General features: G+C 45.1%; 1 protein-coding gene and 3 long non-coding RNA genes across 8 annotated transcripts; 2 read left to right on the forward strand and 2 right to left on the reverse strand.

Moving 5' to 3' along the window:
• Positions 1–11,098: 11,098 nt before the first annotated feature.
• Positions 11,099–46,989, forward strand: LOC310669784. Its single transcript, XR_014507386.1, has 4 exons — positions 11,099–11,159; positions 24,093–24,251; positions 38,193–38,255; positions 46,883–46,989. It is a non-coding gene; the product is annotated as an uncharacterized lncRNA (long non-coding RNA).
• Positions 46,990–56,977: 9,988 nt separating this feature from the next.
• On the reverse strand, positions 56,978–61,476 carry LOC310669705. Of its 3 annotated transcripts, XR_014507284.1 has the most exons (5): positions 61,200–61,461; positions 60,696–60,921; positions 59,321–59,756; positions 58,127–58,490; positions 56,978–57,790 (listed from the first exon to the last, which is right to left on the reverse strand). It is a non-coding gene; the product is annotated as an uncharacterized lncRNA (long non-coding RNA). The 3 variants fall into 3 exon arrangements; XR_014507285.1 differs by lacking the exon at positions 56,978–57,790 and having other exon boundaries at positions 57,801–58,490; positions 61,200–61,476; XR_014507286.1 differs by lacking the exons at positions 56,978–57,790; positions 59,321–59,756 and having other exon boundaries at positions 57,801–58,490; positions 61,200–61,475.
• On the forward strand, positions 60,071–240,774 carry COL5A1 (collagen type V alpha 1 chain). 3 transcript variants are annotated; one of them, XM_083423334.1, is made up of 66 exons: positions 60,071–60,789; positions 100,339–100,506; positions 102,948–103,161; positions 104,366–104,528; positions 138,975–139,106; positions 140,710–140,868; positions 142,121–142,363; positions 143,574–143,738; positions 144,233–144,289; positions 148,569–148,610; positions 148,920–148,982; positions 155,519–155,593; positions 156,021–156,113; positions 159,846–159,902; positions 160,627–160,680; positions 162,956–163,009; positions 164,973–165,026; positions 167,562–167,615; positions 168,247–168,300; positions 169,502–169,546; positions 171,748–171,801; positions 173,393–173,437; positions 174,780–174,833; positions 175,788–175,832; positions 176,802–176,855; positions 178,488–178,532; positions 180,952–181,005; positions 186,812–186,856; positions 189,300–189,353; positions 190,064–190,171; positions 191,077–191,130; positions 196,812–196,865; positions 199,403–199,447; positions 199,560–199,613; positions 199,735–199,779; positions 200,499–200,552; positions 200,727–200,780; positions 202,834–202,887; positions 204,637–204,744; positions 205,172–205,261; positions 205,852–205,905; positions 206,957–207,064; positions 209,705–209,812; positions 210,451–210,504; positions 211,744–211,797; positions 212,417–212,524; positions 212,626–212,679; positions 212,784–212,891; positions 213,699–213,752; positions 214,617–214,724; positions 215,630–215,683; positions 218,167–218,220; positions 218,653–218,706; positions 219,511–219,564; positions 219,673–219,780; positions 220,072–220,125; positions 222,210–222,263; positions 222,682–222,789; positions 223,663–223,716; positions 224,730–224,765; positions 225,268–225,321; positions 226,055–226,313; positions 227,045–227,157; positions 230,923–231,120; positions 235,915–236,148; positions 236,964–240,774. In XM_083423334.1, the coding sequence occupies exons 1-66, from the start codon at positions 60,684–60,686 to the stop codon at positions 237,108–237,110; spliced, it is 5,667 nt and encodes a 1,888-aa protein (XP_083279460.1). In that variant the 5' UTR covers positions 60,071–60,683; the 3' UTR covers positions 237,111–240,774. The 3 variants fall into 3 exon arrangements, with proteins under 3 accessions (XP_083279460.1, XP_083279462.1, XP_083279461.1); XM_083423336.1 differs by having other exon boundaries at positions 60,072–60,789; positions 231,052–231,120; XM_083423335.1 differs by having other exon boundaries at positions 60,079–60,789; positions 230,923–230,991.
• On the reverse strand, positions 118,209–122,719 carry LOC310669776. The gene is made up of 3 exons (XR_014507378.1): positions 122,444–122,719; positions 118,838–118,867; positions 118,209–118,296 (listed from the first exon to the last, which is right to left on the reverse strand). It is a non-coding gene; the product is annotated as an uncharacterized lncRNA (long non-coding RNA).
• Positions 240,775–288,358: the final 47,584 nt, after the last annotated feature.

Raw genomic sequence — 288,358 nt, forward strand, 5'->3', positions numbered from 1 at the left:
TTATGGCTGTTCTTTTCTTTTCTTTCCCCCCCTCTACGTTCCATCAAGAATGTTTTACCACAGCGCTCTCTCCACACAGTCACCAACCTCCAAGTGGACCATGTTAACAGCAGCATTACACAGCCTGTCAAGGAGCATGTGTTTCTTGTAAGATGATTTCTGGGCCCGCGAACCTTGGTAGGAAATTGTTTATCTCTCCCCCGCCCGCCCGCCCTTCCTCCTCATTTCCTCACTGTACTTCCACTGCCTTTCCCATCCACAGCCGAACGGGGATGTCCAATGTGGACGCTCAGGCAGATGTTGTTTGCTCTTGCCTTCCACTCAAGGAGACCTTGCTCCCAGAATGAAGGCTGAGGCAGACGTGCCTCTTGGAAAAGGGGCGAGGGTTGCTCGACTTCTCGAAGAATTTGAACTTTTATCCATCGAGAACAGATTCTGACCCAGGGCCAAAATATTTCTGCTGCTTCCAAGCCACACGATTCGAGGCGGTTTTTTTGGGGTGGGGGTGGGGGGTGGAATTGAGAGTCCTGGTCAGGCAAAACATCTGGAAGGATTTGGGAAGAGGGTGGCTAGCGTTCAGTTATAAGACAATCAGTGACATTTCTCCAAGGGGGTGGGTCGGAAAGCAGCGGCATACCTACGGTCCCTTGCTCCCATGGCAGGGAGCAGGATCAGCATAATAGCCACATTAGAAACCACTATGTTTTACATGACCCAAGTACTTGAACTGACCGGAGCAAGGGCAAGTCAAGGGGGCAGCCTTGCAAAGTGGCTCAAGGGCTGGTGTTGCTCTGGGAGTGAGGGCTGGACTGGCTTGCGGTGGGCTCCTTTCACCCTCTGTGCCCCGCTGCCCCGGGCCTGGTTAAAGTACATTCTGCTGCTGTACACTATGCTGTCTGATAGGTGATTTTGGTACGTCCTTGGACCTGTCCCCCCAGCAGAGGCAGATTTAACCAACTCCTAGGTATGCCTCTGTGGAAACATGGGCTTGCCCAGATGTACAGTAAAGGCAAAGGGACCCCTGACCATTAGGTCCAGTCGTGACCAACTCTGGGGTTGCGGCACTCATCTCGCTTAGTAATAATAATAATAATAATAATAATAATAATAATAATAATTTTTATTTATACCCCGCCCTCCCCAGCCAAGGCCAGGCTCAGGCAGCTAACAAGCAATAATAAAAACAAGCTGAATGAGTACAGCTTAAAAACAAGATTAAAATACAACATTAAAACATTGAAACATTAAAACATTAAAATATTAAAATGCAGCCTCATCAGAGGAGGAGAAAGGAAAAATAAAAAAGAAAGAGGGAGAGGGAATCAAATTGGCTCCAAGCCAAAGGCCAGACGGAACAATTCTGTCTTACAGGCCCTGTGGAAAGAAATCAGATCCTGCAGGGCCCTGGTCTCATGAGGCAGAGCGTTCCACCAGGCCGGAGCCAGAGTTGAAAAGGCCCTGGCTCTGGTTGAAGCTAATCTAACTTCCTTAGGGCCTGGGACCACTAGGGTGTTGCTATTTATGGACCTTGAGGCTCTCCGTGGGGCATACCGGGAGAGGCGGTCCCGTAGGTATGAGGGTCCTAGACCGTGAAGGGCTTTAAAGGTCAAAAGCAGCACCTTAAATCTGACCCTGTACTCCCCCGGGAGCCAGTGCAGCTGGAAAAGCTGCATATCATAAGGTAAAGCAAAAGCTGTAGGTGGGTATAAGGAACATAAAAGCCCTGCTGGATCAAGCCAGTGGCCCATCTAGCCCAGCAACCTGTTCTCACAATGTCCAACTAGGAAAGTCATACACAGGTCAGTCTAGTGTTGTGCCAAAATCTGCCCTCTGGTTCCTTTATCTTTTTTCTTCTCCTGCAAAAGAGGCTTCATGTTTTGTTTCCTGCCTCATTTTCATTTCTCAAGGTGCTTTAGGATTTTGGAGGGTGCGAGGAGGTTGAGCTTATCATTCTATTCCAAGGTGGTTTGGGGTGGGGTGGTTTTCTTTCCAGGAAACATTTATCCGGCCCTCGCCGGTGGTGACCCATGCTTCCTAACCTGAAAAGGCTCCATAGGAGGAGTCAACCTTGTCATGTCACCACCCCCAGTTTTGTTGTGCAGGGATCCAGGTTGGCCGCAGAGTGTGGATCATTGGTGAGGTGGTTTGTAGAATGAACCCCCAGCCGCCTTAAAAGTAAAGTAAGTGTGACAAAAAACCAGTTTTCCCAACCTATGAGAATGTCACTAAAAAAAATTCTCTGCACTTTCTAGGGCATTTTCTTATCAGTGGATGCAGAACATTTGGGAACCACCCATCCGCTAGAGAAATCATCAGCACAGCAAATAATTGATAGTGTTACCAAAGTTGGGTGCCTCTTTCTCTCTCTGCCGATCATTGGCAAGAGTCTATGGGGTTTCCAACACCCACCCAGGGTTTGTTTTTCCTTTGTAGAATTGAGACATGGCGAACATGGTTGCAGCTTTAAGAAATAAGGTTTATTCATCAGTTTACATTTTCAGTCTGCATAGAGGGAATCCAGATCTTACAGCATGGTCATCTCAAGAGGGGCTTGTTCCCTTGTCCTCCACAGCAGTGCAGCCCTGAAGTCCAAGGCATCTCTCCCAGCCAGCCTTCAGCCAGCCTGCCCAAGATGGATCCCAGTCTTTCTTCTTCCTCCTCCTCCTTCTTCCCAGAACACCTTGCTAAAAACTCTCTTTTCCTGTCACCTCACACCAAGTTACCCTCGCAACCTTCCACACCTCAGGGCACCTCAGGGCAACTGGGCAGACATTGCCTATGACACTCAGTGGCCCTGTATTGTTTCTTAATAGCCCTAACTTGGCCAGGTCTTTTGCATAAGCTAGCTCTAGAATTCCTCTGCAGCTTATTTTTCCGCCTTCACATCCCAAATAATCAAAATCCTACCATTTATTAATTTCTAGGGTTTAGGGGGAGGCCCACCCCAAATATATAACACCAGGAAGTTTGAGGGAAATCAAACAACTGTGGATGAGTTTCTATATTTTTCTATATATTCCACTGTTTTGTTTGAACCTCACTCATATTCAGGGAAACTGAGGATAACTTCACACGGCCATTTTCGAGATGCTAAAATCACAGCAAATTCTCTATTTAAAGCATAAGGAGAGCTCTGCTACATCTGGCCAATGACCCATCTCACAGTGACCCACCTGGTGCCCCAACTGGGAGAAGCCACCATGCAGGACATGAGTACAAGAGCCCTCTTCCCTTCTGTGGTTTTTAGCTACTGGTATTCATTGCTGTCTACAACTGTAGAGGCAGAGCAAGGCCATAATGTCTAGTAGCCATTCATAACCGTATCCTGCTCCATGAATTTGTGCAATCCACTTTTAAACCCATCCAAGTTGGTGGCCATTTTTGCCTCCTGTGGGAGTGAGTTCCACAGTTTAACCATATGCTTTCATCTCTTCTGAATCTCCCAGCATTCAGCTTCTTAGTACCGTATGTCCATGAGTTCTAGTGTTAGGAGAGAGGGAGGTAACCACTTCTCTACTCACTTTCTCCATGCCATGCATAATTTTATAAACTCCTATCATGCCAACGATTACTCACCTTTTCTTTGTTTTTAAAAAGTCCCAGACGTAGCAATTTCAGATTGATGCTCTTCCTCCTATAAGCCCTTTGTTATTGTTCAGGAAGCCATTGTCCCCTTCCCCCACCTTCATATAAATAAACCACCCCAAATTTCCTATATTTTCCAAGCCAGTTCTTCACTTTCATTTTGTTGATGGGATAGAATGTTTAGTGTTCTGTTAATGCATCTCTCCCATTTATCACTGGGCTTCTTCCTCATTTCCCCCCACCCTCTCAATTGGGTCTGTTCTCTGCTGGGACACAGTTGCGGCTCAGAGCCAATGGGGTGATGAGCCAGAGTTGCATTCGTTCCACCAAGAGGTCCCCTGCTCCCTCCGTAGAACATTTTTGCCTCTGAAGTCCAAGGAAAAGAAAACCCCTTTAGGGAATAAGCTTTCCTCAAGTATTGCTGAGTCAAAACAGATCTATACATCTATTGCAAACATCTCAGTCATAAGAGCATATGAGCAGAGAGTGGGACGTTTTTAGTCCTGGTGGGGCACATCCATCATGAGGAGCTTTGCAGGGGTCAAGGCACAGTGGTGGGCATGGCCAGAGGCAAAAGTAGTAGGGGCAGTATTTATTTGTTTGTTTGTTTTACTTCATAACATTTATACACTAAAGGTAAAGGATCCCTGACAGTTAAGTCCAGTCACAAATGACTGGGGTTGCAGCGCTCATCTCGCTTTACTGGCCGAGGGAGCCGACGTTTGTCTGCAGACAGCTTTCCAGGTCATGTGGCCAGCATGACTAAGCCACTTCTGGCGAAACCAGAGCAGTGCATGGAAACACTGCTTCCCTTCCCGCCAGAGCGGTACCTATTTATCTACTTGCACTTTGACATGCTTTCAAACTGCTAGGTTGGCAGGAGCTGGGACCAGGCAACGGGAGCTCACCCTGTCACGGGGATTCAAATCACTGACCTTCTGATCGGCAAGCCCTAGGCTCAGTGGTTTAGACCACAGCGCCACCCGCAAAAAGTCAGAACTCTAGAAGTAATTCACCAAAAAGATGAAAACAATAAAATATCAATAAGAAAAATTAACAATTTAAGTTTTTGAAAACAACAACAACAACAACAACACATTATTTATACCCCGCCCATCTGGCTGGGTTTCCCCAGCCACTCTGGGTGGCTCCCAACAGAACATTATAAACACAATAAAAGATCAAACATTAAAAACTTCCCTAAACAAGGCTGCTATCTGATGTCTTCTAAAAGTCAGATACTGTAGTTGTTTATTTCTGTTATGTACTGAAGTTCTCACCCTGGGCCAGCAGGGGGATACTGTAGATAGTTATGCAAATAAGGGATCGAAAGTGACATTCAGTGATTGGATAGTTTTAGAAAATTGTTACAGTTACGTTGTACTGGAGCTCTATATAAGCAGGCTGACTGAACCCTTCAGTTCAGTTCTGTTCTGGCCTCTGAATAAACAAGAGCTGTTTGAAGAATCGCTGTGTCGTCTGATATGTTCACCCACAACCTAACAAATTCCTTGACATCTGATGGGAGGGCGTTCCACAGGATGGGAGCCAATACCAAGAAGGCCCTCTGCCTGGTTCCCTGCAACCTCACTTATCGCAGTGAGGGAACCACCAGAAGGCTCTCAGAAAAGTAAAAATAGCAATGGACTAAAACAGAATAAAACTCTCACAAACTTTCAAACAACCAGATAGGCTTGCCTAAACAAGAATGGAAGAGTACAGCAAAGGGGCCTGCTTGATGTCACTAGGCAGGGAGTTCCAAAGTGCAGGTGCCACCACAGTAAAATATTGAGTTCTTATAATTGCAGAGTGGGCATTATGTGGCAGCTGTGAAATGGCCAGTTCTGCTGACCAAAGCAGTCAATTGGAAGCCACAGGAGAGCAGAGTCTTGCTTGTGGGCTTCTTCCCATTGGGGCACCTGGTTGGCTACTGTGAGGACAAGATGCTGGACCATTGACCAGGTCCAGCAGCCAGACATTCTTATGTGAAGACGGAGGTCATTCCCCTCCCCCTCCCTGCTGCCTATAATGAGAGAGGGTTTTTCCCCCGCCTGCCAGAGTTCTGCAGGCAGAAGCGGAGAGCAGCTGGTGGGCTCTGGTGCGCAGATGGGAGTGCAGATGACTGCGCTCCAATCTCAACTTTGAAACACTTCCAGCTTTCATCGGATGATTCCACTCAGGGCTTGGCTCAGCTGACGAGAAGGGATGGCCAAGGAAGCTGTCTGCAAAAAAAAAAAAAGAGGGTAAGCAATTGGAGTATGTGCAGCCCTTGTTCAGTTCCCCAATGCTGCTCTGAGTGTGTGGGGGTCATCAAATAATAGAGGCGGAAGGGTCCCCAGGGGTCATCTAGTCCAAACCCCTGCAAGGCAGGAATCACATGGGGAGCGTGTGCAGCCCTCTTATGCAAACAAGTCTGGCTTGGCATCCACCTTTTCTCTCTCTTAAGACCTTTCCTGCTCATTTTGTGTAAGTGCCCATAAAACAGACTCTCTCTTTTTTGGGGGGGGGGGAGCAGGGGGCAGAGTTTCTCATGCTGCTTTACAGCAGGGCCAGCTCACAAGAGAGCTACTCCACTGCAAAACAAAGCAAGAGGTTTTATCCCAGAATCTCATTCAGGCCTGCTGGGCATGGAGACACGACTCTGAAGCCACCGAACAAACTCATGAGTTTCTGGTCCTGCAGCGAGTGGAGCTGCGAAAAAGAAAAACGGAAAATGTCAGAATGTGGTTTGTTATTACATGCTGCCGAAGCCCTTCTTCCAGTCTCTAAAAGTTTTTGGGAGGCTTGTAATGTTCTGCTCGAGGATGAGCCAGAAGTTTTAAATGCCAAATTCTTCTGGGGCTTAGAGGAAAATCCCAGCTGGAGAAGAATAAGAACGCAAGAAGAGTCCTGCCGCTGGATCAGACCACTGGCCCATCTAGTTCAGCATCCTCTTCTCACAGCAGTCAGCCAGATGCCCCCAAGGGAAACCCAAATGCAGGATCTGACCACAAGAGCACTCTGGCCTCCTGTGGTTTCCAGCAAAGGGGATTGAGAAGCAACTGCTGACTCTGGAGGGAGAGAATTGCCATCATGGCTAGTAGCCATCAATAAGCCTCTCCTCCATGAATTAGTCTAAGCCTCTTTTAAAGCCATCCAAGCTGTTGGCCATCACTGCCTCCTGTGGGAACAAGTTTCATGGTTTAATCTCTCTTAATTATTCCCACTAGTGTACAAATATCCCTTGAATAAACAATTCTAGTTGATTATTATTACTGTTGTGGTTGTTATTATATTTACGATAGCCTGTTTTCCCACTCCAGATCGGGACTGAAGGCAGCTTACAGAAATTAAAACAATACGGATAAAATGCAAAAAGCACATAAAAGATAATTGTTTTAAAAAAGCAACTAAAGCAAATTCATTAAAATGCATATAGTAAAAATAGCACTGTTTAAAAGCCCTTTCTTTTAAAAGTAGCCATTCCCCCAAAAGCCTGTTGGGAAAAGAAAGTCTTTACATGCCAATGGAATGATGAGGAGGGAGCCAGTCTGGCTTTGCTACGGAGGGAGTTCCAAAATCTGGGAGCAGCCACCAAGAAGGCCCTTACCTGCACCCCTCTCCCCTAGCTTGCCTGTGGGACTAAAAGAAGGGCCTTGCCTGAAGATCTCAAAACCCTGGCAGGTTAGATGATGGTGATTTGATTTAACCGATATCCTAGCCTTTCTCTCAAAGGAACCCAGGGTGGCATTTTTATTCAGTCCCTAGGGTAGGGGTCAATCTCATGCTTTACACCTCTATTTCCATCCCTCCTTGCACTTATCCTGACCGCTCATCTCTTTTCCCTTTCAGCTGGAGAGCTGGAGCAATGGGAAGATGTGTTGAAGGGAAGGGAGGGCGGGAGATCTCATTCTCCCCTTATTCTCTGGTATCTGGAGACAAGGCCCAAGTAGCCCCTGAGAAATGTAACTTTCAATGAAAGACATGCTGGAATGTAAATGACCAGGGGGATGAAATAGTCTCCGTCCACATTCCACTCCACCCCACCCTGTGCCGTCTCAACAGCTTAGAGCACTTAGCATTTTGGAACGGTGATGAAAGGTTATACATGATCATCTCCCATTTCTCCTTTGCCTTTATAAACAAGGGGTACCCTTTGATCCCATCTGGATGATGGAGACTCTCGCCACAGGGCTGTCTTTATACATACGTATGGTGCATTTTAAATGACCGGTCTTCCGAGGACAGTCAAGGCAGGAGGCAGAAGCCTCTCAATGCAAATCTAAGATCATAAGAAGAGCCTGCTGCTCGATCAGGCCAACGGCCCATCTAATCCAGCATCGTGTTCTCACAGTGGCCAACCGGATGCCTGCATGGAAAGCCTTCAAGGAGAATCCAAGCACAAAATAACTGTCCTCTATGTATTTGTCCATGGGACGCGGGTGGCGCTGTGGTTTAAAGCCTCAGCGCCTAGGACTTGCCGATCGAAAGGTCGGCGGTTCGAATCCCCGTGGCGGGGTGCGCTCCCGTCGTTCGGTCCCAGCGCCTGCCAACCTAGCAGTTCGAAAGCACACTCGGGTGCAAGTAGATAAATAGGGACCGCTTACTAGCGGGAAGGTAAACGGCGTTCTGTGTGCTGCTCTGGCTCGCCAGATGCAGCTTGTCACGCTGGCCACGTGACCCGGAAGTGTCTGCGGACAGCGCTGGCTCCCGGCCTTTAGAGTGAGATGAGCGCACCACCCTAGAGTCTGTCAAGACTGGCCCGTACGGGCAGGGGTACCTTTACTTTTACCTATGTATTTGTCCACCTTCTTTTAAAGTCATCCAAGTTGGTGGCCATCAGTGCCTCCTGTAGGGCTGAGTTCCATAGTGTGATTATGTGCTGTGTGAGTAAGTCACATCTCCTCCAACTGTCCTGATTTTCCAGGACAGTCCCGGAATTATGAAAGCCATCTCGGCTTCTGATTTCATCCCGGAATGTCCCTATTTCATTCACCAGCATTGCAGTCACCAAACTCAGGGAGAAGCATGAGCCCATCGCTTGTCCCAAGCAGCAGTGGCAGCTGCAGCTGTAAGAGAACATTCTGTTGCCTCTGCATGGCTGCCGCTGCCGGCCTTCTCTCTCTGGCAGCTCATAGCTGCTGCTGGAGAGCGGGCAAGGAGAAGGGGCCACCACTGCCAAGGCCCAGCCCCGTGTGACATGACAGTTCTGAGGGGCAGGCAGAGAGCAGGCTTGCCCTAGAGAGGAAGAAAGGGGGAACAGAACACAGCGCAAAGAAGTCTTGATTTTTATTTTCATTTTTAAAAAATGCTTTGCGCATCCACGTCTAATGTTGCCCATCTCTAAAATTTATTCATTGGTGAGTTTTCTATTTTTGTAAATCTACCAAAGGATAAAATAAAATTGCGGGGGGTTTTCTCGGTCAGTGGAGGGTGTGTTTGCGGTGTCCCATTGGTGTTGTCACTCACCCTTCTTCTGATAGGAAATGCTCTGCTGGGGGAGGGGACAAAATGGAGGGTCGAGGAGGGTCCGTTGGGGGAGGAGAGTGAGAAATATTCCTATTTTCATCTGAGGAATGTTGGAGGGTATGATAAGTTCTTTCTTTTATTTGTCCTTCAGCCTCCAACATTCAGCTTCATTGGAGGTTCATGAGTTCTAGCGTTATGACAGAGGTGGGAAAGAACATTTCTCTGTCCTTTTTCTCCATTCCATGTTCTGAGGTGGGTAGAGAAGGGGAGAGAAGGGCTCTTCCCAGTTTTTGGACCCCAGGTCATTCAGGGCTAAGTCAACATCAATGCCATCTACCAAGGCCAGAAGAACATAGGTGGACAGTACAAATTTGAGACCTCAGTCTGCATCCTTTGGCTAACTGTTTTCTTCAAGGAGAGCCGCATGTAGAAAGCATTGCAGTAGTCAATATGCGAAGGCATTTGTGTCCAATCTCCACATTAAAAGTGTAAACTAGATAAAAAATACACTCTATCCCTGCTCAATTAGTTTCAGTTCCAAAAGGTGGTGAAAAACACAGAAGGAGCCAATAAGTCTCCTCCAAAGCGCTCAAAATAGTGGTTTTTGAAAAATATGGTTTGAGCCTGAAAGGAGTATTTATCAGCTCGTAGATTATGCTTCTTAATTGCACTCATTTATTAAAACAAGCTTGATTGTCAAGGAAACCCTGATGCTTCCCAATGGGAAACAGAGCCTGGAATGTGGTTATTCTTCCCCCATGCCCCACCCCACAAGATTATGCCTTATGGGAAAAGTGCCTGTTTGCATTACCAGGACAGTGAGTGAAATGGTTCATTTCCTTGAAAAATTCCATAGTCATCTCATGGTGGATATAGAAAGGCTTAGTTCAAGGGTTCCCAAAGTGGGCAGCAGGATTACCAAGGGAGTTTCTAAAAGGTAAGGGGGCAGCAGGGGGGCACTGGAGGTGCAAATGACTATCAGACTTTGAAAAGCTGGTATCAAAAGTTCATCTTCTTTAAAATCAATTAAACAAAATCACTTCGATTGAATTTTGAATAAATGCATAGCTTCCAATGAGGCTATTTCATTTCTCTGATGAAACACCCTATTCTCCTGCATTTGATCTCACTGCACACAGAGACATCGTACTTATGCACACATATATCGGTCACCTTGAGCCAATGGCAACCTCGCAGCCTGACCTACCTCACAGGATTGTTGCAAAGAAAAAAGTGTGTGAGGGGAAGGATCATGTACAACACCTTCTGCAGATAAAAGGAATGAAACATAATGTTAGCTTCACGCTGCCTTGAGTCTCTATCAGGGAAAAAGGCTGGACAACAACAAACAACAACAACTGTGAGAATGATCAGGAACATACCAGAGAGTAAATCCTAGTGAACTCAGTGGGACTTAGTTCTGAGTAAAACCGCTTAGGATTGCAATTTTAAAACTGCACAGTTTACCCAGTTACCTGGCAGTTGAATACAGTAGGACTTACCGTATTTTTTGCTCTATAAGACTCACTTTTTCCCTCTGAAGAAGTAAGGGGAAATGTGTGCGCGTCTTATGGAGCGAATGCAGGCTGCGCAGCTATCCCAGAAGCCAGAACAGCAAGAGGGATCGCTGCTTTCACTGCGCAGCGATCCCTCTTGCTGTTCTGGCTTCTGAGATTCAGAATACTTTTTTTCTTGTTTTTCTCCTCCAAAAACTAGGTGTGTCTTGTGGTCTGGTGCATCTTATAGAGCGAAAAATACGGTACTTTTCAGCGCATGGTGTAAGGCTCCATTTACAATAAAGGAATAAACACTCCACACGTTTCCTAAAAGATATCAGGCTGCAGAAGCATTGCAGTTAAAGAATTTAAAGCAGATTGGTAACATTTCCTTCAAAATTATAGGAAGGGCTTCATATGCCAGCTTCACCATTTCCTTCATTTGGTGCAGGAATTTTATTTTCAGTATAAACAGGAGTCCGTTTTTGCCCCTACACACACTGCTTTTAATTGTTCTCTAACACAGGGAGGGGAGGAAAAAGAAAAACCAGGACATTCTGGAATCAAATCAGAAACTGGGACGTCTTCTGTAATTTCGGGAATGTCCCTGGAAAACAGGGATACTTGGAGGTATGTAAATGTGCAATTAATTAACACTGTTTTCAGTTTTATTGTGTGGGACATGTAAAATGCAAAATGCTATTATGAGTGTTACACACACACACACACACACACGGCAGGGGAGCAATGGGAATGAGTAGGAGACTAGGGGGTACAGGCCTGTAAAGGTTTGGCAATTGCTGGCTTAGATCATAAGCAACAAGAATCTGATGTGGGACTGCCTTTAGGCGATGAAGCAGAGCTTTGGGAAATGCCACATCAGAAAGAGTCTGGCATATTAAATAAATGTGCAAAGAAAGAAAGAGTCTGGCTACCAGCATGGGGGTGTGGGTGGGACATCTAGTTGACCATGGAAATGTGGGGGTGGGGTAAAGCAGTTTGGTGGGTCTGCATTTTTCCCCAGTGAAGTTTCAGAGGAAAGAAAAAGACCACTTGCAGAGCCTGTGGTCAGTCCTTTTCCCATAAAGAAAAGGCTTGAGCATTCTGCCAGCCTCGCCTTTTAGTCAGGGATGTGGAGGGGTGGCCAGCCAGGGGATCCTGTGTGAGTCAGTAAAAATATGGTCTTCTGCAAAAACCTTCCTTGACACAGAAAAGGGATTTTTGCTTCTTCTGAGAGTGGCTGAATTTGCCCATCTTAGTTTTATCTGATCTTTAATTCAACACATGCTGGCTTTTTTTTTTTTTTTTTTAAGTCCTTATGAAAAAATTTCAAATTGTTCGGTCCTCCCCCAAGAGAGACAGTGTGGTTAGAGTGCCAGAGTAAAACCTAAGGAAACCCAGTTCAATTTCCCCCCACTTAGCCATGAAGCTCACTGGGTGACCATGGGCCACAGTCACTGCCTTGAGCACCTTGGAGAGGAAAAAAATATGCAATATCAATGCAAAAATAAAACAAATCAAAATAATATACATATTTTAATGAATATTTCTACAACAGACACATTTTTGCAAGCTATTCTGCCTAATATAGGGCACTTTTATTCAGGCTGCACCTAATAAATGCATTCTTGTGAACGTTTAGTTAGAGAACTGCATTGCAAAATCTGAATAAGTATGAATTCTGAAGGAAGGCTGTATTTCAGTTATCATGTTGTTGTTTTTCCAGAGAGCATGAAATCGATAAAAGCCAACTTTAAATATAAAATGAATTTAATTTCTCCCCCGTCCCTATTTGTGAGTAGAACATCATCAAATGCTAACCATAGATACATATTGGGTTGTACACAGTGCTAGTCCTACGTAAAGCAGACCAACTGAAATCAATGGCCCTAAGTTAGTCATGCCCATTTATTTCTGTCTTGGTCCTCAGGAAGTGGGCAGGGGGGGGGCTCTCCTTTGTTGGAGGTGTTCAAGCAGAGGTTGGATGGCCACCTGTCAGGGATTCTTCAGCTGCGATTCTTGCATTGCAGGGGGTTGGACTGGATGACCCTTGGGGTCCCTTCCAACTGTGATTCTAGCCTTAAGTGGTGGTGGATGAGCTTCTTTCCGTGGCGTAAATGGGTCAGTATATCTGGCTTCTGTTAACTAGTGTGTGGGTCAGCTTCAAAGCTCAGAACTCATCCCTTAGAAAACACCTTCCCTTACCTAGGCCAGGGTTGGGGAAAGTGGACCACCCCCTGACCTTCTTGGCCTACAATGCCCCATCATCATGCTTTGCTGTTGGCCTTGATGGCTGGGGCTGGCAGAAGGTTGGGCTCTGATAACATCTGGATGGCATCTACATTTGCTGCTGTTGCAAGGTGTGTGTCTGAACCCACATGGATACTCATGTATATCCCTACACAGACTAGGACCTTTGCTAGAGTTATAACATGTGTTCATTGTGAACAGGTGTTTGCCCTTAACCTTATGACCCAAGAGGTTCACACATAAGAGGAATTTTAAAAGGTTTGTCTATTACATGAAAGTGACAAGAGCATCTGCATGCTGCTTCAGACAGCAAAGTTACAGTATAGGCAGGCAGCAAAACACACACACTCAATACAGAGATTCTAAAGAGCAAAGGAAGGATCCCTATAATAGAATCATAAAGTGGGAAGGGACCCTAGTTCAGCCTCCTGGAATGCAGGACTATGCCGCTGCCACTCATGGGGATTGAATCTGCAACCTTTGCATTATCAGCACCACGCTCTAACCAAATAAGCTATTCAGCTGACTGAAAGCCTAGAGAGAGTGAACAAGACAATTTTGCCACAGAGCCACACTTATATGTAAAGCAAAAAAGGAAGGGAGGGTAGTATACCTGTCTTGAAGCGAAGTGGTGCCAGTCTGGTCCTTGAGAGTTGTTATGTACTAAGCTTGGATCCTAATGTTGGAGCTGTGAGAGCCAACCAACCATTGAAATCTGGGTTTTGAATACTATTCTCAGCCAATGTTAGGTCACGGAGAAGGGAGGGGGCCTTTGGGAAGAGTGATTTGTCACCTCTGTTTCTATTGCCTGTTCCTGAAGTTTCTTGACTATTATTTTGTTTACCTTCCTTGGTTTGGTAGTAGAAAGAATGCTGGTGAGAAATGACTATCTTGTTATCTTAGCTTTTCCCCCAAGTTTAACTTGGGTGGATTCTATTGTGTATATGGAAATTCATTCTTTTTACAGGAGATGTTAATGGGCAACAGGTTACTGTGCTGATCTTTAGGAGATCGGGTAACCTTCTAGAACACGTTCAGGATAAAGACTTGCACCGGGGTCAAGAAATTTCATTGAGAAGTATATTTTATATCAAGCTATGCCAACTATGCTGACACCATGATCTACACCTATAAACTGTAGGAAAAGTTCAGGTTGGCATTCACCATTACAGTACCCTGGATCAAAATGATGAGCTGGATTCTCCACCTCCCTATGCTTTGAATTCTGAATCAATTTCACTCTGTATAAGTGACAGTCAGCCTGCTGTCAAGCAAATTAACGCACAGCCCTCAGGTTTTTGACACTGAGACAAATGCTTTATAGCAGCTATGTAGAATGTAAAATACTCCCTCCAAACATGCAAAATCCCTTCCAAAGGAACTCAGCACACACACACACACACACACACAGAGAGAGAGAAAGAGAGAGAGAGAGAGAGAGAGAGAGAGAGAGAGAGAGAGGCAGGGAAACATGTTGCTGCAAGACCATCCGACTAAGGTAATTTAGTCTAACTTAGTCTTAGTCTAAGGCACATCGACAGGTAAGTCTCAGTATAAATAAAAATTGTTGTCTTCCTTTGGACGGCAGTCTTGGAAGCTCTGCCTTTTGTGGGATGATCTTCTGCACACTTACATGAGAGGAAGACCTGCTGAATAAAAACATCAGAAGAACTTGCTGCATCAGGCCATAGGGGTTGCATCTAGTCCAGCTTCCTGTCCTCACAGTGGCCAACTGGATGCCTATTATGAGAAGCTCACAAACAGGATCCGAGCACAAAAGCCCTCTCCCTTCTTGTGGTTTCCAGAAACTGGGGTTCGGAATCATAGAGTCATAGAACTGTAGAGTTGAAAGGGACCCTGAGGATCATTCTAGTCCACCCCCCCCCCCGGCGATGCAGGAATATGCAGCTGTCTCATAAGGGGTTTGAACCTGCAACCTTGGCATTCTCAGCACCATGCCCTAACTAACTGAGCTATCAGCACTGCTGCCTCTGCATAGCCAACATTGGCTAGTAGTCATTGAGAGCCCTCTCCTCCCTGAACGCAATGTCCAAGGGTCTGACTCAGTATAAGGCAGCTTTCCATGTTCCTATTTAATTCTGCCCATGCCCTTTTATTCAGAACCATGAGGACTGGAATCTTTCGTCTTCTTTTAGAAAAAAAGGCTGCAGCTCAGTGTTGGAGCATCTGCTTTGGATGCAGGAGGTCCTGGCTTCAGCCCCTAGTGGCATCTCCTGGCAGGGCTGGGAATGCCCCCTGCCTGAAACCCCAGAGACCTGATGCTGCCAATCAGTGTTGACAATAGTGAGCTGGATGCACCATTGGGTCTAATTCAAGAGAAGGCAGCTTCAGCCACTCCTATGCATACAAATATTAAGCAGCATATTGAGTGTTTAGGTTCTGTTTTCAACATGAGCAGCCAGGAGACTTCAGCAACCCAGACACACTTCCTATAAGTGCTGTTGATGACTTGATCTCCATACCATTCTGCAGCCCGCCCCCTCCCCTTCCCGCTTAACTCCAATATTAACCTCTGACCCCTCCTGATCCAGGATCCAGGGCTGCTCCAAAGCATCTTCTTGGCCTCTTGGCTGCCGTTTATCATGTGGCTGATGACATGGGACATATGGAGCTGTTCATTACCATATTGTACGTTTCTTGAAAGGAAGCCTTCTGGTACATTCCATCAGGCCGAGTCATATGGTGGAACGGGGCCAACTCTGCAATGCTTCCCCGAACATCAGAGTCCTTTCCTCCTCCCCTCTTCTCCCTCCTTGACTTCCACCTCTCCTAGCCTGGCCTTGGGACGCTTCTCTTACAAGGCCTCCCTTGCAATTGATGTTGAAAGCAGCGGCTGTGAAAAGGGCAGATTCCACACTAGGGATTGTTAGGAAAAGGAACTGAAAATAAGACTGATGATATCACAGTGCCTGGAAACCACAGGAGGGGAGAATGCTCTTATGTTTGAATCCAGCTTCCCTTTGGGGCATCTGATTGGCCACTCTCAGAACAGGATGCTGGGCTAAATGGCCTCCCTCTGGCCTGATCCTGCAGGGCTCTTCTTACATTTTACCTTCACTGTCAGAGGGAGTATGCCTCTGAATAACTGTTGCTTGAAATCGCAAGAGAGTTAGTTTTGCAGTCAGGTCTTGCTTGGAGGATTTCCCACTGAGGCATCAGTTTGGCCAGTGTGAAGACAGGATGCTCAGCCTCATCCAGCAAGGTTCTTCTCATGTACTTATCAGATATTTTTGGCACAGGACAGGCAAATCCCCATTTACGTGGGGGGTTGTGTTCCAAGGCACCTTACGCATCAGCAGGACGTGCATAAGCCTGCCCTGTTCCACACACACACACCGCCCCTTGTGGTGCCCAAAAAGGCACATACATCAACAATTGTGCACGTGCTGATTCCGTGGAAATGGGGAGTTGCCTGTACTATTTTATACCAGCTGCAGATTGTGAGCCCATGCCACCTCTTACAACTCAGGAGAACATACAGTGGAACACAAGCTCTCTGTTGGATCCTGTATGACACACAGAGCAGACGCTCCAAGAGTTCCCCATTTTCCAGGGACGTCGCAGATTTACAGAAGCCATCCGAATTTCCGATTTAATCCCAGAATGTCCTGCTTTTCCTTAGGACGTCCCTATTTTCATCAGAGAAATGTTGGAGGGTATGGAGTTATCCAACCCCCCCGAGCCATCTGAAGGCAGCCCTATATAGGGAAGTTTTTTAATGTTTAATGTTTTTATATGTTGGAAGCCACTCAGAGTAGCAACCCAGTTAGATGGGTGCGGAATAAATAGTAACATTATTATATTATTATTATTGAATAGGGTGTCCCAATTTCCATCAGAGGGTATGACAGAGCAAACTTCTTATGACACAAAGTTACTGCAGTCTTTTTAGCATTAATGTCAGATGCCCACAGAAAGAAGGTGACCTCTTCAGAGTTTCTGTCCAGATGCTCATCATCATTATCCTTTGGGATTATGAATCCTGCAGCCGGCTTTCCTGGAGAGCACCTTTGCCGTGTGGCTTCATCTCCTTAGCAAACACATTTTTGGACCGTGAGTCAAGTTTCATGGAGGTTTCTTAATCACACCACAAGCACCCTTGATTTATGTGTACTTTCCACCAGAAGACGTTGTTTAGCAATGTGGGAAAGGGCACTTGGAAACAGTTAGTAAGAGCCTGAAGTAGAGGCTCTTTGTAATGAGGGATAGGTAGCAGAAATACAATTGATTAGGTCCTTTCCAAGTTGGGCCATCTGCTCTTTTTTGCAGTGTGGGAACATACACAGTATTTCCTGACATCTCCAGCTGGCAAACATTTTTGCAATTAGATGCATGTAGAAGAGTATTTTTTAGCCACTTTGAGAACAGGATGCTAAACTAGATGGGCCATTTGCCTGATCCAGCACTGCTCTCCATTTTATTGTTGTTATTATTTAACAATTTTCTATACTGCCCATCATCTGAGGATCACAGGACAATGTACAATATGAAGACATAAAAAATTATATGATGGTAACAATACCAGTATCTCGCCCTACAGACAGTTTAAAATGCCATAGATTGTTTAATCGGCCAAAGGCCTGGAAGAAGAGGATTCCTTTTCCCTAAAGATACATAAAGAAAGCACTAGCTGAGCCTCACTGAGGAAAGCATTCCATAAACAGGGAACCACTGCAGAAAAGGCCCATTCTCATGTTGCCACCCTCTGGACCTCTTGTGGAAAAGGGCCTCAAGATGATGATCATAGGGTCCATGACGGTTAACATGGAGAGAGGTGGCCCTTGAGGTACTGCGGTCCTGAGCCATTTAAGGCTTTGTAGGTCAAAACCAGCACTTTGAATTGGGTCCAGAAACTAATTGGCAGCCAGTGCAGTTGGGCCAGAATTGACACTTGTCCCAGTGATCAACCTGGCTGCTGAATTTTGCACCAGTGGGCATTTCTGAACTGTCTTCAGAGGCAGCCCCATGTATAACATGTTGCAGTAATCTAACCTAGAGTTTACCAGAGCCTAGATGACAGAGGTTAGGCTATGCCTGTCCAGATATCCAAAGAATCGTCAAGCTACAATTCTCAGAGTTTCCTGAAAAGTGGGCTTGATTGTTAAAGCGCCCTAGTGATTGCTGCTCTGTGAGGGGAATGGGAGCAGGTGTCTCCAAGCAACTCTCAGATCCCAGGATTCTTTGGGGGAAGCCATGACTGTTTAAAGTGGTAGGATACTGCTTTAAATGAATAGTGCAGGTGGGGCCTATTACTAGCATTGAATACCAACCGTGGTCCCCAAACAGATGCATTTGCAGGAGGGACGCTGTGATTGCACCAATTTAGTGAATTGAATTGAACATACTGTACACTTGAAATGACAATACTGTACTGAAATTATATTTGCAGAGATGAGTCTGAATATGTAACAGATTCAGGAGGAAGAGCCTGGCTGCTGGATCATATCAAAGGCCTATCTAGCCCAGCATCCAATTGCCAAAAGTGGCCAACCAGATGTCTGTGGAATGCATTAAGGAAACCCCTCAAATCTCCCATTCATGGCTCTCTGCATCAGAGGCATGCTCGTGATTCTCAACAACTGGTATTCAGAGGCCTGCTTCCTCTGATCCTGAAGGTAGCATATAGAACATGAGAGCCCTGCAGATTAGATCAAAGGCCCATCTGCTCCAGCATCCTGTTCTCACAGTGGCCAACCAGATGCCTATATTGGAAACCAAAAAGCAGGGCATGCATACAGTTCTCTCCCCACGTGTGATTCCCTACAGCTGGCACTGAGAAGGATGCTCCATCAAATCTTGGAGGCAGTACACAGCCTTCAGGACTACGAGCCATTGAGAACATAAGAAAAGATGGCTGGATCAGGCCAATGGCCCATCTAGTCCAGCATCCAGTTCTCACAGTGGCCACAATTGGAAGCCCTCAATCAGAACCTGAGCGCAAGAATACTCTCTCCTCCTATGGTTTCCAGCTGAATCGTGTTTAGTAGCCATTAATAGCCTTTTCCTCTATTAATTTGTTCAACCGATTTTAAAAGCCATCAAAATCAGTGACCACCATTCCATCCAGTGGGAATGAGTTCCATAGTTCAACGATCCTCTGATCTGTCCCGAATCTTCTAACATTCAGCTTAGATCTGTATAACGGCACAATGACACTGGCATTTTATTTCAAGTTCCTTCCGTGGTGATCCCTAGGGTTGGTTTGCCTTTTTCATGACCAACAAACTGGGCCAACATCTTTATTGAGCTTTCTAATATGACACCAAGAACTCACCCTGGTCTGATCTTCTTCTTTGGCGATCATTTGTGGCTGAATAAAATTCCCTTCCATGAACACGGTTTTAACAGTGAGTTTGTAAGTGACCGTGGAGGTAAATTCTGGATCCACACGTCCTTCTGCAGTGGGGACATAGGATTCCAGGTGGGAGTTGATCAGTGAGGATTTGTCGAATGTGCCTTCCTCTCATCCCTTACATCCTGCATTTGAGCATCTTCAAAGTCCATGACACCTTTGGTAAAGACTGTTCTCCAATTGGAGCGCTCACAGGCAGTGTTTCTCAGTTGTTGGTGTTTATACTACATTTTTTAAAGATTTGCCTTGAGAATCTTTAAACCTCTTTTGTTGACCACCAGCATTACGCTTTCCACTTTTAAGTTTGGAATATAGTAGTTGCTTTGGAAGACGATAATCAAGCATCCAAACAACATGACCAGTCCAATGAAGTTGATGTTGAAGAATCGTTGCTTCGACACTGGTAATCTTTGCTTCTTCCAGTACACTGGCATTAGTTCACCCGTCTTCCCAAGTGATGTGTAAAAATTTTCGGAGACACCGTTGATGGAATCTTTCAAGGAGTTGGAGATGGCATTTATAAGTGGTCCATGTTCAGACCCTAGGAGTATGTACATGCAATGAAGATTTTTTTTTGCCCCAACATGCATAACTCTTTACACTTGTTGACACTGAATTGCACTTTCCATTTTACCACCCATTCACTCAGTCTGGAGAGTTCTTTCTTTCTTTCTTTCTTTCTTTCTTTCTTTCTTTTAACCAGAACTGCACACAGCCTTCTGGGAGTCAAAGGCTCCTGGAATATCAACAAGACGTCATCCTCAGATGCATTTGTTTCAGCACTTCAGCTGAAATATAAAGGATGCTTCGAAGCTGGAAATGATTCAGGAGGAAGCAACTAGGGTAATAATAATAACAATAAGGTTATAATCACATGTGGAGACAGTTGAAAGGGAGGCTCTTAAACTCTGAGGAAATATTAAGAGGGGTCTATCCTGACAGTTTTCAGATTTTTCAAAGGATGTCAAAGGGGAGAGGGGATGGTTCTTCCCTCTGCTGTTCACCTGATGTTAGGAAGTAGAATCATACAATTGTAGAGTTGGAAGGGACTCGAGGGTCATCTAGTCCAACCCCAGGTGAGCTCCCCCATTGGTCTGGTGGAATGCTGCAGGTAGTACACATCCCTTGTGTGCCGTCTTTAACAGGCCAGCTGCAGCCAGATGCAACTGAAATTTTTATCACTTTTTAATTTTATTTGCTTATTTATTAAAACGCAACCCGTTTTTATGTCATACATGCATGCATTTGGGATTTTTGATAAAGAAAAAGAAGAAAGGGTGTGACTGACATGACCAGCTGCCGCATAATTCCTGTTCTGCACTTGTAAGAACTCAAACTTTTAGTGTGGCGGCACCTACACTTTGGAACTCCCTGCCTCTTGACATCAGGCAGCTGCCTTCAATGTACTCTTTTTGACATTTGCTGGAAACCTTTTTGCTCAGACAAGCTGACTCAGATGTTTAGCATGCTGATGCAAGTTTTTAGCTCATTGTTACATTAACTTTGTGAAAGGTTCAGATTATTGATCTTGATTTTTCCTATTGATATTTAAAAAAATATTTTTGTAAACTGATTTGAGGGCTTGTTTTACAATCAAGCAGTACATGAATTTAATGAAATAAAATAAAAAATACAAGTTTTTCATTTTTAAGCAAAAATAAAGGAGACTGTCATTTATCAAATGTATTAAATAATGTTTTTAAATGACTGAACTTTCAGTTAAACATAGTGGGTTTCTTTCACATTTAGACGTAGTTGAAAATCATCTACGTGTAATTCCCTGCCTCTTGTTTTACACTGATTTGAATTGAGCCCCTCCAAATTCCCCCTCAATTTATCCATTTGCACCAAACTAAATTGGGGAGAGGGGTCACTTTGGTGACTCTTAGGGGGAAGGACTGTCCAAACCATCCCAGCAGTTTTGCTTAACCTCAGAACCAGCTGTCACAGCCATGTGGAACATCTGGACTCTGAGCTGACTGAGTGGCCCTCCAGAGCCTTCTTTCTGACTCTTGAAATCTCCCCAGGTCTTGCTCAAAAACTAAGACACACCAAAAATGCAAATAACATTTTAAACTCTCTTAATCTGCTGACTCACTTCCTATACGTTGTGATCTCGTATTTTATATATCCTCAGAACAGCAGGGACTAGAAACTTGCTTGAAAGATGGATGATTATTCCCACGACTGCACACAGGAGACATATTCGTGGCAACCCTGGGCGAGATTCCCTTTAAGGACTCTGGTGGGGGCAGGGAGAGCTGAATCTACATCCTCCAGACACCACATCCTGAGTCAATCAAAACAAAAAATTAAAATCCTGGGCACATCTGGAGCCCTGGCCTTGATGCTCTGCTAACTGAGCAGCAGGAAAAGGAAATTGCTTTGGGAGCGACTGATGATGCAACCATGGGCTAGAAAGGGTGGGGTGGAACAGGTCAGAAGGGAGAGGTTGAATGCCAATACCAAGCGGGAAAGAACAAAGAGAAGCTGTCCCAGAATGATGTTGTCTATCATCCAGAGAGGGAAGGGTTTAAAACAGCTGGCATCATGCAGGGAGAATTTCTTTGCCTGAGCCAGAACTAAACAAGGGGCAAGTCCCAGACCTGCTGCCCTTGTGGATGATATAATCATAGAATTGTAGAGTTAGAAGGGAGCCCAAGGGTCATCTAGTCCAACCCACTACAGTGCAGGAATCATAGTTTTAAAATTGCCAACAGATGGCCATCCAACCTCTGTTTAGAAACCTCCAGTGAAAGAGACTCCACCACCTTCCAAGGGAGCCGGTTCCACTGTTAAATGGCTCTTACTGTCAGAAAGTTCTTCCTAAAGGCAGTGACTCTAAAAGGCTGTGGCGTGTCACACTGGTGTGCCAGGAGAGGATGGCAAGCGTGGTAGAAAGATTCAAGGACAATCAAAGAAACATTTTGGTACTAAAATGTTTGTTTGTTTGTTTGTTTGTGCCCAGGATTTAGCAGAATATGGTTAGATACCTTTTCCAAATCAAGCACCGCTAGTTGCTTATTTTTGTTTTTCATTGTATTTTTTTTCAATAAAAAATATGGTGTGGTGCAAGCAAATTTTTATTCTGAAAGTGCGGCACAGAGTAAAAAAAGCTTTTGAACCACTGTCCTAAGGTATAGTCAGAATCTCTTTTCTTGTCATTTGAATCCACTAGTTAATCTCAGGGTTATGGGTTTGAACCCCCACTTTGTGCAAAAGATCCCAGCATTGCAAGGGGTTAGACTAGTTGACCCTCGTTGGGCCCTCCCTACTGTACAAGTCTATGAAAAGGGTCCTTCAAACAGCAGAAACCAAGTTTGCTCCATATTCCATGTAACTAGGCTCAGAACAAGTCCTATAGGGTATCCTAATGCATATGCATGATAAATATAAATAAATAAATATTTAAGGGACAAAACAAACATTGTGTAGGAGATGCATTTGACAAATTAATTTCTTTATTTGAAAATGTATTTAGGGACCACCTTCCTGCCCACAGGGGCCCTGAAGCAATATAATGCAATATAAAAGTACAGTGGTACCTCGCAAGACGAATGCCTCGCAAGACGAAAAACTCGCAAGACGAAAGAGTTTTTCGTTTTCTGAGTTGCTTTGCAAGACGGATTTCCCTATGGGCTTGCTTCGCAAGACAAAAACGTCTTGCGCCTTTTTTAAAAAAACGTCAATGCATTCCTATGGGAAACCTTCAATACACAGTGGTGCTTCGCAAGACGAAAAAATTCACAAGACGAAAAAACTCGCAAAACGAATTAATTTCGTCTTGCGAGGCACCACTGTAGTCAGAGGACATTCTAAGTCCTACCTGGAGATGCCAATGGGCAGTTGAACCTGGGACCTTCTGCATGAAAATCAGGTGCTCTAAAACTGAGCTATGATGGCTCTTCCCAGCAACATAGGTAGTTGTCAGATAACTGGTACAATTAGCTCAGTATTGCTTGCACTGACCGGCAGTGGCTCTCCAGGGTTTCAGACGGGGATGTTCCCAACCCTACCTGGAGATGTGGGGAAGATGATGATATTTACTTATTTATGCCCCACTTTTTCCCCTGACCAGACTCAAGGTAGCTTACAGATGAAAACAAGAACTGCTAAACACATAGAAGGATCAATCATTAAAATACAATTAAACATGGGTAGAATTAAAACTATATACATATATAGAATCTGTTTAAAAACATACTGTTGTGAGTTGCAGGGCAGGGGAGTGGGGAGGAGGAAGTACCCTGTATGAGAGACCCTTCCAACCCCTGGAACCAGCAAGTGTTAAAATATGAGCCAGGTTAGTGTTGAGGCAATCGCCTGGTTATGAGCCATTAAGAGAACAAAGGAAAGAGGGTTCTGTGCAAGATGGCAAATGGGTGGGGCTTCTCGCTCAACTTGGAGATAGTTAGAAGGACAAAGCCTGAATTTAGAACTGAGTTGCAGTGATGTGACCTGGAAATAAAACAGCAAGCTGGAGAGCCAGAGAGAAATGTTTGATGTCTGTTTGAATCTAAGACTGCAGCTATGGGAGAAACAAGACCTGCTTGGCATGTTAATGGTGCGAACCCCTCCATCATAGGCTAAACCGTAAATCATAAAGACACCACAGTCTCTTCTGTGCCTCATTCCAAAAGCAAAAACAAGCCCTGGCTAGCACCTGCAGCACCTAGAGTGGATTGAACCTGGGACCTTCTACATGCAAAGCAGATGCTCTACCACTGAGCTGCAGCCGTTGATTTCCCAGAACACTGTGCCTCTGATTGAAATCAGCTGCTTTTAGGTTGACCAACAACACTGGAAACCTGTGATCTCCCATATCACACAATGGTTTAGGCACAACATGATTGACGGAACAGCAAACAACATGGATTTATTTTTGTTGTTGCTTGTTTTGACATTTCTTTTTGTATGACAACTGTGATTCGATTTCAAAGCACACCTTGGGAGCCAAGATGCCTCTTCCTAGAAAGCCAAAGACAGAGAGGACTCTCACGATGGCAACGCCTGGGATTTAGGCGTGCAGGAGAGGTTTCCAGTAGAATGCAAAGCACATGAAGCAGGTCTTGCCTGCTTCTCCAAACTGAGGCCATGCTGTGAGTATGCAAGATTGCTTTTAATTTGTACATATCCCAAAAACAGCAGAAAGGGAGGGAGGAAGGCAGGGAGAGAGTATGATCCTTTAGGGGAAAGCAGTGTCAAATCTCACTTCCTTTTCCAGATAGTTTTAGGAATCTTTGCTCTCAGTTGCCTTCATTTGGTCATTCCCTAACTGTGAGGTTACAGGGAACCAGGCAAAGGGGCCTTCTTGGCAGTTTCGACCGCCCTGTAGATGCCCTCCTGTCAGATATCAAGGAAATAAACAACCATTTGGCTTTTACAAGCCATTTGAAGTCAGCCCTGTATAGGGAAATTTTTAATTTTTGGTGTTTTAAATATTTTGTTGGGAGCCACCCATAGTGACTGGGGCAACCTACTCAGATGGGAATAATAATAATAATAATAATAATAATAATAATTCATTGAAATCATCCTGTAACTCAGTCTGATAGGCCATGTAGTACCTGTCCCACCATCATGTTTGCTGTGTGATCCCTGATTTGCTGAAATCACCCCATGGTGTCATGGACTGGCTGCATGCAGATAAGTGGTGGGAGGCACCAGCAAGGGAAACCCCAAGGGAACCCCCAGGGGAAGAATGCTTGGAGCCCAAGGGCTGATGGTGGGATGACAATGAGTGGAGAAGAGAAGGCAGACCGGGAGGATGAGATATTGGAAGTTGAGGAGGTGAAAGGGTTTAGTGAGCAGGAAGAGGCTGTGGCAGAGAGCAGTCCAGAGGAAGGAGGGAAAGGGAGCCAGGAGACAGAGGTGGGGCAGGCTGCTGAAGAAGCCAGGGAGTCTCCCCCTCCTGCTGCAACCTGGGCCCCTCCTTCTGTTCTCCCAGAACACACAGAGAAATAAAGAGTGTGGAGCAACGAGAGGCAAGAAGACAAAGCCTTGGGTTGCTGGGGGAGGAGCCTTAGACGGCGTGGGAACGTGGGGATCTTCAGTCCTCACAACTGCCTCATTGGGGCAAGACCTACTGGGAAGAGTTGCTGCGATCACTAGGCCTGCAACATTTTGGTTTCTTAAGAGTTTCCCAGACATTCAGCTGACACTGCTTTTGGATACAGTATTCCGTATACGTCAGGGAAATTCCAGATGTATGGCAACCCTAGGTTTCTATGAATAAAGAGTTAACTTCACTGACACTGGGGGTTTTAATGCTGACCTGCTCCTGACTCCAGCTCCCGACACATGGCCACATTCACACAGCATTACGATACTACTGTCAACAGTCATGGCTTCTGCCAAATAATGCAGGGATCTATAGTTTGCTAAGGTTATTGAGAGTAGTTAGGAGACATCCCCCCACATCCCCCAAGTCCTCCCAGAGCTATGGTTCACAGACTTTCCTGGAAGAGGAATTGACTGTTTAACCACTCTGGGAATTGTAGTTCTGGGAGGGAAACAGGGGCCCCCTAACAACTCTCAGCACTCTTAACAAACTGCACTTCCCAGGATGCTTTGTGGGAAGCCATGACTTAAAAGTGGGGCTTTAAATGCATGGTGTGGCTACGGCCTAAGATCTTCAGTTTGCTGCCCAAGATTCCTGTGGCTGTTGGAGGGAGGTTGTTTTGGTGGGATATTGCTGTCATACATAACTATACACAACTGCTACTTAGTGCATGAAGGGGTTAAAGACCACAAAGTTGTATTGCTAGATACAGTCAGTTTGGTCATGCCCCCAAAGATTTATTCTGTTTTCAATGGCATAATGTATTCATCTGGATTTTTTAATGTGTTGTCAAATTGCTTAGAGACCTTTGGGTAACAAGTGACTAACAAGCCATAAAATAATAATAATAATAATAATAATAATAATAATAATAATATCATATAGGACTTTTTTTAAGATCAGAAAGTACAGCAGAATGGGGATGGAGCAACTCCCCTATGAAGAAAGATTACAGCTTTTGGGGCTTCTTAGTTTAGAGAAAAGGCAAGTAAGAAGCAATATGACAGAAGATAAAATAGATAAAATAAGATAAAATGATGGATGGTGTAGAAAGAATAGACAACACCAGAACCTGTGGTCATCTGATGAAGCTGAATGCTAGAAGACTCGGGACAGAGAAAAGAAAGGACTTGCTCACACAGAACAGAGTTAAACTATGGAACTCACTCCCACAGGATGCAGTAATAACCACCAACATGGGTAGCTTTAAAAGAAGATAGGACAAAATCATGGAAGAGAAGGCTATCCATGCTACTGGACACAACGGCTCTGCTCTGCCTTCACAGCTGGAGGCAGCAATGCTCCTGAATGCCAGTTGCTAGAAGCCATGGGAGATGAGAGGGCTCTTGTGCTCAGGTCCTGCTTTTGGGCTTTCCATTGGGGGCATCTGAGTGGCCACTGTGAGAACAGGTTGCTAGCCTAGATGGGCCATTGGCCTGATCCAGCCAGGCTCTTCGGTTGGAAGAAATGTTTAATGCATAGAATCACGCGCCTCTCATGAATGCTTTGCAATGGGAAATTAAATCATGCACCCTCTTAGAATGAAATTCTAAAGCCCCCGAGAGAGAGAGAGAGAGAGAGAGAGAGAGAGAGAGAGAGAGAGAGAGATGGGAGCCTTCTTCAAACAGGTGAATAAAACTTTCCAGACAGCAGCAGATACAAAAGATTTCCTCCACCCAGTCTCTAGCAATGAGGAATGGGGGCACCGTCTCAGACGCTTCTGCATCAGGAACCCGTAAGTGATTCATGAGTCACGAAAGCTTATGCCCTCTGGTTATGGAAATTGGAAAGTGACCTCCCGACACCTAGGGGGAGGGGGAGAAGTTCTTGATACAGGAGCGTTCACCTCAGGCTCCTGCTGCCGCCTGCTCCACCCTCCACTTTGCAACCAGAGCATCCTGTCAAAATGAATCTGAATCACCTAAGACATGCAGAACTACATGATGTCCTTTTCGGAATTGCCCTGGCATGTTTGCCTATGGAACATCTGTTCCTGCATACCGAGTGCCTTATTGTTTGTGTTCGCTGCCATTAGCTCAGGTGGAATTAAAGACTCCCCATCTTCTTTACAGCTGGTCCCATCTTAAGGTTGTTCTCATTCTCAGAAGACAGCAGGACGATAAGGTTCTCTTTGCTCGGGGATCTGCCTCTTAGTGACTTTTGGGTCCAGCCCTACCTGAGGAACATAAGCACATAAGAAGAGCCCCATGGGATCAAGTCAATGTGCCTTCTGGTCAAGCATCCTGGCCTCTCACAGTGATTCCTGGCAACTGGTATTCAGAGGTGTTCTGACTCCAGCAGTGAAGGTAAAATATAAGAACAGCCCTGCTAGATCAGGCTGGTGGCCCATAAAGTCCAGCTCCCTGTTTTCACCATGGCCAACAAGATGCCCCAATGGGAATCTTGCAAGCAGGTCCTGAGCAGGAGAGCCCTCTCCCTTCACACAGTTCCCAGCAACTGGTGTTCAGAAACATTGCTGCCCCTGATTGTGGAGGCGGAACATAGTCATTGATAGCCTCACCCTCCTCTGTGAATCCCTCCAAAACCCTCTTTTAAAGCCTCCAGTCTTCTTTTAAAGCCTTTGGAAAGTTGGTGACTTTCCAAAGGAGGCACCTGGTTGGCCACTATGAGAACAGGATCCTGGACTAGATGGGCCCCCTTTGGCCTGATCCAGCACCCAGGCTCTTTCTATGTTCTTACGCCACCTCCTGGGACTGGCCCCCTGGCCCCTGAGGTCATGCTCTGGAGCTGCATTCTTCACGGAGAAAAGGGTTGGGCTTGATGCCTTTCCAGCCCTGCTTCTGACGCTGCACTGATTGCATTACTTCGTTGCACGATGTTCGGGGTGAGGGAAGGGGGTTTGCAACGGCGCCTTCCAGCCGATGCAGAAACCTTGCTAAATTACATCCTGATTGTAATCCCCTCCTGCAGATGCTCACCACCTTCCTTTTCGCCCCACAAAGCAGGCCGACAGGACTTTCGACAGACAGCATCCAATGAGAGCACGTCGGCAGTTATGGGGAGTGATTATGTTTCTCCGACGTGTGTTTTCAAATGAAGCAGATGCTGGATCCTCCCTGCTTGCCAACATCTCTCTGTTTTTAACTGCTCCTCGGGGAGCCTTCCCTTCCCTTATTACCTTTGAAAGTAGGAGTGTGGCGTCAGTGTTCAAGGAGAGAGAGAGACTGCCTGTTTCCATCCCTCTCTCCTTCTCTCGTCAGTCCTGCACAGTCTTCTCCATTCCTTACTATAGAGCCACATTTCAGTGGCAGTGATTTCTACTTTATACAAGGTTCAATCCCAGCAGCATCTCCAGGTAAGGTTGGGAATAATCCCTGTCTGAAACACTGGAGAATTGCTGCCAGACAGTGTAGACAATACTGAACTAGGTAGATCAATGTTCTGACTCAGTATAAGGCATCTCTCTGTATTCTTATTTAATTCAGCCCTTTATTCAAAACAGGACTAGAATCTTAAGGCTTCTTGGGGAGAAGGGACGTAGACCAATAGCAGATCACTTGATTTGCAAGTGGTGTGGGATAAGCAGCCTCATATAACCTACATCAGGGTGGTCCAACGCGTGGTCCAAGGGCCACATGCAGACCTCTAGGCCTTTTTTGGAGGCCCTCAGCAACATTTGTCGCCCTCCCCTGCTGCTCTCGCCCTGCCTTTCCAAAACCAGGTAAGCGAGGTGCTGAGCTTTGGGAAGGCAGTGTGTGGGCTCCCTGTCCGCAAGCGAAGAGGCCATAGAGTAAGAGGATATATCTGAACAGAACAAAAGGCGAAACAGCTTGAGGTATCCCCACCACCTGGGCAGTTCCAACATCACAGGAGATCTCAATGGCAGCTACTCTCTTGCATTACAATTTTATTTATTTAAAATTTATACACTGCTTGTTTTTTTTTTAAAAAAAGGAAAAAAGCACTGTAGTATATATAGAAGAGACTTAATATTTGGCTGGTAGAATAGTTATTTTTTTTACTGTATTGCTTGATCTACTTCAATAAAAACAGTTGAGAACAACTATTTAAAAACATTCCAAAAAATAAAATGCAAATGAAAACAGCAACAAATTAAAAACAGATTTAAACACACATCAACATTCTGCATGTCTGGGCAGGCTTGTCTAAACAAAAAATGTTTTTAGCAGGCATCAAAGAAAGTACAGCGGAAGGTGCCTGCCTGTTGTCACTAGGCAGCGAGTTCCAAAGTGCCACCATAGTAAAAGATTAAATTCTTACAGATGCAGAGTGGGCATTACGTAGCAGCTGTGAAAGGGCCAGTTCTGCGGACTGAAGCAGTTGAGTGAGAGTATATGGGGCAAGGGGATCTCACAGGTAAACTGGTCCCAAGTTGTTAAGGGCTTTATAAATTAATAGCAACACAGTCTTCAGACTCTGAGGACTCCAGCTTAGAGGACATAGCAGACCCCATACCTTTCAACATTTCTGCATTGAAAATGGGGGTGTCCTATTCAATAATAATAGCATATATAAATACATAGTAAAACATTAAACATTTTTTAAAATGTTTCCCTATACAGGGCTGACTTTCGAAGGCTTGGGGGTCAGATAACTCCACACTCTCCGATGAAAATAGTGACATCCTACCATACCCTCCTACATTTCTCCAATGAAAAATAGGGATGCGCTAAGGGAAAGCAGGGCATTCCAGGGTCAAATCAGAAACCAGGATGGCTTCTTTAAATCCAGGACTGTCCCTGTAAAATAGGGACACTCAGAGGGTTTGGCAGCCTCCCCCAGGCCCCCAAGAGTCCACAGTTCCTACGAAAGAGGCTAAGATCCTTTGAGGGCAGAGGCACTGTGCATCAGGCACAGGGCTAGGTGCTGAAAGGAAGCTGCAGTCCTATTTATCCTATGCCCCAATCAGTCTTGCCTGACCTCTAGCCTAGGCTCCAATGCTGATCCGCCATGCTTCTTTACATTCGGGATTCTGCCTTCTTTTGATCTAGGCAAAACCCTCAGTTGTGCCTCACTTTGCTTTGATGGAACCTGACCTATGTTTGGCCTGGCTCTGCTTCTTGGATTTGGAACTATGGCTATTGTGTTATGTGATTTGGTCTTTCTGTGCCTGCAGCAAGTGGACACTTGAGCTGTTAGGAAGATATGGCTTTCTGAGACTAAGAGCTGGTCAACAGTGGAACGGACTCCCTAGGAAGATGGTGGACTATCCTTCCTGGGAGGCTTTTAAGCAGAGGTAGAAGAGCCAACTGTCCTTAGCTGTGAGTCTATAGCATTACATTACAGTGTGCTGAGTCTACAGCATTACTGAGGTAGATGGCCCATGGGGCCTCTTCTAACAATTCCATGATTCTATGAAACAGCCCCTGTTTCCATCCAGCGATCTTTATGTATTTGCTTTTGCTTCCTCTTTTGCCCAGGTTTCCTTTCTACTCTTATTTATTCATTTGTTGCATTTTTCTGAGCTGCCCCATAACCAGTGTTACATGGTCATCTCCACCACTTTCCAAAGAGGGGAAAAATGTTCCTCAACTTGGCATCTCCTGTGGAAAATGTTAGACATCTGATCAGAATCAACACACGCTTTTCGGAGGAGAGTGTCTGCCAGCTGGTCGAGGCCAAGCAGAGACAATTAAAACAGCTTTTTGTAATGTACAATCTCCACCACCTCCCTCCCGAAAATATTAAAAGACCAAAAAAAAGTGTTTTCCAATAAGGCCAAACAGCTGCTCCTTGTGAGTCGAGGACCTGGAAATTTTATTATCATTATTTTATTTGTTAACTTTATATATTAATTTATTACACAGACACAGACACACACACACACACACACACACACACACACACACTTCATCTGAGGATCCCAGGGTGACTTACAGTTAAAAACTCAAAAATACATAACTTAATAATAATAAAAAAACAACTAAGGAGATCAATGAGAAATAACATCATGGAGAGGCTGTGTGGTGGAGCAGAAGGGTTTGATGGGGGAGGATATCCATACTCATGGACAGCACATCTGCTGGGCATGCAGAAGTTTCCCAATGGCATTTCCAGGTAGGGCTGAGAGAGACCCCAGCCTGAGACCTTGTGGAGCCACTGCTGCCTGTCAACATAGAACATTGGTCTTCTGTGTTATTATTTCGCTTATAGAAAACAATGAGGACTAGAATCTTACATTGGTTTTTTTTGGCAAAGAGCTATAGTTCTGTGGAAGAGCATCTGCTTTTATACGGAAAGCCCAAGGTTCAACCTGCAACATCTCCAGGTAGGGCTGGAAATGTTCCTTGCCTGAAACCCTGGAGATTGTTGAGCCAGATGAAGCAACATTTTAGGCAGATTTCCAGATCCCCTCCATCTCCAATGTCAGAGGCAGAACAATAATGACTACAATGTTTAGTTGAAGCAGATATAGCTCAGTGGCATATCATCTACTTTGCATGAAGACCCCAGGTTCCCAGAGCACTTCCAGGTAGGGCTGGGAATGTCCCCTGCCTGAAACCCTAGAAAGTCCCTGCCAGTCATTGTTGACAGTACTGGATTCACCAATGGAAATCATAGAATAGTAGAGTTGTAGAGTTGGAGGGGACCCTGGGGATCATCTAGTCCAGTCCCCTGCAATGCAGAAACTTGCAACCTTGGCATTATCAGCACCACACTCTAACCAACTGAGCTATCCAGGCTCAGTGCACTCACTTTGGTACAATAAAATTCTTTAGTTGTGCTTCCTGCATTGCAGGAGGTTGGACTAGATGACACTTGGGATCCCTGCCAACTCTACAATTCTGTTTGCTTAAGCTGTACAATTGGGCTAGTCTGCAAGTCCAGGTATGCTCTTTCCGTCCCTCAAATTGGCAGAATGGGTCAATGGGTCTTCTCGATTGAAAACTCCTTAGCAGACTTGTTTTGTACAAAACAACAACCACCTCCCTCCCAGAGCAGCTTCTACATTCCCACACGAAATGTCACAATGCAAGATGCAAAGCTGATTGCAGACTTGCATTTGAGGCAGTGAAAAGAAAGTCAGGTGGTTGGATGTGGGGAGGGAAATGATCTCCCACTCACCAGCCACCCCCCGCCACAACTTGGAGGCGTGTCATTGAGATTAGAAGGCCTTTCGCTCCAGGCCACACACATCAAAACCCTGCCTTCATTTGCCTGACACTGTACCTTCTGCCAGGGGTGGATTATGATTAAGTTGGAACGTGTTTTTCCCGTGTTTTCCCCCACCTCTGAAAAAGAGCAAAGGCAGCAGAAGACCTGGGCACCCTGCCCCTGGCTGCATCTTTGAACGCTTTGCTGTTGATTGATGGAAGAGCTGGGTCCCCTTCATTTGCCAAGTCAAACCCACCTTCCAGTCCCTGCTGGTATTTACCAGTAAAGGTAAAGGGACCCCTGACCGCTAGGTCCAGTCGCGGATGACTCTGGTGCTCATCTCGCTTTACTGGCCGAGGGAGCCAGCGTACTGCTTCCGGGTCATGTGGCCAGCATGACTAATGCACTTCTGGCGAACCAGAGCAACGCACAGAAACGCCGTTTACCTTCCCACCAGAGTGGTACCTACCGTATTTTTCACCCTATAGGACACACTTTTCCCCCTCCAAAAATGAAGGGGAAATGTGTGTGCGTCCTATGGGGCGAATGCAGGCTTCAGGAAGTCCGCGCAACCCTCGGGAGCCTGGCGCGACTTCACGCCTGGCTCCCAAGAGCTGCGCAGAGCTGCCTGCATTCCAAAGCCTGGGGCGCGCTGAAGAGCACGCCCAGGCTTCGTGCAGCTCTCCGCAAGCCTGGGGAGACCGGCGCGACTTCCCGCCGGGCTCCCTAGGCTTGCGGATAGCAGGCTGGCCTCGGGGCTGGGGTCGGGGAAGCTCGGGCTTCCCCTGCGCCAGCCCCGCGCCGGGGGGGGGGAATAATTTTTTTTTCTTTATTCCCCCCCCAAAAAAACCCTAGGTGCGTCCTATGGGGCGGTGCGTCCTATGGGGCGAAAAATACGGTATTTATCTACTTGCACTTTGACATGGTTTCAAACTGCTAGGTGGGCAGGAGGAGGGACTGAACAACGGGAGCTCACCCCGTTGCGGGGATTCGAACCACCAACCTTCTGATTGGCAAGCCCTAGGCTCTGTGGTTTAGACCACAGTGCCACCTGCGTCCCTCTTTTACCGGTACTTATTTTTAAAAAACACAATTCTCTTTTCATTGTAAACCATCCCAAGGTGTTGTACGATAAAAGGCAGCTTGGAACGACCTCAATCATAAGGACATAAGAAGTACTTGCTGGATCATTCTCAGAGTAGGCAGCCGGATGCCCCAATAGGAAGCCCACAAGGAGGAGCCAAGTGCAAGAGCCCTCTCCTTTCCCGTGGTTTCCAGCTACTGGTATTCAGAAGCATTTATTGTCTTTGACTGTGGAGGCAAAGCGCAGCCACTGTGGCTGGTAACCATTTATAGGCCTCTCCTCCATGAATCTCTCCAGTGTCTTCTTAAAAATCATCCCAATCGGTGGCCATCACTGCCTCCTGTGGGAGTGAGTTCCACAGTTTAACTATACATTGCATGGAGTAGGACTTTATTTTATCCACCGGCAATCTTCCAACATTCAGCTGCATTGAATGTCCGTGAGTTCTATTGTTGGGAGTGAGAGAGGAATTCCCTTCTCTATCCACTTTCTACATACCTGGCATAATTTTATAAATTTCTAACATGTTGTCTTGTCCTCTCTCCAATGCCCCCCCCCCACAAGTCCCAAACTCTGCAAGATTTGTGCAGTTGGTCCATCCCCTTGATCATTTTGATTACCCTTTTGTAACGCTACAATATCCTTTTTGAGGTCAGGTCACCAGACATTTACACAGTTAATAAACAAATAGCTAATAATTGGGGGGGGGGGTGTTTAGGCAAGCGTACCCAGATATGTAATTTGATTTCATAATGAACATTTTTAACTGCTGATTATATTTTTGTTTTTATCCTTCTTTTTAGACCAGCTTGCTTTTGGTTACTGGAAAGAAAACCATGGTGCCCATCAGATGTAGATATTGCAGTTCAGCAGCCTTAACAAACTATAGTTCCCAGGATTCTTTGTGGGAATCCATGGCTGTTTAAAGTGGCATGGCACTGCTTCAAATGTATAGTGTGGATTGTTCAAGAGGGGCAAATTGGGTCAGTTCACTTCAAAATGGGAACCAGGCGAAATTCTTCCCAAGCCTAGCCTAGCGATAGATGTTCTGCCTCGCAGGTTGCATCAGAACAATCTCACGAATCTGCCAGCTCTCTCTTTCCCTGCCTCTAGATCATAATGCTTTTTGTCATGCTCTCCACTAGCAGATAAAAAACGTCAGCCAACTGTACTCATCAGCTCTTTATAGGATCAAGCCCTCGCACTGCAGGAAAACCTCCCCCCCCCCCAGTTTATTAATTTGGTTTGCGACAATCTGCTCTCCATGTGTTTGACTGGAGATGGCTTTGTTATTCTGGCAAGCCTGTTGACAACTGCAGTGCATTGAAGCCACAACCCCCCACCCCTTTAGCTGCTATTTTTTCCTGGATCCCAGTCTTCTGTTCAAACTTCCGGAGAACAGGATGCCACACTGAGATACAGTCAGGAATGTCCAGCGTGTGTTTTTAATCCATAAAGGGTTTTTTTGAGTTGGGAAATGTAAACCAAACTGGGTGTTATCCAGTGTTGGTCCTACTAATATCAGTAGACCCACTGAAATTGATAATACATTTCTAACCTAGCTGCAATTATTTCAGTAGGAGTGTTTATTGCCTTGCAGGCGATTGCGTCATATAGGCATTGAAATTAATGGACCTAAGGTAGTTGTGTCCATTAATTCTGTATCACACCAAGTAGAAGCAAGGAGCCCCACTTCAGATGGTGGTCTTTGAATGCACAAAGGGCTATGGGGATAGGAGGTGGAGCAAGCACACTTGTCTCCATACACACCCTTTTGTGTGTGGAATTTCCTGTTTATGATGATAGAAATTGTGCTGCAATTGGGAAGAACAGTCGCTAATAGATAAAAGATGGCGTAAACTAGGGCTGTGCTCTTGCACACGCAGAGCTCAGTGGCAGAACATCTGCTTGGCATGCAGAAGGTCCCAGCTTCAACCCCCTATGGCATCTCCAGTAGGGCTGGGAATGTCCCCTCCTTGAAACTCCAGAGAGGCATTTCCAAGGAGCGTAGACAGCATTGAGTTAGATGGACCAGTGGTCTGACTCAGTAGAAGACAGCTTTCCTTTGTTCCTATTGATGTCAGCCCTATATTTAGAACTGTGGAGACTAGAGACAGCAATGTTTCCGAATCCTAGTTGCTGGAAGCCATAGGAGAGGATAGTGCTCTTGTGCTCAGATCCTGCTTGCTGGTTTCCCATAATAGGCATTTGGGTGACTATGGTGAAAACAGGATGCTGGGGTAAAGGTAAAGGTAAAGGGACCCCTGACCATTAGGTCCAGTCATGGCCGACTCTGGGGTTGTGGCGCTCATCTCGCTTTATTGGCCAAGGGAGCCAGCGTACAGCTTCCAGGTCATGTGGCCAGCATGATTAAGCCGCTTCTGGCAAACCAGAGCAGCGCATGGAAACACCGTTTCCCTTCCCGCCAGAGCGGTATCTATTTATCTACTTGCACTTTGACATGCTTTCAAACTGCTGGGTGGGCAGGAGCAGGGACTGAGCAATGGGAGCTCGCCCCGTCACGGTGATTCAAACCACTGACCTTCTCATCGGCAAGTCCTAGGCTCTGTGGTTTAACCCACAGCGCCACCCACGTCCCTGGTTTCCCATAATAGGCATTTGGGTGACTATGGTGAAAACAGGATGCTGGACTAGACAGCCCATTAGCCTGACCCAGCAGAGCTTTTGCTATTGTGACAGCAGAACCTTCATGGTCAAGGTCAGCCTACCTTTGAATACCAGATAATGGGGAACAAAAAACGGAGAATATTTTTTGTGTGCTCGTGTCCTGCTTGTGGGTTTCCCATTTGGGGCATCTGGTTGGCCACTGTGAAAACAGGATGCTCGTCTTAGATGGGCTAGCAGGCTCTCCTTCGTTTCTGTCTTCCTCGTCTGCTCCCTCCTCCCCGCCCCCCCCCCCGGTATAACTTCTTAGTTGGAGAGCAACTTAGGCTCAGCTTGAGCCATACTGTTCCTGGATGAGATGTTTTGCTGGAAAGAAGTGGGTCTCTTCTGGCAAATTTTGGAGTCTGATCATTGAAGACCGTGATGTCGACCCTGGAGGAGTCGAGCAGACTTCGAACTCTTCTCTGAGGACGTACCCCACCTTCATATCTCACCTACGTCAGGATTACCTCATGTTCATAAGTTTAGGAATTTCCAGTCAGCCCTGCCAAGCTGTTCAGCTGCTGCATTAAAAGTTTTCACCTTTCTTTGGACTGTACTTTACCCCTTCCCCATTCATTCTTTCTTCCTGTCATTCCTTTTCCACCAGGTGGTAAGAATGAAATCTGGTGCAAGTTGCACTGTCTGTGGCTGGCTGCTGTGAGGGCAGAATCATAGAATCACAGAACTGTGGAATTTGAAGGGACCCCAAGGGTCATCTAGTCCAATCCCTTGCAATGCAGGAAACACAGCTAATGGAAATGACTAATCACAGGGTGGAGACATTGGAAGCTGTCGTGCACCAAGTCAGATCCTTGGTGCAGCCAGTTGAGCACTGTCTGTGTTGACTGGAAGCACCTCTGCAGGATTTCAGGCAGAGGATATTCCCAGCTGTACTTGCAGATGTGAGATTCTAATCCTCATTTGTTTAAAACAAAGGGCTGAAGTAAATAAGAATATAAGAAGCTGTCTTTATTGCAAGTCAGGCCTTTGGTCCATCTAACTCTGTATTGTCTACACTGACTGGCAGGCGCTTTCCAGAATTTCAAACTGGGGTCTCTTTTAGTCCTGTCTGGAGTTACTAGGGATTGAAACTGGGACCTTCTGCGTGCAAAGCAAATTCTCTGCTGCTGAGCTATGTCCTTTCCTGTTATGTACAGTGGTACCTCGGGTTACATATGCTTCAGGTTACAGACGCTTCAGGTTACACACTCCGCTAACCCTGAAATAGTGCTTCAGGTTAAGAACTTTGCTTCAGGATGAGAACAGAAATCGTGCTCTGGCGGCGCGGCAGCAGCAGGAGGCCCCATTAGCTAAAGTGGTCTTCAGGTTAAGAACAGTTTCAGGTTAAGAACGGACCTCCGGAACGAATTAAGTACTTAACCCGAGGTACCACTGTACTAAGCTTGGATCCTAAAACAATTGGCAGGTAGGATCCTAGAATGCAACAACTTGATTGGCTTGCTGGAAAAGACCAATCAGGCTCCAGAAGGAAGTTAATCAGCCTATTAGGCTGGTAGCATAGTAGAATGCAACAACTGATTGGCCTGCAGGAAAAGAAGCTCCAGAAGGGAAGCAGAATCAGCCAGTCAGACGGGATTCATTGTGTAAATAATGTATATAAAAGTCTGAGGTTTGTGGGGCAATTCAATCACTGCAGTAAAGAGCATGAAATCACTACAGGACTCCAAGTACATTTCATTTCCCCTAAACATATGTTTCTAGTCCTCCTTGTTCTGGATGAAAGACTAAATTAAGTGTGAACCTGGGAAGCTGTCTTCTAGATGGGCCCCCTTTAGCCTGATCCAGCAGAGCTCATCTAATGTTTGGGACTATAACTTTCACCATCTCTATACTGGGATGGGGGGCTGTTGGGAGTTGTGGTCCAAACCAGCCAGGGAAAGCTGCCTTGGGACTATTCTTCCCTACCTCCCCTATTCTCATCTACCTTTTTAAATACGGGGGGGGGGGGGTGTTCTGTTGTCATTGCTATTAAAACGGAGGAACAGTCTGGCCCTCAATTCCCCCACTGGCATTCTGAACTGATTCAACCCAGAAACAGTTTTACCAGCTCATTCTGTGAAATACGGAATAAATTTGCTTTCTCTGTAACCTCAGACACACAGAGAGTATTTTCTTCTACTTCTTGGACAGGTGCTCCATAGGAACAAGATGCCAACCGCGTTGGGCTATGTATGAGTTGCAGGAATGAATGAGGTCAGTGGAGCAAAACTAGCCAGCCTGCATTTTCCCAGTTGCTCATGTGCTCAGCCTACTTATCTCCTCCCAACTTTGCCCAAGACCTTAGCAGGGACATGTTCTCATGGTGGTCCATAAAACCAATGGAAAACTTGAGCCTTGATACTCATCAGGCTGCCCAAACTCCACCGTTTCCCTCAATATAGGAAGTCGCTCATTTGGCGCCTTCCAGGATTGCCTTACATCTGTGTTTCTAGCTTTCCAAAGACTTCAGTGGAATGGAAGTCTACTTTGGCCCACTGAAGAGCAGAATATAAGAAGAGCGCTGCTGAATCAGGCCAATGGCCCATCGGGTCCAGCATCCTGTTCTCACAGTGACTGAGCAAATGGCCATTATGGGAAGCCCACTCAATGATTTTGGTATAACATAAGGTTAATAACCAGAAAGCAAAAATGTTAATAAAGAGTATGACAACAGAAAAAGCAGGGTTTCAAATCTGAAAAAATAAAATACTTGGGTATTACTACAACAAATATGAATTGCATGTTGTTTCAAATTGACTATGTTAAAACATAGGGGTGGGGGTGGGATTAAAGTATTGAACAATGCAACGGAAAGGGGAGAAAGGGGTTTACCTGACTTGAAATTGTGCTTTGTGGCTTGTTGCTTAGTGTGGATGAAGGAGAGGGTGACACTGAGGAATAGGAAACTTGATTCAAGGTTTGGATGGCATGGATGTTTGTGTTATGATAAAGTCAAAGTTAATGTGGATTTTAAAAATCAGATTAATACACATGGCATAGAACTTGGAATAGATATAAACCTAGGTTGTGTGCTCTTACAAATTTCACCACAAAAAGCTTTTCACACCAAAGAGAAATGGTTAACTCACTGGCTGAGGAAGAGGAGTGCGGGGGGGGGGGGGAGCGCACCGTCCCCGGCAGTGTGCTCTTGGTGGGGTGCTATCACGGCTGCCCCCTCGCCTGCACTGGCCACCATGCCCCTGCAGGCAGCACACCACGCCCCCAGGACGCGCACCATGCCCCTACAGGCAGCATGTCACACCCCCAGGACGCGCACCAGCCCCTACAGGCAGCATGTCACGCCCCCAGGACGCGCACCAGCCCTGCCACCACCTGCTCTCCGCCCCCTGGTGCCAGAGCATGAAGTTCCACCACTGGGTTAACTTATCAAGAGTTATTAGAGTGGAATCAAGGAGATTATAACATCAAAACAAGGGAACAGTTAACAGTGGAATGTGATAGTTTCCAATGGTTTCCTCATTTACAACTAACACAGAGATTTTAGTTGGATAAAAAGACTTTTGGCACAGAACAAAAAAAAAGATTTTGAAATACAATCGTGTGCAGATGATGAGCACGTTATAAACTTATTGAAATTTGAAATACAAGAAGAACAAGTTAAAGAATGCATGATTAAATGGGCAACCCCCCCCCCCCCGGTTATAATATGGAACAGTGGGAACATATATGGATTAAAGGGTTAAAATATGTATTATGTTATGATCTAAAATTTTTACAAAATGATGTATCATTGGCACCTAACTCCCAAGAAGTTATTTAGAATGTATAAAAATGTTCCAAATGTATGTTGGAAGTGTAAAGACGTTTTATCATGCTTGGTGGACATGTAAAAAAGCTAAAAAATATTGGATACAAATACATACACTGATACAGAAGATTTTGAAGGTTAATGTTCAATTGAAACCAGAGCTCTTCCTGCTGGGATTTATGAATATACAATTAGAACAAGACAACGAAACATTTCAGTACATGATCACTGCGGTGAGACTTTTATATGGAAAGATTCTTCATTACATACCATGGAGGAATGGTTGTTAAAATTATTGATCTTAGCTGTGGTTGCAAAGTTAATGTGTTTATTCAGAGAAAATTCACTATCAATATTTACTAAAGATAGGAAACTCTTTATATACCTCTAGCTTGAAAAAGAATATGTACTTATTCTATCTGGGTTTAAGGATTGAAGAAAATATTGGTTTATAGATAGTGAAAATGTTGGGTGTTATCTTGAAGTCGATGCTTTTAAATATTTTCTTAGAAACAAAAACTCCCCTCCCCTTTCCTTTTCTTCTATTTGGTTTTTTTATTATTTAAAAAAAGGTTTAGGTATTTATCTTTTTTAAAAAAAGATATTGGGTATTTGATATTCTTTTTAAATCTTTAATTATATATATATATATATATATATATATATATATATATATATATATGGAAGCCCACAAGCAGAACCTGAGCACAACAGCAATACTCCCCCCTACTGCTGTTTCCAGCAACTGATATTCAGAAGCATTTCTGCCTCTGCCTCTGACTGTGGAGGCAGAGCACAGCCACCTTGGCCTAGTAGACCTAAATAGCCTTATCTTCCATGAGAGAGGTTGAGAAGTAGAGGCTTTCTAGGTTATGCACAGAATGGTCATCTTGCAAATAGCAGTTCTCTGCTTGGAGCAATTTCTGGACCAATGGTGGGTACACACCAGCACATTACTTCCCCCCAAATCCTGAGAACTGTAGTTTGTGAAAGGGAGCTGAGAATTATATCCTGGGAGGGGTAAACTATGGTTCCCATGATGTTTTGGGGTAAGCTATGTGATCCTGTCTTCACAGTGGCCAACACCGTGTGCATTATGTGAAAACCACAAGCAGGACCCAAACACAACAACAGCTTTGGGCGGCTCCCAACAGAATATTAAAAACTTGATAAAACATCAAACATTAAAAACTTCCCTAAACAGGGCTGCTTTCAGATGTCTTCTAAAAGTCAGATAGTTGTTTATTTCCTTGACATCTGATGGGAGGGAGTTCCACAGGGCAGGCACCACTACCGAGAAGGCCCTCTGCCTGGTTCCCTGCAACCTCACTTCTCGTAGTGAGGGAACTGCCAGAAGGCCCTCGGAGCTGGACCTCAGTGTCCAGGCAGAATGATGGGGATGCTCCTTCAGGTATACTGAGCCAAGGCCATTTAAAGCTTTAAAGGTCAGCACCAACACTTTGAATTGTGCTCAGAAACTGGGAGTCAATGTAGGTCTCTCAGGACCGATGTTATATGGTCTCTGCGGCCGCTCCCAATCACCAGTCTAGCTGCCACATTTTAAATTAGTTGTAGTTTCCGGGTCACCTTCAAAGGTAGCCCCACATAGAGCGCATTGCAGTAGTCCAAGCGGGAGATAACTAGAGCATGCACCACTCTGGCGAGACAGTCTGCAGGCAGGTAGGGTCTCAGCCTGCATGCCGGATGGAGCTGATAAACAGCTGCCCTGGACACAGAATTGACCTGTGCCTTCATGGACAGCAGTGAGTCCAAAATGACTCCCAGGCTGCACACCTGGTCCTTCAGGGGTACAGATGCCCTATTCAGAACCAGGGAGTCCTCCACACCTGCCTGCCCCTTGTCCCCCCAAAACAGTACTTCTGTCTTGTCAGGATTCAATCTCAATCTGTTAGCCACCATCCATCCTCCAACTGCCTTCAGGCACTCACATAGGACCTTCACTGCTCTCACTGGTTCTGATTTAAAAGAGAGGTAGAGCTGGGTATCATCTTATTGATGAACATCCAGCCCAAACCCCCTGATGATCTCTCCCAGAGGCTTCATATAGATGTTAAAAAGCATGGGGGAGAGGACGGAACCACAAGTGAGAGCCCAGGGGTCTGAACACCCACCCCACCCCCCACTTTCTGGACATGACCCAGGAGAAAGGAGCGGAACCACTGTATAACAGTGCCCCCAGCTCCCAGCCCCTCTAGACGGTCCAAAAGGATGCCATGATTGATGGTATCAAAGGCTGCTGAGAGCTCTCCCCACTCCTTCAGTATTATTCAGAAGCACTGCTGCCTCCCAACTGTGGAGGCAACCTTCCCTGGTGAATATGAGGATTGAATCTGGGACCTACTTCATGCAAAGCACATTTTCTACACTCAGCTATGCCCCTAAACACTCTGCATGTTATCTATACTTTGCTATTTCCCTAAACATAAAGTCAGGTTCTAGTCATCATAAAAGTTCTGAAAATGGGCTGGATACTGTATCCATAAATTAAATAGGAACGTAGGAATCTTCCTTATCCGATTATTGGTCCATCTAGTTCAATACTGCATACACTGATAGGCAGTATAAGGAAACCCTCCCTGTGCCTTTACTCCATTCATGTGGTATGAATCTGAGTATGATTTTGCTTGGGATTTTGAAAATCTTCAAGCCAGCATCACTGTGGAGAATATTACTAAGAGGAGAAAATAATAACCTTCCATGCAGACAGTACCCAGTCAATGGAAGAATTAATCTTTCCGCCCACTTCTTAGCTGGTTCAACATTCCCCTGTGGAATAACCAACAGAATACGAAGACAGTTACTTACACTTTCCAGTTTTTTTGGACCTCCTTTTTTGCAACACACAGGCCCCACCCCCAAATTGCTCTGTAATAATGAAGAAATCTATTTCCAGTAGCTGAACTCACTCCGGACTCTCCTGGGATTAATTAAGTATCCTCGCATTTCTGAGAAGTCTGTTTTCTGTCTGAGGAGGAACCTTGGCTTGGCAGCTGCCAGATAAATCTGCTAAAATATACCACAGGATTGAAGCACACTTTGCTGGGCTTTTTCTTTTTCTTTCTTTTTTAATAAAAAGGAAAGGCACAGACTATTCTTGGTGTCTTAAAAAAAAAAAAAATCAAATAGGATTAGGAAAATGAGAAATTAGCATACAGATTTAAGCCGTGATTTGGGACTCTCAGAATGAAATGGGTTGGAGCTCACAAAATAATGGAATTGTTGGGAACGAACCAAAAGGTCAACCCCAATGCAGGAACCACAGCTAAAGATTCCCAGATGGATGGCAGCCCAATCTCTGTTTAAAAACTTGAAGCAAAGGAGAGTCCATCACCTTTCAAGGGAGTCTATTCTACTGTTGAATGGATCTCACTGTCAGAAAATCGTTCCTAATGTTTCGTCAGAATCTCCTTTCTTGTAACTTGAAACCATTGGTTCGGGTCCTGCCCTCCAGAGCAGGGAAAAACAAGCTTGCTCCATCTTCCATGGACAGCTCTTGAGATATTTGAAGATGCCTATCATGTCTCCTCTACTCCAGGCTAAACATTCCTTCAGCCTTTCCTCACAAGGCTTGGCTTCCAGACCCTTGATCATCTTGGTCGCCCTCCTCTGCAAACATTCCAGGACAAGCTACAGGTTATATTTAATGAAAAACTTGCAATCAAAATGATTTATTATCATTATTATTATTATTATTTTGTGGTGGTGGGAAACTCCCCTGTGAGAAAGGGTACAAAGTTCAGGGCTTTTTAGTTTAGAGAAAGGGCACGCAAGAGACGACAAGGTCAACCTTTATAAAATTATGCATGGCATGCAGAGAATGAACAGAGAAAAGTTCTTCTCCCTCTCTCATAACACCAAGACTCGTGGACATCTAATGAAGGTCAACATTGGAAGATTAAAGGCAGAAAAGAAAGTCCTCCTTCATCCAAAGTATTGAACTTCCCCCTCTAAGATGCAGTGGTGACCAACAACTTGGATGGATTTAAAAGATTATTGGACATATGTCAATGGCTATTAGCCACAATGACTATGGTTCTGTATTTACTGCCAGAGGCATTATGTTACTGAACACAAACTGCTGGAAACTACAGGAGGGGAGAGTTGCTGTTGCTCTTGGGTCCTGCTTGTGGGCTTCCCACTGGGGCATCTGGGGGGGCCATTTTGATATTGGACTAGATGGGCATTCGTTCCAATCCTACAGACTCTTCTTATGACTTCCACTGAATCAGGTCATTGGTCAACACTGGTTGCAAATTGCTCTGCAGTTTCACGCAGGAAGTCGTTCCCAGCCATTACTGGGGATGCCAGAGACTGAAGCTGGGGTCTTCAACCTGCAAAACAGATGCTCTACAACTGCGCTGCAAACCTTCCCCTAAAAATAAAGTAAAACCATAGTCCTCGTGGTTCCAAGGACTATCAGTGCTCTAGCATTCCTTCCTCACCAAGGAAACCCAAACTTCCTCTTGCATTCCCTCCATATCTCTTGTGCATAATGGAATGCCCCAGGACATGAAAGACCCTCCCCTGCCATCCTCCTCTACCAACAATCTTCATCCAACACCACCTCACTTGTGGTAAGATGTATGGATATCCCTCAGACAATCAATGCCCTATTTGATTTAATTGCAATGTTCAAAGCCTGTTGCCTTGTTGTATGTGGGACAATTGCCATAGTGACATTTTCTTCCAGCCCAGGGAACAGCAATGAACAGTCTCGGAGTCGTGAAGGGAAAGCAGTCCCTACTGATAGAGCAACAAAGCTGGTTTTGTAGGAATGGTAACTATAGATCAAGCTTTCATTTTGCTTTTCCAATCTTGCCCTTGTAATGGGAATGTGGAGGGACATGGAGGAGCACTGTGCTCTCAGATGTCCAGATTCCAACTGGCAATCAATTGGCAATGGATATTCTTTAACCTTGATATGCAGCTCAAAAGTATTGCGTTTGGTACACCTGCATAAATCCCCAGAAAAACACATTGCAGAATGTTGCTGTCACTTCAGTGCTGTTTAGAGATGGATAAATCTCTCTCATTTTCCAATTTATCCAGTCTTAAATTCAGTTTTTCACATTTCTGCAGCATTTTATGATTTAAAAAAGAAACTTTTCTAATAGTAAACACAATTTTGTATGCAGTTCTAGCTAACTTACATATTTTTTGCAAGCAATTTCCCCAGTTGTAATGCATTTTTATGACTTATTTTCACCTATATCTATGAATTTTATGTTCATTTCCACCTACCATATGCATTCTTGATTGGAGACCTCCATTGCAAAATTCAGAGAAGTGTGACTCTTGAAGGATTTGCTTATTCTTTGATTTGCTTATTAGTTTGATCATAATTAGTCTTTTCTCATTCAAATGCAAACAATTTCTCCTCTAGTGCTATTAGGCACCCCTTTTCTTCTCTTTGGTTGTTGCTCCTGCATCTTGACACCAATTTCCTTCTTTTCTATTCACAGGCCTTAGAAATCATCACCCACATGGACTATTGTCTGTGGGGAGAAAAACACATATATTGATTATGAACATGCAAAGTTGGTTAAGGAAAGCCATGATAGAGATGTAAAATTATGTGTGGCATAGATAAAGTGGATAGAGAAAAGTTTTTCTGCTTCTCTCATAACAATGAAACTCATGAACATTCAGTGACGAAGAATCATAGAATCATGGAATTATACAGTTGTAAAGGACCCTGAGGGTCATCTAGTCCAATCCTCTGCAATGCAGGAATCTCCACTAAAGCATCCATGACAGATGGCCAAACAGCCTCTGCTTAAAAACCTCCAAGGATGGAGAGTCCACCACCTTCCGAGGGAATCCATGCCACTGTTGAATATCTCTTACTGTCAGAAAGTTCTTCCTAATGTTTGGTTGGAATCTCTTTTCTTGTGACTCGAATCCATCCAGACCAGGAGAAAATAAGCTTGCTCCATCTTCCATGGGACAGAACTTTAGATATTTGTTGACAGCTGGAGATTCAGCACAGATAAAAGAAAGGCCTTCTTCACACAGCACATAGCTGAACTATGTGATGGCCACCAACTTGGATGGCTTTAAAAGAGGACTGGAGAGATACTAGCCACCATGGCTATGTTCTGCCTCCACAGTCAGAGGTAGCGATGCTTCTGAATGCCAGTTGCTAGAAAATGTAGGAGGGGAGAGGACTCTTGTGCTCGAATCCTGCTTGCTGGTTTCCCAAAGGCAACTGTTTAGCCATTGTGAGAACTGGATGATGGACTAGCTGGACCATTGGCCTGACCCAACAGATTCTTCTTATGTTCTTATGCGCATGTCTGATCAATAACACTCTTGGGGGGGCTGAGGGCCCCCAAAATTTTCAAAGAGGGTACTGGGCCTCCTCAATATTCCACAGCCAGCAGCAGGTCTTCTTAGGCCTTCCTGCAGCTGTGGCAGTGTTGGGAGATGCTGTGCGGGTCAGTGTGACCTCACCCCAGACACACTGGTCCCCACAGTGTCTCCCAATGCTGTGGGGAGCAGTGCAGCCTAGTTAGGCTGCACTGATTCCTGCAATGTCTCCCAATGCTGCAGGGACCAGCACGAAGGCTGTACTGGCCTGCCCAGCATCCAGAGACACATGTGACAAGTGATGTCACATGTGTGCACCAGGCTCCTTCAACCTTGTGGCTCCTGTATGGCTCCTCTATGGCTGATGCAACTGGATCTACTAATAGCCTGACCTGGTATAAAGTCAACAGAGCTGCCAACATTTCTAATGACGGGCAGTGTTTGACAAATTCAGAGGGAATTCAGGTGGGATGGTAGTCTTCATGGATCTGGCATTTCAACAGAAATGGGGACGTTAGATGTTCCAAGTGTTGCTGGACTACAACTCCCATCATCCCCAGACCTTTAGCCATGCTGGCTGGGGCTGATGGGAGTTGGAGACCAGATAACTTCTGGAGGGCCACAAGTGCCCTCGCTTTCTGCATTAGACAGATGGGAGTCATGGACTGTGGAAAAAAATATGTGCAGGGAAGTCGAATGAAACATACCTCACCAGCCCCTCTTTCTCTCTCCCCCTTTTAAGGCCTGTTGTTGGAAACAGTGAACAGACAGAAGTTGGAGTTAGTCATGTTTGAGACCGCTTGGAAGCTGGATCCGATCCTTGGAGTGACTCACCCAAGCAAAACCACCGCTTTGCTTAACATTCCTGTGTTGCCCTGCAAAGCCTCATTTGCTGCCTTTGTTACCAAGTCTCCTCTAAATGGAGGGGTCGTTTGCTTCCTCACATTGTGATTTGTGAACCATCAGTGCCAACGGGGGCAGAGTGTAACATAAAATGCTTTTTTTAAAAAAAGCCACAAAAATGAGAGGATTTGGAGCACTGCATAGTTCTTGGAAGAGAGAAACCTGTAATCTTGGGGCATCAAAGCTCCGACATGGGCTTCTCTTGGGGCTTGTTCTCATACAAACGGATTTTTTGAGTGAAGGAAGGGCTGACATATTCAGAAATTCTGATCTGAACTTGGTAGGCAACTTCTGCCTCTGAACTTTGGCTCTTTTTATATTCCTGCTTTATTTTTCAAAGGAAGGTCACAACTGGATATCAGACCCTCCAAGTGTCCCTATTTTTCAGGGACGTCCCTGATTTAGAGAAGGTGTTCCGGTTTCTGATTTGAACCCAGAATGTCCCACTTTTCCTTAGGACATCTCTATTTTCATTGGAGAAATGTTGGAGGGTATGGAGTTATCCATCGCCCAAGCCATCTGAAGGCAATCCTGTATGGGGAAGATTTTTTTCATGTTTAATGTTTTCTTTTGTTTTTATATATGTTGGAAGCTGCCCAGAGTGGCTGGGGGAACCCAGTAAGATATGTGGGGTATAAATAGTAGAATTATCCATATGGAATGGGATGGCCCTATTTTCATCAGAGAAACGTAGGAGGGTATGGGATATGGGTGAATCTGTCAATCTTAAGTTTTCTCAGTTTCCCTCCCACTCCCCCAAAAGAACATAAGATGAGCCTGCTGGATCAGGCCAATTTAGGCCAGCATTCTGTCCTCACAGTGGCCGACCCAATGGGAAGACTGCAAGCAGTATCCAAGCACAATAGCTTCTGCCCTCCTGTGGCTTCCAGAAACTGGTATTCAGAAGCTGCCTAAGCCAGTGGAAGTAGAACATAAGGAGAGCTCTGCTGGAACAGGCCAAAGGCCCATCTACTATATCATCCTATTTTCCCAAGGGCTATCCAGATGCCCCAATGGGAAGCCTGCAAATTGGACATCAGTATAAGAGCGCTTTCCCCACTTGTGGTTCCCAACAACTGCTATTCAGAAGCATACTCAGTAGATAAGAGTAGCCCTGCTTCTGCATCTGGTCAAATGCTTGTCTGGTCCAAAATCCAACCAAACACCTCTGGGAAGCTGGAATCCAGCTCTTCTTATGGATGGCTTTACAAGGGGATTTTAGGGACGCAGGTGGTGCTGTGGGTAAAAGCCTCAGCGCCTAGGGCTTGCCGATCGAAAGGTCGGCGGTTCGAATCCCCGCGGCGGGGTGCGCTCCCGTTGTTCAGTCCCAGCGCCTGCCAACCTAGCAGTTCGAAAGCACTCCCGGGTGCAAGTAGATAAATAGGGACCGCTTACTAGCGGGAAGGTAAACGGCGTTTCCGTGTGCGGCTCTGGCTCGCTGGCCACGTGACCCGGAAGTGTCTCCGGACAGCGCTGGCCCCTGGCCTCTTGAGTGAGATGGGCGCACAACCCTAGAGGGGTACCTTTACCTTTACCTTTACAAGGGGATTTTAAAAATTCATGGATGATAAAGCTATCAATGGCTGCTAACCGTGATGGGTGTTTGACATCCATGGTTGGAGGCAGTAATACTTCTGAATACTAGTTGCTGGAAATGGCAGGAGGTAAAAGTTGTTGTTGCATTCAAGTCCTGCTTGTGGGCTTCTTCCTACTAGGGCATCTGGTTGCCCACTGTAAGGACTAGATGGACCCCCTTCAGCCTGATCCAGCAGCCAGGCTCTTTTTGTGTTCTCTCTTCACCGTTGGAGGCAGGAAATGCCTCTGAATCCCAGTTGCTGGGAATCCCAAGTGGGGAGAGTGCTGCTGCTGCATTCAGGTCCTCCTTTCTCATTGCAAAGGAGAGAAACTAGCAGGGCCTCTTTCCTCCACCACTGCCAAGGCAGCTTGTCTCTTACTTCAGTCTCTGTCATGTTCATTCATCTGCTCTGTTTGTAAGACAGTCTTGGAATTGACACTGCAAATGACTTTTCCAGCTGATTTGGGGCCATTTTTAATGTTTGACAGATGTGGACGGACTTTTTTTTCTGCCCCACCCCCTCTTTGTTTTCAACGGAGCTGGAACTGGTGATGTTTTTGTTCCAAAACTCCCTGGCCTTGCTGAGAGCCAGTTGCCAAGCTCAATCTGTTCCCTTGGTCGAGGGGAGGCTGCCAGCACAGCTTTGGAGATGCCTCGTTATTGATGAACCGCTGCTGTGCAGGACAGGAGGAGGGCTCAAAAGCGGTGCTGTGCAGAGATTTCTCCCACATTCCTCACTCCCTCTCTCATAAACTTTTAGGGTTGGGAGGGGATCCCAAGAGTCACCTAGTCCAACTCTTTGCAATGCAGGAATCCCAGCTAAAGAATCTCTGACAGGTGACCATCCAAACTCTGCTTAAAAACCTCCTGTGAAGGAGAGTCCACCTTTTTCTCCTGACCAGGTAAGGTTATGTTTTCCTCCCTTCTCCCCTAACCCCAGAATTTGTGGACAGTCAATCAAGCTGAATGTGTTGGTAGATTCAGGACAGACAAAAAGTCCTTCATACAGCAGATAGTCAAAACTGTAGAACTTCCTCCAGCAGGAGGCAGTGATGGCCACCAACTTGGGTGCTTTTAAAAGAGGATGAGACGGATTCAGGAGGAGGAGACGGCTATCAATGGCTATGCTGTGCCTCCACAGTTGGGGGCAGCAATGCTTTTGAATAGCAGTTGCTGGAAACTTCGTGGGGGGAGAGGGCTCTTGTGCTCAGATCCTGCTTGTGGTTTTCCCACCGGCATCTGGTTGGCTTCCATTAAAGTCATTCTGATTGGTGGCCATCACTGCCACCTGTAGGAATGAGTTCCACATTTTAACTATGTGCTGCTTAAATTAGTCCTTCATTTTATCTGCCCTGAATCTTCCAACTTTCAGCTTCATTGAATGTCAACAAGTTCTAGTGTTATGAGAGAGGGAGGAAAATTTGTCTCTATCCTATGGATGGTACCTGACTCCCAGTAAATTAATAGAAATGTATAAGTTGGAATCAGATACCTGCTGGAAATGTAAAAAGAGAAGGGGGGGTGACCTTTTTCCATATGTGGTGCTCATGTAAAGTAGCAAAAGCTTTCTGGGATATGATTTATAATGAGTTGAAAAAGCTGTTGAAGATAACTTTTGTTAAAAAAAAACAGAAGTTTTTCTTTTAGGTATAATTGGTGGAGAGGTACCTTAAGAACAGAAAAATATATATTTAAGTATGCTACTGCGGCTGCCCCAATGCTTTATGCCTAGAGATGGAAAGAAGAAACATTTCCAATAAAGGAGGAATGGCATTTAAAATTGATGGAGTATGCAGAAATGGTGAAACTTACCAGAAGAGTAAGAAACCAAGAAGAGAGACTTTTAAAAAAGGAATGGGGGAAATTTATTGACTGTTTGGAGATGTATTGTAAACAACCTAAAACATTAGCAGGATTGACATAAACATGTGCAGCAAGAAATAATTAAAAGGGAATACAAAGAGAAAGTTATTAAATAGGCTAGAACTGGATATGCAGAAACAAAAATATATACGCTAAGTAACTGCAGAAAGGAGGGGAGGGAAGTCGAGGGAAATGCAGATTGATTGTATAAAGACTTTGTTTATTCGTTAAAATATTTGTAAAATGAGGAAAAAAAGAAACGATAGTTCATTAGTCCTCTTGGGGGCCCAGCACTTACTAACAGTGATACAAAGCAGTGTTTTAATGATACATTGTTTGTTTGTTAGACTGTACATAACTCAGAGATTTTTTGAAATATTAATCAGTATGTTCATGCTTTTAAATAAAAAATACATGACAAAATTTGCCTCCCTCCGCTTTCTCCATGCCAAGCATGATTTTATAAACTTCTATCATCTTGCCTCTTACTCACCTTTTCTCTAAATTAAACACTTCAACTTTTCTGCACGGGGGAATTGTTCCATCTTGTCGATTATTTTGGTGGCCCTTTTCTGAACCTTTCCCAAGCCCACGTTATCCTTTCAGAGGTCAGGCAATCAGATGCGTGCACCGTATTCAAAATGTAGTCACGCCATAGGTTTGCATAACAACATTATAATATCAGCAGTTTTTGTTTGCAATTCCTTTCCTAATTATCCCTAGCATGGGATTTCCCTTTTTCATGGTCACAAAACACTGGGTCAACATCAGGACATTTTCGCTTTTTACTATCTGTCTTGGACAGATTCTAATTCCATCTTTGGTGATTTACATTCTGCTGATCAAATGATTGCTGTTTCTCAGACAAGCGAAAGCTCATCCTGCGTGTCAAAATGAACAAAGAGATTTTCATTTGGTAAGTACAGTACTACTGAGTTGGAGGAAGGAAAAAAAAAAGACAAACCCTCCTAAAACATCAGAAAGCAAAGCTGTTGGCTAGTTTAGGAATTGCTATGTTAACAGACTTCTCTCTCTCCATCAGATTTCCAACAGTTTCCCAAGAGCATTGACTTTATTTTCTTGCTTGTTCCTTAGCCATTAAAAAAAAACCCAAAAGTATTTAGGCTGCAGAATTGTATGGAAAGACTTGGAAGTCAGATTACAGTGCAGCCTTAAGTCACAGATATGAGTGAACAGAATCCAAATGATTATTTTTATTTTTTGCTTTAAGTAGCCTGGGCCAAAAATCCCTCCCACTTCTCCACCTCCTATCCATTCTCCAACAGTTAATGAGAGCGAGTGTTGCATAGTGATTAGAAGTGTCAGGCTAGGACCTGGGAGGCCAGGGTTCAAATCCAGCACTTGGCCAAGAAGCTCGCTGGGTGGCCTTGGGCCAGTCACTGCTTCTTAATTCAAACTACATTGCAGGGTTACTGTGGGAATTAATTTAGGATGGGAAGAGCCATGTGCACCACCTTGAGCTTCTTGGAGAAAATGGTGGGATATAAATGCAATAAATAAATAATAAAATAAATTGTATTTGCACATTTTCAAAGAGGAGGGGAAATTCTGGTGAAACCCCAGGGCTGCTGTGTGCAATAGAATTGCTGACCACGGACTCAGAAAGCTTACTTTCCCTTTGCCTCTCAACTACCTCCAGCCTGGTTAACACATTGAGCGTCTACACTCCCAGAATGTGCTCTGACCAAGGATTAGTTCTACAAGGAACTGGACCAGGCTGCCAGGAGGGTCCCAGAGTTGGGAACCATCACATATGGGACAACTGCCACTTTGATATTGACTGCATCAATGAGAACGGACAAAGACTCACAGCCTTTTTATCGCAAACACATTCTTCTCTATCAAGGCAAAACACTGAGCGTCCTAGAAACATCCAAGGTCAAGGCCACTGGCACCAGCCAGACTTGATTTTCACTAGGTAAAGAGCACTGAACTGTGTTTGTGTCACACAGAGTTACCGCAGTGCTGACTGGGACACAGATCACTCCCTGGTGACAAGCAAGATCCATCTCCAGCCAAAGTGGGTCCATAGCACAAAGCAGAAAGTGTGGCCTCAAATCAATGCCAGAACAGTCATACCTGAACTTTGTGAATGCTTCTCTGACTCTGTCAAACAAGCTGTACTGAACTGCCTCACAGATAGTGTTGAAGCAAGGTGGAACCACATCAAAGAGGTAGCCTACAACACAGCTATGTTCTCCTTTGGCAAACGAGAACAACAGATCCCAGACTGGTTTGAGACTGACATTGAGCCTCTTCTGGCTGCAAAGTGTGAGGCTCTTGTGAACTACAAGCATCTGCCCTGCAGGAAGACATTCACTGAAAAAGGCAGGGAGCAATGCCCAGCAGATTGCCAAACAATGTGCCAGTGACTATTGGCTAAAGCTGTGTGGGAGTATCCAATTCACTGCTGCCACTGGCAAAACTCACATATGTACAAAGGCAAAAAGGAAGCCTTTGGACCAACAGCCAGGAAAACTGCACTCTGAAAACCTTGTCTGGAGAGATCATCACAGACCACAGCAAGTAGATGAAACAATGGACCAATCATTATCAAGAACTGTACTCACTGACACAACAATCGACAGCATCCAGACTTCGCCAATCTTGGAAAAGCTGGATGTTCCTCCCTCCCTCAACTAGCTGAATAATGCCATCAACTCCCATGACAATGGCTTGCCTCTCTGAAAAAGTATGAAATAATGTGATGAAGGTCTACAAGGCTTGCATGTTGAGCGTGCTGATTTTTGGAAGTAAGTCATAGGCAACTTACAACTACCAGGAGCAACACCTCAACTTCTTTCACATGAGCTGCATCAGAAATATTTTGGGTATCACATGGCAAGATAGAGTCTCAAACAAAAACGTGCTCTCCCAAGTCCACATTCCCAATATGTTTGCACTCCTGTCTTAATGATGTCTACACTGTCTTGGTCACGTCCACAGAATGGAAGGTGGCAGGGTCCCCAAGGACGTGCTCTGTGGGGGAGCTGGCTTCAGACACCAGGCCTATTGGCAGGCCAACCCTATGCTACAAAGATGTCTGTAAACATGACATGAAGCCTCGCAACCCTACCATGTGGGAATCCCTTGCAGATGACCACAGTGCCTGGAGACAGATAGTCAGGTTATAGATCCACAGCAGTGACCACAGGAGAAATGACCCCTGGGAGGAGCGCAGGGAGAAGAAGCACCAAAGTGTATCTGCAGCAGCACACAACCAGATGCCTTCATCTGTCCCAGATGCAATAAAACATGTCTCTCCCATATCAGTCTCTTCAAATATGTGAGGGGTTGTCACATGGGAAATGGAGCAAGCTTGCTTTCCGCTCTCGAGGGCAGGACCTGGACCAGTGGATTCAAATGACAAGAAATGAGATTTCAACCAAACAATAGGATAGAACTTCCTGAGGGCGAGAGCCTTTTGACCGTGTGATGGACTACCTGGCCCATCTAGCTCAGTATCCTGTTCTCACAGTGGCCAACCAGATGCCCATGAGCATGACAAAGCTAAAATTCCCAGAGTTCCCTGGGAAGAGGTACTGGTGGTTAAACCACTCTGGAACTGCGAGAGGGGAGTTGTCTTCCAACACTTCTCAGAACCTTAAATAAATTACAGCTCCCAGGATTCTTGGCGGGGGGGGGGGGGGGAGAACATGACTGTTTAAAGTGGAATTGTAACGCTTTCAATGGATGATGTGACCAGAGACATAGCCAACGTCCTCCTGTCAGTGGCAGTGGAGGAAGCTGCTTGGGCACCAGGAGCGCCGCACCCATAGGGGTAGGTCTGCCTGCCTCCTCCCACTCAGCCACCCTACAGCTGGTAGGGAGGCAGCAGGCGGACCGTTTGGGCAGCGCAGGAGAGAAACATGTCTTGGGCACACTGCAGGCACCGCTGTGAGTTCTGCCCAGCATTTTGTCACTCTCCTCAGTGGTGACACTCAGGGCACACTGCACCCATGGCACCCCCCTTCCTCCATCCCTGCCCATCCATCAAATGTCAAAGAGAGAAAGAATTATGTGACTTTCTACAGAAGGCAATGCTGTATTGGGAAGTTTTTAATGTCTGGTGTTCTGTTGTGTTCTTTTATATTCTGTTGGAAGCCGCCCAGATTGGCTGGGGTAACCCAGTCAGATGGGCAGGGTATAAGTAATAAATTATCATCATTGTCATCATCATCATCATCATCACTGCCTTACACTGTCAGAACATTGGTCCACCAGCATCATAAACTGGCTGAATGAGACTGAAAAACAGAATCCACATTCCCAGAGAAGAAAACTTTGGAGAACTTGGAGGGTAGATTTTGGACCAGCATCTTACCCTTATGAGAATAGGAATCTGCCTAATGAGTCAAGCCCTTGGTTTAGCTGGCTGATTATTACCTGCACTGACTGGCAGCAGTGGATTTATGAGGTTTCAGACAGAGGACATGCCTCACCCTCCTTTGGAAAGGCCACTGGGGACTGAGTCTGGGACCTCCTGCCTGAAAAGATTGGGCCCTGGCACAGAGCTGTAGTCCATCCCCATAATATAAAGCAAGTTTCTAGTCATTTTTCTGAATGCAGAACAGAAGTTAGTAGGAAGGAAGGCCTTATGCCAAGTCAGACTCTTGGTCCATCTAGTTCAGTATTGTTGATGCTGACTGGAAATGCCACCCTAGAGCTTCAAGTAGAGACATTCCTAGTGCAAGCTGGAGATGCTGTCGAGGCTCAAAGCTGGGACCTTCTGCATGCAAAGCAGGTGCTCAGCTTATGAGCCATGGCCCTTCCCCTGAAAATATAGATTCCAGTCTTCATGGTTCTGGATAAAGGACTGGATTAAAACAGGAACACGGATCCATCCATCTCAATGCTGTCTACACTGAGTGGCAGCAGCTTTCTAGGCTGTCAGGCACAGTGCCTTCACCAGTCCTACCTGGAGATGCAATTGGGGATTGAATCTGGAGCCTACTGCACTTAAAGTTATTGTTGGTATTCATTGCTCTGCTTGTGGCCCCCAGGTTTCTCAGAAGGCAATGTGGCCCTCAGGATCAAAAAGTTCATCCACCTCTGTGCGAATGTGGATCTGTTTTGAGAGGTCAGTGGCTGGGCCCGTGTTTGGCTTGCAAGAGGTCCCATGTTCAATTTCTGGTCTCTCCAGTGAGAAGAACAAATTGCCAGAAAATAGGAACAGAGGAAGTTGCTTTATAGTATGAGTCAGACCTTTGGTCCATCCAGTTTAGTATTGTACTGAGGAGAAGGAGCAGCAGTGAGATCCCATGAGAATTTCATGAGAACTCTCAAGATTTTGCTAGAAACTATCACTGCTTCACTATTCACCACCACCAGCAGCAGCTGGAATGGAATGGGGTGAATGGTAAGGACATGGGTGTGTCACCCCCATGGGATTCCTCTGCCTGAGCCCTCTCCCTTAATCTGTGTGATCCAGCAGGCTTTTCTGATCGTAGAAGCATTATATTGTAGAGTTGGAAGGAATCCCATAGGTCATCTACTCCAACCCCCTGCTATGCAGGAACCTTAACTAATGCACCCATGACAGGTGGCCATCCAACCTGTGCTTGAAACATTCAAGGAAGGAGAGTCCACCAGCTCTTCTCGGAGTTTATTCCACTGCCGAACAGCTCTTCCCACCTGAAAGTTCTTCCCCATGTTTAGTTGAAACCTGCTTTCTTGTAACTTGAAGCCATTGGTTCAGGTCCTACCCTGAGTCCATCTAGAAATACAGCTCTGTGGTCCTTAATCCCTTCATGTACTAACTAGCAGTTGTGCATAGTTATGCTTGACTGTAATCTCCCATACTTTCCTGCTGACCAGTCTGTAGTCACCTGAGTCTTTCCCCTCCCCCCCCCCTTTAGAAGATGGGAACATTTGCCTGCCTCCAGTCTGCAGGCAAATCTCCCCTGTTTTCCAAGAATTCTAAGATTACGTCCACATGCTATATTAGAATCCTTGGTTGCAGCTCATCAGGCCCTGGAGACTTGAATTCTAGGTGATGTAGTTGGGTGATGTTCTTCTGCAAGCAGCAAAGGTGCTTCCAAAGCAGACCTCAGCAGGACTTGAACCCTTTTGCTCTAAGCAGGAAGAAGTCCTCCAAGCCCTCTTGATCATGTGTTTAATTAGGGTTTGTAAACCTCCCATTAATTTTTAGCACCGTCCCCAAATTGATTCAGACCTAGGCCAGATGTGGGTAGGATGTTCCCCAAGGCTGGCCACAGATTTGGGGTCAGGAGGGTATCCCTAGCTCTAGCAACCACCACCAGATGGATTATTAAGAATGAACACTGTGGTTGAAAACTAACGTAACAACTTCAGAAACCTGTGTAGGGTTGTTGCAAAGTATCAGCAGAGAGAGATGAACCTTTTTTCTTTTTCTTTTGACACTCAGACATCTCTCTGGCACAACAAACAGATTTCAGGTATGCGCAAATTCTGGATGATGGTTTGTCAAGAAATAAGCAAAATACACTAACATCCTACTCCACTTTGGTTGTTTTTATTTTATTGATTTGTTTGATTTGCTCCAACAAAATCTTTTTTAAAAACCCCCAAAAAAGAATAAAGGCTGTCCCCACTAGCAACTATCTTTGTCTCTGAAATGTCAGAGGGCGTGCAAATGAGGGTGTGGGCTTGCACATTTCTATGTAACTGGGACGCTCCTAAGGAGGTCAGTGACCCTTCGGGCTCAAGTGATCCTCTCCAGTGGGGAAGATTCCAGCTTTTACCACAACAAAACCATACTTTTGACACACTGGAGAAATCAAGAGGGGAGTTGGCTGGGCTGCATTCGTGGCCTCTAAAATGACAGCATGCAGGTCCTGACCAACTTTGTGATTCACTTGATATTTGTCATTCTTCATCTCTCTCTCCTTTTTTTTTTGGTCTCCAGATGTGGGGCAACTCCCCCGCCCCTCATTTTGGTCGGCACAAATAGCTCATTGTCTGGAATCGTGACCTTTTCAGTTTAATGGCAAAGCACCAGCTTCTGCAAAGGGAGATCTCATGGATACCTTGATAGAGTCTCCATCGAAACTGTGCTGGAGATACTTCCCTTAGGGATACTGGGATGTGTGCATTTCAGCTTCTGGTATTTAAAATCTTAACTTTGGTTCTCCACTTTTCCAACAATGCTTGCATTTTTTTTTTTAAGTACACATGAAAATCCATGCATATGTTCATGTACATTTCGCGTTCATACTTGGTTGAATGGGCTGCAGATCTTCTTATTCTCATATAATAAACATATCCAATAAGTCTCTCTCATCTTTTTTTCTGAAGCTTTGTACTCTTCAAAAAAAAAGGGTGAATTAGAGGAGGCACGATAGAAGTGAATGACATGGAGAAACTGGATAGAGAAAAGATTTTCTCCCTCTCTCATAACATTAGGACTTTGTGTGGGCATCCAATGAAACTGAATGTTGGAAGCTTAAGGACAGGTAAACGAAAGGACTTCTTCACATAGCGCAGTTAAACTTTGGCACTTGGGCTGGATCTAGACACATCCAACGTTTCAGTTTAAAGAGTTGTGAATTTAAACAGGGAAAACAGGTAGAGAAAAACGGGATTCCACATCACCATCTGGTGGCTCAATGTTATATCGCATATAAATCGCTTTTCCTTTACCAGTCTAGCTGACTCCTTGCTCCCACAGGAGGCAGTGATGGTCACCAACTTGGATGGCTTTAAGAGATTATTTGACAAATTCATGAAGGAACAGAAGGCTACTGATGGCTACTAGTCACAATGGCTATGCTCCACCTACATGGTTGGAGGCAGCGATGCTTCTGAATACCAGTTGCTGGAGACAACAGCGGGAGAGAGTGCTCTTGTGATTGGTTCCTGCTTGTGAGCTTCTTCCCATCGGGGCATCTGGTTGGCCAGTCTGAGAACAGGCTGCTGGACTAGAAGGGCCATTGGCTTGATTCAGCAGACTCTTTGTATTTTCCATCTCAACTGTTTGGGGAAGTATGTTTCTGTATACCAGTTGCTGGAAACCAAAGCAGAGGAGAATGTTTCTGTTGCATTCAGTGCTGGATAAAAGCTAATACATTTCATTCTGTTGAATTTGTAGTTAATGCAAGTTTTACTTTAAACCACCAGCGGGCACTGCTTGTGTAGCAATCTAGCCAGCATTTGTTTGTAGCTCTCTGTTTAAGTTAACTCCACCCCCAAAAGCTGAGCTATTAAAAAGAATTCTCTCCACTTGTTGAGGCAAAATGTCTGCTGTTTCTCTATCTCATCTCCACTCATCCTATAAACAATTCCTGCATGAATAAGACCTTCGAACTCCAGAAACCATAAGTGATCTAATTCTCCAAGCTGCAAGCTCTCCTAGCAGGTTTTGGGCCCAGACATTGGTTTAGCACTCCAAACAAAGTTTCCCTGAATTTTCCCTTCCAAAAGCCTTTTCATCTAAGCTGCCCTTCTCCAACAAGAAAGAAGAGGAGTGGGTTTCAAGTGAAATGAAGAGAAGCAGGTGGTGAGAAAAAAATAAAATGGTCTAGAAAGAAAAGAGCAGGCTGCAAGATCTGCTAACACTTAAATCCTGCTTGTGGGCTTCTTTTTTTGGTATCTGTTCAGCCACTGTAAGAACAGGATGTTGAACTAGATGGACCATTGGCCTGATCCAATAGGATCTTCTTAACTATTAAGTTATTATTATTTATTAAATTTGTATACCACCCTTCACCTGTAGATCTCAGGGCAGTTAACACAAAAATAGAAGCAAAAACACAAAATACATAATAAAAAACTAAAACAAAACAATAACCACCCTCACCCTCTCCCACAAACACATTAAACAGAATACAGTGGTACCTTGGTTTTCAAACGTCTCAGAAGTTGAACGTTCTGGTTTTCAAATGCCAAAAACCTGGAAGTAACTGCATCGATTTTCGAACGCTTTTCAGCTTCCGTATTGAGTTTTGTGTAAGCAAATGCTTCAGGAAGTAACTGCTTCAGTTTTTGAACGTTTCGGAAGTCGAACGGTCTTCTGGAACGGATTATGTTCGAAAACCAAGGCACCACTGTACAGGATGTTACTGAGCCAAAGGCTTGGTTGAAGTGGAACATTTTAGGCTGGGTCTAAAGGTGTATAATGAAGGTGCCATGTGAATCTCCCAGGAGTGAGCATTCCACAAACAGGGAGCCACTGCATAAAAGGCCCATTCTCATGTTGCCACCCTCTGGACCGCTCATGGAGAAGGCATATGAAGAATGGCCTTACATGATGATCACAGGGCTTGGTAGGTCCCTATGGAGAAAGTCAGATTTGGTAGATTTCTACATTGCTGGCTGGGAAACAGCCTTCCCTGAGGTCAAGGCCAATTGCTGCCAGCCAGTGCAAACAGCACTCAGCTAAACAGACGAAATCTCTGTCTTTTCTACCCCCATGTTTGTTCATTTTGCTCTGTGGTTTTATTTCAATGCATCATTTTTTAAAAGCACGATTTTTTATTTTTAAATGCATCACTTTTAATGCATCAATTCTCCAGCGACTGGATTTAAACTTCCCGCTGGGGTCTCCTCTGCCTGCCTGTTCTCACGCCCTAGTTGGAGGGGGAGCTTGAAAGGGTGGGGAAGACAGGCCTCTCTCTTTGCCACACACACAAAATTTTCTTTGCAAACTCCTTCCCTCGCCTCCCCCTCCCATCTGCGGAGAAGGGAAGAAGAGGCGGGGATTAGGGCTCTTCCGAGATCCTGATTGGCCGAGGCACCTCTGGATTGACATCCTATCCTCATCTGCTCTAAGAGGAGAAAGAGGAGAAGGAGGAAAGAAAAAAGTTTCACTCCCAGATCAGAGAAGGGAAAGGGGAACATCACGGTGTAGAAAGTCATCCCCGGAAGGCAGATCAAGCAGAGGGCCACTGGCAGAGGTGGAAGAGGACAGCAGTGGGCTCCCTTAAGGAAAGAAAGGAACGGCCGATCTTCCAAGCAAAGCAGCCACCAAGCAAACTTTTTGCAGACTTTTTGGAGAAGAGGCAGAGCAGCTGGAAGGAGACGTCCAGTCTCCTCCTCTTCCATCCCAAGCATCCAAACTCATGGCTTCGTAAAGAGAACATTCCTTTGGGGGGTGGGGAGGGATATAAATTAAAAGAAAGAAAGAATATTCCACCAGGCTTGAGGCTGCGTCTTTTGCACAAGCAAAATAATAATTATCCCTGTTTTGTCTCGGTGGACGATGGATACTCACACAAGATGGAAAAGGAGGACTTGGGTGATGAGGTCCATTCACCCTTGGAGTCTAGTCATGTGTCTTCTCTATTCAGTAGCCCAGAGCCACGCAGGTAAGTGGGACCAACAACTCAATTGTTTTTGCTATAGATGCAGATTGTTTATTTTACTTCTTTTTATTTTTAAAGAGTTTTTGCCCTCGGGTCACGCAATAATTTTTTTCCCATCGTGTTCATACATGATTCCTAGAGGGAAAGGTTTGAGGCAGTGCTTAGATTTGGAATTGCCTTATATATATATATACATATATTCTTTCTCTCTCGCTCACTCACACATACACACACACATACATACAGTATATATATGCAGCAGCACCTGAAAGAGATGCAGGAGCAAATCTAGGTTTTGCACTGTTTTTGCACTATCATAAATAATTTTAGCAGCCTCAGTCCTTTGAATGCCGTCTATCAAGGGCTGGGACGGGCAAAAGGAGAAAACTTCAGAAATGCAAAGTGTTTCTTACCCGCTTCTAGAGAGGGAGAAAGGTTTCTTGCGGAAGATGATCTATACAGTTTGCAAAGGTCTGTTGCTTGGGATTATCTCTCCGTAGCGTAACTGTGTCCAGCTGCAAACTCCCGCCCCCCGCCCCGCTCCTGAGGAACAATCTGGGGATCAAAGGCAGGAACTTTGCAAACTCAAATGAACTTAGAAAACAGACGCCCCCTAATGTGCCTTAAGTGAACTTTATGGAAACAAATTCTTGCGTCTAAAACTCAGAGCGGGTCAGTGAGACCAACGCAGGAAATCATGTTACTCCAACCCCAAATCTGGGTTTCATGAAAGAAGCCCAAAAATGTTCCATGATCTATGTTGCCTTTGACTGGTGGGTCGTGGAAGAGATGTTTTCTTACTGTTGCACCTGGATAGAAACCAGATCAGACAGACTGTTCCAATAAGGATATCTTTGGAACAGTATTACGTTTTGTTTTTCAAAGAAACAAGTTGGACTGTTAGTTTTGAGATTGGAAAATGCCATGAAGTGAAATATTTGCGATAGACATTTGTTCTGGGCTTCCTACTGCTTCTTATGTATATACAGTATTTACAAAGCGCCGGCGATGGGTCCGGAGTCTTGTAGAGAAGAAAGAGGAAAGTCTCTGCCGCCTTAGGAAATAACAGGAGGGAGTGATGAGCAGAGACACCTGTATTACAGTGGGTTGGAGTCCATAACCCTAGGGGATCCCTTCCAGTGCTTTGCTTTGGGTTCAGTTACAGCAAGGTTTATTGCAAGTCATAAGAACACAATAAGATTCTGCTGCTGCTGAATCCCCATCTAGTTCAGCATCATGTTCTCACAGTGCCTGTCAGATGCCCTTAATGCAAAATCCACAAACAAGACCCAAGCAGGACATAGGCTCACAAAGGCTACGCTCCCTTAGTGGTTTCTTATCAGTTTCTTGGAATTCATGGAGGACAACGCTATCAGTGGCTACTAACCATGATGCTCCATGTTGGACCTCTGGTACTGGGGCAGTATGCCTCTGAATGCCAGTTGCTCTCGTTTCTGCAGGCACTAGTGCTGGAAGGTTGTCGGTAGTGTATAAAACAAGCTCTCTACACAGGGCTGGCCCTTAAACTGGGGCTCTGCATTTGCATGCTCTGCTTTGCATTCTGAAGGTCCTTGGTTCAATCTACGCCCGCATCTCCAAGTAGGGCTAGGGAATGCCTCATCATAGATACCCTGGGAAGCTGCTGCCAGTCAGTGTAGACAACACTGAAGGAGATGGACTAACAGATCTGACACTTGGTATAAGACAGGCTCCTATTTCCTATTTATAATCAAAAACAATGAGGATTAGAATCTTGCTTTATTGTAGAGAAAGGGCGGTAGCTCCAGGGTTGAGCTTTGCTTTGCTTCCAGAAGTCCCCAGGTTCAATTCCTGCTGGAAACTCCAGGTAGGACTCAGAATGTTCCCCACCTGAAACCAGTTAGTGCAGATGGTCCTGAGCTAGAGAGACTAATAGTCTGACTCAGGATAAGGCAGCTTCCTGTGGTCCTATGTTCAGAAGTTGTTGCACTCCATCATCCCTGCTCATTGGACATGTAGGCTGCTGAGCCTGCTGGCAGCTTCTGTGGGGGCTGCTGGGAGTTATACTCTAGCCTTATTTAGATGGCACCAGGTTGGGGAAGGCTGCTTTATGAGTTGCTTGACAGTGTGGCTGGGCAATATATTGTCCAACACTGTTTTGAAGTCCAATGTCATGATATCAGTTTCATAATTTTTGACCTGGCAATATATCATGAATCATGATGTGTGTGTGTGTGTGCGCACACTATGCAAAAATCACAATGCAGGAAAAAGTGTGAAGCCAGCCTCTACATAGTTCCATCCTTATTTCAAACATCATGATATATCTGTATATCACAATGTATAGCTAGTGAAATAGCATGATGTTGAAAAGCAGATATTGCCCAGCTTTATTCAACAGTGGAACAAACAAGAAAGTTTATCCTTTGTTGGAGATTTTTAAACAGAGGTTGGGTAGCCATCTGCCAGGGGTTCTTTAGCTGTGAATCCTTCATTGCAGGGGATTGGGCTAGATGATCCTTGGGGACCCCTCCCAAATCTACAATTCCGTGATTCTATGACCTCACTTATCGTTTTGCCTTACTGAAAGCCTCTGGACTCTAGAGAATTCTGGAGACCCTTATGGGTATTCTGCTGTGGAGCCCTGGAATGGGCTGCAGCATCTCTCCTAGATTCTACAATCCATGCCAGAATTTTTGGCAGGACAGACCCTGTTTGCTAACACTTTTTGGAGAGGAATCCAGTGGTGTCCCTAAGAGTGACTTGTCAAGAACCATCCAGTGAGTTTCATAACTGCACTAGGAATACAGGAACACGGGGATCCATTTTCTAGCACTGGTCCAGCTACCTCAGTACCATCTATGCTAGCTGGCAGCAGCTCTGCAGGGCTTCAGGCAGGGGCAGAGCATGTTTTCATAGCCCCTGGGTGGTGCACATATACCGGAGGGTGCAGAGGGCAAACAGAGCCTGCTGCGCGCTAGCCCAGCCCTCGCCGCTGATGCTGCTAGAGCAACACCAACCCATGAGCCACTTTTCGAGTCTGGGATCTGGGGAGGGCGGCATGAGGGTGAGGGTGGGATTGAAGGGCACATAGTATCCTTCTCACACTGCCTTCCCCGAGCAGCTTTAGATCCCAGCCTCCTAAAGTGGTACAGGGCTGGCTCAGGGAGGGTGGCATGAGCAGCCAGCAGCTCCCCCACCCGCTACTTCCCTGGGCATTCCTGAACCTATCTGGAAATGCTACCTGGGACCTTCTTTGTGCAAAGCAGGTGCGCTGCCATTGAGCTGTGGAGGACCCCAGTTCCTCTTCTCGGAGCTACAATTCCCAGAGTGGTTTAACAGTCAATCCCTCTTCACGGGGAACTCTGGGAAATGTAGCTCTGGGAGAAGAAGTGGGGTTCTTCTACCACCTTTCACCACCCCGAACAAACTACAGCTTCCAGGATGCTTTAGGAGAAGAAGTCATGAATGTTTAAAGTGGCATCTGATGTGAAATGTGGCCTTGGTCACCCACCCCAAATCCAAGCTGTCTTGCAAAATAAACGAAACTGAAGGGAAAGAAATGTGATTCCCATTTCCTTCAGCTTTACCCCCACTGTGTGCCAGGCGTCCAGATGTGACAGATGAAAGGCTCTGAGTAGGCTTGCATGGGAGGGGGAAGGGGGGGGCTCTGGGGAGTGACCTAATATTACAGGCTTGCGGTCCTGGTCCTGTAGGGTGCCAACTTACAAAGTTAAAACCCTCGGCGACTACCGAATAGAGCTTTGTGTTGGGAGAATCCCGCCCACACAGCTTTTAGGCTTTCTGCAGACAGCAGTTGTTGGAAATATTTTCATATGTAGTACAAGATGCATTTCTCATCCTTAGCTCTTTGCCATGACTTTGTTAGGCAAAAGCACATAATCTGCAACCAGAGGCTGCAGGCTAAATGGTTATATTTTTTTAATGCAGCTTCTCAATTGCAAATGATATTCAGAAGAAAATCTTTCAAGTGGAGTGTCCTGCATGCAAGAGCTTCCCATCAGGGCATCTGGTTGGCCTCTGTGCATAGGCACCATCTAGGATGGGCCTGGGGTCCCCCCCAATTTAAGGCAGGGGGCCACATCTCCCCAAAATCTGCAAGGGAGTGAAAGCATGCCGCATGACATGCTTACCTTAACCAAGCAGTCCATGTGGCATATTGTGTCACTCACGCATGCCCTGTGGCATATGCGCGACACGTCAGCACATCATGCGATCTGCGCGCATGATGTCATCGTGTCACATGGCATGCTGACGTCACTCATGCACATCACATGGCCCCAGCCCCTTCAATTGCAGGGGCAAGGCGGCACACTTGCCGCTGTGAGAACAGGATGCTGGACCAGTGATCTAGGAACCAGGCTCTTTTTTGTGTTTCACAAAGAGGTGTCTTAAATTCTCCCATGGGAAATCCCAGAAGCATTCAATAATGTGAAGGGATGGGTTAGCCTTTAACTGAGGACCCACTTCAAACACTGCAATAAAATAAAATAAAATGCTGGTGGGAGGGAAACCTCATACTCTCCAAGTGTCCCTATTTTCCAGGGACAGTCCCAGAATTACAAAAGACAACGGTGGGGTGCACAGGGTGAATAGAACACACCGCACTAGCCCAATGCATGCCACCAATGCTGTTGGACGGGCGCAAGCAGGGTGTAGAGGATTCACGGAACCTGCACTCCACCCCAGCCCTTGCCATTGGAGCCAAGTGGGGCCACACTGCGCCATCTGCCTGCCCATCCAAGGAGGAGCTCAGCTAGCCAATAAGGCCCATGGAGAGTGAATCCCCCCAACATTGGCTGGGCGTCCATTCAGTGAGGGGGATGGGGAAGTGGCGGCGAGCCCAGAGACCCCTTGTGGCAGGTGAGGTGGGATGGGGATCTATGGATGTGTGGGGTGCCTGGATTGCCCCCACACAAATTGTGCACCAGGGACTACAGTCGCCTCTGGTTACTGCTGAGCTTGGGGAGAAGGAGGAGGAGCTGGCACTTGTCCCAAGAGGTGGCAAGGGAACTTCCCGCTGCCTCTGCATGGTCCCTCCATGGCTGCTGTTCCATGGGGAGCTCATAGCGACTGCTGAAGAATGGGTGAGGAGAGGCTGCGGCCGCTGAGGCCCCACCCCGTGTGACATGCTGACTCTGAGGGGCAGGCAGAGGGCAGGGCTGCCCTGGGTGAGAAGAAAGGGTGAGCGGAGCAGAGCACAAGGAATCTAGATTATTTATTTATTTTTTAAAAGCCCCCCAAACCCTTTACATCCGCGTCTAAACTTGCCCCTTTTGAAAATTTATGTACAGTTGTACCTTGGATCCCAAACGCCTCGGTACTCGGAAATTTTAGCTCCCAAACATGACAACCATGGAAGTTAGTGTTCTAGTTTGCGAATGTTCTTTGGAACTAAAATGTTCGACGAGGCTTCCGCGGCTTCCGATTGGCTGCAGGAGCTTCCTGCAGCCAATCAGAAGCTGTGCTTTGGTTTCCGAATGTTTTGGATGTCGAATGGACTTCCGGAACGGATTCTGTTTGACTTCCAAGGTACGATTGTATTTGTGTATGTGCTTGTAAATCTACCAAAGAATCAAATCAAATCAAATCGAGGTTAAGGGGGTTTCTCAAGACAGTGGAGGGTGCATGTGCTGTGTCCTGTTTGTGCAGTGGTGGTGACACCCAGCCTTCTTCTGATAGGAAATGCCCTGTGCTGGGGGCGGGGAATGGGGAGTGAGAAGTGTCCCTATTTTCATCCAAGGAATGTTGGAGTGTATGAAACCTTAAAAAGAGTAAGGACTGTCATTGGGTTATCTGGACCCTTCTTGAAGGAGCTGTGGAAAGAGATTAGACTCAACCAAGATGGAAACAGACTCAGCCTCCAGACAAATGGGGTATACTGTTAAGATGCCTTCGGCTGAGTCACTGTGGATGTGAATTTGCTTCTGTTTAACTTGGGTCATTCCCCATTTGTCAAGATAGGCTTGGGAAACTGGAGAGGTGATGATGTCACAGGGGCAGCCCTGGAGCTTGTCGAGATTTGAGGTCGGCGACAGACTCCCTCTCCAAAGATGGGCATTCTGAGGCGTGGAAAGCTCAGTCAATGCTGTGTTGTTAATTCTAGTGATTTCCCAGCAAAGTGTTTGTTCTGAGCAGGATGTGATTGAAACATATCAGGTGAATAACTGAAAGCATCCCTCTGCCTGTTGTGACTTTGGATAGAGTCCACTGTATGGCTTGCAGCATAACACTTGCCTGGGGATGAGGATCCTGGGATAGATAGGGCTGTTGCTTAGTGGGTAGAGCACCTACTTTGCACACAGAAAGCCAGAACCATAGGGACTAAGATTTTACTTTATTTTTAGGAGAGTAGCCATAGTTCAGCTGTACAACACCTAATGCTACAATGAGCACTGGACCTTCTTCTGTGACCAAGTCTCTCTGCATCAGCTCAAATTACCACTGTAATGCCTCCACAGCTCTCTTTCTGCATTATCCAACCCCCTATTGCTTTGAATTGTATTCTGTGCCTATCTTTGGGGCAGTTGGGAGAAACAACTCCATTTTGCTTCATTTTACCAATGTTTGATTTGCGTGGCTTTGTCCAATCTCAGCTTCATTGTCCAAGTGTCACAAGCCCTGCATCAGCATCCCAAAGGCACTCTGAGGACTCAGATGACTCCCAGGTAGCTGCCAAATAAATTCAATTCAGTTCTGCTTTTATAGCAACTCAGTATTTTAGTGTGGCAGCACCTACACTTTGGAACTCCCTGCCTATTGATGTCATGCTGTACTCTTTCCTGTACGATTTGCAGTGCCTGCTAAAAACAATTTGTTTAGGCAAGACTACCCAGATGCTTAAAGGACGTGGGTGGCGCTGTGGGTTAAACTACAGAGCCTAGGACTTGCCGATCTGAAGGTCGGCGGTTCGAATCCCCACAATAGGGTGAGCTCCCGTCGCTCGATCCCTGTTCCTGCCAACCTAGCAGTTCGAAAGCATGTCAAGAGCAAGTAGATAAATAGGTACCACTCCGGCGGGAAGGGAAACGGTGTTTCCGTGCACTGCTCTGATTTGCCAGAGGCGGCTTAGTCATGCTGGCCACATGACCTGGAAGCTGTACGCCGGCTCCCTTGGCCAATAAAGCGAGATGAGTGCCTCAACCCCAGAGTCGGTCACGACTGGACCTAATGGTCAGGTGTCCCTTTACCTTTACCTTTACTTTTACCCAGATACTTAGAAAATGGATGCAAGTTTTGATCTGTTTGTTAGGTTATTTTTCAAAAGTCTTTAATTATTGCTGTTAATTATTATTACTGATAATCTTATTGTTTTAACTTTTTGTAAACTAATTTGAGGTTGTTGTTGTGTGTTTTTTACTACCAAACTCTGTATAATTTTTACATAACAAAACAAATAAATACAAACCTACCTAGTTTGCATATTCTGAAACAATATGCAAACCGAAATACAGCCATCCTTTGCAATTCACACTTTCCTGAATTTTGTAATCCCATTTTCCAGCCAAGCAATAAGGTCAGTGGTTCAAATCCCCGCGATGGGGTGAGCTCCTGTTGCTCGGTCCCTGCTCCTGCCAACCTAGCAGTTCGAAAGCACGAAGTGCAAGTAGATAAACAGGTACCGCTCTGGCAGGAAGGTAAACTGCATTTCCGTGCGCTGCTCTGGTTTGCCAGAAGCGGCTTAGTCAGTCTGGCCACATGACCTGGAAGCTGTACGCCGGCTCCCTTGGCCAATAAAGTGAGATGAGCACCACAACCCCAGAGTCATCCACGACTGGACCTAATGGTCAGGGGTCCCTTTACCTTTGCCTAGTGCTGGGTGGCATCTTGTTTTCAACCTTCACAGTTTTCCCCACATTGTGATTTTTGCATAGTGCATGCCCACACATACATCATGATTAATGATATATTGCCAGGTCAAAAATTATGAAACTGATATCATGAAAAACCAGTTTTGGACTATATATCACCCAGCCCTAGTGTATACTAGGATAAAGGGTTTATACATTGCATATATGCATGAAAACCATTTCTCCTATTCATTGCAAAACCATTTCCCCTATTATAATGGATGTTTGCATGAACATCCATTATAATAGGGGAAATGGTTTTGCAATAATAATAATAATAATAATAATGTTTATGTCAGGCAGATGTGTGTACATATTGAGAAATTCCTGCTAAAATTCTGGTTCATGAAATTCATGATGGCTGTTAAAAAAAGAAAACAATATAGTGCAAGCTGATGTAGAGGTGGGGAGAACTTCAGAATGGAAGAATGGGTAACTTAAATCAACAGATTTTGGAATTCACAGGCTGATAACAGAGCTGAGTGTGACTGAGATCTCAATGCCGTGTGAAGCTGAATGTTGGAATATCCAGGACAGATAAAAGAAAGCCCCTCTTCATGTAGCGACTAGTTAAACTATGGAACTCACTCTCATTGAAGGCAATGGTGGCCACCCAACCTGGATAGCTTTAAAAGAGGATTGAATAAATTCATGGAGGATAGGGCTATTCGCAACCACTAGGCATGATGGCTGAGCTCTGCCTCCTTAGTCAGAGGTGGTATGGCTCTGAATTCCAGTTGCTGGGATCTGCTAGTGGGGAGAGTGCTGTTGCACTGAGGTCCTGCTTGCAGAATTCCCACTGAGGCATCTGGTGGCCACTGTGAGAACAGGACTCTGGACTAGATGGGCCATTTGCCTGATCCAGCAGCAAGGCTCCTCCTTATAAAGAGACAGACAGTCAGGTCAGGTATCCATAGCAGAGGCCAGAGTAGGAATGGCCACTGGGAGGAGTGCAGAGAGAAGAAATGCAATGGTGCATCTGCATCAGCACAAACAGATGCCCTCATCTGCCCCAGCTGCAACAAAACATGTGTCTCCCATAACTTTCCAGTGCTTTGACTTTACCTCCGATGGTGCACTCTTCAATTGTCTCCTGAGACAAACAGATGCCAACTAACAACTAAGTTCTTAAGGTAATCTGTATTTGGTAGGATTTGGCTCCTTGAGTGCCGAAAGTCTGCCTCAGCAAGATATAATTCAAAAGGACATTGACCCAGATTTGTTATCTGGGCTGGGATTCTGGGACTCATGGTGGTGTCTGCTTGAGGGGTGAGAGACAGCCTGTTCCACTCTGTTTGTTTGACTGTGCTCTGGTATCCAGGAAACAGATCTGGAGCAGAGGTATAGAAGAAGGCAGTGCAGAAAGGGAGCCAAAGGCAATGCAAACTCTGCCAAGGAGGTCTTGGCCATGGTGCTCTGACTCCCTGGCCACTCCTTGCTGGCTGTCAATGCTAGGGTCAGGAAGCGTGTGCAGAGTGCATTCAAGAAGACAGGGCTTGGATCCAGCTGCATCTCAATCAGAGGGCTTTTAGGAGAGGATGGTGGGGATGTCCTGCCTCCTTATCTGAGTTGTTGAGGTCCCTCATTCTTCACCTAAAGCATATGGCTTCTGTTTGTGTGATACTGAACATTGCCAGGCATGTTTGTGTTTAGATTAATTGCATTTGAGATCCTGGGAGCTTTGATTCCTATTGTGGACCATCGGAGCTAGTGGTTTTCCTTGGTACATTTTGAACAGAGCTAAAATGGAGACTCTTCCCTCACTCAACCATATTATCTGAGCCTTGTGGAATCATAAAAAACCAGCAACTGTTATTCAGAGGCATACTGCCTCCAGCAGGGGAGTGCAATTTCTTACAGGCCTGTTTCTTCATACGGGAGAAAATGCTAAATTGTGCATTAGAACATAAGATAAGTCTGCTAGTTTGGGCCAGTGCAATCTATTCCAGCATCCAAAAGCAGGACCCAAGTACAAGGGAACTCTCCCTTCCTGCTCTTTCCAGCAACTGGAATTCAGAAGCATTTACAGCCACTTCCTACTGAAGCACATGCATATATAAAATAAGAATTCAGAATTCTCCCAGTTTTTAACATATCCTCCAAAATTTCATCAACGAAACTGAGGATGTCAAGGAAAGAATGGAGCTGGAGAGCTCAGTGTAATTTCACCTAAAACTGAATGGCCACAACCTAGAAGAAGAAGAAGAAGAGTTTGGATTTGATATCCCGCTTTATCACTACCCGAAGGAGTCTCAAAGCGGCTAACATTCTCCTTTCCCTTCCTCCCCCACAACAAACACTCTGTGAGGTGAGTGGGCCTGAGAGACTTCAGAGAAGTGTGACTAGCCCAAGGTCACCCAGCAGCTGCATGTGGAGGAGCGGAGACGCGAACCCGGTTCACCAGATTACAAGTCCACTGCTCTTAACCACTACACCACACTGGCTCTTTGACCTAGATGGCTTTAAAAGAGAATGAGATAAATTCATGGAAGAGAAGGCTATTGGTGGCTACTATAAGGCAGCAATGCTTCTGAATTCAAGTTGTTGGAAGCCACAGGAGGGGAGAGGGCTCATGTACTCTAGTCCTGCTTGAGAGTTTCCCACTGGGGCATCTAGTTGGCCACTGTGAGAAAAGGATGCTGGACTCGATGGTCCATTGGCCTGATCCAGCAGAAAGGCTCTTTTTATGTCATTATGAGCAGGTAATTCCAGATGGGCAAAGCAGCTGACCCAAATAACTGTAAGTGACTATATGCCAAGTAAAGAACATGGTGTATATGCAGGTCAAGGTTGCCCACAGCACTTCTCTCCAGATGTGTGGACCACAAGTCCTACCTGCCTTGTCTAGTCTTGACTAGGGTTGGGTGTTAGCTGGCTTTCAAAAATGTCACATACCGATATATCATGATGTCTGAAATAAGAATGGAACTGAATATGTTATCCTTGGGATATGTGTGTGTGTGTTTGAAAAATGAGACATTTTTGTGGCAAGACGTAAAACAGTAAAATACAGCTCAATAATTGGAAACAGGACTCTCCTGGAGGGAGCTTTGTTGCAGCTTTATTTCACGATACTCGGGAGTTGACGTATAAAATGAACTTCTGTTCCGATGTCCTATTCCTGGCTCAAAATAGCAAGGGGAGAGAGTTTCTGTTGCTCAGATCCTGCTTGTGAGTTTCCGACAGGTTGGCCACTGTGAGAAGTGGATGCTGGACTAGATGTGCCATTGGCATAATCTAGCAGGGGTCTAATTATGTTTCTCCTCCACTGTTGAAGCCAGAATGCCTCTGAATACCAGTTGCTGAGAACCACAGGAGGGAAGAGTAGCCCTTGTGCCCAGGTCCTGCTTGTAGGTTTCCCATAATGGGCATTTGGTTGGCCACTGTGAGAACAGGAGGCTGGACTAAATGCACCCGCCCCCCCTTGGCCTCACCCAGTAGCCACGTTCTTCTGACCCTCTTATCACATACACACAGAATTCAGGTTACTAAACTGGCATGCCCCCCAACATTTTGGGAGGGCAAATCAGGGCACACACACCCATTCCATTGATCTTGTTACTTGCCCCCTCCCTGCTGCCACCATCTTCCTAACCAGCCCACTTGCCCCCTTCTCCTCCTCTGCCTTGGGAAGACTGCACCCGCCTACACAGCCTCAGTAGGCGCTGCCCTGAGTGGTGCAGTCTCTTTCTCTGGTGCCACAGATGTATCTGAAAGTGCCACAATGGAAGGAGGGAGAAGAGTGATGGTATGTGGGTCAAGGTAAGTTCTCCTTCCATTTTTTGGTCCCGTGCTTTGGTGTGAGCCAACTGTTTCATGCCACAGTACAGAACCGAATAAGTGTCTCTTTTGGTCTCACGTTTTGGCACAGCCAGAGCATGGAAACCCAAATGAGCCATCCCAGATTAGGATCAGAAGCCAGGGTGGCCTCTGTTCACCTGGGATGTCCCACTCAAAACAGGAGACACTTGGAGGGTATGGTATGAAGTTGGTGCTTCACACAGACCCTTGTTATATTCTTGAGAACACAAGAATAGGCTGCTGGATCAGGCCAATAGCCCAACTACTCTAGCATTCTGTTTTCACAATGACTGACCCAGTTTGTGCCCCAGTGTCAGAAAAAGGAGTAAGCAATCACACACACACACTGGCTGGGCCATGTTTTGTTTTCAACATTGTGAAACATCACCAGCTAAACATATACCAATCTATCACAATGCAGGAATTGAAAGAAGCATTGGCTGGTTTCACGGTTTTCCCCACATTGTGATTTTTGCATAGTGTGTGTGTGTGTGTGCGCGCGCACACACACACACGCATCATGAGTCTTGATATATTGCCAGGTCAAAAATTCTGAAACCAATATCACAATATGAACTTCAAACCGGTTTTGGATGATATATTGATATATTGCCCAGACCTAAAACACACACACACACACACACACACACACACACACACATTTTATGACCAGCTCTGACTGCTTAGGACCATTTATTATTTTGAGCTAAAATGCATGATTCAGAGTAACATGGGGAACTAATTCTCTCTCTCCTCACCCCCAGTTAGATTCCTTTTGGGAGGCTGATGTCATCATTTTTCAACAGGGTAGCTGGCAAGTATTGGGTCTGCCAGAAGTGACAGCCTTTATTCCAAAGGAGAGCAAAAAGTGTTCAGTAGGACAATCTGTCAAAATTGAAAATAATAGTTGCTGGATTAATATTTTTCTTAAAGAGGGCATCCATAACATTCAGCTTGCCCATGATATTCTCAGATTGCTCTAAATAAAAATAAAATCTGGCAACCATATCAGAAAACTTGAGTCAGCAAAAATAAACTCAGGCAGGCTTGGAACTGGATCAGTGGTCTCCACAATTTGACTTGTGTTGCACTTGATTAAAGGACCCTGAGTAAGATAAACTTTTTTGTTTTTAATTTCCTGCCCCCAAAGCATCATTTTTTTTAAAAAAAAAATTTTTTTGCATGACTTTAGAAATCCATTAATCAAAATGGGAGCATGAGGCTTCGGGGAGATTGAAAGGGGTATATTTGCCTGTGGGTTTAAGACTATGGGCACTTGGTATAGAAAGCTTGGGTAACAAATGGACCGTTCTGCTTGGATGAAGGCATGTTGTTGACTCAAAGCATGGAGTTGGTAGTAGCCACATTCACACCATACATTTTAAGCACTATGATGTGATGTAGTGGTATATTTTATTTGCTTATTCATTTATTGCATTTATATCCCACCTTTTCCTCCAAGGAGCTCAAACCATGTGGCACACATGGTTCTTCCCCTCATTTAATGCCCACAACAACCCTGTGAGATAGGTTAGACTGAGAGGCAGTGACTGGCCCAAAGTCACCCACTCAACTTCATCACCGAGTGGGGATTTGAACCCTGGTCTCCCAGGTCCTAGTCATCATTTAATCCCCACAACAATCCTGTGAGGACAACAGCATACCCATTTCTCCAAAACAAACTAAAGAAAATCCCCACAACAATGCACAAATCCACATGGTCCTGGAAGGGACAAGTAGGCAAGCTATCTCCATTCCCATCCCCACTAACTCCCATGGCCTATCACCCACTATTCCAACACGCAGCGCAAAACCTCCAGATAAAAACCTGGCAAGCCACAGGCCTACACTGTCTAAAAGATTCCTACAAAAACAACAAACCCATACCAACACAAGAAATACAAGACAAGCTGGGAGACACCCAAATACCTTGGCTAACACACCATCAACTATATGCCTTCTTAAGTAATCCAGTAAAATCAGCAGCCACTAGGTCCTTGACCACCTTCAAAAACCTTCTCCTGACAGCAGAGGGGCATGGAAAAGGGATGGTATCCACAATATACAAAATACTGCTTCAAAACCCCACAACCCCCCATGACACAATCAAAGAACAATGAGAGCACAACATAGGCTATGAAATTAACCCCACCCAATGGACTAGAATGTGGTCTAAACCTCGCTTTAAGTCCATATCAGCCAAAATTAGGGAACTCACTCTGAAACTCACCTACAGGTGGTACTCAACACCATGGAAACTGGTGCTGATATGCCCAGGAACCTCACCATGACATTGGAGAGGCTGCACCTCCAAAGGCACATACCTCCACATGTGGTGGGAATGCCCTAAAATCCAAGCCTTCTGGACAGCAGTCCTATAAGAGATGTGCAAAATAACTAAACAGGTATTAGAACTCACCCCAGAACTGGCCCTACTGAACATCTCCAAGATCATAATGACCACTCGCATTATTCAGAGGTTATAACCCACCTACTCTCAGCAGCCAGAAGCCTCATAGCCAGGCACTGGAGAGACCTGTCAGGAGGGAACATGGACTAGTGATACCAAATTGTATGGGAAACAGCCTTACTAGAAAAGCTAACCAATAAACTGAAACTGACACAGGGACAAATAGGACTCCTTCACCCCAGTATGGGTCCCCCTTATCAGATACACAGCCCAACAAGACAACAACAAGAATCCACCCACAGCATACAAATGAATCTGGCATACCTGACCCAACAAGCCCTCCCCCCCTCACAAACGCAAACAACCCCACTGCAGCCAGCCACAGACAACCAACCACACCCTGCCCCCCAATACCTCACGACCAAGGAAATGTAATAAGAGAACCTACCCAGTTGACGCTGACACAAAACTCTGCACGTACACTATACAAAATAATATAAGCCTCACCACCCCACCCCTCCTCTCCCCCCTCTTCTTCCTCAAGCTTATACTGTACTCAACACTAATGTCTCACAACAAATGTAACTGATTTGTAAGAAAGGCTGTACATTACAACCTGAAAAAGAAAATTATATATATATATATATATATATATATATATATATATATATATATCCTGTGAGGTAGGTTAGGCTGAGTAGTAGTGGCTGGTCCAAGTTAGCTTCATGGCTGAGTGGCATAATTGAACCCTGGTTTCCAGGACCCAGTCTGACTCTCTAACCACTGCAGCAGCAGTACACAGGTTCTCTTCACCAATGCATATGGTAAGGTATATGTTGGCGTTGAGTATCTCTGAACTTCTGCATTTTTATTCTTCTGTGCCTGGGCGTAAAAAATGCCTGGAATGATAAATTGTTTTGTCACCGAGCATGTTTTGCATTAATGTTGGCGTCGGGTCACCGTAGTGTCTCACTCAGGGGGTTGGAACATTCAGACGGAAACTGTTGTCACAGTTGGAGTGCTGGAAGCAAAAGGCACGTCCAACACAAACATGGAAGCTGTCAAACTGTCCACCGACTTGGAACCAACTCTGAGGGGGAAATGGGTCTTGGTTTGCTAGCAAGGCAATCTGCTAAGATGTCCCCAGTGCCAGCAGGGAAAGGGAGGGGGCGATTTGACCTCCACTCCTCACCCCAGTTTAAAATATACCTCTGAAACCAATGCACAAATCGGTAAACATTATTATCCTTCAAAATCTGCACTGCTCTGGCTTTTGCAATGTGGTTCTCCAATTGGTCACCTCACCTCAAAGATGATACAGTGGTACCTCTGGTTATGAACTTAATTCTTAAGTTCTTAACCTGAAACCGATCTTAACCTGAGGTACCACTTTAGCTAATGGGGCCTCCCACTGCCGCCGCAGCGCAATTTCTGCTCTCATCCTGGGGCAAAGTTCTTAACTCAAGGTACTACTTCTGGGTTAGCAGAGTCTGTAACCCGAAGTGTTTGTAACCTGAGGTACAACTGTATTGCAGAACTGGAAAAGGTTTCAGCAAAGGGCAACCAAAATGATCAAGGGGGCAGAGAAACTCCTCTACCAGGAAAGGCTGCAGCATCTGAGAAAATGCTGCCACATTAGAAAAAAAAGGTGACTAAGAGATGACATGTTAGAAGTTTTTGAAATTATGCATGGCATGGAGAAAGTGGGCAGGGAATAGTTTTCCTCCCTCTCCTAACCCTAGAACCCAAGGGCATCCAATTAAGATGTTGGAAGATTCAGGACAGATAAATGAAAGTCCTTAAACTACGGAACTCACTCCCACAGGAGGCAGTAATGGCCACCAGTTTGGAGGGCTTTAAAAGAGGATTGGCCAAATCCATGGAGGATATTAGGCAACCGGTGGCTACTTTTCATAGTGGCAATGCTCTACCTCTATATTTGGAGGCAGCAATGCTTCTGAATCCCAGTTGCTGGAAACTGCCGGGGGGGGGGGGGAGGAGAGATCTGGTGTTGCACTCAGGTCCTGCTTACTGGTTTCCCACAGGCATCTGGACAGACAGCGTGAGAAGTGGATGCTGGACTGGATGAATCCCCTTTGCCCTTATGCAGCAGCTAGGCTCTCCTTATGTTCTTATCCTAACAGCATGTTTGAAAACGCACACATATGGGCACGGTGGTGCAAATAAAATGTGCATTACTGAAAATAACAGGACATGCTTGCCGAAAAGCTTGTCAATTAGGAGAAAGTAGGACCAAACAGGTGATGAATCTTCACGAGGGCGCAGTGCTTTGTGCAGAAAGATAGTGACTGTGCTCAACTTTTGAGGCCAGGCAGCCCTTATTTATTTGTGTTCTCCTCATTGTACAGGGGAACAACTTATCTGCTCTTCAGAGAAGTGTACTCTTGCTATCAAATGATGGTGCATCACTGCCCTAGTTTCTGAGTGTCAAGTTCCTCATCTCTTAGGAACACAGGGAGCTGCCTTATATTAAATCAGGCTTCTGAATGTGCTGCCATTGAGATATAGCCCGGCCCCTAAACACAGAGTGAGATTCTAGTCCTCAGCATTCTGAAGAACGGGCTGAAGCTCTACCACTGAGTTACAACCTGCCCCCTTGAGACCTAATGCTTACATAGGAAGCTGCCATATACAGAGTCAGGCAATTGGGTTCAATCTAGCTTAGTATTATCTACACTGGCAGGCAGCAGTTCTCCAGGTTTTCAGGTAGCGAGTCTCTCCCAGCCCTACCTAGAGATGCCAGGAATTGAACCCAGGACCTTCTGCCTCTGAGTTATAGCCCCTCTTCTAAAAGCAAGATCCCAATCCTCTTGGCTGTAAATAAATAAGCTGTCTTACATTGGTCTGTCTAGCTCATTGTAGTCTACACTGATTGGCAGTGTCTTTCCAGGGTTTGAGGCAGAGGTCTTTCCCTCCCGGCAGGGAGATTCCAGCAGGGATTGAACCTGGGCCCAAAGCTGCCCATCCAACAACCACCAGCTACCAAGTTACTGGACCAATGGACCAATACAGTTCCTGCACCAATGAATCCAATTCAGAAGTAACCCTGAGGAAAAAATTGTGATACCCTGCTTATGATTCTCAACAACTGATGGAATGCCCAGCTACAAAGGAAGAGCATGGTTACTTTATTCTCCAATTTGGCTACCCCCCCCCCTTTAGGGCCACTTGAGTCTATGGCTATCACTGCCTCTTGTGGGAGTGAGTTCCACAGATTAACCCTGCGCTACAGGAAGAAGGACTGTCTTTTCTCTATCCTGAATCTTCCCCTATTCAGCTTCATTGGATGTCCACTAGTTCTAGTATTTAGGAGAGAGGGAGAAAAAACTCTCTCCATCCACTTTCTCTATGGCATTAGCTTGGCAAGTTAGCATGAGTGCATCAGGATGTGGGGTGTGTGTGTGTGTGTGTGTGTGTATTAGGTTTCATGCCTGGTTTTGTCCACCTCGTTTCACAGGGGACTGGGAAACTAGGTTAGAAATTTGAGGAAAGTACAGTCATACAGAGGGTTTTCTTTTTTTAAGGGAACAGGAATTCATTGTTCTTCAAAGGAATTTCCTCCTGCGAAGCAAGAAAGGTGGAATTGTGTAGCCTGCGGGCGAGTAGGAAATCATTGTCTTATCCAAATAAATAGAAGTTGGCATCCAAAGGGCTTCGGTCTCTCTTACAGTTGCTGTTTCCACCAGGGAGGAGAATGCAACCCTCTTTGGTCATGAAGCAATTGGGCATTTCAGAAATACTAGGAATTCTGAGATGTTCCAAGGTACTGTGGATCAAGAAATTGGGGGTTCATTGTTGCTGTTTTGCCAACAAGCTTTGGTTGGTAGCAAGCATATGAGGAGGAGGAGGGGCTTTTTGGATCTTCTTTTTGCAGAGGACTGACCCAAACTGATGCTCATGCATTTGCAGATTGGAACACCAAGTTATTTAACTTAGGTGCATAAGAAGAGCCTTGCTGGATTGGATGATAGCCTCACCAACATCCTGCTCTCACAGTGGCCAGTCAGATGCCCCAATGGGAAGTCCGCAAGCAGGATCTGAGCACAACAGCAATTCTCCCCTCCTGTGGTCCCTGCAACTGATATTCAGAGGTATTCTGTTTCCAGCAGTGAAGGAAGAACATCCAGCTTCACTGAATGTCTGTGAGGTTGAGAAAGGATTGAACTCTAGTGGGCACATGGAGAGAAGCAGCGATGATCCTTGCATAGGGCTAGCATGAAGAGAGTTCTGGAGTTCAAGAGGGAGAGGAGGCAGGCCAATGTTCAATGAATCCCATTACATAAAACACATATTTTTAAAGAGCCCTTCTTGCCCATCAGAGCTGCATCACAACTTCAGGACACATGTCCAACCCCATAATACCATTCTGGTTCCATTTGGAATGGTTCCATTTGGTTTTATCTGTTCTTATCATTGTAACTTAACTGTTGTAAGATACCGTGTGAATTTCTAGTGAAGAGCAGGTAGGAAATCTTACGACTCGAGGCAGCGATGTTCACCATGTGGATAGCTCAGTTGATTAGAGTGTGGTACTGATAGCATCACGGCTGCAAGTTTGATCCCAATATGGGACAGCTGCATATTTCTGCACTGCGGAGGGTTGGACTTGATGATCTTCAGGGTCCCTTCCAACTCTGCAATTCTGTGATTCTATGCTGAATACTAAGGGACGTGGGTGGCGCTGTGGGTTAAAGCCTCAGTGCCTAGGGCTTGCCGATCGAAAGGTCGGCGGTTCGAATCCCCGCGGCGGGGTGCGCTCCCGCTGTTCGGTCCCAGCGCCTGCCAACCTAGCAGTTCGAAAGCACCCCTGGGTGCAAGTAGATAAATAGGGACCGCTTACTAGCGGGAAGGTAAACGGCGTTTCCGTGTGCGGCTCTGGCTCGCCAGAGCAGTGATGTCACGCTGGCCACGTGACCCGGAAGTGTCTTCGGACAGCGCTGGCCCTTGGCCTCTTTGAGTGAGATGGGCGCACAACCCTAGAGTCTGTCAAGACTGGCCCGTACGGGCAGGGGTACCTTTACCTTTATGCTGAATACTGGTGGCTGGAAACCACAAGAGGGGAAAGCGCTCCTGTGCTTAGGTCCTGCTTGTGGGCATTGGGGTGACCACTGTGAGAACAAGAAGCTGGACTAGATTGTATATTGGCTTGATCCAGCAGGCTCTTCTTATACTCCTATGATTACAGAGTGGACATGCTGAGCAGAGATGCTGATTCCAAGGCAAAGGCCTCTGGATCCTGTTACTTCAGTTAGCTGAACAAGGCTCTGTAGCAAGGGGTGGGGGATCATTGTTCGGTTTCTTTGGGAGTGAGTAGATGGAGCAGGACTGAGCCAGTTTTTCCATTTTAGCAAGCAAGGGCTGACAGCAATGGGACAGATTCAGTCAGGTAATCCACATCTGCTTAATATCACTCAACACATGATTAAATGAGGCATGGTGGAAATTCCTGCTATGAAGCAAAATGGAGCATCTGCAAAAAGACAGAGAGAGCTCTGCAGTCTGAGAGGGTTGGGAGACAGGCCAATGTGCCCCCAACGTCACCCCAGTTCCCTCCTCCCAACTAAAAGAGAGGAGGGAAATGCAGCTTAGCCCATACTTTTCCTGCTGAGCCACAGAGGTTAGGGAGGCCATTTTTTATGGATGGGTAACTTAAAATGTTCCAACGTTATTATAGCAAAACTATTGGCTGTTTAGGGACGCGGGTGGCGCTGTGGGTAAAAGCCTCAGCGCCTAGGGCTTGCCGATCGAAAGGTCGGCAGTTCAAATCTCCGCGGCGGGGTGCGCTCCCGTTGCTCGGTCTCAGCGCCTGCCAACCTAGCAGTTCGAAAGCACCCCCGGGGGCAAGTAGATAAATAGGGACCGCTTAATAGCAGGAAGGTAAACGGCGTTTCCGTGTGCGGCTCTGGCTCGCCAGAGCAGCGATGTCATGCTGGCCACGTGACCTGGAAGTGTCTCCGGACAGCGCTGGCCCCCGGCCTCTTAAGTGAGATGGGCGCACAACCCTAAAGTCTGTCAAGACTGGCCCGTACGGGCAGGGGTACCTTTACCTTTATTGGCTGTTTTGCAGAGATGGCTTAGCATCATAGAGTTAGAAAGGACCCTGAGGGTCATCCATGTTCGTGTTATGTGAACCATGGGTTAATTTACACAGTGCTCGGGCTCATGTCTTGAGGAGCACATCCCCCACATCTGGATGTGCTGAGATAAGGGTGCTAGGCACACTGGGTTACCATAGCAACACCAGCCAGGTCGACTGCGTGCCTTTCTGAGCCATTCACCCTCCCATTGGTTCAGGTCGTATGCCTATGTGTAGAGACGGTGTAGAGATGTGTAGAGACAGGGCATTGCTTTCATTAAGTCTAGTCCTGTTGCATGTTCATTTCCTGCCCTGTTTTGCTGGCAGGGTCTGACTTTGAATCTGTGAGAGTCAGGGGAAGAGACTGTGGGTTTTCCATGGCAGCGTTAGCTAGTGTGGTGATAGAGTTGATGGATCTCTCCATACATGTGTATCTTTACCTCAAAGGCCATAAGGACTGCACAAAGTAGATAGCAGTGTTTAGCTTAGTCTTGCATCTGGAGACAATAAACACTTGGTTACTTTGAACTGTGTGGGAGAGGAGTTTTCCTCTTAATTGGGGACTCTGGAAGAAGATGTTCTGCTGGGAGCAAGAAATCTCTGAAGACTCTGCTGGGGCTCCACATACTCTGCTGATAACATCACACTCGTTGGGGTGTGGTGAATAACCAACTGACTTCCACAAGTCACCAACAATCCAGTCCAGCCCCCTTCAGTTCAGGTAGCACAGCTAAAGAATCCCTGACAGATAGCCATCCAACCTCCACTTAAAAACCTCCAGTGAATGAAAGCCTACCACCTTCTGGGGGAGTCAATTCCACTGCCTGGAGTACGTCCAGTTCTGGGCGCCGTAGTTTCGGACTGATATTGACAATTTGGAAAATGTGCAGAGGAGGGTAACCAATATGACAAAGAGCCTGGCAACCAAGCCTTATGAGGAACAGTTGAAGAAGTTATGAATGTTTAGCCTGGGAAAGAGTAGACTAGGCTCAGTGTTAGAGCATCTGCATAGCAGGCAGAAGGTTCTAGGTTCAGTCCCGTGTGGCCTCTCAAGGTAGGTCTTGCAAAGGCCAGCCTAAACGCCTTAAACTCTAGAGAGCCACTGCCAGTGTAGACAATACTGAGCAAGATCTAACTCAGTATAAGACAGGGGTTCTTTAGCTGTGGTTCCTGCATTGCAGGGAGTTGGACCAAATGACTCTTGTCATCCCTTCCAGCTCTGCAATTCTCTGATTCTCTGATAGCCATATTCAAATATCTGATGGTCTATCACATGGAAGATGGAGCAAGCTTGTTTTCTGCTGTTCCAGAGGGTAGGACCTGATCCAGCGGAATCAAATGGCAAGAAAGGAGATGCTGACTAAACATTAGGAATAATTTTCTGATAGTGAGAGCCGTTTGACAGTGGAACGGACTCCCTAGGAAGGTGGTAGACTCTCCTTCTTTGGAGGTTTTCAACAGAGGTTGGATGGTTACCTGTCAGGGGTCATTTAGCTGTGACCCCTGCATTGCAGGGGTTTGGACTAGATGACCCTTTGGATCCCTTCCAACTCTACAACTCTGTGAGTCTATGAATCACTACTACCACTGATATTTAATCTACATTTGTGTTTCTGAAATGTGCTCCTCACCATAACAGAAAATATTTCCTCAAGGAGGAAAGGGTGTGACCTCCTCCACATAAATTTATAATATATGCACACAAATTTACAACAGTCTTCAGTGATCCATGAATGAGGAGTGGGTGCGTTATAGGTCTTCTCCCTCACCCTACCCTGGCAATTCAATCTAATTTAGTTCTTTCTTCCTGGCCCATATCTCATTTGTCAAAATCTTCATTATTCTTGGAATCAAAGTTCTGGGCTTTGTCTATAATACTCATTTCTGGATCTGAATTCGTAGCCGTTTTCCTGGAGGCTTAGGAGTGAAAGGTCCCAGGAGCCACACTCATCTTCAGGGGTATTCAAAACCAGTAAGTCAAAATATTTATGTGGCTTCTTTCTGTGGTTCCTGGTTCATGCTGTGCCAAATGTCACAATTCCCTTTTGTGCATATTTATTTTCTTTGCACATCCAGGAAAGTTGTGCTTGAGTTTCAGAAGCCCACCTCCACGGGGGGGGGGGGGGGACCCTTTGGGCAGGGTGGTCACCTGCTGGGGCGGGGGCTTCTGTTCCACAACTTAGGATCTCCATGTAGTGTAGATCTCCTATACAGTCCTTTTTCAAGCAGTTGACGACCATAGTTTCCATCTGTCTGCGCAGAGGCTGCTTTGAACAGCTTAACCCAGGAAAACTGTGAGTGAATTTGATGTGTACAGAATAGGGATGGAAGGGTCTGTCAAAGTCACTTCCCTGTTTCTCATTTTTTCTATCTTAAATTCAGTTGTCAACATTTACTTAACAATTCGTGATTTAAAAAAATAATTACAAAAATTCATCAGCATTTTAGTGCGACTCATCTAATAAAATGTATTTGTGTGCAGTCATGAGCAATGTACATATTTTTGCAAGTCACTTCTCTCAATATGAAGCATTTTTATAGTTTGTATTCATAGACACACACATTTAACTGTAATACATGCACACAAACATTTAACCTTAATATATGCACACTTAATTTTTTGTAAATTCTGATTGGAGAACCACGTTGTTAAATTCGGACAAGGGCTAATTTCAAAGGGTACCTGTGGATCAGTTCACAGATTGTTTTGGAGACTGCAGATTTGATAGATCCAGAATTAAACATCAGCTGAACCAAATTCATTCCTCATCCCTGGTATGGAAAAGTTGTTGATTATTTGGGAGTGGTGGTGGTGGAGAGAAATACATCACCAGCTAAACACCGTGATATACTGATATATCAGGATGTCTAAAATAAAGATGGAGAGGCATTGGCTGGCTTCATGGTTTTCCCTGCATTGCGATTTTTGCATAGCACACACACACATCATGATTCACAATATATCGCCAGGTCAAAAATTATGAAACCGGTATCATGATATAGACTTGAAACCAGTTTGAGGCAATGATTTGCAATATATCACCAGGTCAAAAACTATGAAACCGATATCGCAGTATGGACTTCAAACCGGTTTTGGACGATATATGGATATATAGCCCAGCCCTATAGCTCATGTAGTTTCTAAGCCAATCTGATGTGAGATATGGGGAGCTGTTTCTGGCGATTTTTAAATCAAGGCTTGGCAGATGTAGGGGAAATGGAACCTCCAGAGGCAGGGGATGTATTACTTTGCATTCTCAATGTGACTGACAGATGATCAGTGACAATCACTATCATGGGCTGTTTGGAACCTCTTGGAGCAGAGGTGGATGGGGATCTTCTTTTTCAGTCACATGCCCTCCTGGGCTATAGGGCTGGGCGATATCTGGGCGATGTTTTCAACATTGTGATCTATCACCAGCTAAACATCGCAATATACGGAGATACCGTATTTTTCTGTCTATAAGACACCCCCATGTATAAGATGCCCCCTATTTTGGGGGACTCAGATTTAAGCAAATGGGAGAGGGATTGCCCCCTGTATAAGACACCCACTAATTTTTAAGGAAAAAAGCCTAGTCTTATACATGGAAAAATATGGTACATGACAATGTCTGAAATAAGGATAGAACCAGGCTTTTTTTCAGGGAAAACTCATGGGAAATCAGTTCCGGCACCTCTCAGGTGGGCGCCATTGCCATTATAAGAGAACAAGGGAGGCATTTGTGGTGAGTCCCAGCACCTATTTTTCTAGAAAAGGAGCACTGGATGGAACTATGTAGAGGTGAACAGCAGGGGTGGGTAATATCTGGTTTTCAACATGGTGATGTATCACCAGCTAAACGTGCTGACATATTGATATATCATGATATCCAAAATAAGGATGGAACCATGTAGATGCATTGTCTGGCTTCACAGTTTTTCCTGCATTGTGATTTTTGCATAGCAAACACACACACATTCACGATATATTGCCAAAATTGTGAAAACAATATCACAATATGGACTTTAAATCGATTTTGGATGATATACTGATTTATCGCTCTGCCGTACAGGGCTATCTTAGAGAGGTGGACAGGGCCAGAAGCAATAGTATAAAAAGCAACAGGTGTGACCATTATGTTTTGCACAGTAAACTGTGCATCAACCACACCTAAGTTAGAAGGGACATTCCAAACAGGCAAAAGCAATCAAGAGGAGAGAGCATGGAGCAGAGCTGATCCTAGGGATGTCATGGAGTCTGCCCTGAGAATCCCAAGCCCTGTATAGGTTAGTCTGGAAGTTCCTCAGCTCTGTCTTAAAGCCTTTGGTCAGCCTCAATAGAAGCAGAATGATAAATAAGACTGGACTTAAAAAAAAAAAAATCTGTTCAGAATGATTTAGAATCCTGTATATTCTTGGGAAGCTAAACCTTGTACCTTATCAGTATTTTCATAGAATTACAGTGGACACTCGGGTTGCGAACGTGATCCGTGCAGGAGGCACGTTCGCAACCCTAAGCGGCGTGTCTGCACATGCGCAGGTTGCAATTTGGCAGTTCTGCACAAGTGCAAAGCGTGATTTAGCACTTCTGTGCATGCGCAAGCACCAAAACCCGGAAGTAACCTGTTCCGATACTTCCGGGTTCGCCGCGGTGTGCAACCCAAAAACGCGCAACCCGAAGTGTCTGTAACCCGAGGTATGACTGTCTGGACTTCAAAGGGACCTAAAGAGTCATTTAGTCCAACCCCCCTGCAATGCAGGAACCACATCAATTTGTTCTAATAATTAATTATTATTATTTATTGAGTTTATATACCGCCCTATACCCCTGGGGGTCTCAGGGCGGTTCACATAAAAGATAAACATAAAACCACAACATATATAATCAAAATAAAAACAACCACCTAATAACACACACATACACACCAAATTAATTGTGTTTTAGGGCCAAAAGCCTTTGCAAACTGATCTTCAGGGGGGAAATGAAAGCAAAGAATCATAAACTCATAGAGTTGGAGGGGGTCCCAGGGGTCATCCAGCCCAACCCCTGCAATGCAGGAATCATAGCTAAAGGATCTCTGACAGATGGTCACCCAACCTCTATTGGAAATGAAAATGCATTTAAAGGTGTTGGAAACTGAGCATTTGTTCATAAAACACATAAAGTTCAAATGTGAAATTTTCATACGATCTTGGGGTGGGATCTTGGGTGTGTGGAATCTGTGCAAAACAGAATGGAATGGAGCAGCGTGATGGAAACAGGATGGGATTTTACTGTTTGGTCCATCCTTTGCTTATGGAGCTGCCTGCTCTGTTGAAGTGAGTAGCAGAAAAGGGTGGATTTTGCAAGTTAAATTAAAAACCTGGCACCCTGGACCAGGGAAACAAGTCCAATGCTCATCTGCAGCAAGAGAACACTGAGTCCAAGTAGTTTATTTTGCACACAGATTGGGTAAGAAAACAGCCTAGATTGTAAATCGAAATTTCCAGTCATTTTCTGTTGGGCAGAACTCCGTCACTTGACTTTGCTCCCTGCATCTGTGAAATCTAAAAAGTCGTGGTTTTTACCCGAGGGCAAGCAAAGCTGGAAAAAGGCTTTGCTTGTTTAAGCGTGAGTTTTTCATTTGATTTTACAAAAGTCAGTTTAGGCAGTGGAGGCGGCTGCCAGCTCCCTCTACAGGTTGGCGGTGTCAGCCAGTTTTGCGTTTCACACACAAAAGGTGCCAGAAGTTCCCTGTGAAGAATCACTCTGGGCCATGGGAGTGCCTGCACATCTGATTTAACATCCTGTCTTTGAAAGAAAATGCATAAGTTGGGGGGGGGGGGCCTCCCAGACTTAACAGAAGTAAATAAATAAATAAAAGGCTTCTTCATGCCATGATGCAGCACATAGTTAAACTGGGGAACTCCCACAGAAAGTAGTTATTGCCACCATCTTGGGTGGCTTTAAAGGGGGATTAGACAAATGCATGGAGGAGCATTGCTTGCCACAATGCTTTTGAACACCAGTTGTTGGTAAACGCATGAGGGGAGAGCTCCTCTTGTGCTCAGGTCCTGCTTGCGAGCTTCCCATTGAAACATCTGGGTGGCCACTGTGAGAACAAGACGCTGGGCACTTTGGCCTGATCAAACAGGGCTCTTCCTATGCTTCTTGTATTGCAGGGGGTTGGACTGGATCACTAATGGCCAAATTTGGCCCTCCAGCTGTTTTGGGACTACAACTCCCATCATCCCCAGCTAACAGGACCAGTGGTCAGGGATGATGGGAATTGTAGTCCCAAAACAGCTGGAGGGCCAAGTTTTGGCCATCACTGGACTAGATGATTCTCAGGGTCCCTTCCAGCTCTACAATCCTATGATCCTGATCCTGATGTGGTCCTGGTCTTTTATCCAACTTGAATCAGATAATCCAAAGTGTTTCAGGCAGGGGGTGTCTTTCCCAGCCCTCTCTGGAGATGCCAGTGGTTACTGAACCAGGGGCCTTCTGCATTCAAAGCAGATGTTCTTAACCACTGAGCCAAGGCCCTCCCCGATTTCTCTAAGTTTCTGCATGGCTGAGGAATTTCATGGGAAATCAAAAGTTTTATGCCTGTATGAAATACTCTTTCAGTTTGATTCTGGGTTTTTAAAAGAGTAGTTTCGGTGGGGCAGAAATATTTCCTGCTTGATCCTTGTAGTGAATAGTCACACCGCATAGCAGTGATGTTACGAATAAGGACAATTTAGATTTGGGGTAGGATCATCACAGTTAGAGATCACTGGCAAAATACTGAGTTAAGATTGAAGGCTTAGGCATTTCCAAGGAAGGAAAAAGTTTCTGTTGAGGGTTATGGATTTTTTTCATGGGGGCAACTTGCAATCCCCCTCATGCATCTCATTTAAAATTATTCTCTGCCCAAAAGGACAAGCTGGCCCTGTATTTTTTTATATTGTTAGCCATTTAAACTGTCTTTATAGTTAGCCTCTTTCCAAGGTATAGAAGATCATCTTTATTGTACCCGTAGAATGACTCTGAATCCATCCAAAGTGTAGCTGTGGGTGGTCCTTTTTCCACTCAACACAGAACTTTCCAATTAAGTCAAGGTGTCCCCTCCATGCCCCCTGGTCCTGATGGACACTTCATTAAAGTCTGCTTTTCACCTTATTTCTTTAACCTTGGTGGTCTAACAACAGGCATAACTACAGCCAAACATTTCCCTTATGTGGACTGGTTGGTTTGTGTCCTTTTGATTCTGACTACATTGTCAGTCAATAGGATGTTGGTGGAGGAAACAGGCCCATAGCTGCATGGATTCTGAGAACATCTAGATCCATCCTTCAGCATCTGATAGGCATGGCGTGGTCATAGGGTGGAGGCCTCCATGCTATCAGGGGCACTAACTCCATAGATGCAGTTACTCTCCCTCTCTCGTGATGCAAGAACTCACGGGCATTCAATGAAGCTGAATGTTGGAAGTTTCAGGACAGAGGAAGGACTTATTCACACAGTGCATACTTGAAATATGGAACTCCCACAGGAGGCAGTGAAGGCCACCAACTTGAATGGCATAAAGAGAGGACTGGACAAATACAGGGAGAAGGCTGTCAGCGGCTACTAGCCACAACGGCTCTGTTCCACCTCCACAATCAAAGGCAGTCAATGTCTCTGAATGATACCTGTTGCTGGAAATCGCAACAGGGGAGAATGTTGCTGCTGCTGCTGCACTCAAGGTCCTGCTTGTGGGCTTCCCTTTGTGGCATCTGGTTGGCCACTGTGAGGACAGGGTGCTGAACTAGATGGGACATTGGCCTGATCCAGCAGGCTTTTCTTATACGGTAATTGATTGCCTGAAAATTGCTTTTAAAACCGAGCAAATAATGTGGGTGTATAGTGTCTACAATTCATATGAGCTGCCAGCTAGGAAAGGCAGGTTCAAATCGTGCAAGCCTCTCCCTTACAGCTTCAGGCATCCCAGCTGTAGCATGGGAACAATGGAACATAAATATTAATGTCATCTACAAGGTGATCGCATTTATTCTGGCACATACTTTCATGGCTTTTTGAACTGCTTTTCTAATTTTTAAGAAAATCTAAAGTAAGAGTGAGCAAATCAGTCCCCCTCCCCACATGTATCACTTTAGCACACATTCACCCATATTTTCTCCTATTTCTGAATTAAAACTTCAGGGTTTCTTTTTGGTTGTGGTGGTGTATTATCCACATGAAAAATTATTTTTAGGTGTGTATTCCCTTAAAAAAATTAACCACCCTTTGAAATTTGCCTGCTTCTGAGTTTTGCAATGCAGTTCTCCATTCATTCATTTGATTTATATACTTCCCTTTATCATAATATCTCAGGGTGGTTCACAGAATAAAATGCAGGGTAACAAGTAAATATGGGACGCAGGTGGCACTGTGGGTAAAAGCCTCAGCGCCTAGGGCTTGCCGATTGAAAGGCCGGCGGTTCGAATCCCCCCGGCGGGGTGCGCTCCCGTTCCTCAGTCCCTGCTCCTGCCAACCTAGCAGTTCAAAAGCACTCTCGGGTGCAAGTAGATAAATAGGGACCGCTTACCAGCGGGAAGATAAACGGCGTTTCTGTGTGCGGCTCTGGCTCACCAGAGCAGCGATGTCACGCTGGCCACGTGACCCGGAAGTGTCTTCGGACAGCGCTGGCCCTCGGCCTCTTTGAGTGAGATGGGCGCACAACACTAGAGTCTGTCAAGACTGGCCCGTACGGGCAGGGGTACCTTTACCTTTACCTTTAACAAGTAAATAAACAGAACAGCAAAACAACCCCCGCCCCAGTAATGTGTACAAAACTGCATATCCTTATGTAAAGTGTTCATAAAAATGCATATGTTACCGAAAACAACACTTTGCTGCCTGTACCCCTCCATTTCCCACTCCTGGCACTGTTCCAGGATCAGCATGGACTGCTCATCCATTTTCAACTTCAGGCACACATCGCTCCTAGCCTTCTCTCCAGGAAACACAGATCCCACAACTGACACCAGTGTCACAAAAGCTGGGTGCCGGCCCCTCTCTCTTTGCAGAGCGGTGGCAAGAGCCCATGAGGTCTCAGGCACACACCCAGGGTCCATGTCCCTTTGGAGAATGGAAGACACGGTGGAGACTGTCATACTTTGAGAACCATGGTTTATTCACCAGTTTACACCTTCAGTTTGCATGGGGGGAGTCCAGAAGTTACTGCATACACATTTCCAGAGGCTGCACTGAAGGCAACCTTTAGGCTGCCTCCCTCCAAGATGGATCTCAGCTCTTTCCTCCCATTCTTCTTCCCAGAAAAACTTTTTCCTGTCCCCTCAAACACTCCCCATCACTTTGGTAACCTTTCAAACCCCTGTCTCTGTTCATACCTGGGAGCGGGGGTGGGGGATGGGGGTGGGCGGAGAGTTCTCTTGCATTGGCAACCACCCGCAATGGGCCCTCAATGGCCCTCTATTGTTGCCTTAATGACCCTGGCTTGGCCAATTTACCCAGGAATTCCTCTGCAGCTTATATTTCTCCCTTCCCAACCCAAGCAATCACAATCCTAGAATTTATTAATTTCCAGGGTTTACCCTTAATCTATAACAATTTATTTATTTATTTATTTATTTATTTATTTATTTATACCCCACGTTTTTCCCTGACAGGACTCAGGTTTGCTATTTTAGGCAATCTTGCTTTGCAATTATGTGTATATTAGAGGAAATTGCATTTTTAAAATGTCCTTGGAGAAATCTGCAGCAAAATGCACAAAATCAATCAATCAATCAATCAGAGTGGTTTAACAACAATTATATTTAAACCATGCAATAAAAACACACACATAAAGAAAGTTAAAATTGGAAATCAGCTAACCATTATGGACAGATGTATTCTTAATTGTTTTATGAATTCTCATGAAGCTTTTTAAAAAATAATAATCTCAAATTGGTGTTGAAATGCAGAGAACTGAACTGGGGAAAAAAGAGAAATGGGGAGAAATGGAAATTGACAAATTCACTGCTCCCCAATTCTGAGTATGGCTAACAATGGATCTCCCTCTCCCTCTCAATGTCCTATCTATATCCCCACATACTTCCCTATCTTGTCTACCTCCCTATCTATATCAGCCATTCTGATTGCAATTTTTCAGCCTTCTGTATCGCAGCATCTTCTTAGCATATAATGCTCAGTTCTTGTTGTAGCTAAGTGGAACGAAGCAGGCAGGCAGTTGAGGAATTTGGAGGGGGGGCCCTTTGCAATCGTGGTTATGAGGCCATTCCAAAGGTGAAATTCTTGTAGAAAGTCCCCCATCTCCTCTCTGGCTTAGCAATGGAGCGTTTTTGTGCTGTGGAATGTGGCAGTTTTCCCAGAATGACTAAGCAAGCAGGGATCTCCCATATGGCCTCTCCAATGGTTGGTCTCTCTCAGCCACTCCATGCGACACTAAACCTCTCTCCTCCCCACCCCTAAACCTTGCAACTTGAGCATTTGCACAAAATCCAGGGAGCGCTGCCTGAGCTGGTTGCCAGTGAACTCGCTTACATTTGTTTATATTTATTTATTGGTTTTATATCACCACATTGCTAAGCCCAAGGCACAACTAAATTAAAAAGACATTTCACAGAATCACAGAGTTGGAAGGGACCGCAAAGATGATCTAGTTCAAACCCCTACAATGCAGGAACCTTTCACCCAAAGTGGGGCTCAAACACACAAACCTGAGATTAAGCATTTCATGCTCTACCAACTGAGCTATCCCACTTGGCAAAAACGTCTGGAAGCTGAATGAATGAGCAGTAATACAGCAAGTGCAATTCAGTGTAAACAAGTGTAAAGTGATGAATGCTGGGGCAAAAAAACCCCCCTTAAATCTATTCTCATGGGGTCTTGATTTGACAGTGACAGACCAGGAATGAGACCTTGGGGTTGTAGGAAATATTTACTTCCTCATTCAATGGACATCCAATGAACAGAGGCTGGGTGGCCATCTATCAGCGATTCTTTAGCTGTGATTGCTGCATTGTGGAGAGCTGGACTAGATGGCCTTAGGGGGAATCCCTCCAACTGTACAATTCTGTGGTTCTATACCATCACATAACAGCAATGGGCCCAATCTTTGTGGTGACAGCCTGGAAGTGGTCCTAGTAAAGACATTCTGCCCTGCTGAGCATAAGGATTGTGGAGGACACAGGAGAAGCTTGGATTACACCATGGGGCTGCCATCGACAGACCCTGATTGACAACCTTAGTCAATGTTTTCTTATTCCATTTCTTGTAGGATATCAGAAACTGCCTTAACGAAAATGGTGCCTCCTGATTAGTGGGCCTGCTATTTATTTATTTTTATTGCATTCTTTTTCAAACCAGAAAACGTAGATGACAAAGAGTCAGAGAGAGAGAGAGAGAGAACACATTTCCTAACACGTCGCCAACTGTGGCAAACTTTCTGTATCAGCTTAAAATCAAAGTTTGTTTGTTTGTTTTTAAAAAAGGGAAACTCCATATCCAGATTTAATGAATTAACTGAATTAATGAATTAGCCAATATTCCAAAAAGAAAAAACAGGAAACACTTAAAAAAAAACACCCAATTGCTTGGGATTTAATTAATCTGAAGACATCTTGACATTTTACCTTGGAAAGACAGCCCCTGCCACATTCCATAATTGTGATTGCTGGATTGGAGTAATATCCATTGAATTCCTTGTTCATGAAACACAGATACAAAGTTACCCGATTTGCACCTCTCGGATTAAGGGTGCAGACGGTAATTCCTCTGTGCACCAAACTGAATATATGAAAGAACACATATTAAAATGTTTTGCGGGAGGTGCGAAATGCTTTCAAATATGTGTTTCCCGTATTTTTTAAAGAAATAATTTGCAGATCAGTGCAGAAATGGAATGCAATGGAATTATGGATAGAATCATAGAATTGTAGAGTTGAAAGGGACCTCGAGGGTAGTCCAACCCCTTGTCCACCAGCTAGTCTGCTCCACTGCTGATAAAAAGGGGAAGCTCCATGAAATGGAACTAGACATAGCTGTAGGAAAAACCTTAGCTTCCTGAAAAATCTCCTGTTTTTATTTAAAACCAAACTCAAGTGGCTAGCTCTCATGGTTACAAAGATGACTACATGATTGTTAGGTCCTAACTGCCAGCTAAATTAGAATAAATCATGCCTATGTGGTTAATTTCCATGACATGCCTGGAATTTTATTCATTTAATCCAAATTTTGCACAGTTTAGCTAAATAGCAAACAGATTCCTTTGGGCTCAGTGCCTGGCTGCTTAGACGTCGCTTTGACAGAAGGCAATACAATGGGTAATAGGTTACTGCTGTGTCAAAAACTTATCCTGGGCTTTTCCTCTTTCACAGAAGCCTCTTTCACAGAATTGCAGAGCTGGAAGGGACCATAAGAGTCATCTAGTCCAACCCCCATCAATGCAGGGACCTTTTGCCCAATGCGGGGCTTCAAATGCTCCATCAATTGATGAAAAATGCTGCCTTCAAATGTTATCAATGGGGAGAGAGAAAATGCAGTGAAATTCTCATGGGCAGGGTTCAGGATTTTTGTGGCACTTACTTTTGAAGTGACTGAGTAGTGTTTGTGGGTGCCTTTTATTTCTGCCTGCAAATCCAGACTCCCTTGGAAGGTGGTGGACTCGCCTTCATTGGAAGCTTTGAAGCAGAGGTTGGGATGGCCATCTGTCATGGATGCTTTAGTTGATATTCCTGCATTGCAAGGGGGTTGTACTAGAAGACTTCAGCATCCCTTCCAACTCTGATTCTATGGTTCTATGGCTGAATGTGAATTTGAACCCTGGTCTTGCAGTCCCTACACTCTGAGCACTACATGACTCTGGCTGTCATGAACACAGGAGTGGCATGCTTTCACCTTCCTTTTACAACCTGCTGAGCTGAACTTGGTTTAACTGGGCAAATAGCTGAAAAGGGGATTTGATTCCACAGGAGATCTTGGCTTCAGATGTGCTGGCAAGTGATGGCTTGCTATACCAGAACAGCTAGGGAGATTTGGGGGCAGAGATGCCATTGCAAAATCTGTGGTGCATTGTGCCAGGTTTTGATATTGAAATTCTAGCCTGTGGTTTGTTTGGGCTGGTTGAGAGCCATGCTCAAACACACACACACACACACACACACACACACTTGGAACAGAAGTGCACACTCCTCCTCCACAGCTGGTTCTAGCCAATGGTTGAATGGACTATAACTTACATCAGCTCCAGCCAGTATATCTGCCTGGAAATTGCTAGGTTGAGGGAAAGGCTCTGCTAGATGCCATGTGTGTATGCAGCCAGGTTGAGCTCTGTCACATGTCATGAGCTGGCATTATGAGGAGGGAAGCTGTATGTTATTGCCCTGCCCTGCCATACCAGTTCAGTAGCAGTTGTTAGAGGGAGAGGAGGGGTGCTCTTGTGCTTGGGTCCTGCTTATGGCATTCCCATTGGAGAATCTGGTTGGCCATTGTGAGGACAGGATACTGGATTAGGCCAGCAGGCCCTTCCTATTTCCTTATGTTCTGTAATTTAGACACTTGGGGCTGCCCCGAAAAAGGCCCTGTCAAGCATAGATTCTAGCTGGAAGATTCAGGACAGATAAAAAGAAAGCCCCTCATGCAGCACACAGTTAAACTATGGAATTTGCACCCACAGGATAGCCACCAACTTGGTTGACTTTAAAAGAGGATTGGACAAATTCATGGAGGAAAAGGCTATCAATGGCTATTAGCCACGCCAGCTGTGCTCTGCCTCCGTGGTTGAAAGCAGCTGTGCTCCTTAATACCTGGAGCTGAGGGTGATGAAACAATTGCTGAGATGGCTAGAGTGCCTGTGGTGGAAAATTCATTCTGAATCTGAACAGACACAGGTTAGAGCTCAACATTGAGCCTACCAAGTGGTGATAGCGATGGCAAAGAGGACCTTCTTCACTGCCTCTATTGCATCTGCAGAAAACAGCAGCACGAGTCTCTTTCAGATGGTTCACAATTTAGCGAAACCACCTGCATCATTGGGGCCTGGTAAGGACCCCAAGATCTCCTGCAATGATTTTTGCAGATAAAGTCGCTCAGATTCAGAAAGAGGTAGACTCCACTATGGGAGCAGGGTGGGGGCAGGAGAATGCTAGAGTCCTGTAGACTAGACTACCATCTAGTCAAGTTGTGTGGGATAATTTCCAATCTGATACCTCTGAGGATGTGGACAGGCTGCTTGGACGAGTGAAACCTACCTGTCTCCTTGATCCTTGCCCATCCTGGTTCATAAAAGCAAGCCGGGAAGAGCTGGGCAGTGGGCTCTGCAGGGTGGTGAATGCTTCCCTCTGTGAGGGAGCCTTCCCAGACACGCTGAAAGAGGCGGTTATTAAACCAATTCTTAATAAAAATCTTTGGACCCTGCCGATATGGCCAACTATCACTCAGTCTCAAGTCTTCCATTTTTGGGCAAGGTGATTGAGCGGGTGGTTGCGGAACAACTCCAAGCACGCCTGGAGGATGCAGACCATTTGGATCCCTTCCAGTCAGAATTCAGGCTTCACCATGGGACTGAAACTGCCTTGGTCAAGCTGGTGGATTATCTCCGGCGAGCTAGGGACAAAGGTGAAAGCTGCTTCCTAGTTCTGCTGGATATCTCAGTGGCCTTTGTTACCATCGACCACGACATCCTTCTGGACCGTCTATAGGGGCTGGGAGCTGGGGGCACTGTTATTCAGTGGTTCTGCTCCTTCCTCCTGGGCCATGTCCAGAAAGTGGTATTGGGGGATGAGTCTCACTGGACTCTCACTTGTGGGGTGCCTCAGGGTTCCGTCCTCTCCCCCATGCTTTTAACATGTATATGAAGCCACTGGGAGAGATCATTAGGGGGTTTGGGCTGGGTGTTCATCAGTATTTCTTTTAAATCAGAACCAGTGAAAGTGGTGAATGTCCTGTGTGAGTGCCTGGAGGTGGTTGAAGGATGGATGGGGGCGGGTGGGTGTGGAGGACTCCCTGGTCCTGAATGGGGTAACTGTGCCCCTGAAGGACCAGGTGTGCAGCCTGGAAGTCATTTTGGACTCACAGCTGTCCATGGAGGCACAGGTCAATTCTGTGTCCAGGGCAGGTATCTACCAGCTCCATCTGGTACACAGGCTGAGACCCTACCTGCCCACAGACTGTCTTACCAGAGTGGTGCATGCTCTAGTTATCTCTCGCTTGGACTACTGCAATGCACTCTATGTGGGGCTACCTTTGAAGGTGACCCGGAAACTACAACTAAATTCGGCAGCTAGACTGGTGACTGGGAGTGGCCGCCAAGATCTGAAAAACCTACATTTGCTCCCAGTACGTTTCCGAGCACAATTCAAAGTGCTGGTGTTGACCTTTACAGCCCTAAACAGCCTTGGCCCAGTATACCTCCACCCCCATCGTTCAGCCCAGACACTGTGGTCCAGCTCCAAGGGCCTTCTGCCGATTCCCTCACTGTGATAAGTGAGGTTACAGGGAACCAGGCAGAGGGCCTTCTCAGTAGTGGCACCCTCCCCGTGGAACACCCTCCCATCAGATGTCACGGAAATAAACAACTATCTGACTTTTAGAAGACATCTGAAGGCAGCCCTGTTTAGGCAAGTTTTTAATGTGTTAATGTAGGGAAACCCAGCCAGAAAGGCAGGGAATAATAATAATAATAATAATAATAATAATACCAATTGCTAGAAAGAACAGGAGGGGAGAGTGCTCAAGGCCTCAAATTCTGTCCACAAGTTTCCCACAAGTTGACCACTGTGAGAAGAGGGTGCTGAACTAGATGGGCCTCTGGCTTGATCCTGCAGGCTCTTCTTTTGGCTAGTTGGACCAGTGGCCTGATCCAGTAGGCCCTGCTTATGTTCTTATGAAAACCTATCCAGGCCGGTGCCACTCTAATGCCCGTGGCATTCCACCAGTGGGGAACCAGCATCAAGAGGACCCTCATGTGTGGCTGTGTCCCAAATGCTCAGTAAATGCTGCATGGATAAGGGGGTCTCTCTGCACAAATGTACCACCTGAGCAGGTGTCTGTGGGAGCAGATGATCCACCAGATATTTAATATTTATATCCAATGAAGTTCTACTCAGAGTAGACCCAGTGACATTAATGGATCCAAATTAGTCACCATCTGTTCATTTCAGTGGGGCTATATATGTCAGAGCAAGCACCCTGAACTTGGCTCAGTAGTAAATTGGCAGCCAACGCAGCTGCTCCTTCACCGTCATTAATATGCTCCTGGCAAGCTCTCATGGTTAAGAGCCTAGCTGCCACATTCTGTGCTGGATGCAGCTCCTGAATGGAGCCAAAAGGCAGCCCCATGTGCAGTGCATCACGTAAAGCCTGCCCTTGCACAGCCTGTTTTATCACACCCTACGAGCCTTTGCATTAGGCAGGTGCCATCTTCAAGGGTGGCATTAGGAGGGAAGCCATGTGGCATCCATAGAAAAGGAAAGTTGCTTTTGATCGGCGGTTGAGCAGAGGCATGCGCCATGGCAGACTTCCAACAAGATACCCACTTCTTCCTTCCTTTGTTCTTGTCTTTTCCTCAGGCATATTACAGCTAGTGATTAGCCAAATCATATTTTAGTCATTTTCCCTCTGGCAATGAAAATTCATGCGCCTTCTTGTGTTAGCAGGCCACAGAGTAAACCTAGAGGAAAGAGGCGGTGTGTGTGTGTGTGTGTGTGTCTGAATATTATGGAAGCCTGTTCCTGAGTCCCATTGAGACTTAAGCACATAAGAAGAGCCTAATGGATCAGACCATTGGTCCATCCAGTCTAGCACCCTGTTCTTACAGTGGCCAACCAGGTGCCTGTTGGAAACCTGCAAGTAGGATTCGAGCACAAGAGCAAATTATCCCCACCTACCATTTCCAGCAACTGGTATTCAGAAGCATTGGTGTCTTTTCCTCCATGAATTATTCTAATCCTCTTTTAAAGTCATCCAAGTTGGTGGCCATCACTGCCTCCTGCAGAAGGCAGTTCCATAGTTCAACTATGTGCTGTTTGAATACGTTCTTTCTTTTCCCTGTCTTTAATCCTCCAGTATTCAGCTTCACTGAATATCCACAAGTGTTATGTGAGAGGGAGAAAAGCTTTTCTCTATCCTTTCTCTCCATGCCATGCATCATTTTATAAACTTCTATCGTGCTGCCTCTTCCTTGCCCGTTTCAAAACTAAAAAGTGCCAAATGTTGCAACTAGAGCTGGGCGATGCCTGGTTTTCAACCCAGTGTTATATCACCAGTTAAACATCGTGATATACTGATCTATCACAAGGTCTGAAATGAGGATGGAACTATGTAGAGGCATTGGCTGGCTTCATGGTTTTTACAGCTTCGTGGTTTGTGCCATTGCCTGCTCTTGTGATTTGCTGCCTCCTGCAGGAGCCGGCAGAGTAAACAGGGGCTGCAAGAATCAAGAGAAGCATTGCCTGCCTTCACGGTTTTTCCCACATTGTGATTTTTGCATAGAGGCTGCACAGACACATAATAATTTGTGATATATTGCCAGGTCAAAAAACATGAAACCGATATCACCATATGGACTTTAAACTGGTTTTGGACGATATATCAGTATATTGTCCACACCATAGATCAGCAGATTTTGTTCCTTTCCTAATGATCCCAAACACAGAATCTGTAATTTTCACAACTGCTGCACACTCGCACTTACTGGGGTGATGGTGTTAACCACCCACAACCTACAGACCTGGCAGAGCATAGCGGAGGACTCATAGTTGGTTCAGGGTTATTTCCGCAGGCGAGAACTTCAAATGTGTTAGTTGGGTTCTCCTGGCTGGAGGGCACATCCTTCATGCCATCCTCTGGCTCAGGAGAGGAGTCCCTTTCAGGACCTTGTAGAAACCACACTCTCTGTAGGGAAAATGAGCTTTCCATCTGCTGGGAGTATTGTTATTTTGAGCCATCAAAGTCAAGCAGGCCATAATGCTGGCCAGAAGGGCATCCTTGCAACAATCTCATCTGACTTTCCCCATGGAACGTTGCAAGATGAATTTTGTAGTGATAGTGGAAGTCGGGGGGGGGGGTTCTTTTAACCTCAGACACTTTTTTTTTCAATCTCAGAAAGAAAATTCTGCATGGGCACTTAAATCTTATTCCCTGGATCAGTGGTATTGTTGTTTACACTGACATGTTACATAGGTTGTGTATTCTTTTTGTAAAGCGCTTTGGGTGGGGTTTTTAAACATTATTTATTTATTTATATTTAATTTGTATACCATCCTTCATCTAAGGAACACTGGGCAGTTTAAAATAAAGAAGAATATATAACATAGTTACAAACAAAACAATTCCTCCCCTACCCACCGTTTAAAAGGCCATAGATAGTTTAATTAGCCCAAGGTTTGGCAGAAATGGATACATCTGAAGAAAAGAAAGAAAGAAAGAAAGAAAGAAAGAAAGAAAGAAAGAAAGAGAAATGCAAATATTTGTTTGTAATTTGGGGAGTAGTTTTTGTTTTAAACACTTTTTAAAAAATAAAACTGTTACAGAAAACTATATTGGGAATAGAATAAGTCGCTGAAAAGAGGGGACACTGTTCTTCTGTTGAATGTAAACAACTGGGGTTTGGGATATTTAATGCATTTAAATGCCAGGGAAAGCTTACAACATATTGAGGTTCCTGAGGGAAAGTGTCAGCGAGAAGGAGAATTTATTTTCCTCAGCCAAAATAAAGAAGTCACTTCACTATACTGAGTTAGCCCCGTTTACCTTGCTTCTGAAATTTCACCTGATCATTAGATTTTGGTTGTATCCAAAAGGAGAATAAGAGGTGACATGATAGAGGTTTGTAAAATGATGCACGGCCTTGAGAAAGTGGACAGAGAAACATTTTTCTCCCTTTCTCATAACACTAGAAATCGTGTATATCCAATGAAGCTGAATGTTGAAAGATTCATGACACACAAAAGCAAGTCCGTCTTCACACAGCGGAGAGTTAAACTATGGATCTTGTTCCCCCGGGGAGACAGTGATGGCCACCAGATTGGATGGCTTTAAAGAGGACTGGGCCAATTCATAGAGAAGAGGGCTATTGATGGCCACTAGCTTGCGCTTGTTTGAGGGTTTCCCATTGGGGCATCTGCATGGCCATTGTGAGAATTGGATGCTGCACTAGATGATCCAGGAGGGCTCTTCTTATGTTCATAATGTTGGTTCTACTCAAAGCAGATGAACTGAAACAGATGGGCATGGCTAACTTAGGTCCATTTAATTTCAATGGGTCTACTCTTATTTGGATAAAACCTATTTGGATACAACCCTTTCTCTCTTTTCCTTGGAAATAAATTATTTGATGCTTTTGTTGCTGTTCTGTTTCATGCATGTGGTCATGTGGAATAACCAAATGGCAATCTCTTTTCACCTTTTAATCCTGGTGCTTCTTCTTTTCCCCCCCTTACAGCTGAACCTGCAGATCTCTTGAAGGTATTAGATTTTCACAACTTACCCGATGGCATATCGAAAACAACAGGTTTCTGCACAAGCAGGAGGTCTTCGAAAGGCGCAGATGTGGCATATCGTGTGACCAAGGATGCACAGCTGAGTGCCCCAACCAGGCAGCTCTACCCTGGTAAGGCCTGTTTTTATTCTGAGGTTATGCAGAGTTAGACTATTTATCCATCTACCTACTCTGACCAGAAGCTGCTACCCAAAGTTTCAGACAGAAGGCGTTCCTTGCCCTACCTGGAAATGACATTGAGAATTGAACCCCGGACCTTCTGCACGCATAGCAAATGCTCTGCCACTTAGCTACAGCTTCCCTTTAAAAAAGAAAGAAAACAAGATTCCAGTCCTCATGGTTCTGAGAAAAAGGTCTAATTTAAAAAGGAGCCTGAGGAAGCTGTTTTATTATCAAATAGAACTCTTGGAAGCTGAGAGTTTTTAATCTATTGTTACTTTTAAATTTGGAGAATTTGAAAGCCTTTAAGATACATGTGTAAAAACTGTCTCGGTGGCTTCTCTCTGTGAGTTAGTGTTGCAATTCTTCAAAACAAAACGCCGTAAGTGTTTTCCCACTCCCCATGTTTTGCCACGCTGGCAGTGGCTAATGCAACAGGATGCAAAGACCCTAAAACTACCAGCTTAGGAGAACAAAACCTTCTAATTATCTCAAAATATGCTATGAGGCAGAGGGCACTTGGGTAGAAAGAGCTCTGTGGCTTTGTCTTCATCTCCCCATCTCGACACCCTTGATATTCAAATCCCCCAACCTCCATTTCCCTTGGAGATGCTCTGCAATTACTTCTGTTGTCTTTCTTTTAGCATCCCATCATTTGCTTGCTTGTGAGCTAGAGTAACATCTAGTTATTGGGATGATGTGTGTTATTAAAGAAGAAAAGGGATGAACGGTTTCAGAAAGTCCTAGGCAGCTGGCCAACCGACACATCCAAGGTCTAAACAAGGCACTTTTGCTTATTGACGGGTTTCGTACACAGGGCTTGACTTCATGGAATCATGGAATTGTAGACATGGAAGAGCCTCCAACAGGTCGTCTAGTCCAACCCCCTGCAAGGCAGGACTCACAGTTAAAGAATCCTTGATGGGTGGTCACCCAATTGTTGTAAATCTGCTTTGCAAAGCTCTGCCCCAAAATATGCAAAAACTCAGAAGAGTTGAGGGACATCATAATATTCTAGTCTTCATAGTTCTGAAGCATGGGCTGAATTAAATAGGGCCACCAGAATCTGCCACACCAAGTCAAGCCATTGGGCTTCCCAGTTCAGTTGTCTATACTGACTGCTAACCGTTTTCCATATTCCAGACAGGTGCTCTGCCACTGAGGTTATGGCCCTTTCTCTAAAAATAAATAAAGATTCTAGTCCTCATGGTACAGAATAAAGGACTGAAATAACCAGGAACATAGGAAGCTGCCTTCTGTCAAGCTCGCAGATTGCTCCAAATAGCTCAGCACTGTCTACACTGGCTGGCAGTGGCTCTCCAGGGTCTCAGAGAGGGAGTCTTTCCCAAGCCTTACCTGGAGGCTTACCTGCTATTGAACCCGGGGCCTTCTGCATGCAGAGCATGTGCTCTTCCAGAGAGCTATGGTTCCCCCACACCCACACACATTAAAAAAATGTTCTGGTCCTTGTAGTTTGGAATGAATAGCTGGATTAAACACAATGTAGGCAGTTGTTTTCTGCTGAGTCAGAACATGGCTCCATGTAGCTCAGTACAGTGGTACCTCGGGTGACAAACACCTCAGGTTACAAACACTTCAGGTTACAGACTCTGCTAACCTAGAAGTAGTACCTCGGGTTAATAGCTTTGCCCCAGGATGAGAACAGAAATTGTGCAGTGGCAATGGGAGGCCCTATTAGCTAAAGTGATACCTCAGGTTAAGAACAGTTTCAGGTTAAGAACGGACCTGAATAAATTAAGTTCGTAACCAGAGGTACCACTGTACAGTAGTATCTCGGGTTACATACGCTTCAGGTTACATATGCTTCAGGTTACAGACTCCGCTAACACCGAAATATTACCTCGGGTTAAGAACTTTGCTTCAGAATGAGAACAGAAATCATGCTCCAGCAGCACAGCAGCAGTAGGAGGCCCCATTAGCTAAAGTGGTGCTTCAGGTTAAGAACAGTTTCAGGTTAAGTACGGACCTCCGGAACGAATTAAGTACTTAACCCAAGGTACCACTGTACTGTTATCATTGACAGCTAGTGACTTTCCAAGGTTTCAGGCAGGGATCTCTCCCAGCCCTACATGCTTGTGATACTGGGAATGGAACCTGGGACCTTCTGCGTGCAAAGCAGGTGCTCCACCACTGAATTACAGCTTTCCCCTAAGGAACACTACCTTCTCTGCACATTTTGAACCCATTGCTTTGGGTCCAACTCTACAATTCTATCATTCTATGATATTTGGTCTCATTCCCATTTCCTTTTTGAAAAGGCTGCCTAAGCAAGAGGCCTTTGTCACCAATCTTACAATATTGTGGTTTGGGGGTTATGCTTCCATTGCAGGGAATTAACCACTCTCTCTCCCGCCCCCCTTTTCCAATGCCAGCCTCTCCATTCCCTGAAGACTTCTCGATCCTAACCACTGTAAAAGCAAAGAAAGGGGGCCAGTCCTTCTTGGTGTCTATCTACAATGAGCAAGGCATACAGCAGATTGGTGTGGAGATTGGGAGGTCTCCCGTATTCCTATACGAGGACCACACAGGGAAACCAGGCCCTGAGGACTACCCTCTCTTCCGGGGCATCAACCTCTCAGATGGCAAGTAAGTCTGGCTTGGAACAGGTGGGTGAGACAGAGGGGTGTCAAAGATTTCTAATAAAACAGAAATGGGAGAGGACGTAGCCAGGGGTCATTTCTTCATCCCATGTCCTGAACCAAAACAAATGCAGCAAATAAGTACCTAAGAATAGCCCGCTGGATCAGGCCAATTACCCTTCTAGTCCTGCATCCTGTCCTCACAGTGGCCAACCTTGTGGATGAAACCCACAAGCAGGATCTGAGCACAAGAGCACTCACCCCTCCTCTGGTTTTCAGCAACTGGTATTATTCAGAAGCATTATTGCCTCCAACCATGACCACTGAGATGCCTCCAGGATACTGTAGAGTTGAAGAAGGTTCAGAAAAGAGGATGGAGCGACATCCCTATGAAGAAAGGCTGCGACATTTGTGGGGCTGCAGCATTTGTGGGGCTGAAGCGCTTGTGGCTTTTAAGCTTAGAGAAAAGGTGATGAAGAGCAGACACGATAGAGGTTTATAAAATGATGCATGGCTTGGAGAAAGCAGAGAGAGAAAAGTGTCTCTCCCTCTCTTATAACGCTGGAATTTGTGGGCATCCAATGAAGCTGAGTGCTGGAAGATTCAGGATAGATAAAAGAAAGCCATTCTTCATGCTGCATGTAGTTAAATTGTGCAACTCACTGCCACCGGAAGGGGTGATGTCTACCAATCACCTAGCTTTAAAACAGAACTGGACAAATTCATGGAGGATGAGGCTGTAAATGGCTGCTAGTTGTGACATCTGTGCTCTACCTACACAGCTGGAGGCAGCCATGCTTCCAAATACCAGTCTGGAGACCACAGGAGGGGAGAGTGCCCTTGTGGTAACTGCTTGTAGGTTTCCTATTGAGGGCATCTGGTTGGCCACTGTGAGGACAGGATGCTAGACTAGATGGGCCATTGGCCTGATCCAGCAGGCTCTTCTTCTGTTCTTAAGAAGGACCTGAACAAAGGAGCGCTCTCCCCTTCTGCATTTTCCAGCAACTGACATTCAGAAGCATTATTGTCTCAGTCCATGAAGGCAGAGCATAGCCTCCATCATAGCTTCTATCCATTGATAGCCTTGTCCTCTATTAATCTGTCTTTTATTGACTGTGGGCATTCTGACAGGTTGTCCTCCTGGAGAAACAGGCTCTTCATAAGATTCGGAGTCTCCATTTAACATTCCGGTGGGGCTTCTTATTTCCCAGGTGGCATCGGATAGCTATCAGTGTCCACAAGAAGAACGTTACCTTGATATTGGATTGTAAAAAGAAGGTTACGAAGTTTTTGGACCGGAGTGACCATCCCATCATTGATGTCAATGGCATTATTGTGTTTGGAACAAGGATCTTGGATGAAGAAGTATTTGAGGTAAGCGTGAGGGAGAAAAGAGCTACTGAGAAACCAGAATGGCATTTCAGGTTGTTGAAATATTGAGGGCGCTTTCTTTCTGTTGGAGAAGAATGTTCCAGATCATAAATTGAGGAGTCACCAATATTGGGTTTTGTTTTTTATTTTAGAGTGGCTTACATTACAAATGGTTAGAACACAACAGTCCCTGTACTCAGGCACACATTGTAAAAGACATGGCATGAGAGGAAAAAGGGATGAGGAGGGAGAGAGGTACCAAAATCTGGAAGGATGCTTATGATTCAGAAATGCATTTTCCTAGCCCTGTCCAGGTTAATTATAACAACCCCTGTGTTGGGTGGGGGGCAGCTCCACCCCACCCCACCTATGGGGGCACTACTGATGGAGGGATAGTTATCTAGAGTATCAGGTATCTGTGTTTTCCAGCACATGTGATTAGCAGAAAGATGTGTGTTGTGTACGAAAGCAAGCATTCCAGTGGAAGGTGTGATCCTTAAGTGTCAGTAATGGTGCATGGCATGGAGCTTTCTCCCACAAGCCTCTAAGAAGCTCCAATCTAGATGTACCCAGGATGCCTTGATAAGAGAGAGAACAGGCAGAGCAGAAGGGTTTGTATTTTCCCAGAGCCTGTCATTCACCATGCATATCAGTGACAGAAAGTTCCTTGTTGTGAATTATTGTAGGGCAAGATCTGTAAGGACCTGATGGAACTGTTTTATGGAGTATTTAATTATGTATGAATTTTATAACTAATTTCATGTGTGTAGAGCACTTAGAAGCCATTCTTTTTATAAAGCAATAAACAAAAACAACATCATTTCAGCAGGACACATAGACACCCTAAACAAATCTGGAATGTTTCTAACCACGAATGGTTGCAGACTTGTTCCATAATGGTGGCTGTTTTTAAAATAAAATAAAATAACATACCTTTTGGCTGAGCTGACTAATGAGGAAGCAGATCCCATTAAAGGATAATGTATTTTGGTGCTGATTTCCATCATATTGTAACAAGATCCTCCAAATTGGACCATTTTTAAGCTTATGACCATGTAGCTGAATAGCCAAGGTTGGTTTTGGCAGCTGATTCAGACACCAGGCGGCAGATTTCATCACTGTCCCAAAAGCTAGACTTATTCCCTGCAAACTGGCTGGTCTTAAGTATCAACCAGACACCTATATTTTCCTTCTCTCCCCCCCCCCCTTCCTTACCTCCTCCTCACTTTTTAAAGATATACATTTTATTGCTTCACCCACCACCACCCAGAAACTACCTTGCAAGCATTTACTCATTCATTATCATTATTTTGGTCAATGTGTGTTCACAATGAAACAAAAGCCCTACCAGGTCTTCATGCTGGTCTAGCTGGGAGAGCATGGAGGCTCCCCACAACCAATATTTCATTATTTCCACATATTTATACAAGAAGCAGCATGGTATTCAACCATGCCACCCCGACCCTGCAAAAGCACCAAATGTCCATTTAATTGCATTTAACTTGCAAGTCATTTCAGTTGCCAGATGTCCTCAGAGGCCTATAACCATGTACTATCAGTGTTGCATATATTACAGAATTGTGTCAGGTTGAATGAACAGTAGTGGCTTGATTGTTAGTTTGACTCTCTAGGACATGTTTGCATTTGTCCATTAATATTAAGCCCCAGAGTGGTGAAGTCCAGATATGAATCAGGTCTGCACTTAAAGTCTACCGATAACTTGCAAGAGTAAGTCAAGGAAGTTTCTGAAATGGACTTGAAATAGAAATTCTTCCTTGCTGGTAATTCCAAATGTCACCTAGAAATGAGGATTCAACAACAACAAAAATGTGTTGGTAGCTCTCAAGCTGCCACCTACTTTCTCTGCTGATCGCTGCTCCTTAGCTCATTAACTCACTCATTCAGGGTTTACATTAGAAACACAGGAAGTTGCCTTCTGTTGCGTCAGACCATTGATGGTGCAATATTAATGAACCTGACTGGCAGGGGCTTTCCAGGACCCCCAGCCCCACTTGAAGATAGTAAGGGTTGATCCTCATACCTGCATGCTAAGAAGATGCTCCTCCGCTGAACCCTAAAAAGTTCCTATCTCTTGCAGTTCTGAAGGAAGGACAGCATCAAATGGACTGACTGGCAGGGACTCTCCAGGGTTCCAGTCTTTTCTCAGTCCTAGTGGGAGATGTTTCAAAGGATTGAACCTGGGGCTTTCTGCTCGCAAAACAATGCTCTACCAACGGAGCCCCTGCTGTTCTCCATAGGCCCCTTCCTGTTAGTGTCAGGATAGCTTTAAGATGACAGTTCCTGAAGCCTTTGTCTGAGGGCTTTGTCAGACAGGCCAGTATCTAAAATAAGCAGCCTAACTTTTGGCTTGACCGGAGGGGTCATAATAATAGCATTAATAAGCTCTGTGTCCATTGGGCTGTCATAAAAACTTCATCTGTGAACCCTGTCGCTAATGGCTTGATGGAGAGAAGAGAGTTTTCCAACTGTTTTTTTTCTGACATCAAAGGCACCAACTCTGTGGGTCTGAGGTGTCTTCAGCCCCACCATAGTCTGTTGGAATGGGGCTGAGCCCCCGCAATCTTGAGGGGCCAGGCCTCGTAGCAGCAGCAGTGGGCCTTGCTGGACACAGGAGTGGCAGGCCTTACCGGGCCTGTGACAACAGTAGGCCTCACAGGGCCTCGCTGTGGTGGCAGCAGGCCTGACCAGGCCTTGCAGTGGTGGCAAGCCTTGGTGGGCCTCACAGCGGTGGTGGTGGTCTCACTGCCCCCCCCCCAACGTTGAGCAGAACTCGGCATCTCTGATCTCAATAGAGAATGGGGGCTCATCTTATGTTTTTATGATTATAGACCATTTTGGTTGCCCTTATCTAGCTCCACTGCTTTGTATAATATATTTATTACGGTATTTACTCGAATGTGTCTTGGCCAAATCACGTCAAAAATAGGGTGTGCATTAGATTTGATGGCACATTTGCATTCACCAGCAAATACTTTTTTTCAGTTTCAAGGTTGTGAAAATGGAGGTCCGCATTAGATTTTGATGGCTCATTAGATTTGCGTAAATACGCTTCCTTTAGAATCGTAGGACTGAGGAGTTGGAAGGGACTGCAAGGGTCACATCTAGTTCAGCCTCCTGCAACTCAGGAATCCCAGCTAAAGAATCCCTGACAGATGGCCATTGACCCCTGCTTAAAAAACCCCAAGGAGGGAGAGTCCACCACCTTGCGAGCCAAGGCCCTGTGACTCCGTTGTTTCCCTCATTATGAAATAACCAGACAAGACAGAAGATATATACAGTGGTACCTCGGTTTACAAACTTAATCCGTTCTGGGAAGTCTGTTCTTAAACCAAAATCGTTCTTAAACTGAGGCGCGCTTTCACTAATGAGGCCTCCCACTGCCGGTGCCCTTCCGCCATTCAGATTCCGTTCTTAGACCGAGGTAAAGTTCTCAAACCAGGACACAATTTCCGGTTTGGGGGAGTTCATCAACTGAGTAGTTCATAAACAGGGCTGTTCTTAAACCGAGGTACCACTGTAGAATGGGTTCAAATTAGGCCACAACTTTATTGATTACAGATGTGATCTGTTTGGCTTAGGCACAGGGTGGAGCCATCCCCTCCAACCCCTCTGCTGAGAGAGCATCTAAGGGTGAACTACCACTAGAGGGAGCCCTAATGAGCTACATCAAGTAGGGGTACATCTGAGGGGTCCCAGGTGGAAGGAGTGCTATGGCCCTGGCTCCCACCTGGGCATTCGGATAGAAGCAGCTCTTCCTGGATCCCTTTACCAGGATACCCTTAACCAAGGAGGGGCAGGCAGAGGCTACAACCTTCCCTCGAACCAAGACTAGGCTTAAAGGTAAAGGTACCCCTGACCATTAGGTCCAGTCGTGGCCGACTCAGGTTGCGGCGCTCATCTCACTTTATTGGCTGAGGGAGCCGGCGTACAACTTCCGGGTCATGTGGCCAGCATGACTTAGCCGCTTCTGGCGAACCAGAGCAGCGCACAGAAACACGTTTACCTTCCCGCCAGAGCGGTACCTATTTATCTACTTGCTCTTTGATGTGCTTTCGAACTGCTAGGTTGGCAGGAGCAGGGACCGAGCAATGGGAGCTCACCCTGTCACGGGGATTCAAACCTCCGACCTTCTGATCTCCAGTGGTTAACCTCACAAAGTTGTGACAATTGCTGCATTTATCCTAAATAATAAAAATAAGAATAGGAATTTTATTTATCTGCCTATCTGACTGTGTTGCCCTAGCCATTCTGGGCAGCTTCCAATGTATATAAAAACATAATTAAACATTAAACATTTAAAAGCTTCCTTGTACATGGCTGCCTTCAGATGTCTTCTAAAGGTTGTATAGTTACTTATCTCCTTGGCTCAGAGGTTGCATAACTCAATACCCTTCAACATTTCTCTGATGAAAATAGGGACGTCCTAAGGAAAAGGACATTCCGGGATCAAATCAGAAGCTAGGATGGTTTCTGTAAATCTTGGACTGTTCCCTGGAAAGCAGGGACACTTGGGGGGGTCTGTTGCTAAAGGTAGGTGGAAACCCAATTGCTGGTGCCAATTTGCCAAGTGGAAATCTTCCTACCTGGCCCTGAATATGGCAGCCAACAGTGCCATAGCAAAGTCTAGTCTGCAGAAAGAAACTTATGAAAAAGTGAAGGGAGGGTGGAAGAACTGATTATGGTGAAGTGGGAAGGAGGCCTAGTCAGGCCTCAATTTATTGCCCCTGGGTGCAGACCCAAGTGACATTTATCGGTTCGTTGGGTCTGCCCCCAAGGGGAATTCCACCTCACACTTGCCTGCAATTGGCCAATCTTTGGGCAGGCAAATCCACCTAGACAACCTTCCCAGCTTGCAGATGTGGGCATGGTCAGGCTGCAATGACATCCAACTATGAAAGGTAAGTGGACTTCTGAGACCATAGAATTATAGAACTGAAGAGTTGGAAGGGACCCCAGTGGTCATCTAGTCCAACCCCCTGCAATGCAGGAATCACAGTTGTTTTATTTTTGGATTCCTTTTCTAATGATCCTTAGCAAGGAATTTTCTTTTTCTCAGTTGCCATGCACTGGGTGTGTCTTGTTGAAATCCTCTATCTGCCCACACCCCATCTCCCAGCTGCAATTCTGCCAATTCTTCAGATATTATATCAAGGGAGGGAGGAGATGGTTGACTTTATAAAACCCACAATTATGGCTAAAGTCAATAATCCCCCGTTTCATTGTCCCTGTTCACAGGCTTCTATTCTCACCCAATGCACCACCCTTTTTGCCATCTGTCATAGTTTAATGGGTTTATAGCAGGGATTATTTGGACTCATCCGCCTGTCAGATTAATGTGTCATTATCAGACTGAATGGGATCGCTCAGCCTGAACCAGTCTAGGAGAGACGCTCTGAGCTCATTAAGAGAGATCATAAAATGCTCTTGAAGCCTCATCTCCGCATTACACACTGCGAGCAGATAACTGAAAAGTCTAAGCTGTCGGAGTCAGGAAGGGGTTGTTCTATCTCAGCGGTGGAGTTCACACCTTGCACGGGTGATTTCAGTGTCAATGTCTGGCTTACACACCACACACACACACACACACACACACACACTCAGTCTCAGTAGATTTAGGGGAGCCACATCTGTGTTTGTCCACATGCCCCAAAGAACATGAGAACAGTATGCTGGATTAGGCCAATGGCCCATCTACGGCAACATTCTGTCCTCACAGCTGCCAAATACCACACAGAATCTAGGATTCTGGATAGACTGCTTTTGGCCTTGGAGGTTCCACAAGAACATAAAAAGATCCTTTTTGCTGGATCAGGTTGGTAGTAGCCCATGTAATCCAGCACCCTGTCCTCGCAGTGGCTGACCAGATTTATTTATTCATTACATTTATTTCCCACCCTTTCCCAAGGAGCTCCATTTCCCCATTTAATCCCCACAACAACCCTGTGAGGTGGGTTAAGATGAGCAGCATCCCAGTGCAGGATGCTTCCCTTCCCCTCCTTTGTTTTCCAGCAACTAGTATTCAGAAGCATTGCTACTTCCAATTGTGGAAGCAGATTGTAGTCATCGTGGCTAGTAGACATTGATAGCCTTATCCTCCACAAATTTGTTCAGTCCTTCTGTAAAGCCACCCAAGTTAGTGGCCATCCCTGCCTCCTTTTTCTCCATAGAGCTCAAGGTGGTTTGCATAGTTCTGAGCCTTTTCATTCTCCAAAACAACCCTGCAAGGTAGGTTAGACCAAGAGTGAGCAACTGGTCCAAAGTCTGCTTCATGGCCAAATGTGGGAATACGAACCCTGGTCTCCTAGGTCCTAATCCAATATTTGATAGTTCCTCTTTTCCCAGGCCTTTGGCTAATTAAACCATTTATGCCCTTTTAAACTGTGTGGTGGGGGGTATTGTTTTTGTTTGTTATTACAAGGTGTGTTTGTGTGCATGTGTTCATATTGTAAACCGCCCTGTGTTCTTTGGATGAAGGGTAGCAGAGAAGTAAAACAAACAAGCAAACAAACCATTGCACCACACTGGCTGTGTTGACAAGGTTGTTGGGGAAACTAGGAGAACATGCCAGCAGAACTACCCTTCCCCAATATGCTGAAAGAGTGGGCACGGCCAGGGTAGGACATCATAAATAGATGTGGAAGGAAGCCTCCTCTTTGCAGGTGCCTGCTTTGGGTTCACAGCTGTGTTTGAATGATCCATTTCATTTGTTTCTGCAGCCTGGTGGCAACTCTCCCTCTCCCAGCTCACTGTTTTGGAACAATCGCTGTAATTTGGCAGTGAGGCTGGTGCTCTGAAATGGGGCATCCTCCATTCCTCTGTTGAGTTGAGATCCAGACACCTACTTTAGCTATTCCTCCCCCATCCCACTTGAGTTAGCTGCCAGAGGGAGTAAATTTATGACCTTGGCTTTGTGTTGGACCACTTCAGCCAACAGTGATTTCACTTTTCTTCCTGCAAAGCCCTTTAAGGAAGTCTCTCTCTCTTTTTTTTAAGCCTCCAGTACATCACATGGAGCGATGGAAAAACTAAAACAGCGAGCGCCAGCATTTATTCTGGCACTCATTACATTACAGGGAAATGGACGGTTCTTCTCCACAAGCTCGGGGTGTAATTTATGGTTTTCATCATTGGGGTTTTGCTTTGGTTTAGCTCCCCCTATTGTTATTGTTATTTTTCTTTTTTTTAAAGAAAGAAGGGTCTTATTTTCTCCTGGAACAGTCAGTCACTTTGAGCATCTGGATCAAATCACCAGGATGTTGTGTGTGTGTGTGTGTGTGTGTGTAGGTGGCGAGTCGTAAGTTTTGCCTATTGGGAAAAAAATGAATGTTGTCATCTATCTGAGGTTCTACCTCTGGAAAAGTTTATGATTGCGTCGAGACGGCCTTGCGCTGACTCCAAGCAATGCTGTCACTTCAAGAAAAAATGGTCATCTACTCCAGTTGAGGGCAGACTCGTAAGGAATTGGGATTTTGTGGCACCCAGGAAGGCTCAGAAGCTTCCTCTGGTAGCTGCCTGGTGATGTACTGACTAAAGTGTAATGGTTAGCAATAGGGAGATGGAGAAAAATCCAGAGCGTAGTAGTTGGAATGTCTGACTAGGACCTTGAGAGAGGCCAGGGTTCAAATCCTCACTTGGCCATAGAGCTCACTGTGTGTGACCATGTGCCAGTCACTTTCTCTCAGTCTAGTGTACCTCACAGGGTTGTTGTGAGGATAAAATGGGGAAGAGGAGAGCCATGTATACTACCTTGAGCTCCTTGCAGGAAAAGCAGGGGAATAGGACATAAATGCAATACATAAATGCTTGCTCTTTCCCCATGCCTCTGCGGCTTGGCAAGAATCCAGGGGTGGGCCAGAACAATCATGGGTTCAATCTTTGGCATTTTCAGGCGAATCTGGGAATATCCCTGTACAAAACCTTGGAAAGCTGCAGCCCTGTGTTGACAAAGCTAAGTTAGGTGAATCAAAGTTCTGGTTCAAAATAAGGCCGCTTCCTAGATTTCTCTTTAAATCGCTTCCCGTTTATACAGACGTATGAGGACGAGAAGCCTGTGCTAGTTTTGAGAGATGTAGCTTAGTGGCAGAGCATCTGTTATACTCACAGAAAGGTCCACGGTTCAATCCCTGGCATCTCCTGGTAAAGCCATGGTAACTTTTTATGCTCTCACCAGAGGACAGTGTGAGGAAGCTCACAAGGGCAGCAGCACGGAGTGTGTGTGCACTTTTGTGTTGGGAGAGGCTGTTGTCGGGCATTTGGATGAAAACACCAAAACTGAGAACACAAGAATGTAAGAATAGCTTCCTGGATCAGGCCAGTGGCCCATCTATTGCCTGTTCTCACTGTTGCTAAGCAGATGCCTATGGTCAACCTGCAAGCAGGACCTAAGCACAAGAGCAACCCTCTCTCCTCCTGTAGTTTCCAGCAACTGGGATCCAGAAGCATTGCTGCCTCCAATTGTGGCAGCAGAGCATAGCCATCATGGCTAGTAGCCTTCTCCTCCTCTATGAATTCGTCTAATCCTCTTTTAAAGCTGTCTAGGTTGGTGGACACCACTGCCTCCTGTGGGAGGTAGTTCCATACTTTGACTATGCACTGCGTGAAGGACTTTTTAATGTGCCCTGAATGCATTCAGCTGCATTGGATGTCCATGGTTTAGGAGAGATCCACTCTATCCACTTTCTCCATGCCCCACATAATTTTACTTAACAGGCAGCAGAAGAGGATCTGAGTATCCCAGTCCAATCCTCTCACCTAAAACCAACTAAGAATTTTTAAAAAGCAGGCCAAACTTATTATGGAATGCAAACCGAATTATAATAGACTAAAAGCAAATGGAGAAACAAAACGAGTCGTTCTTGGTTCCCTGCTCGTGCATTTCCCAATGAGACAGGGAAAGAGGAACTCTTTTCTCAGGATGCAAATGTTTGAGAAATCGGAGGATGGATTTGAGCACAACACCAGTGCTGGCAGAGCAGACCCCCTTTGGCAACCAGTGGAGAGCAGTCCATGCATTGGCTCATTACAGGGGATGGATAACATGAAGCACAGCTCACCATCAGTCTTCTGGCTTGTGGCTGCGTTTTGGAGGTTAGGTTTCCCTGATGGATAATGAGAGAGCAAGGGTGTAATTTGTTCCATGGAAATTATAACCTTACCACGGTGCTGCCTCTTTGGATGCTCATATTCCCTCTTTTCCCGCCTGTGAAACAAACAGCTTCTCTGCTCCCCCACACCATTTCCCTGAGACAATCCTTTCCTATACAAACGTAGTGGAGTCCAATAAATCTGAAATATTGTTTTCTGTTGTATAAGTCATAATTTAAGGACACTTTTGTTCTAGAAGTTTAAACACTAGGCAATATAGGAACATTAGTTCCATTCCTTCCTTAACATCTGCATGTCAGATTGATTTATTGATAATAAATATCTATAAAAAGTAATAATGGGGTGTGGTTTTTTTTAGTTTTAAAGGATTTAACCAGTCATTCTAGTATCTCAGATGTCTCAGAAGCTGAACAAAGTTGTTAACAAATGTTGTAGCTGTAGATATTGCCATTGGGTTGCATACTATAGTATGATATTTAGCTCTTAACACAACATACATTAAAAATTCATCTTCATCATGCATCAGTTGATCCAAGCACCATCTTTTCTCCAATTTTGAAAGTTGGGTTTACTATGGGAAAATGGGTCAAATCTTTTTTTATTAGACATTGTATTCCATAGCTTTCCAACTGATACAATTGTTTCCAGAGGTAGCAACATTCTAATGTATTTTGATCCTAATACTGTCCATCCAACCAAAGGTGCGCTGTATGTATGTATGTATGTATACAGTGGTACCTTGGTTGCCGAACGGCTTGGCTCCCAAACAAATCGGCTTCCAAACGCAGCGAACCCGGAAGTGAGTGTTCCAGTTTTCAAATTCTTTTCGGAAGCCGGACGTCCAAAATGGCTTCCATGGCTTCCGATTGAGTGCAGGAAGCTCCTGAAGCCAATTGGAAGCCACACCTTGGTTTTTGAATGGTTCTGGGAGTCGAAAGGTCTTCCGGAATGGATTAAGTTTGACAACCAAGGTACCACTGTATTCCAGAGTTGCTTCTAATATTTAATTCTTGACAATAAATGAGCATGATGATATCGCTGCAAACCACGAGCAGGTGGAGAGGAGGGTGGCTCTTGTGCTTGAATCCTGCTTGGGGGCTTCCCACTGGGGCATCTGGTTAGCTACTGTGAGAGGCTGGACTAGATGGACCATTGGCCTGATCCAACAGGCTCTTCTTACGTTTTTAAGAAATATAGAAACCATCCACTTTGGTGGGGAGTGGGATTATTAGTAATAATAATACCCACCAATCTGGTTGGATTTTCCCAGCCACTCTGGGTGACTTACAGCATATATTGAAACATAGTAAGCTGGTTCCCACTGGCCTGTGGGAGCATCCAATTTTTCCCTTCTATTATGCTCCTGAGATTGAAACACTGTTGAGGTGTGTCATTGTTCTCTTTGAGCTGATGGTTGAAAATTAGCCACGGCTTGTAGTAGTAGCAAATACAGGATCTTGGAGGAGGTTGAATTCCTGTGCCACCACCAGGATTATATACTTCCACACACACCAGAAATTAGTGGAATTTACCCTCACCCCAAAGATAAGGGAAGCCCTCCTGCTCACATACACGCCAACCAACTGTAAGGAGGAGCCCAGTCAGATAGGCAGGGTAGGTAAAGATAAAGGTACTCTTGATCATTAGGTAGGTCCAGTTGTGGATGGCTCTGGGGTTGCGTGCTTATCTCGCTCTGTAGGCCGAGGGAGCCGGCGTACAGCTTCCGGGTCATGTGGCCAGCATGACCAAGCTGCTTCTGGCAAAACCAGAGCAGAGCATGGAAACGCCATTTACCTTCCCACCGGAGCAGTACCTATTTATCTACTTGCACTTTGACATGCTTTCAAACTGTTAGGTTGGCAGGATCAGGGACCAAGCAATGGGAGCTCACCCCGTCGCAGGATTCAAACCGCCAACTTTCTGATTGGCAAGCCCTAGGACCTGTGGTTTATTATATCATTAATCATAATTCATAAATCATGATTCATAAAAGGTAATTCATAAAAAGTAATTCATAAATCATTACTCATAATTCATAAAAAGCAATTCACAATTCATAATTTATAAATTATAAATCATGAATATCATAAATATCATAAATACCATGATTCAGGAATCAGGAATCAGGAACCATAAATAAACCACAATTCATAATTCTTAATTCATAATTCATAAATATCATGAATCATAAGTCATAAAAGAATTCATAATTCATAAATATCAGTAATTGTAAATCATGATTCATAATTCATGACTCATAATTCATAAATATCATGAATCCTAAATCATGAATCTTAATTCATAATTCATAAATATCATGAATCCTAAATCATGAATCTTAATTCATAATTCATAAATATCATGAATCCTAAATCATGATTTGTAATTCATAATTCATAAATATCATGAATCCTAAATCATGAATCTTAATTCATAATTCATAAATATCATGAATCCTAAATCATGAATCTTAATTCATAATTCATAAATATCATGAATCCTAAATCATGAATCGTGATTTGTAATTCATAATTCATAAATATCATGAATTGAAAATCATGAATCATAATTCATGATTCATAGGCTTTATTAGCCTCTCTCTGTTCTTCCCTCTGCACCTGTTCTTGTGACAGTAAAGGGCATCTCTGTCACCATAGAAATAGGCACGGAATGGAGTGAGATTTGTTTAGTCTCCATTTGAAAGAACCATGTGGACTAGGATCTTACTTTAGTTTTAGGGAAAGGGCCACAGCTCAGTAGTGGAGCATGTGCTTTGCATGCAGATGATCCCGGGTTCTTGATGGCATCTCCAGGTACGCCTGGGGGGGGGGGAAATCCCTGCCTGGAACCCTGGAGATCCAATGCTACCTGTCAGTGCACAGAATACTGATCAGTGTTCTGAAAGAGTGTAAGACAGTTTCCTAAGTACTATGAACAGCTGTCCTCCCAAGGAACACTCCCAAAATAATCAAAATGGACACCTCCATGGATTGGCTAATTGGAATCCCCATTTAGTCTCCATCCTAAGAGAGACATGCCTAGTCCTCCTTGGAGTGAGGCAGATTTCAGAGTAGATGGGAAACATTAAGTGCATCATCACTCAAGGGACAGGATGGGGGCCTGTAAGAGTGTGTTCCTAATGAGTTCCACAGGCTTTTTGGAGAGAAGGCTGTGTCTCATTTTACCTCTCTGCCTGTGTCTGTTGTGCAAACGAACCGGCTCCAAGAACATGGAAAATCCATCTCCTGCCAGATGGATGGTTTTCTCCCTGGCACACAGTCTCCTACTGGATCCACTTCAGGAGATGAAACCCTTTTAAACAAAACCGTGTGTGTGTGTTTCTCCCTGAGTCAGGAAGACTAGAGCTTTGAGATGGGGATGGGGACATTGCTCCAGCATCATACAGAGAAGGCTCCACCCCTTCCTGGCTCTCAACCACTCAGCTGAAGTCAGGGCACATAAAAGAAAGTTCTTAGTTATGCAACTATGGAACTCACTCCCACAGGAGGCAGTGATGCACACCAACCTAAAAAGGTAAAGGGACCCCTGACCATTAGGTCCAGTCATGGCCGACTCTGGGGTTGCGACGCTCATCTCGCTTTATTGGCCGAGGGAGCCAGTGTACAGCTTCTGGGTCATGTGGCCAGCATGACTAAGCCGCTTCTGGTGAACCAGAGCAGCGCACGGAAATGCTGTTTACCTTCCCACCGGAGCAGTACCTATTTATCTACTTGCACTTTTTGGTGTGCTTTCGAACTGCTAGGTTGGCAGGAGCAGGGACCGAGCAACGGGAGCTCACTCCGTTGTGAGGATTCGAACCACTGACCTTCTGATCGGCAAGTCCTAGGCACTGTGGTTTAACCTACAGCACCACTGGCGTCCTTGCACACCAACCTAGATGGGTTTTAAAAAAGATTGGACAAATTCATGGAGGAGGAGAGGGCTACTAGCATCAGTGGCTGTGCTCTGCCTCCCAGTATTCAGAAGCATGACTGTCTCTAGTTGTGGAAGCAGAGCATGGCCATTGTGACTAGTAGCCATTGCTAGCCTTATCCTCCATGAATAAATACATGATTATTCAGAAATAATGAAAGAATGAAAGAAGAGACTGCTAGATCTGGCCGTGGCCCATTGGGTCCAGCATCCTGTTCTCCCAGTGGCCAACCTGGAATGCTCTCTCCTCTTGCAGTTTCCAGGAACAGGTATTCAGAAATATTGCTGCCTCCCACCATGGAGGCATAGCACAGCCATCCTGGCTAATAGCCCTCATTAGCCCTCTCCTCCATGAATTTGCCCAGTCCTCTTTGAAAGCCATCTTAAGTTGTTGGCCATCACTGCCTCCTGTGGGAGGGAGTTCCATAGGTTCACTATGCATTGCTTGAAGAAGGCTTTTTTTAAAATCTGTTCTGAATCTTCCTGCAGTCAACATTGTTGGATGTCTGCCAGTTCTAGTAATATGAGAGAGGGAGCAAAACTTTCCCCTCGACTTTCTCCATGCCATGCATTGCATCATTTTATAAACTTCTGTCATGTTGCGTCTTACTCACCTTTTCTCCAAAACTGAAAAATCCATTCCCTTGATCGTTTGGGTTGCTCTTAGATTGTGATGATTTCATTGGAAGTCACTAATTTGCTTTTCGAGTTCCTGATTCGACGAATTTAGAAATATGTTGCACCCAAACATACTCTAAGTGTGCATGCAGTGTAGAAATTTCCTGAGCTGTTTTTCTGGCAATCATCTGGGGCTCCTCCCTCTTAACCCCCCACTCCACCCCCATGGCCTTCTTCAGCTATTCATGACTCACGGTGGAAAAATGTCAAAACAAGTGTAAGGACATTTAATTTGATTTGTTTTGGCTGGTTGGAACACAGCAAACCGGGCATCTGAGCAGGCTGTATTTTCCACACACACCCCACCCCCTAACAAAGAATTCAAGAATGGAATAATCTGGTGAGTGTAGGTAGCTCTTGCTTTAATTGGCCCAGCCTCCTTAGTAACTTTTGGAAGATCAGAGACCATCCGTAGTCTAGGACTGCTGAATTAACAAGACAATTTGGCCTGATCAACTAATTTTTCAAGTGAGCTTCGTGAGTATCTGAGTTTGGAGGAGCTTTGGGGGAGAACCACTGTCATGAGCCTTCCTCCCTCATTGAGCATACCTGCTTACCCCTATTAAAAAGGATACGAGCCCTGCTGGATGAGGTCAATGAGCCTTCTGGAAGAAAAGAAGAAAAGAGGAGATATGATAGCCATCTTCAAATATCAAATGAATTCAAGTTACAAGAAAGAAGGCTCCAAATAAACATAAGGAAGAACTCTCTGAGGGCAAGAGCTGTTCGACTGTGCAGCGAACGGGAGGTTGTAGAGGCTTTTAAGCAGATGTTGCATGGCCATCAGTCATGGATGCTTTAGCTGAGATTCCTGCATTGCAGGGGGTTGGACTATGAGAGTGAAAAGTTTGAGGAAACTGGAAGACAGATTTAGGCACATTTCTCCTTAGAATAAGCTCATGCTTGGCTTGGGGGCTCTTCAATGTGTAACACCGGTATGATTTTGAAAAATTAAACGGCCTGTTTCGCTGGGGCTGTTTTGATGGTTTGGAGGCCGGGGAAAATTTGAATCCCTGGATTAAATGCCGAAACCAAAACCCAATGGCAAATGGGGACTTATGCCAAGGAAGGAAACTTAATATGCAATTGAACAGAGAAACAAAACACCAGAGTCAGGGGTTGCGACTTAACTCCCGAGAAGCTGCAGAGATGAAACCAGGGTTTGGGCAGCCTTTGGCAGTGCAGAGCCCCTTGAATTTGGCTGACGGAGGCATTTTTGGGATCCCTGTGGACCCACTCCGTTTCTCCAACAAAAACTTAGCAATTTCCATCACAACAGCAGCCTGTTTTGGATCAAGGGGCCAGTTCGGAGGAGACAGCCGGTTCCCGCATCGATCTGCAGCGGGCAGGGAGGTGCCAGCAACAACATCCCAGTTCCCAGCCTCTATTTGGCAGCCAGCAATAGATGTGGAAAGGATCCGAGCCTTATTCTTGGCTGCTTCAGGACGCCATGTAGGAATGAGAAGTTGGTGATGGGGAACCAGGAATGGTATTTTGTTTTGCTGATTCCTGGCTCTGCCTGGTTCTTGTTATAATTTTATGATCGACTATGGTGTCGATCATCCCAACCTTACAAAGTAGCCCACAAACTACCTGGGCTGCCCACACAATACCTGAGAGGGATTCTTGAGCTGCAAATCTTGCATTGCAGATGGTTGGCCTAGATAATCAGTGGGTTCTCTTCCAACTCTACAATTATATGATTTCAAGTAATTTGTGTGGGGTCAGCTCAATACATTTTTGCTAACCAGAGATAAAGGGAGGAATGTGGCTCAGAGGAAGAACATCTGCTTTGCATGCAGAAGGTCACAGGTTTGATCCCCAGTGGTGTCCTCATGGTGTGACAGCAGAACACTTCCTTCTGTAAAGTGGGAGAGTCGCCACTAGCGCTCAGTGCAGACAGTAGTGAGCTAAATAGACTGTCTGAAGGCACCTCCTATGTTCCTTTTTAATTCAGCCCATTGTTATACAGAACACTGAGAACTCAAATCTTACTTTATTCTCCTCATCAGCTGTAGGGACGGCATGCCAACCTATGTCCATTATGTGTCAATCATAGGTCTGTTCCATCTAAGAGAATGCATGAAAACATATGCACGTAAAACATACATTTTTTGTACACACCTCTTCCCAGCCTCTACAGAATTTCAGATAAGGATGTAAGTCTCTTCCTTTAAATTCCTGGGAGTCCATCTTAAGGAAAACCATACTTGGAAGGTCAATACAGCCCAGGTGGTTAGGAAGGCCCAACAGAGACTTCATTTCCTTAGGGTCTTGCGAAAGAACAATGTTAGACAGCAACTGATGATTTCCTTCTACCGGTCCATGATAGAAAGTGTTCTCTCATACTGTATTATGGTGTGGTACACTGGTTTGACAGCCATGGACAGAAAGTCCCTACAGAGGGTGGTGAAGACAGCACACAATATCATGGGCTGTCCCCTGAGTCTGCCAGATGTCATCGCAGGAGACCGTTGCCTAAGAAGAGTGAGGAACATTTTCAGGGATGACTCACACCCTGGCCAGCACCTTTCTAATCTCCTGCCCTCAGGCAGGAGATATAGAAGCATGATAAGCCGCACCAACAGGTTAAAGAACAGTTTCTACCTGTGAGCCGTGAGGCTGCTGAATGGAAGACAGCAACATTGCAGCTGACGTTTGGGAGTTTGGGATTGGTGGTCGTACGACAGCACACAGAGTGTAACAAGGACTGAGAGATTGTGGGAGGGAGCAGGGGGCTCGTTTAATCTCACTGTAAACAAGTGGTACAGTGACAATAAAGTATTTCTATTTCTATTTTTTTTTTCCTATTCTCAGCCCTACCTGGAGAGGCTTTTGGGGTTCAAACTGGGACCTTCTGAATGCAAAGCAGATACTTAGTCACTCAGCCTTGACCTTTCTCAAATAGATTGTGTATGGAATGGAGATCAAGGAAGGGCTTTTGGTGGTGTCATTGACTTGTGAACATAAGGATATGAATGGCTCGGTTGGTTAGAGCATCATGCTGATAATGGCAAGGTTGCAAATTCAAGCGCTGTATGGGACAGCTGCATATTCCTGCATTAGACTAGATGATCCTCTGACTCCTTTCCAAGTCTATGGTTTATCATCATAGTTGCCCATAGCAAAGGTTTGAAGCTGTATTGTCAAAAACCACTACTCATTTTTACTTATCAGTATAGTGTGTACGTGTGTGAAATACCTGTGCAAATGCAGGGGGGCATGTTTCACTCATCTCTACGCCTTAACACACTTTCATAACCCCATGCTTGATGGAGGCCATATGATAAATGTCACAGGGGGGCCCAGCCAGAATCATGAGGGTGCTAGCAAAGTCACTTAAACGATGCTGACTGAGTCCAGAGAGAAAAGAAATGCTGATAACACTTTACTGAGGAAACAAGGCATGTAATTTGAGCAGAAAGAAACAGATGTTCTATCTTCCTTGAGACCTTGTACATGACAAGGAGACGTTCAACCAGACATGGGAAGGGGTACTCCCTCTCACCCACACAGCCAATCAGAGCACGGGTACCTCACAAAATAACATTCCACCTTCCCTGGTTGCTAAGCAGCGCTTCTAACCGCTCCACTCTTGGCCAATTGACTTCCCAGCAGCAGAATTAATTCTTAATTCCAAACTGAGTGATCCCTGCCCTTGCACTTCCAGTGAAGGGTGCAGGGGGTCTTATCTACAAAAAGTAGATACAAAAAGCACCCAGATTTTAAGATCTATAACAAACGGGAAAACAAGGTTTGACATTATTTGTCCTGTTCTTTTTCCTCTTTATAGACTTAAGAGAGGTACTTGAAAGGCTTTGTCGTTTTTGTTAAAATAGATTTCTGCAGAGAGAGAGAATATGGATTTATGGGCAGCAGACTTGACAGTCTACAGGCAGGAGAAACAAAATAAAATAGCTTCCAAATTGCAACCAAACCACTTTTGCAGACTGGAAAATATTAGAATGGGCTGTTTAGGATGGACTATTTTGGTATCTGATTTTTTTTCCCCTTCTGCTTTTTTTTTTTTTTTAAAAAATTGCACTGCTATTTTGCCTGGTTTGGCTGAGGTCAAATTAATCCACTACAAGATGGTTGTAATGATAGAGCTTGTAATTTGTTGACACTCCCTTAATGCTAAGAATTTGACAATTTGAGGATTTGCCCTTGAACCGCATTACCTAGGCAGTTCCTTAGGTCTTCACTTTTGAGTTCTAGCAGAGATTACAGGAGGCTCCTCTGAATGAAGTTTCTTTAGAAAACTGCTGCTCAGTCCTGGGGCCTGTTGGTTGGACTCAGAAACATTACAATACTCCTTGAAAATGTTTTCTCTCTCTAGAATTGTTGCAGAAGGAACAACACCCTCAAAAGGTGGTAGTGGTGGGAAGAGGAGGAGTCTCAAAATAGGACAGGGGACATGAGCTGTGACACCACCTATCCCACAAGCGGTATCACTGCATCTTCTCCACTATGAAGAACCTTCCATAGAGTGACACTGCCCAGACTGACCGTTGGTTCCTTCTGGGTAGGAAGCAGTATAAAGTGACTTCCTGTTTCAGGAATTTATTTATTTCAGCTTGAGAGTCAAGGTCTACTTGTGGTCTAGTGTCTCTGGTACTGATCTTTAGTCCTCTTGACACCTGGTCATTAGTCTGGTTCAGTTCTAAGGCAGCTTTCTATGTTCTTATTTAATTCAGTCCTTGATTCAGAACTATGATAACTACTATCTCACTTTGTTTTGGGGGATGCAGCTGGGTGCCGGAGTAGCTACTCTGCATGTAGCAGGCCCCAGTTCAATTTCCAGAATCTCCAGAAAGAGCTAGGAGAGAACCCCACTGCCAGAAACCCTGGAGAGTGACTGCCGGTCAAAGTAGACAGTACTGAGCTAGATAGACCAAGCATTCGACTTGAGATAAGGCAGCTTCTTACATTGCTATTTAAATCTGTCCTTATTTCAGAGCCATGAGGACTAGAGTCGTATTTATTTTTATGGGAAGGGCTGTAGCTCAGTGGTACAGCATATTATTATTATTATTATTATTTTGCATGCAAAAGGTACCTAGTCCAATTTCCCACTGGCATCTCCAGGTAGGGCTGGGATGGTCTCCTGCCTGAAACCCTGGAAAGCTGCTGCAAGTCATCGTTGACAATACAGTCATACCTTGAGTTGAAGTAGCTTCAGGTTAAGTATTTTCGGGTTGTGCTCCACGGCGACCTGGAAGTAACGGAGCACGTTACTTCCGGGTTTCGCCGCTCGTGCATGCGCACACACTCAAAATGAAGCCATGCACATGCACGGAAGCGGCGAAACGCGACCCGCGCATGCGCAGTCGCGCGTTACGTTCTACTCAGGATGCAAACGGGACTCCGGAACGGATCCCTTTCGCATCCCGAGGTACCACTGTACTGAGCCAGGTGCACCCAGTGCTCTCCAAACACCATCATTGTAACAATAACAGCAATCCCTGCTAGCTCATGTTAAAAGTCTTTCCAGCAGAGGAAGAAAATGTTGACTGGAATGTGGTGAAATTTGAATGAAAAGTCACACCGCTTAAATAACAACACACGCACATACACACACACATGCCCTAGCTGTTTTGGATTCTGTGGCTTTTCTCCATGTGTTTTCAATCAGCCAGGGTTTTGGAACAGGAGCCCAGAATGCCTTGCTCCATTCGAGGCGAGAGAGAGGAAAATGCTGATCTTGCAGATGTAATAACAGAAAGAGCTGTTCCCCCCTCCATTGCCCCGTAGCAGAAGAATGACATCTGAGAGCTCAAATAAATCAGCCTTCCTTAAATCAACCTTCCTTCCCCTTTAAAGGAGCATGAATTGGTAACTAAATATTACTCTAACAAAAGAAAGAGAAGAAGAAACTGCCGAGCGTGTGTGTTTGTGTGTGCTGCTTATTCAATCATCACACCAACCCACTACATTTTTGGCCCAGTGACTGAGAGCCGACTGTAGAATTGTTATTTTTCTTATTATTTTAGCTATTTATATACTGGAACTTTGAAGGAGAGGGGAGAAGGCAATCAATGAATACTAGCCTCTACAGTGAAAAGAAATCTTATGCCAGAAATTATGGAGAGGTTCTGCTAGCCAGTGCAGACAATATTGAGCTAAAGGCAGTTGAAGGCAGCTTCCCATGCTCCCATCACTTTCTTCTGAATGATGAGGACTAGAATCTGATATTGTTTATAAGGAAAGGACCATGGCCCAATGGTTAGAATGTCTGCTTGACATGCAGAATGTCTTGGGTTCAGTCCCCAATGGCATATCCATATAGATCTGGAAGAGACCCCTGCCTGAAATCCTGGAGAGCTTCTTGCCAGTCAGTGTACGCAACTGCTCCCCAAATCCTGGTGTTAGTTGTTTTGCACAAATCTCCCATCAGTCCCAGCTGGTCCAGAGCATCTGGCAGACTTTGGGTTGGAAAGGCAATGCTGAGCTATGTGGGTCATTAGTAAGACCAGGTATAAAGGTCCTATATGATCTGCAAGACCAGATCAAGGGTTCATTCAGGGGTGCAACAGACATCAGGGTGGGCACCTTGGTCTCCCTCTCAGTTTTAATTGTTTAACTTGCTTACTTGCTGGATCGTGTCATCTGATTTTCAAGCCATATTGGAATTGCTGTTATGCAAGTGCATTAAATTAATACAGCCCTTTATTTCAGAAAAGGGTATTAAGGGGGCAGAGTGACTGGCCTGTGTGGAAAAGTTGCAGCATTTGGGACTTTTCAGTTTAGAGAAAAGGCAAGTAAGAGGCAACAAGATGGAAGTTTATAAAATTACACATGGCATGGAGAAAGTGGCTAGAGAAAAGTCCCCCCCCCCCCCATAATATGAAGACTCGTGGGTATCCAGTGAAGCTGAATGTTGGAAGATTCAGAACAGATGAAAGAAGGCCTTCTTCATACAGCTCGTAGTTACATCATGGAACTGCCCTCCACCCCCCAGGAGGCAATGATGGATTTAAAAGAGGACTGGACATGGAGGAGAAGAGGGCTAATGAGAGTTTATTAGTCACAATGGCTGTTCCCTGCCTCCACATTATAGACAGCAGTGCTTCTGAAAACCAGTTGTTGGGAACAGCAGGAAGGGAAAGTGCTCTTGTGCTTAAATCCTGCTTCCAGATTTCCCAAAAGAGGCACCTGGTTGGCAACTGTGAGAACAGGGTGCTGGACTAGCAGACTCTTCTTATCCTCTAATTTTATTTACAGTCATACCTTGGGTTACAGCCGCTTCAGGTTGCGTTTTTTTGGGTTGCGGTCCACCAAAAGCCAGAAGTACCGGAACGGGTTACTTCCAGGTTTCGGCGGTCGCGCATGCGCAGAAGCACTAAATCGTGCTTTGCGCATGTGCAGAAGCGCAGGGTCACAACCCACACGTGCGCAGATGCGGGTTGCGAACGCTGCGGGTTGCGAACGTGCATCCCGCACGGATCACGTTCACAACCCGAGCGTCCACTGTATTTATTTATTTAAGTACATTAATACGGACTCATTTTCCCAAGTACATTACTGCCTGCCACTGAACTGGAATGATAGTGCTCAGGCAATCCATTTCTGGAGTCAGCCTGGAGTCACTAAAACTGTCACAGTGATGAGTTCAAGCAAATAGCCTAGTTTACTGTGAGCAAATTGGCATGACATTTTAAGCACAGCATTTTAAGACTTGGCTGGCGATGATCAGTTAGCGCCCCTCATTCGCCAGAGCCTTGCCAGTCTCAGTTTGTCAAGAGTTGAGGTCCTGCTGTATTGATGCTGTCTGCTGAGCAATGTGCTTTTGCCAGTAGTGTCTTATTCCATTGGGTGAGCCATCAGTGATAGACTGGAGCTGGGAATCTCGTGCATGTCTCCAAGCCTAATATAATGCAACGTAAGCCACTTCTAAGTGGTTGGTAGATCAGTATGGTGGCAAATGCTTGTATTTCTGCCTCCCCCCTTTTTTTTAGAGGGTGGGATAACTCAGCGGGACATGCCCAGGCTTCATTCCTTTGGCTCTTCCTTTCTGCTGCTAGGTTACTTCTGGGTGTCCATGAATCCCAATGCTAGCAGAGGAGAGAAAAACCTTTCTTTATCCACTTTCTCCATGCACTGCATCAATTTATTACCTTCTATTAAGGCCTCTATTGCTTGCCATTTCTCTAAACTGAAAAGTCCCAGAAACTGCAATGTTTCTTCATGGGGAAATTGCTCTATCTGCCTTGACCATTTTGGCTGCCATTTCCTGAACCATCCTGTCCTTGATGGGGTTGGGCATCTGGACAGCTTTATCTGGAAAGAGGGTGCTGGTCCAGGAGGAAAGACTCTTCTGTTTTCATCAGAAACCTGGTGAACTTTGTCATTTGCCAGAAATATTTCACTCCCATCAGAGGTCTCTGGCATCTTTGTTGAAATTGTCCAAAACTTAGCAACCTGGATTATATACAGCTATGGAAAGATATTTTGGGGCAGAGGTAAAGGATGCATATTGTTATAGGCGACCCCAATCCATGCCGAGCTGTGCATGGGGTTCCAGGGGTCTTGACCCCAACTGTGCTCCTTTGGAGAACTGATATTGCGGTGGTGACTGCTGTGCCTTTAGAAATATGGTTTAGTTAAACATGAGGGTGAAAGAGGAGAGCGCAAGATATGGTTTGGAGCTCAACATCAAAAAAACGAAGATCATGGCCACTGGTCCCATCACCTCCTGGCAAATAGAAGGGGAAGAAATGGAGGCAGTGAGAGATTTTACTTTCTTGGGCTCCATGATCACTGCAGATGGTGACAGCAGCCATGAAATTAAAAGACGCCTGCTTCTTGGGAGAAAAGCAATCACAAATCTAGACAGCATATTAAAAAGCAGAGACATTACCCTCCCAACAAAGGTCCGTAGAGTTAAAGCTATGGTTTTCCCAGTAGTGAAGTATGGAAGTGAGAGCTGGACCATAAAGAAGGCTGATTGCCGAAGAATTGATGCTTTTGAATTATGGTGCTGGAGGAGACTCTTGAGAGTCCCATGGACTGCAAGAAGATCAAACCTCTCCATTCTGAAGGAAATCAGCCCTGAGTGCTCACTGGAAGGACAGATCCTGAAGCTGAGACTCCAATATTTTGGCCACCTCATGAGAAGAGAAGACTCCCTGGAAAAGACCCTGATGTTGGGAAAGATGGAGAGTACAAGGAGAAGGGGACGACAGAGAACGAGATGGTTGGATAGTGTTCTCGAAGCTACCAACATGAGTTTGAGCAAACTGTGGGAGGCAGTGGAAGACAGGAGTGCCTGGCGTGCTCTGGACCATGGGGTCATGAAGAGTCGGACACGACTAAATGACTAAACAACAAAGCCACTTCCGGCTTGCCCCAGGAGGTGGGGTTGCGGGCGTCACGCCCCCCCCCCACATGAGCAGGGGCTGGTTTAGCCCCTGCGAGAATAGGAATGGGAATCCCCGGGAATCCCGGGGGCTTCCCTCCCCAGCCAGCCAGCCAGTCAGCTGGCTTAGGGGGCGGGGCTTGCCCCTATTTAGCGCCGGGGGCGAGGAGGCTCGTCCTCCTTTCGCCGGCTGGGACCCCACGTTTGACTGACCATAGCGTGTTCTTTCAATTTCTTGCAGGAAACATGGGGGTACGCGTTTGGATAATCGGGCACAGTATTGTGCATTGGGCCAAGGTCCGCGCCATCAGTTCTGGTTTGGGACCATGCCTGGGTTTACCGCCCACAATTTCTATATCCTGGGTTTCCCGGAGGGGGATGCGCTGGGCTGAGATGTTGCCCGCTGTTAAGGCCAAAGCAGCAAGGGAGGGCCCCCCAGATGCTTTACTCATACAGTTGGGGGAGAATGACCTGGCATACAGAAAGGCAGTTGACCTGCAGTGGCATATAATTAGTGATTTTGAGGAGCTCAAGGCCTCCTACCCAAATATCACAATCATTTGGGCCTCGTTGATGGAAAGGCGGGTGTGGAGAGACAGCAGGTGCCCGATAGCCATGAATAGGGCCAGGAGAGCCCTGGATCGGGCGGTGGTGCGTAGAGTGGCAGCCCTGGGTGGAAAGGTGGTGGAACACCCGGGCATACGTTACAACAACGAGGCCCTCTACCGGTTTGATGGCGTGCATCTGTCTGATGCTGGGAATGATGTTTGGCTGATGGATGTAGCGAAGGGTATAGGGGATTGGTTTCAGGCATGAGAGGATTGGCGGCGAGCGTGCGCTCGTGTGGCGGTAGGCATTGGTAAGAAGGGGTTCAGAGGATGCGTGTGGGGGGGGGAGGAACGCCATCACCTCCCCCCAGTGAACGAAGGGTGGTCCGTTAAAGGATTCCGGGGGGCGTGGCCCTGTCCGAAGCCTATGGAGGTGTGGGCCAAAGGCACGCCCCAGAGCGGTGACCGGGGGAGCTCCTAGCTGACGTGCCTCGGCAGGTGACTCCCCCACTAAGGTGTTAACCCTTCTCCGTGTCTCCAGCAAATGGGCTGGAGCCGGATAGTCGGTAGGACCAATGCCTAAGCCAATGCCTCTCATTCCTGAATTCAATAAAGTTGTGGCCTAATTCGCCCATTTAACCTTATATCATGGTGTCTCGTGTCTTTATTTATCCTGGTGGGGGGCGGGAACTCGCCACGCAACACCACCTTCAGTCTACACAGAGGGAGTACATCTCAAGAGGAGCTTGCTCCCCACAGTCGTGCAGCACTGGAGTCCAAGGCATCCCTCCCAGCCTGCCTTCAGCCAGCCAAGACCATTCTGCCCTTTCTCAGCTATTCCAAGCCTCATAGCAAAGGCCCCCAACTCTTCCTGTCACCTCACACCCAGTTACTCTGGCAACCTTCTAAATCCCCTATGTCTGTTCACACCTCAGGGCAAGAGGGGGGAGAGACTGTTCTCTTGAATTGCCAGTGGCCCTCAGTGGGCCTGTATTGTTTCTTAATTGTCCTTAATTGGTCAGATTGTTTTGCATAGACTAGCCCAGGAATTCCTCTACAGCTTGAATTTTCCTTTCATATTCCAAATAATCGAAATGCTACCATTTATTAACTTCTACTATCCACTAATAGACTCCAATGCCTCATATCTATAACTATATATTTGACATCTCCCTGCCAGGGATGATAGTGGGTGGGAGAAGATAGGTTTCCTCCTGATATGTTTGGATTAAGACTTTGAGGGGGTCTGGTAGCCATCAGCCAGGAAGTAACACGAATTAACCTTATGACCTCTGCAAATCTCAGCTGCTAAATACAGAGCAATAGGTTATTCTCAGAGTTGTCTGGTTGGGTGAAGATTTGGGAAGAGCCGTGTTTAGAAAGTAAGCCTGCACAACAAGCTTTGCAGATTGTGTGTGTGTGTGTGTGTGTGTGTCTTACACACAGACACACAGGTAGGTAGCTGTGTTGGTCTTATGCAGTCGAAATAAATTTAAAAATTGTCCAGTAGCACCTTAAAGGTAAAGGTAAAGGGACCCCTGACCGTTAAGACCAATCGCGAACGACTCTGGGGTTGCAGCGCTCATCTTGCTTTACTGGCCGAGGGAGCTGGCGTTTGTCCGCAGCCAGCTTCCGGGTCATGTGGCCAGCATGACTAAGCCCCTTCTGGTGAAACAGAGCAGCGCACAGAAACGCCATTTACCTTCCCACCAGAGCGGTACCTATTTATCTACTTGCATTTTGATGTGCTTTCAAACTGCTAGGTTGGCAGGAGCAGGGACCAAGCAACAGGAGCTCACCCCATCGTGGGGATTCGAACCATTGACCTTCTGATCGGCAATCCCTAGGCTCTGTGCTTTAGACCACAGTGCCACTCCCTCCCCATCGTAAAGGTAAACGGACCCCAGACCGATAAGTCCAGTAGCAAATGACTCTGGGGTTGTGGTACTGCAATTAGTCCTACAGTTGCGCACGTGCAATTCGGCACTTCTGTGCATGTGCAAGCACAATCGCCGAAACCTGGAAGTAACCCATTCCGGTACTTCTGGGTTCAGTGCGGTGTGCAACCCGAAAACGCACAACCTGAAGCGCCTGTAACCTAAGGTATGACTGCATTGGATTCTTGGCTCATTACACATGCTAAAGCTATTTTTGGTCATCTGCATACTATCCCTTGCTTTTTCCTGTAGGACTAATTGCAGTCGTTAACAGGTTTACCATACCCATTGAGTCAATTACCCATTGCCTACTACCCTTCTGAGAAAAACCCCACCCCACCCTCCCACTATATATAAGGGTCTGGCGACTTCTGTTTCAGTGTAACTGAAAAAGTGTGCATGGACATGAAAGCTTATGCAGGGGTTGGCAAGGTTTACCTCACCTGGGCCAGTTCACTCCAGCGGAGATCCCTCTGTGGACTGGATTGCGCGTGCGCATGAGCGCCCACACCAGCAATTTCCGGTGTCTGTGCAGACATGATTTCCGACACCTGCATCTGCGCAGATGCGATTTCTGGTGCCACGGAGTCCCTGTTCCGCACTGTGTTGGTTTAGTGCAGCGCGCGGGGACTTGCTGAGCGGGCGGCTTGGTTCGGGGGCGGCTCATGGGCCAGTTAAATGACCCCCATGGGCTGCTTGTGGCCCATGGGCCTTAGGTTGCCTACCCCTGCCTACCCAGAACAAACTTAGTTGGTCTCTAAGGTGCTACTGGATAATTTTTTTAATTTTTTTATTTATTTCAACACATACACACACAGAGAGAGTAATTTCCTCACATACCTTTCTCTGTCATTGAGGCACATACAGCGTCTCAGCTGAGGGCATGGCAGATGCAATGGGAACAGGGATAGTCATTATTTCATTTATTGCATTTATGCCCACCTTTTCTCCAAGGAGTCAGGGTGGAATCCAAGGTTCTCCCCCACCCCTTTTAAACCCTACAACACCCTGCAAAGTGGGTTAGGCTGAGAGGCAGTGACTGGCCCCCAAGGTCACACTCAGTGAGCATCATGGCAAAGAGGGGATTTGAACCCTGGTCTCCCAGGTCCTAGTCCAGCACTCTAACCACAATGCCACCCTGGTTCTCCTAACCAAACAGTGTCCCTGCATGCATCCTTTAATCACCCCACTCTCTGCTCCCCCTATACCTAGAGATTTTGATAAACCATGACTGGGTACAAGCTGGAAATTTGCAGGGGAAGCCCTAATCATCATAATCACATTACTACTACTACTACTACTACTACTACTATTGTTATTGTTATTATTCACCCTTCACCTTAAGGTCCAACATGGGTCACAGCATTACAACACAATATTAAAAACAACTTACAGAAAAAATAAATAACAGAATATATTACCCACCACCCACCCTAAGGTTCTGAGATGGGTTACGACAATTAAAAACAGTTTAAAACAATTTACAATCAGAGAAATAAAGAGGGTTATACAGCAATAAAAGGAAAAAAACAAAGCCATTATTGTTTTTGTTGTTATTTGAACAGACATCAGTTAACCATTGTGGGAGAATGCATTCTTACTTGCCTACATAGGCCTGGCAGAATTGAAAAGTTTTCAGCAGGCATTTAAAAGTTGGCACAGAAGGTGCCTGCTGAATCTCTAGCAGCAGAGAGTTCCACAGTGATGGCACTCAAGGCTCTACATACGCCCCCTCAGCTGTCAGAAGGCAGGGTAAGGAGGTGCATCTTCAGTATCATCCGGAAGCTGTGCGATGAAGGTGTCAGATGCATCTGTGTAGGGAGATTGTTCCACAGCTTAAGGGCCTCCTCCCCTGGGCTGCCACCTTTTGAACTTCTGAGGGCAGAGGAACAGCTAAAAGGGCCCCCTTTGCTGACCAGCTAGCTGGCAGCAGACTATGTATTTGGAACCTACATTTGTGTCCACCACCCACATGCCTTCTATTGAGCTCAGAGGATTTCAAGGATCTTTTTGCTAGAAACATAACCTGTGTTTGTTTTTGAATACTGGCAACTCCCCATTTACGTGGGGGTTATACTCTGGGCTCTCCAAGCTCTTAAGTGAAATGCATACCCTCCAACATTTCTCCAATGGAAACAGAGACGTCCCATTCCATAATGATAATTTTACTATTATACCCCACACATCTTACTGGGTTGCCCCAGCCACCCTGGGCAGCTTCCAACATATATAAAAACATAAAGCATTATTATTATTATTATTATTATTATTATTACTACTACTACTACTACTATTAAACTTCTCTATACAGGATTGCCTTCAGATGGCTGGGGGGGGGGGGCGGATTGGATAGCTCCATACTCTCCAACATTTCTTCAATGAAAATAGGGACATCCTAATTCAAAGCGGGACATTTCGAGATCAAATCAGAAACCAGTACGGCTTCTCTAAATCAGGGACGTCCCTGGAAAATAGGGTCTGGAAGTGGCGTAAGCGGGAAGCACCCTGGAGAGTCCTCGTTGCTCATGAGGAGACCCTTCACTGTCACTCTCATTTCGTATAATAAATAAACCTTTTAAAATTCATTTTGGGGGGTATAAGGTTCAGTTTAAACGTTTACAGGTTAACTCCCCACTTGCGTGCGACCACACACACAAACAGCGCTTAGAACCCAGAAGTGGCGGGCAGCTCATGAGGAGACCCTCCCCAGAACCCACTCTAGGGAGGGTCTTCTCGTGAGCCGGTGGTGCATGGAGGCTTTGTTGAGGCTGATCAGTGCGCATGGTAGTGCAGCAGACTCTTTCCTATGCTCAGCTGAGCAGCCTCAACAAAGCCCTGCTGCACCTCTGGCTTGCGAGGAGAGGGAGCGTCTCCTTGTGAGTCGCCTGCTACTTCTGGGTTCCCAGTGCTGCACGTGTATGTGGTTACGTGCAAGTATATCACATGCAAGTGGGGAGTTGCCTGTATGTGTTTCACCTTAACCTTACTGCCCAAAAGTTTCACACGTAAATGAATTTTTAAAAGGTTGATTCATTACATGAAACAACAGTGACAGAGTATCTGGATGCTGCTTCAGACATCAGAGTTACACTATAAGCAGTAAAGTACAGTACATACTGATCAAGAAGTTGCAGTTACTGCAGAATGCTGCAGCGCGATTGCTGACAGGAGTGAGGCCTTGTCCATGTATCTGCACTAGTTGCCGATTTGCTTCTGGATCAAGTTCAAGGTGTTGCTATTAGTATATAAAACCTGACCCCAACATCACCTTACTGCATAGGTGCCCACTTGACCGATTTGATCAGCAGAAGTGGCACTACTACAGTTTCCACATAGTACCTGTTGCACATTTATGGGGGGAAATATTTTAGTGCGGCAGGACTTATACCCTGGAACTCCCTGCCTATTGATATCAGGCAGGTACCTTCATTGCATTCGTTTTGGCACCTTCTAAAACATTCTGTTTAGTCAAGCCTCCCCGGATGTTTCAAAGGTTAATGTGATGAATTTTGATTTGTTTCCATCCACTGTTGCTTTAACTTCTTGTATGTTTTACAGTATGGTTGTAAACTTTTCTGGTGATAATTTTTTTTTTTTTGTAAACTGCTTTGAGGGTTTTTTTTAATTTCCACAATTAGGCAGCATATACATTTTATAAAATAATAAACAAGCAAACAAATACAGTGGTACCTCGGGATAAGAACTTAATTCGTTCTAGAGGTCTGTTGTTAACTTGAAACTGTTCTTAACCTGAGGTACCACTTTAGCTAATGGGGCCTCCTGCTGCCACCACGCCGCCAGAGCACGATTTCTGTTCTCATCCTGAGGTAAAGTTCTTAACCTGAGGTACTATTTTTGGGTTAGCGGAGTCTGTAACCTGAAGCATCTTGTAACCTGAAGCGGTCTGTAACCCGAGGTACCACTGTAAAGCACACATTGAGCTAAAGAGTAAAAGAAAGAGACCTATCAAAAGCCTAAAGAGAGAGTAACTCTGACATTTTTCAGAGACTCGTATGTGAAGTAGAAAAGGGAGGGAAAAGGGTAAACCTGTCCGGAAGTGAAGGAGAGTGTCAAGCTTGTCCTTGAGAATGCAGATTGAAAAGGCGGCACATGTTGAAGCTGTGAGAGCTAACCAACCATGGACAATCTGGGGCTTAAATACTATTCTGAGCCCATGTTAGGTTATGGACAAGGGATGAGTGACTTGCATTAACATCTATATTCCTTTGTTCTGTTGTTTCTTTTCTGTTAAGTTCCTGTCTGCTGGTTATTCTGTTTTTCCTTAGTTGGTAACTGAAAGAATACAATCCCAGTGAGAAATCCCTAAACTGGTTATCTTTATTTCCTGAGTTCTGAATTTACCTTACTACTGCCTATGTGGAACTCATTCATTTTACAGGAGATGCAAATTAAATTTTGCTCGTGACACCAGATTGCTGTCCTGATCTTTACATAAAATCACAGGAGATCAGGAAGCCTTCCAGAACACAAGAAATTTCACAGAGAGGTATATTTTATATCAAGTTTATGCCAGCAGTAATAAACCATAGGAAAAGCTCAGATTGGCATGCACCAACTGGCACCTGCCCTGGACCATGAAGCCTCTTGGTCTTTTGAGGGCCTCTTACTTTGCCCTGATCTTGAGCGACTGCTCTGATGCCCTCCTGTTGGCAGGGCCAGATTGTGGCTGTGATGCTGTCCACCTCCCTCCAGATGTTCTCGCTGTCTGGATAAATTTGGTCATTGGCATGGGAAAGCGAGCAAGAGTGGTCTGTTTACACACCTTCACGTCCAGCCAGGGCTAAAGTGAATTTTTGACCACCAGCCAAACAACAGCAAAATGGGTTTGCTGAGGCTTGGTGTTGGAGCCAAATTGAAAAAACGAGAAAGGGAAGAGAAGCCACATAATATCCTCCAAAGGATGCACATTTTTGCACATTATTATTATTATTATTATTATTATTATTATTATTATTAAACTCTTCTAAGTGCTGGTTTGCCTAGGAAACGGTAAGGCCTGGTGGTCAGGCCTATTATGGATGAGACACTGCTGTTTGTTCGCTGTGGGTTAAGAGAGAGGAAAGGCGGGGTGGAAAAAGAGAAAAGGGAAAAAAGAAGAGGTGGCTGCACGTACTCCTTGCTCTGTCCCTTGACAGATTACCTCTGAGGGTATGCAGCCACACACACACACACACACACACACAGAGAGAGAGAATATTTCAGTTGTACAAGATAAAGTGAAAAAAGAGAAAAAGAAGAAGGAAAGTACAAAGAAAAAGAAGAAATAGTGCAATAAAAATACATAGTATAGCAGAATAAATGTAACCAGTTACACTTTCATGCATATTATATAGGTATATAAGTACAATTATTGTCCTAATATGTATATGGTTGTTGATAACCTACAATAGTCATTCCAAATGCCAATATATTTATCCAAACAGAGTCTGTATCTTTAAGCAATCCATTCATGTCATGTATTCAGTCTATCGATTAAAGGGGACCATAGCGTTATTATTCCAGTTCATCAATGGCAGTCTTTTGGCCATAGTTGGGGCACGTAGAAACTATTTTCATTGTCCAGTTGTCAACTTCCATACAGTAGGTTTATACAGTGGTACCTTGGTTACAGATGCTTCAGGTTACAGGCGCTTCAGATTACAGACTCCACTTACCCAGAAATATTACCTCGGGTTAAGAACTTTGCTTCAGGATGAGAACAGAAATTGTGCAGCGGCGGCAGCAGGAGGCCCCATTAGCTAAAGTGGTACCTCAGGTTAAGAACAGTTTCAGGTTAAGAATGGACCCCCAGAACGAATTAAGTTATAATTAACATCATTGAATATCTAGAGGCAAAGAATGAAATACCTCCGGCACTAATTTTTCTTGATGCCGAAAAGGCCTTCGATAATGTATCTTGGCAATTCCTTATAAGATGTCTAGAAACAGTAGGGATAGAGGGCGCCTTCCTGGAAGGGATAAAAGCTATTTACTCAAGTCAGAAAGCAAAATTGATTATTAATAATGATTAAACTGATTATTTCGAAATTTCAAAGGGTACGAGACAGGGGTGCCCTCTATCACCTCTTTTATTTATAATGATACTAGAAATTATAGCAAATAAGATAGGAACAACTCCAGAAATACGTGCAATTAAAATTGGAAAAAAAGAATACAAACTGAAAGCATACGCTGATGGTCTGATGGTATCATTAGAAGATCCGCAAAAAAAGTGTCCATAAGGTAATAGAATTGTTAGAAGAATTTGGAAAGTTATCGGGTTTTAAGTTAAACAAATCAAAAACTAAAATGATGACGAAGAACATGGAAGAAGTTATGAAAAACCAGCTGGAGGCTAAAATTGGAATTAAAGTGGTAAAAAAAGTAAAATACCTGGGAATTTGGCTAACTATGAAGAACATAAATTTAATGACGGACAATTATGAAACAACCTGGAAAGAAATTAAAAAAGATTTAGATATATGGAACAGAATAAAATTATCATGGTCAGGAAGAATGGCCGCAATTAAGATGAATATACTTCCAAAGTTATTATTTCTATTTCAAAATATTCCGGTGATAAGAGGAAACAAAGTATTTAAAGATTGGCAGAAAATTTTATCTAAATTCATTTGGCAGGGAAAAAGGCCTAGAATTAAATTTAAATTGCTTACAGATAGAAGAGAAAGAGGAGGTTTTGCGGTACCGAATTTGAAACTGTATTATGAGGCCTCATGCCTCTGTTGGATTAAAGAATGGATTGTAATAAAAAACACTGACCTACTAGATTTAGAAGGTTTCAACACCAGATTCGGTTGGCATGCATATTTGTGGCATAATAAAGCAAAAGTACATAAAGAATTCTCCAGTCACATCATTAGAGGACCTCTGCTAGAGGTTTGGGAAAGAAATAAAAATCTTCTTGAAAGGAAAACTCCCTGGTGGTTGTCACCAATAGATATTTTAACAATTAAAAAAACAAACATAGAAGGTAAGAGGTGGACATATGAAGATTTATTGGTGAGAACAGAAAAAGGTTGGCAGATCAAAACGTATGAAGAACTAGGAGATAAATTAACGAGTTGGTTACAATTCCATCAAATTAATGCACTGTGGACAGAAGATAAAAAGATTGGGATAAACGGGAAAAAAAATCAAGATTCCAGATAGAAATACTGGAAGGAATTTCAAAACTCTTATCAAAAATGTATAATCAACTGTTAGAATGGGATACTAAGGACGAGGAAATAAAAGAAGTTATGGTGAAATGGGCGATAGATCTGGGATATAATTTGGAATACGATAGTTGGATTAAGCTCTGGAATAAAGATATGAAGTTCACTGCTTGTGTTGCCTTAAGAGAAAACATGGAAAAAATGATGTACAGATGGTAGATCACCCCTGTAAAATTAGGAAAAATCTATAAGAATGGAGATAAAATGTGCTGGAGATGAAAAAACAAGGAAGGTAGTTTTTACCATATGTGGTGGACTTGTGAAAAAATCAAGAACTTCTGGGAGCTCATTTATAATGAACTAAAACAAATGTTTAAATATACTTTTGTTAAAAAACCTGAAAATTTTCTTCTGGGAATGATTGGCAATGAAATTAAGAAAGAGGACCAGACCTTATTCCAGTACGCAACAACAGCTGCTAGAATTTTATTCGCCCAAAATTGGAAATCAATCAATATCCCAACAGTAAGAGATTGGCAAAGTAAATTATTTGAATATTCAGAATCGGCAAAATTAACACAAAAAATCAGAGACCAGAAAGAAACAAAGTTTATTAAAGAATGGAATAAATTCATAACCTATATTGAAGTAGATTTAAAAAATCCAAAGATCACAGTAGGCTTAATATAACCCTTCGACATACAAAAGTTTTAAAGATAAACTGCGGGGAAAAATGTACTACATAACCCAAAACTGAGGTGGAGGGAAGTCAATAACTTACATGTTTGTCTTTGTTTTTTTTCTTCTTCTTATAATTAAGTTATGTTGTTGTTATTATTGGGTTTTTTTTCGTGAGGAATTTACTTTCTGTACATATGTGTGTATATGTGTGTATGAAAATTAATAAAGAGAATTTTTTTAAAAAAAGAACCAATTAAGTTCTTAACCCGAAATACCACTGTAATTAAAACAAAAGGGTATGCAGCCCTTGACAATAAAAAACAGTTCCCTGCCCTCAGCCTAGGTGATGGGGATGGTGTCCATCTTCTCTCTCTCTCTCTCTTAATAAACGTTATTAAACAAGAAGATATCTTAAAATACACACAAAACAAACATACAGTACAAACATTCTATAAGGAAAAAGAACTTTTCTATAAGAAAAAAGAACTAAACCCATTGTACTATTTTGCATTCAGTTTTTTTTACACAATTTCTTATTAATATTTTTCTATATCTTAATTTAAACTTTTAAAAATACTTCCTTATATCACAAGACTCATTGGATATCTGCCAGGAAACGTTTATTATCACAGTACCCTTTGAGATGTTCCTTAATCCATTCCTTATTACGTAACATCTTGTGTGGAGTTTCATCTCACTGTCCCAGTTCTCCTTGCTAGCTGTAAATACTCTATTAATTTGGCTCGCCATTCAATCTTTGAAGGGATGGTATCACTTTTCCAATTTCTTGCTATTAGAATCCTTGCTGCAGTTGTTGAATACATGAATAATGGTCTGATTTTATTCTTGATCTCTGACGTCATGATTCCTAATAAAAATGCCTCGGGTCTTTTAGTGAATGGGATCTTAAACATTTTCTTTAACTCATTATAGATGGTGGGTGTCCGCCTTGCCACAGTGTGGTGTCCCATCCTTTTGTGTCATCTGCATCTTTTCCATCTCTCTCCTCCCAGGGTGACATCCAGCAGCTCTTCGTGGTAGCAGACCACCGAGCAGCCTACGACTATTGTGAGCACTACAGCCCGGATTGTGACACAGCTGTCCCAGATGCGCCGCAGTCCCAGGACCCCAACCCTGATGAATACGTAAGTGGAAAGAGATGAACGACTGTCACAATGTCGGTGCAAAATCTGGAGGCAGCCTGCTGGCTCAGCAGGGAGACAGAAGATCCATTGCTCCCCATGCAATCCAGAGCAAGGGATGGCAAGGCAACCCCAGTGCAACCCCTTCATGGAAGTGGAGTGATGAGCTGAAACCACCCCTTCCCCCACTTTTCTATGGGGAGAGAGCGATCTACCTCTGCTTCAGTTTCACATGGGTTTATTCATAAACCCACTCCAGTCTCTTTTAGATACCATTCGACTCAGGGTAGACCCATTGAAATTAACTGAAATTAATTTTAATGGGTCTACTCAGAGCAAAACGTAGATGAATACCACCCTGAATTTTTTGCTTTAAATACCTACGAAAATTCTAAGTGGTTAAAAAATTGTCTTTTTTTTTTTTTAACATGGGCTGTGTGTACAAGCAAGTGTAACAGACTTTGTGTAAGCATATACACCATGCATTCAAAGCATATTCCTTCCTGCAAAGAATCCTAGGAATGGTAGTTCACGCTTGCAAAGCTATAGTCTCCGGCACCCTTAGGTAAAGGGACCCTGACCATTAGGTCCAGTCATGGATGACTCTGGGGTTGCGGCGCTCATCTCACTTTATTGGCCGAGGGAGCCGGCGTACAATTTCTGGGTCATGTGGCCAGCATGACTAAGCCGCTTCTGGCGAACCAGAGCAGCACACAGAAATGCCGTTTACCTTCCCACCAGAGCGGTACCTATTCATCTACTTGCACTTTGACGTGCTTTCAAACTGCTAGGTTGGCAGGAGCAGGGACCGAGCAACGGGAGCTCACCCCGTCGTGGGGATTCGAACCACCAACATTCTGATTGGCAAGCCCTAGGCTCTGTGATTTAGACCAAAGCACCACCCGCGTCCCTTAAACTACAGCTATTACTACTAATACTACTACTATTATGTGGGATGAGCTTTAAATGTATGGTGGGTATGCAGCCTAAGCTATAGCAAAAGAAAATAAAAAATGGAAAAAGCATTAATGGGCAGGAGCCTTGGCTTTTAACTGCAATGAGCAGACTGTTCCATGGAGTCTACACTCACACAAGATTCCGTTGACTAACACATCCACTCCCAAACGAGGCTCCGCTTCAGCCATCTCTATTTCATTTGCAGATATTTAGGTTAGAAGAGCCTTTCTAGATCAGTCCCATTAAAGTCCACCATCCTGTTCTCGCAGTGGCCAACCAAATGCCCCAAATAGGAAGCCCAAAGGCAAGACCTGAACCCAATAGAGCACCCCCCCCCCTTGTGATTCCCAGGAACTGGTAATTAAAGGCATATTGTATCTGACTTGTATCTGAACTTGGCCACTGTGGTTAGTAAATGTTGATAGCCTTTTCCTTTCCAGATGTTCATCTAATCCATCATTTTAAAGCTATCCAGGTTGGTGGCCATCACTATAGCTTGTGGGTAACAAATCCCACAACTTAAGTCTGTGCTGTGCGAAGAGGTTCCTCCTTTTGCCTCTTCTGATCCTGAATCAGTGAAACTGTGGGTGGTGGTGACAATGCCTCACAGCCTCCCCATGTTCTAGCTGCTGTGCTTTCTGCCTTGCAGTACCCAGATGGAGATGGGAACCTCGAAGTGGAAGGAGAAACTTACTACTACGAATATCCCTACTATGAGGACACAGATGACACAGGCAAAGTGGTACCACCTACGACCCCAACTACAGATACTGAAGAAGTGGCACGGGAAAGGGCTGAAACCACTGAGGTATGGAACAGGGGGCCGCAGCTGGATTGGTGAACTGGTTCCAATCCAGCCCCCTCCCCCTATTTTCAGATGCTGCACACATGGCATAGAAACATAGGCCATGTTTGAAGAAGCTTTCCCTGTGGCGTAGGGTGTAGAGATGCTATTGGTTCTCCCAGAGTGGCTTCCGAAAGCCCTTGTATTAAGATACTCTTTGAAATAACAATTTAATTCATAAGGGACACAGATGTCATCTGTTTTTACTCTTTTGACATGTTGCAGCACTAAGCCAATGGTTTAGGGGGTGAAATATCCTAGCCTTTATAAATCCTAAAGTGGGGTGTCCTGTAAGTAGCAGTGCCCCCTCTGAGATCAGGTAACAGGGCACTGCAGAAGGTCATGCCTGGGCTCAGGCAGATGTTTCCAGATGGTTATTATGTGATATTGATATACAGAACTGGATGGCTCTCTTTCTCGGGTGCCAACCCAATCCAACGTGCAAAGATTTTAGTATTATTCCTGGAACGGAACCCCCTGATTTGCCCCTTGTTCATTTACACAGGCTGAGATGGCTTTTGACAGAATATAGGTTAAATGCTCTGCAGGTGATGGGGGCACTATAGGGCTCAGAACGGCATATATAAATATTTCACGGCCATCTGCTTTAAAATGGTACAATTCTTAACAGAGTATACCCTGTGTTAGGAGAGCTTGAAGCTTGGGTGAATTAGATTGGAATAATCACTTACAGTTTCTGGAGTTCAAAGGGTTTATTTATATAGGAATATATTTACAAGATGAGTGTAGATGAGAAAGAGAAAATAGCAGGTATCTTTCTCAACTAGTCATATAGAACCATCACATTTGTTAAACAGGATTCAGAGAAGTGAGAGCCATTGATTGCACCTAAAGATCACGCTGAATAAAATGGATTTGTTGTTCTGATTTTGTGGGGGAAGTTTTGTGAACGAGTCTTTTATGACAATGTACTTACTTTGATGCTTATTTTTTTGCTTTGTGATTTATCTGTTAATATGATGAGTGTGTGGTATGGTTTAGGCTTGGTTGGCCAGAAATCAATAAACTATTCCTTTTCATATTTTAAATATCTGTTTAATTAATTAGGGGGCACAGGTATCAGCCAGTTTGATTCTTCTGACATGCTGCGGTGCTAACAGTGTAGAAGGGCATGTGTCTCCTAGCTTGTGTGCATCCTGAGAAAAGGTATCCTCAAATATCAGGTAACTGTGGCCTCTTATTTTTGTGGAAACAGGAACTTGCCCCTCCATCTACAGCATCCCCACCCATTGTGGAGAGAACTCAAGAGGAGACCACGGTGGAAGAAAGGGTAGAGGATCCACTGGTGGATGAATATAATTATGGAACCATAATTGATGAATATTACACTCCACTCCCTGATGAAGATATCAGCTATGATGACCTTGATAAGCTCCCAGAGGGCGGCGTCGAGGTGGAGGTCCCCACCAGCACAGTGATCACCCTCAACGGAACCGATGTAATTCTTTGTGGCCTCAAAACTATGATCCATGTTCTGGCTCAGTCTGTAGCCCAGGCATTTTGGGTTGTTAACCCAATCAAGTTCTACCCAGAGTAAACCCACTAGAATTAACAGGCCTGATTTTGTCATAAGGAGAACCTGCTAGATCAGGCCATTGGCCCATCTAGTCCAACATCCTGTTCTCACAGTTGCCAGCCAGATGCCTCAATGGGAAACACACAAGCAGGGCCTGAGCACAAGATCAGCACACTCTCTTGTGGTTTCCAGCAACTGGTGCTCAGAAGCATTACCATGGAGGCAGAGCATAGCCATCATGGCTTGTAGTTGTTGAGGCCAGTCAGCTTCAGATGAGTCTACTCTGTGTAGGACTAACATTGGCTACAGCCCACATTCTTGAACTGCCTCATGGGTTCTGAAGTTGTCTTTAAGTTGCATTTTAGAAAGTTGATGGCTGATGGTGGATCCTAGTAAATTGGTGATTATGCTAAGGGCCGCTGCTCTTTTGCAGGGGAACATTATGCATACCTGGATCAACACAGCTGCCTGCATTTTCAAACCTTGGAGGTGTAGCTATGCTGCTTGAGTGGGGTGGCATGTCCTCGTGATGAGTTCCTGCTTTTCAGATTTTACAACGAGAGTATTCAGTTGGGTTTCTGTTCATGTGGGGCAGCAGTCAGGCCTAATCTACAATAAATCCATAATTTAGTGTGGCAGCACCTATACTTTGGAGCTATCTTCCCTTGACATCAGGCAGGTGTCTTTGCTGTACTCTTTTTGGCACCTGCTAAAAATATTTTTGTTTGGGCAAACCTTTTCAGACATGTGAAATGTTGACAGGTGTTTTAATCGAGCCTTTAGCTTACCATTGACTTTAATTATTTTTTCAAAAGTTTTAAATAGTCATTATTCTATTCTTTGCATAAACTGCTGTAAGGTTGTTATGAATTTTGGGAAATTAATGAATCATAGAATTGTAGAGTTGGAAGGGAACCCAAAGGCCAACTAGCCCAACTCCCTGAATTGCAGGAATCACAGCTAAAATGTTCTATCCCCAAACTTATGTTCTAGAATCCTCTGCAACCAGCAACAGCTTTGGTATGCAGAAGCTTATATTAGAATGGTCCACTGATGGTAGGAAATCTGGAAATCCCTCTGGCTTGGAGGAAAAGGTCTTAGTGCCTCCTGTTTTCTGTTCTCTTCCACTTAGGATGCAGAACAAGGGCGTGAAGGAGGAGAAGACCCCAACAAGGACTTCACGGAGGAGACCCTCACAGAGTATGAAGATGGGTACTATTACGGCAACTATGACCGGACAGATTCTCCGGACATTGGACCCGGCATGCCTGCTAACCAGGACACAATTTATGAAGGGGTAAGGGAAGACTTGGTTCCTTGAGAAACGAGGAGACTGGACTTCACAGTCCATGCTGTGTGGAGGTGAAGCCAGTGCCTTGGATTAGTGCAGTGGTTCCGAAGATGAGCAGTTGTGCCCCCTGGGGAGACAGTGGGATTGCAGTGGGACTAAGAGGCAGGTGGATTCTTCCAGGTGGGTTCTTCCAGGAGCCTGGATTGCTTATTTACAATTGACTGGGCTAGAGTCTGGAGCAAAACACTTTCCTCGTTTCGTATTATGGTGGCCTAGTAAGCTGTTAGAAACTGAGATAGGTAGATAAAATGTTTTCTTTCTGAGTTGTTTTTCCTAAAAGGATCTGTTTTAAAAAATATGTAGATGTCAGAGTCTCATTGGACAGATGAGATGTTCTGCTTCTGCAACACTCTGCTTGGTGGCAATGAATGTAGCCAATGAAGTGGAGCAATGCTCATTGTTCAGTGAGTTCTTGCTTTTGTTTCCTGTGTCTGCTGCAGATTGGTGGGCCACGAGGTGAAAAGGGACAGAAAGGGGAGCCAGCCATAATTGAACCGGTAAGAGCTGTCGCTTTGCCTTTGCCTTGCAGCTGGAGAATCCATATGGAAATTGTGCAATGATAACATTTAGAAATCCATCAATTTATCAAACCAGGGCAAGGATGGGGAAACCTCAAGCCTGCAGGTCAAATGTGGCCCTCTGGGCTGCTCTGTCTGGCTCTCAGGACAGAGGGCCTCGACCCACAATCTCCTTGAGTGTTTTTGCCTATTTGGAATATGTCCTTGAGCTGTGATAATGTCTCTTGCTAGCCAGGATGGGAATGTGTTTGTGTATTTGGCCCTGCCCACACCTGCTGCTCCACCTAGTTTTTTTTGCTTCTGGCCCTGTCCACCACTAGGGTTGCCATATTTCAAACAGTGAAAATCTGGACAGAAAAGTTGTGAGCTTCCTCTCTCTTTTTTTAGTTTTGCCCAAAGTTGTTGAGCTTTTTGGGCAAAATCGCAAAGAAAAACCCTCCCACCAAATTTTTGAGCTATTTTTATTTAAAAACTGCAAAAACGGCACTGCTGACATGGGTAGCCATACGGCTGGATTTCCCCGGACATTTCCCCAAATTTCACCTGGACACTGCTGCTGACTGCAGTATTCTGGATGTGTCCAGGAAAATTCGGACGTATGGCAACCCTATGCACCATTGACATATGACCCCTGGAAGGCTGCTCTGAGTAGAACGAAGCCCATAGACTGCATAAGTTCTCAACCGCTGAAATAGTTGCAAGAGGTTCTCCAGTAACAAGAAGGGATAACTGCAAAGCAATCTGTTCTGCATTTCTGTAGTTTGGTGGCAGGGTAGAAGTCTATCCTATCTTTCTGTCTTCTCCTTTCCCAGCCTCCAAAAGTTCTCTGCCTAATAATAATAATAATAAATTTATTATTTATACCCCGCCCATCTGGCTGGGTTTCCCCAGCCACTCTGGGCGGCTTCCAACAAGGATTAAAAATACATCAAATGTCACACATTAAAAACTTCCCTGAACAGGGCTGCCTTCAGATGTCTTCTAAATGTCAGGTAGTTGTTTATCTCTTTGACATCTGATGGGAGGGCATTCCACAGGGCGGGTGGCACTACTGAGAAGGCCCTCTGCCTGGTTCCCTGTAACTTGGCCTCTCGCAGTGAGGGAACCACCAGAAGGCCCTCAGCACTGGACCTCAGCATCTGGGCAGAATGATGGGGGTGGAGACGCTCCTTCAGGTATAGAAATAAGAACATAATGGCCCATCTAGTCCAGCATCTTCTTATCACAGTGGCCATCCAGATGCCCAATAGAAAGTCCTCAAAGCAGGTGCAGACCACAAGAGCCCTCTCCCTGCCTGCAGTTTCCAGCAGCTGGTATTCAGCATTGCTTCCTCTGACCACGGAGGAAGAGCATAGTGACCCTGCTAGTGGCCATCAATAGCCCTCTCCTCCATGAATTTGTCTCATCCTCTTTTAAAGACATACAATCTGGTGGCCATGCCTGCCTCCTGTGAGAGAGAGCGCTACAGTTAAATTATGTGCTGTGTGAAGAAGGCCTTTGTTTTATTCACCATCTTCCAACACCCAGCTTCATTTGGATGTCCACATCTAGTGCTATGAGACAGGAAGGAAACTTTCATCATGACTTGCATAATACTATAAACTTCTATCATGTTGCCTCTTACAGTGGTGCCTCGCAAGACGAAATTAATTCGTTCCGCGAGTCTCTTCGTCTAGCGGTTTTTTCGTCTTGCGAAGCAACCCTATTAGCGGATTAGCGGCTATTAGTGGCTATTAAAGGCTTAAGGGATTAGCGGATTAGCTGCTAAAAGGCTATTAGCGGTTTAGCTGCTTAGAAAAAGGGGGTGGGGAGCGGAAAAAAATCTCAAGACTCGCAAGACATTTTCGTCTTGCGAAGCAAGCCCATAGGGAAATTCGTCCTGCGAAGCGCATCGAAAAACGGAAAACCCTTTCATCTAGCGGGTTTTCCGTCTTGCGAGGCATTCGTCTTGCGGGGCACCACTGTACTTACATTTTCTCTAAGCTAAAAAATCCTAAATGCTGAAACTGTTCCTCACAGGGGAGTCACTCTGACCTCCTTGATAATTTTCATTGCAATTCTGGTTGCTACAACATCTGGCTGCTGTCACCACTGTACATCTCCATATTGGATCTGACCTGGGTTCAGGACAACAGAGGCAGGAATGAAGTTGCAGAGTGCTTAGTGCTGAATAACTTCAGGCTGCAATTTGGAGATCACAATTTGGAGATCCTCCCTTAAGGTTAAAAAAAAATTCCTGCAAGGAGAAGTCTAGAAGAAAAAATCCCTGCAAGAGGAAAACTAATACAGTGGGAGGGAGCGGACTGAGCTGGATCTTTTCTCTCTGATGTTGAGGTTCCCGTCTTTTTTAAATTTGCACAGAATTGTTTATGTGGGGGGACATGACAAAACAATGGCATCTGTTACATGCAATCTCAGGTCTTATTAAATCAATTCATAGAAGGGAAGGCCATCAATGACTACTAACCACAATGGCTACATTCTACCACTGCGGTTGGAGGCAGTCAACGCTGCTTCTTGAAAGTTGCTGGAAACCGCAGGAGGGAAGAGCTGCTTTTGCACTCAGGTCCTGCTTGCAGGTTTCCCCTGTTGGCATCTGGTTAGCCGCTGTGAGAACAGGATGCTGGACTAGGTGGGCTGCCTTTGGCCTGATCCAGCAGGCTCTTCTTATGTTCCTCAGCCCAGCTGTTTCCACACCCTTTCAACAGCTATTGCCTTCTCTGTTCCATAAAAAGAAAAAAAGTAACTCTGTTTTTCCAGCTCAGTCCTCCCCATCTAACATTTTCTGTACACTAGCGACCTAATTAACCCAGTTTTTTTCCTGGCAGACCAGCCAAAGTAACAGCAACCTTGTCTGACTTGCAAAGTTGAAAGGTCTCCGTTTGCTGCTTCTCCCTGATGATTTCCCTACAAGGGGAAATGAAGTCAGAACCAACTCCTCCTCTTAACTGTTTTCTAGCTGCCTCCCATTCTTCCCTCACCCCTGTCTCTGAGGGAGCTTGCAGCTGAAACACTAGTGTGTGTGTGTGTGTGCAAAAGAGAAAAATCAGAGATGCCCTCAGCATGGAGGGGGATCTGCTGAAAATGGTTGCATAAGAATTTGGCAGCTCTGAGCAGGGTTTGAAAATGCCAGACCACCGAAAGGCTGCTAGAATGTAAACAAGACCAAATGCTTGTATTTTCTCTCTCTCTCCACTGTCCAAAAAAAGAAACATTCTGGAGCTTTTTGCTTTTTTTTTATTAATGCACTCCTTATCAGGCTTAGATGCATTCCAAGCTAGGCTCGCTGGATGCCTTCCCCCTCCCCTCTTCAACTCCACAGAGGCCCTGCAAGTCACTACATAATAAATTTACTTGAAGTTGAGGCCTTGGGTTTTTTTTGGTTGGGTGGGGGTTGCATTTCAGCTGCTTACTGTACTTTTCAGAATGGCCACTGTGTGTGCCAGTTTTCTTGAGCTCAACGTGCAGCAAGATATTGCAACCCTGTCGTTTTTGCAGTGCATGAGGGGGTTAAAAGCAGCAGCTGCTGCAGAAGAAGAACATAAGAAAAATAAGAAGAGATGAGTTGCTGGATTAAGCACCTAGTCCACCATCCTGTTCCTACAGTGGCCAGCCAGGTGCCCCAAATGGGAAGCCCCCAGGCAGGATCTGAGCAGAACAGCAACTCTTCCCTCTTGCAGTTTCCAGAAACTAGGATTCAGAAGCGATTCTGCCTCCAGCTGTGAAAGCAGAGCAGAGCCATTGTGGCTAGTAGCCATTGATAGCCCTGACCTCAATGCATTTGTCTAATCCTCTTTGAAAGCCATCCAAGCTAGCAACCATCACAGCCTCCTGCAGGAGGGAGTTCCACAGTTTAACTATGCACTGCATGAGTAACTCTTTCATCTGTCCTGAATCTTCCAACATTCGGATGCACTAGATGACTACAAGTTCTACGGTTACGAGAGAGGGAGAGAAACTCTTCTCTATCCACTTTCTCCACACCATGCAGTTTTGTACAGTTCTATCTTACTCACCTTTTGTCTCAACTACTGCACCCTTTCCTCATAGGGGAATTGCTCCATCCCCTTGATCGTTTGGGTTGCCCTTTTCTGAGCCTGTTCCAACTCTGTTATTCAAAATATGCAATTTTGTACTATTGCAGAATTCAGTTTTTAGACTGCAGAATTTATTATTATATATTTTTTTTAAAAAAACAAGTTTAGATTCCCCACTGGCCTGTTTGTTAAATGTATTGCAATCTCTTTCTCTGTTTCAGGGGATGCTCATTGAGGGCCCATCTGGGCCAGAAGGACCAGCGGTGAGTTGTAAAATATGACCTATATATTCTGTGCTTCCCCCTACTTTCTCTCACTTAGCACAACCTTGTCTCTTTGTGTGTCTTTTGACTGCTGCCTGAGTGCAGCTGTTCTCTGGGTTCAATTACTTCCATATGATGGGCATGGTTCTGCAAGCCTTGTGAGGTCAATTTGACCATGCTAAAGTAAACACATCCTTCTCATACTTTTCCTGTTCAGTGTGTGCATGCACACACACACACACACACACACACACACACACTTCCTTTTGTCTCGCAGCTAATTTTCCTTCTTTTCTTCTTCCACATCAGGGTCTTCCAGGTCCTCCAGGTACGACTGGTCCAATGGGTCAAGTTGGAGATCCTGGCGAAAGGGTGAGTTATCTTGCAAATTCCCGATGCTCAGAGCACAGAGAGTGAGCCCTAGTACAAAATGCTGCTGCTGTCTTTCTGCAAATAATTTTTCTGCCTTGATCTGAAATCACCACTAACCACACCTCTGACATTGACGGGACCGAGAAGATCAAGGATCAAAGTGACTGTGCAGGTTCACATAGGGAGATAGGTAGTTTGGGCCCAATTTCTCCATCTGAAGTTGTTCCCTAAGGAGATTCTGGCTGAAGCTGAATCAGAAGTAAATGTTCAAAAGTTGAGTTGAAATATGTTAGCATAAATCACGCAGGATGACATTCTAAGCAAATTTGATTCACACCGAAATTGGATTTCATGGGAAATGGCGGTTTCCTTTGCTGGTCTGCCAGAGCAAACTCAACAAAACTTCTTTGTTATTATTATTACTACCCAGTGTCCAAATCTTACTTGGACCACAACAATTGACATGGGTTTCTGTTGCAATACAATGCTTGCATTTGCAAGATAATGTTGTTGTTTTTTTAAAAAAAGCATGCTTAAATTGAGTTTTGAACATGCTGGAGTTTTGAGCATGCTGGATCAGGCCCATGGCCCATCTAGTCCAGCAGCCTGTTCTCACAATGGTTGGACAGTTGCCTGTGAGAAAACAGCAAGCCTGAGCACAAGAGCCCTCTCCCATTCACATGGTTTCCAACAACTGCTATTCAGAAACATTATTACCTCCGGCTGTGGCGGGCACCGCATAACCACCCTGCCTAGTAGCCATCGATAGCCCTCTCCTCCTCCATGCATTCGTCCAGTCTTCTTTGAAAGCCATCCAATTAGTGGCTGTCACTTCCTCCTTGTTCCCTGGATGCCATGTAGTTGCAGGGAGAAGGCTCCCTATGTGATTCTGACAGTGGCCAGCAGGAGGAGCTCCAGTATGCAATCTGTTTCTTCTAAAAGGATCCTCCCCACCCCTGCCATTGGTGTAATAATCTGGGATAAATTTTCTGCTCAGTTTGGATTATTTCCTGGGCTGGCAATTGTTTCCGCTTGAAGTTCAAAAGCAACTCTGGATGCCTTTCTTATGACACCTACTCTAAGCCCATGTGACATGGTTTTAGAGCTCTTGTTCAATAAACAATGCAGATTAATCTTCAGGCAGCAGTCAATATACCATGTTATATTGTGTGCGCATAGTTATATGCAACCCGTAATGCACAGCACACAAACACACATTTCAGGTTGTACCTAGGAATGTAAGATGGTAAAGAGGAGACTGAGAGGAGTTACAATTCATTGTTGTTGTTGTCTAGTCGTTTAGTCATGCCCAACTCTTCATGACCCCATGGACCAAGAGCACGCCAGGCACTCCTGTCTTCCACGGCCTCCCGCAGTTTGGTCAAACCCATGCTGGTAGCTTTGAGAACACTATCCGACTATCTTGTCCTCTGTTGTCCCCTTCTCCTTGTGCCCGCAATCTTTCCTAGGGAGTCTTCTCTTCTCATGAGATGGCCAAAGTGTTGGAGCCTCAGCTTCAGGATCTATCCTTCCAGTGAGCACTCAGGGCTGATTTCCTTAAGAGTGGATAGGTCTGATCTTCTTGCAGTCCATGGGACTCTCTAGAGTCTCCTCCAGCACCATAATTCAAAATTATCAATTCTTTGGCGATCAGCCTTCTTTATGGTCCAGCTCTCACTTCCATACATCACTACTGGGAAAACCATGGCTTTAACTATACGGACCTTTGTTGGCAGGGTAATGTCTCTGCTTTTTAAGATGCTGTCTAGGTTTGCCATCGCCTTTCTCCCAAGAAGCAGGCGTCTTTTAATTTTGTGACTGCTGTCACCATCTGCCATGATCATGGAGCCCAAGAAAGTAAAATCTCTCACTGCCTCAATTTCTTCCCCTTCTGTTTGCCAGGAGGTGATGGGACCAGTGGCCATGATCTTCGTTTTTTTGATGTTGAGCTTCAGACCATATTTTGCGCTCTCCTCTTTCACCCTCATTAAAAGGTTCTTTAATTCCTCCTCACAATACAATAGCCATCTCCAAATATCCCAAGGGCTTTCCCATGGAAGATGGAGCAAGCTTGTTTTCTCCTGCTCCGATGGGTAGGACCCAAACCAATAGCTTTGAGTTACAAGAGAGGAGATTGCTACCAAACACCAGGAATAATTTTCTGACAGTAAGAGCTGTCTGACAGTGGAATGGACTCCTTTGGAAGATTGTGAACTCTCCTTCATTTGGAGGTTTTTAAGCTGAGGCTGAATGGAGATGCTTTAGTTGAGATCCCTGCTTTGCAGGGGGTGGGCTAGATTACCTTTGGTGTCCCTTCCAACTCTTTCAGTTCTTTGATTCTGCTATGATTGGAGATATAAGAAGGCCTCGTTTTTCATCCCACTTGCATTTGTTGCATGAAGCACTATTTCCCTTCCACTACAGTTTGTTTCCCACGAAAACCAAACAACGGTTATTCATCTTGCTGTCTAGTTTGACAAAATCATGGCACATTCCTAGTTCCTCTGGGCACAGTGGTGGAGGAAGCTGCTCGGGCGCCTGGGGTAGTGCACCACAGGGGTGGGGTGCACCTCAGGGTCTCCGGGGTCTGCCTGCCTCCTCCCACTCATCTGTCCTACAGCTGGGGGGGAGGCATCAGTCAGACCGTTTGGGCAGCGCAGAGCCTGCACACGCCCAAGTCACCGCTTCTCTCCCAGGAGAGACGCACGGCTCAGGTGCGCTGCAGGCCCCGCGGTAAGTGCCGCCTGGCATTTTGTCACCCCCCTCAGTGGTGACATCCGGGGCGGCTCACACCCACCGCATCCCCCTTCTTCTGCCCCTGTCTGGGCATATGCTGGTGTCCAATGGTGGGAAGATAATTGTGCACCTTAGAAATGCAAACATGCAGGGATTCAATTTGTGTGAGATTGTATGGGAAAAATACGGAATAACAGACACAATCCTGCTTAAAATGTATATAGGAAGTGCAGTGTAAGCGATGGAAGTCAATCAATGAAATTTTATTATTATTTTCATATTGAGATATCTGAAGAATAAACTTGGAAGAAATTCTTCCAACATTTCTTCTTCTTCTTTTCTCTTTATTTTTTCTTCTTTCTTCTTTTCTTCTTTTTTCTCCTATGTTCCTTTTTCATATATATGTGCTTATTTGAAATATATATGTATGCATGTATTTGTAACATTTTGCTTATATTTTGTAACAATCATGGAGGGATTCAGAGACCTACTGGGTTTCCTTAGTAGATGAGTATTACTGTCACATCTGTTTTACAGCAATTGATTTAGGCCTGACACCTAGTGGCATCCTTGCAACACTGCAAGGATTTTCTGGGTGATTCTTTTAGACTTTCTTAAAATTGAGCTGCACTGAACATCAGAAAAATATATTTCGTTTATTTTAACCTTTCATTGAGTGCGTGGGGAGCGATACAAAACCCTCCCTAAAAATAAGTTATTTAATTGATGCTTTTGGGAGAGATTGCACCGTACCATATTTACAAGGTGCAGGTAGTCCCCCCCCCCCCCGTTTAAAGTATTTTAAACATTTAAGGCACTCTCTGCAGCTTCTCAAAGACTGCAATTCCTTGAACATCTTGGAAATGATGCCGTCTCACATTGCATTGAGGAAGTGTGGCCAGCAGGGGGCAGTGTGTGGCTCTTTCCACAAATGTCTGCATTCCCTGGTTGATACCCAGTTTTCTTTCTTTTCTTTAATTTTTTTTTAAATCAGCATCCTCCCTCTCCTAAAATTTCAAATTTTAGAGAAATTCCTCTCTCTCTGCTCCCAGAAATGAGGAGGAATCTCATCCGTGCTTTAGCTGAAGCAGGCCTGGGTATATCATGACCTCAGAGAGATAATTTTTGGGCTTCTTTGTTTCTGATCAGATTTCCCTTCTGTCTGGTTCAAGACAACGTGCAACTGTTTTTTCTAAACAAATAAGTATGCTTTGCATCTATTAAAGACACAAATCCCTTTATTTTAAAAGAAAAAAGGAATATGGTGCTCATTCATGACATTGCAAAAGTATTTTTAAAAATCACAACAAATGCTCCGAAAGAGTTTAGGAGAAGAGATTGCTAGATCAGGCCAGTGGCTCATCTGGTCCAGTGTGCAAGCAGATTCTGAGCACAACAGCACTCTCTCCACTTGCGATCCATCCCTGGGATTCTATAAATTACACAATGGTGATGTAATTTAAGTAATTAATTGTGTAAGTCGTGTAATTTCACCACAGTGCATAGTGAGATGAATAGCATAGTTTCTGGTGGAAGACGCATTGCAGTGGAATGGAAACAGTCCTGGATGTGATGAATACAGGGTGGAATATGATGCCTTTGTACATCCCTGGGAGAATAAACTTCATTATGTACTGGAGTTCTCACCCTGGGCCAGCAGGGGGATACTGTAGATAGTTTTCACTCAGGTCCACATATACAAATAAGGGATTGAAAGTGACGTTCAGTGATTGGATAGTTACAGAAAGTTGTTACAGTTGCGTGTAATGGAGCTCTATATAAGCAGGCTGGCTGAACCATTCAGTTTAGTTCTGTTCTGGCCTGTGAATAAACAAGAGCTGTTGAAGAATCGCTGTGTCTTCTGATATGTTCACCCACAACTTAACAAACTTCATTCTGAATCCTCTAATAAGAACTGATCATACCATTGGTCCATTTCAATGGTGCATTTCAATGGGGTCCAAATGTCCCTGTTTTCCAGGGACTGTCCCTTTTGTATGGCATCCAAGACCCCTATTTTTGTCCAGACCTACAAACCTGGCCAATCACCTTGCCCCAAGAAAGATGCAGATGGAGGAGAAAACGCAGGCTTTTGGCCCAAAGATTTCCATCTTTGTCTACCAACCCAATAACCCCTTGGGCAGCAATAGGCCAGAAAAAGCCATGGGTGAGACCTGGCCACTATAAAAAACATCCTGATCAAGTTGTGCTCTAGTCTGAAAAATCAGGCAATTGCTATAATTTGGGTGAGGGATTTGGGGAAGGGCAGAGTATCTGCTTTGCATGTGCAAGGTCCCAGACTGAATCCCCAGAAAAGAGACCTCCTACTTGAAGCCCTGGAAAGCTGTTGCCAGTCAGTGTAGGAAATCTTGAGCTATCTGGACCCAAGCATCTGACTTGGGATAAGATGGCTTCTTACATTGCTATTTAAATCTGCCCTTGATTTGGAACCATAGGGACTAGAACCTTGTTTATTTTTATGGGAAGGGATGTAGCTCTGTGGTAGAGCACTTCCTATCTTCTCAAGTTCAATTCTGGCATCTTCAGGTAGGGCTGGGAATACCCCTTGCCTGAAACCCAGGAGGGTCTCTACCAGTCAGTGCAGACAACCCTGAGCTAGTTTGACCAGTGCTCTGACTCTCCGTCCTTTGTTCACATTATCATTTGTTTTCTCCCGGGGCTTCCTTCTGCTCCCAATCCTGTTGAGGGTTGGGTCTGTGAAACGGGTGGCACTGAGCTATTGCTTTTCCAATGCAGCCTCTTGTATTTACGACTCTTCGAGGGCCCAGTAATAATCTTCCCCACGGTTGTGACATGACAGATCATGAAAGACTCAGCCATGCAGCATCAATCCTGCCTTGTAAGGAAGTCAATACTGCAGCTTGTCCTTTCGGAAGGGGCTGGGGCAGGCAGCTCCCTTGGTGGCTCCACCCAGCTGTGGGCCTCGATTCCCTCTGACTTTGTTTGGGGAAGGAGGGACGGGACTTGCACTTCAGGGCAGAGGAGGGAGAGGAGTGGGATTTGTTCGGTCTGCTTTTCGAAATAACATAAGAGTTCCCGGTGGATCTTCTGGTTGGCCACTGTGAGAACAGGATGGTGGATTAGATCAGCCCCCTTTGGCCTGATCCAGCAGGGCTCCTCTTGTGTCCTGAAGTAACATTTGTGAGATGGTTTATAATTTAGTGGATAAAGGAAGATTCACTATAACAGGGGTCTCCAAACTAAGGCCTGGGGGCCGGATAAGGCCCGAGGGACTCGTTTATCTGGCCCGCAGAGACCCCTGCTGCCTGCTCTTACCGGTGCTGCTCTGCACGGCTGCCCACTTCCGGGTCAGAGGAGCACCGGAAATAGTTTGTGCGCATGCGCAAGCGTTATTTGCGCATGCGCAAGCATGTGTGCATGCACAAGCATTATTTCTGGTGCACATCCGGGTCAAAGGAGGCCTGTGCACATGTGCACAAGCTATTTCTGGTGCTCCTCCGACCCAGAAGTGTGCTGGAAATAGCATGTGTGCACAAATATGGGCACGCCCTCCCCCACCCTCCAGCCCGCCGCGCAGTCGGCGCTGGAGACACTGGCCTGAGGCATGGTAAATTTGACCCCTGATCTATAAAATTCCCTCTGCTTCCCACCACTTTTCCTCTCTCAACCAGAAAGGTCCCAAAAGGAAGAGAGTAAGCACTTGGGTCTCCTCTCCACCTGACCGCTGCATCCTGCAGTCTCTGCAGTGTTAATAAACCCAAAATAGTTGCATTGTCCAAAGTTTTTAACACCTGTTCTATGTTCTGTTCAATTTGCAGGGGCCTCCTGGACGAGCAGGCCTGCCTGGGGCAGATGGTTTGCCAGGACCTCCTGGGACTATGTTGATGCTGCCGGTGAGCACCCATTAACTGGCAATTTTGGCGCTTTGCAACTACAGTATAAAGACAACTTTTTTCACACAGGCATTTGCTGTTACCTGATACAGCATCTTAAGGTCATTTGGCTGTGTGGAGGAGAATTCCAGTGACTGTCAGTGGGGGGAAAGACCTGACGGTTGTAAGATGAGGTGGCAGAAGATTATTAGACCAGGTGACACACACATCTTTCCTTTACAATCAAAATGTAAATCTCACAGCCACTTGAAACAGCAGGTGTTGGGGTTTTTTGCCCCCTACAATGTCCTGTTGGGAATGGTGCTACCAATCTACTCTCATTCCCAGCAGCCCTCCAGAAGTGAGATAATGTTGTCCTTCCCACCCCACCCCAAAAAAGGATGTCATTCTCCAACTGATCCTCTTCTTTATTCTTTCTCCACTTCAGTTTCGGTTCAGCGGGGGAGGTGATAGCGGCTCGAAAGGCCCCATGGTGTCTGCTCAAGAGTCCCAGGCGCAAGCCATCCTCCAACAAGCCCGGGTAAGTGACAGGCGCCACTTTGGCATGTGGGACACTGGGCCAGCTTCTCTCTACTTCGTCCGCATGGTGGTGGATGGCATAAAAGCAGTAATGAAATTTGTGTTCGTAAAACAACTACGAAATATATCACCCATCAGCTGATGAGCTCTGATTCCTGCATTGCAGGGGGTTGGGCTAGATAACCCTTGGGTCCCTTCCAACTCACCAATTCTATAATTCTGTGCTCAGCTGAGTATGCCAGATATAGCTGGATCACCCTTCAGGGAAAGGCTGTGTGAGCAGGGGAGGTTTAGGCAGGCACCTGCATGACATTAGTGTAGACATCTGCTTGCTGTTTGCTCAGGGTGCATTCCAAAAGGAAGGTGCCACCATGCTAAACACCCTGCTTTTAATCAATGTAAGATGACTCTCAGGAGCATACAGCAACCCTAAGAGTGCCTCTCCTGAGAATTGAAGTGACTAGGCAAGAATACACAAGGTCAGGCATTCCTGGGCAGGGTTGCCAGGTCAGAAACTTACCAGCCTCTGAGATTTCAGGATTCAAACCCTGAGACTTGGGGGAAGCCCCAGGTGATGTCATTGCGGTGGACCCTGGAGACAGAGGTTAATAGAGAGCAGAAGAGGGCAGGCCCAACCAGAGTGTCTATGCTATAATTTGCAATGGTCTCTTGCCTGGCTGAAGTTTGCAAGCTGCATTCACAGTCTTCCTTTAAAATAATAATAATAATAAAAAGAATCTCACCCATAGTCCCTGGAGATCATAGAATCATAGAGTTGGAAGAGACCACAAGGGCCATCGAGTCCAACCCCGAGTTAATTGGAGAGGGAGCCGGAGGAAGGCAACCCTCCACCACTTTGTAGCCAGGTCCTGGTGGGCTGAAGTTTGCAAACTGCATGCACAGTCTTCATAATAATTTTTAAAATTATTATCAAAGGCACTTCTGTCCATCTGGAGATTCAAGACCTCCCCCTGCTACCTTAAGGGGGCCAGGCAAAGAGGAAAGTTTCAGGTCAGACTAGGAGGTCTGGTGACACCATTCATGGAAGTTTGTAGAACAGTATTGTCTGGCTCTGGAAGTCACTATTTTAGCATTCAAGTGGCCTGCTCAGATCCTAGGCTCAGGGAAAGGGCCATAGCTCAGGCACAGAGCATCTGCTTTATAAGCAGAAGGTCCCAGGTTCAGTCCCCAATGGCATCTCCAGGTAGGGCTGGAAATTTCCCCTACTTGTGGCTCTAGAAAGTCATTTCCAGTCAGCATTCCTGGCATTTCCTGACAATATGGAGTAAGATGGACCAAGGGTCTGACTCTGCATAAGGCCTCCTACTTACCTCAGCCCCTGTATTCAGAACTATGAGGACTAGAATCTTACTTTTTAGGGGATGGACCACAGCTCAGTGCCAGGGCCCGAGCTTTGCATGCAGAAGGTCCCAAGTTTGATGCCAGGCATTTCCAGTAGGGCAGGAAGAGACCTCCTATCTAGAACTTTGGAAACACAACGTCAGTCAGTGCAGATTGTACTCAGCTAGATGGACCAATGCTCAGACTCAGTGTAAGGCAGTTTTCTGTGTTCTGTGTGGCTCCATGAAATTTAAGCCAGGTATCAAATCCCACCGATATCAGCTAATTGTTATTTGCTTTTCACTTTATATATATTTCTCCATACTTTGGATTTGGCTTCCTAAGACCAAAGCAGTGACTTTCCCCCCATTGGCCTTTTAATGGTGGAGCAGTTTAGTTAAACTCACAGCACACAGCTCACTAAATTATCTTGCACTTCTCTCCGCCGCCGCCCCCCCCCCAATGCATTATGATTGCAGCCCTTGGTTGGATTTTAATTACTGGAGAACACAGATAATTACAGGTCTTTTAAGGGATTGAATTCTTGCAATGGAACAAATTTGTCCTGGCGACGTTATAAAGTGCGGACAGGCCCATTACCTGCCAAAAGATTTATTGACTCTGGCCTAGCTACATGACTTTTTAATTAGTAGTTGAAAACAAAAAACAAAAAAACCAAAGATCCCTAGACTGTGACAATTTCTGAAGTTCTGGATCCTTGCTCTTTTCATAGAGGGCAGCGTTCCCCAACAAGGCACTCTGTAGGTGTTGTTGGAATCCAAGTCCCATCAGCCCTGGCCATTGCCATCAATATTCAGGGGTGATGGGAGTTGTAGTCCAAATAAATATATAGGGAGCACCAGGTAGCAGGAAGCCTGGCATCAGGGTACAAACAAGGAGCTGCTATTCCTAGATCTGCTCTTTAGTCCCAAGATTCTACTCCTGTAAATGTCGCATTTACCTATTTATTACGTATTTACCGTATTTTTTGCTCTATAAGACGCACCAGACCACAAGACGCACCTAGTTTTTGGAGGAGGGGGAAAAAAAATTTGAATCTCAGAAGCCAGAACAGCAAGAGGGATCGCTGCGCAGTAAAAGCAGCAATCCCTCTTGCTGTTCTGGCTTCTGGGATAGCTACGCAGCCTGCATTCACTCCATAAGATGCACACACATTTCTCCTTACTTTTTAGGAGGGAAAGAGTCTTATAGAGCAAAAAATACGGTATTTATTCCATAAAATGTATGTGCCGCACGATTGTAAAAAGAATCTCAAAGTGATTTTAGAAAAAGATAAACTGATAACAATTCTTACTAACAAAAGTTAACCATAATAATTTAAGACTTTTGAAAAGCTGAATTAACAATAAGTATATATATATATATATATATATATATATATATATATATATATATGCGGTGGCCCCTGTAATAGCGTCAATTCCATTGACCAAAGTGATCAAAATAAAAAAAATTCCCTCCAGTAGCACCTTAGAGACCAATTAAGTTTGTTATTGGTATGAGCTTTCATGTGCATGCACACTTCAGATAACTTGGTCCCAAGTTGTTAAGGGTGTTATATGCTAATGGCAACACCTTGAATACGGCCCGGTAGCAGATCAATAACCAGTGCAGATCTCTGAGCACAGGTGCTACGTGGTGACAAGGCCTTGCTCCTGTCAGCTATCATGCTTCAGTATCCTGCACTAACTGCAGCTTCCAGATTGAGCAAAATGGAAGCCCCCACATATTTATCGTCAACACTTTCACCAAGTCCAAAATACTATATAATGTATTTATATAATGAAATCAATAAATACTGGTTGGTTAATATGAAAGGAAAAGATTCGTAATTGCAAAGGCACATCCATGGAAGACAGTTTTCAGAAGAGTTCTAAAAGAAGGTGTGGTTGGTTTCTGCCAAACTTCCACTGGCAGGGAGTTCCACTGGGCAGGGCCTGCCACACTGAAGGCTCCCTGTTTACCCCCCACCCCACCCCAGTGCTTTCTTAAGGCTTAAAAAAAAAAGTCCCAGCTGCATTCTGATTTTATCATTTTAACTGACAGTTGTAATGGGATAGCATATAAATTGTCTAAAAAAGTAAAGCCGCTGGGTTTTCTAACCAATGCTTTTCCTACGCAGAGTAGACCCCTCAAAATTAATGGAAATGACTACCTTAGGTCGATTCATTTCAGGGGCTCTTCTCTGAGTAGAATTTAGCTGGGTAACAACCCAGAGAAATTACTTCTGAGTAAACCTAATTCGGAGAGCACCACGTGGCTTCACCACTATTAGCAAGCTATGTCCTCTGGTTGGCATGCAACTCTAGCAAGGTGACAACTGCAAGTGCCATTTTCATACCCTCTTTTCTCTCTCCCCCCCCCCCCACAGTTGGCGCTGAGAGGACCAGCGGGCCCAATGGGTCTTACTGGAAGGCCAGGCCCCATGGTAAGTAAGCAGTGCAAAGCTCGCTATTTTATATCTTTCTGTATACATAAAAACCTGAGGCTGTCATCACGTTCTGCCGTCTGCAGCAGCAGGCAGGAAAGTGAGGAAGTAGCGCTGGTGGCTCACCTTTCAGCAAGCAGGTAAAGGTGCTTTGAATGGTGGTTCAGCAAACCACCTCTCCATTTTAAAGGGGGTCTGGAGTTTGGGACAAGCTGTGAGTAGAGGGGGAGGGGCTTTGAGAAGACTACTAGAGGAGCAATAAGAGACAATCTTGGGACATAATGTTCTGCACCCACCTCCACTGAAGGCTCTAGGTGTAAATATGTGTAAAACAAGCTGTGTTTCTTAAAGACACTAGTCTCTCCTGTGTCCTGCTTTCCCAATGGAAGCACAAACTCTGGGTAAACATCTGTAACCTCCTGGAGTCTTGTTACCACCCAGCAGAGATTGGGAGTGGCATGTAACAATACGCATGGGGATGCAGGGGGGATATGCGCATTACGATGCACACGTTGGTGCAAATGATGTGCATTGTTATGAGTGGGAAATTGCTTGCAAAAACTGGTGATTTGGGCATGGAAAGGATGCCAAAATCACCAGTAACCATCAGCCAGGAATGAGGAGAGTTGGCTGGGGTGGGGTGTTGGGGTGGGCTAAGAATTTACTGATTAATTTTTCAGTTCGTTCCTTTTCCCTTTCTTTCTGAATATTCCTCTTCTCTTAGGGACCCCCAGGCAGTGGAGGCATAAAAGGTGAATCAGGAGACATGGGACCGCAGGTAGGTTTGTTTGTTTGTTTGTTGCATTTATAGCCCGCCTTATTCTCCATGGAGCTCAAGGCGGCTTACATAGTTCTTCTGCTCTTCATTTTATCCCCACAACAACCCTGTGAGATAGGTCAGGCTGAAAGGCAGTGACTGGCCCAAGGTCACCCAGTGAGCTTCATGATTGAGTAAAAAATTGAAACCTGGTCTCCTAGGTCCTAGTCCAGCACTCTAACTGCTCCACCACATTGTACTTTCTTTAATCAATCAACACACTCGTTTTGAAAAGCCTCTGTTGACTAGGTCCAGATAGGCAGGTGACGTTTAACTCACCTCCTCCCAGGATGGATCACAAGGAAAGATCTGACTCGCAAGCTCTGCTATTAATTTAAATCATACACAATAGAGCCATTTTTACCTATAGGGGTGTGTGTGCATGCGACTTTGCCCTCCTAAGAAAGGCTGCTCCATTTATCTCAGAAAGGATATGGATACCTAGCAGCTTAATAAGCCCTAAAGGGCCGTCCCTACAAATTAATCTGAATGTGGAGCTTGAAGAGAGTAGTTAGAGGAAGCTATTATCCTCTTACTTTCCCTTCTGAGTTGCCTGTTCAATGCCTTCATCTCACTGCATATAACAAAATGAAATACCTTTAGGAGGCTTAAGTGCTCTGGGGCTGGTGATAAACTGTGCTTATCCCTTTCCACCTTGCAGGGCAAAGATGTTGCTCATTGCACATAGGTACCACACGGAGCCAGGGACGCGGGTGGCGCTGTGGGTTAAACCACAGGACTTGCCAATCAGAAGGTCGGCGGTTCGAATCCCCGTGACGGGGTGAGCTCCTGTTGCTCGGTCCCTGCTCCTGCCAACCTAGCAGTTCGAAAGCACGTCAAAGTGCAAGTAGATGAATAGGTACCGCTCTGGCAGGAAGGGAAATGGCATTTCTGTGCGCTGCCTTGGTTCACCAGAAGCGGATTAGTCATGCTGGCCACATGACCCAGAAGCTGTACGCCAGCTCCCTCAGCCAATAAAGCGAGATGAGTTCCGCAACCCCAGAGTCGGCCACGACTGGACCTAATGGTCAGGGGTCCCTTTACCTTTAACACATGGAGCCAGGATGACTGCATCAGTGGCCCTCACTAGGTTTTGCATCCTTGCCCTCCTTTGTGATTCACTTGAGGGAAGGGCTGTAGCTCAGTGGCAGAGCATTGGCTTTCCATGCAGAAGGTCCCAGGTTCAATCCGTGTCATCTGCTCAGGTTCATGAGGACTGGAGCCTTACTTCCTTTTTAGATGAGGGACAATCATTCCAGTGGGAAAGCATATCAAAATATCAACAGAAATCCCCTCAGTACTGAGCTAGGTTGACAAATGGTCTGTCTCTGTGTAGGCAAATTCCTATGTTCCTGGTCCTATTATCGCAAGTAACTGGGAATATCCATAGCTCAGCAGGAAAGCATCTGCTTGGCATGCAGAAGGCCCTAGGTATAATCCCCAACATCTCCTGTCTGAAACCACACAAAGCCACTGACACTCAATGTAGACAATACTTGAATTCAGTGGACCAGTGATCTGATTTGGTGTAAGGCAGCTTACTAACTTTATTATTATTTATTAAATTTCTATACTGTACTGCATAAAGACCTGAGGAATGAGATCATCACCCCACTCGTACTAACCATCCCAGGGCGCTCAACCACTGCCACGATGTCCTTTCTTCTATCACATAAAAATGAGCAGATAACAGCAAAGGTTGCTAGGTTCATAGCAGGGGCAATCAGAATAAGGGCCACTAACTGACTGCTGATTCAGGACTTTAAATTCTGCTCTTATATCAAATTTCCTTTTCTGCGTATATTGTAATGTTTTACTGTTGCTATGGCCATTGGCTAATGCGAATAAAGTTTTATCTATCTCTCTCTCTACTGTATTGCCCTTCGTCTGAAGATTACAGGGCAGTTTACGATATAAAAACACAAAAATACATACCATAATAACAAGCAACAAGGATACACCCACCCACCCCACAGTTTAAATGGCCATAGATTGTTTGATTAGCCAAATGCATTTGAGAAGAGGAATGTTTCTGCCTGGTGCCTAAATGTATTAAATCATCCCTTTATTCAGAGCAGTGAGGACTAGAATCTTACTTTATTTTTTATGAGAAGGGCACATGGTAGAGCATATCCCAAATGCCACTGGCATGGTGGATGAATCATTGGTCTGCCTCCATATACAGCAGCTTTGTGTGTTCCCATGCTTATCTCATGCTCTGTTCCATTTGTTTCAGGGACCACGAGGTGTACAAGGACCTCCAGGCCCATCGGGGAAACCAGGACGACGAGTATGTGTGCAGTGAGATTAAAAGCATGCTTGGTATGGTCTTATGTATTGGGTCCACACAGAGTGATCTGGAGCTGTCAAAAGAGGGCAGTCTGGTGGCAAAGTGTGGGGAGAAGGATGTGTGCAGGCATGTTTAATTGTGGGGAAACCTCTCCTGGCTGCGTGACTGTGGAAGGCCCCCTGAATCGGTTCAGGGCCTGGATTTGGTTGGCCTTCAATTATCCTGCTTTGCAGCTGCTGGATTGGTCTCCAGCCTCTGTCCAGCCCTAAAGATGGTTGGTTGGGAGGGTGATATGAGATTCAGTCAGCCCCAAAATTAAGATCCAGAGCAGCAAACAGAGGGGGCAGAAGCAGGGGCGCTATCAATGGCCCTGTTGACCCCCTTTGGCTTCCTTTAGGGAGGGATTCCTGACTCCCCAAGTTCACAGCAAATTCACTTTTGGGAAAACGCAGGTGTCCATTTCTAATTCCTATTCAGTAGGGGTACCGCCATCTGCACCTCCAGCTGTTCCTGAGTTGCATTATGTAAGAGGGAAGCAGATCCTTTTGTCAAGGCTTTCTGCAGAAACATGTGACTCTCGCAGTTGACTTCTCTCTTCTTAATTTGAGTTAGTGGCCAGTCCTTGTGTGTTTAATTGAAAAATTAAGAGGCCATTGGGCACATATTTGCACTGCTGATCTTGGCAGAACCCATCAATACTGAAATTATCATCTCTTTGGAATGGTGTTCCATGGACCTGTTCTGTGATTGGGATTGTGAGCTGTGCCGGTCACCCATGTTCTGCCCTGCTCTCAAAGAGCTGTAGAATTGGAAGGGGCCCCAAGGCTCATCCTGTCCAACCCTCTGCAATGCAGAAATAACAGCTAAGGAATCCCTGGGAGGTGTCATTCTGACATCTGCTTAAAAACCTCCAGTAAAGGAGAGTCCATGTTCCAAGTTCATAGAATGATAGAATTCAATCCATCAAAGTTTATTGAGAATGATAGAATTGTAGAGTTGAAAGGGACCCAACGGTCATTCAACCCTCCCCTCCTGCAATGCAGGGATCCCAGCTGAAGCACCCCTGACAGATGACCATCCAACCTCTGTTTAAAAACTCCCAACAAAGTATAGTCCACCTCCTGTTGTAATGTTGATTCATCCTTATTCTTCTGGAATAAGAATAATGCACCATATACCGAGCCATTCAGCTAACCATGATCAAAGTCATAGTGATGTGCCCTTTGATGCCTTGCTAGTGTTGGTGCTTTGTATAAGGTTACCAGATCCCCCCCCCCCATGAATCTGGGGACACTTTAAATAAATAAATACATGCATACATATATACTACACGTTCAGGACGTTGATGCTGCAGTGATGGCAGTGGCAGAGGGGCCGCCGCCACCTTGACTTCAACCGCCATGTTTCCTCTTCCTCCGAGGCTTCTATCTCCTTTCTCCATGAGCCTGGGCAGCCCCTGAGTTGTTGGTTGTTTGGTGGTGGTGGGGAAGTGGTGTGCGGTGGGTCAGGCATGGAAGGCGGAGGAGGAGGGCCGAGAGCGGCAGCGGCGAGGCTCAGGCAGTGCGATGCCTCCCTTCCCATCGGAGCAGCCCCAATCCCATTCCTACTTGTGTGCATGCAGGAGGGGGCAGGGATCTCTCAGCTGGGAAAGGAGGCTTCCCGTTGCCTAACTGAGAGGTCCCTACCCCCTCCTGCTTGCATGCAAGTAGGAGTTGGGAGGCTGCTCTCATAGGCAGCATGAAGCCTCCCTTCACAGCTTAGTTGCTGGGGTCAAGAGCTAACTGCTCCAGGCTGCTGAGACTGCCGTTGCTGCATTTCCCGGGGACATTAGATGAAATCCGGGGACATTCCAGGGATGGAATTTGTCCAGGGACTTATTGACAAATCCGGGGACTGTTCCAGGGAAACTGGGACGTCTGGTAACACTAGCTTTGTACCTTAATTTCTTCCCCTCTCTTTTTAGGGACGTGCTGGAAGCGACGGCGCTCGAGGGATGCCTGGCCAGACTGGGCCAAAGGTATTTTTTTTAAAAAATCCCCATTTACTCTAGGAAACATACTGCCATTTACAAGGAGCAATCGCATTCCGGGTGGGATGAGCCTGTCGCCTAGGGGCCTGGTGCTCCCGTCAGCCCAAAAGCTGAAGATTTGCAACTGCAGATTTAATGGCCACACCTGCCCTTTGTGCTAATTTATATATCTAGAAAGAAATTTCCCTTTTTCCTTTGCTCCTCACTTCCTTCAGAGTTCACTCAGCTATCATCAAAAGGGACAGACGCCACTAAACAGGAAATTTGAATATGGAGACATTTTGCCAGTGAGCTGCATGTTAGAAGGTTTAAGTGTTTGATTAAGTTGGTACTTAAGGTGGAAATGGATGGAGACAGGGACTGTTGCAAAGGAAGAGGACCACAAATCATTTGGCCCTGGAGATGTGCAGCCACCATTGCCTGGTCCCAAAAATATTGAAAATTAGGGAGACGTTTCAGGGTCAGGGTAGAGGAGAGGTGGCTAAATAATTTTAAACTACAAAGACAGAGATTTTTCTGTGTACAGGCTTGGTAGTCTGTATCCAGCCCCTGGCCCAGAGGTTCCCCACCCCTGTTTATAGATCATGGGTAGGAAACCCGCACCCCTCTAGATGTTATGGTACTACATATCTCATCCATTGCTAGTTGGCACATCCAATGCTCATGCATGATGGGAGTTGTTTTAAATTACTTTTAAAATTGTATTTTAATGCTGTAACCCACCTTGGGACCTTCAGGTGAAGAGCAGGTTGTGGTTGTTGTTGTTGTTGTTGTTGTTATATTTTCCAATAATGCCCAGAGGGCCAAGGTTCCTGACCCCTCTTACGGATAAATCTTGTTTGAAAAGCTTAAATATTGTGGGTGGTATTCAACAAAGTTTTGCACAGGGTAGGTCTATTGAAATGGGTGGACCGAACTTATTCATTTTAATAATTTAATGGGTCTACTCAGAGTAGAACCTAGGTCCTACCTGCACCATATATTTAAATCAGCATCGCACTTAAAAGAATGGTGTCTCCTTTCAAAGCATATTGGGAACTGTAGTTTCTTAAGGGTGCTGAGAGTTGTTAGAAGACCATTATTCCCATAGGTAAAGGTATAGGGACCCCTGACCATTAGATCCAGTCTTGACCGACTCTGGGGTTGCGGCGCTCATCTCGCTTTATTGGCCGAGGAAGCCGGTGTACAGCTTCTGGGTCATGTGGCCAGCATGACTAAGCAGCTTCTGGGGAACCAGAGCAACGCACGGAAACGCCGTTTACCTTCCTGCCGGAGCGGTACCTATTTATACCTTGCACTTTGACGTGCTTTTGAACTGCTAGGCTGGCTGGAGCAGGGTCCGAGCAACGGGAGCTCACCCTGTTGCAGGGATTCGAACTGCCGACCTTCTGATCGGCAAGTCCTAGGCTGTGTGGTTTCACCCACAGCGCTACCCGCATCCCTGTTCCCATACTCCCTATTCCCATAGCAGAGCTTCAATTCTCAGTTCCCTGTGAAGAAGAATTGACTGTTAAACCGCTCTAGGAATTGTATCTGAGGGATAATAGGGGGCCTCCTGACAACTCTCAAACTAGCAAATTACAGCTCCCATAATTCTTTGCGGGCAGCCCTGACTATTTAAAGTGGTATGATGCTGCTCTGAATGTGTAGTGCATATGCAGCATGCACTGACTACCACTGTATGTGCTAAATATCTGCTATTAGCACAGAATTAGCTGTTGCTCCAAAGCTGTAGCTATTGTGGAAACAGAGGCCCTGAGATGAGAAACCTTCCCCTCATCCTTCCATCTTCCTTTGCTCATTGCAGTCATGCCATGTGTGACTTGATGTCCATCCTCCATCCATGCCTGTTGTTGTTGTTTAGTCATTCAGTCGTGTCCGACTCTTCGTGACCTCATGGACCAGAGTACGCCAGGCACTCCTGTCTTCCACTGCCTCCCGTAGTTTGGTCAGACTCATGTTTGTAGCTTCAAGAACACTGTCCAACCATCTCGTCCTCTGTTGTCCCCTTCTCCTTGTGCCCTCCATCTTTCCCAACATCAGGGTCTTTTCCAGGGAGTCTTCTCTTCTCATGTGGTGGCCAAAGTATTGGAGCCTCAGCTTCACGATCTGTCCTTCCAGTGAGCACTCAGGGCTAATTTCCTTAAGAATGGATGCGTTTGATCTTCTTGCAGTCCTCAAGAGTCTCCTCCAGCACCATAATTCAAAAGCATCAATTCTTCAGTGATCAGCCTTCTTTATGGTCCAGCTCTTACTTCCGTACATCACTACCGGGAAAATCATGGCTTTAACTGTTGTAGGAAGCATCTATTCTGGGATGGGTAGCTCCCAATGATTTAACCAGGCAACAAAACCTGGATGTATTCTGTCTGAATGCTCAGCATATTTGGCAAAAAGAAACTTTGCCATCTCTTGATCTGACAAGCTGCTAGGAGAGCTCATTCACTTACAGCTTTTAGGAAATGGTAGGTGATTTTGTTGTTGTTTTTAAAAAAGTTATCTCTCCTTAAAATTTTACTGTAGGGTGACCGAGGTTTCGATGGTCTCGCTGGATTGCCAGGGGAGAAAGGCCACAGGGTAAGTCTATTACAGGTTTATATCTTGTTCTGGCTGAATTACTTTATATGCCATCATGAAGAGGCTGACTGGTTTTGATAACCTCAACTTGGGATGGGGGGGGGGGGTGGAATTCAGTTTGGTTCATTAACCTACCTAATTCAAAATGCCCAAAGCAGGGCATTAAACCAAAATGCACCTATCCTTCAAAACTCATGCTTCTCTGAATTTTGCAATGCAGTTCTCAAACATTAAAAACGTGTATAAAAAATGCATACATTCGTGAAACTAATATGCATTGTTTTAAGGGAAATTGCTTGCAAAGATGGATATATTAAGATAAATAACATTTCATATAGCCATTTGCAATTTTATAATGCTGGAAAGCTGTATACTATGGAAGGCATCTGAATAAAATTCTTTATATATTTTCTATATAAAAAAATTAGAGGCTACAAACCCCAAAGACAGAATGCCAATGGCTGGAATCCACAGGAGGGGAGATCCTGCTTGCATCCCACTGGGCATTTGATTGGCCATTGTGAGCAGAAGAAGCTGGACTAGATGAACCATTGGCCTGATCCAGCAGGGCTCTTTCTAGGTTCTTGTGTTCTTCAAGAATGTGGCTGATTCTGTCCTCTGTTTTTATTAGGGTGAACCAGGCCCTTCAGGACCCCCAGGAGCCCCTGGAGAAGATGGCGAGAGGGTGAGTCCATTCCGCTCTTCTTTTGTCTGCAAGGAACCCAGGCAGGTTCAGATGTGCTTGTTCCTCACTCTCTGACTGCAACCCCAAGGGATAGCCTATGTGTGCAAATGAAGCTCTTGCAAATCATTCACTACATTTTCCATGCATTTGGGGATGTGAGAAGGCATCGCTTTCTGTCATGCCTTGAATCCATCACACGCAGCTCTGTTTCCATTCCGCTGCAGTTTGACCTCTGCCCCAAACTCCCTTTTTCATCCTGCTGTAGCAAAATGATGTAACTTACAGAACTGATGGCGGCAATTGCATTATAATTACATTCTTACACCTCATTCATTTCAATTCAATGCAAATTTGAGGAGTAATCAATTACGTATTGTTTGCAGATAGACAACAACAGTAAATACCAGTTGCATTCACTGGATGGATTTCCATTCTAGATATGAACAATAGCAATTTCTGTTCCCATTTCTATTTAGATTTAAATTCTTGAGCATCCTTACATTCATTTCCTGTCCAATGGAGACCTGTTGGTATAATGGGGAAAAGAGAAGAAATATAGGGAAGACCCTATATTTAACCCCCCTGTTGAGTTTGGATCATTTGATACTCTTAGCTGGCTATTTTTCAATGGTTCCCCCATTGGTTCCAACCATTTCTTCAGTGGTTCCCCCTACCCTATGCTATCAAAAGTATTATTTAGGTCAGTGGTTTGCAGGACCCATTAAGGAACATGATAACACAACAAAATATAAAACAGTAACAATTAATTGCCCATTTATTCGAAATCCAATTAAAACTAGTTTGATTAATTCAACAAAGCTGGTGAACTTGATTCAGTGATACCAGGGGTCAGAAGCACTTTGGGAACCACTGTGTAACATATTAACCTTCATTTATCAAAATCACACACACACACACCGCTCTTTGTTTAAGCAAATCTATCTTCATAAATGTTGGCATGGATTATGATGATATTGCTTACAGCTTCTCTGATCTCATCAGTTCTACACATGCTGTATTATTCTCTCAGTTGACAAGGTCTTCTTTATGCATGGGCTACTCCTTATCACTCTCACAGAGCTGTTTTGCCTGTGCAATTATTTAATCACAAATGAAAACACCTGTGATACAGTTGGTAGAGCCCATTTCTGATCTCTCTCTCTCTTGCCTTCTTCCTTCCCATTTCTTTGCATCCAAATAGGGCGACGATGGTGAAGTTGGACCCAGAGGTCTCCCTGGCGAACCCGTAAGTCATTCACCACAGCAATAGAAACAAAACAAAATACAGCATATACTGCATTAGCTACGAATTAGAGGTGTACACCAAAGATTCTTCTCTAAGATAGCATAATGCCCGGTGTCTCACATGGGTGCTTATGAAGTGTTGGAGATGTGATGTACCCCTCCCTCCCGCAGAGCATATACTCAAAGGCAAACCCAGGTTTGCTAAAACATAATGTGTGAAAAGGTCCTCTGCAACTTACTTTGTCCATTTTGGCTAGCTCCCCACCGAGTCCCCATACTGCAGACAGGAGGACTGAGGCTGAATGAGACAACAGGCTTCCTTAAGCCCACTTGATGAGTTCATGGCACAAATGACACTAGAACCAGGTGTTTCCTGGGTCATATCTCCTATTCAAACCAGTTGGACTAGTACTTGGGAGAGCCAGATTCAAATTCCCCACTCAGCCGTTGGGTGACCTTGGGCTAGTCACTGTCTCTCGGCCTGACCTACCTCCCAGGGTTGTTGTGAAAATGAAAATATGGGGCAGGAACCATGGACACCACCTTGAGCGTTTTGTAGAAAAGAGGGGGATACTCACATAACAAAATAATACATAGATAAATTACAGTAGCTGTCAATAAATCTGAGTGACAGATGCACGACTCTCCAGGTTTTTTCCTCAGCTCTAACAGAAAGCTGTCAATGGAGTTTTGAAAACATTTTAAAAGATCGCTGCTGTTGCAAAAACTGAGCTTACCAATATGACAGCCTTTGTCAAAAATGTTAGGAACTCTTCATTTGAGGCAAGGAGCAAAAAAGTGTGTGTGGTTTTTGTAGCGGGGTGGGCGTGGGGAGGAGAGATATGAATATCAAAAAGCTCCATCATATCTGGATGAGGTGAGGTGGCTGGTGAAGATCTGCCGAGGTGACGTCATCCTTCCTGTTTTCCTCAACATACTTTTCTAAGCAACAACTTCTAGGCTGTTTACCTGCCTTTAAAAACTGCTTTAAAATCCAGCAGGTACTGACAGTAATTAGGAAGGCATTTAGATGAGTATAAATAGCCAGGGCACTTTTCTGGATCATTCATGGCTGGGGAAAGAAGGAAGAGGATGGTGATGAGGGAGGGACGGGTGGAGCCTGACGCTCTCAATGTAACTGCCTCTCAGTCTAACCTACCTCATAGGGTGGTTGTGAGGATAAAAGAGAGCAGGGGAAGTATGTACACACCACCTTGAGCTTCTTGGAGAAAAAGTGGGATATAAATGCAATAAATAATGATAACAACTTCACAGTATGAGACTGGGATGCAGCTAACTCCACACAGGCCCTGGATTCCTCTTTAGCCACTGGGGCATAATGGATTGTCTCAAAATGCTAGTCCTACTTAGAGTAGCCCTATTACTAAATCAGATCTATGGATTTCAGTGGGTTTACTCTGAGTAGAACTTGATTACAATTTTATAGAATAAAAATAAATGCAACCAGAGAGACAGACAGAGACAATGTGGTATAATTAGAGTGTCAGACTTGGACCTGAACCATGAAACTCACTGGGTGCTGACTTTGGGCCAGTCATTGCTTCTCAGCCTAGCCTACCTCACAGGGTTGTTGCTTTTTGTTGACCCACAAAACCACATAGTCTTTGACTGGGCTGTAGCTAAGGAACTCCCTGTGGTTATAGTTTCTGCACAGGCTTTGGCACTGGAGGTAACGGGTTGTCCTCCAAATGCTCATCCTACTGGATGACCCACTGGAAAATAAATGGGCATGTGGGGATTAAATGGGGGGGGGGCAATGTGTGCAACTAGGTGCTTCTTAGAGAAAAAGGTGGAATGCAAATGCAATAAATAAATAGTAACCAACTGAGTTCTACTCAGAGTATACCTGCTGAAATTAATGGATGTAAGTCCTGTCCATTATTTCCTTGGGCAATTTCTATTCCCGTTTCTGACAGAATTCTCCAACATCTTTGGTGGGCACTGAACAGTCCTTGTTTGACTGTTGGGGGAAAGTCCCACTCCTTTGTTTGTTTGTTTGCACTCTGGCAAACCTCAGGATCGCCCTGAGACTCCTGCTATTTCACTCCATGTATGGGTGAAATGTTTTTCAGCTACAAAAGTGACAGCATTCAGAGAAATGGATCAGAAGTCGAATATAGAATGTGATCTCTGTCTCACCCTAATGGACATGTTCAAACTCTTATTTGCTTCCTCTTATAGGGACCCCGTGGTTTGCTGGGACCCAAGGGACCTCCAGGACCCCCAGGACCTCCAGTGAGTAGCATTAATTTTTTAGTGTCTCCTCCCCCCCCCCCGGCTTTGGAGCACGTCCTCATCTTACAAAAGAGTCATCTTAGCTGAGATAGCAAATAAATAAATAAATAAATAAATAAATGCTCCCACCACCTCTGTTTCTGTCCTATCAGATGTTACAATGTTGTAACGGAGGGGATTTAAGTAATCGGAGAAGAGCAATAGTGCAATGATGTAGTATAGTCCCTGGGGAGCTTATGGGAATTAAAAATGGGAGAAGGGGCATAGGTCAGTGGTCAGACAGTTGCTTTGCATGCAGAAGGAGCCAGGTTCAATTCCTAGAGGCACCTTCAGGTGGGGTTGGGAAAGACTCCTTGCCTGAAAACCTGAAATGGTGCTGCTGCCAGTCAGTGTAGATAATTCTGAGCTAGACACCCTACAGATTCGCTGCTAGGGATGTGAGCAGGCAGCAGTTTCCAACCCCTTTATGTGTTGGTCATGCTGTTTTTGTTCCACTACAGTTCCACTTCCTCTGAAACCTATACTAAGGTTATCAGACGTCCCCGTTTCCCGGGGACAGTCCCCGGATTTACAAATCAGTCCCCTGACAAAATCCATTTATTAGGAGGAAGTTGAAAAGTGCCCCCGGAGTCACTGAAAAAAATCTGGTAGCCTTAACCTATACTGTATGTCCCTCTGTCCTCTGTGGCTGAAACCTATGTGATAAATCATGTGATGAATTTCAATGGAAGGGAAATGTCAATAAAACGTTGCAGAAAATTAACACAATTATTGGAGCGATAGTGACTACCACTCACAAATGCAGGATTTCCTATCTTCCTACGTTTGCAAGCTCTCCAAGTGGGCCATTCCTGCCTCTGTGCCTGTTGATTGGAAGGAGAGAGTGCTGTGATCCCTGCAGAGAGATGGCATCCAACCTCTTGGAGGCTGACTAGGGCAAAATGGGACACTGCCCCACTATTCTTGCCCTGAGTTTGGCCAGCCTCCACCCGCTTTCCTTCTTATAGAATGTGTGGCTCTGGCCATCATTGTTTCTGGCTCTGGCTCCCATTTGCTGTGGCTCCTCCCACTGTTGGTCTTCTCACCTTCTGTCCCCATGGGAACCAGCCTCACTGATCCAAGGTGTTGTGGAGTCTCCTCAGTTGGAAGTTTTTAAGCAGAGGTTGGATGGCCATCTGTCAGAGATTCTTCAGCTGTGATTCCTGCATTGCAGGAGTTTGGACTAGATGACCAGTGGGGTTCTTCCCAACTCTGCAATTCTATGATTCTACATACCTTGTCTGTAGCTAGAGCTGATCATGAGACACTGGCAGTTCTGTTACAGCAGGAATGGGGAACCTTTGACCCTCCAGATGTTGCCAGCGTACAACTCCTATTAGCCCCTAGCAAGCATGGTCAATTATGGGAGTTGTAGTTCAGCAATATCCAGTGGGTCAACATTTCCCTATACCTTTATGTCCTGCATTTTGGGAATATTAGCCAGTTAGGAAGCTGGATCAGGTCTAGAGCTTCTTGGTTCTGTTTGATTTTCTCAGAAGATGCTGAAAACATCTCACTTTGCCTTGATTACCTATATTAAATTTCCTCCCAGGGCATAGCTGGCATGGATGGGCAGACGGGTCCCAAAGGGAGTGTGGTAAGTTCTTTCCTCCACTCTGTTTAACTATCCAGGTTTCGTGTGTATGTGTTGTGTAAATTACATTTACTAATTGCTTTCCTGAGCTGTGTTCGTTTCACAGCCGGTGAATGTTCAAGGTGCTGTTTTCTGGAAGGAAATGGTTGCTAATTAATTTTTAATTTGAAATTGATTTTCCAGTAGTGTTGCACATCCCTTCCCTTTGTGCGGGCAATATATCAACTAACACACTGGGGTAATTTATGGGCATCAAAACAGCCTTACACCAAATGCCAGTCTCTCTCGCTCCTTCTTCCTCCCTCCCCCCTCTCATTCTCTCTGATACACATAGCATTTGTCAGTGTGCTGGGCTGTATGTACGACTTATTCATCCCATACAGTAGGGCACTGAGAAGGAACACTAGAATTTGTGGCCATCTAATGAATTTAACGTTGGAAGATTCAGGACAGATAACAGAAAACCCTTCTTCATGCAGTGCAGTTAAAACTATGGAATTCACTCCCCCAGGAGGCAGTGATAGCCACCAGCTTGGATGGCTTTAAAAGAGGATGAGGCATGTTCATGGAGGAGAACAAGGCTATCAATGGTAACTAACCAGGATGCCTATGCTCTGCCTCCCCAGCTGGAGGCAGCAGGGCTTCTGAACACCAGTTACAGGAAAGTGCAGGAGAGAAGAGGGGTCTTGGGCATGGGTCCTGCTTGCAGGTTTCCCATAATGAGCACCAGGCTGGTCACTGTGAGGACAGGGTGCTGGATGAGATGGGGTCCCTTTGGCCTAATCCTGATGTTCTTGTGTGATGTTCTAATCAACCCCTTTCATTAGGAGCAGAGGAGAATCTCAGGTGAGTTTGCAGCTAAGTGCAAACCCTACCCAACTTGGATGGCTTTAACAGGGTATTGGACAAATTTGTGGTGGCTGTTAACCATTAAGGTTATGTTCCACCTCCACAGTCAGAGGCAGTAATGGTTCTGAATACCAGTTGTTGGGAATCCTGCATGTGATTCCTGCATTGTGGGGGCTTGAGTTAAATGACATTTTGAGCCCTTCTAACTACAGTTCTATGGTTCTATCTATGATTCTATGAATCACAAGTGAGCAGAGTTGCTGTTCTGCTCATGTCCTGCTTGGGGGCTTCCCATTGGGGCATCTGGTTGACCACTGTGAGGACAGCAGGCGGCACTAGATGGGCCATTAGCCTGATCAAGCAGGCTCTTCTTCTGTTCTTAAGAAGGACCTGAGCAAAGGAGCGCTCTCCCCTTCTGCATTTTTTCTTAGGGACCTAATTTAACCTAAAATTATCCTTTCCATTAAAATTTGGTCTTCTTCTTCTTCCTCTTCAGGGTCCTCAAGGTGAGCCAGGACCCCCAGGTCAACAAGGAACCCCAGGTGCTCAGGTGAGAGAATGCTTTTTGAGCCAAGTGAAAAGAAAAACCTTTGTGTCCATTAGATTGAAGTGCATGATGCAAAATTGTGGGTCAGTAATCTTGCTGCAGGATTGGAAAATGCAGATCAAAAGGAGTTTCGTTTTCCTAATGTGGTTTAATTGCTATGTCAGGAAACTGCTGCATTTAGGGAAGCAACAAAGCTCAGTGATAGCACATCTTTCTTGCAGGCAGGAGATCCTAAGGTCAGTCCCTGGTATCTCTAGGTAGGAATGAGAAAGACACATTTGCAAGTGCTGGTACTGACCTATAAAGCCTTAGATAGCTCAGGACCTCAGGACCTCAAAAACTACGTCTCCTCATGGTAATCATCCTCTGGGCCCCTTCTTCACGTGCTTCTTCCATGAGAGCTCCAGGAGGTGGCAACACAAGAAATGGCCTTTTCTGCAGTGGCTCCCCATTTGTGGAATACTCTCCCCAGGAAGGCTTGCCTGGTGCCTTCATTAAATATTTTTAGGCACCAGGAGAAAAAGTTCCTCTAACCAGGCCTTTGGCCGATAGAACGGTCTATAGTCTTATATTGTATTGGGGGCGGGGTATTGGTTTGTTTTGTGTTTGTTTTTATTATGCATTTTGTGTTCTCATTTCATATTTTTACGTTGTGAACCACCCTGTGGTTTTGGATGAAGGACCGTATACAAATTTAATAAATAAGAATAATAGATTTATATGTGCTATTTTATAATGAGTTAATTTTTGTTACTGTACACCAAATGTTATCAGACTGTTCACATGCAGCAGGAGATGTACATTTTCCATAGTTCTTAGTGATCATAATTTATGCTGCTGTTATAATTTCCTGATGGTTTTCAGAGATAATATCTTTCAAATAACAGAATACAACAATTTGGGCTTCTTGGGGTCTATGCTATCCCTATGTGTCTGAGATATCCCTTTGTTTTCTAGGGTCTTCCTGGTCCTCAAGGTGCAATCGGTCCACCCGGAGACAAAGTATGTTAATTAAAAGTAGTTGCTCTTTACAGTATTCTCTGCTGCTCTGAGTGCATATTCAGTCTTTGAATAAGTGTTTGTTTCCATGTTCAACATCTGCTTATTAAGATTTCTGGAGACTGTTCAGACTTGATAGAATCAACCCCAAAACAGTATGTTGTATTCTTGAGTTGCAACTTAGCCAAAGAGTGAGAGACTGAAAACAGAAATCGGCCTCTGGTGAGAGGTTGCTTCTGTAGGTAAATATACAAAGGGACACCCTGGGCTATCTTTGTTCATGAACACATGTTCAAAGTGATGTTCTCTAGCACATACAAATAAACCATTACAGTTCCATCAGTTTCCACACAAAGAACTTTCCCTCCGAGGTCACATCCACACCACACATGTAAAGCATATTTAAGACCCTGGCTTCAGCAAAAGAATCCTGGGAACTCTAGTTTACCCCTCATGGAGCTACAACTCCCTGAAGCTTCAACAAACAGTATTGGTTACTTCAAGACTGGATTACTGCAATGCGCTCTGTGTGGGGTTTCATCCAGTGCTTGATCCAGAAACTGCAGTAGGTGCAGAATGCTGCAGCACAATTGCTGAAGGAGTGAGTCAACATATAGCATCTGTGCTCAGAGATCTGCACTGGTTGCCCATTTGCTACTGGGTCAAGCATGGGCATAGCCAGGGGGGTCAGCTGCCCCCCTAAATCAAGAAAATATATAAAAATTCTTAACTAACTGACCAATTGCATCACAGATAACTTGGTTCTGCCCCCTCCCATCCCCCGTGGGTCTACTCTGAGTATAGTCAGTGTTGAATACAATCTATAAGATTGAATTGAGATATGATGAATCGTGTCAACGATCTTTGTAGTCAGAACACTATCAGCAGGGCAGATCAGGTTGATGATGCTTCCATGGTGGACATCAGTTGTAGAAGCGACTCACCTTCCTGTTTCCTTTTTTTCTCCCTTAGGGTCCACTGGGGAAACCTGGACTTCCCGGTATGCCTGGAGCAGACGGTCCCCCGGTAAGCCTTCTTGAGGATTTTTTGTGACCTTTCTTGCTCCTAGGGCAAGGCTGGGGAACCTTTTTCAGTCTGAGGGCCGTGTTCCCTGGTCAATGATCTTCTGGAGGCCACATGCCAGTGGAATAATAATAATAATAATAATAATAATAATAATAATAATATATTACTTATACCCCGCCCATCTGGCTGGGCTTCCCCAGCCACTCTGGGCGGCTTCCAACAAAATATTAAAATACTGTAATACATCAAACATTAAAAGCTTCCCTAAACAGGGCTGCCTTCAGATGTCTTCTAAAAGTCTGGTGGTTGTTGTTCTCTTTGACATCTGGTGGGAGGGCGTTCTACAGGGCAGGCGCCACTACTGAGAAGGCCCTCTGCCTGGTTCAATGTAACTTGGCTTCTCGCAGCGAGGGAACCACCAGAAGGCCCTTGGCGCTGGATCTCAGTGTCCAGGCAGAACGATGGAGGTGGAGACACTCCTTCAGATATACTGGACCGATGCCATTTAGGGCATTTAGGTCAGCACCAACACTTTCAATTGTGCTCGGAAACGTACTGGTAGAAGTAAAAGTCAGAGCCTCTCCACCCTGGCAGGCACTATCACAGTTCAAGGATACAGTCAGACAGAAGCAGCCCAGGAAGGTGTGAAGCTGAGCTGGTGAGGGGTTTGGCATCAAGAGAGTTTGGAGGGCCAGATGCAGAGTTCTGGAGGGCCACATTCACACCCTGAGCCTGAGGATCCTCACCTCTGTTGTAGCAGGCAGCATTTCCTCCTGGGTGACCTTCCGACAGCAACATCCCAGTTGTGGGCAGGGCCAGGGGGAAAGGTGGGTGGAGCAATCAATTGTATTTTTGTACACTAGGCTAATATATACTAAACTTACAAACTCCTCTTAAACTGGAAGCATGATGAGAGTTTACAGACATGTTCCATCCAGCCAAAAACATTTGGGGTGTGAAGCGGGGCCAGTAGCGTGTGTTGCCTGGGGAGAGACTCCCAGGCTCCAGATAGATAGACCTGTAGGGCCACATTTGGTACCTTGGGGTGCGAACGGGATCCGTTCTGGAGCCCTGTTCGCATCCCGAATGGAACACAAGATGTGAGGGCGCAACGGCGCATGCGCAGGTCGCGTTTTGCTGCTTCCGCGCATGCGTGTGATGTCATTTTGAGCGTCTGCGCATGCGCAAGCGGCGAAACCTGGAAGTAACATGTTCCGTTACTTCCGGGTTGTCGCGGAGTGCAACTCGAACATGCTGAACCCAAAGCACATTCAACTCGAGGTATGACTGTAGTGGAAAGTGCCCATTTTGCATCACTGCCTGATAATGTTCTGTAGAGTGCCATGCCTTGAGTCCAATTTCCCTTGGAAGATCTAAATCATTGTTCTTCAACATTGGGTAGGTGAACTGCAATTCCCATTGTCCCTGACCATTAACTAAGCTGTCTGGGGATGTTGGGAATTGTAGTCCAAGAATGGATGGGAACCCAAGATTGGTGAACACGGATCTAAGCCAATTTGGGCCGAACCACTGATCTAAGTGACATTATGGGGTTTATGCAGGGTCAGGCGGTCATTCAGGTAGTAATACATCAGCTGATGTATCCCCCCCCCCCACTTTTCTTCACAACAGGGTCACCCTGGCAAGGAAGGTCCACCTGGTGAGAAGGGAACTCAGGTACGTATCTAGCCTACGGACAACCTTCAGCATGCTTGAATTGTGTTCTTTAGTTAGAAGTGTGTGTACGAGGGGGAGTTTAAAGACTGGGATTCAATAATTAGTGAGATCAATATCTGAATGGAACTCCCTCCCACAGGAAGCAGTGATGGCCACCAACCTAGATAGCTTTAAAAGAGGATCAGACAAATTCATAGAGGAGTGGGCTATTGGTGGCCACTAGCCGCAGTGGCTCTGCTCTGCTTCCACAGCAGACTAAGTCAGCTTTCTGAGTAGAAAGGCCTGTTTCTCCCTCTCTCATTAAACTGGAACACATGAGCATAAGAAGAATAGAATCTAAGAATAGAATCATAGGATCATAGAGTTGGAAGGGCCATCTAATCCAACCACCTTCAGTACAGGACTGACAGCTAATGATGGAGTCCAACAACATCTGGAGGGCTATGAGTTCCCCACCCCTGCCTTAAGCAGAATGGATAGAGAGGTCTCCTAATGAACCCCAACAGAGTGAAATAACACAAGGGAGTAGAGGGAAGGGAGTATTCCACTCATCCCTTTCCATTTTAAGGCTACAGGGAGGTGCCCCCTAGCCTTAGAGCAACATAAAGGCCTCTCAGTAGTCTCTGTTGAGGGTCTCTTTCCCTCCCTCTGCCAGCTGCTGCACCTTAGCACAAGCAGGTCACAGGGGGTTGGTCTAGATGACTCTTTGGACCCTTCCAACTCTATGATTCTATGGTTTAGCTCCCTCCTCTCCAGCATGAGGGTTGACCATAATTTAGAAAGCTTTGCTCAGGGACTTCAATTATTTGACTGGCCAGTCTCCACACCCTATCCATTTATTTCCAAAGTATTTCATTATGGGTGTGTGTTTGCTGAGCTGATTGAAGTTCAGAGCAGCCTTGCCTTGGGACTGAAAGAGAGAGAGAGAGAGCCATGAAGAAATTGCAGCTGCGACTTCACTCGGAGGGCGTCCTGTCCCCATCTTGGCTGCTCACAAGGACAGGAATCTGCAAAGCGTCTGCGCCCACAGAATCCTCAAGCAGGCTCATCCATCATGGAAGTCACTGGCAGGGCTGGAAGTCATTTAGCAAATGGCAGGGAGTCCGCAGGTGTCCCTGGGATGGGAGAGGCTGCCACATTCTCTGCAGATTGCAGGACAGGCTGTCTTGACCTCGGAGCAAAAGCTGCCCACCTAAGGCTGTTCTCGTTGACTTGGATATGAAATGATGGAGACACCTGGGGGGTGACGGTGTGGGCTGGTTGGGGGTGGAGAGGAGAGAGTCAGCAGGCACCTCCTTTCTTCAGTCTGAGGGAGAACTGGAGCCAAAGTAGAAACCATGTCAAATAATGTGTAAAAATACATATTTTTACATTGAATGGAGGGAGGGGAAGCAACGAGGACAGGGGCATGAGGGCTGAGGAGGCAAAGCTGGAGAAATACACTGACACACACTCTTTGTCTGTCTATTTCTCTCTCCCTCTCCCCCCCCCCATTTTCTCACACACTCATATACACTTTCCCTCACACACCCTCTCTCTTTCTCTCACACACGTTTTATATGCCACACACACAAACTTTCACTCACTCACTCAGTCATGCAAACACCCACACACATCCACACACACACACACACACACCCACACACACACACACACACACCTGCCCAAAGAGGAAGAGAGTGTTACTGTGGGAAGCCTCTGTTGGTGCAGCAAATCGGCCTAAAATAATTCCTTAAGAACAAGAATGCAGAAGACAAATGCATAGCACCACCAGAACATTTTCTTGTTTAAAAAAAGAACGCCCAGAATACTTTTAAAGGGGTCAGCGGGGACTTCTGTTGTTGAGAAATCATTAATTTATGAACTGTGCTTTTAAAACACCAACACCCACACCAACACCCACCCACACAACACAGCTGGAAGTCAGTTTGAAAAGTGAATCATAGAGAGCTGTGTTGTGAACAAAATTCACAGAGATAGATTTCAAAGGGCCCTGGCTGAGTGGGTAGAGCTCCTGCCCTGCATGCAGAAGGTCCCAGTTTTAGTCCTCATTAGCATCGCAAGACATGGCAGAGAAACAAAACCGTAGAGAGGCACTGCCAGTGTAGAAGATACTGAATGGGAATAAGGCAGCTTCTTGTGTTGCTATTTAAATTAGCCCTTCAGAAAATTCAAAACTATGAGGACTAGAATCTTGCTTTATTTCTGTGGGAAGGGACACAGATCAGCAGTAGAGCCCCTGTTTTATATGCAAACTGTCCCAGGTTCAGTCCCCAATAGTATTTCTAGGTAGGGCAGGAACTCTCATTTGTTTGGGATTCTGAAGAGCTGAAAGCATGTTTTCTCTGGGTGGGGTGAGAGAATGAGAATTACCACTGCTGAATAAAACCAGAAAAATCTCTTTTTGTTTTAATCGTAGGGTCCAGCTGGCCCCCAGGGCCCAATTGGATATCCTGGCCCTCGTGGTGTAAAGGTAAGAAAGTGGAGGGAAACAAACCTTTTGGTTCTGCTGAATACAGAGATGCCCCTGGAAAGGAAAACATTCCCCTTCTGACCGAAGCACAGAAGGTTGAATGAGCACTGGAAGAAATCTTTTGCGACCCGGGTGGAGAAAAATGGGTGTTCCCGCCCCACGCATCATCACTACCATCTGGTCACATAACATGAGAACTGGTGCTGAGAAACTGGAGTTAAACAGGAGTGCTTGAAGATGCCTTTGTGATGCATTGCAGGTCTTGTCATAGAGACCTAGTTCACACCTAAGGAGAGCTTTGTTGAATTTGACCAATGGCCCATCTTAGTCCACCATTTTGTGGTGAAAAATGTGTCTCCAGGTATGGCTGGGAAAGACCTCTGCCTATAACCACCTACCTAAACAACAACAACACAAGGCCTTGAAAATTAAATTAGATTAATATTTTCTGTATTTTTCCAGTTATTTCCTTTTAAAAACAGCAACCCTCTCAGCACAATGGTTGGTCTTTTGCTTGCCCAGCAAATAGGAATGCTTTCACAAAATGTTGTATCCTCAGCAAAGGCAACCCTAATGCCGCCCCCGCCCCCTGGCCTGGCCCCTATTTTTTAATTCATTCGGTTTATTTTTCTCTTGGTGAAAAAAGCAGACCGCCAATTGCTTACGAAAGAAGCTGCCTTCTGAGTGGGGGGAAGGGCACACTTCCTCTGAACCGGCACAACGCATAATTTGATCTTCCTTTCCGTTTGATCAGAAATTTCTTTCCTGCCACCTGAGGGATGAGGCAAGCTCCTTGACGAGAGCTGATCGTGCAAAAAAGCAAAACAAAAACCCAAAGTCTCAGTAAGAGAAAATGTCTTGGGTAAAAGCAAGAGAGTGCGTTGCAATGGTGTTGCAAACCAGCTTCTGGAAACCAAAGGAGGCAAGAGCGCTCTTGTGTTCAGATCCTGCTGGTTGTTTTCCTTTGGGGCATCAGGTGGGCCACTGAGAGGACAGGATGCTGGACTAGATGGGCCTTTGGCCTGATCCAGCAGGACTCTCCTTAGACAACTACTGTGATAGCAGAACCTCCATGCTCAGGGGCAGTCACCTTTTGAGTACCAGACAATGGGGGACACAATTGGAGAGGGCTCTTGCACTCAGGTCCTGCTTACGGGTTTGCCATTGATGCAACTGGTTGGCCATGGTGGGACCAGAAGGCTGGACTAGATGGGCCATTGGCCTGATCCAGCATATGATGGGGTGCATCTGGTCAGCAGCAGGTATAGAATCATAGAATCATAGAGTTGGAAGAGATCACAAGGGCCATCGAGTCCAACCCCCTGCCAAGCAGGAAACACCATCAGAGCACTCCTGACATATGGTTGTCAAGCCTCTGCTTAAAGACCTCCAAAGAAGGAGACTCCACCACACTCCTTGGCAGCAAATTCCACTGTCGAACAGCTCTTACTGTCAGGAAGTTCTTCCTAATGTTTAGGAAGGTATGTTCATAGGTATGTTCAAAAGCAGCTGGAAAGAGAACCTTTGGCCCTCCCAGTGTTGCTGAATTCCAACTCTCATCAGCCTCAGAAGGTTGCATGGCCAATGGTCAGGGACAACCAAGGGTTGTAACCACCCAGAGTGGCTGGGACAACCTAGTCACATAGGTGGAGTACTCCTACTACAACTACCCAACTAAGTTTTGCACATTAATGCACCTATTATTTTATTTAACAACATAAAATGCCCTAAAGGAAAGCCCTCAAGCATCCAAGCACCAGAGCATTCTCCACTCCTTTGGTTTCCACAACTGGTACTCAGAAGCGTTTGCCACCTTTGACCATGGAGGTGAAGCATAGCCATTGTGGTTACTAGCCATTGATAGCCTTATCCTCCATGAGAGAAGTTGAGAAATAGCAGCTCTTGCATAGGGTGGCCACAGGAGAGGAGAGGGCTCTTATGCTCAGGTGCTGCTTGAAGGCTTCCTACAGATTTCTGCTTGGCCACTGTAAGAAGAGGATGCTGGACTAGATGGGCCATTGGCCTGATCCATCTTCAGGGATCTTCTTAGGTTCTTAAGATGGGCAGCACTCTGCACTGCATTTTGAAATTACTATTTTTTTTAAAAAAACAACAACATATGTATGCAACAGTACCTTAGAGAGCTCCTATTACTAATGCATCTTAAAGAAATAAGACCAAGGATTTGAAACTTTGGAATCCAGGAAGAATTATTTCTGACCGACTGATCCTTTTTCCTCCCACTGGACTCTCCCAAGGAACGGCAGATGCCTCCTTCCTGTCTGCTATTGGCTTGATGATGCTCCCTAGACAGAGCCCCTTCTTGCAGCCTTTGCCTTCCTCACCTTTCTTGGCGCCGCAACAGCCAGCTAAGAATTTTGTAGGCTTTCAAATCTATTAATATTGACTACATTCTATGCCAAGCAAGCTCCCCACTCCCACCCCTCAAGCCAATCCCTAGAGAAGCTGGCAAGATTGTTGAAATACATGTTAAAATGTACACTGAGCCTGCCTGTGGATGAGATTCCAAAGCTCTCTCTCTCTCCTGACTTGATATAAGATGGCCTCTAGCTTCCCATTTAATTCAGAACCATGAGGACTAGAATACTTCATGTTTAGGAAAAGGTCCATAGCCCAGCGATAGAACATGTGCTTTATATGCAGAAGGTCCTGTATTCTATCCCCAAGTGCTTTGCTAGGTAGGGTTTGGAATGTCCCTTGCTTGAAATCTTGGATAGCCACTGCTGCCAGTCAGTGATGACAGTGCAAAGCTAGATGTGCCACTGGCCTCATTTGGTATGGACCTTAGTTGCAACTGGCAGCCAAATAAACAAGGATTCTCTTACCTTTGTAGTGTTTGCTTGATTCTAATGGCAGGCATGACAAATTTGTGCCACAAGAGGGGGCTTGGCCAATTGAGTCTCCCCCAACTTCTCCTTAATGCAAGTCTCTTTGATCTGCCTTAGAGAGAAAGGTGTAAATTATGAGTGGAAGAAACTCACCTACCTAATACAGATCACAGCTTGAACCCCCTTTTTCTTATTATTATATCAAATAAAGGGGTTAAATAATTCAGAAAGAGAAAAGTGTTTAAAAGAATCTGTATGTACAATGGAGATGGCTAAGGAGGTTTCCTCTTAGCTATGGGATCAGCCTCAGATCCTGGCTTCAAATCTTGGAAGAAAGGCTGGCTGAGGGCAGCAGGAGAAACGGGAGGCAGGAGAGAGGAGGCAGCAGGAGAGGGGGCATGGGGGGGGGGGATCTGCCCCCCCATCAAGTAAATAAAAATACATATACTTAACTAAGAATAGAAATTGTATAAAGGTATTTGACAGATTTTTCTGAGCACTTAGGGTCAAAAGAAAGTAATTTAAAACAACTATTGTTAAGAGAATTAATTTTGAATTTGCCAGACAGCCAGACAGAGGATGATGACAGGTGGCTGTCCTGCCCCCCCCCCCCCGCCCCAAATCTATGGGGCTATGCCCATGGGAGGGAGTGCAATCTTCTGGTTCCCAATTTACTCATTATAAATCCCATGATTCCCAGTCTTCTCATTTTAAACCTCATGTCTTCCGATCTTCTAGTTTTAAATCCTGAGGTTCCCAGTCTTCTATTGTGTGGACTGTTCTTTGTAGTTCACGGAAATCTTTAATAAAAAAGTATTTCAAAAAACAAACAACCTGCCGCTTGCTTAGTTCCTAACTGCTGTTAATTTGTTTTGTTATTCAGTTTGCATTTGCCTTGTTTTTAGGTCACATTTTTCTCATATTTTGCATCTGGTCAATTATTATTTATTATTTATTTATGTCATACGAGTTATATGCCATTTGATTGTTAAAAATACCCTCAAAGCAGATTAGAAAAAGATAAAACAATAAAACCAAGGAAAAATCCACAACCATACTTTTGTATGTTTTAAAGTGTGGTTGTGAATTTTTATTGATTTTATTGTTTAGTATTAATATACTAAAACATATTAAAAAATCACCTCAACTTCCTAAGCAAATTGGTAAGTGAAGTAGCACAATTATCCAAACTTTATATTGCTCTAGACACAAAGTAAGAACAGGAGTGCCTAATCTTAAATTATATTCTAATACATTTCAGGTTAAACAAATAATGCATATTCTTAATGATTCACTGGAGATCCCGTGGGTTCAAGTAGAATTATTCTGCACCCTTCCTTCAATTTCAATTAATGCTCTGCCTTTTAAAAATCTTTCTTGAGTACATAGTGGGAAAATACACAACCCGTTTCTTCAATTGACTTTTGGGGCATCTTTTTTTCCAAAATACCAAGCCCCTCCTCTCTCTGCGTGTGAATGTTTCCTTCTCTTGATGTATGTTTTCAGCAGTTGAAATATTGCCCAATATGTTTTGTTGTATTATCTTGGATGCTTTTAGTTGTATCCTACTCAGAGTAGACCCGTTGATTTTGCTGTCGTTTTCCATGAAATTGACTATCTCTTTCAGCTACCCTGTAGATTTGTAGATAATTTATTATGGTCAAAGACCAGCTCGCATAACACAATAAAAACAGCGTTCATAAAGATAAAATATACAATTAGAGCAGATTACCCTGTAGCCTGATGCTATGTGAAGAGAATGTCAAATTCATGTCAAATACTCCCTCCTCTTCATGGTGGAGGACCATAGCTCAGTGGCAGAGGATATGCTTTGCATGCAGAAGGTCTCAGTTTCAATCCCCAGCCTCTCTACCTAGGGCTGGGAATGCCCTCTGTCTGTAAACCTAGAGAGCCTGTGTAGACAACACTACACTAGATGGACCAATGGACTGACTCAGTAGAAGGCAGCTTCCTATGTTCATCAGAAACACCCACAGCTAATCAATAGAGCAGCTGCCTTGCATGTAGGTTCCAGTTTCAATACCTGGCATCTACAGATGGGGCTGGGAAACCCTGGAGAGCTACTGCCAGTTAATGTGAATAGTACTGAGCTAGAAGGGCATGTGGCCTTACTCAGAAGAAGGTAGCTTCCTGTTAAATTCAGCTATTCACAGCCAGTAGTGGTTAGAGAGCCTAGGAGACCAGGCCTCAAATCCCCACTTAGCCACTCAGCTCACTAAGTGCCCGTGGGCCAGTCACTGGCTCTCAGTCTAAGCCACCTCACAGGGTTGCCCTGGAGATTAAATGAAGACAGTGTATTCCAGCTTGAGCTTCTTGGGAAGAAAAGGTGGGGTAGAAATGCAATAAATAATTAAACCTTGAGAACTAGAATCTTAATATATGTATTTTTAGGCACAGGGGTCAGCAAACTTTTTCAGCAGGGGGCTGGTCCACTGTCCCTCAGACCTTGTGGGGGGCAGGACTATATTTTGAAGGGGGGGGGAGAACAAATTCCTATGCCCCACAAATAACCCAGAGATGCATTTTAAATAAAAGGACACATTTTACTCATGTAAAAACACACTGATTCATGGACCATCCACAGGTGGGATTTAGAAGGCGATTGGGCTGGATCTGGGCCCCAGGCCTTAGTTTGCCTACCCATGTTTTAGGGGAATGGTCATTGTTCAGTGGGAGCAGTTCCATAGTTCAATCTTTGACATCCCCAGGTGCAATTGGGAATTTCCATTGCCTGAAATCTCTGGGAGTATAAACCATCCTGAGCAAGAAAGGACAATGTTTTGACACCATATAAGGCAGCTTCCTGTGTTCACTAGGAGTTTTAAACCATCACTAATGAACAAGTCATGTTTCTTGCCCCACCTCCATCCTCTCTGTGCCAGACCTTACTAATTTATTTTGATGTTGTTTCTCTCCCCCTCCCCACCCCCACAAAGGGAGCTGACGGCATCCGTGGCTTGAAAGGAACCAAGGGGGAGAAGGTGAGTAAATGCCCATTAGTTAAATGACACTCTCTCTAGGACATGGACCCCAGAAGGCTGGCCATAGCAGAATGTGGCCCTCGTGCCAAAAAAAGCTTCCCCATCCCTGATTGACAGTCTTCCCTATTCCTTGGTAATAAAAAAACAAACCCAAATTGTGGAGGAGGGGGAACTTCTGCAATGCCTGTATCCCTAAATGCAGACTTCTGTGATTAATTTGCAAGATAACCCTCGATGCAGAATTTCCTTGCTATGGAACCTGGAGGTCTTAACACACAGAGGTTTCCTTTCATATTTTCTCTTTGCAGTGCGGAAACCACACACACACACACACACAACGATGCGACAGTCCCAATTACAGCTATAGATGTTTCTGAGTGATGCCGTTTGCAGAACGAGCTTAGGAGATTCCCTGGGAATTTGGCATGTGCAAAGGACTTAACAGCCAGAGGCAGCAGCAGCAGCATCTATTAAAATGCTGTGTTTAAAGGCTTTTTTGACAAGGAGGCTTTCTGTATATTTTCAGGTACACGGTTATGTTTTCCCGAAGGATGAGCAGAGGCTGTGTAATATTCCAGCCTGGTCCAAGCTTTAAATCCCCCTCACTTTTCCCTTTGTTCATGCCCATAGTCCATCACAGGGAAATCTGACAATTATAAGCAGGAAGCCCAGCTACCAGCAGCCTCCTCAACCCCCCCCCCATGTTGTTTTTTCATTACCACATCCGCATTTTAGCACCTGACAGGCTTGCTTTAGGACTTGATACACTATCGATTGGAAGTCTGCGGTTAAAACCTGGAAGAAATATTAGTGCTGTCCTCGAGCTCTCTCTGAAAAGACTGGCGCGAGATGGCCTCGATGAAAATAATTTGTTGCTGGAGTGCCGGCAAGTTCCTGGTATTTATATCAGTTGAACTGACAGTCCTGCCTTCAGCAGCTTGAACAGACAGAGGGCACCCCTGGGTTTTTTAGTTGGGGGGGTAGGCAATGGTAGGCAGCCTTCGACAAGGTTCCTACACAGAAATTGATCGGATATATTGTTCAGGCCAAAGGTTTCCCTCTGAGAAAACATAGCCTTACACTACAGAAGCTTATTTCTGGGAGGTGGGAGAGTGAGGAGGGCACACTGCTATGTTGTTGCTGTTTTTTTTATCATCACAGTACTAGCTGGTCCTCCTTTGCCCCAGGCAGGACCTGGTTGCTGTGGAAACGAGGCCTTCCTTTCTTCCCGCTGGACTGAAATATTACCTGCCTTACCTCTGTGTGGGAGATAAAAGCCTCTTTGAGGAGATGGGGGGCAGAGAATCACTTCTCCTGAGAAGAGGGTTTAATAAAAAGAACATTGGGGTTCCTTAATAGCTTATTGGGGGGTCCTTCAGGAAGGAAATCTGTGCTACAGGGCAGGCATCCCTAGTGGACAGGCAGTTTCCTAAAAGCAACATGGGCTGTTGAGGTGGAGGGAAGATTGAAGATCAGGAGTAGGTAATATGATACATCTCCCCAAAACTGCAGCACCTCCCATTAACCCCAGTGGTAAGGAATGATGGGAATTGTAGTCTTTAATGTGAGATCCTGTGTGGTGCAGTGGTTACAGCATTGAGCTAGGACCTTGGAGAATAGGGTTCAAATACTTACTCAGTGATGAAACTTACTGGGTGACCTTGGGGCTAGCCATAGTGTCTGAGCTCCCTTGGCTGTGGAGGGCATAGATAAATCTGAGATGTAGGGGGAGTGTTATGATGTCCATCACTACAATGGATGATTCCTTAAATAGAAGTGCAAAGTGCCATTTCAATCCTTCCCTCTATCCTTTAACTGTGGAGAACCCTCAAATATGACTTGCAAACTTCAGTTGATCCAAAATGCAGTGGCCAGATTCCTGGCAGGGATTCCATTTAGATCTCTCACAACCCCTGTTTTGAAACATCTGCATTGGCGCACTCCTCCATTGTCTCCAACCCATAACTATGTGCCAGTTCATTTCCAGGTCCAATGAAAGGTGCTCAACACTGATATTTAAAGCCCTAAACGACTCAAGCCCCAGATATCTGAAAGGCATCCTCCTTTCCTACAGACCCTCTCAGGAGCTGAGATCAGCAAGATCAGCAAGAGGGGGGTGCCTCTTGGTAGTTCCTCCACTCTCAGTTGCTGGGGTGGCCCAAGGGAGGAGCCTTTTCTGTGGTGGCCTCTAAGCTATGGAAGTCCCTCTCCACAGAGGTGTGCCTGGCACCTTCATTGCACAGCTTCTGGGAGATGCTGAAGATGCACCTCTTTTCCCTGCCTTTTGGCACTTGAGGTGTATATTTTTAGGGTCCACCTTACTTTTGTAAGTCATTTTAAATTGTTCTTAATATTGTATTTTAAAGTTGTCAGCTGTTATGGGACCTTGGGGTGAAGAACGGGTAATTAATCATAATGATGATAATGATTTGTCCTCATCCAGGGTGAAGATGGCTTCCCAGGTTTCAAGGGCGACATGGGCATCAAAGGAGACAGGGTGAGTTTTTTTTTGTAAACATGGTCTTCAAAGCTGGTCGTGATACTGAGGTTGCCACTGGGATTAGATCCCAGAGCTGCTACCCTAGAATAACCCCTTCTGCCTGCAAGAACGAGGCATTCCAGAGTGTTTCAGAGGCATAAGCTTTCACTTACTGCCTGCTTCTGAAATTCATCTGAAGGTATACAGATCCTCTGGGAAGGGACAGTTTTTCTCTAGACAGTGACAGAATCTGACACTCCCTTCTTCAGACAAGGCCTGAAAGTTGGAGAATAGGAAGTATATTTTGTTGCTGTGACTTTTACATAACTTATGTTAACTTATAGCAGGGCAGTCCAGGAACTGCAGGCAGTTGAAGATGGGATCTCCAGTCATGGGGCAGGGATATATGGATTCATTGGCTCTTTCGGCTTGCTAGCAGTGTAGGCTCTGCTGGGGGAAGGGTCCTCATCTATTTGCTCCTTCTCCTCCTGCTCCTCTTTGGAGACCTCAGTTTCCAGGTCTGGGCAGGGCTGAAAACTGACACCTTGGTAGTTCATTGCCAAGGCACACTTGGTAGGGATGTGGGAGATGGCCTTCCCAGTGGCAGCTCTCAAACTTTGGAATTCCTTCTCTAGAAAAGCCAGAAAATCAACCTGCAGCTTAATGGTGAGTGTGAGATGGGCTTTGTAAAGGATCAAGAAATTAATCTCTTTTCTGATTCTTGACAGGGGGAAATCGGACCCCCAGGTCCACGAGGCGAAGATGGCCCTGAAGGGCCAAAGGGTCGCGGAGGCCCCAACGGCGACCCTGGTCCTCTGGGCCCTGCTGGAGAAAAAGTAAGAGCACTATGTGGATGGTATTGGGGAACATGTGATGAGTTATGATAGAGCAGAGCTTTCCAGACTTTTCATGTTGGTGGCACACTTTTTAGACATGCATCATTTCGTGACACTGTAGTCCAGTTTTACTAGCAAACCGGAGATTAAACTAACCCCTTTCCAGCTCTCGGAGGAGTATGGGGAGCGTTTGCACGACACTCCTATGACACATAGTTTGGAAAGCTCTGTGATAGGGTTTTGAACAGTCAGAATTTAGGATTTATTCCACAGCATCTGTGTCTGTTCCAATCAGACTTCCTGCTAGTTAAGAGATATACCAGTTCCTACCTGGGCCATTTTACTGATGCCACTGGCAGTGTCTTGTCTGAGCAGGACTCTCTGGATTCAGGAGACCAGGGGTGGATCAAAGCCTATTCTGTTATTACTGTTACCATTTCTTGGATTACCCTGGAACCATGAAGTCGGGTAGAGAAAGAGCTGCCCATCATTCACCCATCCACTGCTGGCCTAGTCTTCATTTTGAATCATGTCCCAAAGCTAGGGATTCCTTCCCACCCCAAAAATACTTGAGCTGTGTCACAGTTTTAGTCAAAGCAAATGAACTGAAACTAACAAACCGAGGTTAGTCAGGTCTTTTAATTTTAATGGGTCTATTTGTCAGAGCAGACCCATTGAAATTAATGGCTCTAAGGCACTCGTGTCCATTAAATTCAGTGGATTCTGAGCAAGGCCTGCACTGGGTACAACCGTACCACCCTGTTCTGAATAAGACGAATGATAGATACAAGTCCGTTTTTGGTATTGTGTAAGCATAAAGGTTAATTCTGGAGTTAAGTTAAATATAGAGTTCCCCAAATAAAACCTGTTCTCTTCATTTCTTAAATATTGGTTTGTTTTTACAGGGCAAGCTTGGCGTTCCTGGGTTACCAGGATACCCTGGGAGACTTGGCCCCAAGGTAAGCCTTGTTTTGTTTGTGAAGAATTATCTGTTTGGGATGCTCACATTAGAAAGTTTCAGAGATTGCTATACCTCTAGGAAGAAGGTCTTGTATCTGATAGATGCCTCTCTTCTCAAGTTTCTTTTTAAATTGTCCGAATTTATCCTCCTGTCGGAATGATGTATGGTCTACCAGTGGAGCCAATGGTGAGAGCTTGGGGGCCAGAACTGAGTCCTAGTCCCTCCATTCCAGCAGCCTTTAAAAATGGAGTATGGATCTTTCTCCACTCTGTCCGGGATAGTTTTAGGGAAGGAAGTGCCCCTACTGATGGTGAAGGGGGAGGGGCCTCAATGTGCACCCATGGAATGTCATTTTGTTCCCTAATCAAGGGGATCTGAGATTTAATCTGAAATGCTCCAAGACGTCCCTTATTATGACATTTCATAATTTATTCTAGATTTTTCCCCCTGAATGAGACAAATAGAATTAGCTTTCATTGCCATTTTTAAGCAGAGAAGAGAGAATACAGATGAGCAAAACCTGAAAAAAAAATTAGAACTTTAGAAGAATAGACATTTTAATCACAGCTATCCTGCCAAGCCAACTGAGATTTGAATGCTTCCATTTCACCAATTCTTGGGAAATATATTTGAGCGAGTTTTATAGTTTCTGCAGCTAAGCTGCTTAAGATCTGATGTTAAATTAATGCCAATATATTTAAAGGCACCGTGAGCAATACTAAATTCTGATTGTGATATTAGTTGTTCAAAAGTCATTGTGGGTAAGTTAATTGGAAGAATGGCAGATTTTGCATAATTTATTTCCAGTCCCACAGCTGCATGAAATGCATTCAATTGTGTTTTGAGTGGTTGGAGTGCATTAAGAGAGTCAGAAAATTAACCAGTGTCATCAGTGAACATACTGATTTTGTGCTCAATATTTCTAATTTCCACACACTAAATAGTTGCATCTGCCCGCAAATGAATGGCAAGCACCTCTATCACCACTACAAAGCAGTGGCGACCTTGAAAAGTGCCCCTGTTGAGGTGGATTGGTTTGGTGTCATACCCATTTACTGTAATGATGGTGTTAGACTGTAGGTAAAATTGATTGATCATATGCAGGAATTGCTTACCAAATTGTCATTTAGATAATAAATATTTTTTTAAAGTGCCATTGAATTCTGTCAAAGACTTTGAAGGCATCGAGAGAAATTAAAGTTCCAGAGGAGTTTTGTGTGTGGAGCTCATGAATAACAATAAGGATTCTCCTTACTGAGTCTCATATATTCCTGTATGGGATAGAGCCAGTTTGGCCGGTTGAAATATATTGTCCAATAAAATTATTAATCTTTTCAGCCATTACTGCCGTGAAAAGTTTTGCATCAACGTTAATAAGAGCAATAGGTCTATAAGAGTCCCTGGTTTCAGAAATAGGGTCAGTTCTGAGGTTCACCATGTTTGGGGAATTTCACTTCAATCTAAAATGGAACTAAATAGTCTAATTTACCAGAGTGAGAGCTCCATTTCAAATGCCTTATAACAGGCATAGGCAAACTCCGGCCCTCCAGATGTTTTGGAACTACAATTCCCATCATCCCTAGCTAACAGGACCTGTGGTCAGGGATGATGGGAATTGTAGTCCCAAAACATCTGGAGGGTCGGAGTTTGCCTGTGCCTGCCTTATAATATTCCCCTGAGGAGCCTTCTGATCCTGGTGATTTGCCCAATGTTAGTCTTTTTATTGCTTCCTGTACTTCCTATTGGGATATTGGTTGATTCAAATAATCCCTGTGCACCTCCGACAAAAGGCACACTTGAGAGAGATAAAGTTCTAGAGAGGAATGTGAAGGACTGTCGGGATGAGTACAGGAAAGTATAATATTTTTGGAAGATTTTACCAATTGCCAAAGTATCAATGGCCCTTCCTGGAGGCTTTCGTCAAACACCGGACTATCATAATTGGTATCATACAGAACCAACCTTGCCAAACATGCAACCTTTAGCTGCCCTGGGAGCAGAAAGCTCCGCTTGTGCGGAATCACATGAGCAGTGGAGATCTGCCACACAAATGCCCAGGCATTCATAGGAGCAAGCAGGGGCCATCAGCTTTACTCCAAGCCTTCCATTCCCATGACGGGATGATAAACACAAATACAAGTACCTTAAATATTTTGACGCTGGATAACTGCACTCTTGAATAAAACAGAGAGTATTGTGATCAAGCGTGTGGTGTCCTGTTTTTCTTGTTTATCTTGACGTTCCAGGGGAGATTGCCTTTCCCTAAGTTGTGGGAGGGCACCGTCAGCTACATTAACCAATGTTGAAAGTTGAAGATCTTTTAGCATATTTTCAGCTGGTTGGTTGTCACCCAGCACACACTGTCTGTGCTGAGCTATTAATATTGAAAGGAAAGCCTCAATGATAGGCAATGCCAGCCTCCTTCAGGGCAGCTGTATAAGGGCAAAAATCCCGTTGCTGGGCGTGAGAGTGACTAGACCAGATTGATGTCTTGAAATATGGCAGTGCTGGATTCTTCATATTTTAAGGCCCTGATGTTACAGAGTGCTTTAAATGTGGTAAAGACTATAATGCTTAAAGCAGATGACAATATTACGCGAGGCTTCACCCATTTTGCTACGGCCTCCAGGGACTCTGTGTGCCCTCTCCACATCTGCTATTGACATGGTGGTATTTATATTCAAAGTATCCAATCCACCAAAAATTGAGCCACATCTCTCCTTTCCTGATTCTCTGGGTAGGCCTATGTTTTTTGGGGGGAAATACATCTATTTCTGTCTGATTGTTCCTCGAGCTTCAGGGCACGATCCTCCGTGGCCTTATGCATTAATTGTATTTCAGATTGATTAGTGGTTGCAAGATTCAGCACTACATTTGCACTTTGAGAGCTGGTTAATTAGAAAGGATTTTAAATTTCTGTGAAAATGGTGCCAATGCTGTGGTCTAGTCACACGTTAGGGCATGGCAGATTCTGTCTATGTATAGTTACAGGTAGGTAGCCATGTTGGTCTGCCGTTGTCGAAACAAACAAACAAAATCCTTCCAATAGCACCTTAGAGACCAACTAATTTTGTTATTGGTATGAGCTTTCGTGTACATGCACACTTCTTCAGATACCTTCAGATACCTGTCTTCAGATACATATCTTCTTCAGATACATATCTGTCTATGTAGGCATCTGAGTCTCTATTGGCCTGCATAACTGCTGCCACTTTCCTGCCATTTTGCAGGCAACCGTTCCTATTAGACATATCGGTGTCTGAGGCCTTGTCTGAGTCCTCAGATATTGAGCCTTGAGTTTGCTCAGCCATTAGATCGAAATGTGTGGACTTGAGTCTAGATCCTCAAAATCCTTGAATCATTACTGTTCCCATGTGTTAATTTGTTTGCTGTTCCAAAGCCTATGGTTGTCCCTCAGTGCGATTTTCACCCTGTTGGGTTCAGAGACGTAAGATTATGCTGCCATTTAGCTTTGCAGTTAGCTACGCCACCCCACCCCCCCAGTTTTAAACACAAAAGCAATTTTAAATAAACAGATCTTCAGAGCCTGCAAACCTTTTGCAAATCTCTAGGAAAATTTACGCTCATAATAAATGCCTCTTCAAGACGAGAGCTCATAGCATTCAAGCTGCCTCATCAACCTTAAATTATTAAGCAGGGATGCTACTCCAGGCGCCAGGAGTGCACGCGAGAGATCCGACAGGGTACCAGGGGAGTAAGGAATCAAAGCATCCCGGGTGATGCCGCTGTAGGCGCTCTGAGGAAACCCTTTGATGCCGGCATCGACTGCCTCCCTCTCTGTGCTTCCACTCTGAGCAGTCTTAAGGAGGAGAGCACCAAAGCCAGGCTCCCATATTACGCTCCATGCAAACTGTTAGATAATTAATTAAGGATAATGATTACAAGGGCAGTGCCACTGTAGCATAAAAGTGGTGGCCCCATTTCTAGGATAAGAGGGGGTGCCAACCCCATGCTCACTTTCATTTTGAGTGGGTGTCCACAAATTCTCTTTTTTAAGAAAATGAAAAATACCCTGTGCTTTGATTAGAAATATCTCTCTCTCTCTCTCTCTCTCTCTCTCTCTCTCTCTCTCTCTCTCTCTCCCCCTCTCTCTCTCTCATATTTTATCACAGCCTCTAGAGATACTGTGTGTTTGGAGCAATGTTAATGTTGTTGTTTTTCTTTGATTTTTTTTTTTTTTAAAAGCATGGTGTTTTATTATTTATTTTTAGTGCTTGACGGGTGGGGGACAGATTTGTTTGATGTTTGAGACATAATTAACCAGAAAGATTCGTTCCTTGCCTGGATATATTTCACAGAATCATAAAGTCATAGAGTTGGAAGGGACCCCAAGGCTTAGCTAGTCCAGCCCTCTGCAATGCAGGAATCAGAGTTAGATAATATTGTTTGTATCAGTCAAGTAATATTCCACATAGCACTTCAAGTGTCCTTTCAGTGTGTTTCCTCATAATGGGGCAAAGTCACCTATCATGTTCTTCTCTGTGAAGATGACATTCGAAAAAAGCATCACCCATAGTTTTGACAACTACATTGGGCAATCTTTTGGGCCATCTCACCTCACCATGCCTTGCTCTGGGAGGACTCCACCATTTCCTTGTTTGTCCTGTTGCAATTGGATTCAATAACTTTTTTTTTCTTTTAATCATTTTTGTTTTATTTTGACAAAGTAATAATCATAAATAAATAAGAATAAAAATGTGCACCCCACCACTGAGACCATTCCATTGTAACTATAAAATCTCCCAAAATTTCAACATCTCTTGCGATGGTTTGACCCCTTTCCGTTTTAACAGTACAAATTCTACAAACACCCTCCATATCTCCTCAGAATCATTTCTCCTGCATATTCCCAGTAAAACCTTAATGGCACATGTTAATTTAATGGCACATGTTAATTTATCATTAATAGCTATATCCCACACCTCTTTATACCATTCTTCCATTTTATATTCTGCTTTCCCCTTCAACTTCCTAGCTATAATAATTTGTGCAGCTATTAGTAAATTTGTGAGCAAGTCCTTCATAGCCTGTGAACCTTCCACCCCATCGAAAATTAATAATAATGCTACCTCTGGACTTTCGATCAGCTTTAACCCAGTGATTTCTGTTATCTCCTTAAACACCCTTTGCCAAAGAAATTGCACATATTTACAGCCCCACCACATGTGAACATAATTTCCTGTTTCCTGGATTCAATAATCTTGTTGTAGTGTTTTACTGATCACTATCTGATGCATTTTAGTGATTGTAAACTGCTTTGTGAGAAGATGGGTGCTGGGTAGAGCCAGTATGGTTTGTGGCTAGAGTGTCAGACTAAGACCAGGTAGACCAGGCTTCAAATCCCAACTAGGCCAAGAAGCCCCCTGGGCTAGTCACTGTCTCTCAGACTAATCTACCTCACAGGGTTGTTGTGAGGATAAAATGGGGAGGAGGGGAACTATGTAAGTCAATATAAGTGTTTAAAACAAACAAAGGAATGGTCTTGGAATTTCACTCTTTTGGACTTGTTAAGGACTCCACAACAACTTCGTTTCCTTATCTTCTCTTGGAAGTGTGATTCTTTGGTCGCTAGGGTGCCTTGTGATGTTATTTTCACAGCTACAGAATGTTCATAGTGACTTCCTACATGCTCTTTCTCTCTCTTTTCTCTCCCTTCAGGGCTCCATTGGATTTCCAGGGTTTCCAGGAGCAAATGGTGAGAAAGGAGGAAGGGTAAGAGCCTTTTTTTTTCTTTTTATGCCAATGCTTGACTCATTCCTATTGCAGAATTGTAGAGTTGGAAGGGACCCCGTGGGTCATCTAGTGAAACCCACATCACTCTTTGCCCTGTTCCAAAGCCCCCATTTTTCCTCCAGTGCATGTTTATGACACCTGAGGATAGGGAAACCAAAGCGTAAGGGATGTGACAAGGATCCCTTGTGATTAGGATAACACTGAGGAGCTGCTTAAAAGGCTTTTTGTTTATTTGTCCAAGTGCAAAGCAAACTCCATTTCCATAATTATGAGACCGACTGGCAGTCGGGGTGGGGGTGGGGGGTGGGCTCTCATGTTCTTCAACAGCACCCATGTTACAATGAGAGAGCATGGACAGCGTTAAATTTCCCTTTTGCTCTCATTTAAATTCAAATTGCTTCTAACAGGCATGCTTGATCGGAATGCAGGAGGTATAAATTGCTTTTCAACATGTTAATATTGTGCCATCTAAATTTAGTTTACATAACTTGAGGACAGGAGGGGGGCCATGTACTTTCTATCTCCCTCCCCCCAGCCCGGCTGCTCTTATTTTTCTGGTGCACAATTTTCATCCCTTGATTGTTAGCCACAAATCACTTCCCCACCCCACACCCCTAGCCTGCTATAGGGGAGGCTTTTGGCAGCTTTTCATTCCACTGAGTCGTGCCTTACGAAATGCCACCCTCTCCTTGCTGAATCATGGGACAAATTCAAATGCCAGGCAGTGAGGAAAACTAGCAGCGAAAGCACCACTCTACTGCAACTGTCTGAAGCCCAGCCCAGCTCATAGAATTACAAAGTTGGAAGAAACCCTGAGGGTCATCTAGTCGAATTTCCTGAAATGCAGGAATCTTAACTATATAAGACATGACAGATGACCATCCAACCTCTTCTTAAAGGTAAAGGTACCCCTGCCCGTACGGGCCAGTCGTGTCCGACTCTGGGGTTGCGCGCCCATCTCGCTTAAGAGGCCAGGGGCCAGCGCTGTCCGAAGACACTTCCGGATCACATGGCCAGTGTGACAAGCTGCATCTGGCGAGCCAGTGCAGCACACGGAAATGCCGTTTACCTTCCCGCTAGTAAGCGGTCCCTATTTATCTACTTGCACCCGGGGGTGCTTTCGAACTGCTAGGTTGGCAGGCGCTGGGACCGAGCAATGGGAGCGCACCCCGCCGCGGGGATTCGAACCGCCGACCTGACAATCGGCAAGTCCTAGGCGCTGAGGTTTTACCCACAGCATCAACCTCTTCTTAAAAACCTCCAAATGAAGGAGAGTCCACCACCTTCTGAGGGAGTCCATTCCACTGTCAAACAGCTCTTACCTTCAAAAAGTTATTCCTGATGTTTAGTTAGAAACTCCTTTCTAGTAACTTGAATCCATTAGTTTTGGTCCTACCCTCTGGAGCAGGCAAGAACAAGCTTTATCCATCTTCCATTAGACAGCCCTTTAGGTATTTGAAGATGGCTATCATATCTCCTCTAAGTCTCCTCTTTTTTAGGCTAAGCATACCCAACTCCCTCAACCATTCCCCATAAAGCTTGGTTTCCAGACCCTGGATCATCTTGGTCACCCTCCTCTCACCCATTGAAAGTCTGCATTTTGTCCTGGGTAGCATTTGACTGAACTGATATGATGGAGCAGGATGTTCATAAACATTCTGGTTGCTCAGAGTAGATTGCAAACATTTGCAATCCAGATAGGGAAGAGGATGGTGTCAATTTGGCTGGGGGAGCCTATAACAGCCAGGAGACAAGAGTCAGGGGTGGGAGAAGCTGCAGGATTGGAGAGTGAAGAACAGGTACAGGAGGAGGGAGAGATCGGCCAGGCAAGTGTAAAGTCAAGGGCTTCCATACCTCCTCCACCTGTCCATATCTCTTCTACTCCACTGTCTCTTGGAACCAGAAAAGGATTGAAGCAGGAGGAGCAGAAACAGGTTACACACAGGCAGAATCTTTGTCTGCTTGTGCGGAGCTTGGGTGGGGCCAACACATAAGCTGAGGTTGGGGGCAGGGCCTCTCTTTTGCTGCAGCTGCCTCATTGGGTGCATACCTAGAAGTAGCTGAGAGACATACGACCGATGGGCATGCCTTTTCCTAACATGCAAGTACAGTGGTACCTCAGGTTAAGTACTTAATTCGTTCCGGAGGTCCGTTCTTAACCTGAAACTGTTCTTAACCTGAAGCACCACTTTAGCTAATGGGGCCTTCTGCTGCTGCCACACCACCGGAGCACAATTTCTGTTCTTATCCTGAAGCAAAGTTCTTAACCTGAAGCACTATTTCTGGATTAGCGGAGTCTGTAACCTGAAGCGTATGTAACCTGAAGCGTATGTAACCTGAGGTACAACTGTATAGTTTTGATGATAAAGAATGAATTCCTCACTCCGGACATCCCATGCCTGAGAGTGCCATGACATCCAACCTTTGCTTGAGCACCTTCGATGAGGAAGAGTCCACCACCTTCCAAGGGACTCTGTTCCAAGTGATTTAAGGTCACCTCTTTTTTCTGGTTCTAGGGTACTCCTGGTAAACCTGGACCAAGAGGACAGCGGGGCCCAACGGTAAGCCACCCTGTCCCTTCCTGCTTCTTGGCTTCTCTGGGATTGGCTTTTGGGCCAGTTTCTGCATCATCAGACAGGTCACACCATAACAAGTTTCCTTCCTTATCTCAAGGGTCCCAGAGGAGAACGCGGTCAGAGAGGCATCACCGGAAAACCAGGACCCAAGGTATTTGGGATTCCAGACACCCTCCCCCTAGATCTATGTTGTGTGTTCAAACTGATGTTTATGTCCTTTTGGCCTTGGTAGCCCTCTCATTCTAATGTCCTTATTTTTTCTTCATTAACAGGGCAACTCTGGCGGTGATGGGCCCCCTGGTCCTCCAGGCGAAAGGGTAAGAAAAAAACAGACTGAGACAGGAGCTTAGATGAGAGATAAACAAGGGGCAACTTGATAGAAGTTCATAAAATTATGTCACAGCAGGGGGGAGAGGATAGAGAGAAGTTTCCCACCCACCTCTCCTGACACTGGAACTTGTGGGCGTTCAGTGAAGCTGATTGTGGGAAGATTCAGGATAGAGGAAAGAAAGTCCTCCTTCACACAGCACATAGTGAAATTGGGGAACTTGCTTCCGCAGTAGGCAGTGATAGCCACCAACCTAGATGGCTTTAAACTAGAATTCAACAAGTTCACAGAGGAGAAGGAGGTTATCAATTTCTGATAGCCACAATGGCTATGCTCTGCCTACATGGAGGGAGACAGTAACATTTCTAAACATTCATTTTGGAAACCTCAGGAGGGGAGAGGCCTCTTGTCCTTGAATTGTGCTTGCAAGTTTCCCTTTAGGACAGGATTCTAGACTAGATGGGACATAGGCCTGATCCAGCAGGCTTTTCTTACGTTCTCATGAAGGAAAGTTGTAGTAGTAACAACAACAACAACAGAAGAGCCTCCCTCTGCTGTAATTATGCACCTGCCTCTGACTGATGGATCTTGAGGTTCTACCAAACCTGCCCCACCCCTTGCTCTAGAGCCCACCCCCAAGTGAGAGGCCAATTGCTTTAGCATCACCAGGTGGCAACACTAACTTTCTTGTGTTCTTTTGTCTCTAAGGGTCCTCCAGGGCCCCAAGGACCTACTGGCTTTCCTGGACCCAAAGGCCCTCCAGTAAGTACAACAAGGAGAGAAGCATCTGCCCTTGACCCACCAATGCACCCAGTAAACCAAAACAGAGCTTTAAAAACTCCTACAAGACAACCCACTGGCTCGGATTCATCACACCTTGTATGTGAAGAAAATGTTGCTGGCTGTGTCCTCTTAGCATTTTCTTTCCTCCTCTAGGGTCCACCAGGAAAGGACGGGTTGCCAGGACATCCTGGGCAGAGAGGTGAAACTGTAAGTACACAGAGATATTCCCCATTCTGATAGGTACTTGATGTGTGGTTGTGTTCTGTGTATTTGTATGCTTTGCAGAGGATTCTTGGGCATGTTCCACTGCAGAATGAGAATTCAACTTTCTGCTGGGGATATGTGCTGGAAGACCAACTGTGGCAGTCAGGATATCTTGGAAGGCCAACCATGGCATTCATTACATCTTGTAAGACTAACCATGGGATTCAATATATCTTGGAAGGCCACCCATGGCAGTCAAGGTATCTTGGAAGGCTAACTGTGGTCAAGATCTCTTGGAAGATGAACCATGACACTCAAGATATATTGAAACACCAACCATAGCACTTAATAAATCTTTATGGGGCCTTGTCTGCCATTGCTGATCGTTTCATTGTGACGAGCCACTGATAAACATCTAAGGGTCCCCCTAGACATTTGAAAATCAGTGGTAAGTACAACAGGCAACCTATTGTGCACCCTTTTCAGAAGGAATAAAAAGGGGACATTTCAGCATTTCAGGGGACAATAAAATGAGTGGGGGAATGTGGGCCATAGCACCATCATCAGTATTCCTTTGGTTGGGTTGTAGCCGGTTGCCACCATTCTTCTTTAAATGACAACTGAGAATTCCTGCCTCCTTGGGAACAGGAGTTTATGGCTTTACTCTTCTGCTAAGGTCCTGCTTGTGGGCTTCCCATCAGGGCATCTGTTAGGCCACTAAGTGAATAGGATGCAAAACTAGATGGGCCACTGTTCTGATCCAGCAGGCTCTTCTTATGTTCTTACAAATCCCTTTTTCTTCTTAGAGCTCATTCATCAGAGTCTTACAGCCTAAACCAGCCTCCTCTGCTGAAATCTGGTGCCCTTCTGATGTTTTGCACCCCAACTCTCATCATTACCAGCTAATTGTGCTGGATTTGGGGGAGTTTTAGTGCAAACCATCAGTTCTGTTGCACTTGATTCATACACCTTCCAATCTGTGGAAAGTTTTGGTTCAGTAACAACCAAACTTTTGAACCTCATATAATCTGCTTTCCCATCTGATAACCTGCAAATATTCAGATACTCCTTCTGTCGCCTTTCATTTCCCTATCGCTATCTCTTTCAGGATTATTATTTTTTATAATGTATGTAAAACAGACAGAACAGTTATAGCAACAGATGAAAATGAAAACAAAAGATGACAAACATAACTACAAAATAGGCAGCTAGAATGAGTCCACTTGCACATGGGTTAAAATAGCAAGGCCACTCTTAAGTAAAAACTATCAATATTATCTAATTATCAAGTCTAGTTCCAGATTTGCCAGGCTGGTGACAAGGGCTGTCTTGAAAATGATGGCTCTATTGTTTATGTCATAAAGGAATTCCAAATCATATTTGAAGTATCTGGAGGTTCTGGTCCTTGTCGAAATTTAAAATTATGCATAATTTTATCCATTTTAGCTATATTCCAAAGTAAGTGGCACCTTGTCCAGTGTCGGATTTTGTGCTGTTTTCCACTGAGTTGCAATTACTATTTGAACTGCCAATAATAAAGAATCATAGAATTGCAGAGTTGGAAGGGACCTTGAGAGTCATCTGGTCAAACCCTTTGGAATGCAGGAATCTCAACTAAATCATACATGACAGATGGCCATCCAATCTCTGCTTTTAAAAACCCCAATGTAGTCTACCACCTTCTGAGTGAATTTGTTCTACTGTCATACATAAGACCAGTTCTTTTGACAATATATCTACATTGGTACCATCAAAAATATTCACTAAGATTAATTTTGGACAACAAACAATAGTTTCTTTAGTAATACCTATCATTTCTGTCAAAATTAAATTCCAAGAATCTTGCACCAACATACACTCCAAGCATAAATGATAATATGTATCAAGTCCTTTGGGATTTCTCCCTCTTTCTAAGAAGATAAGAAAACTTATTTGGAGAAAATAAGCTAATCAATGTCAGCTGGATCATTATCTTGCATGATAAAAGATTAGCAATTTATTTAGCTATCCACTTCTCTTTTAAAACAGTAATTTCTTATTTACTTTTTTCAAACAGGGTTTCCAAGGCAAGACAGGTCCCCCTGGGCCTCCCGGAGTTGTCGGTCCTCAGGTAAGCACCCCCCTGCCCATCCAGCCCAAACCACCCCATTCTCTTGCCAATTTCCTTCTCCCAACCTTACAGGGATAGCTGCCAACTATCCAATTATCTAGCAATTAGTAGACCCTGTCGGATTAATGGCAGAATTAATTCTGTAAGCCCATGTTTGTTTCTGCTTTCTGGGGTGTAAAAGTCGACTGCCTGGTAATTATTGTTTGGATATGCTAAAACGTAATTAGTGTAATCTTTGGAAACAGCATGTTGCCAAGGCATTGTTAATGGAGTCAATGAGAAGTTTTGCGATGTTTGCTTTTCCTTTGTGAGGAGATGCAGGATTGGGACACTTAGGGGTCTGCCCACACTCCCATTTGTCTCATGCTTTCTTATAATTTGCATCGGGTCAGTAGCACTGATCTGAAAGCTTATCATTTCTAAGCCCAATGCAGAAATGCGAAAACCGTTTTGTTTTTTACAAAAAATGGTTTTTTACAGAACAAACGAAATACCCATTAAAACCCAATTAGAAATTGGTTCTTCTTCTGATCCATTCCTTTTTGGGGGGCTCCTGAATGGAAAAACACACACTTTCCCTTGTGACACATTGTGTAGGTGTTCCTCTTTCACCTCCCCACTTCTGTCTCCGCCCATGCCTTGTGTAAAAATTTCCAGTTGTCTCAAGAGCCTCTTGATGTGCACTTCTAGTTCTCTGCCCTACACTATTTTTTTACCAAAAGGGTTCCCCTTTTGCGCTCATGTGGGCATTGCACATATATGTGTACGTGTGTGAGAGCGAAAACAGCTTCCCTTTCCAGTGCCAGTAGTATTAGATGTGTGACCACAATGCAAAAATGGGGAATAACAGGGGAATGCCAACCATCCACGTAGCCCCCCATTCCTTGGCTGCAGCAGCGGTCAGCACCCTGTGCTGTTGACACCTTAAATATTTACATTATGGGCTATGTGAGTGGTCTTCCTTTAATATTAATCAAATTACAGTCTATTTTTAACTTGCTCTTGTTGGACTTCCCCTTGGGGGTTCCAGAGAAGTGGCAATATTTTTTTAAATTATTATTATTATTATTTTATTAATTGTGTGCTTGTGAACATGTGCACAGGAACAAAATGGACTTCAAGAACCTCTGAAAAAGAGCAATAGGAAAACAGGGCATGCACTGCAGTGCTATGGCACAAGGGGGCAGAGAAAGGGGTGGTTAAGAAGGAAGAAAAGTGAAACAGTGATGGACAGGATATTGTGAGCTTCTATGGGTGCCTCATTGAATAGTTGTGGAGGAAGGTGTGGGATGAGGACCCTGAATCCCAGACAAAACTTGTGGCAGTACTAATCTGCACTGCAACAAGCAGTAGAAAACTTGGGAAAAATGGAAAAGTGGATATGCCCTTTCGGTGCTGTTGCTCCCTCTCCACTGGTCTGAGAGTGGCTAAGGGAGCAGAAAGGTCAAGACCACCAAGATGTACATAGATGTATTCATTCATTCAGTTGCAGATTGCATAACTATTTAAAACAGTCCCAGTCCTTAGGCAGAATATACAAATATGCACAGACTTTTATAGATGTGAAAAGGTTGCAGCACTTGGGACTTACTTATTCTTGCTAAACCACAGAGCTTGATATACCTCTCAGATCAAGCTCCCTCTCTCCTGTTTCGGTATTTTTGCATGTGTTGTTCTTGCTTTCAGTGCCATATGGAAAAGAAGTGTCTCCTTCTGTGCATTTAATTACTTTCTATGCTTTCCTCGTAGGGTCCTACTGGGGAAACTGGTCCAATGGGTGAGCGTGGCCATCCAGGGCCCCCTGGACCTCCAGGTGAACAAGGACTTCCTGGGTTAGCTGGAAAGGAAGGAACAAAGGTGAGTCTGTTTTGATGCAATCAAGGACTGAACCTGAGCGAGACCTTCTACATGCAAAACAGATGCTCCACCTACCCCTGAGCTATAGCCCCTCCCCAGGTAGGATTGGTCTGTATTGACCATAAGGGAGAACTTAATGATGTCCCTCATCAATTTGATTTCTCTCTCTCTGTTAAAACAAGAAACTTTTTAAAAAATGGCCCAAGGAATAGGAATTGCTTTTTTAAAAATGCCTCTTGATTTGTTGTTTTTTTAAAATACATTTTGTTTATTATTTTTATTTTACTAATTTCTGTTCTAAACATTTGAATCCTCACATTATAAACAGAATGTTAACAACAAAACTTTTGTTTTTTTAAAAATCCAACTGTGCAAATAAGCAATGAGTTTCTCCTTCCAATTCTGAACCTTGAACTTTTCCTTGCAGGGTGACCCGGGTCCTGCTGGCCTTCCTGGAAAAGATGGTCCATCTGGTCTGAGAGGATTCCCAGGAGATAGGGGTCTTCCTGGTCCAATCGTAAGTAACAGGACTTATATTGGAAGCATCACGGTGTGCCTTCTGCTAATTTCCCCCAAACAATTTTAATAGTTTCTGCATACCAGTTTGAGTCTGAGATGACAGAACCATATAATTGGTGTACCTCAATATGCTCCTTTTCTGTGAGCCTGGGAATGCTGAAAGGGTAGCTTTATTGGATGAGTGGACAATGATATCATTCACATATATGATAACCAAAAAAGGGGCCAGCAAGCCTTACACATTTGTTGATTGTACAGCTGACAGCTGACATTGTCTGTCTGCTCTAACTTACATTGTATTTCCAGTGCACAGGTTATTAATTATGGTCACCAGTCGACTATCCATCCCTAGCTTCCATAATTTGAGCCAGAGCATAGCTTTGTTGGTTATATCAAAGGCTGAGGTCAGATAGCCAAAAACATCATTTAAATATTTCTTGAGGGTACCTGCATATTTCTCTCTTAAATGGTTTTTTAAAAAGCACTGGTACACAGTTGACTTCCCCTAACAAAAGCCTGATTGGTCATCTGCTAATTTTCCATTTGGGTGACCTTTCTCCTCTTTCTCTCCCATCTTCTTGCCTGCAGGGACCTGTGGGATTGAAGGGCAATGAAGGACCTCCTGGACCCCCAGGCCCAGCAGTAAGTACAAAACTTAGAATTGCCTTGAATCTTCACATTTGCCAACAGCCAAATTCTTCCACCTTAGAAACGCTGCAGACTGTTCAGTTCTTTGCTTATCTTCTAATCAAAGCAAATTGCTGCACCTAAACTGTGGCATCTGGTGTCTGGCCCTGGGTTCTTTGGTAGGACTGGATTTCCTGTATTAATTCTACATAAAGTGGGGTTCTATGCTTGTTTGAGAGCCAGCAGTATGTTGACCCATTAGGAAGCTGGAAGAGTAGCCCTTATGTAGAGGGTGTAACGAGCCTGTGATTTTGGTTTTGACCTGCATTTGTCACAATCACTGCTGTTTACATGCTGCTGCAGTTCAGTTTCTTCCCAATACTATGTTATTAGTCTCACTGTCCACTACTTAATGTAAGTTAGGTAACTTTTTACATCATGTAGGTAACAACTGACATTGATCTCAATGTAATGGAAACATCAGTATGATGTTTAAAAAGCCGTTATACATTGTTTATGGATGTTATTTTTTCTATTTTGAGAACTAGTAGTTGTTAGAAGCATAAAAGCATAGAAAATTGTAGAATTAGAAGGGTCCCTGAGGATCATTCTAGTCCAACCCCCTGCAATGCAGGCATATGCAATTGTCTCATACAGAGTTTGAACCTTCAATGCTCTGTTTACACAGTCAGAGGCAGTAATACTTTGAATAACAGTTGCTGGAAACCACAGGAAACAAGAGAGTGCTCTTTTGCTCAGGATTCTCACTGACATCTGGTTGACCACTGTGAGAACAGGGAACTGGACTAGATGGTCACTGGCCTGATCCAGAAGAGATCTTCTTATGTTCTACCTCCACAGTTGGATGCAGTAATGCTTCTAAGTACTAGTTGCTGGAAGCCACAGGAGGGAAGAGTGCTCTTATGCTCTGGTCCCCATCCCCTCACTAAAGAGGGCTCCAGGTCTGCAAGCAGCCTGAAAGAGATCACTGAACCTGAAGTTAGCAGCCTTTGTCTTTGTCTTGTTGTTGAATGTCCACCAACCGTCTCTCCATCCTCTCATGCAGGGCTCTCCTGGTGAGCGAGGTCCTGCTGGCTCAGCCGGCCCCATCGGTCTGCCAGGGCGGCCTGGACCACAAGGGCCACCTGGCCCTGCTGGTGAGAAAGGAACCCCGGTAAGTCTTACATTCAGATCACGGTCAGTGGGTGGGGCTGGGGTAGTCCGATCCTGCAAGTGATGCAAGTGGTTAGTTAGAAGAATAGAATTTTAGACTTGGAATGAACTCCCTGCAATGCAGGAATCAAAGCTAAATTGTTTAGAATGGCAATATTTTTTTTAGGGATGTAACTCTGAGTTGAAAGGGTCATGCCCTAAGTTCTGCTTGGTGTAGGCCAATGAGGATGAGCAGACCTGAGCGAGTGGATCTACTCTGAGTAATAATAATAATTTTATTTTATTATTTGTACCAGCATATACAAAAAACAATAAAACATTGAACATTAAAGAGAAATGGGACAGGGCCCATTGAACTCGCAAATAATAGGCTACAGCACATGCAATCTCAGCAGAATTCAGCAAAACAGCCTGTAACGTTGGGTTATATATTTATTTATTTTCATATCATTTATACACTGATTGATCCTAAAAAGACAACAGCCTCAAAATGAGCTTACAAAAAAAGACAAAACAGTAAGAAAAGATGAACGATAGTTTAAGGCTTTCAAAAAGTTAAAATCACAATAGGCTAAGCAAGATTAAAACTTGGATCAACCATCTAAACATGTAATATGGTGAGATGCGTGGGGGAGAAGCCTGTGTGTGTTTGTGTGTGTGTAGGGGTGTGTTTTAAAGGTATGATAATTCAATAGAGAGCTTCCATGTTCAGTAGCAGTGTATCTCCTGGCTCCCAGTCACTGGGGATGTACCACTGGGCAGAATGGGTAGGTAGGTGTTGATGTTGATGGTTGATGACCCTTCCTACAGGAGAATATCATTATTATTCTTGCTTTCCTTTCCACTCCACTCTGGGCCATGATGATCTCTCTCTCTTCTTTCCCACCACACACAGCTTGTGACTTTCAGAGGCGTGGAAAACACAGCCTCAGTAAGGCCTTTTCCCTCCTGCCTGCCCGCCACCTCGAACTGAGTGTTGGTGTAGAGTTTTTGAAAGATGGCAGCCAGGCCTGAGGCACTAATCTCCCTCTCCGAACTGTGTCGCAGACGTCTGCACCGTAGCGTTTATATATGTAATGTTTTCAGAGAGCTGAAATGGGTAGTTTATCTGATGCCAGATTGGTTACTGCAGAGAGCGCCTGAAATTCAAGGGAGAGGATGAAGTGATGCTCTTGGAAAGGAGAGAAACATCAAACATTCATCCTGTTGCAGGCAGGGGGAGGGAGTGCAGGGCAACTACCTCTCTCTGCTCACACTCTAAATCTAGGCCTTCAAGTAAAGGAAATGCTTTGAAACAGCAACTCATAAGCATGATAAAGCCATAGAAGCTGAAAGTTGGAAAAGACCCAAAGGGCAATCTAGTCCAACCCTATGCAATGCAGAAATGACAACTGAAGAAGCTAAGCTAATTTCAAAGTTTGCAGTATTTCTTCTCCAGTCAATACGAAGCATCAGTGACATTTGAAGCTAAAAGTCTGCCCACTGAAATATAGCACCTCGGCTAGGATGTACGGCGGAATATTTCCACTGCGGAAGGCTTCAGCCCAGTGGCAGAGCATCTGCTTTTCACGCAGAATGTCCCACTTTCAATCCCCACTTGTAAGGCTGGGGACACCCCCTGCCTGGAACCCTGAAGACTGGCTGCGGTCAGTCAGTGTAGACAATCCTGAGCCAGACGGACCAGCAGTCTGAGTAAGGCAGCTTCCTATATTCCAAATTAATTCAGCCTTTTCTTGAGAACTATAATGACTAAAACCTTACTTTGTGTTTAGGGAAGGGCCATGGCTCAGTGGCAGAGAACCTGCCTTGCATGCAGAAGGCCCCATGTTCGATCCCCACTGGTTTCTCCAGGCAGGGCTAGGGAAAACACTCCTTGCCTGAAACCATGGATATAATCCGATAAGACATTGTGGAATAGGAATGCAGCACATTTGGCCCTGCAGATGTTGCTGTGCATTAACTCGCATCATCATTCATTCTGGCAGCAAGGGCTGCTGGGAGTTGGTGTCAAACAACAACTGGAGAGCAAAAGGTTTCCCCATCCCTGATTTCTGACTCAACATAAGGCACCTTCCTGTATTGTTATTCAGCGTCTTGGGTCAGTGGTACTTCACATCACATTACATGCAGGTTCAGTTCCTGGTGGCAACTCCAGGTGCAGCTGTGAATATACTGTGCCTGAAATCCTGGAGAGGTGCTGCCCGTCAGGGTAGACAATACTGAGAGATGGACCGGTGGGTCTCACTCTGTATAAAGCTGCTGATATATGTGCTTTCTTAATATATGATATATATTTTTAAAGGGGGAAAAAAAGCTTTAGTTGCACATTGATGGGAGGGGAGATCCATCCTGCCTGAGCTCATTACTTACTCTCTGATATAGATCTCTTCCTCATCTTCTTGAGGTAGAGACAACTAGAGAGTTATTAATTTTTGATGTTTTGTTATATTCTTATATGTGTTGGAAGCAACCCAGCCAGATGGGTGGGGTATCACCATCATCATCTTACTTTATTTTTTATTTCTCAGAGCAAGGATTGGAGTTAGGCTTGTTTTAAAATGAGCAAGTTACACGTGTCAATATAGTGGAGAGGAATTTGATCTGGGATTTTGATTTCTCCTCCTCCTCTAACCTTTCTTAGGGTGAAAAAGGCCCTCAAGGACCAGCTGGTCGTGATGGTATCCAAGGTCCAGTTGGGCTACCTGGCCCAGCAGGGCCTGTTGGACCACCAGGGGAAGATGGAGACAAGGTAGGAGACATTTCCCTATACCACCCCCTGCCACCCCCCAAATAATCAGGTTAGCAAAACCTGCCACTAATCAATTATCAACCTAGCATGTATCCAGTGAAGGATATCCTCCTCTCCTTGCTAATGTTCTTACTGGGTTTTGTTTAACCTGCGTTTTACAGAGGGATTGCCCTACATTGTTGTGGAAATGAGCCCACAAGATAATCATTTGAAATGTACACCAGGGTATCCCTTTGTTTTCTGATGTGCATGTCTGGAGAGTCACCTTGTCCATCTGTACCATGGGTACTCTGAACATTGTACAGAGTGCAAAAGATTAAATCAGTGGTTGACACATAACAAGCAAATATACTGGAAAATTAACAAAAGTTGCAAAAAGGTTTCAACAAGTTACTATAATCAGTTTGCCCTTTTAAAATCAGCTTTCTTAGCATTATGTGGCAAGCTGTGGTTATACATGATAGAGTGTTTTTGCACAACTAGTGCAGGATATGAACCAAGCTAATGCCACCCTCACACACGTAACCCTTATCAATTGCTGACCAGAGCAATGCTCAATATCCTTAATCCTGAAACCAAACTTCATTGATTGCTCTAACAAAATATAATGCTGTTTGTGTTCTCCCCTTGTTGGATAGGGTGAAATTGGTGAACCAGGACAGAAGGGAAGTAAAGGTGACAAAGGGGAACAGGTAAGGTGTGGTTTTCCTCTTGAGGTGGGTTGTTGCAAGTGGCGATGTAAAAAGGTATTATTTTCTGTTCCCTGTGGGAATCAAACCACAGGACAACTTTTGTTCTTCACCTGATGCTCCTCTTTATTCCAAGTACCTGGGAGAGGTCCCTGAACTCTTGAGATCCAGAGTTATCTGAACACACTACAAAGTGCACAGTATGGATATAGTCATTGTCATGCAAATCACAGAGACTAACTTCCTCAGATGTAGTGGAAGACTACAGAGTGTCCAAAGCAATGTTGCAGAAATAGTTTTTCACCTTTTAGATTCAGTTTGTGTAGCAGTTATTTAGCTCTCCTGCAGTCTGAGGTTATTCATGTTAAAACATTTTTGCACAGCTTTGTTTTGTGTTGCTAAAGCAGTACATGAATCACCAAATATCACCCTCATCCTTATTCCATATCACATTCTCTCTTGTTGTTGGCCAGCACTAAGTTCATTATCCTTAATCCTGAAGCCAAACCTTATTGATTTCTCTTACACCTGTACCTGAAAGATGGTATTCCCTCAACCAAACCTGCCCAGGTTTTGAGATCTTCAGGGGAGGCCCTTCTCTTGGTCCTGCCACCCTCGTAGGGCCACTTGGTGGGGATGTAGGAGAGGGCCTTCTTGGTGGCTGCTCCCAGACTTTGGAACTCCCTCCTTAGAGAAGCCAGACTGGCACCCTCCTCATTCTGTTAGCAGGTGAAGACTTCCCTTTGCCAGTAGGCTTTAGAGATCTGCCTGCTCTTAATTAAAGAGCTGGTGCCAAGCTGTTTTTATTGTAATTATTGGTATGGTTTAAACTGATTTTATATACATGTATATAGTTCTAATTATATCAGTGTATAATTGTTTTTTAATTATGGTTTTTGTAATATGTTTTTAGTAGTTCTTGTTTTTATCTGTAAGCTGCCTTGAGAACTGTCATGGGAAAAGGCGGAGTATAAAGAAGTATATAATAATAATGGTCTCATGCAGCATTCTTTTCATTTTGCTACCAAACCTGAATTTCATTTCCTTGTGTTCATCTTCCACTGAACCTGGCATTATTATGTAATTTGGTTATCTTGTTATTACGTCATTCCACCCTGTTTGTTTCAATGAAAAGGAAACACAGTGTGGGGGAGAACATAATCAATTACATGTCGTTTGCAAGTAGGCAGCTTGTTATCCCCTTGATCATTGCACTGAGCATGCATCTCTTTTTTTTTCCAGGGTCCACCAGGCCCTACTGGTCCACAGGGCCCAATTGGTCAACCAGGTCCAGCTGTAAGTATGGCTACTATTTTCAATCATCCAGTATCTTGTCAAACTTCACTTATATGAGAACTGTACTAGACTTCATTTGAGGAATCCTTGAATATGTGAAGATCATAGTCTCTGATCATGTTCAGAGTGCCTTCCTCTACCACTGAAAAGTCACAACCTGTTTCCTAGGATTAAAGGATCTGGTCTTCTGGCTTCAGGATGAGTTGGGACCTCACAGCCCTTTCTCCTCAAAATTAAAGCAGGGGTAGCCAATGTGGTGACATCCAGATGTTTTTGGACCACAACTCCCAAAAGTCAACCTATTCAATGATCAGGGGTGATGGGAATTGGAGCCCACAACACCTCAAAGGCCACTCCGAAATCAAGCCCTGGGTGGGGACATGACTGTAGAAACAAAAAGAGGAGAGACTCATTTCCTTAAGGTTCTCTCTTCCACCAGTTACCAGCCATCCAAATGAAACATGCTCCATTTTGAGATGGCAGCCACAATAGGGTAAATTTGCTGTGCTGAAATCTGTCCTTCCTTCCTGATCTGAAAAAATTCCAACCATGTCCTTCATCAGGGATTTACTCCACCCCCTCATTCATTTTGGTTGGGTTTTTGGGGGGTGTTTTTTAGGGAGCTGATGGTGAGCCTGGCCCTCGAGGACAGCAGGGTCTCTTTGGTCAGAAAGGGGACGAAGGACCAAGAGGATTCCCTGGCCCTCCAGGACCTGTGGGGTTGCAGGTAATTTCCAAAACAAGTTAAAGGAGATTTATGGGAGGAAGGGAAAGGAAAGAAATGTGTGATTCAGATGCTCTACTCACTCTTCTGACACTGTTCCACAGGGCTTACCAGGACCTCCTGGTGAGAAGGGCGAAACAGGCGATGTTGGCCAAATGGTAAGGTTCCCATTTCCCCTGAAGTGTTGCTATTGCTGCAGTCTGCTTATGTCAAAAGATTAACTTTTTCACCAATTTAATGTCTCTTTTTTCCTATCCTCCAGGGTCCTCCAGGGCCTCCAGGGCCTAGGGGTCCATCTGGGGCCCCAGGAGCGGATGGGCCTCAAGGTCCACCAGGTGGGATTGGAAATCCTGGATCTGTTGGCGAGAAGGTAACCTATCTTTGGCTCATCTCTATGCCCAAGTCCTTTGGGGTGGGGATTTGAGAGGAGATGAGCATCTGAGCAGTGTTGTTACCTGGATATAGGTAATGTCAGGCAAGCAATGGACCTTGCCTAGGCTATAGCTCAGAGGGAGAGACATCTGAAGGAAAGCCAAGAGTATGGTTAGCTCCAGTGTTTTGAGGGTTCCTCTCACCAAGAGGCCATCAGGGGACCATTTAACCATCAAAGGGTGGAACTGTGCACGGCAAGGAGATTGAGAATCTGCTCAAGCATCCTTGGCCACTTAAACCTTTAAGCTAGACAAGACACTTGCTAGATTCCTCTTTTCATCTCTTGGTGGTCATGCAAGAGATAGCTATGGTCTGCCTCCATGGTCGGAGGCAGCCATGCTTCTGAATACCAGTTGCTGGAAACCGCAGAAGGGGAACTGCTCTTCCTCTTAGTTCCTGCTTGTGAGCTTCCCGTAATGCGTTGGCCACTGTGAGGACAGGGACTGGACTAGTTGGGTCGCTGGCATGACCCAGAAGGCTCTTCTTACGCTTTTATGCCACCATGAAATCAGGCAAGCTTGTGGTCTGAGGGGTAAGGAAGTTTGGTTTCTAAAATACCCAGAGTGGCTCCTGCAGAGTGAGGTCATACAGGCCACTGGGTGGAGGTTTGAACTCCAGGATCGTCAGAGAAAGGAGAACAGGTAGGGTAGGAAGGTCAGTGGTGACGGCTAGAGTACAGCTCTTCCCAATATCAAAAGCAAAGGGCATGGCTATATTTCATGGTCCTGACCTACAATTTTTACAGGGTGAACCTGGAGAATCTGGAGAACCTGGCTTGCCTGGAGATGGTGGACCCCCGGTAAGGCCTTTATCTTCTTATAAAAATGACTGTGTTTGGAAATAAGATGGTATGAAATGGTGCTGAGGTTTTGAAGTTGTCCTGTCTAAAGTTTTCAGTGTGAGGTTCATATAACCTCAATAGCAACCCAATCCACTTTTCTGCTATATGCACAGTAATGGGACATATAGGACATTACTATGTTACTGTAGAATAAGTAATTATTAGAATCATATAATTGTAGAATTGACCCAGGGGTCATTTAGTTCAACCCTCTGCAGTGCAAGATTCCCAGTTAAAGAATCCCTAAGAGATAGTCACCCAGCCTCTGCGTAAAAACCTCCAGCAAAGCAGAGTCCACATTAACTGAAAAGATAACTCGTCAGTTATGTGTTGCCAAAGGCCAGGAGGGCTCTGAAAAATATGCTGTTTGGTGGATTTTACCTTACATGCAGATACACAGGGTTGCCTCTCCATAGCACAATATCAGATTTGCCTTTCCTGATGGCCTTAACTACTCTGCCCACCTGATATTAAGTCCCAGATATACTGTGATGCTTTTGTGCACTTCTGTTGTTTTTATTGTATTGATTACTTCTATTTACTTTAATGAAGTCTTTTGCCGCTAGGAGAGGGAGTCTTTCAGAAAAAGAAGAAGCAATTACTACCTGTCTTTACTGAGGACCAAGGCATTTCTGATGGGGAGGGTATTGGGAATAATAATAATAATAATAATAATAATAATAATAATAATAATAAAAGATGTGGAGTTGAGGATGATCCTTTCCATCATTTCCTTAGAGATTCTGTGTATTACCTTTAACTGAAGTGGCAGGTGTTTCAAGAGGTTTGTGCCTAATGTGATATCTTCTCTTCCATTTTCAGGGTCCTAAAGGCGAGAGAGGGGAAAAGGGAGAAGCGGGCCCCTCAGGTGCTGCTGGCCCCGCAGGACCCAAAGGCCCCCCGGGTGATGATGGTCCCAAAGGTAGCCCTGTAAGTAGCCCCCACATGGATTCCATAGGCTGTTATTCCCAAAAGGAGGACAGCTTTCCCCATATCTACATAACTGACTGATCTTGGCCAATGAAGAATTGCGTTTGCAGTGTATTCTGGAACAATCACTCATAAGGGTTGCTTTTGCTTCAGTTTCATTAATCAATTTTTGATGAATCGAGTCTCAGTTTGCAAACTTGAGTGGTGGCCTCATGTTCTGATACCCTGTTTGAGTAACTGAAACCACAGCTGTTGCATGGAGCTGGGTGTGTTCTGTACATCCTTGGATTGGCTCTAAATGTCTGTGGGTTGTATCCAGTGTTAGCCCAATGTTAGTAGGCCCATTAAAATCAGTGGGCTTAAGTGAGTAATTTCCATTGATTTTCAAGTGACACCATTACATAATACCTGTTTCACATTTGTAAGAAATCAGTCTTTCGGTATGGTAGCACCTACACTTTGGAACTCCCTGCCTATTGAAATCATTGGCATTTGCCATATGCTTTTTTGGCACCTGCTAGAAACATTTTTGTTTAGGCAAGACTGTCCAGAAACATTGAATGTTAATGTGCGTTATAATCTGCTTTTAATTTATTGCTGATTTTATCATTTGAATGTAAACATGGATGACTTTGTTGCTTTATTCTCTTTGTAAACCACTATGAGGATTTGTTAGTTTTTTAACAACCAAGTGGTGTATAAATTTTATGAAATAAATATAAATACATATTTTTAAATATTGTTAAAATGAATTAACAACTGAGATCTAATATTTGATACAACCCTGTGTGCTGCTGAATCAGTGGCTCATACTCTAGGTTGCAGTTTACATTCTTTGTAAGATGCCCACCCAGGAACTGTAGATTTACATGGTTTCATTCTGCACATTTTTATTTTTTTTGTAGGGTCCGGTTGGTTTTCCTGGTGATCCGGGACCTCCAGGCGAACCTGGCCCAGCCGTAAGTACCAATTATGAAGCTGTTAATTTGCATAACTTACTCCTTCTGGTTTCCTCTTTGAAATATGCCTCACAGTGCAATATTCAGAAGTAGGTCCCGGTGGGTTTGGTGAAACGGACTTTCTTGTAAGCGTGCATAGAATCAAAGACTTAACTCTCATTTTTACTCAACTGCCTCTGTAGCCTTACTGCAGGGGAGGGAAATGAAGGTCACAGAGGACATTTTCCCTTGTAATGAGCAGAGCAGGTAGTGGGGATGTGAGAATCCATCATTTTCTGTTCCTCCATGTATCCGGTGAATGCAATGCTGTTTCCGTTTCACTGCCGTTCGTCTTCCGCCAAAAAACAACATTATTTGCCTCACTGTATGCTGTGGCAAAATGTGTAATTTAAATAATCAATTATGTAATGGTCGTTACACTGTTCCACCAAGTTCATTTTAATACAAAGGAAAAACAATGCAAATGAGGAAAGGGACGTGGCCAATTGCGTATTATCTGTCCACGAAAAGCATAAAATCATAGCATTTGGAAGGGAGCCAAAGCACTATCTAGTCCAACCCCCTGCAAAGCAACAGCAGCAGTAGATTCTTTTCATATTCTTTGGGCTGATTTCTGTCCTGGGTATGGAACAAATAAGCAAACATTGTAAGTTTCCACTCCTGTTGCTTTTTGCTTTGGAATTTTTCTGACATTTCTACTTGTGACTCATTTGAGTACAGACAACACTGTTCCGCCTTCATCCACCAAGCCTTGTTGCCAAATTCCACCCCACTAACACTAACTCATGCAAAAAATGGTTTCATTTTCACCAGTGAAATTGTGATTCTGCCTTTCTTATTTACCCAAGCCTCTGTTATCTATCGTATCCTTTTAAAGGGATTATTTAATAAGATGTGCAAATATAACAAACAAGACATCAAACTAAGCATATCACCAAACTAAACACCATCAAAATGGACATGGAGGCAAGATGAGTAGAAACACAACAATAATAATATAAAAACTTGTAAAAGAATGAGTAGCATAAAATATATCCCACGGAGGATTACAAGGCTTATATTTATGCAGTATATATCAAATATTCATGAACATTGCTGGATAAAATCAAATTTAGTAGGTAGGTGCCAGCCATGAGATTCTTTGGCCAAATCAATCAGAAACAGCCACCCCAAAAGATTCAAAGTCTGAGGTGTCTGCATCACCCCTTTGGGACCAGTTTTTCAGAGATAAACATGACTTTTTTAAAACTGCAAGTCTAAAGAGGAATAAGATGTGTCCTTCTATCCTTGAGAGATCACTAGGTGAGCAGCAGAGGTGGAATTAGTTGTGGTCAACAATTATCTTAAAACTAGGGTTTTCTGAATGCAAAACCCATTTCAACACTGAACACAATCAACCATTTTTAGGTTGCTGTCCAATAAACATGCATATATTTTATAAGCTTTGCTTTTGCAATGTATTTGCAAGATATGAAACTCTTCAAATAACCCTGGGAATCATAGTGTGGTAACTGGAATGCTGAAAACTGCTAGATGCTTAGCGCCCCTGCACAGAACAATAGTTCCAGAATTCCTGGGTTGGGAGAATCAAATCTTCTCTGTAAATATGACCATATCTCCATATCATTAACAAATGTCATATCTCCATATCATTAACAAATCTTCTCCATATCATTAACAAATGTCAAGCCAAGTCCCTCATCAATTGCCAATTAATGGATCCTGTTTCCATTTTTCTTGAAATTTTCTGGCATAGGTTGCAATATTTTATTTTTGATTAGTTTTTATTGAATTTTTTCAGATAAACAAAAAACACATAGTAACAAACAAGACACATACAACAAAGCTTGACTATAAGCGTAGGTGCTGCTTATAAATGCACAGAAAGAAGGAAAAACCCAAACAACATTTGCTGTAGAAACAGCAATCTGGTAGACCAAGATATTTTTTTAGATTTTAATATAAAGACCAAAAGTATACAGTATAGGTATAACACCAGTCCATAATAGACAATTGAGATCTGCGGGGAAGACAGCTCCCCGTTGTTTCAAAACAAATATGACAAATGGAGAGCAAATAACTGAGAAGAGTGTTTTGGATTTAAGCCCTCTAAGCTGCATGTTATGCTCCATAACTTTTCCTGCCAACAGCCATACCTTGTTCCACAATCCCTTTAGAGTACAATGGGAATAATGTCTCCAATGCTGGACCAGTTCCAGCCTAGCCTAGCCATTGTTACAAGGTGGATGATTAGATCTTTATATAACATATTTTGCATAGTTTTCTGGAAAGAGTGATAGCAGAGCAATTGTAAACAGAAGGAGAAGAAGATCAGGGTCTTTATTCAGTGGGGTTCCCCTGCTGGGGTGTGGTCTTCAGCAGTCACTCAGTCATAGTAACCCTTGGTTTCCATATCCTGTGATTGCCTTCAAAGAACATGAGTTGGTGGATGGCAGAATATGAATCTCTTGTCTTCTTTTCAGGGCCAAGATGGTCCACCAGGTGATAAAGGAGATGATGGAGAACCCGGTCAGACTGTGAGTAACCACCTGTGTGTCACATCTGTTTGTTACAGACCAAATTTACCAGCTGTCAAGCATTTGCCCTCCTCCTCCCCAGAAGGAGATGGCGGTGGGGAAATGAGACCAGCCTGCTAGGGTGAGGGCATGGGCAGGAAATCAAGGGGTACTTGCCTCTCCCCTTCCCTGCCACTAGCCTCTGATTCTCTCCCCTCCTCCCTGGTGATGGCCCCCCAAAACCCATTGGGCACCCGCCGGTATTGCCCTGTCCCCATTTTGTGCTCCTCCCAGACCCATCCTCCTCCTGGCTCTGCCAGCTCCTGAGACCTTTATAGGACAGCTAATGGCCTATCTTGGTTGGTTGCATGGGGTCAAACTATTTGGCATCTTCCTGTATCATCTCCGAGGTGCAATGATGAACTGGCTCTCATATTCCTTTCATATATACAGGGCTCTCCTGGTCCAACTGGAGAACCAGGTCCTTCAGGTCCACCAGGGAAAAGGGTAAGTTATCGTTTTACGTGGTGTCCTGTAGTCTCGTGGCAAGGCTTATCAGAAACTTTCAGGGGAAGACCAGCAATGGTAGTGGGTGTCAGAGAATCATAGAACTGTAAAGCTGGAAGGGACCTCAATGATCCTCTTGTCCAGTCCCTTATAGAGTGACAATGTGAAGCTCAGTTCTATTATTATTGTTGTTGTTGTTAATGTGAACAGAGGCCATATCTGTTGCTCAGCCTGTGTATGGCAACATCAGAATCACACATGAGACTCTTCATTCTGGGATGGGGAAGGCTTTCAGCCTTGTGAGCAACCCTTCTGGGCGGGGGGGGACACCCAGCAGAGGTGGGAGGGGCCAAAGGCAAAAGTAGGGAGGGCAACATACATGACTTCCCTTTGCACATTAGGCTACATTCTAGCCACACACATAAGTGAGAGGTTTCTACACATAGAGGTTTCTACCCTCCACAAAGGCCTTCTTAAAGGGTCAGGTCTGGACCCAGCATCTGCTGTTCCAAAGTGTTAAGTCCTCCATGGAGTGGATGTTGGTACCACCACTGAAAAAGCAGCTGCCATACTTCCATTGAACAAGACATGGGGGGGGCGGGGGGGAGAGAGAGAGAGCAGGGCCTTAGATACTGGATGAAACACACAGGGGCATAGAGGCAAAGGGCTTACATATAAGGAGAATCATAGAATTGTATAATCAGAAGGGACCCAAAGGGTTGTCCAATCCGCTGCAATGCAGGAATCACAGGGGGCATATGAATCTGATTCTGTTTGCTTATCAACCTTCTTTATCTCTTTTAGGGCCCACCTGGGCCAGCGGGTCCTGAAGGCCGACAAGGAGAGAAAGGTGCCAAGGTAAAAAACGTAATTTTATTGAGGTTTCAGAAGGTCAAATCCATGTTCAGTTTCAGCCTCTGTTTCCCTCCAACAACAGCCTGATTCTCTTTTGCTTTTTCACCACAGGGTGAATCAGGCTTGGAGGGACCTCCTGGGAAAACGGGGCCTGTTGGCCCTCAGGGACCACCAGGAAAGCCTGGTCCAGATGGACTTCGAGGGATCCCCGGCCCAGTGGTGAGTATTAAGAGCACAGAGGTCATCTATAGGAAAGCCTTCTGTTGTAAGAGAAGCAAGCTATTACATCAGCATCCTAGACTCTGTGCTGGCTCCCTGAAGTCCAAGCAGTATAAAAAAACATGAATGGGTTCTGCATCTTCAGAGGCTGCCGCATAACACAGGGCCATAGAAAGTTGCCATGTATCAAGAGAAGCTCTCAGAGAAGCTCTGCATGGGCCTGAATTGAACTATGGAACTTGCTTTAAAAATTCAACAAATGAATAAAAATGAGTCATCCTTGTTTTGCAGGGTGAGCAAGGACTTCCCGGTGCTCCAGGCCCAGACGGACCTCCAGGACCACTGGTACGTCTGGAAGTTTTGCAGGATTTTTGTTATTTGTTTGTTTGTCGATAATGGGGATGGTTGTGGAAGTTCACTTCCACTCTGATTCCACCATATTCCTGGGATCCGCTGTATTTCCAAAATCAGGTGTCATGATCTTGTTAAGGAAGTCTGCTTTGTAATGATGGGCATTGCAGTCATAAACTGTATGCCAGCTTTTACCAGGCTGCTACCCTAGATGTTTCAGACTCCCAGCTCCCATCAGCCTCAACCTGGCAAAGTTATTGCAGAAGCTTCTGGCTACAGTCTTAGCTGCCCAGCATGCCTTTGAAATGAGGGGTGTATTCCCATTTGCAGTCAAAATGCAGCTTGGAATTCTACTCTCCTTTCTCGCATAACTTGGCTGTATTTTACAAAACCATGTTTATCTGTGTGGAAGAAGCACCACTGTGGTTGGACTAAAAGTCTGCCGAAGACTCTCTTTATTAAGAAGAAGCAATTGCATTAGAGAAGACTTCCATCACCATCTCTTCTGAATTGTTAATTCAAGTGTTCTACCTATACACAGAGCTTAACACCTTTTCTAGGGATGACAAAGTTATCACAACCTGGTTAATAAGAAACCACAAGAAACAAGTTACACAGGAAAAACAGCATTCCATCCTTCCTTCATTCTGACTTCTTCTTATACTTGAACAGAGATGTGGGCTTAAGATAAAAGCAGGCTCAAGGCTGTTACAGGTCCAGATCCCTGCACACCCGAAACCCACACATTCTGCTTTAACATGTATGTTGCTAGAGCTGGGTGGTGGCAAGAAGGTTTGGATCTGAGAATATTATGAGATTCCAAAGATTCCAAATGTAAATTATGAGATTTACATTTTTGAAAACATGAGTATAAGTAGATGAGTTGGGTCTGGATGGGGGAGAAATTTGATTCAAGTCATATTTAAGGGCAAACCTACTTCCTTCGTACTGTTGCCTGCCACCCCCATCTCTGAGTGATGCAAGATTTCAGGGGTTCCAAGCTCTTGCCAGGGTTTGTGTTTCCGTTTGGAATGAAGCACAGAGGAGACTGTGGTGTCTTTATAATATATGGTTTGTTTTCATTTATACAACCTGAGCCTATGATGGAAGGGTTCACAGCATTAACACCCCAAAGGGGTGTTATATTTTATCTTGCACAGAGCCCCCTTTCCTTTGTTCTCTTGATTCATCACCGAGGCGACCACATCACAGGAATAATAATAATAATAATAATTTATTTATACCCTGCACCCATCTGGCTGGGTTTCCCCAGCCACTCTGGGCAGCTCCCAACAGAATTAAAAGCACAATAAAACATCAAACATTAAAAACCTCCCTAAACAGGGCTGCCTTCAGATGTTTTCTAAAAGTCAGATAGTTGTTTATTTCCTTGACATCTGATGGGAGGGTGTTCCACAGGGTGGGTGCCACTACCAAGAAGGTTCTCTGCCTGGTTCCCTGCAACTTCACTTCTTGCAGGGAGGGAACCGCCAGAAGGCCCTCGGAGCTGGACCTCAGTGTCCAGGCTAAACGATAGAGGTGTAGACGCTCCTTCAGGTATACTGGGCTGGGGCCATTAAGGAAGGCTGAGGCCAGGAAGCTAACCTGGCTTATATTTTAATACTTGCTAGATCTAGGAATTAGAAGGAACTGCATACAGCCTACTTCCTCCCCCACCCTCAAACTCCTAACAGCACTTTGCAAAACAATTTGAGAACTGAAACACAGCCCTCCATTGAACTTCTCCAGATTTTGCAGTGACGTTTTCCAGCTAAGTAATGTGTACAAAAAGGCAAATGCTAGTATAAATTATCCCTATAAATGCATGCATTAGTGAAATTGGCATGTGTACATCAGGAAAGATTTGCACCTAGTGTTTTCATGAGAACTTTCTATAGAAATCACAAATTGATGTGGAAATAATGGAGAACCAAACTAAAGACTGCAAAAATAAGAAACCAGAATCTGACATATTCACCCCTCCCTCATAATTTCCATCTAAAACAAGTTTAAGCTCTAAAGGAAATTTTATGGCATGGTGCTATTTATTTATAGTATGTTCCTCTTTCTTTCTTAAGGGACCGCCTGGTTTACCTGGCTTGAAAGGAGATTCTGGTCCAAAGGGAGAAAAGGTAAGTGGCCTGATTTTGGACTAGACTTGCAAGTCTACTTTTGATGATAAAGAGTTAATTCCTCACTCCAGGCCTAACAGCACTGTGACACACAGGTCCCGGTCCAACACTCTAACCACTAGGCCATGCCAGCTCACTAGTCCACAAGATTTGCTTACATCTCTCCTTTTTTTAAAAAAAAAAAAGTGTTTTAATGGTTTTTTAAGATGCTTTAAATTGTTCAGTACTTCAATTAATTAATTAATTAATTAATATATTTTAATGAGATTATTTTATCACTGATTCATTTCCTGTCTTGGGCTCCTTGGAGAGGAAGGGGTGGGATATAAATTTGATTAATGTGTTAAATTTAATAAATAAGCTTTTCTTTACCTTCACACGCTTGAGATTTTGAAATGCATCATTTGATCTTTCCTAGGGTCATCCAGGTCTGATTGGTCTGATTGGGCCTCCTGGTGAGCAAGGTGAAAAGGGAGACCGAGGCCTTCCAGGCCCTCAAGGAGGATCGGGGCCTAAAGGAGAACAGGTGAGCATCCAGGAGCTTGATGGGAAATTTCCTTTCTCATTCTTATGTCTTCCGTTCAATCAGCAAGACTGATTTCTAAGTGGTGACTGGGGGAGAAATTTGATTTTTGCTTGTGTTTTAATGAGAAGCTACCTAATCTGCACTACTCATACCAATACACTGTGCAGCTATCCTTCAAATTTCCACATTCCTATATTTTGCAATGCACTTCTCATACCAAACAAACCTGTACAAGAAATGCATTTGTGGGGGGGAATGTGAGAACCCATTAGTAAAAATAGCATATAAAAATATATTATATATGGAGAAATTACTGTCAAAACTGTTATTGATTTGGGGTAGGGTGTGTGGAAAATCATGCTAAGATGCTGATGAAATTTAAATTAATAAAATTGCTAGATTGGATTGAGAAAACATGGTTTGTCACAGGTGGGGGGAGTCTGTTGTTGGATGTTGCCAGACTCCTATCCCATTAGCCCCAGTCAACGTGGCCAATGACAATGGATGAATGACTTTGTAGTGTAGCAACATCTGCAGGGCCAGAGGTTCCCTACACCTGGTCTATTGTAATGATGATAGCATTAACTTACTTTAATGCTGTCAATCAACCAAAGAGATTTATGGGGGAATGTTTTGGAATGATAAATATGCAACATAACAAAACCATACATTCCTTCTAATTTACTGTATCCCTATAAATATTCACGAGTACTTCTGTATTGTATAATAATTAATTAGTTTGATTAAATCTTTAAATATTTTTAAACATCCAAATTTAGAATTGGCTCCTCCAAAGCTTCTTGTTAACGACAGATACTTTCTGAATTTCTCTTTAATAAACATTGATTTTGCTGTTTGGGTTTCTTTCTATAGGGTATAACAGGTCCGTCTGGTCCAATTGGGCCTCCTGGTCCTCCAGGTTTACCGGTACGTAACAAGTTCTCAGAGATCCTTATTCCCAAAATGATGGTGTAAATGAGTCACTTGTGCATAAGAGAGGCGAGCTATTCAATAAATAACCTGGTAGGCTACATGTCATTGTGTCCTGTTGTGGGTTCAACAAGAAAATGGGAGGCCTGGAAACTACCAGAAACCTCCTGTTGCACCAGATCTTTCTCAGATTCTACTTATCAATCCCTAGAATTCACTAACCCTCTTCTATATAGAAGAGCAGCTTTCTAGGGTTTCAAGCAGAGGACATTTCCAGCCCTACCTAGAGATCTTCGGATAAAACCTGGCATATTCAGCATGCAAAGCAGATGCACTAAAACATGAGCTATGGCCCATCCCACAGCATACCTAGGAGTTGGCTGGGTTGGCCCCCGAATAGAATGAATGATCATGACTAACTTTGGAACATAAATTTCTGTGAGTCTATGATTCTATGATACTCTGAGTAAAATGTAGGTGGGATACAACCCATAGTAATTCTGGGATTTCTTTTTTTTAATGTTAAACAGATGTTTCAAAATATTGCTTGGGGGCTTCATAGAATCATAGAATTGTAGAGTTGGAAAGGACTCCAAGGGTCATCTAATCCAAACCCCTGCAATGCAGGAATCTCTCAACTAAAGCATCCATGAGAGATGACCATCCAGCCTCTGCTTAAAAACCTCCAGTGAAGAAGAGTCCATTGCCTTCTGAGGGTGTCCTTTCCACTGTTGAAGATCTCTTACTGTCAGAAAATTCTACCTAATGTTCAGTTGGAATCTCCTTTCTTGTAACTTGAATCCATTGGCTCGTGTCACCCTTTGGAGCAGGAGAAAACAAGCTTGCTCCATCTTCCATATTTGAGGAGAGATGAATGTATCCCTAGCACATTCATTTGAAACCTGCAATAGTGTTTGGGTTTTAAATCAGTAGCTTACATTAATGTGAGTGATAATTTGTGTATTTGTGTGAATCTACTAACTGTTGGTTTGGCTCTCTCCATGGTCTAGGGTCCCCCTGGTCCAAAAGGTGCTAAAGGATCATCGGTAAGTCAAACCTATGCAACTGGGAACATTAATTTGGTGGAGTCATACCAAAGTCACATTTTGGTCTCCCATCTTGATTCAAAATGGCACCTGGCGTCTGAACATCAAAGAAGATCCCTGCCCAAGGAACCCCTGAATTGAGTTTGGCAATGATATCTTGAGAAGCAGCCAAACCTACGCCAAAAAATGTGCAAAGTCACACCAAAGTTGTTTTCTGGGCTACCATCTTGAATCAAAATGGCTCTCTGCATCCAAACATTGATGAAAACTGCCACCCCTATTTCGGGAATCCTTGTATTAAGAGGTGGCCTTACCTGGTTCTTTTACCCTCAGAAGGCTATCTTTGTTCATCATGTAGCTGCTCCCATATAAAGGACTTGGGGTCAGAGGGTTGGCCCGCAGCAAATAGGAGTTATCCCTTGATGACAAGCCTCTGATCTGTGGCTGTCTGTATTGCCCACCTAACTAACATGGGCTGGTTTCTGTTTCTTTGTCTTTCTAGGGTCCAACAGGTCCAAAAGGGGAAACTGGTCACCCTGGGCCACCAGGGCCTCCTGTAAGTACTGGTCACCATGTCCTTTGTGGTTTTGAACACCTCTCCCCTTTTTATTGGAAATATTTACAGGCAGCTTTTTCATAAACAAACAACAAAGTGGTTTATACCAAAACGACATAGGACCATACAGGTAATACCAGGAAAGTTAAAAGCAGACATCAGTTAACCATTGTGGAAGGATCTCTTCTTATCTGCCTGCAGAGGCCTGGGAGAATAACAAATGTTTTCATCGGGCATTTAAAAGTTGGTATAGAAGGCTCTTGTTGAAAGTCCAGTGGCATAAAGTTCCACTGGACTGGGCCAATGACACTAAAGGCTTAGTTTTGTTGTCAAACAAGCCTCCCCAACTCAGGGGATGACAAACAATCCTCCTCCAGATAATTTCATTGTTCAACATAGAATATAAAGGCTCAGGCAATCTCCGAGGTACCCTGGATGTTAGTTGTTCAAGGCTTTGTAAATTAATACAAGGACCTTGAAACTGCCTTGGTAGAGATGGGCAGCCAGTAAATATGCTTTAACAGTAGTTCCCATGTTATCAGTGAGATGCCCCCATCAGCAATCTGGATACCACATTCTGCACCAGCTGGAGCTTCCAAACCAGGCCCAAGGGCAGTCCCTTGAAGAGCAGCTTACAGTAGTCCATCCTTGATGTTGCCCCTTCCCTACATGTTATCTTTCTCTGTCTTCAGCACCAGTTAAACTGTATCACTCTACTTCTTCCTTGCCCCAGGGTCCTCCAGGGGAAGTGATCCAACCACTTCCCATCCAGTCCTCCAAGAGGACCCGGCGGAACATTGACGCCAGCCAGTTGGTCAACGAAGGCAATGCTGACAACTACATGGACTACGCTGACGGCATGGAGGAGATCTTTGGCTCCTTGAACTCTCTGAAACTGGAAATTGAGCAGATGAAGCACCCGCTGGGCACTCAGCACAACCCAGCTCGCACCTGCAAAGATCTGCAACTCTGTCATCCGGATTTCCCAGACGGTATGGATGGGCATCAGTGGATATGCAGGAAGGGGAAGGAGGGTTCATCTGGGAACCAGAACAGTGTTGTACACATCTGCAATTTCTACGTGCCTCAGATAGGGATGCCTCAGATAGACCTTAATTCGGTAGCTGGGATTCCTGCATTGCTGGGATTGCTGCAGGTATTCAGACTAGTTGACCCATGGGGTCCCCTCCACCTCCACAACTCTTGAGTCTAAAGCTGATTCCATCAAATTCACACTTTCTGAAACAATAGGTGAATCAAAAATTTGCACTTACCCAAATTTCACGATGCAGTTCTCCAATCAACCAGTGTTTCACAAAATGCATAGCTTAGGGGAAAGTGTGCATAAAAAAATGAGGATATTAGTGAAAATAACATACAAATACAAATAACGTTTAGGGAAATCTCTTGCAAAAATGTATTTGTTAGTGAAAACTGCACATAAGCATTTGTTGCATAAAATTGGTTTATTAGGAGAAATTCACTCCAAAATGCTGGTGGATTTTCATGAGGATTCTTTTTAAGAGAGATTGCAAATTGCTACTTAGAAAACAAAACAGATCCTTCCATCCCTAGTCCCTTTTTATTGTTGCAAAAACAAATTGGTGTCATATAGTAGGATTTTCACAAACATAGGAATGTGTTAGATGATTAAATTGTAGGATTTGTATCAACTCTTCCTGTCTTCCTTCCTCCCCTCAAAAAAACATGGTCCCAACTCCAGGTGAATACTGGGTAGATCCTAATCAAGGTTGTTCCAGGGATTCCTTCAAAGTTTACTGTAATTTCACCGCTGGTGGGGAGACCTGCATCTTCCCAGATAAGAAGTCAGAAGGGGTAAGTGATTCTTGTGAGCTTTTTCTTTTACTTACTTTCTTTCTTTCTTTCTCACTAATCTGGGCATCCCTTTCACTTTCACGTTGGAAGGCAGGCAGAAAAGTTGACCTGTCCATTGGATCCTTGATTTGGTTCTATAGGAAGCTTAAAATCATATAACTGTAGAGTTGGAAGGTCCCCCAAGGGTCATCTAGTCCAACCCCATGCAATGCGGGGATCACAGCTAAAGAATCCCTGATAGGTGGCTATCCAACCACTGCTAAGAAACCTTGAATGAATGAGAGTCCACCACCTTATTTAGAACCAAGCAGCCCCTATCTTGTGCCTAATTGCATCCTAAAAAGCTACTCAGTTCCTAATAATGGCTTGATATCCAGAACTATATTTGAAGTGAGAGGCCGTAGCTCAAAAGGCCTGTGTATAAATTATTGTGATAAAGAAAAAGTACTTGCTTATTCACAGTACATATTTTTTATAAGCCTAATAGCTCACTGTCCTGAAAGTAGCCTTGTCCCATGTTTGCATATAAAATGCAAGAAAAATGTAGCTGTGTTGCATTTCATAAAGAAATCATGAGAGCAGTTAATAGGCTGGGAGTGGAGAGATTATGTAGAGCTGTATTAAGGAGGAACAGGAGACTTTGATATTTTTTTCCAGTGGGCTGTTATGAACATTTTAGGAAGAAAACATGATTTCCTTAATCATTACACTGTTCAGGATATAGTCGAAGCCCTCCAGGTCAGATCCTTTAAGATTATGCTTCAAAGAACTCCAGGCTTCAGGGCTCCATGGCAGAGCATCTCCTTTGCATGCAAAAGGTCCCAAGATCAGTCCCCACTTGCATCTCCAGCTAGGACTGGGAAAGACCCCTGTTCAAAATTCTGAGGAGCTTTTGGCAATGCTAAACTGGGTGGACCAATGGCCTGGCTCAGTAAAACCATATTTGATAGCCGTCTTCAACTATCTGAAGGGTTGCCATGTGGAAGATGGAGCCAGCTTGTTTTCTGCTGCTCCAGAAGGGAGGGCCTGAACCTATGGATTCAAATGACAAGAAAGGAGATTACAACTAAAAATTAGGAATAGCTTTCTGTCATTCAGTGGTGGAACAGACTCTGTCAGAAGGTGATGGCCTCTCCTTCCTTGGAGATTTTTAACATCCAGTGGTTGAATGGCCCTCTATCAAGGATTCTTTAGCTGTTATTCCTGCATTGCAGGGGGTTGGAGTAGATGGCACTTGGGGTCCCTTTCAGTGCTACAATTCTATGTTTCCATGATTCTAAGATAGCTTCCTATATTCCTATTTAACTCAACTTTTTATTCAGAACTACAAGGACTAGAATCTTTGTTTTTAGGGGAAGGACCACAACTTAGTGATGAAGCATCTGTTTTGTATGCAGGAGGCCCCATGTTCAATCCCTGATGGCATCTACAAGTAGGAATGTCCTATGCCTGAAACCCTAGAGAGCCACTGCTGCCAGTCAGTGTAGGCAGTACTAAACTAGATGGACCAATGGGTTTCTCTCAGTATAATGCAGCTTCCCGTGTTCCTTTTTCAACTCAACCCTTTCTTCAAAAGTATGAAGACTAGACTCCTACTTCCTTTTTAAAGGAAGGGCTCAGTAGTGGAACATATTATTTGCGTGCAAGAAGATTCTGGGTTCAGTCTTCAGGTAGGGCTGGCAATGTCCTGTGCCCAAAGTCCCGGAGAGCCTCTGCCACTGTGTACTGGAAATACTGAGCCAGATGGACCAATGGTCTAACTCACCCTCAAGGCAACACCCTATTTCTTGTCTTTCCCTAAGGATGGAATTGCTTCCAATTTCCTCCTCCAGCTCTGTGCACTTTTCTTCACTTCTTCATGCAGCACAAACCGGTAGTTAAACTATGGAACTTGCTCCCACAGGAGGCAGTGGTGGCCACTAACTTGGGTGGTTTTAAAAGGACAAATCCATGGAGGAGAGGGCTATTGATGGCTACTAACCACAATGGCTATGTTCTGCCTCCGCAGCTGGAGTCAGTAATGCTTCTGAGTACCAGTTGCTGAAAACCACAAGAGAGAAGAAGGCTCTTGTGCTTGGGTACTGAGAGGTTCTCCTAATGGGCATCTGGTTGGCCACTGTGTGAAGATGATGCTGGACTAGATGAGCCACTAGCCTGATCCAGCAGGTTCTTTTGTTTTTATGACAACATGATGCTGGATTAGATGAGCCATTAGCCTCATTCCAGCAGCCTCATGTTCAAGGTAATCACCAACCTATGCAGTTAGCAAGTGGATTCTGTGGCATCATGGGTGCCCAAGGAAGATGTCAAGGACACCATTGCTCCAACAGATTCAACAATGGTGGCTCTTGTGATACAAACCAATTGGGCTGAGCCTACACGTGCTCTTCATTGGTTCTGGGCTCAGAGTAGCAGTTTTGCCATTCTGACCATTTGTTTCCAAACCTTATTCAGCCACCTCCAACCTTCCTGGATAAATGGACCATTTACCCAGGAGAGTGATATTTCTGCTTGTTCTTTACTGGCAGGGCTTGCTGATGGTTGTAGCCCAACACCTCTCCAGAGGTTATACAGACCATTAACCCCAAAGTAATGAGAGTTGTCACCGGGGGCATAATTGTTTTACAGCTGTGCATTCGTAAGGGTTGAAAAGTTTGATCTTGAAGTCAAGCAGTTAACTTTCCAGTTCAGGAATTCTTCCAAGATAAAGAGAGAGAGAGAGCTCAGATTTGGCACCAGGTCACCTTGATTTTAAACAGAAAGGAGGAACATAGCTGTCATGGTAACAAAAATACCTCTGGATGGGGGGGGGGGATTTGATCCGCTTATATTTCTAACGTGAACTTTTCAGAATTGCATTTCCGGAACCAAAACACCACTGTCCTTTGAAATCAACAGTTTTCTGAATTTTGCAATGCCGTTCTCCTACCTAACAGGGGAAAAAACATTTTAAAAATATATTTGCAGAAGAGGAGAATTGCTGTTGTGGTCACATCCTGCTTGCTGGCTTCTCCTAATGGGCACCTGGTTGGCCACTGTAAGAACAGGCTACTGGACTACTTGGGCCCCCTTTGGCCTCATCCAGGAGGGCTCTTTTTGTGTTTTCACTCTGCTATTGGAGGCAGTAATGCTTCTGAATACTAGTTGCTGGAAGCCACAGGAGAAAGTTGCTCTTCTGCTCAGGTCCTGCTTCCAAGGCTTCCCACTGGGACATCTGGGTGGCCAATAGGAGTCTGGACTAGATGAGCAGCCTTTGGCTTGATCCAACAGCCAGGCTCTTCTTATTTTCTGTGTCAAGGGAGTGGGGAATCTGTGGCCCTCCAGGTGTTGCTGCACTACAGCTCCCATCATCTCCAACCATTGACCGTGCTGGCTGGGGCTGATGGGAGTTGGAGTCCAACAACAACTGGAGGGCCACAGATTCCAAAATCCTATCTTATATTTCTCCTCCAGTATCTGAGTTGATATGCCTCTGAATACCAGTTGACGTTAATCTCAAGTGGGGGTAGGGTTACTGTTGTACTCGGTCCTGCTTGTGGGCTTCCCATTGGAGCACTTGGTTGGCTATTGTCATGAAAGGATGCTGCACTAGATGGACCCCTTTGGCCTGACCCAACAAGGATGTCCTTATGTGTATTTTGGGGAGAAGTTGGAGATATTTCAATGTGAGTCTGTGCCCCTCCAAATATAACTCTTCTCTTTCTTTTTCTCTCTCAACCCTTTTCCTTTTCTTCCTCCTCGCCACGCCTCTTCCGCCACTTTTAGGCCAGGATTACCACATGGCCCAAGGAAAACCCAGGCTCCTGGTTCAGTGAATTCAAGCGTGGTAAACTGGTAAGGCACTCCCCCTTCTCACTTTCCAGTTTTGCTTTAAACGTGTCTCATATTTTGCAGAGCAAAATGGCTCGATGGCCCAAAGAGCAGCCGGCCACATGGTATAGTCATTTCAAGCGGGGGTCCCTGGTAAGTTGCTCAGCTTTTGGCACCCCACCACGCCTCTGACTGGGAGGAGACACGCCAGACACGCCCGCTTCTTGGTTATGGCCATCTCCTGAAAAACCTGCCTGCTCACACACTGCATGATGGACTAACCAGCACAAGCATTGGGGGGCTCTAAATGACTACAGAGGAACAGTTTAAGGAGGAGCTAGGGTGTATCCTTGCTTCATGCCTCCTCCGAGATCTGCCTGTCACCATCTGGCTGGCTAATATTAGCCACAAGTGGCTGGCTAGGGCACTGGCGCAGCACACATGCACCCAGACCCAATCCAAGGCCCCAACCTGGGTAACAGCTGACCTAGATGTGTCCCTGAATCAGTTCAAATTAGGATGTGTCTCCTTCCACGCTCCTGACAACACTGAAAGCACAGGAGGATCCAATAGCACTGGGGTCTGATTCCCCAGTGCCTTTAGCCAGTGAGTGAATAGAGGGTTGACGTTGGTGTTCCCCTGCTGGGAATAGGTGTGTGCAGCTGACACAGTTTCTTTTCCACCCCACCCTGCAACGCCCCACTCCTGTGGTACTCCAGATTGCCTGATGCAACTGAGGGCAACCTAGGGCTGTCTCTACCTGACCTGGCCAAAGCCCAGATCTCAAATGAACTGATTTTGGATTTGGGCTTGGGCTGAATCTAGTGCACAAGTTTTACTCAATTCTGCATAACTTAGACAAGTCTCAGGATTCAGCCTTTCATGGTTCTGAACTTGAAAGTCTGCAAATTCGAACTTGAGCCATTGATGGAGTGGGAGCAATAAAAAGATTTTACTGACTGCTGAAGCTCCAAATTCATTAGATTCCTTAATATGTTATTCATGGATACCTTTAACAAGGTACCAGTTAGTTTAATTAATTAAATGGGTTGGTTCCAGCTAAGTTGTATTCAGAGGACACCTACTGAACTGAACATACCCAAGTTAGTAATGCCAGTAGGTCTACTCAGAGCAGCCCTATGGAATATGAGAATCTGTTGGTTTTGGTTTAGATTCATCCCTTCAGTCTATGGCTCTCTTGCAAAACCTCTTTGAAGTTTATTGCTTGCATTTCTATATCACCTTTTTCACCAAAGATCTTCTGCATGGATCTCCCACTCCTCATTTAATTCCCGCAACAACCCTGTGAGGTAGGCTAGACTGAGACGCAGGGATTGGCCCCCAAGGTCACCCAGTAAGATTCATGACCAGGTGAGGATTTGAACCCTGGGCTCCCAGGTGCTAGTCCAACCCTCTAACCACTACACCACATTAGCTCGTGATGCTTCTGCCTTAAATCTTCAAAACCAAACGAAATGGGCATCCTGGTCCTTCAGCCACCATCACTTTGCATGCGACACTCTTGAATCTGCACCCACATGGCTGGCAAGGGAGCTCCCACTTAACAGAGCACAACTGCCATCTCCTGTGTACGTGTTAAGAGCCCTTCCCTCCCCATGCAGGGGAGAGAGTTGTTATGTCCGCAAATGCACAGCACTGTACTAATTTGCAGTATGGGTGCAGCACCACATGTAGTCTTTGTGCCTTGGCCAGTTTCTCTGCTCTCTGCTAGCCATAGGCAAACTTTTTTTGTGCTGGGGTCAGGGAGACCTGAATGGTTAGCAACTCCTCAAAATCTCCCTTCCTGCCTCTTTGCACATTTTGATGTCCTGCTGCTCTCCTTCTGCTTTAGTATTGCATCTTCTGTTCAAAATAGCTACCAGCATCTAGAAGACACCCCAACCCGATATTTTGGAAGGAGCAGGTGACTTGTTGGAGAAATGTCACTAGCCTCAAAGCAGAACAACCCCCACAAACTCTTCTGGTGCAGACAGAGAAGATTGCTGAGGTCTGTGGGAGAGTTTCTCCTGCAAGTCCCAAAAGGTCTCAGAAGACCCCACTCCTCGGTGATGCACTGCAGGGCTTTTAATGTGGCTATCCCCATTTCTGAACATACTGTAGTTCTTAGGATTCTTTGGGGGAAGAAGCCATGACAGTCGAACGTGGCATCACTGTGCTCTCAATCTCTGGTTTGGATGTGGCTCTCTGAGTACCTTTAAAAGGGTAAAGGGACCCCCGACCATTAGGTCCAGTCACAGACAACTCTGGTGTTGTGGCGCTCATCTCACTTTACTGGCCGAGGGAGCCGGTGTACAGCTTCTGGGTCATGTGGCCAGCATGACTAAGCCACTTCTGGCGAACCAGAGCAGTGCACGGAAATGCCGTTTACCTTCCCGTCAGAGCAGTAGCTATTTATCTACTTGCACTTAAGGGTGCTTTCGAACTGCTAGGTGGGCAGGAGCTGGAACTGAGCAACGGGAGCTGACCCCGTCATGGGGATTCAAACCGCTGACCTGCAAATTCGAACTTGAGCCATTGATGGAGTGGGAGCAATAAAAAGATTTTACTGACTGCTGAAGCTCCAAATTCATTAGATTACTTAATATGTTATTCATGGATACCTTTAACAAGGTACCAGTTAGTTTAATTAATTAAATGGATTGGTTCCAGCTAAGTTGTATTCAGAGGACACCTACTGAACTGAACATACCCAAGTTAGTAATTCCAGTAGGTCTACTCAGAGCAGCCCTATGGAATTTGAGAATCTGTTGGTTTTGGTTTAGATTCATCCCTTCAGTCTATGGCTCTCTTGCAAAACCTCTTTGAAGGCCCTAGGCTCTGTGGTTTAGACCACAGCACTACCTATGTCCCTTATTTACCTCAAAACTCCTAAGCTATTCAGAAGGAGGGTTCCCCCCTCCTTTAATTGCCCAGAGCACCTTTTCCATCCAGGAGAGTGAAAAATGGGATTACAAATTGTGAGTTTCACCTTGGGGGGTTCCCCCTCCCCCTGCTCCAGCCCTGGAACAAATGCATAACTCCCATTAGATTTTTATGAGCTTTTGCACCTGTTCAAGCTCATTATAATCTTGCAGCCATATGGCTCCAGTCACGAACTCTTATTATTATAATATTATAAGTAAACAAGCAGCTCTGAGGACATGTTGTCCTGTTGGTTTAATAATAATTATTATTAGTTCACAAAATCTGCTTCGTTAAATATCCGCCCCATTCCCTTCACAGAGCTACAATTTCCAGAGTGGTTCACCTCTTCCCAGGAACTGTAGTTCTGTAAAGGAGGAACAGAGATCTCCTAACAACTCTCAGCACCTTTGACAAACTACAGCTCCCATAATTCTTTGGGGAAAGTCCACACAACAACCTTGTAAGGAAGGTTAGAAGTTGTAGTTTGTTCAGAATGCCTTAATAAACAATCGTTCTTCCCAGGAAACTATGGAGATCATAGTTTTGGGAGAGGGAATAGAGGTCTCCTAAGAACTCTTAGTACCCTGAATAAACTCAAGCTCACAGAATTTTTAAGGGAGAACCATGACTGTTCAAAATGGTATCACTGTGTTTCAAATGTACGGTGGTCTGTGATTTGGAGAATTCTCCTGTACTAGAAGAATTCCAAGGAGGATGATAAGGCTAGTGACATTCTGCATTCTACGATACTCGTTAAAAAGCAATGACCTGTAATAGTCTTGGAGAATGGCACAAGCGAGCTCCATTATCTTTTCCAATTTGATTTGGGATCCTCTGTTGGGTGAGCATTCCTCTTTCCCAATCGCCGCCGTGGCTATAAATCAGTGCCGCCTCCCCGAAATGACTAAGAAAGGAATATGGCAGCTCTGAGGTGGTGACAGCTGGTTGGCCAGTTCGTCTTCTAAAATGCAGGTAGCGCCTTCTCTGTTGGCATGCTGAGCTTGCCATGATTAGTCATGTTGATCTCTCCGGATAAGCGTGGACACAGATCCAGATCATTGGTTGGTATACCCTTTCTTTATTTCTTTGTGATGCCTTCCTTGTGAAGTTGCTCTCACTATGAGTCTCTCCTGTTTTCATTTGGTACATCCCTATTTCCTTCCGCCCCCTTCCAGGTTCTTTCAAAGGAACAGGCTGTCTGCAGAACACGTTCCTAAAATGCAGTCCATAATATCTAGCGAGGGCAGGTACTTCTGTCTGAGAGCAGTTGCAAAACCAGAACAGAATGCCCAAATATACCATCTGTTACACCCAGTAGCCTGTTCTTTGCTGCATACACATTTCCCTGCCTACCTACCCAGAGCAGATCCATTGAAATGAGCTGTGATTCCTGCATTGCTGGGGGTTGGATTTGAGGACTCTTTGTGTCCCTTCTAACTCTAGAATTCTAAGATGCTATGAAATTAATGGAAGCCACGGTGGGTAGAGAGTGCTCTTGTGCTTGTGTCCTACTTGACATCAAAGGCATCTTGTTGGCCTATAAGGACAGACGAGCCATTGGCCTGAACCAGCAAGGCTCCACCCACTGTTGGAGGCAGTATGAATAACTCTGAATTCCAGTTGCTTGGAATCACAAGTGGCGAGAGCTCCGCTGTTGCGTTCAGGTCCTGCTTGTGGACTTCCCATTGGGGCACCTGGTTGGCCACTGTAAGAACAGTATGCTGCCTTTGGCCTGATCCAGCTGCAAGGCTCTTCTGATGTTCTGCCTTCCATGCGCCATCTGTTGTTAGCCCAGGATGCCTCCCAAGTTCATGGAATCATAGAATTATAGAGTTGGAAGGGACCCTGAGGGTCATCTAGTCCAACCCCCTGCAATGTAGGCATCTCAACTGCAGCATCTCTGACAAATGGCTATCCAACCTCTGCTTCAAAACCTCCAAGGAGAGTTCCACCACCTTCCAAGTTGTTGCACAGCCTTGCCTTCCCTGCTTCCTCCCTCTCCTCTTCTTCTTTCCCCCTCAGCTCTCCTATGTTGATTCCGATGGCAACCCCATTGGCGTGGTGCAGATGACTTTCCTGAGGCTCCTGAGTGCTTCCGCCCACCAGAACCTCACCTACAATTGCTTCCAGTCGGTGGCCTGGCACGACACCACGGCTGGCAACTATGACAAGGCCATCCGCTTCCTGGGCTCCAATGACGAGGAGATGTCCTATGACAACAACCCCTTCATCAGGGCTGTCCTGGATGGCTGTGCAGTGAGTATCTGCATGTCTTAGAATCATAGAACTACAATGGTACCTCTGGTTGCGAACGGGATCCGTTCCGGAGGCCCGTTCGCAACATGAAAAGAGTGCAACCCGCAGCGGCACGTCTGCGCACACGCAGGTCACGATTCACCACTTCTGCGCAAGCGCATGACATCATTTTGTATGTCTGCACATGTGCGAGCGGCAAAATCCAGAAGTAACCCTTTCTAGTGCTTCCGGGTCGCCGTGGGACGTAACCTGAAAGAACGTAACATGAAGTGGCTGTAACCTGACGTACCACTGGATAGAGTTGGACCTAAAGGGTTATTGAGTCCAACCGTTTGCATAGCTAATGTGATTCACAGTCCAGGCTGGACTAACAGCAAGAGCCTGGAGGTCGCAACTCAGGGGTGGGGCAGTTGTTTTGCAAACAGAAGGCAACAGACCTTGATTTTTGGCATGTTTTCTAAGAAGGATATTTGATGGCGGGACTGGTAAGGATTTTAGCCCTGAGGTTCCACCCCTCTGGGTTGGATGCCAGCTTTACTGTTAAAGGCAGGATGCCTCTGAATACCAGTTGCTGGGAGTCCCAAGTGGGAAGAGTGGCTGTTCAGATTATGTTCTGCTTATGGGCTTCCCATTGGGGCATCTGTTTGGCTACAGTGAGGACAGGATGCTGGACTAGATGGGCCCATTTTGACCAGATCTATCAGGCTCTTCTTATGGTCTATCTCCACTGTTGGAAGCAGTATGCTTTTGATTGCCAGTTGCTCAGAATCATAAGCGAGGTGACCTGCCTTTCAATTTTCTCCATTTCCCTCCAGGCAAAGAAAGGCTACCAGAAGACTGTCTTGGAAATCAACACCCCCAAAGTGGAGCAGGTCCCCATTGTTGACATCATGTTCAACGACTTTGGAGAAGCATCGCAGAAGTTTGGGTTCGAGGTGGGACCAGCTTGCTTCATGGGCTAAGGGACCACTCAGAAAACTAGTTCTCCAAAATGAGCAACCTCGTAACCTCATCGCGCCTTCGGTTTTTGGTTCCATTTTTGTGTCATCGTCACATGCACGTTCTAAAACTGGACAGTTTGATAGGATTGCTATCTATTTGGGTTTTTCTTTCCTCCCCCCGCTTCTGTTTTGCCTGTGCTCCAACTCTGCCGCTGGATCACCCTTCCCAAACCATTTTTAAGCCCCAGGATCATCATTCCCACTGCAGACTCCAGAATCACATGACCTAAGGACATCCACTACCAGCAAAGGCCATCTCTCCAAAAACCCTCTTGCTCTGCATCTCCTCTGAGGCCACCAAAGAGTTTCCTGCACTTGAACATACAGCTGTTGTTTCAACACACTGAGACCACAAAACCAGGTCTTGTTCTTCCGTAATTTTGACAACCTTGCCAAAGCTGGGGGAAGGCCAGGTACTGTGGATCGTTAAAGTTCCCCATCTCTTGGAAGGTTCTGGAAAAATCCTGCAGAAAACTATTCTCCAGGCGTGACACAACAACTCACTTGTCCTCGGCGTAGGAGCGTAGACTTAGGATGCTCCAGAATCCTCCCAGGTCAGATTACCAGACCGCTGGTGTTTCAAACAGAACTCATATGGAATAAACTTTTTTTTTTTAATTGCTCTTTGTAAAACTTTGATCCTAAAAGTTACAACTGAAACCAATTACAGGAAAGAAAACTTTTCCCAGGTTCTGACTGTCTTCCCCATATGATAAAGGTGCTTCTATTTTTGTATGTTGTTAAGTAAATATTTGTATATTATTATATTAAATATAAAATGCCTCTGGTTCAAAGCATGCATGTGACTTGCCCCATGTCCCTGATTGATAATTTAATGAGCCCACATTTCTTACCAGCAAACCAGCCCATCTGATAAAAAACACCAGTCCAGGAGGCATAAAATCATGTAGAGTTGGAAGGCACCCCAAGGGTCAACTAGTCCAGCCTCCTGCAATTCAGGCAATGAATTGCTGTTGCGGTTCCCTCCCTGCACCTGTGGGGTGGGTGCACCTGGTAAAAACATTCAGGCACTTTGAGCCTTATGCATAAACACAGATGTAAGGCTGCACTTGAGTTTAACCCTCTTACTCCCGAGTAAGCGTTTCTTCCAGGATTTTACCCTTACATCTGACTAAGCTGGTGCTTTCTCTATTGATGATTACACAATCAATATACACAGTATTCCTCATGTGCCTGAGTGGTTTTACTTTTGAAGTGGGGGGGAGGTGATCAGATAAACCATGCCGCAGCTCTCCAAAGGAAAAGAGAACCTGAGGAATGTCAGGATTGTGTGTTTTTTTAAATTAACGAAGCATATTGTTATACTGGAAATCCATGACTCTGCTGCAAAAAGAAAAAGAAAGTGCCTTTGTCAGCTCTGACACGTAGTACAGACTTGGGGTCAGCTGTCACTCCACTTGATTTCAAGGTACAGGTTTCATTTAAAAAATATATATATATTTCCCCCCCAAACTAAAAGCCTCTCCCCCCTCCCCAAAATTCCACCTCCTCCTCCCTCATTGGAGGATTGTACATGGCAGGGATCTCCATTATTATTTTTACTTTAAAAATAATTAAAAAAATAATAAAAACACAGGTGCTTATATTTTTTATTATTATTATTTACATTTTCTCTTTTTTTGTTGGTGCTATCTCTGACGACGACACTGGTGGACACCCCCCTGCCATTTACCTCCCTCCAAGGCTCATTTAATGATGTTCTGATTGAGCACCTTTCCAGCACCCCATTCTACCCCCCTCTCGACCCCCACCCCATCCACAGTCTTGAATGGAGTTGCATGCTAGTCTAATTATTTCAATGCATAGACCAGCCCACTTCTGTAGAAAAGTATTAAAGCTGTGCTTGCTTGCGGGGAGGGGTTTTTTTTGTTTTGTTTTTCCTTTTGTAACAAATAGAATATTCATGCATTTTTATAGGATGATTAACTATGCCAGATTTGTACTCGTGCGCTGAATATTTGTGGTGCTAATTTATGTATTTGTTTGATGTCCTGAAGTCAAGCTTGCCCCCCCAACCCAAAACAACTGCATTGCAACAGCAATAAGAGATGGTGTGATCCTGTGTGCCTTTTACCTAAAGACCACTGAGGAAGGGGAGGGCAGAAGCTTGCTAGCAATAAACTGTTTCAGTTGGGGCCTTCACTTTTTTTGTTTCTTCTCTCCATGAGTTGGGTGAGTGGTACTCCTAAAGAAGGAAAATAAGAAGCAGAGCACTTTTGCCAAAGACCCCTGTCCAAGGAGGTCAATTGGAGGTCAGTCTTTGCAAAGGAAAATACATCATGTATACTGTGAACAGGAGCCTTTATATGATGTATTTTCCTATTTTTTAAATGAACCAAGGGGACAGGGCCCTGAAGTGCTCCATGGTGCTTTCTAGTTCAGACTCCATTCATATTTGTACCATAGAATTCTCAGAGCATTTTGTGTTCTCTTGGGCAAGCTTGGAAACACACACCAGGGATCCCTCATTGAGAAGATCAGGGAGAGTGAGGCAGCTTCCCTGGTGGATATAGAACTGCTATCACATAGCATTCCTTGAGCTTCCCCCCAAAATGCAACAGGTAGAGGCAGGAATGCATTAGGTTAAGGATAACGACACCCTGAAATGAATGAGCAAGCCTCCCTTCTCTCACCCCCTTTGGTTAAGGTGGTGTTTGACCCTAGATTGCACTTTTGGTTCATGGATATGAAGAGTCAGCCCCAAGAGGCTCGACTGGTGCCTATGCATTAGACCATCCCTCTGCAAACTGGTGCCCTCAGGGCTACAATTCCCAGACATCTTGAGGGCACCAGGTTATGAAAGGCAGTTTCTGAACAGCATGGTGGACATTCATCCCCTTTGCAGCTGATGGATCAGGTTCCCTGAAGGTTATAAAGTTTGAGCTCTACCATTCTAGAACAGCATCTTTAGCCAAAAAAGACAATTTGGGAATACCATACCTTATTTTTATTTCCTTGCACCTTGAAAAATGCTAGGAAATCCAAAGGCTTGAGTGTTTGCACCTGCAAAAGAAATGGCTTATTAATATGGATGGATGGAGATACCCACTAAGCACACCCACACACTTAGGTCATGTGATTCTGTTCTGCTAATTTCTCTTCAATGAATCTTTAATTCCCCCACCCCTTTCTTTCTGTTGGGTGTTTCTGTCAAAAAAAAATTAATCCTACCAAGTGTTGTAAAACTGTACTGAAGTTTTGACCCTTTTTCCTTCCTCCCCTCCCAGACCACTTACCTAACGGTATATTGCAATAAAAATTATTCCTTGTATTTGCAGACATATATTTCTGTGTAATTTTATCCCCTCCCCTTTTCCTCTCTTAATATATATTATGACTTGAACAAATGTTGATTGAGAAAAAAAATAAACCTATGAAAAAACAAAGTTTTAAATACATACTCCTCCCCCGGCTTTTTTTAAAGTATTATGGGATATGTGTGTGAATGCCCAGACCTCTTTGTACAGGTTCGAACATTCCAATCCAACAGTGCCCATCGAAAGGTATTTTTTTTAAGGGGAAAAACAAAATTTAAACCTGTGTAATAAAGGAATAAATGTAATAGTTTTTTTTCCAATAAATCAAGTTTACTGTTTCCACCTGACCCACCCTGACGTTGAATGCTTCTTGAACAAGAATGGCTTTAACAGAGGATTAGACAGTCCATGGAGGAGAGGACTGTCGATGGCTGATAGCCACAATGGCTGTGCTCTGCCTCCATGGTCAGAAGCATCAATTCTTCTGAATTCCAGTTGCTGTAAACCCCAGGAGGGGAGAGTTGTTCTTGTGCTTGAATCCTGAGTAAGGGTTTCCACTTGGGGCAGCTGGTTAGCTACTGTGAGAACAGGATGAAGCAGGTTCTTCATATGTTCTCACGAGTGTGATTCCATCTGTCTTCCTGATTTGCTTTCACTTAACCTAAGCAAGATGGATTGATCACAATTAGTGGGAAAGGTGAGCCAGGCGATACATTTCCAAATGAAGACCAATGCCCCAAGAAGGCCCTCTTCGAATTCCTAAAACAACTGTGGTGGAGATCTTCAACAAACACACCATTGTGCCAGCTTTATTTTGGACAATGCAGCAGCAGCAGCTGTGGAACCCACAAAGGTAGAGTCCACAGGCCTATAAATCACACATGCTTATACATAGGCATTTTCCTGCCGTAGCTTTACACAGGTGCAGAAATTAAGTCCCATTCTTAGAGGAAAAGCATGCCTGCAGTATCAGAGCCGGATGCCTTATTCAGCAAAGAGAACAGGCTGTCTCTTCTCTACCAGAAGCTGAGTTTTCCCTGCACAAATATTCCTGACACATTCTTAATACAAGAATGAGAAAGTGGATTATCCTAACAACATCCTCTCACATTCTCTTTTACAGGTCTTACAACTCTTAGCATGCAGGCTATCAAAGCATATACTGTAATTTCCACTACACAACCCTTTCCACCCTTCAGTTGAAATCAATTACACTGTGTATATTTGACAAGGGATCTTTCTTAGAAAAGATGTATAGAATTATCATGTATTTATTGCATTTATATCCCACCTTCTTCTTCCAAGAAGCTCAAGGTGATGCACATGGCTCCCCCCCACCACCACCATGCTTTATCCTCACAACAACCTTGTGAGGTATGCTGAGAGGCAAGGACTAAGCCCCCAAGGTCCTCAAGTGAGCTTCATGGCCGTGAAGTGCAGATTGGAACCCTGGTCTCCCAGGTCCTAGTCCTCATTTTAACCCGCAGAACTATCCTGTGAGGTAGGCTAGACTGAGAGGGTGGCCACTGTTGGACCTAGATGCTGGACTAGATGGATATTGATGGCCTCATCAACCTGAGACACTGTGCATTCTCCCATAAAGGTAAAGCTACCCCTGCCCATACGGGCCAGTCATGTCCGACTCTAGGGTTGTACGCCCATCTCACTTAAGAGGCTGGGGGCCAGCGCTGTCCGGAGACACTGACGAAGCTGCTCTGGCGAGCCAGCACCAACGCAGCACACGGAAACGCAGTTTACCTTGCCGCTATAAAGTGGTACCTATTTATCTACTTGCACTTAGGTGTGCTTTCGAACTGCTAGGTGGGCAGGAGCTGGGACCGAAAGATGGGAGCTCACCCCGCCGCGGGGATTCGAACCACCGACCATGCAATCGGCAAGCCCTAGGCGCTGAGGTTTTACCCACAATGCCACCCGCGTCCCTAATAGTGACAAATCATCATCACACCTCCCCACCTCTTTTCTCTTCCTGCATTCAAGTTTCCAAATGAATTACCTGCACCGGATATCAAAGCCAATTTGGGCTTGCTCAGCTCCAGGGCAATGAGCTCAGAGCTCAGATGTGGTGCTTGTTCCATTATGCAAGACAGATGTGGAAAGGGCGCATTTTTACCAAAGGGGGAGCATCAGATTGAATACCTGCTTTGGAGCAAAGCAGGAGTTTCTGCTGACATGGCAATATGGTGGGAGGGCAGCTCAGCTGCTTGATTGATGGTGGGGAGTGGGGGAGACACACCTGTATTGAATAATAACTAGCACTATGCCAAAAAGGGCTCCATATCCCTGCCACCCACTGGTTCGCCATCAGTTAATGTGAACAGAAATTGCATTATTATTATTATTATTATTATTATTATTATTAACCTTTATACAGTGGTACCTCAGGTTACAGACGCTTCAGGTTACAGACTCCGCTAACTGAGAAATAGTACCTCAGGTTAAGAACTTTGCTTCAGGATGAGAACAGAAACCACATGGCTGCGGCACAGCAGCAGTGGGAGGCCCCATTAGCTAAAGTGGTGCTTCAGGTTAAGAACAGTTTCAGGTGAGGAACGGACCTCCAGTACGAATTAAGTTCTTAACCCGAGGTACCACTGTATCCCGCCTTTCCTCTAAGGAGCTCAAGGTGTCATACATAGCTCTCCCCATTTTTTCCTCCCAACAATCCTGTGAGGTAGATTAGGCTGAGAGTGAGTGACTGGTCCAAGGTCACCCAGTGAGCTTCATGGCTGAGCAGGGATCCCAGTCTCCCAGATCCTCAACCAACACTCTAGCCACTGCACCACACTGCCTCTTCATGAACAAAGGGGAAAGAAAGTTTTGCAGTAATTCTCCTTCCTCACTTTCATTCACCATCAAATAGTGCAAACACGGATTGTGTTTGAAAATGATTCAAGGGGAGTTAAAACACTTGAGAAATACTCTTTCCTTACTTTCAAAGAGGCCAGGAGTGTCCCTGTGAGTACCCTTTTTTCCTTGGGCAAATCACCTTGCCAGAAGCCCACATCTTGCAGCTGCTCCAGATGCCTGAACATTGAGGATTAAACCTGGGGCCTTCTGCAAGCACAGCAGATGCTCTACCACTGAGCTATAGCCCATCCCAGAAACATATAAGGCTGCTTCTTACATAGTCAGACCATTGATCCATCTAGCTCCATATTGCCTATACTGACTGGTAGTTGCTCTCCAGGGTTTCAGGATGTAGGAACAATTCCCAGCACAACTTGGAAATGATATTGTGGGTTGAACCTGGGACCTTCTATATGCAAAGCAAGTGCTCTAACCACTGAGCTACGGCTCTGTTGGAAGCCAGCTTGTGCAGGTTGGAAAACTTCACTGCATCTCCAAGAGCCTTGCCAGATGGGAGGAATAGCCTGTGGCCCACTCAGCAATTTTATCCGGGAGGCTGGCACTTGCCCATTCTGCTCTGAGGAAATGTTGCAGTGTTTGGCAACAGGAAGTTTATAAAATGATGCAACACATCATATGGAGAACGTGGAGAGAGAAATATTGCTCCCTCTTTCATGACACTAGAACTGGTAGACATCCAATAAAATATTATGGTGGAAGATTCAAGACAGATTGAAAAAGGAAGGACTTCTTCTGTAGCCTCCAACAGTTCTCTGAAGAAAATAGCAGTGTCCTATTCCAAAATTAGGGATGCGGGTGCCGCTGTGCGTTAAACCACAGAGCCTAGGACTTGCCGATCAGAAGGTCGGTGGTTCGAATCCCCGCGACTGGGTGAGCTTCCGTTGCTCGGTCCCAGCTCCTGCCAACCTAGCAGTTCGAAAGCACGCAAACGTGCAAGTAGATAAATAGGTACCACACTGGCGGGAAGGTAAACACTGTTTCCGTGCGCTGCTCTGGTTTGCCAGAAGTGGCTTAGTCATGCTGGCCACACGACCTGGAAGCTATACACCAGCTCCCTCGGCCAATAAAGCGAGATGAGCGCCGCAACCCCAGAGTCAGGGGTCCCTTTACCTTTACTTTATTCCAAAATTACAATAATAATTTTACCATTTATGTCCTGCCCATCTGACTGGGTTGCCCCAGCCACTCTGGGCAACTTCCAACATATTTTTTTAAAAAAAATAAAACATAAAACATAAAAAACCCCTTCCCTATAGAGGGCTTTCTTCAGATGGCTCAGGGGTTTGATAACTCCATACCCTCCAACATTTCTCTGATGAAAATAGGGATGTCCTAAGGAAAAAGCAGGACATTCTGGGATCAAATCAGAAACCGGGATGGCTTCTGTAAATCCAGGAGTGTCCCTGGAAAACTTGGGGGGTCTGTTCTTCATTCAGCACAAAGTTAAACTACAAAACTCTCTCCCACAGGAAGTAGTGCATACCACCAAATGCGGGTAGCTTTAAAATAGGATTAGACAAATCCATGGAGGAGGAGAGGGCTATTTATGGTTATTAGCCCAATGGTGGGAGGGCAGAATGCTGGCTGAAATCAGCCACTGGCCTGATCCAACATCAAGGCTCTCCTTATGTTCTTATGTTCACCTGTGAAAGGAAGGCACACCCCAAGGAGGCTGAAAGACACGGGATTTTCTGCTGTGCTGGAGTGAACAATCCAAGGGAACACAACAACCTGACAGTCTGTGTTGTACAAGATGTAATTTTAGCACTCACAGCTCCCTTTTAGCAATGCATCGTCGGGGGGAAACAGCAGGTTTACTGCCGTTGCTTCATTCGGTATAATTTGCTATTTGGAGGGGGAAACAAAATCACCTCAGGAGGGATGTTCATTTGTCACGTGGGGGAGTTTCACAGCAGGCATTTGTGGGGAGGGGTGGATATATTATCCTGCACATAGAACAGAGCAGGTTATCTGCATGTTGACCCAGCCCTGGAGCCGTAAGTGCTTGGAAGCCATGGGCAATGAAAGAAACTAACTGGGGCCTGCAAATGGCTCCTGGGTTAGTACAATGACAGAATGCAGGTTTTCTCTCCTCATATCTGGAGCCCATGTCCAATACTACGTTCCAAGAGTAAAGTTGCACCCCTCCTTCCGAAGTCAACAGCATCCTCTGCTTCAGTATAAGAGAGCTTCCTACTTCTTGTTTATTTCAGAACCACGTGGACTGGAATTTTTTTCTGATTTTAGAGGAAGGTCCATAACTCACTAGCAGAGTGAACTTTGCATGTACAAGGTCCCAGGTTTAATCGCTGACATCACCAGGTAGGGCGGAGAATGTCCCCTGCCTGAAATATTGAAGAGCTGCTGCCAGTCAGTGCAAGCAACACTGAGCTAAATGGGCCCGTGATTTGACTAGGTATACAGTGGTACCTTGGGTTCCATATGCTTCAGGTTACAGACGCTTCAGGTTACAGACTCCGCTAACCCAGAAATAGTACCTCAGGTTAAGAACTTTGCTTCAGGATGAGAACAGAAATCGTGCTCCGGCGGTGCGGCAGCAGCGGGAGGCCCCATTAGCTAAAGTGGTGCTTCAGGTGCTTTTGCTACTGACCTGTTTTAATTGTTTTATCAAAGTGAATTTTTTTAAATGATCAAAGGGTGGAAGGGATAATTTTTTGTGGGGTAGGTTTCTGCTTTTCCACCTCATTCTTGGGGCACTCAAAATAATTTCACTGCTCCTGGGAATGGATTAAACTATGGAACTCGCTGCCACAGGAGGTGGGGACCCACCAACTTGGTCATAAAAGAGGACTGCATGAATTCATGGAGGAAAAGGCTATCCACAGCTACTAGCCACCATGACAATGTTCTACTTCCACAGTCAAAAGGCAGTGGTCCTTAATACCACTCGCTGACAAATGCGGGAGGTGAGAAGGCTCTTGTGCTCAGGACCTGCTTGCAGGCTTCCCCTTGGGACATTTGGTTGGCCACTGTGAGAGCAGGATGCTGGACTAGGTGGACCACTGGCTTGATCCAGCAGGGCTCTTCTGAGGGTCTGATGGCTATATGGGTTTTGGCCTGATTCAGAGAGAATCTCCTTATGTTCTTCCTGCATTGTCCCCACCCTGCCCAGCCATCAATAGATCATTATATTAAGTCAAATCCCCTCCTGGGAATCCACTCACACACCTCCAAGCAGGGGCAGAGGAAGGGGGGCAGTCCACCCCAGGTGTCACCACTGAGGGGGGTGACAAAATGCTGGATGGCACTCCCCGCAGGGCCTGCAGTGTGCCCAAGCCACACGTCTCTCTTGGGAGTGACACGGTGGCTTGGGCGCCCGCAGGCTCTGCACTGCCCAAACAGTCCACCTGCTGCCTCTCCCTCAGCTGTAGGGTGGCTGAGTGGGAGGAGGCAGACACACTCCTTGGAGACCCCACAGAGTGTCCTGCCCCAGCCCTGGGCGAATGGCACGTGCGCCACCCCAGGAACCCAATCGGCTTGCTCCACCGCTGCCTCCTAGTAGACGTTGTTATTGCAAAGGACAAGTTCCCATAAGGTGGTCTCTTTCCTTACATCTTTGTTTTTAATTTCACAGAGATAGGAACACCCACCTGTGAGGCGATGGAAGACAGATGCCTGCTGTTTGCACGGTAATAGTTTATGTCACCATAAATTGGGATATATCTTCTTCTGGGTATACAGAATCTCAAACCTGCTCTGCCAGCTCAGGGCTGGTAGACCAGAGAACATTTGCTCAAGCATTTGTAGTGGCTCTAGTTTGCTACCTCCTGTTAAATCCTTTATTGGTCTTTCTCAGGCACTGGAAATGCAATGTTAAGGGGAAATAGAGAGTCAAGAATGGGAATGTCTACAATCAAGGCTGGACTGGATCAACCCTTGGCCTGATCCAGGCGTTCTTCTTGTATCCTACGTTCTTATGAAAAGTGCCTGCTATCCAGCTGCAATAATAAATTCAAGCTTGGGGGAGCGGGTTAATGTGGGGGAAAACCCTAAAACAATTCTAGATTGCATCAGCAGAAGACAAGTGCCCAGATGAAGGGAAGTAAGAGTATTTCTCTATTGTGCCTTGGTTAGACCTCACCTGGAGCGTGCCCTGTTCTGAGCACCACAATTTAAGGAGGATATGGACAAGCTAGAAAATGTGCAGGTACAGCTGAGGGAGTTGGGCTTGCTTAGCCTGGAGTAGAGAAGACAGGAGAGCCAAATCTAGAATTCCAAACTTACAGTTCTATGAATCTATGAGAATGTACCATCAGTCTTAGGCCACATTAACACCCTCCAATGAAACCACTATGATACAGTACCACTTTAAGTAGTCAAAGTATCCTGAGAATTGTAGAATCATAGCATTGTAAAAGACCCAAAGCACAATTATTGCAAGAACCACAGCTAAATAATTCCTGACAGTTGGCCATCCAAACTCTACTTAAAACCTCAAGAAGAGGAAGAGGAGAAGGAGAAGGAAGGAGATGGAGAGACTGAACTGGAGAGATTGTCAAGAAGGAATATGTGTTCTCTCTGCAGATTTTAAAAAATCCAAGGCAAAATCTTCAATTCAAATCAGTGCCTCTTAAAGGTTTCACCTGCAATTCCTCTCCCCCTTGGTCCTCCTCTCTCTTGCCACTACTCATAAATTGCAGGTGGTGGGGTGTTAACAGAATTATATTTTCCAGATGTATGAGGTCCGTAAAAAAAAATAAAAAAAAAATGCTTAGCTCAGCTGTGTTCACGAAATGACCCTCAGCATTGGGAAGAGAAATTTCATGCTGAAATATGTCTCCTGAAACACAGCTCAGCTCCAAAACACCTTCTGTCATTCCCTAGGCGTGATGACTTTTAAGTGCCAGTATAATGGGTTTACCATCAGACTCCTGCATTGCTCCATTCATCACTTACGTTATGGCCCCATTCACCTCTGAACGTTCGGCTGAAAGCTCCTTTCAAAAGCAACCCAATCAAAAACTTGAAGTCCCATTAGCCCCTCGATGAAGAGCTATCGGCCCTAACGACTGATGGCCAGTGGCCTCAGTTGCACTTGGCATTTCCATTTCTGAGCTTGAGTGTTTTCCCAACCTTCAGAGCAACTGCACTGCAACAACAAGACCTTGAAAGAAGAACCCCACTTGATCAGGTTGTGGAGGTCCATTTAGCTCAAAATTTCATCATCAGTTTCCTCTGGGAAGCTCACTGGCTGGATCCCACCTGAGCCATTCTAAGAACATACTGGTTTAGCCCAGTGGCCCACCTAGTCCATCATCCTAGCCTTATTGTGGACAACCAGGTGCCCACAAGCAGGAGCTGCGCACAACAGTGCTCTCCCTTTCTGTAAAGGTAAAGGGACCCCTGACCATTAGGTCCAGTCGTGGCCGACTGGGGTTGCGGCACTCATCTCGCTTTATTGGCCAAGGGAGCTGGCATACAGCTTCCGGGTCATGTGGCCAGCATGACTAAACCACTTCTGGAGAACCAGAGCAGCGCACGGAAATGCCGTTTACCTTCCTGCCGGAGCAGTACCTATTTATCTACTTGCACTTTGATGTCCTTTCGACCTGCTAGGTTGGCAGGAGCAAGGACCAAGCAACGGGCGCTCACCCCGTCGCGGGGATTCAAACCACCGACCTTCTGATCGATAAGTCCTAGGCTCTGTGGTTTAACCCACAGCGCCACCCGCGTCCCCTCCTCTTCTGTAGTTTCCAGCAACTGTTGTTTAAAAGCACTTCCTCCAACTGTGGAGGCATAATATAGCCATCATGTCTAGTAGCCATGGATACCCTTATCCTCCAAGAATAGCCTTATCTTCCATGGCATAAGAAGAACCTTTCGGATGAGGCCAAAGGGGATCCATCTAGTCTAGACTCCTTTCTCACAGTGGCTGGCCAGATACCTATTATAGGAATCCGTCAAGCAGTACCCAAAGACAAGAACAACGTTCTCCCCTCCTGCAGTTTCCAACAAACAGATATTGAGAAGCATTGTTGCCTCTGACTTTGGAGGCAGAGCATAATCATTGTGGCTAACAGCCTTCTCCTCCTCCATGAATGTGTCTAATATTCTTTTAACGCCGCCTAGGTTGTTGGCCATCACTGCTTCCTCTGGGAAGGAGTTCCTCTGCGCTTTGTGCAGAAGGACTTTCTTTTATCTTTCCTGAATCTTCCAACATTCAGCTTTATTGGATTCCATGGATTTTAGTGTTAGAAGGAGAAAAACTCTTCTCTCTCCGCTTTCTCTGCAAATGCTGCAACAAGGGAAATGAGGATTCTGGAGTGTGATGACAGCATAGTTTGACTCCCTGGTGTAAGGCATATGGAGTTAGTTTCCAGCCTCCTGGGGTTCCCATTTGAAACCAGTGACACCCTCTGCATCAGCTCATCCCCTCCCTTCCAAGATGCCCAGCTGAGCCTGCCAATGATTCACTTTTGGTTAACTGATGTAATGCAGTTTTGTTAGGCTGTTTGCTCTCCTGTTTCAGCTTTTATTCAAATGTCAGGACTAATCTCCGGCAAAAAGCCAATACTGGGGGTTTTTTAATAAAAAAAGAAGAAAAAGAAAAGAAAGAAAAGAATCTGTGAACAGGCATGAATATTTGTTAATTTGCTCTGCAGCCTTTGAGATCCATCAAAATTGACGGATGCGGCTAATTTAAGGATATTAATTAATTTGGCTGTAAGTGGCTACTAACCATGATAGCTATGCCCTGCCTCCAAGGTCAGAGGTTGACATGCTTCTGAATACCAGTTGCTGGAAACTGCAGGAGGCGGAATGCTCTTATAAGAACAGGATGCTGGGCTATATGGGCTATTGGTCTGATCCAGCAAAGCTCTTCTTATAGAGGTCTACTGTGATAGCAGAACTCATTGAAGAAAAGGAAATACATTTATTTCCCTTGAGTTCATTGTTAATGCATGTTGTTACTTTAAGCCACATGAGAGCACTGTTTGCAAACTAGCCAGCATTTGCTTGTAGCCTCTCTGTCTAAGTTAACTACACCACTTTAAAAAGCTGAGCCAGCTTGTTCTTCCCTCCCAATGAGTTGTATTTATTTTCATCTCCACTCATTTTGTAAATAGTTCCGGCAGGAATAAAGCCTTTGAACTCCAGATAGTTGTAAGTGACTATTCCAATCCAATTCACCAAAGCTGCAAGGTCTACTAACAGAACCTCCATGCCCAGGATCAGTCTACCATCAAATACTAGAAGATAAGGAACAACAACTGAAGAATTGCTGTTGTGCTCAGGTCCTGTTTGCAACAGTTTCCTATAATGGGCATCTGGTTGGCAACTGTGAGAACAGAATGCTGGACTAGATGGGCTTTTGATCTGACCCAACAAGCTCTTTTTATGTTCTTAATGGATCTACTCTGTGTAGAACTTAGTTATCTTGGCACCATCTCTGAGATGATTTACTGATTTCTTCTTTCTACCCCCCCCCCTCTCTCTCTCTCTCTCTCTCACACACACACACACACACCCTTCGCTTCTGGATCATGAGTGATGCTAAAAATATACAAGTGCTGTCCTTTTTGCATCCAAATTGCATCCCACTTTCAATATCCTTCCCTCTCCCTTCTTCCTCCTCTGCTTCTCAGCTCCTTGAGAAGGGTGATAAATTAATGACTCCTTCCCCTGTAGCAAACTGCCAGGCTGCAATATGCGACTGATTACTCTCTGCACCTGTGATTTAGACTCAACGATGACCTACAAAGGCGCACACACGAACCCTCCCCAGCCTTCCTTTGCAAAAGGCACTCACAATGACTAGCAATGAGCCACAAAGCTGCAACTCAGCATGTTGGTGACTTCAAAGTATTCTGCATTCCCCCTCCCTGACTTTCTTCATCTTTGGCTTCTGGAACACTGCAAACCAGAGTTCAGTTTTTTTGTTTTGTTTTGTTTTGTTTGCTTCTCCTACAAATACAGAGGAGAGAACCTCCGAATTTCATTTTCTTGTTTTCCCCCCAACCTGAAATTTTGTTTGCCCCATTTCCACATCACTTTGCAAGAAAGAAAGAAAATCAAAGCCTGCACAGACAAATCCATATTATTAGTGGTATTATGAGCTGCTTCTGCCTAGGCAATGTTGGTGACCTCTGGCGAGGAATGACAGTCTAGAAGGGAAGCTTCACTACATTTTATTTTTGTACACCTACACCTGCTGGATATTGGCAGGCGTGCGAAAGGTGGAAGTGTTTCTGAACCTCAATGAGGCTGTGCTTGGAAGATGCTAGGTACTGTAAAAGGTAAAGGTAAAGGTACCCCTGCCCATACGGGCCAGTCGTGACCGACTCTAGGGTTGCGTGCTCATCTCGCTCAGGAGGCCGGGAGCCGGCACCGTCCGAAGACACTTCCAGGTCACGTGGCCAGCGTGACGAAGCTGCAACTGGTGAGCCAGCACCAGTGCCGCACACGGAAATGCCGTTTACCTTCCCACTATAAAGCGGTACCTATTTATCTACTTGCACTTAGGGGTGCTTTTGAACTGCTAGGTGGGCAGGAGCTGGGACAGAACGGTGGGAGCTCACCCCGCCGCGGGGATTCGAACCGCCGACCTTACGATCAGCAAGTCCTAGGCACTGAGGTTTTACCCACAGCGCCACCCGCGTCCCTCTAGGTACTGTAGCTGCACCATAATACAAGGGCAGTAGACTGGGACAGCCAACTTCTATCTGGCTCAGCCTTTTGTAGTCTGTGGGGAGTGGCCGGGTGGATTCTGAGGGTTGATGGAAGGGGGTGACCTCAAGGTTTGCACTATGCCCACATGCGTACATTTACAACATAGTGTCAAATCCAAGAAAAATGACAATTCTATTTCTTAACATTTGGGGGATACTACTACTACTGCTGTTAAATTTATTACCTGCCCTTCACCAGCAGGTTTTGGGACATATCATTTCCCTCCCAGAGCTACAATTCCCAGAGTTCCCTGGGGAAGAGGGATTGAGTTCTAAACAGCTCTGGAAACTGTCACTCGGGGGGGGGGGATGGGGGTCTCCTCTCAACTCTCAGCCCCCTAAACAAACTACAACTCTGAAAATTCCCCGTGGTACTGTTTAAAGTGGTAGGATATTGCTTTGAATGTGCAGTGTCAATGTAGCCTTGGTGCTAGGCAGATTATTGAGATAATATATACCAAGTGTTACACACCCGTGTTTATTAAAAGCAATTATTATTATGCAATAATTGCAATTATCAGAGGACTGGGATGCTATTGAGTGCAGTGTGCATGCTAATTCTGTTGATTAATCACTGGTATTGCATTTAATCCCTGCAATTCGCTGAGGTCTTCCTGTCCTTGGCTGTGGCTCTGGTTGCAACATGCTTTCAAGGGTTTCAGTTGTCACCTGTTTGACAAGGTGAGATTTTCTAAAGCTCTTCCATGCAGTTTCCTCCCCCTCGGCCTTCAGCAGAAGAGAATCAGCCTAAGGCAGTGAGCAGCAGCACAGCACTGCTAATGAAGGAACACTGGGCTCCGTTGCCATTTTTAAAGTGTTTTCATCGGAAGCTGCCTTAGACAAGGCCAGACCCTTGGTACATCTAGCTCAGTATTATCCACACTGACTGGCAGCAGAGGCTTGCTTGGTTTTCAGGTAGGGTTTAATTTCTCAGCCCTACCTAGAGAGGGTGCTGGGGTTTGTACCTGGGACCTTTTGCATCCAGAGCAGGTACTCCACCCCTGAGCCAAGGCTCTTCCATTTAAAAATAAAGTAATATTCTAATCCCTATTGTTCTAAAGAGAGGCTTGAATTTAATACTACCACTTCCCCCCAAAAGGTTCCTAAATCAAACTGAAGGCTCAAATGGGGTTTTTTTTGGGGGGAGGGGGCTATAGCAAGGTGTTCTGCCACTGAGCAACAGCCCTGCCTCATTAAGCAGGGAGGCATGTCAGCCCTTGATGCTCAACTAAAATAACTATGCAAGTCATGCAAAACAATAACACAGAGATTGTGGAAATTTCATTTCTACTTTAGGAGAAAAGTATATTGAATGTGCAGTGGGGGGCAGGGAGAGAATATACTCCAGGATGTTTTTAACATCTGCATTCAGCGAGATGTCTCTGGTAGTTTTCAGCGCCTCCTCCAAGGTACACTAACTGCCTGTGTCAAAACAGTTTGCTAGCAAAGGCACCTGCATGTAAAAATGAAAACTTAAAAGCCCTTATCCAGGGTTTGTCTTCAGGCCTCATAAATCATGGAGTGAGGGATCTGAGATCTTGAGGTATTCATGGGAAACTTCTGAATGCTGATGATCCAGGAACAGTATGCATTATGCCTTAGGTTGGCAAAAAGGGATTGTGTAGTGATGACAGAGGTTCAATAGGATTGGCTGAGATGCTCTGATGTAACAGAGGAGCAGAAAGATTCACTTACTGGATCCAAATGGTTTCCAGAGAGTGGTAGGGGATGTTTTATCCAATGTTGATGGCCTTTCAGCTGTTTCCCTGGTGACCCGTTGAAATGTGGAGTTAACCAGGTCTCTTGACTGTCTGGCTCCGAAGCGCCCTCTCCAATTGAATGGAGCCTGGATAGCTCCATGGTTTTCCCTGGAGCTGAGGGTGATGAAACAATCATTGAGACGGCTAGAGCGCCGGTGGTGGAAAACTCTTTCTGAATCGGACCAGACACGGGTTAGAGCTCAATGTCGACCCTACCAAGTGGTGGAGGCAGCAAAGAGGACCTTCTTTACCGCCTCTGTTGCATCTGCAGAAAATAGCAGGAGACTCTTTCAGGTGGTTTGCAATCTATCAGAACCACCTTTGACATCGGGGCCTGGTAGGGACCCCAAGATCACCAGCAATGATTTTTGCAGATAAAGTCGCTGAGATTCAGAAGGAGGTAGACTCCACCATGGGAGCAGGACTGGGGTGGGAGAGTGCTGGAGTCCTAACATAACTAGTTATATGGGATCAGTTCCAATCTGTTACCTCCAAGGATGTGGACAGGCTGCTTGGACGAGTGAAACCAACCACCTGTCTTCTTGATCCTTGTGCATCCTGGCTCATAGAAGCGAGCCGGGAAGGGCTGGGCAATGGGCTCTGCAGGGTGCTGTATGCTTCCCTCCGTGAGGGAGCCTTTCCAGACCCACTGAAAGAGGCAGTCATTAAAACGCTTCTTAAAAAAACCATCTTTAGACCCAGCCAATATGGCCAACTATCGCCCAGTCCCAAATCTTCCATTCTTGGGCAAGGTGATTGAGCGGGTGGTTGTGGAACAACTCCAGGCACACCTGGAAGATGCAGACCATTTGGATCCCTTCCAATCAGGTTTCAGACTTAACCGTGGGACTGAAACTGCCTTGGTCGCTCTGGTCAATGATCTCCAGTGGGCTAGGGACAAAGGTGAGAGCTGCTTCCTAATTCTGCTGGATACCATCAAACATGGCATCCTTCTGGACCACCTTGGGGGGGGGACTAGGAGTTGGGGGCACTGTTATACAGTGGTTCCACTCCTTTCTCCTGGGCCATGTCCAGAAAGTGGTGTTGGGGGATGAGTGTTCAGACCCCCGGGCTCTCACTTGTGGGGTGCTTCAGGGTTCTGTCCTCTCCCCCCCCCCATGCTTTTTAATATCTACATGAAGCCACTGAGAGAGATCATCAGGGGGTTTGGGCTGGGTGTTCATCAATATGCGGATGATACCCAGCTCTACCTCTGTGTTAAATCAGAACCAGTGAGGGCAGTGAAGGTCCTGTGTGAGTGTGTGGAGGTGGTTGGAGGATGGATGGCGACTAACCGATTGAGGTTGAATCCTGATATCGCCCCCCTGTTTTGGGGGGACAGGGATTGGGTGGGGGTTGGGGACTCTCTGGTCATGAATGGAGTAGCTGTGTTCCTGAAGGACCAGGTGCACAGCCTGATAGTCATTTTGGAATCACAGCTGTCCATGGAGGCGCAGATCAATTTTGCCTTCTCTCTCTGCTTTTGCAAATCAAATAATATAATGCACCACAGTACTCTGTTTTTCTTAACTCATTCCTTTTGGGAGGCAGTTTGTCCAAATTTTTTAAAGTACACATTTTGGGAGGGAGTTTGGGAACTGCATCACAAAATTCAGAGATGCATGAATTTTTGAGAGTAGCTGAGGTTCTGTTTATGCATTCTTTCCAGAACTGTAGATCAAGGAGATTTACAGTGAAATGCAACCCAAGACAGATTTCTACTTTTCTGTTATTGTTTTACCTTTGTTGGTGGGTTGTGGAAACTGCTATTCTGAGCAATGCTTATTATAGTGTAGTGTAGGGGGCACAGCAGGTTTATGGAACTGAGGGTGTGGAAACCCCCCCCCCCCATGGGAACCACTGTTTTAGACCATCTATTATTATTATTATTATTATATTATTATTATTATTATTATTATTATTATTATTATTATTATTTATATTATATTAATTATTATTATTATTATTATATTTCTATATTGCCCTTCATAGATTGTTTAAACAGCCAAAGGCCTGGGAGAAGAGGAATGTTTTTGTCTGCTGCTTAAAAATATGTAGTGACGGTGCCAGGCGAGTCTCCCTGGGGAGAGCATCCCAAAACCTGGGAGCCACTACAGAAAAGGTCCTTTCTAGTATTATCACTCTCCAGACCTCTTATGGAGGAGGCACAAGAATAAGAGGTTCAGATGATTATCTTTGAGTCTGGGTAGGTTCATATGGGGAGATGCAGTCCTTGAGGTATTGCAGTCTGAGCCATTTAAGGTTTTATAGATCAAAACCAGCACTTTGAACTGGGCCCGGGAACTAATCAGCAGGCAGCACAGTCAGGCCAGGTTCAGTATAATATGCTCAAACCATCTTGCCCCAGTGAATCACCAAATTCTCCACCAGCTGAAGTTTCTGAACCGTCTTCAAAAACAGCCCCATGTGTAACGTGTTGCATTAATCCAACCTAGAGGTTATCAGAGCATAGGCAGCAGAAGTTAGGCTATCTCTGTCCAGATAAGAGTGCAGCTGGGCCACCAGCTGAAGGTGATGGAAGGCCCTCTGTGCCACCAAGGCCACCTGAGCCTCAAGCAACCACAATGGATCCCAAAGTTGCATTCTCCCTCCTTCGAAAGGAGTGTAACCCCATCAAGGGCAGGCAACCTCCCATCCATCCTATCTAACACCCACTAACAGTCTTGTAACTAAAGCAAGACCACCTCTATCTTTATTGCAGTTTAAGCAAGACGAACACCATCTAGTATCAGGTGACAGACACCATTCTGATACTTCATAATAATTTATTAATCATGCTGAAATGCAAGCAGACGCGAGGAACAGAGAAAGAGCAAATCACAAGAGGGTGTGTAAAGAGAAGTTTTAGAAGTGTGCTAGGCCATGACCTAGTTGAGGTATGGAAGCATCTGTCTTTGCGGTTAAGCTGAGTATCTTGCATGTCTAACCTATATGACTATAAAAGCTATGTGGAAGCAGAGATTGGTGTTCCAGCCTTTGATTGCTTTCCTGATTACTTGCTGTAAGCTTCCCTGCTCAAGCAAGAACTTTACTTTTAAGGAATTATTGGGTGTCACTGATTGTTGCTAGCGAGTAAATGACTCGGCTGTGCAACTGATGCGAGGTGGGATTTTCCCACATCAGCCTTATCTGGATTAAGCTTCAGTTTATTGACTCTCATCCAGTCCGTTGTCAAGGCAAAAGAACAGTCCAGCACATCCACTGCTACACCTGCAGATGTTAAGGAGGGCTGTGTGTCATCAGCTTATTCATGACAACGTACTCCAGAACTCCCTGAATAGCTCAGTCAGTAGAGCATAAGACTCTTAATCCCAGGGTTGTGGGGTTTCAGCCCCACATTGGGCAAAAGATTCCTGCATTGCAGGGGCTGGACAAGATGACCACTCTGATCCCTTCTAACTGTGATTCTACATATCCAGAACTCTGGATGACCCCATTCTGTGGCTTCATGCAGATGTTAAAGAGCATGAGTGATAAAAATTTAACCCTGAAGAACCCCACATTGAAGGCTTCACGTGGCTGAAAAACACTCCCCACTGGAAACAACCATCCAAGTAGGACCAGAACATAACTGTCAACGTTTCCCTTTTTTAAAGGGAAATTCCCTTATTCCCAATAGGATTCCTCGCAAGAAAAGGGAAAAGTTGACAGCTATGGACCAGAACCACCATAAAGTGCTGCCATCCACCCTTAATTCAGAAAGCTGCTCCAGAAGGTTGATAGTATCTAAAACTGCTGCGAGGTCAAGGTGAATTAACAGGGACATATTTCCTTTGTCTCTCTCCCAACAGAGGTGGTCATGCAGGGCGACCAAACCAGCTCCTGTACCAAAACTGGGCATAAACTCTGATTGAAATGGATCTAGAAAATCAGTTTCCTCCAAGAGTGCCTATATTTGGTTTGACCATCCACTCAACAACCTTGCCCAAGAAGCAGAGATTGGCAACTGGCTGGTAGTTACTTAGATTTTCCAAATCCAGAGAGGGTTTCTTGAAGAGTGGTTTTATCACTGTCTCCTTCAAGCAGGCAAGGACCACCCCTGGCTCCCTGGCCCAGTCAGTTTCCCCCTCCCTTCTAGTTTTTATCTGCCAAGAAAATCAAGGGTCCAGAGTGCAAGCAGTTGCCTCCACCTCTGCACATGTTCCAACTTGTTAATATCTTTCCTAAATTGTGGTGCCCAGAACTGGACATGGGACTGTAGGTGTATTCTGACAAAGGCAGAATAGAGTGAGGCTATTACTTCCCTTAAACAGGACACTATACTTTTCCTAATGCAGCCTGGAATAGCATTGGTGTTTTTTGCTGCTGCATCACACTGTCGGCTTACGTTAAGTTTATGGTCCACTAAGACTCCCAGGTCCTTTCAGGTGTACTACCGGTAAGCCAGGTGTCTCCCATCTTATATTTGTGCAGCTTGCTATTGCTGCCTAAGTGCAGAGGACCTTTCACACTTCTCAGTCATCAAAGAAATCCTGATGAAGGAGGCAAGATTGGAGAAGTTCTACTTGCAATAGGAAAATTTATTGTGAATCACCTAGGAGATGATTAGTATAAGGCAATTGCCTTAATAAGCTTAATAAATAATAAGATTTCCTGATGTATGTGAGAACAAATGTACTCCTCCCACGCCTACTGTAATGAAGCCCTGGGAATAATTCCTCCCTGCAGTTAATTACAGATGTATTTATAACAAAGCTAAATAAGAAAGAGAAATATAACCCATTTATGAATGTAGAGGCAAGTTTGCTTGTCCGTTACATCATTTTTTGCTCCAGTTCAGATGGCAGATAATTGAAAGGAACATTTTCAGAAATAAAATTTCCCTCATGAAATCCACATTTTCCTCTGCAGCTTTAATTAATATAATGCATTTCTGTATGCTTTTTTCACTAGTATGAGAACATTTACCAGGCCTGCTTGCAGATGCTGCCAAGGGCTGAAATTTGGGCTTTTTACATACAATGCAGAGGTGGGGAGATCAGAATGGTTAGCAGATTCCCTGCAACAATTTTGTAAGCCATAAATTGTGAATCCCTTTTATTATATTTATGCCAATGTAATGTGCTTGCTTCAAATGTTGCAAACCTCAAAAGCTTTCAGCTATATTAGTCACTGAATCATTCAACACCCAAGAAGACTGAGCTGGTAAGAGCTAAGAGATGCTGCTACACTTTCTTCTGCTCGGCTTCTTGTAATCTGTGGATTCATGGATAAAGTCAAAACCCAAGAAGAGCCCAAGCCAATGGTCCATCTAGTCCAGCATCCTGTTTTCACTGTGGCCAGTAGTATGCCCCAAAGGGAAACCTGGACTTGCAACAGAATTTGAGTGCAATAACCCCTCCTGTGGTTTGCAGTAACTGATATTCAGAAACATTGCTAGCGATGTGGAAGCAGGGCATAGCCTCCTCCATGGCTAGTAGCCACCCAAAGACTTCTCCTCCATCTAACTTGGTAGTCACCACTGCTTCCTGTTGAAGGCAGTTCCATAGTTTAACTACGTGCTGCATGAAGAAGGACTTTCTGTTGAAGAAAAGCAAGCACATTTCCTTTTTCTGAACTTCTAGTTAATGTATTTAATGTATTTAAACCATATGAGGTCATAGCCCTTGTGTTTAACTTAACTCCAATCCTAAAATGGCTGAACCATTTTGTTTTTCCTTGCCCAATTTGCTGATAAAAGATGTTTGCTGTTTCTCTATCTCTTTCCCATTCATTCTGTAAATAGTTCCTGCATGAATAAGCCCTTTGAACTCCAGGAACTGTAAGTAGTTATTTCAATCTAATTCACCCAAGCTGCAAGCTCTCCTAACACTTTCTTTTATCTGTCCTGAATCTTCCAGCATTCAGCTTCACTGAGTGTCTACGAATTCTAGTGTTCTAAGAGAGGGAGGTAAACCTTTCTCTTTCCACGTTATCCATGCCCTGCCTAACCTTATAAACTTCTATCATGTCACTTCTTAGTTGCATTTTCTCTAACCTAAAAAGTCCCAAATGCACCTTTTTCTCATAGGGCCATGACACCTTGATCTTTCCGGGTGCCCTTTTCTTAACCCTTTCCAGTCTCCTTTTTGAGATAAAGCAAGCCATCTGTGGGAATTTTGAGGGAAGTAGATTTTTAAAATCATTATTGTGCTTGAGTCCTGCTTTCTCTATTGTGTTTCAGGCCACTTTGGCCTGACCCAGGCAGGCTCTTCTTATGTTCTCATTATTGTGGAGGAGGGTAGTGATATATGAGTGTGATCATAAGTGTGAAACCCCATTACCTCTTCACAGATACAAAGCCATAAATGCACCTACATGTCTCCTCAAAGCACAACATCACACACACCACCCCGAAAACCTTAACGGAATCCTCAGTAAAGGCTCACACCTGACAGGACTTTAAAATTTAATGGGACAAGATGTCCAAACCTCTGCTGTCAGAGTTGTTGTGCCATAGCACACCTAATGGCCAGGCTGCTGTAATAGCAGGTAATACTGCTGGTCTTTATGAATGGGACCACTTGCTGTGAAAATGTAGCAAGCAGCACAGCAGGGTATGGAGGCTTTCCATTTCAACCAGAAACAGTTAATTAAACTGGTTTTGCTACAGAAATTGTGTACTTGTGAATGGAATACTGTATAAAATCGTTTGTAAATGACTAATTCTGTCAAATGAACTTCCAAAATCACATGCATACTATTGTGTTCTGGGAAACCGCTGCTGCCATAATCCCTGGAGTGTGAGGTCACACGTGGAGAAGTGTTCAGGCAGAGTTTCTCCAATACAATGGAACCTAATGGAGGTGACTGATAACACAAATAATGATGTTTGCCCAGACTGTCCAATGAACAGGACGAAGCAACCCTGTTGATCACTCAAGCTGACATGTGAAGGTAACTTGCAAAAACTGTTCAGAATGTCAATACCAAATGAAAATTCTGCCTGGAAGGTGCAAGATCTGTAATTCGCAAAATGCTCTGATTGACATATTGTAATTTTGACCTGTCTGACCTGTGAAACCTGTCAGGGACTGGCTGGATGCAAAGGAGTTGTGGGAGGCACCAGGCAAGGAACCCCCACTAGCTCAAAAGTGAGCCGTATTTTTGTGTATCATTTTGAAATCCCTTAGCTAAGCTTGGGAGTCATTTTTGCTCTTGTGTGTGTGTGTGTTTTTTGAGGGGGGGGGTTGTATTTGCAGACTCAAGGCCAAGGTACCTAAATGCTGATGATAATTGAACAGCAAGAGCTAAAAACAAGTTTAATGGCCTTGTATTATCCTTTAATGGAGATGTACAGCTCCTGTTTATCGCTGGATGGCTGGCACCCAGAGGAGGATTAATTGGCTCTGGTGGTAGGGAGTATCATGCTGTGGGCTTGGTGGGCGGGGAGCTGGAGATAATGGCCCTGATCACAGGAGATGCTTCTTGGCATGGAGGCATAGCTTGCTTTTATGTTGGAAAGGAGATAAAAGCCATGTGGCCAGCCCATGAGAGAAATAGCTGAGAGAACACTTAGTTCTCACACATGAGTCTGAGAGGAGAGCCTTGCCTGTGTATTTCAAGGAAAGCTTTCTTACACTTAGTCAGATCGTTGGTCCATTGGCTCAGTGTTGTTGGCGTTGACTGGCACCTGCTCTTCAGAGTTGCAGGCAGAGATTCTTTCCCAAGCCCTACCTGGGAATGCTGTCAGGGATTGAACCTGGGACCTTCTGCTTGCAAGGCGGATGCTCTAGATAGACTACTGATCTATCTAGCTCAGTATTGTATACCAGCAGCAGCTGCTTGCCAGGGTTTCAACCAGGGAGTCTTTTCCCAGACCAACCTGCAGATGTCTCTTTTTTTGTTGTTCCAAACTGGGACCTTCTGCATCCAAAGCATTTGCTCTACCACTGAGTCCATCCCCTAAGACTCTAGTCCTCATCGTTCTGAATAAAGGGCTGGATTAAATAGGAACCTAAGAAGCTGCCTTATATTGTGTCACACCAATGGTCCATCGAGTTCAGGAATGTCTACACTGTCTATAAGCAGGTGTCAGGCAGGAGTCTTTTCCCAGCATACCTGGAGATACCTTTGAAGATTTAACCTAGGATATTCTGCATGCAAAACAGGTTGCTCTGTATCTATGGACCTTCCTGGATTTTGCAGTGTACACAACAAGGTAAACAATGCAGAAAAATGAATCAATACTTGCTCTTGACATGCTTTCAAGCTGCTAGGTTGGCAGAAGCTGGGACCGAGCAACGGGAGCTCACCCCGTTGCAGGGATTTGAACCAGCGACCTTCCAATTGGCAAGCCCTAGGCTCAGTGGTTTAGACCATAGCGCCACCCACATCCCTTTGATTTGTTAGGAAACCCCTATTTCCCCTAGCAGAACTACATTTCCCAGAGTTCCCTGGGCAGAAGGACTGTTAAACCACACTGCGAATTGTAGCAATGGGAGGGGGGTAGAGGAAGACTCCTAATAAGCAACTTGCACTTTGACGTGCTTTCGAACTGCTAGGTTGGCAGGAGCAGGGACCGATCAACGGGAGCTCACCCCATCGCCGGGATTCGAACCACCGACCTTCTGATCGGCAAGCCCTAGGCTCTGTGGTTTAACCCACAGCGCCACCCGTGTCCCTGACCCTCTTTTAAAGCCATCCAAATTGATGGCTAAGGCTCCTTCTTTTGGCAACAGGCTCCACAGTTTATACGCTGTGTGAAGAAGGGATTTCCTTTGTGTATCCAGAATGCTCTATCATTCAGCTTCAGTGGGTGGCCCTGAATTCCAGTGTTATGGGGGGGGGGACCTTTCTCTCTCCCCTTTCTCCATGCCATGCGTCATTTCATAAACTTCCATCATGTTGCCTCTCCATCGCATATTCTCTAAATTACAAAGCCTCCAACGCTGCAACCTTTCCCCACAGGGCCACTGTACGTTAGAGCCCAACACCTCTGTTCAGTGCAAGCAGCTAAGTTAATTTGAAGAGATGGGAGAAGACAGAGAGACAGGTCAGGAAATGGAGGAGAAGACAGACGGCGATCCTAATAAAGTCCCTAAATTGTTTGGCACCTTGGGAAAAAGAAATTGCTCACAATTAAATGTCTCAGGTGAATGATTTAATTTCACTTTAATAAGACAGCGCCTGTATGTTGATTTAATGTCAGGCCATTATTAAAACTAGATTTAATGAGTTTCAGGGCGCTGGGAAGCTGTATAATGGAACATGACTACATCGACTACCTAATAGTTGAAACACAGAATCTTTTATATTATTATTCAACTCCTAAGAGAATGGCTGAGCCCCGCATAGTAATCCAGGGCGCATCTGTGAAGGCAGAAGCCTAAGCCCCTAATTTCCCAGATTTCTGGAGCTTGAGTAAACAGGAGAGAGAACCTTAACTCTCATAGAGTCATAGAATTGTAGAGTTGAAAGGGACACCAAGGGTCATCTAGCTCAACCTCCCAGTGGCGTAGTGTGGCGGTTGGGGGGCATGGCCCTGGGGACTTTTTTTTTTGAGGGGCCGCAACCAGGCATCCCCTGGGAAGCTGCACCTGGGCTGGGCCTTCCCTTTTAAAATTCATTTAGTTAGTTTTGGCGCAGATCTCCAATCTGTTAAGGTCATCTTGAATCCCAATTCTGTCATCTGTGATATTAGCTGCCCCTTAAACCATCAAGGTTTTTTTGTTTAATCACCTCTTACTATTTACTCCAGACAGATGTGCAGTTGTCCTTCTACCCTACTGTACAATTTAAGGCAGCAATTTTTAGAGATTGGTGCTTTTGTCTGTTTCTTGTCATGCATGATGTTGTCATGCAGACAAGAACATCCTCCCAGCTTGTAAGCCAAATGCACTCCAGAAAAAAAGACCGGGATGGTCTGAGTCTGGGGGTGGGGTGGAAAAGCAACACATAATCCACATTACCACACACTTCAGCAAGCTGCCTGCTGCACCACCCACACACCCAGGAAGCTCCTTTGCCCTCACAAACCCTTTAAAGTTGAGCAAACAACAACTTTCTGAGTTGCAGAGAGGGAGAGAATATAGCAAAGGAAGCTCAATGCTTAAATAATGTTTAGGGGGTTTTATCAGAGGACAGGTAAAGGACCCCTGAACAGTGAAGGCCAGTCAAATTCAACTATGGAAACTCACCCCACAATGCAGATTTGAACTGCCGACCTTGCAATCAGCAAGCCCAAGAGGCTTGGTGGTTTAGACCACAGCACCACCTGTATCCCTAAGGGGATGGAAGGAGAGACATGCAATGCAATCATCTACAAATTTACTTGGAGATCCCACAGTATCAAATGAAGCTTGTTATCACATGGGCAGGTTTGGGAACAGCCAGGAGATGTTCACTGCTCCTGTGTCACCTTCCACTAGTCAGATTACATAGTATTATTATTATTATTATTATCATCATCATCATCATCATCATCATCATCAAAATTTGTATACGACCCTTCAAAGTCAGGACACTTTCCAACATAAGATTACAATACAAAAAACACAAAATACATAGCTAAGATAAGAACAAAAGCCAACCAACTATTTCCCCTTTTCACAGCACATTTAAAAGGGCATCAGATATTAATCAACCAAAGGCCTAGTTGAAGAAGATTGTTTTTGCCTGGCGCCTAAAGGTTTATGAAGGCACCAGCTGAACCTCCCTGGAGAGAGCATTCCACAAATGGGGAGCCACCGCAGAAAAGACCCGTTCTCTTGTTGCCATCCTGTGGAAGAGGCACACAAAGAAGGGCCTGAAAGGATGATCTGAGGGTCCAGGTAGATTCCTATGGAGAGTAGCAGTCCTTAAGGTATTGCAGTCCTGAGTAGTTTGAGGCTTTATAGGTCAAAACCAGCACTTCAAACAGTACCCTGAAACTAATTGGCAGCCACTGCAGTCAGGCCAGGATCAGTGTAATACTGTATGCTCAAATTGTCTTGCCCCAGTGAGCAACCCGGCCACTGAATTTTGCATTACCTGAATTTCCTGAACCCTCTTCAGAGGCAGCCCCACACATAATAAGTTGTAGTAAACTAACCTAGAGGTTAACAGAGCATAGACAACAGAAGTTAAGCTATTCCTGTCCAGATAGGGCTGGGCCACCAGCCAGAACAGATGGAAGACACTCTGTAACCCCATCAAGAGCAGGCAGCCTCCCCGCCATTTGGTCTAGGGAACTGCCCACTAAGAGTGCCTCTGTCTTACCTGGATTGAGCTCCAGTTTGTTGGCTCTCATCCAGTCCATTACCAAGTCAAGACGACTGTCCAGCACATCCACTGCCTCACCTGCAGGTGTAAAGGAAAGGCAGAGTTGTGTGTCATCAGCATATTGCTGACAACGTTCTCTAAACCTCTGGAAAACCGCACTCAGTGGTTTCATGTAGATGTTAAAGAGCATCTAGGGGATAAAACATAACCCCAAGGAACCACACACATTGAGGGTTTCCTGTCACTAAGAAAAGGTAACAACAATAATTTAAGACATACAAAACAATAGCAATAGGCTAAAACAGATTGAAAACTCACAACAACTTCTAAACATAGGCTTGTCTAAACAAAATGTTTTTAGCAGGTGCCGAAAAGAATACAGAGAAGGCACATGCCTAATGTCAAGGGGGTTCCAGAGTGTAGGTGGTGCCCTGCTAAAAAATGGAGTTCTTACAAATGTGGAATGAGTATTATGTGGCACCTGTAACGGTGCCCGTTCCACCAACTGAAGCAGGTGGGTGGGCATATATGGGGAGAGGTGATCTCATAGGTAAACTGGTCCCAAGTTGTTAAGGACTTTATATACTAATGGTAACATCTTTTGTTGCTGGATTGATGTTTTTTGACAGCCTGCTCTGCCTAGTTGGCCACCAGCCAGTGTGCTGCGCTCGCTCTGAGGAGGCAGGATGGGATAATGACTTTGTAATGTATTCTGGGCTGACAATGGCCTTTCTCCACAAACGCGTGACCTTCAGCTCTTGAATATTTTAGGCTGACCTTTCAGGGGTGGAAGCATCCCTGTGGTTTTCCCCACCAGTCGCCCGGGAACACACTCCAGAGTCCAATCGGAAGGGCCACGAGGAAGCTTATTCCTCATTTGGTATGAAGGTGTCACGGCAGCCATTACTCAGGAGGGCAGCAGCACGTTGCCATCCATCTTTAATGAAACAATAATTGCTTTATCTCTGTGTGACAAGGCTCCCTTTCTTCTCCATCTTGTGCTGGCTTCTCCCACTACCTCCCTCCAGCGTCATTCAGGGTCTTAAATATGTACAGCAATATAGTTGGCTTAATAAATCAGGGCCTTTTGAACTAACTAGAAAATTTACTGGTGGTGCTTCTGATGTGGGTAGTGCAGGGGGTGGTTCAAAGGGCATTCCAGGCCAGATCACTGAATCACGGGGCTGTGTCCATTGTTCACTGTCCATTAGAACATGGGTTCCTGTGCTAGAGCAGTGGTTCTCAAAGTGGGCAGTAGCACCTCCTGGGGCGGTGGAATAACTTGGGGGCACAGAGGGTCGCTGGAGGTGGGTCCCTCTGAGTGTCAGGCTCCAGAGAATCTGATCCCCTTCCGTCACGGCTGGCAGTTAGAAATGAGAAAACAAGAAATTCTTACGATGGTATTTTATTCACTATTCACAGAGAGAGACGGATGATGCCGACTCTCAGATACTGGTGTTGCTCCAAGTAAAGTCCCACCACCTCCATCTCTCCTATTCTACATCATCCCTGCGCTGACTGAGCTGTGCTTTCTGCCTCTGAGCTTTCTGTTCTACTGCTCTCAATGCATGCAGGGTCTGGGGTGTGTGTCAGGAATGCTTTCCAAAGACACTGAACCTGTCATCTGTCTCTTCTTCTTCCTGCTGCTCTCCCAATATCTCCCAGCTTCTCCCCTCTGCAGCCTCTGAACCATGACCTTCTGCAAACCACTGTTCTAAATCTATACTGTCCTCCTCTTCTCAGGAAGGTTCAGAAAGGGGGGGCAGTCCCCACCATTCCTCCTCAGTCCAGTCCCTGGCATTGAGCATGTTGATTGCTTATTTTCAGTTGACCAGGTGAGAGCCTAGAACAAAACACCTTCCTCACTTCTTACTTAAAGCTCTGCTGCTCTTATCACTTTCAAATCTGTTTCTGTGTTGTCCTGATAAAGAAAGCTTTCTAGTAGTAAATATGAAAGGATCTAGCTTCACATGAGTCAGCAGTGTGATGCAGCAGCACAAAAGACGAATGCTGTTCTTGGCTGCATCAACAGAAGTCTAGCATCCTGATCAAGGGAAGTTATAGTCTCGCTCAGTGCTATTTTTCTAGAAAAAGGGATGCCAGAACTCACCGTGAACGCTGCCCTTGTTCTCTTATAATAGCAACAACACCCTCCTGAGGGGTAATGGAACTGAGTTCCGGAGAGTTCTGGCTGAAAAAAGCCCTGTTCCCGCTCATTTCTGCCTTGGTCAGACCACACCTGGAGTATTGTGTCCTGTTCTGGGTGCCACAATTTAACAAGGATATTGGCAAGCTGGAACAAGTGGACAGAACTCCATGCAGGGGCTGAAGGGCAACAGCCATGCTGGCTGACTGGAGCAGGCTGTTACACAGAGACATGGGGGTGGAGCCTAGGATCAGTGGCTTAGCATGGGGGACTGAGGGGGCCATGGCTCCGGGTGCTTCCCCCCCCTTTTTTGAGGGTGCATGACCAGATGCCACCACAACAGGCTCCCTCATCAGAACCTGCTGATCCAGGGGTGGAGAGAGGAGGGTTGGCAGCAAATTCGCCATCCCTCTCCTCGGCTGGGCATCAATGTGCAAAGATGCTGATGAGGCAGCTTTCTCGTGCCCAATCGCAGCTCCACTCCCAGGTCAGGTGTGCTCCCTCAGCATCCTGCCCCCCTTGGGGACACGCCCCATGCACCTGGCCCAGGTAGCGGTAGAATACATTCCACTGTTGCTTAGGATGATTCTAAGTCCAATTCTATGCCTCTAAGAAGTGTTAGTCCCTCCTGCGGTGTCAATGCCGTGAACTCCTCTTCCTGCTGCTGCTGCTGCTGCTGCTGCTGCTGCTGCTTTTGGCAACCCCAATTTTGGCCACAGATGCTTGCTTGCTCTCCCCATCCTCCACTTACCTTGCTGCAAGATTTGAAGAAGGAGGGGAAAGGTGTCGGTACTGCATAACATTGAGTACTACCAGGGGAGAAAAAAAACACTGCCTGTAACAATATCAAACATTTCAAAGCATGTCCCCATAGTAGGTTCAGGCAAGCCAGAAAAGGAGGATTTCAAGGCAATAAACGAAACCATTCCTTTTGTATTTGGTAATTAATGATCTGAATCTCGTCCTTCCAAGACAATTTGAGGGGGGGACATAAAGTTGAAAGTCAAGCCGTTGACACCCACTGCCTCACAGCTCTGTTTGATGGAGAAGGGATTTAATGCCATTCATCATAATTTAATTTTAATACATATCTCTTAATTAAATGGATTTATTAAAATCCCCCAGTGGCAAACCTTTTTCATGATTTGAGGAGGGATTTCCTTTGAATGTGCAAGTTCATCAATGGCTTTGCCATAATAGCTGGGCAATTTATCCTCTCTGCGCCCTTCCATGTCCTGAATTTTTGAGGATAACAAGCAGCAAAGGAGGACCAAAAAAAGGATATTGGGGCGGGGGAGGGAACTTGGAAATTGTGAATGGGGTCAGATGTCACAATGTGGTTTGTCCTCACATCTGTGTATTAATAATAATGATGATGATTTATATATACCCCGCCTTTTTTCCTGATGGAATGCAAGGCGGCTTACAGATACAAATAAAAAGGTAAAGGTAAAAGGACCCCTGACCATTAGGTCCAGTCGTGACCGACTCTGGGGTTGCGGCGCTCATCTCGCTTTATTGGCTGAGGGAGCTTCCAGGTCATGTGGCCAGCATGACTAAGCCGCTTCTGGCGAACCAGAGCAGCGCACAGAAACACCGTTTACCTTTCCGCCAGGGTGGTACCTATTTATCTATTTGCACTTTGAGGTGCTTTCAAACTGCTAGGTTGGCAGGAGCAGGGACCGAACGACAGGAGCTCACCCCGTCACAGGGAATAAAAACCACTAAAAACATGGGGGAGGGGGACAATCATTAAAAAGCAATTAAACATTAATAGAATTAAAACTATATACAGTTATGAAATATGTTTTAACCATATGTGCAATAAAAACAGCTTGGCACCAGCCCTTGAATTAAAAACAGTTCCCCAAAGCTTGTTGGAGCACGAGTCTTCCCCTGCCGGCAGAAAGACAGCAAGGAGGGAGCCAGTCTGGCTTCTCTTGGGAGGGACCTCCAACATCTGGGAGCAGCTACTTTTGTCTCCCACAACCACTTCCTTTACCGTTTGGTAGTGTGGGTGAACATTAACACCCCATTGGTACCATACATTTAAAGCACTATGATATCACTGGTGTACACTTCTGGTCATACCACCTCAAAAAGGATATTATAGAGTTGAGGGAGGTTTAGAAAACGGAGAAACAAAATAATCAAGCAGATGGTTGCCCTCCCATACCAATGGCTTCAAGTTACAAGAAAGGAGATTCTAACTAAACATCAGGAAGAACATTCTGATGGGAAGAGCTATTTTACTTGGGACTCCTTGGAAGATGGTGGGTTCTCCTTCACTGGAAGTTTTTAAGCCGAGGATGGATGGTCTCCTGTCATGGATGCTTTAGCTGAGATTCCTGCATTGCAGGGGGTTGGACTACATGACCTGCTCACTAGTCCTGCTCACTAGTTTCCCATAATGGGCATCTGGTTAGTCATTGTGAGGACACGATGCTGGACTACATGGGACATTAGCAGGGCATTTTATTTTATTTTTCATTCGGAGCTCATAGGAGCTCAGCTCTGGCACCTCTCAGGTGGACACCATTGCCATTCCAGGAGAACAAGGGAGAAGTTAATGTTGAGCTACAGCACCTCTTTTCCTAGAAAAACAGTACTGGGCTGATACAACAGGTGGTTCTTGTTTCTTACACCTATGAACTCGTCTTTCTCCTGGGCCAACCTTTGACAGGCATCTGCTCCAGGTTGCCAAGATGTCTCCAGCACTCTGCATCCGCTCCTTGGTAAGCCCCCAAATCCACACGCAGCTTCAAAGGGGAGATCAGAAGCCTTGGTAAATCACTCATAAGTGAGTTCAAACTTCTCTAATAACTTTCCTCCTGAAGCCTTTTAAGTCTTTCCTTGGGAAGGATGAAATTTTGCGACGGAGACTGGCCTTAACAGCCTTAGTGAACACCACTTCCTGAATACCAATGAAGACTTTGGGGGCTGCTGTGCCAAACACTCTCACTGGTCTTGAATGCTGGGAAATTTACGGAGGGAGCTGCACACCAGTCCTATTAACTAGAGGTGGAGAAATCTAATTTGCAGCACTCATTTGAGTCTGCTTGCATCCAAGATCACAGTCTGTGAGCTTCAGGGCCAACTGTGGGGATTTGAGCCCTGGTCTCCCTTAGGTCCTAGTTGAACCACTAGCCCACACTGCCTCTCACTCTCCTTTCCAGAAACTTGCAAATATTATTCTTGCAATCAATATTGCATGGGGAGGACGTCCTTGCATCTTTTCAAAGGATCCATTTTCTGTTTTGGTTTGGGGGTGTAATAAAGGAAGGGGGATCAATTGCAGCCACAATGTTTCATTCATATCTCCTGCTGCTATTCCCCAATATCTATTTGGTCTATTATATTCCCAGAGCATATGATAAAAATCCATTCCAGCTTTTCAACAATGGTTGCAATTACTCTTTTCAGTATCAGACTTATTGTCTTCCACTGACGGCTTCCTTACCGTGGCTTGTGAGACAAAATTGTTAGCTTGCTCTGAAAGTCCAGCAGTTGCTCAGTACATAAGCTGGACCTGGGCACAAGAGCCCTCTCGCCTCCTGCAGTTTCCAGCTGGCATTCAAGACACAGCATAGAATAATATAATAACAAAAAAGCCTGCTAAACAGGCCAATGGCCCATCAAATCCAGCACCCTGTTCTCAAAGTGGGTGACTAGATGTCTCAGTGGGAAGCCATCCAGAAGGACCTCTGAGGACAACAGTAGTCCCTCACTTCTGATTTCCAGCAGTTGGTATTCAGAGGTAGACTGCTCCTGGGCATGGAGGTTCTGCTATGACAGTAGATGTCCATATGGAAAACCATACTGGATTGGGTCAAAGGCCCATCTAAGTCCAGCATCCTGTTCTCACAGTGGCCAAGCAGCAGGGGTGGAGGAAGGGGTGTGTGGTGGTGGCAGATCGCCCTGGGTGTCTTCGCTGAAGGGGGTGAGATTTGGCAGTCGCAGACGGGTGGTGCACAGAATGACCGCCATTGGCAACTTGCTCCGCACCTGGCTGCAGGGCGTGTGCACCACTCCGTGCACCCGAGCCACTATCCTGCGCCTGGGAGGGCACCCTCCATGCCACTCTCCCCTCGGGAACATGCTCACCCTGGGCAGTGCGGGCATATGCTCCATCTCTGCCAAGCAGTTGCCCCAATGGGAAGCCAGATAGCAGGACCAGAACACAAGAGCACTCTCCCCTCCTGTTGATGGTATAGCAGTCATGGCAAGCAGATGTTAATAGTCTTATTGTCTTCCAGGAATGTGTCTAAATCCTCTTTAAAAGCCACTCAAGCTGGTGGCCATTACTGCCCCTCATGTGGGTACATTCCACAGTTTAACTATGCACTGCATGAAGAAGCCTGGGTAGCTCAGTTGGTTAGAGTGTGGTGCTGATAGTGCCAAGGTTGTAGGTTTGATCCTCGTATGGGACAGCTGCATATTCCTGCATTGTAGGGGGTTGGACTAGAGCAGCCTTTCTCAACCTGTGGGCCCCAGATGTTGCTGAACTACAACTCCCATCACCCCTAGCTAGCAAGGCCAGAGCTCAGGGATGATGGGAGTTGTAGTCCAACAACATCTGGGGACCCACAGGATGAGAATCGCTGGACTAGAGGATCCTCAAGGTCCTTTCCAATTCTGTGATTATATGAAGGACTTTCTTTCATCTGCCCTGGGTCTTCCAACATTCAGCTTCCCTGGATGTCCACAAGTTCTAGTGTTACGATAAAGAGGAAGAAAAACTTTTCTCTCTCCACTTTCTCCACGTTGGGGATGATTTTATAAACTTCCATCTTGCTGCCTCTTCCTCACCTTTTCTCTAAACTAAAAAGTCCCAGACCCTGCAAACTTTCCTCAAAGGGAGTCGTTCCATCTTCCCTTGATCATCCTCAGAGGTTTCCCTGCCTGTTGCAGTTTTCTCACAAAAGATGCTTTAACTGTGATGACGGGGACCCTTCTCTTTGTTTGTTCCCTCATGAGGTTCTGCAACGAAACTTTTACTGTCATCTTTTTTTCTGAGGGACCAAGATTGAAAGCGAAGTGGCTCATTTGCATGATAAGTTGCTAGGAAACCATTAAAAGGCTGAATTAAATTACAATGCCCTGAATCTCCCCCCGCCCAACCCAATATTTAATTAAAACCTTTCGTGTGACATTTTTCAAGAGCGATATTCCATCATCTTTTAATGGCTTATGTTGCGAAGAGAGAGAAGTTTTCTCGGATGGGGAGAGCAAAAGCAGACACCAAGAACAGAGTTTGGGGGGGCACCTGCCTGGGACCCCACCCATGAAGGGATCCCCCTGCCATTTTTCGGAGCCTTCTGACTCCACAGCACCTCCTTGTTTAATCACTACCTGTATACCTTTCGTCTCTGAGGTGAAGAGTTGGAGGAGCCACCTTCTGGGATGTGAGCATGGGGACTTTTTCAGTCCAAGCATCATGTTCTCTTCTGGGTTACCATATACAGTGGTACCTCAGGTTAAGTATTTAATTCGTTCTGGAGGTCCGTACTTAACCTGAAACTGTTCTTAGCCTGAAGCACCACTTTAGCTAATGGGGCCTCCTGCTGCTGCCGTGCCGCCGGAGCCCGATTTCTGTTCTTATCCTGAAGCAAGGTTCTTAACCTGAAGCACTATTTCTGGGTTAGCAGAGTGTGTAACCTGAAGCGTATGTAACCTGAGGTACCACTGTACAAACTGGCAGGAAGGACTAGAGAAAAAGGAGGATGTGAATTTCCTTCCCTCTGTATTGTAGGCCAGTTTCTACACATAGAAAGCTGCCTTATATTGAGTGAGACTGAAATATACTCAGAGTCGCAAAGTGATTTCATGCTCTTTATTCAGCTCATAGTGGTGAGGAGGAATGAATGAAAGTCCCCTCAAAGTATCTGCTTTATATACATTATTTACACAATGGGCTGCACATGATTGGCTAATTCCGGAATTCTACTGTAAGCCAATCAGCTTGTGGATTCACTTCTATCTGGAGCATGATTGGGTGGTTCCTGCCAACCAATCATACTGCTGCATTGTTCTAGGACCAATCAGACTGCTGCATTCTGAATCCTATTGTTCTAGGACCAATCAGACTGCTGCCTTTTGGATCCTATTGTTCTAGGACCAATCAGACTGCTGCAGTTTGGATCCTATTCAACTCAGTACATAACAGAGACCTTTGACCCATCTAGTTCGATATCATCCACACTGGCTGGCAGCAGCTCTCCAAGGTTTCAGGCAAGTGACTCCTTCCTAGTCCCATCTGCAGATGTCATTGGGGATTGAGCCTGTGACCTCCTGCATAAAAAGCAAGTGCACTGCCACTCAGTTATAGCTGCTCCTGGTGAACACTAGAAATTACATTACTGTATATCAATTATTATTATTATTATTATTATTATTATTATTATTATTATACCCCACCCATCTTTCTGGGTTGCCCCAGCCACTCTTAGCAGCTTCCAACAAAAATACAGAGTGAAAGGGAAAGGCAAAAACACACACATAAAAATTAAACATTAAAAGCTTCCCGAAACACAGCTGCCTTCAAATATCTATGAAAAGTTATAGAGTTGTTTATTTCCTTGACATCTGATAGGAGGGTGTTGCATGGGGCAGGCACCACCACCAAGAAGGACCTCTGCCTGGTTCCCTGTAATCTCACTTCTCGCAATGATCTCAGTGTCTGGGCTGAGCGATGGAGGTAGAGACACTCCTTCAGGTGTACAGTGCAGGGCCAAAGCCATCTGGGGTTTTAAAGTTCAGCACCAACACTTTGAATTGCACTCAGAAACATACTGGGAGCCAATGTAGATCAATTATGACTGCTCCCAGTCCCCACTCTGGCAGCCACATTCTGGAGTAATTGTAGTTTCCGAGTCACCTTCAGAGGTTGCCCCAAGTCAGCCCACTGGTTCATCTAACTCAGTGTTGTCTGCTTTGGCGGGCAGTGCTTCTCCAGGGTTCCTATCAAGGAGTCCCTCTCATTCCTACCAGGATACACCACTGGAGACTGAAACTAGGAACTTCTTGCATGCTAAGCAGATGCTGTGCCCACTGAGCAACTTGGCCTTTCCCCAAAGGCCACCTTTGCAGGTACTCGTGGAGATGCAATGTTGATTTTCAGTGTTTATACAACAGTGAACATGGAGGAATTCACCCAACATGCTCGACTGAACTGCCTGGAATCCATGCTGCACTTTTGCATCTAAGAAGGGCACCCACCAGTATTTATCCACCATCAAAACTTCTGTTACTCTCTCTGGAGGAAGGCGAAGCTCAATCTAGCGTGGTTGATGGGGTACACACTTTCCTGTGTGGCCAGTAGCACACGGAGGCTCAGCGGGTGGTTGGGAAGAGACCAGCTTGCTTTGAATTAATAAAATGTTCCTCTTAGAGGCTGGCTCCTTGTTGCAGGCTAGTACAAATCTCTCTTGACAGCACTTATCAATTATTTGGGCTCCTCTTCTGAAGGAACAGCTCTGTGCTGGTGAAGGATACGGTAGCAGACAGTGGGATTTGCAAACAGCATTTTCGGCCGTGCAGAGTTGTTCATTCCTGTCATTACCTGTAAATGTTTTGGAACAGGCAAGAGAAGGTGGCAGAACCAGCCGCCACCCTTCCCACTTTCTGGGATTCTTTTTTTTGGGGGGGGGTTATTAGTTGCTTTTTTAAAATTAAAAAATGTCGAATTCAAAGTGCCAAGCCTTATTCTGGGAGATTGCAAATGCATAAATGTTTCCACTTTTAAACATTTTATTATAGATGTGGTTAAAAATAGAATTCTTCCTCCGATCCCCTTTGCAAACTGATTTTTATTGCATTCCTTATCTTTGTTATCTGGCTTCCTTCACTGGAAACATCTAAATTTGCATGAGAAATTAAGAGAGCAAATTTCATGGAAGTCAGTGGTGGTATAGTAGTTCGTGTTAGACTAGGACCTGGGAGACCAGGGTTCAAATCTCCCCACTTGGCCATGAACCTTACTGAGTGACTGTGGAGCCAGTCACTATGCTTCTCAACCTAACCTACTGAGGACTCAAAGGGTTGCTTAATTTTTGTCTGTTTGTATGTATTAACACCCTGCCCACTGCTTTGGAAGCATTTGGACCAAAAAGCAGTATCCAAATGAGCTGTGCCATATCATACAGAAACATAGAATTATAGAGTAGGAAGGGACACCCAAAGGTCATCTAGTCCAACCCTCTACAATGCAGAATGCCAGGTAAAGATGGCTATCCAACTTCTGTTTCAACACCTCCAGCAAAGGAGAGTCCACCACTTTCTGAGGGAGTCCATCCCATGGTCAGACAGCCCTTGCTGTCAGAAAGGTCCTCCTAGGCTGGATCTAGACACATCAAAAAAAGCATTTCAGTTAAACGTGTTGTAAACTTTATAAAGGGAAATCACATTGATGAAAGTCGGGACTCCACAGCGCCATCTGGTGTCACGGTGTTATAATGCATATAAAGTGCTTTTTCTTTACGACTGTAGCTGAGTCCCTAATGTTTAGTTGGAATCTCCTTTCTTGCAATTTGAATCAAAGGATTTTTTTCCTTTAAAATCCCCTTCTATTTAAAGCTCCTTTGCAAAAAGAGCAGCAGTTAAAAATGAGTTACATGAGTTTTCCTTCCAGAGAACATGTCCTCCTTACCCGGGAGAGGCCCAGTTTCACCATGTTAACATACCAATCAATTTATGTTGTAGTTTATTACTTGGCAAGTCACTTTAATTAACACACCGTTAATATTATTTGAGATGTATTGTCACAAGAGTCAGCAATATTCCGGCTCCCCCACCCCTGCACACACACACACACACACCCTCCCAACACAAATGTCCAAAAGTGGTAATTGGAGACCAATGCAGACTGATTGCTGTTGATTTAGTTGTAAAGTGGAGTAGTTATGGAAAGTGATTTATGAAGCTGTAAAAAGAAAGGTTTTTAAATAATTTTATAGGGTTTGGTGGAGAGAGTGAGGATTTGCTTGATACAGAAAAGTTTGGCACAGCATGCTTTGAAAATCCCGCAGACAAATTAGCCTCTACAGACAACAGGGCTTGTGGAAAAAACACACACACACACACACACATATGGACCTGTATAATGCCATGGGGGGAAAGGGACCTACATTTTGATGGCCCTGAAGCTTGAACTGTTATGGGCGCCCTTTTGAAACCAGCAATGAGGTCTGAGTAACCACTGCTAACTTTATCAATGGGGCTTTTCCATGTCGGCTCACAAAAAAACTACTACTCTCATATTTTGATTAAAATTGCTGTACTGAATTATCTCACATGTCACAGTGACTGGTGTGAATAAATTTTCCTGTGCCTTACAATTTTCAAGTTACCGTGACATTCCACCTTTACAACATCTCTGCCACTAACTCTCAAACTTTAGGATTGTTGAAATATATCAACAACAAAAATTAATCAATATGTGTCATGCAATTTTGCATTGGGTTTATTGGACCCATTTTTTAAAAAAGAAATCTGAACTAAAGTCACTTTTGGGGCCCCTCCATGATTAAGGGGCTGAAGCTTAAGCTTCATTAGTGTCATAGCAGATCTGTTCCTGCATTAACATATACACCATATAATAATATGACATATAATACATCCTGGGACTGATGAGCTGCAACCAAGGAGTTTGCAGAAGTCATTTCAGAGCCTCAGTCTATAATCTTTGAGAATTCTTGGAGAACAGGTGTAGTCCCTGCAGACTGGAGGCAGGAAAATGTTGTCTCCATCTTCAGAAGCAAGATTGAGGAGGAGACCCAGATAACAGCTTGACATTGATACCAGGAAAGGTATCAGTGCTAGTCTAGACTGTATCTATTGAAGTCTAGTGTCCCAATTAAGAGAAGGTACTGTACTACTCTATTCTGCACATGTGGAGACTCCACTGGAAGGTGGTGGACTCTTCACTGGAGGTTTTTAAGCAGAAGCTGGATGGCCATCTATCATGGATACTTTAGTTGAGGTGGAACCGATTGTTGGGATATTCTGTTCCACCTTAAGAACAGACGTGTGGAATTGTTGTGTGTCACATGTCTGTTAACACTCCAGCACTGCTTGCTGGGAACTTCCGTTTGTGTATAGCTTTTGCTTATGTTGTTCTTGCTTTGGATACGAAGGGGATCAGACATGTTTTCCTTTTGTCCTGCTGTATGCTGAATAAACTGCTTGTAAATATGCTCACACAACTTCTCCTCCACTTCTGTTGTGTAGCTTTTACTCTGCTGAGTAGCGTGCCCTAGCTTCTGAAGCTCAGGTCACAGATGCTGCACCAAGGACTGGAGATCACCCGGCACAAATCCATTGAAGCGAGGGTCATGGATGGCTACTAGCCACAATGACTATGCTCTGCTTCCACAGTTGGAGGCAGAAATAATACTAGTCAGAGGCTTCTGAATACTAGTTGCTGAAAACCACAGGAGGAGAGAGTTCTGCTCTTGTGCTTGCATCCTGCTTGCATCCAGTTCCCCACAGTTCAGCCACTGTGAGGACAGGATGCTGGACTCGATGGGCCATTGGCCTGATCCAGCGGGTCCTTCTTATGTTTTTTATCTTCCTTCTTCTGCTCCGGGTTATTCAGCCTGTAGGTTCAGCTCATTCCGCATAAAGATCTTGCAACTATTCAGAGGAGAAGCTTGCCCAAAAGCAAAACTCTGGAAAACTGCAATTCTGATGCGCTTGAGGATTACCCTGCACAGTAAGCAATTTGTTGTGATTCAGAGGCAAATATCAACTGTCCTTTTCAAGGTTTTTTCTATCCTCGGATGGAAACTAGTTTGCAAAGAAATGTCTCTGATTACATGCATATCTGGGGTTCTTTGTTGGTGCATTGCTGGGAAAATTTGAATTCCCAAAATAATTTGTTATTTCACTCTCTCTCAATTCTGCTTTTTGAAATCCCTCTAGGGCAGCAAGCAACACTCTTTTTTTTCCCTCTTTCTTAATCAGCAGGACATGGAAATCTGCTGATGTGAGCAGCTGCCAGTCAGAGCGTGTCCTTTTTCTTTGCAAACCATCAACCTTGTATCCTTAATTAGGACTCCCTGATGGGCTGTGAAATGTACTGGACTGGAGTTCACACTGTAGGTTTCTTTGCTTGTATACACAATTGCATGTTTCCATGGAATCCTTGAGTCACTGAGCACTTGCAAGGCCATCTAGCCCATCCCCTGCTTGATGCAAGAAATCCAAATACATCAGATCCCCAACAGATATCTGTCCTGCCCCTGATGCACTCCACATGGCAACCCTAGCCTGCCTTTCCCGAAATTAGTGTGCCTGGGGTGGGGATGGAGAGGGCAAAACAATATTTAGATCAGAAGAATAAATACTGTGGGGAAGGAAAGCAAGAAACACACAGCACAGGTCCTTTCCTGCAACATTCTCCTTGTCCCCACAAAGCTGGGTGACTGTTCAGAAGGAGGTGGGTATACACAACTGTTCAAGGGAGTCCATTCCATGGTCAAACAGTTCTTACTGTCAGAAAGTTCTTCCTGATGTTTAGTCGGAATCTCCTTTCTTGTAACTTGAATCCATTGGTTCGAGTCCTGCCCTCCAGAACAGAAGGAAGCAAGCCTGCTCCATCTTCCATGTGACAACCCTTAAGATATTTAAAGATGGCTATTGTATCTTCTCTCTGTTCCCTCTTCTCCAAGCTAAACATACCTAGCTCCTTCAACCGCTCCTCATAAGGCCTGCCCGCTGGGGGAGGGCGGGAGACAGCTGCTGCTTCTGCTGACTAGAGCCCAGCAAGGTCTTATGGGGGGGGGGGGATCCTTCAGAGTTACATTCCCCCCCCCTCACCTAATGGCTGTAAGTTTCCTTTTGTGGCATCTGAGTGGCCACTGTGAGAATGGGATTCTGGACTAGATGGGCCATTGGCCTGATCTAGCAAGGCTTTTCTTAGGTTCTCGTCTCTCCAGCCACTTGGGTGCCATCTCTTCCACTGAAAACCTATGTCACAAGGCCCATTGAATCAAGAGACCCCCACAACTCTAGCAAAAGCCAGCTCTAAAGGGAAAGGGACCCCTGACCATTAGGTCCAGTCGTAGCCGACTTTGGGGTTGCGGCGCTCATCTTGCTCTACTGGCCAAGGGAGCCGGCGTACAGTTTTCGGGTCACGTGGCCAGCATGACTAAGCAGCTTCTGGAGAACCAGAGCAGCACACAGAAACTCCATTTACCTTCCCGCCGGAGTGGTACCTATTTATCTACTTGCACTTTGACGTGCTTTCGAACTGCTAGGTTGGCAGGAGCAGGGACCAAGCAACAGGAGCTCACCCCGTCACGGGGATTCGAACCGCGACCTTCTGATCGGCAAGTCCTAGACTCTGTGGTTTAACCCACAGCGCCACCCACGTCCCATGGCTACTATCATTAGCCATGTGCAAATGTTAAGTGACGGTCTTCCAAATAGAGATAGAGTCTCTGGCTATCCAAGCAGACATAATCCCACTAAGAGCATCTTTTCTCTCGCACAAGCAGAAATCGTGCCCCCTCCTTCTCCCCCCCCCCCAAAGTAAGAGGGTTAGCCAATCAGCTCAGAGCGCTGAGGTGGAGAGAGAAAATGTCTGCCTGATCCATACATCAAGCAGGCAAAGATGGCAGGGGGCACAAAGAATGAATTGAGCTCCCCTCTTCATACCAGCAACACTGCCAGCCTTTGTTTCTCCGCCAGTTTCACCCCCTCATTCTTCACTCGCCTAAAAATGGGAGACCTGCTCCCCAGCCCTTGGAAGTTGATTTAATGCTACTAAATAGGAATATCAAAGTTCCAGCATGGGCCTGGCTTTAATTAAAATGACAAAGGGAAAGGGATCTACAGGGGTGATTTACTGGAGTAGGGGGCAGCAGTGGGAAGGGGAGGGGAATGTTATATTTGCCTCCAGCTTTTTTAATTAAAAAGAAAGCATGCCAGGCATCTCAGGTGTGAGAAGCTGTTGGGGGAGGATGGGAGAATGGGAGACAGGGATGCTTTCAGATTGAATCATGGTGGGGAAATATCAAGAAAGCCCCCCCCCCCCCGTACATGATTGTTAAATCTCCCCGTCTGTTGCTCCGCCATCACAATCCAGCAGCCCAAAGCAGAGAGCCGTGAAGTTGTCCATGTGTCGTCCCCCCCAAAAAAGTAAGGATGGTGAACAATGGACAGACATGGCTGTAGATGCCCTGGGGAATCTCTGGTGAAAATGGGCTCATTGGGGGGGTTATTCATAACGGCTAGAGAATGTACAAAATTGATTTAAGATACACACATTCCCCAGGGATTACTGGAGAATATGCATACTTGCATTTGTATTGCATCTGTTTTGTTTATATCCCGTCTTTTTCTCCAGGGATCTTATAGTGATATACATGCTTCTTCTCCTCTTCATTCAATCCCTGCAACATCAACCCTGTGAGTTAAGTTAGACTAAATGGCAACGGCTGGCCCAGGATCAACCAGGGAGCTTCATGGTCAAGTGGGGATTTGAACCCTGGTTTCCCAGGCCTTAGTCGGACACTCTAACCACTGCAGTACACTGGTTCTCATGGCTGGAGAGTGTACAAAGTTCAGCTTATTTCCCAAGCCCTATTGGAGATTAGACTGGGAAATTATGGAAGGATTATGTGCACTTTAACCACTCAATTTACATTCCCCTTAACACACACATGCCAACCTGGGGCCCTCCCTGGTGGATGCTCCAAACTACAAAGAGCAGAGGAGGAAGTCTCTCAGGCTCCTGGGGCGGAGCGCCCAGGGGCGGGATGAACCACCCATAGGGGTGGGGCGGGGCAGGGCGCACTTCACCCATAGGGATGGGGCACGCGATGCCCATAGGGAGAGACAGGACAGACAGCACCCATAGGGATGGTATGGGATGGGGCATGTGGCACCCATAGGGATGGCACGGGATGAATAGCACCCATAGGGACGGGGCATGCCAGCCACCCTACAGTTGGGGGGGAGGCAGTAGGTGGACAGCATGGAGCCTGCAGGCACCGGAGACACATACCTCAGGCGCGCTGCAGGCCCCGTAATGAGTGCCGTCCACCATCTTGTCACGCCCCTCAGTGGGGACACCCGGGGTGGACCGCACCTACACCCCCCCTCCTTACGCCCCTGACTACAACTCCCATCAGCCCAGCCAGCGTGGCTGTATGATGCTAAGACTAATGGGAGCTGTAATACAACAATATCCAGAGTGTGCGAGGATGGTGAAAAGTGCTTTATCACTTGGCTAGCATTCTAACCTTGGAAAACTTACAGAGCTGTTGTCGTGTGTGGGTGGCTAGAGCTCTAGACCCTGTATAAACACAGGAGGGCTGGAGGTACTTTCCTGCTATATGACACAATTCTCTCCAACCTCACCTCACCCCACCCTCCAGCCCTGCTTTTGTTTTTTGAAGTAGCAACTCATGTTCAAGGCCAGCTTGTGTTCAACCTTGCAGAAGAAGCAAATTAGTGGATGAGGAGTTTGCAAGCCCCTGGGAGCCCTTTGCACCATCCTGCAGTCTCTCGCTATGTCTCTTGCTCCTGTCCTGATGTTTCTGCTTCCAGCCTATGAACTGCATCTCCCAGGTCACAAGGGGGTTTGCTTTCTTCCCTCAAAAAGCTTCGCTGTCATTCATTTATTGCTTCATGCCTTTGCATCCAGCCTTTCTCCCAAGCTGGAATTCAGGGTGGCTTCTAGTATTTTAAAACTGCCGTTATGAAATACAAAGTAATAGAGCCCTAAAAACTGTAGAGTTGGAAGGGACCCCAAGGGTCATCCAGTCCCCACTCCCTTGCAATGCAGGGAATCGCAGCCGATAAAAGCAAACAGTTACATCAGATACATTTTAAAGATACATCAGAACAAGCAAATGAGATCCAGTTCGCCCTGAAAGCAGTGCAGGGGATCAGCATCGCCTGGAACCTTAGGGCAATTCCACACTTCTGCCTCCCTGTGCTTCCGAGGCAGGGGTCCAAGAAATTTTCTGTTTGCTACTTTCCCTGGGAAAAATCCACTGAATCAGAACGAATGTCAATCCTCAGAAAACCCAACTGGCACTTGTTCTGAGTCAGTGGTAAAGAAGAGGTTTTCCTGGGGAAAGCAATGGAACCTGTGGAAGTGTTGGACGAGCCCTTTGTTTCCAAAGGTCTGTTGGAACAGGGGTTAGGGGTTCAGGAACACACATTGCAACGAAGGGAGGTCTTAGCCTTTCAGATGCTGCTTGGTGGTGAAAAGAAAAGGATTTCCGAAAAGAACGAAACAATAGAATTAATCGTAAAAACAACTGAAGCTTTTTTTAAAAAAAAAAAGAATTAAAAGCAGCAATAAAGTAAAAAACACATTGGCATTCTAGATATATGGGCAGGCTTGCCTAAACAAAACTGTTTTCAGATGAGAAGAGTACGGTGGAGGTGCTCATCTGATATCAATAGGCAGGGAGTTACAAAATGCAGGGAGTTACAAAAATATCTATTTTTACAAATGCAAAATGCATATTGTGTGGCTCCTGTAACACTAACACACACAGAGAGAGGCCAGGGAGGACTGGTAGCCTGTGATTTTATTTACTCATATTCCCGTAGTTTATTGCTGTTTCAAGCTACAGGCAGATGCTCTCAATCCTAAAACCATAGAATTGTAGAGCTGCAAGAGACCACAAGGGTCATCTAGCCTAATTCCCTGCAATGCAGGAATCTTTTGCCAAGCATGGGGCTTGTGAACACATTATCCTCATGCTCTACCAGCTGAACCCTTTGCAGACAACCAGATTAAAATCAGTAAGAAAACTTTCTGTGCTTTGTCTATCCAAAGAGCTCAAGGTGCCGTGCATAGTTCTTCACATCACATTCATCCTAACAACAACCCTGTGAGGTAGGTTATTTATCTGTGTGTGTGTGTGTGTGTGTGTGTGTGTGTATACACATACACACACACACACACACATACATGCACATACATGCATACACACACAGAGAGAGAGAGAGACAGATAGACAGACAGAAACAGAGACAGAGAGAGATTCTTTTAGACCTTACTAGAAAAAAGTAGATTGCTCTTGCTGTTCTTGATATTGGTCTGTGTGGCTGTGGGGAAGATATTCTGCTTGATTTACTAGTAGGCTGGCCTTAACAGGGACCAGATCCCCAGACATATTTTCTTTTAAACCCTGGGAGGTTGTCTGCTCTGCCTCACAAATGGAATTAAATAATTATTCTCTGTTCCTTGCCTCCCTCCAGGATGAGGCTTATTAAAGGCAAGAGCCGGATTGCAGACTGTCTACTATCTCCTCACAGCCTGTCTAGATTGGATTGTGTTCTTTTATCTCCATAATCCCCCAAGCGTTTTAATGCTGGGAAAGTAATGGCATCCTAAAGCCAAATTTAATTTAAGACTTTCCCTCGCTTTTCAGAGTTGGATTTTTTGCAGAGACAGCGATAAGTCTTGCTCACTGTCTGTATTTAAAATATCAATCATGTTTTGAAAGCGAGGGATCTTTGCGTACGCATAAGCACACACACACACACACACACACACACAGCAGTCTGGGCTAAAGAGACAGCTGTATGGGTACGTGTTGTATTGAGATGTGATAAAAAGCAGGAAATTGCTCAAATATAGAATCGTAGAATCGTAAAGGGACCCAAAGGGTCATCTAGCCCAACCCCCTGCAATGCATGATACTCAACTAAAACACCCTTGAAAGATGACCATCCAGTCTCCAAAAACATATGACAGCCCTTTATATATTCCAAGATGGCCATCCTGTCTCCTCTCAGTCTCCTCTTTTCCAGGCTAAACATACCCAACTCCTTCAACCATTCCTCATAAGGCTCAGTGGTAGAGCATCTGCTTTGCCTGCAGAAGGCCCCAGATCCAATCCCCAGGTAGATCTTGGGAAAGACTCATCTCTGGAGAGCTGCTGCTGGTTAATGAACATAAGAACTTAAGAAGAGGCTGCTGCATCAGCCCAAAGGGAGTCCCATCTAGTCCAGCATCCTGTTCTCACAGTGGCCAACCAGATGCCCTGATGAGAAACCCACAAGCAGGACCTGAACAACTGGCAGTCAGATGCATAACTGGTTTTGATGATGGAGGCCAGATACAGTGGTACCTCGAGTTGCATATGCTTCAGGTTACAGACTCCGCTAACCCGGAAGTAGTACCTTGGGTTAAGAACTTTGCTTCAGGATGAGAACAGAAATCGTGCTCCGGTGGCACAGCAGCAGCGGGAGGCCCCATTAGCTAAAGTGGTGCTTCAGGTTAGGAACAGTTTCAGGTTAAGAACGGACCTCCAGAACGAATTAAGTACTTAACCCAAGGTTCCAATGTATAGCCATTGTGGCTAGTAGCCATTGGCAACCTTGTCCTCAATGTATTTTGTCCTCAATGTATTTGTCCAATCCTCTTTTAAAGGCATCCAAGTTGGTGGTCATCACTGCCTCCTGTGGCAGTGAGTTCTATAGTCTAACTGTGAATAATGGTTTACTTTCTTCTGCAGCATTTTTTCCTAGGGGAGTTGCTCCACCACCATTTTTGTCAGTTTGGTTGCCCTTTCCTGGGCCTTTCCCATCCCTGCTTAATCTTCTCTAAGTGTCTGAATAATGAGCAAGATGGGCCTAAGGCAGCTTCTTATAATATGAATGACCAAAAATTGTTGGAAGGTTGGAAGGCATCCTGAAAAATCAAACACACATGAGGTTTTAATTTTAATTTTTTTTCAACCATTCTGCCAAGAAACATTCATGAAAAACTGTGAGCAGTTTTTGGCTCAGCCTTGACTGCATCAAATCTAAAAATATAATGCTATGTGTGAGATAATTACAGGCTATTGGACCTAGATCAATGTTAGCTTTTCAATGCAAAAACAGAGAGGCATTATGGGGGGGAGAACAAGTGGGCAAGTTTGTTTAAGAACAGTTGCCCTGGCAGAAGCCCTTGTTCATAGAATTGAAAGAGAACCCTGAGGTCCTCTAGTCCAACCCCTGCAATGCAGGATTAACATTTAAATAATCCCTGATAGACAGCCACCCAACCTCTATTCAACTAAAGCATCCTTGACAGGTGTCCATCTAGACTCTGCTCAAAAACTTCCAATGAGGCACACCTTTCCATAATAGGTGGGATAAAAATATTTTAATAAAACACATGTTATTCAGACTGTCATTTTTTTAAACCAACCGTTATCAACTGATGGCTTTTTAATTGATGTTTTTATTCCCCTCGTTGATATTTTACCTGGCGTATGTTGCCTTGCTGTAACTTTATGAAAGTGTAGATTACCAAATACCTCCATTGCATGGAGTTGGACGCGGGTGGGACTGTGGGTTAAAGCCTCAGCACCTAGGACTTGCCGATCGAAAGTTCGGTGGTTCGAATCCCCGCGGGGGGGGCGGTGCGCTCCCGTTGTTTGGTCCCAGCGCCTGCCAACCTAGCAGTTCGAAAGCACCCTCAGGTGCAAGTAGATAAATAGGGACCGCTTACTAGCGGGAAGGTAAACGGCATTCCGTGTGCTGCGCTGGCTCGCCAGATGCAGCTTGTCACACTGGCCACATGACCCGGAAGTGTCTTCGGACAGCGCTGGCTTCCGGCCTATAGAGTGAGATGAGCACACAACCCTAGAGTCTGGCAAGACTGGCCTGTACGGGCAGGGGTACCTTTACCTTTTTTACCTTTATGTTGCCTTGCTGTAACTTTATGAAAGTGTAGATTACCAAATACCTCCATTGCATGGGGTTGGACTAGATAACTCTGTGGGTACCTCCCAACTATAAAATTCTATGATTCTATGAAATAAAATAAATAAAGGAATTACCTCCCCCACCCCCAATTACAATTAAACCTGACCTTCATAAACCTTCTATCTGAGTGTGGGAGGTGAGAGGTGCTCTTTCTTGCCAATATTCTTCAGCAAAACACTTTCTCCTGATTATGTCCACCACCCTGAGCAGGACTGCATGCTGAGCCTTGCCCTGGAAGAGATGAGATTCTCATGCGTAACAACTCCATCTGGCTATCTTCATGAGCGCAAACCCCGAAGAAGTGTCTCAACTCCCTTTAAAACTTCAGTTGGGATATTTTGTTTTGATGCACACACATGCACACACAGAAAGTAGTGTGTGTGTGTTGTTGTTTTTACTGCTCAGTTATAATAAACAAAGTCATCTGATTCTCAACCATTGTACCTCAGTATAAGGAAGTTGAGAGCCTAAGCAAATGAAGATTTTGTATTCTGCAAAAATTCTGCAAAACTTCCGATATATATATATTTTAAGCATGAAGCTGGTCAATTATTTCCAAGTGTTACTTGATTTGGTTAAAACATGTACAAGAACATGAGAAAAGCCTGCTGTTGGGTCAAGACAAAGGGGGCTCGCCCAGTCCAGCTTCTACTTTCCCCAGTTGCCAACCAGGTGCCTATTCTGGGCCTTAGCACAACAGCTCTCCTCCCCTGCAGCCCTGGTGTTCAGAAGCACTGCTGCCTCAAACCGTGGAGGCAAGTAGCCATCAATAGCCCTCTCCTACATGAATTTGTCCAATACTCTTTCAAAGCCACTTAGATTGATGGCCATCACTGATTCCTGTGGCAATGAGTTCCATAGTTTACCTAATAGGTCAAAAACTAGATGAACATCCAAATCATTGTTGCATCTCATTATATACAACACATTTCATTGTGCAATGTCTTGCAAGCCCATTTTCCACCCCCGCTACCCCAATAAATTCACCGGTGGTGATGATAATACTAATTTTGGATATTTATCCCTGCTTAACGTTAATATCTCATAAACTATGGAACTTACTCCCACAAGTGGCAGTAATGCTCACCAGCTTGAACAGCTTTAAAAGAGGATTGGACAAATGAAGCTGTTGATGGCTGCATGCAATGGTGGCTTGGCTTTCCCTCCGCAGTCTAGAGGCAGCAATGCTTCTGAACACCAGTTGCTGAAATCGTAGGAGATGAGGGGACTTTTGGGTTCAGATCCTGCTTGAAGACTTTCCATTGGAGCATCTGGTTGGCCAGTGTGAGAGCAGGATGGTTGGCTAGATGGGCTGCATTTGGCCTGATCCGGTGGGCCAAATGGACTTCCTATTGGGGCATCTGCTTGGCCACTGTGAGAAAAGGTTGCTGGACTAGATGAGCCATGGGTCTGATCCAAGAGGGCTTTTCTTATGCTTTTGCATTACAAATTGGCTAAAACATACAAAACTCTTGTCAGCGCATTGCTGAACAGAAACACACATCCACCAGAATTTGCCTCCTCCCTTGCAACCTGCTCTGTTTCAATCCACTGCGTAGCACAAAAGCCCAGTGGAAGTATTTATTTCCAGACGGTCTCTCTTCCTACACTAACGGAAGTAAAATTAGACTTCGGGGAACAGATTGCTGGAGGGGCGGCAGACTGAGGCTGCCAAATCACTCTCCAAGCGCGCCATCTCAGGCTTTGTAGCAAAATGACTGTCATTGTCACCATGAATTAAAACAAACTCAACTGTTGATGGATGGTTTCTTGAGAATGGCTGAGGGAGAGAGGGCGGGTCTGATGGATGGATGAACAGTGCCGTTCTAATTCATGCACTCCAAGGAAATTTTAATTAATGCAAACAGGAACCATTTTGTATTGATACAGCAAGCAGCAGTGGTTAAGGACATATGAATGCAAGTGCCTGCTGGGGCATCCCAAAAGGAGCCCATCTAGTCCAGAATCCTGTTCTCACAGTGGACCACCAGCTGCCCTAATGGGAAGCCAACAAGCAGGACCTGAGCACAAGAGCAGCACCCTCTCTTCCTGCAGTTTCCATTGTTATTCAGAATCAGGATTGCCTCTCCAACTTAAAATAAAGCAAGATGCTAGTCCTCATAGTTCCAAACAAATGGACTGGATTACATAGGCACATAAGAAGCTGCCTTAGACTGACTGAGAGAATTGGGCCCATCTAGTTCAGCGATGCCTACACTGACTGGCAGAGGTTCTCTGGGGTTTCAGGCACAGAGTCTTTTCACAGCCATATCTGAGACGCCATTGGGCATTGAACCTGGGGCATTCTGCATGCAAAGCGGATGCTCCACCTCTGAGCTACAGCCCCCTCCATGTTGTTATTATAGAAGCACTTGTTCTAAACTGAACAGCGCTTGGATTGACTTGTTTATTACATTTCTCTGTTACAAGGCAGCAGATGCTACATAAAAGAAAATTTAAAATCCTGCCATGTTAACATATAGTGGGAGTGGAATTGTAGGTGCAGATTAAATACAAC

Source organism: Podarcis tiliguerta (assembly GCF_965153285.1).
Source record: "Podarcis tiliguerta genome assembly, chromosome: Z".
Classification (NCBI taxonomy): Eukaryota; Metazoa; Chordata; class Lepidosauria; order Squamata; family Lacertidae; genus Podarcis; species Podarcis tiliguerta.

Excerpts from the sequence above, each read along its gene's own strand:
- COL5A1 (XM_083423334.1), top strand. The coding sequence starts at position 60,684 with ATGGATACTCACACAAGATGGAAAAGGAGGACTTGGGTGATGAGGTCC. Across the intron at positions 156,114-159,845 it reads CCATCCTCCAACAAGCCCGG|TTGGCGCTGAGAGGACCAGC; the intron begins GTAAGTGACAGG and ends CCCCCCCCACAG. Across the intron at positions 227,158-230,922 it reads CAGATAAGAAGTCAGAAGGG|GCCAGGATTACCACATGGCC; the intron begins GTAAGTGATTCT and ends CGCCACTTTTAG.